This window comes from Gasterosteus aculeatus, chromosome 14, assembly GCF_964276395.1.
Source record: "Gasterosteus aculeatus chromosome 14, fGasAcu3.hap1.1, whole genome shotgun sequence".
NCBI classification, from domain to species: domain Eukaryota; kingdom Metazoa; phylum Chordata; class Actinopteri; order Perciformes; family Gasterosteidae; genus Gasterosteus; species Gasterosteus aculeatus.
Window position 1 is genome coordinate 5,734,054 of NC_135702.1, and position 227,884 is coordinate 5,961,937.

Genomic DNA, 227,884 nt, shown 5'->3' on the forward strand with positions numbered 1-227,884 from the left:
GATACACAAAGAGGAATTACATCTGTGCATGAAACGGACGTGCTGTAGTTAATCATGTTTGACAAGTGTTGGTGTTGCGTCTTGCGGGCCTTCGGATATGAATTATGGAATACATTTTTTTTGTATTCAGAAGCTTCAGATAAGCAACAATATCACCGACAGCCTCCTATCATTGTCACCATGCCAACACCAGGACTAGATTCTCAACAAAGCTGTAGCACACTGCGATACACAGAGTCTTAAATTTGGAATCTGAGGAAATAAAATACATAATGTGCTGTGAAGCATAAGGTGACAGATGGAAACAGGAACAAGCCTCTTTTTTTTTTTTCAAATGCAGGTCCATAGTGCCAGTTCTCCCATTGCAGTGACGTACGCAGCCCCGTGTATTTCCAAAACACATCATCACTTGGCCCAACTTCCTCCTCCATGAGGGTGACCTCTCGTGCTCCTTTCCTTATTCAGGCTTTTTTCCCCCTGTTACCCATGACATGTTTGAAATGACATGTGAAACGCACACACGCACGCACGCACACACACACGACGTGTGAAACGCACACACGCACGCACGCACGCACACACACATACTCGGTGTTGACAGTGCGTCCCGTGGGCGCCAGGTAGCAGCCAGGGTTTATCGTGCTGCTCGGACATATGGTTGCTGCGGCAAATCTGATTAATATGGGAAGGCCGGGAGTACCGGCGTACGGCAGAGGACAGACAGCACCGGGACATCCGCGCTGGTCCGGGCCTCCCCCGCACGCGCACGCCGCGCCAGCTCGGCCTAAAAACAGACCAGTCGTCAGGGGTTCAGATGGTCTAAGCGGTGGGAGAGAGCGGGAGGAGCGGTACAGATTTAGAAAGCGGCCGGGATACTTTTTGGGACGCATCGATCCACGTGGCACCATTCCACAGTGGCAAAAAGTGGTCTCCTTAATGGAAAACCAGCATCTGTTAGTTATGTAATAGCCCTGTCAACGTAAGCACATTCATCTATGCGATTAATGTGGCCGAGATTAATGCAACTAAATATTTTAACGTAGTTAACGGACCTTTGTTTGCTGCCGCTAGCGGCAGTCAGTTACATCAAGAAGCAGAGAGCGTTTTGCGTTGGAAGTAAAACAAACAGAGTGGCCAACGGACCACTTAAAACACCGCTTTTGCTAAGCTAGCTGCTAGGCTAAGCTAGTTGCTAGCCTAAGCTAGTTAATTTTTTTTTTCAATCTATTGACAGCCCTGAATAAAAGCTAGGGACCAGTTGGACCTTCTCTTACTGCAATCTCTCTCAGAACTCAAAAGCACCTCCTTGAAAAAGTTTCCAAGACTGGAATTTAGACACAGCAGGGTCCTGCACGGGTCAGAGAACATTGTGAAAGGTCCGCTATGTGCCGGTGGAGGGGGAGAGGGGAGACGGAATGATTGTCGCCCCCATGGTACGCTTTTTATGGACATCTAACGTCAACCGCACGTTAGATTGTGGTGCATGTTTTCCGCTTTTTCTCCCTCATGAAACTAAGACAATCCTGTACACCATGAAATGTTGTTTTTGTGTTGTCAGGGAAGACAGACAGAATAATGAAGGGATTCCTCCGTTCGTTAGACAGTCTTTGACAGGTCTTCTTAATTGAAATGGATTTTAGAAAAAAGATATTATGATGAAAGAAAGGGCAATACATATTATTGTTTCTTGCACCGTCTTAGCCAGAATTGCATTTTCTCCCGAAAGTTACACCGCAGCTACTGTGACAGAGATCGCTTGAATTGCAAAACACAAGTACAACATTGTAAATAAAATGGAAATTAAACCCGCTTTTGCCCGCGAGGAGTTTCAGACAGAGATATTACAAACGACAATTGCAAATTGTCGTGGCATGCGCCTAAATGGAGAAATGATCATGAATTATTAATGCTTCAATTACTATTTCATTTAGATAAGCCATTTAACTCGTCAGAAATGCCTCATAAACGTCTACGTGCCTTGGTTGGCTCAGACGTCTGTACAGTAAAGAACGCTTCGATATGACAAATTAATACGTTATCGTGTCCTCCTTGTGCTTTCCTTTGTGTGCTCAACTGCCCAGTTTAAAGATGCAAGTGTGTTTGACTTTGAGGCCCAGAGTTGCCCGAAGGTTTGTAGGCCTTTGTGTTTCTTTGAGTTCACAGTGCAGACAAGTGTTTCCCAGTCGTCTCCTCGGTGCAAGCTGGCTGCAGCTCCCCACGACTCTGGAACAGGAAAATGCAAACACGGACGATGAAAAGGATAAGAATCTCTAAAATCTCTACAGAAAGTGATGGCCGGGCTGTGGAAAGTCAAGCTCTACAATACTCTGTTCGGTCATTCGCGTGGCTCTCAGCCTGTTTTGGGTGGACGTTTGCATCTCATATAGCCTGATGTAAAAATATCTATTTTCCTTTTATTGTTAAGTACTCTGAGCTGCATTTCTTAGATGAAAGGTACCGTACAAAAAGGGCTTGTTTATTGTCCTTATGATTACTATTTATGTTCAGTGATTCTCATTTTCAGTCCACAACTCCTTCGGCTTTCCTTTTCTAATCTATGGACGGCGTCACCGGGTGGATCACCTCTCCAAAGGTCTGAGGGATTGCTCTGCCACTCCTGCTTACGACCCGTCTCCCTCCTGACTGAGTGGCTCTGACTGCTTCCTGGTGCTGATGTTGTGTACGAGTGAGCACTGGCGTTGTGCACAGACAAAGTGGTACGTCTGGGCGCTTCTTAGTTCCCTCGCATCATCATCAGTCAACTCCTGATGGCTCAAATTCTGGATCAAGGAAATAGGGAATGGCATCATGTGATATCTCAGTGCTGCTTCTGAATTGAATAGTTAAATTAATTAATGGGATACTATTCCACATTGTGCTGGAATGCGCTTTTGTTTGCAACTAATAGATTAAACCCATGCTAACAGCTCTGTAAGGCTAAACTAGCTTGGAGCTAAAGGCTAAAGTCATCATAGCAACATGCCCAAACTGACTACGGTAACTTGCTGATGTTTTGCTATTATAAAGTACAATGTTTAACATGTATGTGTTAGTACGGGGCTAACATTCTCTATTTAGCATGAAATAGAAATGTCCCCCTCACGAGTACCTCAACTGTACCAAGTTGTGTGCTAATACAGCTTATAGATGTAGATATAGATTATATATAGATATAATTCATTGGAATGTTGGTGTTGCTCGATGAAAGAATTCAGAGGATCCACAAACTCATGAAGATTGATAACAGATACTCATGCTTCCAAGAGGATAAATATTTCACTGCACAGTGACCGTTAAAATACGACGGATCAAGGGATTGACGGCATTGATTAAAACATTCAGCATCTACGCGTCTTTTTTAATGATTTCATCTGTATTGAGATTTGTGTGGTTTAAAATGTATGTAAGGACACTGCAGATATCTTTCATAGTAAAGCACAATAGAAATAACATTGTGTGTGAACAGACGTGTGTGTGTGTGTGTGTGTGTGTGTGTGTGTGTGTGTGTGTGTGTGTGTGTGTGTACGTGGGGGCTGTCGGATAATTTCTCATCACTTGGAATCTTATTGCTCTCAAGTCGTCATTCCCTGACCTGAGTGAAGTGATTGCCTCTGATAATGCCATTAGCCACTGCCCTGCAATTCTCTAGGGCGCACTCAAGAGACTGTGAATAGCAAAATACTTTTATTTCTGATACAGGTGAGGATGTTTAAAAGGCTGATTTATCAAAGGACAAAAGTTGACCTGATTTTATTTGCTTCAAACTTACTGAACCGTACATCGATCACTCCGCACCTACGAAGCCATTCATCTGTGTGCCAGCGGCTGAGCTGGAGGGAGATGCTCACATGAATGGGTAACACTATCACTCTTATCAAAGCTACGTGTATTAGTGTAACTTAGTCATACAATAGTATATGATGCACGATAATGAGCCTTTTCAAACTGCAGTTAATCTTTTTTTTTCTTTTGTTATAGAAAAGAGATTCTGCATTTATTTATTTATGTTTCTACACTATTAGACATCTAAGGATGGCAATGTCGGTCTGCCCACCACTTTGTCCAGAAATTTGTAGATAATTTGAAATAAAATTTGGCCCTCAGAATAGAATTGAAGTTTGGTGGTACCCCGACCGATCATCCAGCGCCACCATACAAATTCAGCATGCAAAAATGCAAAAAAAGATGTTGCATGGTGAACCTTTTCCATGTTTTGCATCCCCATGCTAGCGTTGTCATGTGGAGAGTGTTTAGCCCCACTGACAGCCTCTTGCTTTTGTTCAATAAAGTTTTATGTAGAACACTTTCTGCTGCTTCTCATGATTAAAATGTTTAATGGTAAGCGCATGGATTTGGATTTGGATTGTATACGCTTAACTCTCTGTCCCTCCCTCCATCCTTTTATCCACATTTCTGTCGTTGGGCGGTGTGCAAAGGGCCCCGGTCTTTATCCCCATCTATGTAACTATAAATCTGCTCTGCCACAGGAGCTAAAAGGTCCCCAGGTGAGAGCCGTGCAAGGAGGCCCTGCCATCACGGAACAGCCGAGCATACAGTGGACATCTCCGGGATTAAAAACGGCTGCATCCACTGTTCCCCTGGCCCATTGACGGATGGATAAAGCCTTGGACTTCACCTTATTGAAAGAAGGAGAGAGCGCCTGGGGAGCCATGAAATCCATAGACCCTCCTTCAAATGGGTTTGTAAGAGGCTTCCGCCTAGCAAACCACGGCTGAAAGAGCCCATTAAACAAAGCCCGGCTCCTCGGCAAGGAGCTGGGGCAGATTCATCAGAGAGGAGAAGGCAATGATAATGATAGCTCATGGCCAGATGTGAGACGTTGGCTCCACTTGCACGTCTTGTGGGACCACGTCGGTAGCAGCAACAACAGCAGACAAACAAAGAGACTTTCCTCCCTTTCTTCTGCCATCTTTCCTTGGGGTTTGCGTTTTGTGAATCCGACTTCATGTGGGGAGACACATAAACACATGTCGAAGAGACAAGTTTGGGTTAATTTGTCCCTAGGGTGGGACATGTTCTTACTTACGCAGCCTCACCATCTTTTAACAAACAACTACATCTTATTCAAACACAGATGTTGGGCCATTTAGTGTGCCGCATGTGAGTGCTGCAGAGCACCACCCGCACACAAAATGCTCAGACACTTGTTTGTCTAGCTGTGGATTAAGAATCAGGGTGGGGACGCAAGCACACCCTTCTTTCTCCCTTGGGTGTTTTATGAGACCTTCTCAGGAGGAGAAGGTGGAACGCAGCATGGGCCGATTTGCATATCAATGTGGTCAGATAGGACGCCAAGGTGCTGCAAGGAGGCAGGAGGGGAGGCTGAGGAGGGCCTCCGGCAGGCCAGTGGGTGAGACGGAGAGAGAGGGAGAGATTTGTCATTTGCTCTCTGTTCCACCTGCTCCCTTGTCATGCATCCTGCCAGACGGGAGGGGGTGGACCCTGATGTCTGAGGGAGAAGGGGAGAAGGATGAGCAAGGTGTCGGGGTGGATGAAAGCAAATAGGGGAGTGGAGGAGATGGACAGAATTGGAAAAGGAGACAAAGGAAAGCCACATAGAAAAAGAGACACAGTTATTAGAAGAAAATGTATGCATGCTATTGTGTATTTGAGGTGCCATGTCCTGAAATGCAGGCGCTAACTACAGGGGATGGCGGGTATGCAAATAGGAGGATGTACCACTTGCCTCCAGATTACTTTTCCTGCATTTGCTATTCATATATTTGCAAGGTGACTCACTTCAGACAAAGCAGGTGATCAAGAGCTCCCCTCCTCCCCTCTTGCTTTTCCCCTTCTCTTTGCTTCTACATCCAAACAGGAGCAGAGGAGAGCAGGCAAGGCGTGATGGATCCACAGCCTCAGCAGAAGTCATAAGCCTTGCAAATGCCGCAGCCCACAATTGCATGCCCACAGATTTAATATGTATTCCGTCAGCAAACCCCATTTAATCCATTTTGCTGTCAGCCCCCTTTGAAAGCATCTTGACTAATACAGGCAGAGTTGAGAGTGCAGGAGGGAGACAAACCAGACGCCAACACGCACAGCTAACAACCCCCCCCCCCTGAATCACAGAGAAACATTTATGCAATTTGCATCTTTTCACCGTCGCTTCTCCTGACCAATTCTCCATAAATCAATTTCCTTCGCTACAGCTACAGTATCAGAAGATCTTGTGCACAAAGTCTTAACCTCCTCAGAAGCAGACATCTCCAATGACTGATTGCATAGTAAGAAATGCTTTTGGCAACTGAAGCCCAGGTTGCTAATGGATGCACTTGACTTTGGAACAGACTTGAAAATGTTGACAAGCGTGCTGCTGTATGGGCTTAAGGAACATCTCAAGCAAAGCTCAGCCACCTTGCATGAGAATGTTTAACAACATTGCATTTTTATCTCCCTCCAGGTCATGCAAGCCGTGAGTCGTCTTAGTAAAGTTCACATCGACCAGGCTCTTTTCCTAGTCCAGCAACGCTTTGTTCAATAAACGTGACATCCTGTTGAGACATAGTTTTAAAAAAGAAAGCGTATTGACAAACCGTCTCTTTCACCTGCAAAACTGATGCCAGAGGGATGTGGTGGCGCGTCGCAGCCATTTTGTGTGAGGATGTGTTCTGTGACCAACATGCAGCACACACTTTCAGTACTCAAATACCAAAAGCAAAGGTCAGCAACAGAGTCAGTCGGCACTATTTGATGGGGGATGTGAAAAAGTCACGAGTCTCTCGAGAACAAGTAGGTTCAGAGCAGACACGCGTTTCCACGTTTGCTGCAGATTGATGTATTAAGCATATTGATCAGGATGAAAGATGTGCTGTTACTACCAGGCCCAGTAAGCCTCTGGGGGCTTGGTCCCGGTGAGATGTGAGGTGATTTATTCCCCTATGTTATCTTTGATTTCAGCCTCATGAGCTCTCATTAAACACAATGGAAAGTGCAGCGTATTTTACATTTGTTGGATTGGACACCTTCTACGTAAACCAAATTGGGGGGGGGGGGGTTGCAAGAAACATACTGTGGCTTTCTGACAAAACCGGATTAAAAAAAATATCTACTAGGCTTCATAAATCATAAAGTTTTATGACAAGAACACTGCCAGTCGTGTTTTGAAACTGCAATGTCTGATCAGGCGCCAATATTTCATGCTCGGAAGAAGTTTTCCTTTCCTCAGGAATCAAATCCAAGACTTCAGGCAACATAGTGACCCAATGACTTTGTCATTATTGACGCACATTTCTATGACTTCGATGTTTTACGTTACCAGTCTCTGAATAATGTTTTTTTTCCCCTTTGTGATCTGCAGTTTCTCTGATCTTGCAATATGTTTATTTGGATGATTGAAGCTTCTCAGAAAAGCTTTTTATTTGGTAAATCTGCTCAAAAACTGGAGAAAAGAAAAGACAAAAAATGATTGTATGTTTATGTAAACTAATATGAATAACATTTTTCAGCCTGGACGAAAATTCGAATAATACAATTTGCTGTCTGTTACTCCAGGACTATTAATGAGCTCTCCACAAAAATGAGGACACTTTGTCAGCTTGTCTTTTTCCTGTATTCCTTGAATCCATTTCTACCGAGGTCGCAGTTGCCAATGGAAAGATCTCCACGAGGCAGGTATGAAATATTAAAGCCGGAGCGTAACTCCAGGAGGCACAGAAGAAGTTGTCGGCATTTAATTTCACCTCTTTGTCGAGATTTCTTCCTGAGACAGCTGGCGGCATCAGCAGATTCTCGCCACTGGCACGAAATTCCCGGGACAAGTGTCCGTGTCAGCACTCTCTTTCCCCTCAGCTGGTGCATCAAAGGACATCACACATGTCAGCTGCAGTGAGCCAAAATTACAACAACAAATAAGATGGCGTGTCTGCGAGCGCCGTCGCTTTGGCTGAAGGATTTGATGACTTGTATAGGGTCCTCGCGTCGGCCGACAGATCTGTGAAGAGCGTGGGTGTGGATGTCAGTTTGTGCACGTTGGCCTGTGTGTGTGTGTGTGTGTGTGTCTGCACGGCTCATTCTATATAGGAATGCTTTTGTGTGATCTCAGCACGCTTGTAAAACCTTTAGGTTGAACTCAATTCAAAGTCACTTTTGTTGTGATAACTGCGGCTATTATATATTCCTTTTGTACATATTTGGGGTAGCAAATGCCTTCTGTGTACTTCTGACTGGAGTATCTTACATCTAGTTCACAGATGTCGATAAAAGTACGGTACAATAGTCAGACATTGCAGTCTAAAAAGGATAAACTAGGTACAGAGATAGCTGTTTATCTTTTCAGCAATATTCAGATCAGCATCTTGGTTACAATAGAAAAAGTGAAATACCAAACAATGGATCAGTGATCCGTACCAAGATTGTACTTCACGTTGTGTGTTTGTTTACTGATGTATCGTTGCATCGTCATCAGCCTTAACAGTTCATATTGGTGGTTCCTTCTAAGAAAGCGCTCAAATAAAAACAGAGGTTAGCGACGGCCCTCTGTTTTTCAGCATCAGGTCAACTTTACGTCTGTGTCGTCCACACGGCGTTTCTCCGTCCCGCCTCCCGGAGGACACGGTTACGTGGTGATCTCGGCACAAGGCGGTTCCACCCTTCATGCGCTCGGTGCTACTTGGTGAGCGAGCGTGAAGTGAGTCAGGTCGGGCATTAGGAGCTGGTAGGTGTGGATTAAGGTTCCTGCTCATTAGACAGACAGCAGAGCTATAATCCACCTCCCTCACAACACACACACACACACACACACACACAGGGGAAAAAAAGAAAACACCCAACTGAACCTGACTTGGTTTATGACAGAATGGCAGGAGACGCTCAGCCTTTCAGGTTTTACACGCGGAGCTGGTGATGTAACTGTGAGGAAACGACAACAGGGTTGCAGCAGGTTTACAGGTTGAGATCTTATCTGAGAAAACCGTGGGCTAGAACCTGAATCTGGATTACGCTCTTTTTCTGTGGCTCCTGAATCAGTGGGCTGCAGCTGAAGCGGGGGTCTGCAAGTCTAATCCTATACCGAGTTCCATCAAAACCCTCAAAGGGCATCATTATGAAGCTATCGATCCGACGCCTCGCCGCGCTGAACGTCGCGGCGAGGGTGGAGGTGTTTTTCTCGGTACCCTAACGTGACGAGATCGCACTCGCTGTGGCGTCGTCGTACAGTGAGTGTTGTTGACTGACATGATAGACATGACAGAGTGAGGGACACACAGCAATCCGAGAGCTAGTAAGCTGTGTTAATTATTGTGTTTTCTTCACAAGGCAGCGCTTGTATGACTGAAATATGAAAACAACCTGTTCTTCATTTAGCTGGGCGGCTTATAGGCCCAAGGGGCCGAGGTCGACCACGTTGACACGGGGCAGCAGGCTGCGGCTGTGTGGGAGTAGTTCTACACAGGCGCAGCATTGGACCTGATACACCAGAATGATCAATATCGGTGCTTCCCGATCGAACAGGCGCCCGTAAATGAGCAGAGGCACAGTAATGACACAAACAACACAGGGATCAGACACAGACATGATCACACACATGATAACACATCACACATTACATGAAAACAATTTAATGTGTTTACAGTTATATCTTTTTTTACTGACTGCCACAGCCACACGTATATTTCCACCAAACGTTTCGGGCTTATTTATTGTCATTTATTATCAATTCCCCAGACAGTAACTCCAGCGACATCTAATTTAGGGAACCGGCAATCCGTTTTTTACAAGCGAATCGTAGTCCTTTCAATTCTTACATGGTATTTGTATTTTTGATATGAAAGCAAATCTAGAAAAAAATGCTCTATGATAAACTCTTTAAGGCCAAATATTTTCTCCACTCGATTAAATGAATGAAAAAAATCAACAAACAGGAAATCGGTGGCTTATTTCTTTCTCAAAAATGTCAAATGACCTGATCTAATTTTAGCACATATAATAAAAGAAGAGAACATCGTGCATTGCCATGTTTTCACTTCCTACAAACTAGTATGGAGATAAAGTGTAATTATATGTGTTGCAGTGCTACTATTGATTTTGCCTTTTTAGTTCTCTGTCATGATCTGTTTTATGAAACGCGTGCAGAAACTTCAAGGTGCTTTAAATTCCGAAGAGTCCATTAAAATAGAAGTAAGACTGACAAGCGTTTGAATCAAACTGTAATTAGCTTTTTGTCTTAAGTGGAACGAGATGTGGATGAGCACGATGTCAACAACAGTGCAGCAAGTTAGTTTGTAAACTAATTATTGTTCATCAACGATGACAGATCTGAGAGCTTTTTTCCGCTTTGAGCTAATCATATGTACTATGGATGAGAATAAAAAGCCCCTTTAGCAGTGTTGGGTAGGACTGGGTACCTGCATCTGCAGGAGCTCCACCGTATCCTGGAAACACTGGAGGCAGCTTGTCAGACTTGTGATGTTTTATATTCAGGGGTAATATGTGGATTGAGATGAACAGAGGAACCCAGGTGTATCAGGCCACTGTCGGTGCAGAATTCAATCAAAACCAAGTCTGCTCCATCTCCCCAGCCTCCCTCACTATTTCTCTTAATTTCCCTTCAATCCGCAGCGCTCTGTCGGCATGAATGATATATGAGCTACATTTCCACAGCATCCAACAATAAACATTTGGCTTTTGGGAGCATTTCTTTCCGTGTTCCACTATATATTACAGCCAAAGCGCTTTGTGTTCCATCTCTATCTCCGTTTCTATCTTGATCTTTTCTTTTTTTTATCTCTTCTTGTCAGGCAACATAACCTTAATGACAGGTTATCATGATATAGTTTATATTTTGTCCCTTGGACTTTTTCTGGTTTCTTATGCCATCTCTGTATTTGATATTTCTGCATTGGAACTGTGATCGGCAATAAAAACATTCCGCTTTGTGTTCTCAGAATTACATCCAGGCACAGCAGCTTATTTGACAAAAAATGTTTTTTTAACAAAATACATGATTCTAAGCTCCACTTAATGGCTTTCCGGAGCTTTCAGTTGTATCACATGATCTTCTTATTAAGTATTTTATCATTTACCTCGGCTACGTTAAAACGAAGTCTGAAATCAAGTCCATTTTGGGAAGTAATAAGGTACCTTTACACAGTTGCAGTACAATTCTAATTTAGTTATGGCACTATATGCCAGAGAAAGATACTTAACTCTAGTATATTAATGCCACAGCCATTGGTGCTTACTTTACAAATTGAGATCTTACATCATATGAAATACAATCCATTGTTGACGATGAAAGAAGTAGTTCCTCATCACTGCACGCTGAGTGACACGAATCAAACCCACCCGACAGGTACGTGCTTGGCCTCGCTGAAAGCGAACATGCTCATTGTTCTACGTTCCCCCACTTCTACCTTCAGCGAGGTGTGTGAGGCATTTCTGCTTCTTTTGACATCATACCTCTTCGTATGCAGAGAGTGTGCAGCCGATTTTTGATTTGTGTTTTTCCGGCAGTAGCTGCTGTGTACGCTCTCGGTGTTGTCTGCCTCGGTGATGCTTTATTGAGCTGTTAAAGTGGCAGGTTATTAAATGCTTGTGGTCTAATAATGCTTGTTCAACCTGCCGTGGTGTAGCTCTTTATTTATTGTTGCACATTTCTGTTTTATTAGGTTTCGCCCCCCGTTTCTGGTTTATTCTGGCTCCGCTGAGGAAATCAATTTGTTTAGCTTGTTTATTTAATTAATTATTTATATTTAAAACATATTTATTAGTGGTTTGAATGTTGAATGTTGAACAATAACAGTTGCTGGACTGAAAGATGTTGGTCCAGCTGTGCTCTGGGCACCGCACGTTTGCCTCTGTGTGTATTTGTAGGCAGGAGATTGGATTTCTTCTCTCCATTTGGGCCACCAGTGATTAGAACGAGTCTGTGTCTGAGAGTTTAATCCTTGTTGGAAGCAGCACCAAGTTGCAGGCGGCATGCACACACCCTCACGCTTGCAGCTTGACATCCAGATGTATCTTGTTTTAAGTGGATCTGCATCTGCAGGGAGGCATGCGACCTTCATGGCGGAGGCCCAAGCTGCTTACTGATGGGCAGATTTAGTCATTCCTTTTACTCAGACATTCCTTTGTCAGACCCCTCACCCTCCCTGCCACAACACACACACACAAACAGACACACCATGTGTCAGATAAAGCCAGCGGGGGATGGAGACTTGTGCAACAGGCCGGAACCTGAAGAAATTATATGTATTTTTGTCGTTAGGATGATCCCAAATTTTGTTCCCTCATTTCTGTTCTTCCTTTTCTCACTCTTTCAGTAACTGGAATAAGTTTACAGTGAACTGTAGATCAGTTCTTCGTGGTTGTAAATCTGCCTCGGACAAAAGGACAGAGCGGTTTATCATGTAACGCAGATTCTATGCTCTTCATCAATATTCATATTTACAGACGCCGCTGATGCTCTGACAACTTGGCCCCTCTTGCACCTGCAGGACATCTGTGCAACAGCTAGTGTCTTTGCACATTAGCACATTGGTCTCACACTTTACCACTATACCTAGAACACAAATGCGCTTCACTTCCTCTTACAGACATTTACCATTCCATTGTAGTCACATTGCCACATACCTTTGTGGATGTGGTTTAACACCAAGCCAATGTGGACACCATGCGATGGAACATGCTTGAATGAACCATCCAAATGAAATTAGGAAAAATACATAGAAATGTCGAAATGAGGAAATAATTCATGGTGTGTGTAGAAAGCATTTTTAGGAGCCATGCAGGGTTTTTCTTTTGGAGGTTTCTCTGTGATCGTGCTGCGGGAACCGTCCTCCGGTGCGACTCATGCGTCCTCTGGCTCCAACACAAATCATCATGTTACTCATTCCAAACTAAACCAGCGTGCACAGACAGACACACAGCATCTTAGTCATTCCATCCGAAATGTAAGGCCTGTCCAAACCATATTTCATCACACAAATGGCATCTATGAAATGGGCAACAGTACAGGGTTACAAAGCTCCTTATTGCTTTTTCTTTTAATATGTGCTTTTCAGCGAGCGGCCCATTCTCCTTGCAGATTTTCTCTATGCATATAATGAAAAGGCCTTTAGGTACAATAGAGAGACATTAGATGCAGCCCAACCACCACTCTGTAAGTCTTATTTATAACACAATGAGCATATAAATGGGATTTTTCTGGCAGGGGGGGGGTTTACGGTCCAGTCCCTCTCCCTAACTTTATTTAACTAGTAAAACTGTGCATATGTGAGTGCTGAAGAGACACCTGAGACCTGGGCAAGCCTCCGTCCTCAGAACTGTCTCTACTTGTCACTGTGGCATTTTGTTATTTGCCATCTTTTCTCCCTTGCAGGACAGAACACATCTCGCAGCACAACAATCGAGCGTGAAGGTTTGAGGGATTCACCGGTGGAATGTTTCAGGGGTGATAAAAATAGGCATTATAGATTTGTCATTTAGTCGAGGAAAAAAAAGGCAAATGTGATTTGAAGTGGAATTAGAATTGGGAAAGTGGAGAAGCAACAGTTGGGATATGAGGAATCACTGGTGGCCGAGAGCCACAGAATGTGGCTTTGCAGGGTCTGCAGATGGAGAAAGCCCGTTTCTATATTGCCGTGTAGACTTTCCGTCCCCAAACAATCACATTTTGTGCGTGTTTTGATCCGCGCCGGTTCTCCACGTATGGCGTTGGATCTTACGTGGCAACCTGTCTGGGTGACAGGTTTTTTATTGCAACCGAGAAAGTGGAGAAAAAAAAAAAGTTGGCTCCTTGCATAGACGCACGCCTTGCTTGTTCTCTGAGGTGAGCTCCTCGCAATTAGTATGCAACCGAGACGCCTCGACGTGGCCGCAATCTGAACGGAGAAAATTAAGAGTTGTGGAAAAATATGTGTTCTCTGAGCCTTGGGAGAAGGGAGTTAATATGCACGTCAGTCAAGCCCACCGGCGGCAGATAAAGCCGGGCGACCATTTTATGCCTGAGAGTGACTAAGATATTGGTGTGAACTAACTGACCGGATGCTGTTTTCGGAGTCAGTGACCTCCAAACGAGAGAGTTATGCAGAGCAGGCGAGTGAGGAAGCAGGAAACAGTGATTCTTGTTTGTCAGAGACGTCATTCAAATCGGGAGTGGAGTGACACTTCAATTAACTCCCCGTCCTCAACAAAGTTTACCTTGGTCTTCAGAAAGGCGCAGTATTTCATTTCATCCGGCAGGATTAGCCAATCATATTTCCAATCTCAGACCTGTCACCATGGTGTCGCCGTGTGGCAGCCGGCAGTCGTAATGACAATCTATTCTCCAGGAAGTGAAGAGCTGTTTTCTTCAATGTTCCAAAGAGGAACATTGTGTTTTTTTCACTTTGTCGTAGCCCCCTTCCGGTTTATTTTTAATGATGAAAGCATTTGGTGTTTGTCTTTTCTCTGTTTATCCATCTGAATACCTGAGACGTTGTAGGACTGTTCGTCGGTCCCGCCATTCGTCTACTATCTTTCTGGCTATTTATCCTTTTTGAAATGTAGACAGATTTTTCTTTAAATATTCTCAGGCCTCCTGCCATACTTTCGCCAAACTGTAAATACAGAAGATACTTGGTGAATTGAAAAAAAGCCACGAGCCGCTTCCACGGCCTGGAGAAAGTTTACTGCAGTCCAGCACTTAATAAAGAAAATAATCATGGGAACAGTTAACTACGGTTTAGCACGGGGTGCTTTATTCCAGATGTTGTGACAGGACAGCTCTGGCCAGCGTCACCTCCTCCCTCTCCTACTTGGGATAAAGCACCAAGAGACACCGGCAGAATGCGAGCAGATGTTCAGCATTACGGCTGGTCGTCCCTCCATGGAGGTCATGATGTCTGAGAAAGAGCAACACTGCTTCCAATAAAAGTCCACAATGAGGTGCTTTTTTCTTCTTCAAATCAACATGAAACAATGCTTCTGTCCAGATGATATTGAAAGTATGGCAGAACTTGCAGCTTTCAGTGGAGGATTGTAAAATATGCTTACTTTGCACACCCGTTCGTACAGCAGTGGCACCGGCTTGGGGGAAATTTGGGGTTAGGTGGGGTTGACTGGAGGAGGATCATCCGATTGGAAGGCGACCTGCTTTGCTTCTACAGCCACACTGCAGTTGTTCTGATGATCCCGGTTGCCGTCCGGTTATGTATCTCTAGAAGCTTTGGGATGGAATCCTTTACTTATTTTTTAAGTAAACGACGGCCGGCTAACGTTAATTCTTTTAAACTTTTTTTTTTACTTCACCTCCTTGACACTTTAAATTGAAGTAACTCGTCTTCTACCTGGGACCTGTGCGGTGTCCTCATTGAAGTCACCGCCAGCGCTCTGGGCTGTATAATGTGTTCTGTGACATTGCTCTGGTGCACATTTTTTAAGTAAACCACACATTAACAGCTGGGGGAGCGAAGCGTTGGAGGAGTTAGTGAAAGATGCTTGACTGAATCACAGCATGGGACGTGGAGCATCCAGTATTTTCCATCCGTTTCAGCATAGCAAGTCATGATATCTGTAAGTCTGTAGATGTTGGACTTCAACACTATTCATTGTCCCCTTCATCCAACTGAAGAAAATTCTCTGTTTTAATGAATTAATTTATTTTAACGATTGGAAAAAAATATATATAATTTGTTATTAAGACTTCTCAGATTGAGCAAAGTCGTGTTAGCCTTAAATAACTTGAAACATTATTTGCAAACTACTAGGAGGTTGTTCAAAAGTTCACTTTGTCAGTTCTTTGAAAAGGCCTTCGTCCTCTGAACGTGTGGACGAATATCACTGCAGAGAACAGATGTACGTCTACAGTGACTTGTTTCTTTTCTACTTCTAATCGTCCCTCATTTCTGCAAAAACCTTCAACCCGTTGGTGGCATCAGTTCACTGCCCTAAAAACATCTTCCCCTTTCTATTTGTTTTTACACATTCAAATTGGGGATTGCGCAATAAGGCTTTTAGTGTTTGCACTTAGTGTGGCATTGAAATGACTTGTCTTTCTTATATTAAATGACAAAACATGAGATTTAATGTAGAATTTGAGCCTAGAATTACTTGTTTTTCCGGATTTATTAATTGGCTGTCCTAAACAAGGCAAGATTGTCTTAATTGTGTTTTCCTCTCATCTTCTCCCCCTTTTGTCTCCTCTCCCTCCTCTCTCCCAATGCTATAACAGGTTTTATGCTCCCTCCAACCACTTTACCTTCCACGTCCCACATTAATACTTGAGCAACAAACAACTGTCCTACGTTGGATCTGCGTCACCAGGTGATCGAAAACCATCGTGAGTCAAACACAGATCCAATAAATTTCTTTTTTTTCCCCTCATCTGAGACGAGATGTCGCCCCGTCCGAGCCACACGGGCTCATTCCAGCTGATGCAAACATGACAAAAAATGATTTCCTCCGTTGCCTCGTCTGGTAGGACACGGCTCCTCTGTCATTACACACCTTAGCATGTGCGTCCGTGGTCATGAATATAAATTCGACGCGCCATAAGGAAATGGATCCCAACAAAAGCATCTGATAAGAATATTCATACTGTATGCAAAGGCGGGACTAAATGTAATCGAGCCACGTGGAGCAAAAGGGAAAAAACGACGGTGAATACTGAGGAGACGGGGAGAAGGACTGTGAGCTGAATGCTGAGCTTAAAAAGCTTTCAAGGTCCAAAAGCCAAGAAAGGAGAAAAAAAGCGTGTCATGCACAGATAATGACTAACACATTGCATTGTTAGTTATTCCTTTTTCATTTGGAGGATTCAGTCGCCATACCAACTGGCCGTACTTTCCATACGTAAAATGCATTGGTTGTCAATCAACGCGGAAAAAAAGGATGCAGGGTTTTAGGACACAGGCGGCGCGTCGACACCAACACGCGGAGCTCGGAGGCAGTTTCTGTTAGTTTAGGCAGAGAAAAACTAAACATGTTACACAACTCTTCAGTGTTCTATTGTCCAGCACAAATCAACAAGAAGGCCCTTCTCCCTTCTTCTTCCTGCACCCTCACTTTGGGTGTTTAGCGCAGTTTACGATTTAAGGGTATTTAGATTAGCTACCGTAACACCTATGTGTGACCCCCTCGCTCCGTACCTTATAAGGGAAGAGTCCAAACTTCCATTCTCAACCTGTTATTCAGCATTTAAAAACCAATGTTTCTGCAGACTGTGCTGCAATTCTGCTGTTCTCCACTGATACGGTCTGTAAAAGTATTGAATTCAAATGTTGGGTTCACCTTGGTCAAACATTTTTATCTTCTCAGGCAAGTCAAGGACATTTGAGGGATTTTTAAAAAAGTTTTTAAAGATACCATCGTCCCTGTATAAAAGGTCTTAAAGAATATAACACTTTGACTTTGCCCTTTAAAGTTTACACAGGGAGCGAAGGGTGACTCAACCAGCTGATTATGAAGCACCTAAGAACGCACGACATGGAAATACCTCTGCTTTTCAATTACCAGGACTCCAACACACCCCAACTGCACCGACCTAAGACGGAGCAAACCAGTCCGTCCACTCCACAAACAGCCAAGCCTCCAACAACCCGCCGTGAACACGGCCAACTGGCTCCAGAGGAACAAAGCGTCACCCGGCTGGTAACTGTGATGTAATGAATACAATTCCTACACATTATCAAGCGCTGGTCACAGAACACGTACACTCACATGCGGCGTGATGTCACCTCACACTGGCATGACGTGTTCTGAAAGAAACACATACTGTACCACACCTCAGTGAAACGTGTAGGAACAGATTCTTAGAAGCACATCACGTGGCCTCAGGTTCAAGCAGTCAATAAATGCTCTCCGCGGATCGGCTGAGTTCACATTAATAAATCGTCTCTTAAATCTCGTTTCATTTTGCAGTCCGTCTCCTCAGCGCGTGTTATAAACGTGGGTTCATGCATTTCATGATGCCAGCGACTGATTTGGCACTTGACGTGACACAGAAACATGGCGCTGACTGAATGTTTCCAAAACACTCAAACACGTGTTTACAGGGTACAGACAATTTCACATTCTCTAGTTTCATTCATTTCGTTCTAACATGTCGCCCCCACCGTCCCGTCAGCAGCGTTTCCTTTTCAGCCGTTCCCCAGATATTAAAGAGAGTCACAGATGTGTTTCCCTGAAAGGTCACAAGGTCAACAGAACTTCCCTTTATTGAAAATGTGGAGTTGTCAGCCAGTCAGTGAATTTAACAGCTGTATTTCAGCTATCAATAAACAGTTTAAAACAAACTACTATAAATGGAAATATAAAGCAGCTGTGAGACAATTGAATATAAGTATTAATAAAATGCATTTTTTTTAGTAATAAAGAGTAGCCTACATTTAATCCCTGACAAAGGCCTCAAGATGCAACTCAAAGCTGTTAATGGAGTTTTCTGAAATAGCCATTAAATCGATCGTAATTTATACATTTAATCATTACCTCACTATTTATTAGTTTCCATTGTTGGTGGCACTATTTCCATATGGTATTAAACTGTTATGGGCTACATGGTGTACCAGTCACAACTTGCTGTTACCATGGTTACAGGGATTACTACATCAGACGCAAATCTTAAACACAGCAACTTTTTATTAAAGTAAAGAATTGACCATCAACGTGGCCGATGGTGGAGGCTGAAGCACAGTGTCAAGTTATTAAGGCCGAAGCGGAGTTGCCCGTTTCCGGCTGGATATCAGTCTTCATCAAGTTTGAAAGCGGAAGCTCAGCGCCGGCCGCTGACCTTCCCCTGGCTAACGACCCTTGTTATCACGCGGGCTCCACGCGAGCACTTTACACCGGGGAGACAGTATAAACAACAACCTCGGCTGACTGGTCTTCAATCACAGCTCCATAATGGGAGTTACCTTGGAACAGTGATATCTGTCATCATCACCTAGCATTCATTTATTATAAGCGACGAGGCATTAGGCTCTGCGGAGACTTGGCACAGCAGTGACAGGGGCTCCCTCTGGTGTGATGAAAAAAACACTGGGAGCGTCAAGCTGTGCTGGTGTACTGTTACCCGAAAAATACCGCTGTTATCCAACTTGGATAGAAATGATATAGAAATGTAAGATTAGAACACAAAGCTGTTCTTGCACAAGGTCAAGTGGTCTCACGTCTTGTTCCAGGAGCCTCACACGTTCTATTTAAGACCCTGAATATTTGCTCCTTCCCTCAATTTGAATGTTTTTCAAAATGAATAAAGAATGAATTTAGTATTTACTCAAACAGATGTTTATTCCAGCACACGTAGATCCTTTGAAACAGAATTTAGATTTAAACTTGCAAACCCAAACATGTCCAGGGGGGATTCTTTAATATTTTACACTTTTTACTTTCTTTGAGAGTGTCGAAGGGACTTATAACTGCAGTAATTGTGAAATCCTGGCATCGGCCCTGCTGACAATTCCACTTAACAAAATAAACATTACAACATATTACAAAGCTTTGCGGAACATGAAAAACTGCCGATGCTTTTGCAAAACAAGCCCCAGTTTACAGTAAACAGCGCGTTCAACCGCCAACCGCGGTCGACCCGCACACAGCTCCATAGGGGGCCGTGAAGAGGAGCCGGCGTATCCCACAAGCAGATGGTCGCCTGGGTCTGCAGGTTCGGTGGCAAACTACGTTTTATTTATTTTTTTAAATGTGTGTGTCACCTTGGTGTAAGGCAGCTCCTCGGTGGAGGGCAGCTGACTCGTCGTGCCGCGTTGAAGCCGGTCCCTGATGCTGGAGGAGGCAGACCCCACCGCCGGACAAGGATGTCGATTTTGTGCCGACACAGATTTCGTTCAGTGATAAAATTCAAAATTGCCAAACGTCTCACCTGTTTAAAGGTGTATTTCGGTTTACACAATTTAAACACTTTGCTGAGGTTAATTAAAATGCAAAAGAAGTTACACAGCCTTCAAATACTGAGAATTGTCCATTGAAGACATTTGTTCATGTCCGTCACTCTGGGCCATATTTGTGCGTGTTGACCAATAACGTTGCTGTCAGGATAAGACTGTTGTTACGGTGAATAAACAACTTCCCTGAATGTCATGACACTCAACAGCCTTTATACCTCGCTACCTAAAGGAGGTCACACTACCTCCTGTGTTGGTTCTGGACAGGCATTGCTCTTTAAAACAATCAGGATAATACGTCATTCTGTCCCTTGAAGGGCACATTTCCAGACACTGCGACTGTGTGGGTTTTTTTTAGGCAGGCACCCTTGAATTCGGTGTAATTGAAGAGGTGTGGCTGCACCCTGTGTGGGTTGAATTATTCACATTCAGCCAGTGTTGATCAAAGTTTAATGATCGGACTGCTTCGTGTAGAAGACACATCCCACAACCCTTGATTGTTATCATCTCCAGGCCGCTGGCAGCGTTACCTTCAAGCGTCGCTCCTCAGAGTCGGATCTCCAAATGCTCATTCGTCTTGATCAAATTGCGCTGCCACCTGTTTCCCCGTCCTCTAAACACATTTCCTCTTCTCTCCTTCTTCCTGTTCTCAGCATCCTGACGAATCCGGTTCTTACCCCTCGTCCCCATTCACTTCCTCCTCTGTCTTCCTGCATCTCTTCCTTTTGGAGACACCTCATGTCTTAACGCCTTAAAAACCAAGAAACACGCACATTTCCCCCCAGTTTACATAAATGTTGACTTGTGCAACAGTTGTATGTGCAGCCCTGTCAGTGTTTGCATTGACTACAACGTGAAAGGCTCTCTCTCTCTGCCTTTGGCTGGCTTTTACCCCCCCCCCTTCTCTTTCTGGCTCCCTTCTAATGTATTCTACCCTCTTGGTGGCCTCTAGCCAGCCTCACTCTTATGTCCTTTAACAATGGAGAGGGAGGAGGTCACTTGATGCCTCTCCTCGGCTCGACTCCGCTCAGTTTCGCTCGCCTCAAATTCCCTTAAATGCTGTTTTGCCGTCTCTCCTTTCTTCTGCCTTCCTCTCCTCTTTTCTGTCTGCTTCCCACCTCATTTGTTATCTCTCCCCGGCTCTCTGGGCGAGGTTCTCCTACCAGGATGTAACTCAGCTCTCCCCCTCTCGCTGTCTGTCTCTCCCTTACTCAGGAGAAAACAAATGGAGCTGATGGAGGCACATTTCAGTGGGCAGGTTCCTCAGGGGGCGTCACATGTACTTCCACTAAATGATAGTATGTGGACTAGAGGAATATGGACACGCAACCAAAATCTCCACATGTGATTGCTGAAGATCTCCTTTCAAAACCATGAAATAGCTTTTCGATGCCACACGCAGACATCACTTCTCTACGGAGCTGCGTTTTAGTGTCTGAAATATCCCAGGACCTACGAAAATCCAACATGGCGGAGAGACGTTCACCAAAGAATCCGACATGGTCCGCCATGTTGTTCACTCAAGGGGCGTGGTTAACCACCGCCAGTTCCGATGTATTGTTACCAATTTGTATGTTCAAGATTTTCGTATACATTTTTACGAACAGGTTTTGGAGATCACGTTGACGATTCACCTTCATCGAACCACGTGTTCAAGCCCAAACTATGCTCGGCCTCCTTGTCCACTTGACTAAGAGATCAGACTTCTCCTTTAGGGATGGGAGGTGCTTGGGGAGCTGCTACTGCAGCCTCCTGCACTGGGCATCAGGTTCTGATCGACCCCCCCCCCCCCCCCCCACCCTCCACCCTCAACCCCTCCGCCCTTCCATCCCGGTCCTGGACCCGGCTCGCGGCCGTGATGAATGATTCATCCTCCCAGGGAAAAAAAAAAAAGAGCTGACTCAGCGCTGCATTTCAGCACAATATCTCCAAAGTGGGCCGGAGCGAAAAGGGCTTTACCGATAGCTCTGCCCGCTCGCCAGTTGCAGCTGCGTTCTTGTGTTGCTGCTGAATATGCAAAAGAAGGAAATACAATATTGAAACGTATCGCTCCCCTTTGAGTGGAAGCCATTGTGTCTGTCTCGTCTCTCTCTCTCGGGTCTGCGGCTAATTAGTGTATTGTGTTATTGTGTCCTATCTCTTAATTATAATGAAGCTGCCTAATCTAATAAATGTATTGAATGGTCATGTTAAAAGCTCAGCTCAATAAATCATTAAAAAGATCTGTGAAATCGACGTCTGTCTCTTTGAAGCTGCCGGGGGCGTTTGAGGAGCTGGTGGACGGCAGCATCCACCAACACTTGAGTGACACTCTGAGATGAAGGACATTTTAGTTCTGCTCCGCTGCAGTGAGCTAATGGTCAAAACCAGATTCATGTTCATCACACCACCGCAGCCGCCGTGTGTGTGTGTGTGTGTGTGTGTCCTGCGTTTTTAAATTCTGTACCAGCTTGGAGATGGAGCCCGGGGATTACTCAACTGCCTCAGATATTGTGCTCCTTGGCTTCGCGGCTGACTTAATGAAAGCGGAAGGCTTTTGTTGTTGTGGAATTCTCTATTCATCCAAAAGAGGAGGAAAGGTGCTCCACTGGGGAGAAAGAAAAATATATATAAGGTAGCTGCCCTCCGCTTCTTTTTCTTGAAGAAGAAAAAGAGTGACAACTAATACCTGAGGGCACTTTCTTATCTCCTGCCCGTCAACACAGACGGGCCGTATCATTCAATGGGAGCTTTACTCCGGGGAAAACCAGCCCCCGATGGGAATAAGCCCTTCCTTGAAAACATTGGCGCTCCATATCTTCCCGTGGCCCTGTAACCTTCATCGTGCAGCGTTTAGGGAAGAATGGTCCCTCGCTCAGCAGAATACTGAGATGTTCTTTCATTTCCTGAATTTCAAAGCAATGCCGCGATGATGTTCTCCGCTCAGAGGAAACATGGATGAGGTGAGGAGGCGGGAAATGCATTGTGGGACGAAGGTGAGATTAAGGGGGGGAGGAGAGAAGATGTGCTGACCCGAGGAGGTGATAGAACGTTGCTCTCTCAGACATTTTGCTTGATCCATGGTTACGGATGACAATTTAAACGATGCAATTTTAGAGCTCTGCACCCATTTTTTGTGCAAAATGGAAGATCTAGTAACATCGTTACTAGATGATATTACAGATGTTTGTGATAAAAATGATAAAGATGCATGATTCCATAAAGGCTGAAATGGTGAGATGGTCTTTAGAAAGTCCAGTGACTTAGGGAAAGAAATAAGATGAACATCCTGCTTCCCTTTACATGTACATTTGATTTAACCACAAAGCAAGACCATCAAAACCACCATCTTGCCGTTTACCCACTGGAACCAAACGAGTTCCGAGCTAAGGACATCAGTTCCTCACATTGCGGGAATCGTCATCTAGGAAACTCTGTCGAAATAGTCACGTTATTTAGAGACCAACCTTCAACGAGATCAGTGCTCCTGATGAAAGACGACCGTACAGGGACCCCCACCCCCCCTCCCCCCTCTACATGCACACACACAAGTGTCTCCCAAGAAGAAATCAATGACTGCAATGACTGCAATGACCCACCAAATAAGCAGCCACTGGCAGACGCTGTTAAATGAATCCAAGCGTTCTGCTTCAATATCCTAAACATCAAACACGCGTGATGGAGATCTGACGATGTGCGTAGCAGTTCTCAGTTCTCCCCAGTAACAGCAGATCTTCTCATCTACGGCGAGTAGTGACAGCGGTGGTGAAGTATTTAGGACCTGTGGTCTCCAGAGTTCTTCGTGGCTCACATCCACTTTCCGTCTTTCTCTGATGTGATTGGTCGCTGAGTTAATTGTGGAGGTCACGGATGGATGGGGGAATTGGACTTCCTTCCTGGGAGACCGAAAAAACTAGATCACTCAGAAGGAGACGGCATCATTAAAAGTAAACGATTTCTTTGATAATAAAGAGTGATAATGTCAACCTTAATTCAGTGGTTGAAGGTGGAGACGTGAAACAACACGTGGTTGGTTGGTTGGTTGGTTGGTACGTCTGAAATCTAATCTGCTTGTTTAATTTCTAGGGATTCGGTTACAAAGTGAGTGACTCAACAAGTGGTTACACGTTAAGGGAACAAATGCATGACTCACAAGTTGTGTGGATGTTTGTGAGCTCGAGCCGACATTTGTATGTGCTTATTTAGCACACCCTACTTTCATTGTGTTTGTATTGTCTGTGGTCATTTTAATCATTTATTGATTTTATTAATAGTGCTCTGTTATTGATTTGGTGTTTTTTGCATTAGGATCAGCTGCATTTTTTCTTCTTCTTCTTCTTCTTCTTCTTCTCCTGTTTTCATGATCGTATCACTATTTTATTTGGACGTTGTCTTTATTTGTGGATCCAGAGAAAGTAACAAATGGGGATACGATAAAACACACATTATCAACAATCACGAACATTTGTATCAAAATGCATAAATTATATGAAACCAAATGCAACCACTGCTACAGTCATTCCTTGATCTCGTAAACTCACTTTTAAATCATTCAAATGAGTTAAAATCTCATCAAGTGACCAGTTACAAATCATTTCCTGTCTATTCAATCAAGCCGTGTGATTGACTCGCTTTTGTTTGATCGTACTCAGTCGTTTCTTCCTGCATTGATCTCCGGCGAGAGCAGCGAGGTGAAGAGTTCCACACATTCGCACTGTTGCCGAGGTAGTGAAGATTAACCCTTGAAAACGAGTGGGCGAAACTGAGAAATAGCAACTATAAATACCGGTGCTTTAGAGAGTTCATCGCACATCAGTAATTTACCTCATTATCTATGCGCCGCAAAGGAAAAGGGAAACATTTTTGCAGCGCTTTGGGCCATAAATGTGAATCCTACTGAAGGTGCAATTTTAATCTTACTGCAGCGTTTGTAGTCATTTTTAATTGGAAGCCCATCGGATGTGAGGATTAATAGCTTTACATTCATTCAGCACTTCACAACAATGGTTTTAACTACCAGACCATTTTGGAATAGAAAAGCTGTTGTTTTATAGAAGATATTTTCTTTCTTGGACCGAATAAAGTTTGTTTTCTGTCCCTCATTAAGTTGAGATTGACCTGTAGAGCTCAGGTTTCCTCTTCGGTGACGGGTTCGGTGATGTAAAGGTAGGAGGCAGCTGGGTGTCAGGTGTCTTGGAGCTCCATCACCATGAGTACGTGGTACTCTTCTAAGGCCACATACACACTACTGCGTTTCCAATTTAAAACCTTTTTTCAGAGGTTTTAAACCTCTGCTTACTGCTAGAATGTTGTGAAAATCATACAGAATTTACGTGCAGCTCAGTCAGCTCTTTTCCTGTTGAAAGGCGGCAAACAATAATAGCAATAAACATTAGAAGAACAGAGGTTCCTGTACCCTTTGCTAGTTTGAAAACCCCCTGGTTGCCTCATTAGCATCTGCTGATTGGACCTTAGTGTCCTTCTTTAATTCATCAATACGCCGGAAGATAAGAAACATTATCGATTGACTACCAGTGCTTGCTTCAACATGGATATTGGATATTCAATACTTCGGTGCGTGTTGTCGCATTTACTGTGGTGGAAAATACAGCAGAAGGTTTGAATTGGAAATGGTTTTGCTGCATGCGTATTGTGCAAAAGAAAAGAAAATATTTTCAGCATCATCAGCAACTTTTTGGATAAAGAACAGCTTCATATAAAAGACATTAGTATGGGACACATTGCTTTTGCACTGCAGTTCCTCCAGGAAACGCTTCTCTGTTCAATCAAATGTACTGAAATTTCATCCCAGGCCACCAGGACCTATCTGGATCAAATAATCTTACCACTCTATATTTCACTCTTCTTGCCCTGGAAAATCCTCCCACAAGTCAGAGAGAACCGTGCACATGTTTCTTTTCTCTGGCTCTTATTTGATTCTTTGATGTTTAGGTCCACCTTATCCTTTAGAGAAACAGCCACACGCAATGATAAGTTAGTGGGTTTTTTGTGACCACAGCAGGAACTCCAATGGCAGCATTTGGACCTAAACTCCCGTGCTGGTGTCTGGAAGATTAACTGGTGACACGTGAGCCGCGCGTTGACGTGACTGCACTGGCTTTCCAAGTGGAGCTTTGGCCTGGAACAAAGGAAACAGGTTCTTCCAGATCTTCATCCTGTGCTGGCAGTCGTATCTGAATGTGGAGAATGCGGAGAACCTTGAAAAGGGTTACTTTTGCAAACGCAAGTTAACTGATATCAATGGAGCTGCTGCTTGAGTGTGTTGCCGCTCAGCTCTGTGTCCGTGGTCATGTTTTGCAGGACTTTGGTACATTCCTTTCCAGCGGCAGGTCGGCCTCATTGCCGGGGTAAGCTGGAGTAACAGATGGTTGCTGGAGCAAGTCTGGCCTCCCCCCCTCCCGTCTCTCCTCCTCTCTCTCTTTCACTTCCTCTCTCCCTCCCCACAATAACCCCTCTGCTGTTCTCATGGTAACACTATCTGCCAAGTCCGAGGGATTGGATTTTCACAGGACACATGAGCTCTCCACTGTACCAGCGGTGGACACTGTCTCCCTCCTCTCCTTCTGCACCTTCATCTTTCTTTCTGTCCCCATTGAACGTTTCATTTCTTCCTCCCCGCTGGCACCGGGATCCTTTTAGTCTCCTTTGTCTGTCTCCACCTCTCCTCAGCTCATCTGTCATGGCCGCTTGTTGAGTCAATGGTCCCTTCTCTTCCCACCGTCTGGTTTTGGTTTCATCGTCCAGAAATCCCAACCGTGATTGGGCTTTATTAGTTAGTGTCTGTGAATCTTACTCCCATCTAATCTCTTGCAACTGCTGAGCTATTGATCCTGTTTCCTTTTGTTTCACTTTAGCTTCAAACGTGGTGCCTCTATTGTGTCATGTTCTCCAGTCTGCGCTGACAGGCTTATCACGAGGCTGATGATTGCATCTTTGGATCCCATCTTGCACTTTAAAAGAACGCCACCCATTTTGGTTTCAGGTTCTTACAGTGTGGCTTAGTTGCCTGTTAGTGCTGTTTTCTTTTTTCAATCGGGGACACAAGCACGTACGGATCCGTGCAAACAGACGTATTAAGGACGTTGCGTCGAAACGGGCACAGCTGCTCTTTGGACCAACTCAGATTTGTGAAACAGTGGCCATCTGTGGTTTGAGGGGGTGACCACTCTGAATTCAAAACATCTACAAATCGAATGCAAGACCACACACACACACACACACACACACACACACACACACACACACACACACACTCTCTCAGCCGCTGCTGCATCAAAGAAGAAATTCAAATCGGCAGACTTATGAAAGGGAAGCTGGCTTTCGCCGTGTCTTGCCATCTTTCCATCCACGAGGTGAGCTCGCCCTGCTCCCTCTCTCTACCTCCTCGTTCCCCCTTTCTCCCTCTGACGGCACTGTAAATGGAATGAGTCTGGTAGCATTGCTGTATTACGGTGGGATAAAGTATCAGCGCCTGTAATCTTCCCTGGATTAATGGCTTCTTCTTTATCTGCTGCGGCTGCTGCGCTCAGATGTCTGGCCGGGGCCAGGAGCCTCCTGCTGGAATACTAATGACAGACAGACAGACAGCTCCAGCTCCCCTTGTCCCCAGCGCCTGCCCAGCCCACTGGAGCTGTGTGTGCGTGTGCGTGTGTGGGAGCACATACGTGTGATGTGCATGTAGATAGAGAAGGCGCCCTGCAGAGACGCGTTAAGGGTGTGTGTGTGTGTGTGTGCGTGTGTGTGTGTGTTTTTCGCCCCTAGGACCCCGTGAGGTAGTCGCTGTCCTTCTCGTCCTGCTGACACCTGCTTTGCATACAGGAGGGGCCAAGCGGAGGGGAGGGGCAGTAATGGAGGGAATTGAGGGTCCCCCCCCCCCCCCAGGATGTGAGCGTGAGGGACACAGAGGGGAGGGAGGGAGGGAGGGAGGAGATACAGCAGATTAGTAGAAGAAAATAAAGCGGACCGATGGAGCGAGAGAAGGAACCAGAGGGAAGATTGCGAAAGGAACAATGGGATATATGAGCAGGTCCCAGTGACCGTAAGCAAACGAGCCGGCCTGCAGGGGGGTGTCATCTTGGAAGCTCCTGTTCCATTCCGTTAGCAAGGTCACATTTAGCCTGTGCAGGCTAAGAATATCTTCTAGGTCCTTCAAATGAAAAGGAAACACGGACCAACACTAAACACCATCTGCTTCCTCAGTCAAGGAAGAAAAGAAAAGGAGGAGGGGGAGTGACAGGAGCACACCATGTACCTACTGCTGGCCCTGCTCATGTGAACAGATATACAGGGGAGGACAAAAGAGGACGCGTGCCCCGGGCTTACCTCGCTTCCAAGATGGATCGGGGAGCAACACGGAGCACAAGCAGAACATCCAGCCAGAGTGAAAAACATCTCACTCGAGAAATGTAGCAGCCAACAATTTAGCAGAAAAACAAATACGTGAAAGGAACCTGCTCTAAAGTAGCGGTTTGTTGTTGCTACTGTTGTATTGTATATAGATGAATTTCCGCTTTGGTTTATTTATCCATTTTTAAACTGAGACCATGAAAAATGACACCAAAATCCAATATAGCATCTCTATACGTCTAACAGTCCCAATAAAACACAGATCGTGTGAGCACTGAGTATTTGGCAGAGCTTCTTCATCACTCATAAACAAAGATTCATAAGAAGGGGAAGTCGACTCTCAAACGACAAGCGCGCTGACTTACAAACGACATCCTCGTGTTTTCGTGGAGACATCGTGGAATTCATTTTAGGAAGAAAGTCGCTAAAGTGAAAAAAGTCCCAATGTGGCTGTTGAATAAGTATGATCGGTTTAACGTGGACCTGCAGGTCTTTTTGGCCACTTGAGGGCAGCAGAAACGTCACACCGCTGCCTTTTAAAGTCTGAATACAGGGAATTAATATAGCAGCTAAAGAAGGAGAGTCTCTCCTACACTCTTTTTTTGTCTTGTTGTCCAATGTCTTATTGTCCAATGTCATGTCATGTCCAACATACTTTGGCAGTAAAATGCATTGTACTAATAACACTATGCTGTGTAGAACATTTCTTGAACCAAAATAGCATATTTGTGGCCTTATCTGTAATCAATGTTATCTTGTAAGTGTGTACTTCTGTACCCTTTGTTTTAAAAGCATCCTTAATATTTTACCTTAAAGCAAGAAGATTCATATAATATTATAAAGAATGTGATGAAAATCTGACATTCAGTGGCAGTATATTAAACAGAACCACATGCATGTAACCGCGTTTGTATGGTTCTTTATCACAGTAAAAACCAAGTTTGCTAATGTGAGCTAAACATTTACCTTCTCCAGTGTTTATATTTCTCACTTTCTCTCCCACACAAACAAACACAGACCGCTTTCTAGTCACATTATAGTATCTCCATTTTTGGGGGGGACATTCTCCTCGCAGCTGTTCTTTACAAGTCCGATCTTGAATAGTGGGAAACATTGGCTCTTTGCTCCGCCATTCAGTTAGGCTCTCTGAAGAGACTCTTGTGTGTGCGTATGTGTGTGCGTGTGTGTGTGTGCGCGTGTGTGAGAGAGAGACATACAGAAAAAGAGATGTCATGTATACAACACATTCTGTCAATTGATCATTCAAAAAGAAATATAGGACAAATTTGTCGGTGAAAAAACGGTCACTGCCTCTCGTTTAGCTGTTCTGTTCCATTGGTTTTCGTTTCTTTTGATGTGATAAATCATCTGTGGCGGACATTGGCTCAGGAGGGAGCACATGGGTGATCTCCCATGCGTGATCTCCATCATGATGGAGATCACGCCCCTGCGCGGCGGGAGGCCCGAACGGCGTCCCGTCTGAGGCACCGCCATCGGATTATGGACGTGGACGCCGTGATGGGTCGTCTTTGATTCCTTTGAGAAATGGAGGGAAACAAAGTGCCCAGGTGTCTGCTGGTCGGGGGGGGGGGGGGTTCATTGAGAGCGTGAGTGGACGCACGAGTGTCGGTAGGTGTGCGTGAGGCCCCTTTGTGCCTTTTTGATGGCGCCTTTTGTTCCCGCTCTTTGTGTCACGTGCACACTGAGCCACCGAGGCACACACAGGAATGATGTTTTTTCACAGATTGGAGTCTCAAATGTGCTCCTTCAGGTCCATCGAGGAGAAACATCGGATGTTTTGAAAGTGATTGCGGATTGTGGTCCATCCAACGTGATCTCGCCACCTAGAATGTCCTCATAAGAATTCGCAATCTTCCGCCGTCGATCCTCACGAGCGCAGCTAAACCAGATCACGCACATGCAGGCGGCCACCATTGGCTCTGCAGAGAGGGTCCCCTCCCGTCCCCCCCGTCCCTTCTCGCCTGCAGCTGCTGGCCAGCCTGTCGGTTCCCAGGCATCAAGCCATCAGAGATGACGCCTCCTAACGCCACCAAGTGGTAATCACCTGTCCTGCACCGCTTGACAACAGGGGCTCCATCCTTCAGGCAGCAATGGACGTGAGACGCTAACCTGACAATTGCGTCACTGAATACACAGGTTTGTGTTTGAAACTGAGGGTGTGTGTGTTTGAGATGCAGGTGGAGGTTCAAGCCGTGGCCGCCATCATACTAAGGACTAAGGAAATAGAGCGATGGAAAAGTCAAGAATGTTTCCCCCCAAACAGTTTCTGCGATGACTAATAATTGTAGATTCTGGGTTAATTCAAAGAAAAATTAATTTTGCAGATGCACTTTAGCTTGGTTTTAGAAATGGCTACTACTAAAAATATCTTGGTTTCAGAGCAGAGCAGATTCCAGCAGTGAGAAAAAAGTGACTCAAAGAATACTTGTAAGTACAAGGCTGGCATTCCTTGAAAAGAATGGTCTGAAATCTGATTCGCAATCCTTTTCGAGGTTCATTCGTATGATTAAAAAATGGGCATTTAGAAATTAAAAATTGGTAATTCATATTTTTTGGAGTAGGGATTCGCTTGAAGTGACAGCAAAATGCATGAAAAAAGTACATCTACGGGGCAACTATTTTTTTTTACCACAGTTGTTTTGCTCCTTTCGTGAGATTTGTTGACCCGAAGCACACAAAGCAAAACTCTAGAATCATTCTTTAGGTCAAGTGATGAGACGCAAATCAAGAAGCAGTAGCTCAGTTCAATGAGTAATTGCGACGAGGGTGACGCAGGTCTTTCTTATCATGGGAGGCAGCGTGAGGAAAAGAGCGGCTTATTAACGCGTTTTACAGTTTTCAGGGTCACATAGTTTGCTATTATATTCACGAAGATCAATGCACAGATATGCACGCACACACACACACACACACACACACACACTGAGCAGTTCTGCAGCTCTTTCAGATGCAAGCCTGTTCCTGACATGAAGATCTGAATCTCTTCAACGCCCCCCCAACCTCCATCTCTTCTTAATTTGTATTCACAGGGGGGTGTTTCTGCGGTCTGAGGTTACAGCGATGAGAATCTGGGGGGGGGGGGGGGGGGGGGATCTCTCTCCAGCAGCTTTTTAAAGAGACTGAGGTATCAATCAGGTGCTGATGTTACAATGATGCAATGTTTCAGCCTATAGTGGAGGTTGCTTCTGGACGCTTATCAGCTAACCAGCATATATATATATATATGAATCTGTTTGATAAAGGGGAGAAATCAGAAAAACAATTGTATAGTTGATTAAACCCGTTAATTCTCATGCTTTCAAGCGTAATTCAAAGCATTCACCATAGAAACAGAATACAATGAAAATTGTCTTCTATTTTTTAAATGTTTATTGAAGAGTGCAGTGTGTTCAGTATAAAAAGAATAAAATATCTGAGTTTTATAGAATATAATCTCTTTAACAAAATGTTTTCAAGCATTTCAGAATAGGAAATATAGCATTTACATGAAGCAGAAAAAAGATAGATATTAGATATTAGATATTAATAAATCAGCAGGTGCACAGCACTGTTCCCAAAACACAAAGACACAATTAACACTTTCACTAAATATGTTCAAAATTAAGCAACACGTTGTACTACAAGTGTGTAATCAGCCAGAGGATTTGTGATGTTCACTTCCAACAGCATAAATATCACAGTAGTTTAAGGACGTGGTGATTATCCCATAATAAGGTGCAGGACGGGTCGGAGTCAGCTAGTATTTCAGCAGTCAGATTTCAATTGCATTCCAAATAAAGAGAAATATTTTTGGGACGGGACAAAAAAACATGCAACATTTAGGGAATGACGCGACGGATCTGAATTAGAAATGACTTCACAACCCTGCGCCGAGGTGGGGAGGCGCTCCGGCGGCGACTAGTTTATCTTCTTCTCTGACTCCTCTTTGGCTTTGAGGGATCCGCTTTGTCCCTCGACCGCCCCGTTCCCACCGACCTCTTTGGCGCCGGCGGGGGTCGTCCCGTTTGTTGCGCCGTGATCGATGCACGCTCTTTTTACCTCCACGGCGAGGGCGGCATAAGGGGAGTGGCCAGTGAACAGGGTCTTGTAGATGGCCGACTCGACGACGGCAAACGGTGAGGCGGAGGAGCCCGTCAGCATCATCCTGGCCTGAAAGAAAGAATTTCAAAAATCCTTATTAGGGTTAGAATTTAATAAATTAATTCAGCAGTTGTACAGAATTTGTCACTAGTTAATTAGGGGGAGGGAGCGTAACATCCATATCATTGGGAAGACAAACTAATAAATAGAAGATTTGGACGCAAGACTTTGAATCTGATGAAACGTCTCTGCCTTAATTTGAGGTAGATTTATCTTCGCCTCAGTCAGGAGCACAAGTTTCCCAAAGAAGAGCAGAGAGAAGGTGATGCAAGCTGATGAAAATGATGCAAAAGCCCCGGCCCTACGGGCAACACCGCGCTAATGTGAGTCACCGCAGCTCAAGCTTCAAAAAAAGGCACATGGAGAAAAAGGTCATTGAGGCGACAGGACGCCACCGATTCGGAGGGATACGCGCCACCAAAACATTCGACACAAGTAATACACGTGTTTGTTTGTTTTTTCCAAAGGGGAGCAAATGCACTGCATCCGAATCGCTTATTATCACTGGGTCCTTCGGGTGTGGGCTCCACGCTGACCTTGTTGACGACGGTGAAGACGGTGTAGACCAGCATCAGGTGGTGCGTCTTGACGGGCAGGTAGTGGGTCTGCTGCAGAGCAAACAGCACCGCTCCTATCAGGGTGATCTTGGTGGGGCTTAAAACAGACACGCGATGATGAGTAGTTAACATGTGATCGTCACATCTATCACGCAGAAATGTACTGAATCACTGCGGATCACATTCTAACGAAGGGAACACGATTGATAAAGATATGAAACTATGTTTGATTCACTCAATCGTTTTATTAAAAATATACTTTCATAAAGGATAAGATGGGAGGTTGACGAGGGTCCTTCAGAAGACTTACTAAGACATTTTTAGGAACTCATTCGTCTCTGGTTTCCATACACCTCGGACCAGCTGCTCAAAGTTGCTTATCAGACCACCGCCGGCACCTAGTGGGGGTAAAAAAATAGAAAGAAAATGTGCTTGACACAGATTGATACAATACATAATCTATATAAAATCCTTCTGCAGGCCGCATCGGCTGCCCGACCTTTAGCCCACCCGATGGCAATCATAACCAGCAGACTGTCTTTGTATTTGCCGTGTGCCTGGGTGACCCCGCCAAGCACCTTCCACGTCCTGGTCACCTCCTTCATGCCTGACAGCACCAGCCGGAGGGGCAGCAGGGCCGCACAACAGTACACCAGGTCCACGGGGCAATAGAACACTAGGTACCTGTAGAGACACATATGGCTTGAATAAATATAAATGATGTGTGTGTGCATAAATAATGCACACACACAAACACACACACACACACACTCACACGTTTGCTACCTACTGGGTGTCAACTATGTGTTCATTAAACATTCTGACAGTATCACCTACTAGTTTCTGTCAAGGACCTGACGTCACCAGCAGGGGGGGCTGTGTGTTTTGTAAGGGGAGTGTAATACGATGTGCCACCAGTAGAGGTCGCCATAGGCTTCATAATTACGAGGTGGGAACCTGACAACCACCTCTCTGTTACGTTCAATGTCCTTAGTGGAAATTCACTCTACTTTCTCTTATTTTTCGGTCTCGGATATTTACCAGGTGATCGACGCGAGCAGAACACTGGTGCTGTTGGACAAAGGCGCAACGGCTGGCTCGGCCAGCATGATGGCGGACAGCACGGCGCCGCCGAAGCAGAAGAGCATGGAGCTGAACCAGCAGGCTAAGGGGCTGACTCTGGAGACCTCCAGGGCACCTGCACAAGAGAAGGAGTACTCTCATCACCAGGGGAAATTTGCAATAAATAAAAAAGGTATTAGCATTCCTACGGGGCCTTTGAAACCCCTGGAACCCCCCCCCCCCCTCTTCTGCAATCACTGTTGTTTAAATGTTTAACATAATAAGCATTAAATACGGTTGGCATCATAGTGGAGGGATTTGGTGTGTTCCCTGTGAGTCTCCCAACCCCTGCAACTGTATTAATATTAACTGGTTAGAGGGAAGTTTGTTAAGCAGTCACATGACTGCGTGGTCCAAAGTACAGAGCTGAGGGGTTTATTGGATCAATGCGCTCTGTGTGTTTCCGCCCTATTTAAATACGCACTGCACTCCTTTTTCCACTGAAACCATTTACACGCTCACTACAAAAAGAGCATGAGCAACTCAAATAGCACGAGAACGGCTGCGTATCAGCATGCTGATTCTCTCCGCTATGGAAGGAAGGTCTGGTGTTACTCGGCCAAAGATTGGGATTCCCAAAATCCTCTATATGAAACAGAGAAATGGTGTAAAACTATGAAAAACCCACCAGAGTCACACTGTGATATTACAGTTTTACTTCACTCGGTCGGCCCTGAACCGCCGGCCCTCAGTCCCTGTGGCCCCACACAGGATCATGCTGGTAATCTGAGGATTACAGACAGATTGTACACCTGGAGAGAGACGGGTGAGACCAGGAGGATCTGTAGCCACGTGCCGCCTCTGCTGACTTTTTAACTTTGTTCCCACTCAAAGAACAAATGGGGATGATGGAGAAGCAGTTGAATTTAACCATTTATAGGTTTTACAAAAGTTGTGTAGTATTATTAGTTTTTATATGTGATATTTAACAATATTATCATTTTCGACAACGTTTCTGATGCTAAAAAAATAATGAATACTATTCGTAACAATACAACAAAAGATACTTAATTTGATGTAAAAGGCCGCCATTAAAAATCATCTTTGTGAAGTACGAGGCCACGTATGAGTGACCCACCATCATGAATGACATTATTATTTTCTTAATGCTGTTGCAGCCGTGTGTAAGCAGTAACTAATTTATATTCAGTCACACAGGAACTTTGAAAAATCTGCGTCAATCTTTTAGGGCACTTTTATCTGATAGTTCCTTTTTGAGATACGAGATGATTTTATCGCTTTCTATTTGCGAATATAAAATCATTTTGAAACTGTTATTATTATATGATTTGGGTGAAAAAATCATGCTTTGTTCAAATAATCTTTTGGCTTTGAGTGATTTCAGCAAGTTGTTGGCATGGAGTAAGTCAGCTGTTACAACATCCCCATTTCTTTCATTTGAATCTGAGCAAATAGCATAGCAATGTATGCAGATTAATTTGATACAGAAGAAAAATTAAAAAGGAGAAATGAGGAGCGCTTCTTTTTCAATGCATCAGAAGCGGATCACAAGAGGTTCATTTGTTCTCACTATTCCTTCATTCTGAGATGATTATATGAAAATGTCCTTCACAGTGAACAAATAAAAATAAGAATAATCTTTATTTAATTTACTTTAATAGTTCCACAGCTGGGGAAATTCGCAAATCTCAGTATTAAGTTTGCGTATTCAGATCATGCAAACATGGACAAAACAGTGTGTTTTTAGAACACGGGCCTTTTACAGTTCACTGACCTCACGTCAGTCCCTTCATCCTCCATCGCCCCCTGAACTGCCCCAAAGAGTTACAAACTCAAAAAGTGGTGAGTGAGTGCAATATGGCCTCCGCCCCCGGTGCAACTGCAGCATAAAAAGCACAGGGAAGTGTCAGTGTTAACAGATGTTACAGTGTTTCTTTGTGTGCATCTTTCATTTTTATTATTCGTATTTTTATTTTTGCAATAACAACCCAACGGCAGTGGGTGTTTTGCACATGAACCCTGATGTAATGAACGTTTCTAGCTGCCACTACAAGAAGAAGAGGTTTAGAGGGAAAAAACAAACAAACGTCAGACAGGAAATAGTCCCTCTCTCCGCCTATATGAGATTTAAATCCCCCCCCCTGAGATATATCACAGCTTGGACTGCTCAGAGCTGCCGGGCTCCAGACAAACCATCAGCAGATCAAGATCCTGGTTTCCTGGTTTGCGTCGAAGGAAACACGTTTGCAAGTCAAATTTGCCAAACACGGGCCGAGAAACACCAGTTTGTTCATGAGAATATTTAGCGTACATTAGTTTATTCAACATGCTTACAAATCTATCTTTTATAAATCAGCACAGAAAAAGGACGAAAGGAGAAATTCTGCAACTGAGAAAGACGGAAGACCGGGACGGCATGTGTCCGACCGCACACACTGAAATAAGACATTCCCCCGCAGACATTCCTCCTCACACTTGAAACTGGATGACCAGAAGAAACAAAGTGGCTTATCCTCCGGTTATTTTAGGCCTGCAAGAGGGAATCACTGATCCACTGTCCTCCTGCGTCCTTTACAATCCACTCGTCTGCTGAAAATAACTCCGCATACACATATAGCGATGGTCTGATAAACACGTAAAAACAAGTGTGGGGGGGGGGGCAGTTTAGTGGCATTCCTTTCCTTTTTGGGAAAAATAAGAACTCCAACCTGCTCGCCGAGCGTTGAACTTATTGTCCTTTATGGAGAGACAGTAGCAGAGGACTCAGGGTCGGAAGGTCACGGGAGCCCAGATGCAACTTCCAAAATAGACTGTGGTATCACACCAGGGGGACTACAATAGCATGCGTGTGTGTGTGTGTGTGTGTTCTGCTGGGTTTTGTGCGTGTGGAAAGTCGACACGCTGGCCAGTTACAGTCCACCTGTCTCTGTGGACATTATCTCGTGACATAACACGTCGGTCTCAACTGACACAATCAACCGTTGCACGCTTCAAAAGCTAAACTCGTTTATTGCTTATTTATTCACTCGTTGCGTCCCAATATCTGCCACATCTTGCTTTAATTATCAAATATTCTGCTTTTAGTGACCTTTGAAAAGAGGGATTAATCTGACTTTTGTTGTAGTAAATTTATCAGGCCAACGGCCAATAAACAAATAAATAAGCAGTTTGATGTAGCTTCAAACAAGAAAAGACTAAAAGTTAAATATATTAAATGTCGTATTTGTCTTTGTTGAGAAAGGTCACGACAGGTCACAACAGAAGCAAGGAGGGCTCGAGACTCCACGCGCCAATAAACCCGATTAGATGTTGTTGTTTTTAAGTTTTTGTCACCCAAAAAGGTCAAGAGTCGCTCTGCTTTTGATCGGGAAACACCAGGACACCCTGAGGTGGATTTCACCGGCGTTTCGGCGTTCCGCCAGCAGCAAACTGGGCCAAAACAGAACTTCAAAATAACGGAAACCAGTGAACGCGGCGCACGAGACTTTTCGTCATTCTCACCTGGCTGCTCCCTCAGGGCCATGATGGACACGACGTAGTGCGCCACGTCAAAGTACGGAAACATGGACAAGTTTGCCAGTCCGTGGGACAGCTCGTCCAGAGCCAGCAACCCGAACCAATCCATCACCGTTTTTTTTCTTCGTCGTAAATTACTATAAAACTCCTCGCAGAGTCAAGATGATGAGTAGTTCCGAGTGGAGAAAGTGGGCACCGGTCCAACTCGGAGCATCGGGGCTTCCTCCGCTTCCTCCTGCGAAGTCTCAGGCGAACGAGAGGCCTCGCGGCCGGTTTAGTTGATAGCCGCTCGTCGCTTAGCAACGGATCTGTAACGCCAGACGCGGGTCATGGTCGGTGTTACCCCATCGGGGAGGAGGGGGAGGGAGGAGGAGTGAGGGGGGGAGGCTGTCACCGGCGGCGATATACCCGGAATTCCTGCTCGGCTGCTCCGCCATGCCAGTGATGTGGCGGGCGGAGCCGGGGAGGCTTCGTGATTGGAGGAGGGAGAACACGGGAGAGCCAATCCCGTGCCGCGGGCGGGCTGATTAGGAACCACGTGACGGAGGAACACGCCGGATGGACGTTATCGGACTTGTTCAGCTGTCAGGTGACACATTTGACATCAACGTTGTAAATATGGTTGATTAGGATTAGGATTGTAACATAGTTGTTGTATTGTTGGTGGTCTTTTAGGTCTACATGGTGTTTGTGATATAAACATTATTACATACGTTACATTTGTTAAAAGGATGGATGCAGTTTAATATTCACAGGTCAGTCTTACCCAATCGTGTCATTTTGTTGACGCAGTAAAAATGTCCTCTTGTATTGTTTAGTCAGTGTGTCATGTTCATTTGCCTCTGAGGAAAAAATCTAATCTAATCTCTCAGATTAGCTGCATAAAATCGAAAACAACAAATACATAGTAAATACCACTTAGTTTGTTGTCTCACTTAAGGTCATGTTTTGACTTTGTTTGACAGCACACAGAAACTTAAAGCAAATGTTTACACAACAACCAGTTGAGAACATGTGACATAAATGGACCCGTTTTTTAATTTTCGAACTCCTGAACATATTAAAGTATTTTAAAATTGATTTTAAGTGTCATAAAATGGTTTTGTGCATGAAAACTGTCTGTGCATGTGCAAAGTAGTCAGCTAATTGTCTGGTCAGCATGATCAGGACACCTGGTGGTGGCTTTTGACTTTTTATAATAATAATAATCCAATAATTGTAGATCTAATAGCAGATCTAATAATTGTTTTGTTGCTATGCTCATATTGAGAAAAAAAATCTTTCACTTTTTGTTATACAATAGATTACATGTAATACATCTGTACAGAAATGACACAGGGTGCCCTTATTGCACACCTTCTCATAGGTTCTGGGGCTAGGAGCTGCAGCCAAAACGTTGTGGTCATTATGATACAAAACCATACTTCTGTGTGTACACCAGAACGAACGATCAGACATCAAACTTGCAACTGCTTATGCACAATGCTTATATTATTTTGAAAAGGCATATGTAGGTTTACATGTCGTCTAACATCGCAGTATGTTCCTGATCATTGAAAGCAGCAACTCATAAAACATAAAATTCAGGTTTTTCCAAAGTATTTTGAGAGCTTTTGTGACGCTGTAATGTGACGTAACAACCGCTAGAGAGCAGCAGTCGGCCAGTTACTGCACGTCTCATAATGTTGGCATCTGTCCCCAGAGAGTCTTATTGAAACATTCTTACCCAAAAGCACCGTAGACAATAATATTACACCCATTTTATTGTTCTCCCATTAGAAAAGAAAAAAATAGCACGTGAATGCTTGCAGAAGATTGTCATCAGGAAAATAGCTGATGAATAATAGTTAATAAAAAAAAAGGTTAACCATGATAGTCATCTTTGAAAAAGGGTGGTGTTCACCTTTAAATGCCCTTTACACCATTGTGTTACTTCTTAAACTGTGATGGAAACTCCTTTTAGAGAGGATGTGATTCCAATGCCGCGATGAACACGGACTGATAGCATAGAAGAGGCACAATACCTAACATGCCCGGGTGATGATGTAACCTCGCATTTTTAACCGCCGTTACAGTGAAACTCCACCCGAGACCACTCCTGTGTTTGTGTTGCTAGCAGAGGGCTGCGATGTGTATCAGCTTGTTGAAAACCTCTGACTTGCACTCTATGTCATCACTGAAAGCTGTGCATTATGAGCCCGGTGTGCATTTTAGATATAGCCCGGCAATATTGTGTGACACCAAACCATAAATATATTATAGGACTGCGTGTCCATCAGGGTCAGGGCTCAGTGCTTGTCAATGCTCTCAACACACACACACACACACGCGCGCGCACACACAAGTCCTCATCTCCATCTGAGCACTTCTCATCAGTACTCTCCCAGCGGTGCAGGATTATACTCAGTCTGACAGCACACGGACGGCCTCTCAGTCCCCGGCGAGTCCCAGAGGCTCGAGCGCATTCTGATATCTACTTATTTATAAGGGTCTTTTTATAGATTAAAACCAAACGATTCACGGTTGACTTTGAGAACTCTAGAATCCTTTCCAGCCTGTTTTATTGATTTCACTTTAAATGCTTCATTTTTAGCCACATGGTGGCAGTCCAGAACTAATTACACTATTACATGTCGTGACTCCATGAAGCTGTTATGTTAGCCAACAGTTGTACACATCTAGCAGTCATTTTGCTACACAATTCATTTTTTGGGTGATTCTGTTTTTGCCTCCACCGACTGCTGATAGAACTATCGGCCCCCTTAAAGACCTCCATACTGTTATCGGGTCCTTTTCTTTGTGCAATTGTTTTGCACAGAAACTGAAGTTGATTGGCTGATGCCTTTGTTGGCTTCATACCTCAGAACAATCAAACTCGTTGTAGGAAAATCGTCTTTTTATATCTAGCATTATTATATTAGTGGGCATTTCCTGCACAGAAGAGAAGCATTTAATTGTGTAAAATAGAGCCGGACCGGCATCATCTTTTAACAGACTAAAGATGTCCGAGGTGACTTTTAACGGTCTGCTAGATTGTGCGACATGAGGAAACATAAGACTGGAGTGGACACAATCCACACCTTGTGTAAGAGGACATGGAGTCTGAATGAATAATCATGAACGTGCCACATCTGCTCCGACTACACTGTTGTTCAGGTGTTCATAGAGTTCCAAAGTTCACGTTGAATCCCCCTGAGAATGCAATTAATGACGCACAACTAATAAACTCACACGAAACACGTGATCCTTGTTTTAATAGCAGAAGCGAGAAGAAAAAAAAAGGCACATGAAGCTCTCCGCCGGTCCGCGTGTTGTCGGGTAGCAACCGAGCAAACTGCTGGTGTGGCAAGCGAGATGCGGTGCACCAGCAGCCCATTAATCAAACCGGGCCATGGAGCGGAAACCATTATTTGTGTGTACTGTGCTTGTGTGTGTGTGTGTGTCTCTCTTTGCTCTTTGCAAGTCATGTCATTGTGCACAAACATCGACACAAAGGTCAAGCAGAAGGTCAAGGACGGGGAGGGTCGTAGTTTCTCAGTTATTTGAACAATGTAAGCGTGTTTGAATGAAAAAGAACACCTCCCCGGTTTGGGTCCCGTATCCGACCGTAACCGAGCTGATCCGTGATGCGATTGCTTCACAGCTGTGACTGATTTCTCCTCCGTGTGAGTCTCCGTGCAAGACTCTTGTGAATAACTAACTCAAACGGTTTTTTAATTACCCTAATCTTCCCTAGACTGCCTGCTTATGTTTCTGCAAACAATTATTCATCAAAGAAACCAAATGCGTGTTTGACTGAAGCAGGAAACTCTCCTTCGGTACCCTTGACCAGGATTCTTTTGCCTCCCAAAAGGCAAAGGCTGAGCCGGCGGATTCTGCTCAGAACGTGAACACTGCAAACAACGGTGCTGCCAGAGCTCTTGTTTACCTGAGGGGAGCGATCGGAGATTGGAAGGCTTTATACATGTATAAAAAGACGATAAAATGCAACACATTGTTCAAATGTGGGCCTCCAAACCATTTGGCTTGTGAACGCGTTCCAAAAGGTCCACGCTGGTGCTCGTATGTAAAGTAGTTTGAACTGAGCTGATGCATTAAATGCTACTGTTTTACTGATAAAACCTTTATCTAAGTAACATTTGAATGCAGGGCTACTGTAGTTTAGTGTGTCTGTATTGTGCTATTGGTCATTCTAGTCAATGTGTCAAAATATTGCACCGCTGCGATAAAGTGGCGAGTTTTACCGGTGCTTTTCACTGTGACAGCCAGAGCGAGATGAACTGTCAAAGAGATCTGATCACGAGGCTTCTATTCCAGATCCTCGTCCCCGGCAACGCTGCTCAAAACAGAAACTAACGCTAAATTGCTCCGGAATAACCGGTGAGATTTTTGTGGCTGTGCTAAATGCGTGGAGCTAGTGGCACGAAACCAGTCGTGAAGGGTAACAGCTGTGTGGAGATCATGACGGGCCGGAGGAGGGTGTGGGGGGGGGCCACTCTATTGGACCTGCGTCTAGTTCTGTCTGCCTCCTCTGAACTTTCTTTTACAAAAAGACACAGGCAATTCCACGTGGGACCAACTTCCCAGAAGAAGCGTTCTGTGCTTGAAGGCAAACTAATTACAAAGACAACAACGCCGCGTGAAGACGCTTTGTCCAGTGGGAGTGGGATGAAGTCCCTGCGGTTCCTCTCGCTGCCCCGTCTCGTGATCTCGTGACTCCACGGCGGACACAAAGGAGTCGGTCACACAAAGACTCGCTTGTCTTCATCCTCAACGCCGTGTTGATATGAAAACAGGAGTGCTGCCTTCATTATAAGTAAGAGGGTCAAAAGGGGGTTCTGGATCAGCTCCTTACAAGAATACCCCCCCCCCCCCCCCCCCCATTACCCCCTCCTCTCTGCAGGACACGTCCAGCTGAATTAAACCGCTAAAACTAGTTTCTATCAGAGAATCGATCGTGGCGTTGACCTGGCTTGTGTCACCATTGATTTCAGATACCTTAAGTGAAGGTTTAAATGAGCAAACACAGGGATGTAAATACCAATCGTTTTTCTTTGTTTAACTAAAGATGAAATAAGGCTGGATCTTCAACACAGTTTGCTGTTAAACCATTGTTATACACACAATATGAAATCTTTTTTTTATTTTTTATCTCTGATTGCTCATTTGCATTTCACACTTCCTTCCTAATTGTTCTGATGGCCGCTCTAGATGATGCAACAACACAATCATGCTCTGTTTTAATCTTATCGGGCCATCGTTGCCTAAACTCAAGGCATCTCTCTCGCTGTGTTGACAAAGAAAAAGAAAATCCACTGGAAGCTGACTGTGTGAACAGAAGGGCTGACTGTGCAATATGCATTATGTATATGTGTGCGAGAAAGGAGACGGGCCGGGTAAACCGCCTAGGAAGCAAAACATGGCCGAGGACACGGGGAAAAGGCAGGAAGGAAGACAACCAGGATGGACCAGAATGATTCATGTCACATCTTATGTGTAGTTTGTCCGAGGGACAAAATATGCATTAGAAAGCCACACTTGATTATTCTAATGTTCTCTGGGAAAATCAGTTCCTCGAGATTTTTCCGTATTTGGGGATTGCTACCGTAACTCACCGTAACGTCTGGTTAAAGCTGCAATAATAAATATGTATATGATAACAAAGGATCAAATTATTCTGTAATGTAACGGAATATGTTTGCATTTAGAAGCCGCTCTGCATAATCTTCTTTATTTTGGTATTACAGGCCTTAGGTTTACTATTTTGGTTCCCCGTCCCCGCTCGGATCTGCAACGCAGCTGTTTTCAGACGTGTACATGCCCAGAGCCAACGGCTGGACAATGCAGTGGACAACTTTGTCCCTCTGGAGTCGGCGGTGAAAAGATAGAGACACTTTCATCAGGTGGACAGAAACATGACCCCAAATGAATACTAACAAACGTACCTGTTTGGTAAAAATAAGATAACTCCTCCCACACGCCTGTCCCATATATGCATTCGCATCAGCATCATCAATTTGTTGGGGACGCTTTGTAATCATAGCATATTTCATGAGCCTGACTGAATGTTAATTAGCCCAATGTAACAACATACCTCGCCACTGTAAAATGTTACCATTAGCTGTATGATAAGATCAGTCTCCAACGATTATTCCCTGTCTATAACACACGAGACAATAGGTTGGACAGCAGCTTGAATGCACACAGAAGGTTAGTCAGTGAGTCACACTGTTGTGTTACGCCTCAGGAAGCTGGACCTATGTGGGACATTGGCTGCCTCCGGGTCTGGCTGGAAAAACCTCTCACCCTCCAGACCTTTCCACAGTGCTCCTGGCTGCCAAACGCACTCACTCACGCACACACACACACACACAATCAAGAACAACAACGGGCTAAATGCAACAAAGTCTATCTACGGCATCCTCCGCCCGGAGTGGGCTGGTGTGTGTCAGCCTGACCACACAGCGGGACGGAGGAGTCGCGTGGCTGGCGTCACTCTGTGGTAAATTAGTAGTCTTGTTATAAACAGAATATTTTAGTCTCTGATTACGTGCGTAGCAAATGATGGCTTGGTTTAAACACCAGTGACTCTGCGTCCTCCCTTTGATTAGACAGCGCGGGTCTGGAAGATAATTATTATACTAAAGATAGTTGCCCGGAATCATTTCCGAAAAGTATAATTTGACAGTATCGCGCAATGGAATAGTTTGTTGTAAGGCACCAGGATCAGGGTTATTCTTTACAATATTTAGAAATACTGGAAAGAAATGATATTTAACGTATTGTTACTTTTTTGATAACGTAAGCAACTGAACTTGGTTATTAAACCTCTTAATATCTCTTTTTTCCACAACAATTCAAAGGGGTACAATGTTATAACTGTTTTACTGCTTTCCTGTTGTGTAATAACAGCAATTTACTGCTCAGTCAAGTACTTTTGTCTCTGATTTTCACTATTGTATAATGTTATATTGATAGTGCTCCTTAAATAAAGGGCCTGATGATTTTTTCCCGGACTAACGTGAGAGATATTTTCAGTGGTTTCAGAACGGCTTTCTGCTCGGTGTCCTCTGTGCACCGTCAGGTTTTCTCAAGATTTCCCTCTCCGCTTCCTTCATCGTCTTCCTCCGGATGCAGCTGCTGTTTCCCTGTGCAGGCAGGAAATGAGGAGTGTTAAAGGCTCCCGTGTGTAACACCAGGGTGACGCCGAGGATTACACAGAGGCCAGCTCAGTTTTTCTGCTGGACTCATTCCAGTCATTAAAACAAATGAAAAACCCTCCGTCATGCACTCAGACACTGATGGGGGGAAAGGGGCGGAGGGTGAACTACACCCTCTTTGTAAACCTCACCGACGTCGTACTTCTCATGAACACACTTGTCCACTTTGCCTTCGCTGCCAGGCCACACTGTATCATCTTGGGAAGGCCCGATGTGGGTGCAGTCGGTTTCTGGTGAAACCATGATGCGTCTGAGCTGGTTGGCTGTGGCAACACCTCGATAGAGAGTGTTTGAGAGAGTGTGTGTGTGTGTGTGTGTGTGTGTGTGTGTGTGGGTCTGCAACTCGTACAAACCAAACTGGCGGTTCAGTTGGAGGGACACGTGTAAGAGTGAGAGAGCGAAAGCAGACTTTGGACTCAGTCTGGCGTTACAAAGGTCAGGCCACCGTTGACCTCTCACGTTGACCTTTAACTTGTTGACCATCAGGGTGAGAAGATGACCCACAACATCGCACCCCGGGTATGTAGGCCATGTTGTTCCCATGGCAGAACCAAGATAGGCCTGTTGAAGTTGTCGTACCTGGAGATTTGAGTTGGGACCTTATGATGCTGAGATACAGGCCCTCGGTCTGTCTTACACTTAAATGCGTGGTGTCCTTTCAAAATAAACTGTCTTCACAGTTAGGTTTAAGTTAAGCTAACGGCTCAGACGATGACTAAATGACTGACGTGACATAACAGCGAAGTTTACTTTTTGTTCTCCAAAGGATGCGATTAGCTGCCCCCTGGATAAAAGTCCTTTGTTTGTTTGACCCCGCCCGACCCCCCATCGTTGCCGTGTGCAGACTCCGTCTTTATTCAGCTCTGACCGTCTAGAAGTTAAGTTCATTTAACCCTCGAGTGAGGCCAGCATGCAGTTAAAGCGTTGTCATTCACCTGTATTTAAGCCGATCAGGGAAATACTGCAAAACTCAAACTCAGCCGTCTCACCTCACCTCATATCAGACATCGGTTGTGGTGCAAAGTTGAAAAGAGGAGAATGACGAAGAAAAAAAACATGGCGTATGTGCAATTAATTATCATGTGAAAAGGCTGTTGGAAGAAACACACAACTTAATGTAGATGAAGTCTCAGGGTAGATTCACATCGCCTCATGCCGTTGTGCACCCCTGCGTGGCAAATCTTTGTGGTTAACTATTCATGCAGCCGCATCACATTAAAAGCCTCCGAGCAGTGCGAGTGCCATAAGCGCTTTTCTAACTCAGAGCAATTCAAACTCTACACACAAGACAGGTCCCTTTGTATTCTGTCTGGTGCTTCTTCAACTCGTGTGATGCTAGTAGTAGCGACTCTCTCTCTCTCTCTCGCTCTTTCTCCGTCCTTCTCTCTCTCTCTTTCTATCCGGCCCATTCATTCGGACTGTTGTCCAGTGATCAGTCTCCCCTTTTCTCCTAAAATCCCCATTAACAGGGTGTCAGACTGCAGGTCAATTAAACAGCCAACCCACTGAGAGGCTGCCAAAGGCTCACTGTTTGCTTTTAACTGCTGTTGAAAAAGGAGTATTTGTGTGTCGGTATGTGTGAGGATCCACGGTGGGAAAACAGGCAATGTTTTGCATTTAGTAAAAAGATACGGGCCTTGTGTATTAGACTCAATGCCGAGTCCCCAATAAAGCCGGGCGAAGGTTTCTCTAAACCACAATCTGAATGAACCACATTTAGTGGCATAGACATGTTTGTGATCCATTGCGAAATGCAAAATGATTTCATTTTTATTTTTTTGAGAAAGCAAACAGCACATCCTGTTTGCCGCCTTTTAAAACTTTACACACTCTCTTTGCATTTCAAGTCTCTTCAAATTTCGACGGACACTTAGACTAATCAAGCCTGACTCGAGGGCTTGTCGTGCTGAGGAGGAATGCTCCTCTTGACTCTCTACGTGTTTGAGGATAATTGGTACTGATTACCGCCTCTCGCTGTGTGTACTCACTGCTCGCTGATGAGGAATGGCTCCAACACACAGACGCCCACGAACACACGCGCACACTTTTGTTTGCGCCCCAGAGACACACTCAGTGCATGCGTGCACATACGCACATTATCTGCACGTACCTGTAGAGGAGGACGCTCGTTTATTTGCGCTTGCTGTGGCTCTTAAAGACATTCCAGTGGGGATTTCCCACGCTGAGGGTGGTGCTGCAAGCTGGTGAGAGGGTGGTGGTGGTGGAGGTGGTGGTGGACGGGCTTGGGCCTCGTGGACTTTGTGTTGATAGCGGTTGCACGTACGACCAAAAACAAGCCTTGTCCGTCCACCCCAATGCATATCTCAGATTCTTCTCTTAGATACGTCCAGACATGTTGGAAACATGGCGAGGACACACAACCACTCTCACTAATGAGAGTTGTTTAGGTTTTATGCACGCAAGTACATGTATGTGAGTTCAATACTGCAGGATTACCGTTTGTTTTTCCACTTTTTTTGCCTCAAATCAGCTCAGTGCATCTCATCAGGTTGCAGCTTTGCAGGTTGAAAAGAGGGCAGCAACTGTAAACAGAAAGGAGCTGCCTTTAACCGCGTGGCTCCAAAATAGATCTTATCGCCGAGCCTCCCGTTGCCAGACAACACTGAAAGCGCTTTACTGTCTATTTATGCTTAGACATGCATGATCACACACACACACACACACACACAGTTCACTGTTAAGGCCCGCTGCAGCATCACCCAAAGCTCCCATTGTCAACGTATACCCAGCAGCGTTTTGGTGAAACCAGAACCCCCCCCCCCCCCCCCCCAGACATCAGAGGGCCTAAGAAGAAGGACCGCCTCCCTCTTTCTTTCTCGCCCCCAGCTGATAGGGAGGGGCAGCGCTGTGCCCTGATTTATACCCTGCAGGTGTCTGGCGTGTTCATGCACCCGGAAGTCCATGCGCGTGTAACGTTGGAACAAATCGGACCCGTCAGTGTATTTTACTATTTAGCCACACTAATGCTTCGTACTTTTAGCCCGCTCCTTTAATCCCAAACTCTAAAGCTCTGCCTTTAAGAAGCACCGCACGTTGTAAATGTATTTGGCCAAACAGCAGTGGGTAATCGTGATAAATAATCAACTGTTATTCATCTGAACTAAGTTCTTTATAATAGTTTCTGGTAAAAAAAAAAAGGAATACGTAAACACATTTTGGTTCGTGGTATCCATGACAACCTATAAATGCCAACTTTACATCACGGATGGATGGACCTGGTGGAGACAGGTCCATCCATCTCCCTCTGCACACTATAGGAAACGAATGCTCTACGATGGACAACATCCATATGTTTATGTACATGTTTAAATAGTTTGATGTCCAAGAATGTGCTTTAATGTAAAATATGATATTAAATGCACACACAGGAAGCACAGATTGTGACATTGACATGTAACTGTAATCTCCTTTTTGGAAAAGATCAGGACTATAAAATTCAGAGAGAAACATAAGCATCGATGGTTTTACTTGTGTAAATGTAAGAAGTCAGTCAGCGATTGTATTGTCTTTGTTTCAGAGCTTTGTTGCTTGGTTCCGCGTGTCTGCTTAAACCAGCCCCCCCAACACAACCAGTCTCTTCTTTCACGTTCCCAGAGGGTTCGTCTTGATAAGGGGCAGACTATTAGAAAAGACGGAGAAGAAAAGTGATGGGCTGATAAGAAAAGAAAGGCGGTGGCGCAGAGGGGCGGCGGGGAGGCTGGGGGGGGGGCACGAGGTCGGTGCAGAGTGCTGATTTAGCTCTCTTCCTAACAACCATCACACGATCTATTCCAGAGTTTCCCCCGGGGAGTGGTTTCGTTCTCAGGGCCCCAAGCTCTGTATAACGGGAACATTGGTTGGACAGACACCACCCAGAGACGGGGATCACATTACTGGGACGGGGTAATATGTGGGGGAGAGGCTCCGTGTGTGTGTGTAACGATGGGTTGAAGCGTGAGGAAAAGAGATGTGGTTTTAAAGACAACCATTTGTGATGCCTGGTGAGTTTTGATGTCGGCGCCTGCGAGGTAATAGTGATGACTGGTGCCACGTCGTATTTAGCTTTTGTCTTTTCCACAAGGACAGCATGAACCTGAGTCAGATACTCCTAAATATAACGCTGTGTATTTCTTTACGTGACCTTCAACCCCAGATATAGCTCACTCAGTGGATTGATGCTTGTTATTCGGCTGACAGGAAGTTAACAAACAAATTCCAGGAAGTGAGGTTCATTTCAACCACAGAAATGCTGCAGCGGCCTTGGTTGCTGGCGGCAAGAAACCGGAAAAAAAGATCCTGACTTCTGCTTGGCGTTGCTTAGCAACCCTGATTAAGTTTAATCACCGAGGGACTTTTATCTGCTTCTGACTGCAAAGTCTGGCCCGCCCTTTGGAGAGGTCACTGGAGATAGTGTGTGCATAGTGATGCTGATGACTCACTACATCACTTTATTACTTTATTCTAATGCAGTTTTTTTATTTGCTATCCTCATCTAGTGTGATACATTATATTTCCCTGAAATTCAATTGACACGAATCCTGTGAGAGAGTTCTTGAGAATCCACCTGATGGATGATAGTAGTTGTTTTGGCTGCATGTCTTAAAAAGTCCTCACCTCACCTTGATCATCAACTTCATGTCAAATGTGTTTGTTATGTATGTGTTATGTATTATATGCAATTAATGGGCACAGATGGACCAGACACAAGGGCAAGTATTCCTACTCCCTCGGGCTGTGGTTTCTTTGTCCATTCATCCAAAACACATTTGTTAAGACTGTCTCCAAAACACGTGTCTCACAAACAACATTCCTGCTCATTTTCTCAGACTCTCCCTTTCATTGCTGTGCTTTGCCTCATATCTCCAGTTCAATCTGCTTTCTCTCCCCCTGCCTCTCATTGTCTGCCTCACCCGTCTTCCTCGGTCTCACTCTCAGTCCTTATATGGAAACAACAGGTACATCTTGCAAAGTTCACTGACCCCACAAAGGGGGGAGAGAGAGAGAGAGGATCCTGTGCATATACAGTTCCTGAATGACTCAGTACAACATAAGTCCAAAGATATTAGGTCTAAGAATGTTTTAAATTATATTAGGCCCAAAAAAAAATATTTTGAAAAATGCCATGAAAAGGACGTTCCAACGAAATCATGTCAATACATTATTTGAATCAAAAGTCAAAGGTTTAAAAATGTAAGGAAAAAAAACCCTGTCAACAACCAGCTGCAAGGAGCCTGCGCATGCTCACACGTAAAGTCATCATTTCTCATCTCATCCCATAAACAACACTTTAGAAAACCTAAAAAAGTGACCAAAACATCCTTAAAACGGGTCGCCATTCGCCCCTCGCATGCAAGTTTATTAACCTACGCTCCGTGCCACGTCGCCGTGCGGTTTCTCGGCTCACGCATACCAGCCGGTTGTGTTTCCTGTGTTTCTGTGCTAACGTGACGCTCGCAGACGCATCCTGTTTACCCAGAACAAGACGAGACAGCCGACAAAACCACAGCGCCAATTAATCAAACCGGTGACACGAGCAGGCGGACGGCGTGTGCCATCAGGCGGCTTGTGCCTGTCACACTTGGTCGACGTTGGAGCTTCCCAGGTGTTGCCTCCTGGGCTTCGCCGAAGGAGGCCCAGCAGGGAGGGGGGGGGGGGGGGGGGGGGGGGGGCCTCCTACAGATGTAGCGTCTGCCTGAGAGCAAAGCGACGCTTTCGCCAGTGTGCTTTTTTTTTCTACACCGGGGGTTTCGGTGCCAGCGTGCGAGCGTACGTGTCGTGTCATGCCTTCGTCAAAGTGAGTGCTCACGGTGAATCTCACGCCGGGCCTCAGAGCGGTTGGCAAGGGGGGGGGGGGGGGGGTGGGAGGGGGACAAAGGGAATTTCCTCCAAGCTTAAAGCAGATCTCCCGCGTGCATTCCTCTCGTACCAAAAGCCGGCCAACGCCAAGATAAAACAAAAGGAGGTGTCTTCTTCTGCCGGTTCGGTGTTTATTCGGGACGTCTCGCTGAGGCCGGCGGTTCATCAGAGGGCGCAGAAGCAAATGCACGATGCAATAAAAAAGAGAGACACTTAAGAAAGGCTTATAGAAATGTGTGTATCTGTGCAAATGCTGCTCACTTGATTATCCGAAGATTAGGAAAATCATTGTGTTGAGACATTCAAGTGCAGTTCGGTTCACATTTAGCTGCTTCTTTTATGTTTTTCTGGCCACAGTACTGCACATTAAAAAGCACTCTGCCAATTTAGAGAAGCACTCAATCATTGTTACAAGATGGCAAGATGGTTTAAAAAAAAAGGGAAACAAAATAGATGCTGCGGAAACAGAAATATTGCCTTTTTGATTTCACACATTCTTGTCAAAAACCGGCACCCACATTAGTTTCCTGTGGGTTTGATGAAGAGAAGTAACTGTCACTTGGTGGCATCACGCAGCCAGGAAGCGGATCACTCACTGATGCGGTTTTCGGTTCCCCTGGCAGCTCAAAAGCAGGAAGTCAGACTGATAAGCAAGAATAGCCACAGACAATGAACAACTGTAAAATATCTGAAGAGGACCACCTAGCAGGACGCACACAGGCTGGTGCACGGAGCCATGATTGATGACACCCCCCCCGCCCCCCCGTACACACACACACACACACACGCACAATTGATCAAACTTTTATCACATGAAAAGAAATAAACATTTCTAGTTGGGGATACAAGTTCACATCTCTGGAAACAAAGAGGACCTGCTTGTGCATATAACCCTGGTAGTTTAGTATTGTACACAATGGGAAACTTTTCCTGCCTTTCCGTTGCATTCCAGAGGTGACGACACACAGTTCAGGATGTCCTCCTGGTAGCGATCCTTCCTGGAGGAAAGGAGATGGAAGGTCAGCCCATGATGTGTTTTTTTAGGCGTGGCTATGGAAATCCAGTCTCATCTGTGAGTTGTTGGAACTGAATGTTTAATACCCCCAAAAGCAGCAATGGTTTGCACGTTAAGGCCACTGGCTTAGAAGATAACCAAGCAATGAGCACATCACCAAGTTCAAGGATTTCAAAGTCATCCAAATAGTTCTGCAGCCCCAACCAGCATTCTGCAGAATGACTGATCCGATGGTCATCCCTCTGCCCAAACGCTCCCTCTCTGTCTCTCCAGCACCCACACACACACACACACACGCACACACACACTCCCCTCAACAACACAAACAGAGCATGGCCAATTAAGTAAGATGAGCAGCAATAGCTTGGGGTTACTGGAAACACACAAAAGGCTTTTGTAGAGCTGCCCCGAACTGACATACACCGGTTGAATATATGGGAAAAGATTAACCATGCATACATTACTATGTGGCTGACAACACACGCTGGAATTCACACACACACGCACTTCCATTTAATTCACACTGTTTTACAGTAAAGTGTCTCATACTACTTATTTTAAGAACACAAGCATGTGAGAAAAACTACCCGGGGACGGAGTTTTCCGTGTGTATTCAGATGCCTGAAGTGTGGAAGGTGGATAGAAGATGTAGGAGATGAAGAAGCGTTGGGGTAACAGTGCGAGAAGGGGTCTGGACAAAGACCGACCCTTCACACACACAAACACACACACACACACCCCAAAAAAATCATTGTCCAAGCAGAAAAGAATCATTGTTAAACGAGACAAAGAAGAGGAAAAGAAAAGGAAAACAGAAAAGAGACAGGACAGAGGAGCTGGCGTGTCTTAAATGACACAGGGTCTGAGCGGCTAATTCGACATGTTGGATTTTTGTTGGTAAAGAAAACCAGAACAGATGAGTGTGAAGCAAAGATTGTGGTGGGATTATTTTACTGGGCCTATGTGAGAATTATTAGAGTTATGCTTAAAATGTTCATAAGTGAAATACAGTAATAGATTTGCCATAGATGCCATTTATAATTCGCTCCTTTGGTGTAACGGAAATACTTTTTGGTTGAGATTTGGCTTGAACACCCACGCTGATACTTACGCAATTTTATCTTTTATCCTGATAATTCACTGCCCTTGAAAACATACAAACATGCAAACAGATACCGACGTGCATTCAAATGCAGACAGTTGTTTTGATTCCGCCGCGCCCCCTCATCCGATATCACACTCCAATCTGCACAGGACCGCATGAATTTGAATAATTCACACACACACACACACACACTTAGTCAATGACTGCAGTCCTCAGGGGGAAACCTATTACTATCTTACCAAGTTGTAATATGGCTCAAAGGCGTTTTTAATGAAAGAAAATGGTTTTCTGAATATAACTTGAAACGTATAGCTGAACAAACACAGGCTGCAAACCGGAAAACACACTTTCTTTTGAGAGTTAGATGAGAAGATCAATGCCACTCACGACACACGCAGCTCTATCGATCTTCTCATCTGACTCTTGGCAAGAAAGCAAATAAACGTGGTGGTGAGTTTCATATTTGATTACGTTGTTTACTTCTGTGGCACGCTGTATTCTTTTGGGATCCTACATGTGTAGTTATCACACACGCTATAAAACACAATTAAAAACAAACACCGGATAAGCTCCATATTTGCGTCTATTCCTGATAAAAACACCATGAGAAACACTATGAAGAGTCCACATCCCCTTTGTGATTCATGCAACATTTACTGCCATATCTGTGCCCTTGAGAGATTATTGTAGTGGCATCAGATTTTTTCGGTTCCGTCCCTGTTCCTTTACCATCGGTGGCTCGCTGTGTGTGACGGCGTCAGCGTGGAATGCAGCTCTGATCCTCATCTTGGAGAAGAGTTGTTGAAGACAAAATAGTCATTAGACTTTCCACTTTGCCTCACTTAAATAGTTTCCACCGAGGAGACAGAGACACAATGTGAAAGAGCAAAGAAAATGATTTTACTAACCAGTAAGATGCTGCCCACACTTGCTCCAGCTGGAATGTTAATCCAAAAGCCAATGTTGGTGCATTTCAGTGCTTTTCTTAGATGAAGATTTAATCAAGAGAACAGCGTTTTTTTTTACTTCTCAGTTTATTCAAATATTTAGTTTAATACGTTTTTATTAAATACAATTCCCATCAACTGATTGAAAGGAAGTGGCTGAATGCAGCTCGTGTCGTGTTAGTCCTTCGTTTTTTCCTCTTCCTTCCAAAAGCAGCTTACGAAGCGTTTCTTTTGCTTAAATTGGCTTTACTGAAGTCCGGCGGTTATTTGAACAATAAATAAGCGTCGACATCTCAGCTCAAACAACAATCTCCTGGCTGAAAGGACGTTGTTTGTTTGACCCGTCCCCTCTGTCCTCCCGCCCTGAGCGGGTTTATTTTTCCTGGTTCATGATAACGTGAATTACATAAGGATTGATTTTTGAGGCTTCTTTTGTTGGGGGGGTCACAGGTTTTGCCCTCTAGACGGATCAGAAACTTCACAGATGCTGACGTGCAGCAACTACACTTTTATATCCTACATGAAGCCCTCGAGTTTAAAACTCTTTACGGGGTCCTTGTTTGGCTGCGAGTGAAGCTAACTTTAGCTCAATTAGCCAACTTTGGCTGATAAATATGAAAGAGACACTTTTTATTTCATCTGACAAAATGATTGGTCTTTGGCTAGAAAGAAGCCAGCTTTTTTTTTATCTCTGTCTGAAATGAAGGAGCCCGTTTTCCCCGAGGCACTGATAGATTTGAGTGATAAATCTGCCACTGTTTCCATCGTGCGCGGCACGTGCCCCTGTGAGAGAAGCCCGATATGCGTAGTGACACTATACCAACGGTCTAATCCGGATCAGTTGAGCTCGGAGCCGAGGTCTCTGAGCAGAGCATCAATCTGGTTTATCACTTTGCATAAAAGCACAAATGTTTATGATACATAGCTGCAAAGCAAATGCTGCTGAATATAATATAAATGCATTGTTCCCCTGTTCCAGGTGGACATGCTTTCACATGCGGGACTCAAGATTTACTGCCTGTTACTCAGGTCATTGACAGCTAATAAATGAATTATGGCCTCGCTAAGAAATATGTCATGGAAATAAAATCAGTCAATATGTTTCCTCATCCATGGGTTGTTAAAACGATTATGAAGGGAGTTTTTCTTGCCCTCTTCCAAACGGCGGAGTCTCTGGATCGACTATATCATGGCTGCAGGCCAGTGTAATTGCACAGAGCACCGCAATTTTTCAGATTCAGCACTTCCACCGTGTTAGAAAAGCAATCAAGATTGTCCCACAGCGATGCGCTTTATTGCTCCGCTCGCTCTCTTCTTTCAGACATATGTGAAGTGAAACACAGAACAATGTTCAGTTACGCTCTGAGGGCCAAATCAGGCGCGAGTTTATTCTCCATCGCGTCCAAGTGTTTGTGGGCATGAACTCTCCATCTGCGGGCGAGATTCTGGCTGCTGAGGTTTGCACAGCGGGAAGATCTTGTCACTCGTTTCCTCTCACATTTCTGCTCCGTCTTCCATCTCGCTCTTCGAATTTTTGATGGATTTGTCCTGCAGGTCTTTATTCATCAACACAGAAACGTGTTCCAATTAATTGGAAGGATTGGGTACTTCAGCTTCAAACTAACCTTGTAAAGTCTAGTAATTCAATGCAAATAAACAGTTCCAGTGTCAACACATCCATATTGGATTAATTAAATGACCATTATAAATGTATTACATCGCATTTGTGAGATTTATTGGGTGTGTCTGATACCGTTGGCTCGTGTTATTGATTATGTCTGGAGCATCAGAGCAAATCCAGCTCCGGAATACAAATCTGTTTAAGCTCACAACCAAAGCCGACCGATTGATTAAAGTACTTTCTATTCATATTTGTCTCCAGCGTGCACGCGGCCTGGAGGTAAATGAGAATAAAAGGCCAAAATAATCATCCGGTTAAAATTCACAGTCACAGATTCGAGCTAGTTCGGTCCCTAAAAGGGACAACGAGTTTTTGTACTATTGACTTCTTCAAGATGCAGTGAGGCGGTTTATACTTTAAACAGAAGCGGTCGTTGCAGCACAGCTAATAATCCACAATATTTCCCTCCATTTTCGACATTCTGGCTCTGACTGTTACAAGATGGCTTTGCTGTAAGTGAACTGCTGGAATTATTATTGCAACTTGATGAAAAAACAATGTGAGCTAAGGACATTTTCATAAGCTTCAACTCATTCCAGAATACCCTCATTGAATTAAATTCAACAGCTTCTACAGTCGACTGCGTCTATTTAGTCGACCAAAATGAGCAAAAAAAACCATACATTTAAATTAAATTAACTTCAGTGACACAAAGACTCAACTGTAGCCAAACATTTGCCTCTGAATGAACCGCGGAGCAGGAAAAACCAGCACCTGTAGCCGTTCTGTCAATAAAAAAAACAAGCCATCAGTGATCTCCGTTGGGAATGAGTTTACGACACACACACACACACACACACACAAAAACACACCCAGAAACCAGAAAGGAATTTCTGCCCCCCCCCCCCAGACAGGTGCTTATTAAGACAGCAAAGTCCTTCTTTTCTTTCTCTTGTGCCCTGCTAGGCTGAGGTCAAGAGACAGAATATGAGAGGAAAAAGCAAGATAGAGCGTGTGATGAAGATTTCTAGAAGACCACCCACCGCCGTGGAGAAGAAAGGGGGGCACACGTCGCCAAACTTCTCTCCAAACGCAACTGTTGATGCTGCAAACGCCGTACAGCTCTGTTTGGGATAAAAAAATAAAAAAAGCAACGCATGTCGTTTTCTGTTAGCGAGCCGACAAAGGATAAAACAGGGTTTTGTCAAATCTCAATGTGTCCTGGGAAGTTTTTTTTGGAATTCCCAGTGGAAATCCTTATAATTCAAAGGGCCTTTGAACTCAGCTTAAAGGTCCTTTTTTCCTTTCTGTTCTCTATCCTCTTTTAAATGTAGCAGCATTTTTACAATATTGCAATTCCCTTTAAAGTTTGCTTCCCAACCTTCAATGACCAAACAATCTTACACCCGTTCTCAGTGAGAATAACTTTGGACTCAGTTCTGCGGAGTGTCGAGGTCTAAAACAAACTCCAGGCAACATGCTGTTGTTGTGCCTTTCCCAACCAAGTTGTTTGATATTTGAAGCCGAAGGGCGCTGAGGTTTCATATGGCGGTTACTGCTGCAGAACGGTGTGTTATTTATGATTCAAAGATCAGTGAGATTGTGTGTTGGGGGAGTTTGGGGGAGGGGGGGGGGGGGACAAGGACGCCGCCTCCTCTGAAGGGTAGATGGAACATTTCTGGTCGTTATTTATTCTGTTGGCTGTTTCTCCCCCTCCTTACTCGAGTGGCATGAGTTTGAATCCGTCATGACAGCTGGCACGACAACAGAACTACGATGGTTTTTGTATTTTACATGTGTGTGTGTGTGTGTGTGCGTGTGTGCCCCGCCTGATGGCTTGCATGCTTCAGAGGAATGCCTGTGTGTCTGTGGTACTTTACTGCACTCATTAAGCCTGGTTGGATGGCTACTGTAACTCATTAAATCCTAGTTACGCACGGCCCAGTGCGCGTGTGCGTGTGTGTGTGTGTGTGTGTGTGTGTGTAGGGATACAATTTACTTGGCACTAACTTAGAAGATGACGAGTGGGCAGGAGGGAGATAATACAATATATTTTGTTGTGGTTTTGTAGGAATAGATTAAAATTTTGGGCGGTGCACTTCAATGTCTTGTAAAGAGTTTGATACCAATGTGTAAGCGAGTTTAAAGGAAGTAAATATTTCATCACGTCTTATTATTATTCCACTTTAGCTTGTGGCTTTTGTCATTACTCACACTTTATGTAACTGTTATTATTATTATGCCTCAATCCAATCAGAGTCTCCTCCTGTAAAAGCTTAATCTCACTCACAATCTCATTCCACTCTGCCACTCATAATTATTAATCACCACATTTCCATCTAACCACCGTAAACCTCCTTTCTAGGTCTGATGATAATTACGAGAGTGAGCAGGTGCTCTCATCATCCTAATGCACTGGCTGGTAATGCGATCCTATGGGTGGTCGGGTTGTACGTGAGTGCCTCCCCCCCGCCGTCATCTCTTCAAATCCCTTGGGGCAAACATTACGCCCATCTGAATTATTAAAATGGACACACGTCTGGACGGTTTATCATCAGGATTAATGTATTTTCTTTGTTTTACCTTAGAGCACCTGCAGACCTACTGTCCTCCCTACGAGCTGCTGAAACCACAAGGCCTCCGTCAGCGTGGCTCCACCTCCTGCTCTCCAGTTCTCCCCATCAGCCCAAAAACAAAACGCTGCAGATGCGTCCAGCACGCCTCTCATCGGCCCCCCTTGTGTCCAAGCCCTCTAGATTTTGTGTAGGTGTGGTCAACCGTCGGGAGTGCAATGGCAGTGAGGGCCAGATGTGCCCCTGTTGCATTATAGATGACGGCCTGCGTTGGGTTTCCACATCGATGTCCCGATCTCCGAGATCTGCTGCATCCGAGTGGCTGTTTTAATGTATTTTTTATTCGGGAATGTATTTTGTTGTTTAGGCATCTCTTATTGCAGTCAAAAAGTAATGTTGGTGTATTAAATGTATACACGCATTCATTTTATTGATGCTTTTATATAATAAAAAAAAAAGAATGGCCTTGAGGTGAAGAAATGAATATATGACCGTTTTTTCTGTCTCAGCAGCTGGAGGCGTTTGTCGGGGGTTTGATTGACATTAGCTGGCAATCTGAGCCCGAGCCGGAGACAAAGTAAACAAACCTCCCTGTGTGTGTGTGTGTGTGTGTGTGTGTGTGTGTGTGTGTGTGTGTGTGTGTGTGTGTGTGTGTGTGTGTGTGTGTGTGTGTTACCAACGACAGACAGCGTGTGCTGGTAGCAATGCTGGGGCAGGTGTTCGGGTGCGGCAGAGGTTAACGCATCCTTCTTCCATCTCCTCTGAGACGTGTGTCCACATCTCTGTTTTCTACCATTAAGAAGTCATTGTGAGTAATGCACACGCAGCCATACACACACATGTGCATGCGTAGACACTGTCATACAACAGCGTGCAATATCAGTAATGAATGTGATCTGTTTTACTGATTGCATTATATCTTTAGATACAATTTTGAAAGATCTTTGCTTTATGCCTCATTTTGTTGATCCTTCTGGCGTCTCCTCTGGTAACATTAACATCCACAGTGTCTTGTCGGTCTGCGGTTTACGGGAGTAATTGTCTGTGTGGCTGCAAGCTTCCCAAAACCGCCTCAGGTTATTATTATATGAAAGAGTATCTTTCATACCTCTGAATCAATAGTATGATGAAGAGGACAAGATGAAGCTAGAATGGAAGTTGCAGAGAGTGCAGTAGAAATATAAACAATGCACATCTATGTACAGTATACCTATAATTAATAATTAACCTTTTTCCCATGCAGATGACGGTGTATTAATCATTATAACGACGCATTAAAGCAATCGTGATATTACTATCACAGCTGCTCGTGAGCGAGAGGCGGCTGGGATACGATGGCTGATTTGAATACAGATGAGAACGAGAGAGGAGGAATTCTCGAAGCTTCTCGCTGTGTGAAACTCGGAAATGCAAATCGGATTCTCCAATCATGGCGGGATTACCAGCGGGAAGCACCACCACCACCACACGGATTCCTTTCCTCCACATAGTCTGCTCCATGCTCTGGACATATTGGCTTCGAGTCACGTCTGTTCCAAAAATATTTTATTTGCACCACACTGCTGCATTGTCATAACTCAGATATTGATTTTCTTTGAATGTTTAATATTTAATATGAATGCCACTTGGGCTGTTTCCCTCCCGCGCGCTGTTTTTAAGACTGTGTTGCTGACGGGTGATTTAATGCATTTCTCGTGCACACTTATTTGAGAAACAATTGCATTCTGCAGTCACAGGATTTGATGGGAAGTAAATAGGACAGTTAAGACTTTGCTCCATGTTTTCTGTCTAGCTGACTCCACCCGGCTTCCCCGATTTTAACACTGACGTCATTGTTCTTTAAAATAAAGCTCGTAAACAACGACGCGGGTGAGGAGGCGCGTGCATGCTTGACCGAACTCGGGCTCTTTGTCTCTGGTTCAACACACAGATGTGAGTGAATGAGGAATCGCTGGACCGACGGCATCTCTGCAACGCAGGCCGACTTTGACCAACCCGTGTGGAATTTCAAGGTTTAATGAGGTTTAGTGGCAGTCGGGAGGCTGACAAGATATGAGATGTTGTACATTTCTCCAATTGACCTGAGAAGTTGGGTTTGGAGGGATTTGACGAACAACATTTTTGTGAAATCTTCATCGAGGAGCGGAAAGTAATATTTGAGCGTTAATGGCAGATGGCGGTTCCCACATTGTGAGAGCAATTTTTCAGCAAACAACAAAGCAATATCCCCAAATGTCATTCTAGGTGGTGATTCCCTCGTGCACTACAGTCAGTCCCATTCGCACTGACGCACAAGTGAATTTACCGTGTCATTGTGGGGGCGAAATAAGGCTCTGCTAAACTTGGAACTACTTCTGTAGCTCTTTAAACCACAGATTTAACAAGCAGAGATTAAGACAGAAGCAGATCACACCCATTTTCTGACTTTATAAGATCTGTTTTTTTCCCATCTGCTCCTACTGGGTGTGCTCAACTCTTTTCTCTTTTTGTGTTCATCCCCCAACTTGTATTTCTACATCCTTAAGTTTAAGTCTGTGTGCTACACCAAGGAATTCTCCTAGGTATTTTTTGTGTTGTCTCTTGTATCCAGCTATTTCCCAAACAGATGCACAAAGGGGGGAAATACAACCCCATGCCCATACTGTATGTGGAAGGGAATTTACTTCTGTCAGAATCATGATCATTTTCACACAATCATCTGCGAGGTATCGCCCCTCCCCCAGCTCTCTGCTCACAGCGCCTGGATATGATGCAACAATTGCATTAAAACTGCTGAACATGTGAAGACCTGGAGATGTTTTTCCAACCAAACGTTAAACATTTAAAAGATCCCCACTGTTTTCTTTGGTGATACCTTCATGAAACGATCAGGCGCATTTTGCAGGACTGCACCACAAAGTGAGCATTCATGCACAGTCAGCACTTAGAAACTCCACTGCATCTCTTGGTGTTTGACACGATCCAAAGACACGTGACCTTCAGGAGGGCATCAGGCGTTGGAGAGATGAAGCAAACAGGAGGAGGGTGGTTTGGGGGTGGGGGTGGGGGGAGTCTGGAGTGAACGTGCGTGCGTCTGGGAACCAAGTGTGATTCACACGCTACTCATCACCATTCAACCCTGTTCTTTCTGTACAGAGCCTCGGGCACTTCACTGAGGGGGGGTAGTGGGGGGGCTTTGTTAGGCTTCCTCTGAGTGCTTGTGAGTGAGAGTTATACAGACCTCCTGTGAATCAACAACTGTATAACCACTGTCCATCTGACTAATCGAGGGTTTCATCGTTCATCCCTTCGCGCTTTTGTTGTCTCAGACGCAACCCCCCCCCCACACACACGCACAACCCCCCCCCTCCACCCCCCTGCAGAAGGATACAAGTGAACGAGGAGTCAGCTGCTCCGTGCAGGGAGCGATGCCACTTGGTTTCGGCTTTATCTTATCTATCAGAAGCTGAAAGGCTGTTTGCTTGGTAGTAAGTGCAACACGTGCTTGAGGGTTGTTGTAATCCTAAGAATACTCCATGCCAACTACATCATTTACACTTCTTATATCCTTGCTTCACGTAAGCCATTTCAACAACAACCAGCTCATGAATGAGTCCCTTATGGTGCAGGGATAAATTAGAAATACAGAAATATGAGCTCAGATCGAGGCGGACCGGAATGAAGGATTAATTCCTTTCTTCTTTGTGGTGATGTTTTTTCCCTGGCGTGCCTTTTTTTGTCTTTTTTTTAGCCTTTGTTGCATCTCGGTGGGACTGAAAATGAATCCCTGGCATAAGAACCTCACAGTAAACTCTCATTGTTCATTCATCATCGTTCAAATGAAAGACAGAGAGTTAGGTAGTTTCTTTAATAATAGGCTGCCTTAACTGTTAAGTGTGTGTGTGCGTGCGTGTGTGTGCGTGTGTGTGCGCGTGTGTGTGTGGGAGAGAGAGAGGGAAAGACAGTGCACATCCAGTCTGTGAAGGTCAGACACAGTGACCTTGACTTACTGTAATCACAGCGTGTGAGACATAAGAAATTATTTTCAACATCATGGAACTTTATGAGGCTTGAGAGCCACTTCACAACCCTGAAGCCTGACAATCGGTTAATTCTAGTGAACACTAGGCGCGTGGAGAGGGAGGGAACCGCTCCTGAGAAAAGGAGGGTTTCGGATTCCTCTTTAAGATTATCAGCGCACCCCATAAAACGATGAACGCACACACACACACACATCGCTTCGCTCTGACAGTTTGACCTGGGCATTTGTCGATGGCTAATGCATCTGGCAGATGGCTCTGCGTGTGTGTATTGCCATGTGTGTGTGTGTGTGTGTGTGTGTGTGTGTGTGTGTGTGTGTGTGTGTGTGCGTCTTACATTCCTGTTGGTGTTTATGTGTGTTTAAGTATTCAAGCAGAGCAGCAGCCCCGTCCCGAGACAAACAGGGTCAACACGGTCAGCGGTGTGCAATAGGTATTAGCGCCAAATAAGCAAGCAATCCCAAACTGACCAGCCGGCACGTGTTTATACCGCTGCCTGACGGACGCGCCCGCCAAATAGCAAAAATCTTATCTTCAAATGAGAAATGTTTTCATTGTCATGATCCACCTTGGCTGCAGGAAATAACTGTTTGACCTCCGCTCTCTGTAGTTATTAGCATCAAAGGAATATAGGGTCCTATATTATTCATATTCAATTTTCGTATTATGCCATCTTTGCATTTAAATTATTTAAATGTAGTTATGGAGAGTTCAAGGAAACAACTAGTCTTGCTCTGTCCAAAGTTACCAACACCTTAGTTTATTAAGAAAATAATATCACAAATTATCATGCTATTGCTTTAATGTTGTTGTATTTAGTCAATCTCTCCTCACAAAGGCTTGAAATAGGTCAAACTTAATAATAATTGAGGGTCCCAGAGTTGAGACTTGTATAAATAATAATAGCTTGCCTGCACCACTTTAAAGTTCTGAAACATAATAGCTTGATATCTAAATTTGAGGTCTACAGTCTATATTATTATGTGTTATCTGTTATTAAATTAGTAAGTCGAATCCCATTAGAAAAGCCCTGGATGTCTATGAAGAAATGACGTGTTGTGGTGAAGTGTTTAGTGTGTATTTCGTAATCACAGGTTAAGCCTGCAGGGACAAGTAGAGGAATGCCACGATGGAAATATATCATCATATCGCTATCCGATGCTCTGTCAGGGATTAAGAAAAAAACATGCAGGAGCACTTTATTCGTGAGTTATTTGACTTTGTATTTGGGTGCTTTTGCAATATCTTTGCATTCCTAGCTACACACAAAGTGCTCCGCATGACCGCCACGGCAACCCGGAGAGGGAAAAGTCCCTAAATCTGGTACACACCTCTCCCTTTGACACACACACACACATATGCACAAATAATGTGCGGTAAACTGGCATTCGGTTACAAGCGGGGGAACCTCTGAATGTTCAGGTTTTATAAGTGAAAACCTGTGGAGAAGAAAGTGAGTCCTGAGGGGGCCGCCGCACATTCTGCCACCTTCTTGCTTTTTGTGATGTTTCCGACCAGCAGTAAACAAGCCGACTGCAAACAGAGGTTCTTTCATCTTTCATTTCAAGCACCTGTTGAATATGTTCAGATTTCACTTGAACTTTGGGTTGAGCTGAGGTGGGTGAGGGGGGGGGGTAAAGGTTTTTAGAGAGAGGAGAGTCTCACAGTCGCATTGAGTTTCGAATGGGAAGTCTAATGTCTCTGGTGACGGACTAAAGATTATTCTTCACATGCGGGCCAAACGCTAACAAAGACCTTTTGGTGTTGCGGCAGGATATCTTTTATGGCGCCTCCTGTGGAAAAGGGAAGTGACAAACAGAAACAGACTGAAACCTGAGCAGTACCATACCTGGATTGTCAATTAGCCAAAACACACACAGTGAGAGGGCCCTTTTTTAGTATACTATGATTTTATCACCATACTATTTATTTTGTGACTTTTTTTTGACAACAGTAACTTTCATGACATATTATACGTTTTATATTACATATGTATTTTTATGACTAGTTCATCACATTGGAAACAGTTTTATTCAACAAACTTTTTACTGCAGAGTAAAACCCCATGTTAGGAGACTCCTAATCCTCTTAAGATAAGTGTGACTATGAACAGGTGGTCTTGTAAAGGATGTCTCTTTTTCTGGATCCAGTCTGTGCTGCGCTACTTGTGATGATTGTCTCGGCTCTGCTGTAAATCCTCTTGTGAGGTTCAGGAAACCGGCGTGCTCCGTGTCCAATCGATGTGGACATGGAGGTGTCCTTTCACAGGAAGTAGACCAGCGCAAACGGATCCTTGGAGTTGAAGGAAGTTGATTTGGGGGTTAACAGATATAACGTTTTTCTGTCATTTCTGTCTTATGTCACGCTAAAGAAAACCGAACGAAAAATGAAAAGAGCACAAAAAAACATCAGATTCTGGTTTCGTCTAAATGAGCCAAGAAACCCAACAGAAACCGCTGTTCCAGTGTAACCCCCCCCCCAATTAGACATAGGAGGAGAAGCTCAGTTGAAAGGTTAATCTCAAAGCATAACCACCTCCATCCAACACAGCGGCTGTTGTCAACTCTGGGAGCTTCGCGTCTCCTTCTGCCGCCTCTGATGGAAACCAGCAGGGGCCAGGCATCGGCCCAGTAACAGCGGCAGTGTTGTTGTGTCGCGCTGTCACCCCGGCCATGATGAACAGAAGCAGCAGCAGTCCAGGGGGTAGCAGGGGAGACGGGGGGAGGCTTACACACATCCACCTTCCACATCAAAGGCCTTCCAATCAAGATGGATTGCTCGACTAGTAAACCTACCACCCCCCCCCCCCCAAAAAAGTTTGCATTCTTTGCCTCAGGTTGCACATTTCCATGTGTGTGTGTGTGTGCGTGTGTGTGTGTGTGTGTGTGTGTGTGTGTGTGTGTGTGTGTGTGTGTGTGTGTGTGTGAGCATGTCCTATAGAGTAACACTTTACTGAGCCATTTCCATGCAAATCAAATAAACAAATGACAGCTTGGTTGCGAACAATGAAATATAATAAATATAAATATTTGTTTAATCCTAAATGAAAACAAAAGCCTTGCTGACAGTGCGGCCGGTGACCACACTGCACGGCTCCCTCCGGAGCTCCTCCCACCTCCTCGTGCGCGCTGCACGCTGCTGCAGAGGAACCGGCGCGCACTCCACCTCTGCACAGCGCAGCGGCGGCAGCAGCAGAACCCAGAGCCGGGGAGCAGCCTGCGGCAGCACACGGTCTCCCGGGGACATTGGCACTGTCACGTCAGGCGGATATTCGGCTTTCGCGGGAATTAGAAGAGCGTTCGGTCGGTTGTGTTTTTTTTATTTTATTTTTTGGAGGTGGTGTTTTTTTTTTTTAAGGAGGGACAGCGTTTTCGTGTTGCCAGGGGAAGAGAAAGTCCAAGCAGGTAAGCATGCCAGTCAATAGATGGTTCCTTTGGCGTGGTTATATCACAGCTTGTATTTTAATTTAGCACATATTTCGTTGCTACACGATGCAGTCAAGTTGTTGACATTTCCTATGTGTTGTATTAAAGCGGGTAATAAAAACAGCCATTTTTTCTCCGGATCTCACGGTGCACGAGGGGAAACGTAGGGGATTTTTCTGATAGTAATCTGACGTAAACTGGATTTAGCTACTGAGTGTTTTTTATTTTATTTTTCATTCATGAAATCGAAGAAACGGAGGCTCAGACCAAGGCACGTGGAATGATGTGTTGTCTGTGTATTCACTAAACATGCTCTTAAACATTCCAACCCTCTAAGGAAGTTAGAAGTTTTGAGATATTTGTCTAAAGTTCACATTTTTTTGGCGGAAATCCCTAACGAGTATCGAGAAAACAACCCCCCCGAGGCAGGCGTGACAAATATTATACTCGTGAAAAGCATTTGTTTTTACAATGGTCGACTACATGCTGATGTAAGCGGGTTATCAGACCGTAATATAGGTGGTCTAATATTTTGGATTATATCTGTTATCCTGCCGGGGGGGGGCGACTCATTCATTGAAGTTAACGAGCTTTTTTTTTTTTTGTAAGATAAAAAATGGGAGTAAAACGCCCTCAATACTGATGACGCAGTGATACAGTAACTCAATGATAATCGTCATCAAATGGCCTGAAGTCATGCTTCATTGAGTCTGTCCCTTTGCGCGTTCATGTGCGCGCGCGCTGGTGTTTTTTGGGGGAGGGGCCAGAGGGATTCAGATGAAGTCCGGTTGCACCAGCTGTTGAGGATGATAAGCCCTCTAACATGTCCCTTAATTGCTCCTCTTGATCAACTTATCTGTGGGCTATTTAAAATGTTTCTTAGCAAATGACTAGTTTTCCCTTTGCACGAGACACTGTCACCCAAATGTGTTTTTTTCAGACCACGCGTGTAATGATTAAGAGTGTTTAATGCTTTTGAGACATCTAGTGGCCATGTGACTGTGCATCCGGTCAGGGGTCATGGGTGAATGCGCGGCTTGTGTCTTCAAGGCTCCCGGTGTCGGTGTTAGCAGACGTCAAAAACCTTCGATTCCACACCGGACCAACATCTGACCACAACAATTTCCCCTGGCCAGCATCTTATTTTCCGAGCCCCAGACTTGTAACATGCTCCTGAGATATTTTTCATAGTCTGAGTTTTAGTCTGATGGCGGGCCTTGAAATTTGTCATGTGGCTGAACTTCTAGCGGCTGTGCCGTGTGCGTGTGCGTGCGTGTGTTTACAAAAGGGAGTGAGAAATATTGGACCTTGAGCTTGAGAAGGTGTGTGGAATGTAGACAGCGGGGTCTATCTCTGTTCAAACAAGCCGGGATGAACATGTAAACAGGAGGTGGAATAACCTAAACTGAGATGTAGTTTGAGTTGTATTTCTGTGGTAAAAATGTCCATATGTCCACATCTGTTGTTTTCTTGGATTACCATTGGGACTTATAGAACCACACAGACTCAATTCTCCCTGTCGGTTTGGTCTTATTGCCTTATTGCCCCACGAAAACCCCCTCGACCTGTTTGCGATTCCGAGTCAGTAGCCTAATGATCACTCGTTGCTTCGTGACTCATGCACAATGCCACAAGACGTAAGGCAAGGCCGTTTCCGCTGTTGTCGCAGGAACGGTTAAACAAACAGAGCGCCGGTATGTGCTTTCCTGCCCAAACTGAGTCAGACAGAACAAAGGAAAAATGTAAACATGCATTACCTGCGTTGGCAACGGCAAATATCTTCGTTAGTCTCCTCATATTCATTGTTGGGACGGCTGCAATGCTTGACTCGAGTCTTCTCTGTTCTTTGTTTTGGCTAGTAAGCGTTCATCCTCCCGCTTCCTCCATTTATTTTTTGTGTATAATGAGTCTACATGGTTCGGCTAACGTGTGAGCGTGTGGTTGCAGCACCTTGTCGAGAGGCAATTACAGCTGTGTGGAGGACACAGAGAGGGGCGCCCCAGATGCCAGGGAACAAATGATCTCTGAAATGGTGTTGATCTTCTCACTGTCAACCCTGTTAAACAGGACACACCGAGGAGAGAGGAAGGAGGTGCGTGGGTCGGTTTGTTTGTGCGAGGAGATCACACATGTTGAGTGGGAGGTGTGTGTGTGTGTGGAAGGGGGATGGGAGGTTGTAGTGGGTGTGAGATTCCCCCTGGTGAGACTTAGGACATTCCTGACATTCCGACCTTCGGGATGTTTGAGGCTCCTCGGTCGTCTTCTATCGCGTCAGGTCTTTGGGAGGATTCTGGAGGGCTTTTATGTCGGTGGAATCGCACCGGCAGCTCCTTTGGTTCAACGGAAACCGCATACCCTCTAATTCAGGAGACCATGGGAACAAGTAGCAGAGCGCATATTGGGCTTCTCAGGTTACGTTGGCAGATGACACTCCCAGCTAGGGTTTTGTGACCCCCTGAGACACTTGTCAGCCTGACACTTTGTCGTTCTGGTCTTTACGATTTCATGAAAATGTTTGAGCTACTTCAACTTACTTTGTCTCTTTTGCCCCCCCCTTGAATTATTTTTCTGATACAATATATGAGGGAAAAAAGTGATCACATAAATATCATGGCTTCCTTAATTTAACAATGTACCTATTTTCTCTTTCTCTCTCTCTCTCTCTCCTTCTTGTGATGCGACCTTCTGTGGGCCAGCCATGAGGGGTCATTCAGCATCTGCCGCGTCACTACAAAGCCACTTCTGACCAACTCTTATTTAGCAATCCAAAGATGTCAGCGTGCAGCGACTTTGCAGAACACGTGTGGAAACCCGGCTCTTGCAAGAACTGCTTCCACCCGCTCAGTGCACACCACAAGACTGTCGGCGGCCTGGATGGCAATGTGCAAGCCGCTTGTTTGAAGAGCATCCTGGGAGGTGATGAGGACTCTGGACTAACAGCGCCTTCGCCCTACAGCAAGCCAACCATCGCTGTCAAACCCACCATGATGAACGAGTCCATGGCTGACGTCAACATGAACATAGAGCAGGTGATTCCCTTGAATGTAAATTTCCTGTAACGTACCATAATGATGTACCTGTTCATTAATGTGCGCTCATGTTTATGTGCGACAGGAGAACATGAAGAGCCCAGTTGAGGGTATGGGCTTGAAGAAGCTGTTGGACCTGTCGTCTCTTTACATTGACAGTAACGGCTGCAACAAGTCCCGTAGAGAGGGTGTTCTTCAAAGTCCCGAAACCAAGAAGGACTTCAACAACTGCTTCTCTCTGGCTTCCTTATCCCCCAACATGCTGCCTAAAGACTCCATGATCATCGGCAATATCTTTGTCACTCAGGAGGAGGTTAGATGTTCTCAGAGTTTGAAGAACAACGCCAACGGAGACATCTGTAGGGAGCAGAATGCAACCACCACAATAACCAAGAGCACTTACAATGGAACTGCCAGAGCAACTCGCCAGGAGTCCCATCTGGCATCTGTGGAGATGCCTTTTTCTGTGGATATTGTCACTTCCAGTTCTGCGACGGTTCGTAGCAACGGCATCAGCAGCGGTGGTACTGCTGCCGTTACAAGTAAGACTTTCACCACTTCTACTACGATCCCCACCACGGCCTTGATCGGGGACACCATCAGACACAACCCTCCGCCATCCCTCCACTCTCCTCCCGTCCTTTCTGAACAGAACAGCCTATCGGACTCCTCTTGTTCTTACCAAAGTAGCACAGATTCGCTTCCTGGAGCGGAGGGGTCCGGAGGAAGACAAGTAAAGACAGGGAGACCCCAAAGCCCAACGGCCATGGGCAGCTTACAGTCAGCTCCCAGCTCTCCCAATGAACAACTGGACTCAGAACCCATTTATGCACAGAGCACCAAAATAAAGCGCAGGCCACAAGGAAATGGGGTGCAGTCCCATCTTGTGTCCCCAGACCAGACAAAGAACTCATTGAAAAGCTCTGAGCATTCAGGAGAGAGTCAGCGGGCCACCATCACAATAATGGCCGCTCACACAGAAGAGAACAGGACTTTCTACCTGAGCAGTCCAGATTCAGCCATCAGCACCCAATGCCACTTCAGCCCCACGGCACGCAAAGACCCCAGCAGTCCGGCTTTCCGCTGGCCCAGCCCTAGCCACAGCCACAGCGCCCCTTCTCTGACCCCAGAAGCCAGCCTTAGCCCAACTCTCTACCCCAAGCCTCAGTCTAGCCCACCCATTCCCCCGAAAAGGACCACCCGTTCCCCAAAACTGGGCGCCTCCAGCCTCTCACCGGCCATCTCGTCTCCGGTCCCTCTTCCCGATCTCTACAGACCGGGCACCTCGAGCCTCTCACCGTCCCTCTCGTCCCCCGTCCCACTTGCCGATCTCTCCAGACCAGGCACCTCGAGCCTCTCACCGTCCCTCTCGTCCCCCGTCCCTCTTGCCAATCTCTCCAGACCGGGCAGCTCCGGCCTCTCACCGTCCATCTCGTCCCCCGTCCCTCTTCCCGAGCTCTCCAGACTGGGCAGCTCCAGCCTCTCACCGTCCACCTCGTCTCCCGTCCCTCTACCTGAACTCCCGATGCTTTTCCTCGTCTCTGCGAGAGAGGGCCACTTCAAGGTCCAGCCCGAGAACCACAGCGCAGCGTTAACTGAACGCTGGCACAAGCCTCACCACCACAATTCTGGCTGGAACTGTCGCATAGAGGAGGAAGAGGAGGAGGACGAGAGGGAGCCAAAAGAGAGGCAGAAGAAGAAGTTGGCTGCCAAACCGTGGACAACATCTCCGGTGACAAGCTTGGTAAATGGGGCTGCCGTCTGGAAGGAGGCCAGGGACTCCAAGGCCCAGAGCGGCCCCCCTTCGATGACAGAGCCAGGCACGGCCCCCCCAGCTGCCCCCAACAATGGTGCCTGTCAGGGGGAGGGCAAGGGCACCGGTGCAGAGGAGGAAGACAAGCATAACGGGAGCATGCCGTCCAAGCAGCCGTTGCACGGTGGCTCATCGGAGCTGCTGGCAGCAGGAAAGGGAGCTGCCAACAATGAACCCAACGCACCACCTCCCCCACCCAAGAAACTGCACAGGTAAGAATACCAGAGAACCTTTTTTGTTAGGCTTTTAAACATGCAACTGTGAATCCACTAATAGTTGGGAAGACTGCCTACTGTTTCCATCCCAGATGTGTGATTATTTGATTTGATCTTTTTTAGCTAATCACAGTCAAATGTCAGAAATGCTAATTATCATCATCAGCATGGTGCTTCGTAAGTGTTTTATTCCATTCCAAGATCCATCAACAATTTTCTTGCAATTTATTTTTTCAAAACTTTCTTTAGAGCAGCTGAAATTCAGCAGTTTGTGTAATTTCCTTCATATAACCTATTTATAATTTCTTACAAAATTCTTTATGCTGATTGAGGGCAAAGCGCACCAAATATACCAGCAATCAGAAGAAAGGGTTGATCTTAACTATTATTTATAATGCGGCACAAAAGAATGTAAAAGAAGTCTTCTGAAGGTTTAATTACACACTAGTATACTAAACACTTGCTGAAAGGTGAATACTATGCATTTATCAAAAGTGAGCTGCCCATTATAGCACATTTTTGCGTTCCTTTCCTTCAGGCTTACCTTTGACTTGCATGAGAGCTAATGGGAATGTAATTTAGCCCTGGCACTAAATTCTCTAGTTCAGCACTTTCAACATGCACTTAGCCTAAATGTATAACTGCATATGGGACTGTATGTGTACGTAGTGCTAGTGCCGCTGATGGAATCTAAGCTGTGACTCTGCACATGTTTGCATCTTACTGCAGTCATCTGTGTAAAGCTCACTGTGCCTTCCTCTTTCATAGCACCATTATTCAGCCTTGAATCAGCCTCCATTCTTGCAGCTTGTGATCATTCAAACTGTTCCGGCACGTTCCTCAATGCATGCCTTGTTCTATTCATGCTAGTAATGTGGCTTTTTCAGTTCTAATTAACACACAAAATGGGTCTGTTAAATAGTCCCCTGCTCTGTCACGTTGCTGTAAATTAGTTTCGACTGCAGCATAATAACTGTAAAGAAAAAAAAGCTGCCCTTAAAATAACATATAGGGACAAAGCTTTCATTTGTAGACATTCAAATGGATCGTTAAAAAAAGTAAAATATGTTGATGCTTTGCAACATTATTTAATTGCTTCACTTGCAGGAAGTGCAGAATAATTCCTGTTCCCTTATTCAACCCACACCATTGTGACCTACTCCTACTCAAGGCTCCGAATCTAAGTCTGCACGGGACTAAGAATACACTGCACGGTCAGCTACACTATAGAAGAGAAACAGAGACGAGGCCTGGTGTTATTAGCTATTAAAGCATCAAATGAACCCCTCAAAATTGAACTTGTTTGGTCTGGGCCGACATGATGAGGTGTAGGAGACAACTGTGACTTCCTGAGGACAAACAGATGTTCTGCCATCTTGAGCGGCTCGAGTCAGCAGAAGCTGAGTAGGAGTGTTTCACTGTCAAAAACACAGACTGCTCGTCACATTTCAAAGGCCCTCGTGTTTGCGGTAATTCTAGCAAGGACCCTTCTCTCCTGTTATGACATTGCCGACATTCTGCGCCGATAAAAATACACCTTGTTGCGGCACATGTGCGAACGCACCTCGAGCCAGCCAGCGACGGTCGGGGCTTTCCAAGTTTATCGGCGAGTTTAGTGTGTTTAACCAAGTGTGACGAGGTGCTGCACATAACTAAAATCTAAATAATGCCATTTATCATTTGAATACGACAATCGCCTGCGTGTGTGTGGAGTGAATGGAAAATGGCGTTTTGATGTGCTGAATCATTTAAAAGCCGCAGATGGTTGGAATGATCTGCCTCCCAGAGCCTTTGATCACAGTGGAAAGCACCAAATGTCCCCTCCTTCGTTCCTCGTAACAGGTCCACCTACATGGGATGTGGTGGGTCGGTCTAAGTGGTGTCCGTGCACGTACCTTAAGTCCCGCACGTGTGTAAGTTCTCTAGAAGCCACCCGGCTTGTCATTGAATGTTGCCAAAGGGGGGGGTGGGGGGGGGGGGGGCTTTAGTGAACAGATTGTTGCCACCGGCAACTCCCAAACTGTCCCCGTCTGGAAGTCGGTTGCCATGGATAGAATTAGAATTCCTAGATCAGCCACGGGGATTCAAGTCCGCTGCCTTTTGCTCTCTACACCGTCGTTCTTTGACGTGGCTGCTCCTCCTCCCCCAGAGCCGTCCCGATCCGAGAGCATCTCGTGGCCGCCAACCGCTACGCCAATGACTGATTGCTATATATGAGGTGTGGGTGCTCAGATCTTTGCACATCTAATTGATGCTGTTGCTTTTCTCGCTGAGAGGGACTTTAAATACACGTATGACCGGTGTGGAGCCAGGGTTGTGTTACTACACGTGGCGGGGCTTTAGAAAGCCGCCAGTCTGATCCGGGGGTACTTTGTGCCGTGGTGGCCGACGAGGACATTTCACCGGTCCAGCATGAGGTAGGAACCTGATGGCATCTGTAGGCTCAGTAGCTATTGACTACGCATCTAGAACTGTGTAGGGAAGTGGTTTTGTTTCTGTTTGTGCAGAGAAAGTGACTAGTTCCGTATGGCCCCCTCACACGATGACTTTTTGCCGTTATTCTTCAAGTGCTTTTTATGTGCAAGGGGCAAATAAATGAAAGTGGCTTGTACTGTATAAGGGTCTAGGAGATAGCTGACAGTGAAGAAGATAAAAATGCAGGGCTGGAATTTGCAAAAGATAAGAGGATTGGTGTCAACCATTAATGGATCTGTGTTTTCAATCATGTCAGTCTTCCCTGTGCTGTGGGACATGCAAAGTAGGCAAAACGACACATGCACAATGTGATGCATTATAATATAGCAGCAATGTAACGAACAAAAGACTTTTGTCATGTAAAACAAAAGGATAACTTAGAATTTTCCAATACAATAACAAATACAGTTGGATGAGTTTCCATCCGTCTCATCAGAAATTCAACTTAAAGGTTGTGAATGTTGTTTGGCTGTTATCATTGGATCTGATTACATTGTACACTGTGTTGCCTGTTCAAGGGTGAAAGTTTCTCATCTCTTCATTCTTGTACTGAAATATCATTTTCTCTACATTAAAAAGGCCATGAGAGGGAGTGTATCGATGTAACAACATGCAATTCTTTGTGACGTTGTAATATATTTCCTCAGGAAGTGAAACCGGTCGCGTAAACCTGATCCACAACAACACTGCAGTTTAGTTCGTTTCTCATTTCGCACTGCTATCTTTTTTTTTTAACAAACTCCCCCAGATACCGTCACACACCTTTTTACTAATACCGCACAAACACATCCGGTTAGCATGTGGGTCAACAGATCCCGTGTCACAGTAACCCAGGTTTAGAACACACACCACTTCCATTTATTAATAGACGTTGAGACTGAAACTGGGCAATCCGATCGTGAATCCTGATAAACGGTGCTTTTTGGGGGTTTGGATTTTTGTACTCTATCAGGTTGCAGATGAGGGGTTTCATAGCTGAAATTAGTCCGTCAGCAGAAAGGAATTGCAAATATCATGTCTCTCCTCTGCCTGACATTACAATAAATAATCCCTAATCAGACAAATCTTTTTGGTTGTTAATTGCAGCCCCTGAATGTCCTGTATATTCTCACACGCGGTCCTAATCCGATCCACGGTCTCTTTTTGCACGGCCTTGCTCAGAAGGCTCATTCACTCCGCGCTCATCCTCCCGCAGGACGCATGCGACGGCATTCCTTCACCGAGGAAAATCTCTTGTTTTGGATACAAATCTGAGCGATTTGGAGTGCACGTCGTTGCACTATCCCCCCCCCTCAGTACCGTTTCTCCTCCCCTCAGCGTTTCCACGGCTTTTCATCCCCGTTCTCTTGTCTGTAAAATGATAGCGGATCCTTTAGCTAACTGCCCGGAGAACACCTAACCCTCTGTCTCCCCCCTGTGCTGCTCTCCTGTTCTCCCCCCCAGCTGTTTGTTCTGCTGATTTATGGTGGGATTGAAGTTTGGGGGGTTGAGTGTGTGTGTGTGGGGGGGGTGGTCATTTTGGAAAAGGAAGCGAGGAAAGAGGGACGAAGGGATTGGATCAGGCCTTGCTTCCCTGAGCCATTAGCATGTATAACGAGACAAGTGAATGGCTGTCACTCAACTTAATTGGTCACCTTGATTAGGAAGTCCAGTCATGCGCAGGTTTCACTGCTATTGTAAGTCTCCATCATGCTACTCAGTTCAAACGGACAAGGTGAATGCAAACCGTCTCTCTGGCAAGGTGGTGTGACTTTTGAAAGTAGAAACATCAGAACATTTCTTAAACATGAAAGGTTGAATGAGAATTAAACACACACTTACTCAATTACTCAACACACCTTTTGAAATATTTGTGTGGTATACTATGCATTTGTTCATTGTTCAGGCTTATTCCCTTTCAGACATAATACAAAAATTGAATGTCCCTATTGAAATAGGAAGTGAAACTCTTTTACGTGGAGGCATCAGTGATACAGAGTGCAGATAAGGAAACGTGCAGGGGAAGTGGAGTGGCTCCACATTTACGAACAGATGCATTTCAGCAGAAAAGCGTCGCACTGAACGAGCAGTGGACGCTCCACTTGGATAGATAGAGTCAGCGATGTCAGCAATGCAGACACAGAAAGTTCCCCCAAAACGACCTGCCCCTTGTTTTCACTCACCCCCGTTTCTGCTGTTTTCTCTCTATCAGAGTTTCTAGCAAGATGAGCGGCAGCAGCATGGAGCTGGATCGCTGCAGCCGACAGGCGTCGGCGGAGAGCCCTCCTCCATCCCTCGGGGGTTTGGGCTCCAGCGGCGCCGCTGCTTCCACCGACAACCTGACTGGGGACACTGGTAAATAACACCGGCACACATGCTATGAGACAGATTTAAAGGGGCCTTCTGGCCCCGTATCAGATAAAGTCAACTATTGTTGACTTTTACAGACGTGTCCTTTTGGTTTGTAGTTTCGCCGCATCACGACGTGTGAATGTGAGGATGCACTTTGTCACAGTGTAACGGGAATGAAAAGAGGAAAGGGAGCGTCGCGAGGTTTAACCGCAGCGTCTGTCAGCATTACCTCTTCTCTTCCCCTATTTGAATTACACACGCGGTTTGGTTTACTTTCACGACGCGAGTTTAATATTTCTGCAATCATTAAACCGAAGGAGTGGCACAAGGTCCTTGGCTTTGAAATTGCTTTCGACCTTCACGTATCCTCTGTGGCACAGACACTCGTAATCGCTGTAACTTCCTGCGCGATGTTGTTTGAAGAGCTAATTATGGACTCTGATAACGAGGGAAAAAGGGCTTGGCTACATCCTACAGTATTTTCTTCCTCCCTTTACAGTCTCCCCCTCCTCTGCCAAAGCAGCGTTTGAAGACTGCACCAGTCAATTATCTCAGTATCGGTCTCCTCTAGTCATGTCATGTCACGTTCTTACTTTAAGTCTTTAATTGACAAATGGATCATAATTGGATGGAATATGTTTTGAGTGTCTGCTTGGACCGTGGATTGTGGAAGTATCCAGCTGTGTTTAAGCAACGAGGTAGGCGTTTTTGTGCTGAGCAGTAAGCAGTGTCAGGAGGAGCCTGTGAGCACTGTTGGGTTACAGGGTTTCTCTTACAAGCTCATTGAGAAGGTAAATTCCACTTATTTGTCCTTTTTAGTGTAAAATATCAACGGGCCTCTGTCACCTGTTTGTTCCATAATAAGCTGCGGCTGATTGGCTTAGTTAAGGATTAAGACCAAGAAGAGGGGCAAACGGTTTGCATGGCTGCGTCCAGCACCTTGACGCCGACGAATTCTTATGTTGGTGTGTTCTGATTAAAAGTGTTTTCTATACCTCATTTTCATCTTGTTCTTGTCCCTTTTGTGCCGTGCTTTGCAAAGCTAAGTCTGGTCGCTGTAGCTTCATCTCATCTAACTCTCAGTGAGAAAGTCAGTAATCGCATTCCCCAAAATGTTTTTACCTATTGATATTCTGAAATGCAAAATTGAAATAAACCGTCCGGTGCGCCCAACCGATCACGGGCCGGCTTTCCTTTCATTTTAAAGAGACTTTATTTGTCTCCTCTCAGGCTACCGGGATGCTGCGCGGCTGTCTTGCTCCTCTCCATTCTCCCGGAGTCCGGCGGCCTCGGCTCCAGGGTCTCCGCGCCCGCCCTCCCTCAGCGGCTCGGGCACCCAGCCTCCCCCGCTCCCGGAGAAGAAGATGGTCAACCGCACCGCGTCGGCCCCCGACAGCGCCATGGGACGAGGCTCCGTCCGAGCGTACCCGAGGCTCCCGTTCACCGGCTCGGAGAGCAACGTGTGCCGACCCGCCGCCGACGGCCCCCGCTCCAGTTTGCCGTCCAGCCCTGTCGACCCGCGGCCCGTGTTCTCCTCCAGCGAGTCCCTGGAGCGCGGCCACGCCCCGCTGAGCCGCCCCTCCTGGTCGCGGACGCTGGACGAGCCGCTGAAGACTCCCGGGCGCCTGGGGGCCCACGGTCGAAGCAGCGTCACCTGCTCCTCGTCCCCGCAGCTCAGCGCGCCCTTCTCCTCCTCGGAACCGGGCGCCGCGGCGAACCCGGGCTCCAGCCTGCAGCTCCAGACGCTTCTGAGCAACATGGACAGCAGGGAAGGCGTGTACTCCAAGCTGGGGGGCCTGTACGCGGAGTCTCTGCGCCGCTTGGCCCTCAAATGCGAGGATCACTTCACTCGCTCCCAGAGGAACCCGCTCAGGTTCGAGGAGAGCAACTGGTCGCTGTTCAGGCTCACGTCCAACAAGCCCAGCTGCAACTCAGGAGACGCCGTGTACTACTCCGCCGCCTGCGCCTCCGACCCCAGCAACTCCTACGCCGTGAAGGTAGGAGTCATGAGCCTGACTTTGTTCATGGGGGGTAACAAAATATGCAGTTTTATAACAGAGGAGGAGTTAAACACTCTTTAGGTTGCTACTTTGCCTGAAATACACATTTAAAGAAGCAAGGTGATGTAGTTTTAAGTAAGATATCAGTCAATTATGAGCCCTTTTCTGTTGGGCCGTGAAAAACAGCACGGCAGGAAAATGTATGACTTCGCTGATCCTTTTATTTAACTTCAACTTAAATGCTTCTATAGTAGAACAATGTCAGTTAAGTCAATGTCAGTTATTGTATAAGTTCAGAAATTTAATACGTTTTTAACTGGGAATCTGAAAACTTATTCTGGAGTTACTGATAATTGAACCTGATCATTATTGCATTGATGACTTAAAATAAGATTAGACAGGAACAAGTGTTCTGGCTTCGGCTGTCGTGTTTTTGTGATTTATTCTGTCCACTCAGACGTTGCACACTTTAGACAATCTTTATTGTTTGAAGAACAATTTACTCAGCGGGTGAAGTTTAGGACGGGTTTTGACAGTTTGAGGACAGAGGGAGGAGCTTAAGATCGGGCGCTGGTCTCGCTTGTTTTTAAAACCACAGTACAAACCTTCAGGGGTGGTAGTGTAAACAAGTAGGAAGAAGGGTGCGGATTCACACTCGCTGACCTTTGTCCCAAAGCGATTAGTGTTGCGCATAGCAGCGGCTTTTTGTACGGCGTGTGCCGGTGTGCCCGCAGCCTTGCTCAATATCTCTAGGTCCAGATTAATCTTTACATTCCAGTCAGGATTTAGAGTCAGACAAACCTCTGTTCGTGAAGAATGAGCCCGTCCGGCTCAAAGACCAAGTGTCATGTTGTAATATGAATTCAGCGTTTGTTTGGGTTATTTAGGGAGGGTAGTGTTCATGTATCGCCTTACACCCAAGTTTACTCTTTCTAAGCTCTTCACTTTTGGGTTTGATTGGGTTTGGATCTGCGTCGCACACATTGATTTCACCGGACTCTGAATCAACGTTGACCTCGCACAAGAATTCCTCTCTTATGTTTCTTGGCTCCACTCCCTTCCCGTCTCTGCGTGGGGAATCATTCTCTCCCTCCCTCCCCTCCCTTTCGTCTCCTTCGCTTAATCCTCCCGCTGATCATTGTGTTTATCCCCCTCCCCAGATCTGCAAGAGCCCATCCATGGAGGCCAAACAGGGCCATCTGTACGGCCTGTCCGTGCTGCAGAGCATGCCCCCCCACTTCAACCTGCAGCAGGACTGCGGCCACTTTTTGGCCTGCGTCCCCCAGAGCATGTTGCCCTCCGACGAAGTCTCCCTGCCCGGCACCTCCGCTTCACCGCTGCACCAGCCGCCCGCGCCGGCTCAACAGGTGGAACGGGAGCGGGTGGTGGTCATCGCCTCGGAGATCCCTCGGCACACGGCGGCCGACTTTGTCCGGGAGTGGGCGGCGTTCCATAAAAGCCAGCCAGAGGTGTACGAGCGCCGCGTGTGCTTCCTCCTCCTGCAGCTGTGCCACGGCCTGGAGCACTTGAAGGAGCACGGGGTCACGCATCGCGACCTCTGCCTGGAGAACCTGCTGTTGGTGCCACATCTGCCGCGGCCCTCCAAGTTCCCGCAGAAAACCGCCGCCGACAACGGCAGCGGTTCGGCCGGTGCCGAAAGTCAGCGCCACCTCCCCCGGCTTCTCATCAGCAACTTCGCCAAGTCCAAGCGGCGCTCGCCCGAGGACGCCGCCTCCGCCAGCGTGGACCCTCGCGTCAAACGGGACCACGCCCGGTTGGCGCCCGAGATCCTCTCGGCAGCACAGTACCGGAAGTTTGACGAGTTCCAGACGGGCATCTTGATCTACGAGCTCCTTCACCAGGCCAACCCGTTCGAGGCGAGTCCGGCCCTGAAGGAGCAAGACTACCGCTGCGAAGAGTTGCCCCCGATCCCTTCGGTGTCCCTGTACTCCGCCGGCCTCCAGAGGCTGGCGCGGCTGCTGCTGCAACCCGACCCCATCAAGCGCATCCACATCCAGGAGGCCAAGCGCGTCCTGCAGAGCCTGCTGTGGGGGCCCAGGAGGGACCTGATGGAGCAGCAGCGGGAGCGGGGCGGCCAGGGGGTCGGCTTCGTCGCCGGGGCCCGGCACGAGGGCCTCCTGAACTGGCTGGACGTGAAACGGGCCCTGCTAATGATGAAGTTCGCCGAGCGCTCGCTGGAGCCCGAGAGGAACGCGGAGCTGGAGGACTGGCTGTGCTGTCAGTACTTCTCCTCGGCCCACCCTCTGTCGCTCTGCCACACGGCCGAGCTGCTCTACTCGCTGAAGTGATGCCTTTTCCCGGACTCTCCACGCGTGAAGATTCACGTGTCTTTAAATGCTCCTGTAACAAATGGACAAACTAATAAAAGGATTCACTCAGCGCCGTACCGGTGATACGTCTGTAAAAAAGGAAGAATATGAACAGTGTTCATAATCCTGTAATACACTTACCAAAGTTTCTATTGTATTTATTAAATATCAATTATGACATTTTTTTACCCACTGAAAACAGCTTAATAATTCATAACCGGATTCTGTTATCTCGTCAGCTTTGATAATAATGCCGCGTCGTATCCACGTGAATGTGCAGCTAACTTTTAATTTGAGTAGAAATATGAGGTCAGTCGCACACATTCACGGGCTCATAGTGCCGCACTGTAAACAACACAAGTTCCAATTAAACTTAGATCAATCCACAGGAACGTACATAATAACGCCTGTTCTTCTACTCGCTTCACAGAGCTCGTTAGACATCGTTGCATTCTGGCCACATCGTTTGAATTCATCATGAGCCATAGTGTCCAACAACTTGATATTGATCGGCATCAACTGGTTCTGCCGAACGGATGTTACTTTCAGTATGTGTTTAAATGTTTTTACATTTGTAACCGTGCCTTTTGTTCTTTGTGTATGTTTCAGTGGCACAGAAGCCACGTGTAAATATTACTGGTCATTCGTCCTTTGTGAAACTGGCCTTTCACGGAATGTTCTAGAAACACCCTTTTGTACAGTAATTTGTAAATGATGTTAGAAGAAGAATGAGCCCAAGCAGGTCTTAAAAAGCCATGAATATGAACAGGAGTTTAAAAAATATATATTTATGATACAATTTGCTATCCTGTAAACGCCACTGGAATTTCTCTGTTTATTTTTTATATGTGGATTATCAAGTTATTTGGGTTTTCTTTTGGCGCTGCAGCAGCTGGGCCTGTTTTTAGCCTCCTGCGACCTTCAACTTCCTGAGTATTTTATCTTCAACAGAGGAATTCTTAATAAAGACAAGAATTTAACAGCCTGCCCCAGTTTTTAGTCCATGACTCACTGGCGTTTCTGATGTTGTAGCGAGAGAGAAAAACATCCAGTCAGATCTCATACATTATTCTTTTTGATTATTTTGTGTGTGCCTCACCTATTTGCAACTATCAATAAACTGTGCATATATTTTCTCACAGTGTTAGCTGGTGTTCGGGTCAGTTCTTATGCGATGCTTTAATTGATTGGGCCTTTAAAGGATATAGTAATGTTGTTATTACCGGCAGCCTCTGCTGTTAAACTAACGAATGCAAGCAAATGACTCCTAAATACCTTGCATGTACAAATGTACTTTTATTTGTTAAAAACGTAATTCCCAACTTAGAATTTGCGTTTTTCTACATTACGTAAGCAGCGCCGAGTCTATTGTGATTGCACATAATTTACAGTATTTATTTGTGAAAAGATTAAAGCAATTTGGACAATTGTGAAACTGGAAAGAATATGAAGCGGTTCAAAGGGGGGAAAAGAACTCTGCTGAAAGAGAAGCGGTTGCTGTTGTGTGGGAGGCCTGGAGAGCGCCGCGCGGATCAACACAACAAGTTGTACGTGTCGTTGCATCTCAATTTTGAGTTTTGAGCCTCGGGGCCAAAACTAGACCCCTGACTCCCGGATCCCTCCCCCCATGTGACGTTCCGCCTCACATCACTCCTTCAAAACCACTGGCTGCGCCCTTGTCATAGGTGGAACTATGTTGCTATGGGTTTTGACCAATGGAATGGCATTTCCATGTCAGTCTCCCTCACACACACACACACACACCGGGGGAAGCAGCTTGTTGAGCAAGAATCCAAATAGCCCCTCGGTAACAACAGCACGGCCCACTCCTTTGTTAGTCCAGGGAACACTGTTCAGGAGGCTGCATACTTTACTTGGGCGAACACACACCCCAGCACACCGTCTTCAGCGCAGGACCAAAGAGGACAAAGGAAACCAATTTGGTGCGAGTGCTGCTGCTGCTGCTGTGGAACAACTTAACTGTTATCGCTGTCAGACTATTAGATCTTTCCTCGTTTTTGCATCCATCTAACAATGGCACCTTAGAGAAGCATAACTGGTGCTCGTGTTTAACCTGTACTTATGTACTCACCCCACTGGAAGTTTGGATATTGTTGACTGGCCCAGCTGGTCTTAGGGAAGCTGTCTGGTTGAGCGGTGGGGGGTATTTGACAAGAGCCCGAGGTGCTCCTGCTCCGTCGGGATAACAGACCCAACCGTCCTCACTTAGCACTGGGGAGAGTTTCCAAATGAAGGAAAGGGCCTCCTGACTGACTCCTCGCTGCTGTGGTTTCATGTTTGACCTCCCGGCCTGTTGGTTTATACTCAGTGCCGTCTGTAACAACTAATTTCTGCTGTGTGTTTAGACTATGGGTTTCGCCCCTTTACCGCTTAAACAAAGCTCAAAACCTGAAGACATTTTTCAAATCACCTTTTTCACAAAATACATTTGACTTTCGACAAGCATGAAAATGATTGCTGGATTCCTTTTAGCTGCTCAGAATTGTTTGTGCTCGCTCACTGGTGCACTTAAATATAAAAGAGGCATAGAGCGCTTCAGGGATGATGCATTTTTGTAGACCAACCCCAGAATTTAGCATTGCGCTGATGGGGAAAAAAAAGCCAATGGGATTTTTCCATCAGAAGAAATCAGGCTGTGCAGCAAATATACGTTTTGCCATGTAGCCACTTGTTATCAACCTCCTTTTTAAGACAAATAAAACAACGAATGGGATACTCAGACGTTTTTCATATTGTAGAATAAAAAGTGCAAATCGGTTAAACTTATTTCCCGCATTCCAACCCAAAAACGTTTTAAATTCAAATATATGAAGGAGATCAAGGAATCAGAAGTGCAAAACTGTGAACTCACTTCTGGGCTTTAAGATTTATTCCTGGAGCATTTATTGTTAATGTTGTAAGACCTCATCTTTATCCACAAGTTCAAAATGTGCAAATAGGAAACGTATGATTCAGCAGACGTCACAGCACTGTTCTCCAACTAATCACAAAGGTCAAAGGGACACGTTAGCCAACAACCCACGCGACCATCTTCCCATTAAAGTGTATTCACAGCTGCCTGCTATATTTCTTTCAGGTATTTCATTCTATCAATGACCACATTGATTTACCGATGTGTGCGGCCGTGGCGCAGCAGATGACGCCCTGTTCTGCGTCATCTTACCAATGCAGGTTTGGCACTGTAGGGCTCGATAGTACAGAATGGGGAAAAGAGGACTTGGGGGGGTTACACCTCCTGACCTTTGCATGTACTTTATCTTCCCTTTATTTGTCCCTCTGCCACTTTCGCTTAGCGTGCTGCAAAAAGAAACTCCATTAATCTTTAATTAAAACAGAGAAGCCTCTAATCAATAATCTATGTAGTACACATTTCTAGTAGTATCCTGACATCTAGTGGCTCAATTCAACACTACACCATTAGTTTTTCTCCCAATTCGTCAGTGATCCAAATGTGCTTTTGATTGAAAATGTGGTTGTTTTATACGATTCTTGCCGTAGTACAAAAGTTATGAATGTTGTGTTGTGATGTTGTGCTATGCTACGATAGCACTGTTTGAGAACACAACATCCTGTCCCACTGGGGCTACAAATGCACTCAGAAAGGTTGTGACCTGCCAAACTTTATTTTTCTTAAATCAAAACAAAGCACAGTATTAAAAACATTTTAACACTGTTATGACATCCACCCACTGTCGAGTGTGTGAAAGAAATGCCATCAAGCACTTTGGCCGTAGAATCATGCTCACAATTAACAGGAGTCAAACCAGTTTGTTTGGTCATGAAAAATAATTCAACTTTTTAGATTACTTTACATTACTATCAAAAAGTGAAATTCATCATGCCAAAGCAGACGGAGGTGAAAAGAAGATTTGCAGAACGGTGAGTTTGTGACGCTCAAACGCTCATTGGATTTTGTGGTCAGGAAAACGGTTTCGGTATGCAGCCTGTGGTGAGTGGAGCACCAGGTCCTCAGGCAGGACGCAGGTGGGATCAGCCCGGGGGAGGGACGGAGGGAGGGAGGGAGAGAGGAGAGATTTCAAGGGTTCTTGGAAGTGGGGTTGGGAACGGGTTCTTGTTTGGAGAAACGGGGAAAAGTGGGACATGGGAGGGCTGATTTTCGAGGCTTTGTTTTCATTTCTTCTTGGGTTTATCCTCCAAGGGTAGGCCAATGTCCTTCCCACGCAGTTTCAGCCCTGTTGACACAAGATGAACGAGGAGTTACCTTTTGCTACGGCTGATTCTCGGACAAGAACGTCGGTTTAACACAACTGGCCACTGAGACGGAATCATCATTCAATTTCTGTAAACACAATTCTTACCGATCACTCTCTCGATCTTGCCCAGGACCTGGTTGTTGGGAATTGCTTTCCCACACTCGTAGTCTGCGATGACTTGAGGCTTCTCATTAATTTTCTGGGAGGAAAAGATTTAATAAATAATTTATAATTTAGTTATAACAAACGTCAGCGAAACCACTCATGCATGCAAAACACTTCCTGCAGCTGAGCATCCTTTTTAAGGACTAATAGAACTTTTTCTTTAAATAATTAAGCAGTAACGGTCATATTTATGGATATATATCATACCTAAGATACTGTATTCATTAGATGAAAACCTCACAGTCAGGAATCTACCGGTCTACTTCCTTGGCATTAAACCAAGTTGGCGTTATGCTAAATGGGGCTGCACATTGGTGTGTCATCACAATAAATGTTCTGTTGTGGATTATCTTGATTTCCTGCAAGGACATCCGTTAAGGCTACATTTTGTATGAGGATATAAGGTACCTATACTCACAGTGGCGAGGTCTTTTTGGGTCAGACCTTTTTCCTGTCTGCCTTGCTGAATGTACTTCCCCACCTCCAGGGGAACCCTGTCGTGGTGCAGCTCTTCTGTCTCACGGTCCAGTTTGGAAGTGTTCTTCGTCACAAGATGCTGCTTGTTCTGCCCCGCGGACCCTGAGTGACGAGCAGTGGATCAGAGTCACGGCAGTGGAGCAACATCAGCACAAGCACAGCACGAGAAGTTAAATTATTTCAATGCTTCTGAGGTCCGTTTCTCCGTTAAGTTACTATTTGGAAATCACACACGTGTACAGATGGTATAAATTTACATTTTTTGGATGTCTCAACGTCCTCCCCGCGTCTCTGAGCAGCGGCGATTGCCTAGAGAAAAGATGGACATCTTAAATTTCAAAACATAATCCAGATTCATAGACTGCAGTAGTGCATTACGAGCAGGCTCCATAAAAGATGTTTGCTTATCGTTATAAATTATTTAACTTGTCTGGGTATGACGCATGAATTAAACTGACAACTTGATCTTCCTGGTAACCTTTAATTCACATGAATAACTGTACACCCATCTTCACACTATAGCATATTCAAATGTCCCATTAGAACTAAAGGTTACTATAGCAACGCCAGGTGGATGTTGACTTGCAGCACGGTCGTTAAACACACGTTAGTTTCATGTTATGAAAGCAAACAACACGAGACATAGTGCACATTATGCTGCATATCGATTGGACATTTTCACAAAAGATCCACAAAAGATCATACCTTTATTTGTGTAGCGGCGTTAGTTATAACTAGCGTCGACTCAACGGACGTTAGCTAACGTTATACCGAAGTAACTTATTACCGTTAACGAACTTAAAATGTATTCAGGTTAGTGAAGCTAACGCTAGCTAGCTGCTATTTTGGTCACAGTCGAACGTTAAAGCACACCGCGCCTCACCGTCACGATGTCATCTCTGATAACGTCGGTCACTTCTAGCGGAGCTTTGCTTAGCCGAAAGCGACTCCCGAATCAACCACGATAAAATCACGACATTAAAGTCGGGTTAACTGCCGTTAACGTTACACGTCCACTGTTGTTATTGTTAGCGGTAGCTAACTTAGCTTAGCCGAACCGAACCACGTCGCGTGGGGGACGTTAACGCGCACCACCACGTGTAGAAATAAACGTGTCTTTACAAACGCGACCTGCACCGGGGGTCCACCCGGCGGGTGGGTACAACTGGGGACCCGGCGAGTGGAGCGGCTCCGCCGGGAAAGGGACGCTGTAAAACCCGTTAAAAGACACGGGGGGGGAGTGGGGCGTCCATGCTAACCTGCTTGGATTTGGCCTGAGCGGCGGTCGGCCCCTTCTTCCTCAGGACAGTCACGGTGTCCCAGTCACTCTCTGCCATGTTTCCTGGGATTCTTTACGAATGTTTAATATGGATACTAAAAAATATAAATTAATTAAACGCTGGTGTGTTCAAAATGGTTGTTTTTTTGTTTTAGAGCGAGAAGGTACGTCGGTGTTTCTAAAGCTAAGCTGACGCTATTTTCCCGAACGGCCACCGACGCGATCTGCCAAAGCTTTATTTAAAACGGACACGCGGACAGTTTCAGCAGAAACAACACGACATCCGTTTGTGCAACAAAAGTAAACAAACGTATAACTTTGAAATGTTGAATGTGATAATAAAACAAGTTTTTAAAAAATGCATATATAGTCATTTGGAATAGGGTTCTCTTATAACATTTCTCCGAATGATGTATTGCTGAGTACACTATTTTTATGTAATTTTTTGTATTCAGGCAAAATGTAAAAGTAACATAGTTCAGGGAATGTCACCACCTTTTACACAGAGGTAGAACACAGATAGAATCGACACACTGATTAAATGGGATTATCCATTATTTTTATTAAAAATGTAGTGTTCGACTAATGCAGGAAACAGGAAAATGTTACGTAACAAACTTCTGAAATGGGTGGAAATTCACCAATAGGAAAATGCGCAAAGACTTTAGTCTTCAATCGTCAATTCAGCCGTGAAATATCTTTGCACTGGTTGCAACCTCAGTGGCCCCACAGGCCCAACGGGCCCCCGGATTACTACCAGTTGCACGACATGTCAGAGGCAGCGTCACTGTTTGCTCTGCCGCGGACGGGAGACCAGCCGCACTCGGACTGGGCGTCTTCGGCCCGGTGGAGACGTCCAGATCGGTAGCCATGTTTTGAACTCTGTTTCCCTGTCCACGTGCGAGGCTTGGGATTCATCTGGGAAGTAGATGAGGCATCAAATGTGAATTATTCCTGTGCTGCGCTCCGAAGAGGATTATTGCCAATCTTTCTTTGCACATCACCCAGATTACGTTTCTCACCTGAACAAAAGCGGTCGTCTTCATGTGAAGAGTCTCCACTCGCTGTGACAGGTGATCCAACCATTCAAGGTGGTCGGCGATGGACTGGGTGAGATCGCTGTTGCTCTGATCCACGAGAAATAAATGTCCAAATAGAAGAGATCACGAGGGAAATTTGTTTTTGATTAAAAAAATCGTTTTGGTTACAGATGTGACGCGTAGTGCACGTCGGACGTACCCCAGACAAGTTGTCCTTCAGTTCGACAGCGCCGAGGCGAACATGCTCCAGTTTGTCAATCTGCTCTTGCAGCCGGTCGTCCAGCTCCTGCATCATCATCAGGCCTTCGTCGGACCTCACGCCGGCCTTGTTCGCCATCCTGGGTCACAGAAACACACCTTTTACTCAAGTACATTGCAACAAACTGGCTTATGAGGCCTGTTAGGCCTGTTTTTAGACAAAGTTCTGATACTATGAGTGTGCACATTCTGCTTTTGATGCGTGACCAACATTGTGTGTTTTATGTCTTCAGTAAATAGCTTTATTTGTTATGCTTTGATTTTAATGAGGTGTCTTTGAGTACTATAAAAAGAACAATAGAAAGACTATTATTATTGAATGTAATGTAATTTAAGAAACGAGTTTGCTTTGAGGTCAACTTGTTAAAGGATTTTCTTGCACTTTCAGGTAAAACCACCAGTGGGAGACACAACTTTCATTTTCTTTTGCAACTGGCCAACGGGGAACGTGTGTACTGCAGCACCTTTGTTCATTTTTATAAATATCCCCGATTAAAAAGCTCACCGGTATCTAAACCGCGTCACCGGTCAGGACCATCGCGGAAAGTTGTGTTTTTTTTGCCACCATCCTGAAATCTCTTTGCAGCTGGATGAGAACAAAAGGACTGTAAACATCTGGTTACAATGCTCCAACTTGAAACCCCTTTCACACAACTACTCTGTGTAGTCAGGACTCTCGGGTGCATTGAGCATTCATTTCAGGAGGTTTACCCCAACACACAGCCATACAACCATAAAATATTAAACATTAAGCTATGGGAACGTGCCATTGTCCCCCAAAAAGAGTCAGTTCTCCACAAGAAGATAAATCCAACTTGCATCCTCACTGGAAGAAAAGCACTGATTTGGTTTTAGGTCCCAATGCGTTTATATAAAAAAATATTTTTAAAAAGTTCCGAAAAGCAGATTGAGTCGACAAACACAAAAAGTTACCTTGTATCCGAGGCTGAAACCCCCAAATGTCGGCTCGGGGGGGTGACGTAGACCTACGAGCCCTCCTTAGTCCGCGGGAGCACTCGGAAACCACAGATGGAAAACTTCGTCCTGACAAGCCTCTCTGTCCTGCAAAGAATGCAGGGAATTTGACGACGATGACGTCACAAAACCAGCTCTTTTTAGAGAAGTATTGCCTGGATTTATATGGTAAAATAAACATTTATTATCTCTCAGTGATGACATAAAGTAAAATCTAGTAATGCTGGCTCACTCATTCTTTAATACAATATATATAATTTTATGGTTTTTTTAAATGAAGAAAAGCGCTTTCAAAACCTTTTAAATGCATCCTATATTTCAGGTCATTAATGAACATAATTTATGTGATGTTGAAAACAGGCCTAAAGATATAAAAAAGAAATAAATCTGCCTTAAATTTGAAAAAAAAAAAACCTCCAATATGTATTCAGGACATAAAAATAAACAAGCAAATGCTGGTTTTACGGCTGGCTTAAACTTAGTCCTACAGTGGAAACGTTCCCTGCAGGTGGGGCATGCGTATTGCGGCGCTACTGGGAGGAGAACGCCTGCAGTGCTCTGGTTGCTGGAGGAAAAGCTGTTCTGAACACTTGGCCTCAAAACCTAAAACCCCCAATAGTTGAGCCAAGCAGCCTAAAAGCATTTCCCCAAAACTTCTGCTTTCACAAGAATTTGATGCATGGTTTTAATATGACAAAGTGAGAATACAGAATCCACAGTACATTTAAGAAATCACAACTGCTTTATTTCTTTTCTTTCAATAAGCTATTTTTTTTTCTTTTTTAAACAAGGGCGAGTAATGACCAAATATCTGAAAGGATAAAGATCAAGTAGGATAAATAGAACGCTGGATCAGCTATAGAAAGCGCTGGTCCTTTAACAAAATGAAATATGCATCTTAGAAGTACAAAACAAAAGAGTCAGGGCGATGTTTCGGTGCACGAACGGTGATGAGAAGCATCAGGATCTTTTGCGGTGAGGGATGAGAAGCAAAAAAAAAAAAGTTTCAATGTTAAATCCTTTATAGTGCCACAGTACGTAAAGATGAAACGTGGGTCTGAGCCTCCCCTCGCTGACGAGGCTCGACTGTACAGTAAAACTTGTCAAAGATAATTCGCAACATTTGTAGTGTCGTGGAGCGTTATGGTAAGCAGTGCTGTTGTTGACATTTAACCAGTTTTGACATTTTGAGTTTCAAAAAAAAATAAAAAAAATTGAATGATGATTCCAACAGCTTCACATTTTAAACACTTTAAAAGTCCTTCGTAGTCCTCTGGAACGGCACAGCTCACAAAACAAAGCTGAAGCAAAACAATTCACTCAACAAGCAATGCTAAACACCTCCTCTGCGATCCATTAGCTTCTAACAAAAAAAAAAGAAGTTAATTGGACCCTGACTGGGATAATAGTTAGACTGCATTTATTGCTAGTGCCAACTCAGAGACCAGATGCTGACTAACCAGGTGGTGACGAATCGGTTCCTTCGAAGGTCTCCAGAGTGCCGTTAAATGGGATTATAACGGAATTAGAGAAAAAGACTTATGGGCCTTTAAAGCCCAAAGCTAAAACGTCCCAGACTGAGGGATGTAAAAATCATCACGTACATCGAATGTTCATTAACAGATTTGATTTGTTACAACCCAAAACACAGCAATAAGAAAGCAAACATTTCAATCAAGCTATTTTGGGGAGAGGGAGTGTGTGTGTGTGTGTGTGTGTGGGGGGAGGTCACCTTTACAGCAATTGCCAATGCCCCCCTGACCCCCCCACACAAAAACTTCACAATGAGCCCAGGAAATGTTGCTGCCAGCTCGGTTGAGCAAAAGCATCCACAGCAGATGGCAGCGCTTCGAATGCCGAGTTCAGGTACAGTCTTTGTGAGATGGCGCTCGGATCTAAAAAGGTGTCCCGCATGTCTACACACGTTCAGCACGTCACATGCACACGCCGCGCCAAGGCCGGTGAAGTTTCGTGGAAGCAACATGATTTTGGTAAAAATGTCCCAACTTTTAGTTTTAAATTTACATACAGAAGAGAGCGAGCAAAAGAACAACTAAACAAAGAAAAGGTGAAAGAACGTGACCGGAGGTTTGGGGTCGAGCACCCCGGGGGATTTATTTCTAGGGCGATGCACTTGACCTTTAACATGTTGACATGCAAGGATGTCCACAAATTGGGGGATATTTTTTTTCCGGGCTTTTTAATTACCAGCAAAAACGTCAATGAAAAATGACAAAAAGTTCCCCACTGCATTTAGAATTTCATTTTAAAAAAAAGAAGAAAAAAAAATGTTAACAGACTTTGCTTGTCATAGATGTATCAAGAGTCTGCGTGGTGTCATCAGCTACAGTCCATAAAGAGTAAATACAGTTTGGCAAAATGTTATGAAAAATGAACCATCTGTCTGAGTTGGCCATTTTTCTTTCTCCACCTCGGGAAACACACACACACACAAAAAAAACAATATCTTTTCTCTTTACCAATCTCTTAAAAGTGACTAATAATAAATTAAAGAGGACCTTGAAGAGATCTGTTTAAAAGACTGCGTGTGTCTATGTATATATTTATATATATATTTATATATCTCTATACGTGATGTGAAATAATAGTGTCCGGTTCGGATAGTTCAACGGGGGTTATTTCATTATGACGCCTGCACGCGAGCCCCCTTTTCCACGCAGCCTCGGGACGGGTGTTGGAAGGCTCACGCGTTGAACGGGGGGCTTGTGTTGGCGGGCGGAGGGGTGGTGAGGATCTCCAAAGGTCCATTGTTATGCCTTGCCCTTCTCTACTTTGACAGCGTGGGGTTTGATGGCTCCAGAGCGCGCTGGTTTGGCGTGCCCTGTGGAGGGCGGGGGCTCCTGGAATTTGCTGGTCATGGCCCCGGATGTTATCTTGGCCTCCCCCACTGCCTTGCGTACTTCTCGCATGGTTTTGTTCTGCACAAAGACGACGGGAGAATTACCAAGAGCAGCACGTTGAAAACAAAACGTCGGTGCAGCAACACCGACAGCCCGAGGCCGATACTCAGCTTTTAGAGAAAATGTATTTATTGCAAACAGTGACAATTTTAATCATCTGCATAGTTAGTCACTATCAGCAGTTCATTTAAGATTTGTCTGGAAAAGCTATGTAATATAAATACATTTACAGGGTCACAAATCCTGTCCATAGCATACTTTTACCGTGTTTACCATTAAATCCTGATGCATCATGAACATCACATACAGAAAGGCTTCAGAGATGACTGACACATTATTTTTAAGCAACTAACCCAACCTAAATTAACTAACTGGTTTTCACTAAAAACATTTCAATGCCAAATTATCATTAAAAATTGAATTATCACTCTTACACTATACAACATTGTTAATATGTATTATTATTGATAATAAACAAGATGTTTGTTAGCGCTTGAATTAGGATGAATATTCAAGATGACTAGGTGAAACATTTTAATAACAGTTTACTATATAAACACATCAATATTAACAATACACTACAAATGCATCCTACCAACTATAAATCTACACCTTCCAACGGCCACAATAACAAAATACACAACACAAGAAGCGCAAATAGAGAAAAAGAAAATGGATGAAAATAAATTACCTATATTTATAGTGGGTGGCTCACCTTCATGCCATCCTCTGGCCCTTTAGAGGGATCGGGCACCGAGGGAGGGGTGGAGTGGGAAAGGTCACGGCCAGGATTGGGGTAAGGGGGGGGGCGGATGATGACAGGCTTGTTGACCTGCATGACTGGTCTCTGAATGGGATTAGGGAAAGGGCCATTGGGGGGAGGGCGCATGTGCATCACCTGTTGGTCCCGGGAAAGGAGGAAGAACACAAATTAGCAGGCCTTTATTGCATTTCAAAAAGGGAATACCTTGCAGAATTTATGATTCATTAAGATTTTAGCTGCTGTATTTCAACTGTAAATTCTGTCGGGTGAGGAAAATGGGGATGCGTTCAACCAAGCATAAATTCAATTTAGAACCCTTAAAAAAGGTGAACCCTGGGCAATATTTTTCAGATGCAGGATGTACATACACATATAACAAAACAAAAAGAAATACCTGCTGAAAATGTGTCATTTGGCCCCCAGGACCAGAGGGCTTCCCACTGGGGCTGGCCGAACCAGGCCTGAAGAGGAGAGGAAGAAATTAAAGTACATTGTTGCACCCATTTCCACAAGTGTGCCTTTGTGATTCACCGTCCCGCACTTGACGGCGTCGCCTGTTTTCTTGTACGCTCACCTGTAGGACCCTCCGGACATTCCTGGGGAATGATTGGGCTTGTCAGAAAACTGAAAGCCTTTCATTTCCATCTGTGAGCCCTGAGAATTGGAAGACGAGAAAGACATACAGTCAAACCCCAAAACAATTGTCCATCTTTGTACTAATCAATGAACAGAGCGCTATTTTTGGTGGAGCATCATCAGATCAGTAAGTCACACCTCTCGGCCGCCGGTCATGACCCCAGGCTGGGACCCGGGTGGCATCATCCGGCGTGGGCCCCCAACTGACAGGTTCTGTCCCTGCTGCAGCTGGATCGACTGCGGGAGGATGAGGTGCTGCTGAGCAGAGCCATAGCGCAGCTGAGAGCCGGGTAGGGGCATGGTCACCTGGCGAAAACAAGGACTTCAATGAAAATACGCTTCATCCAACGGTGGTCTGATGGCGCCATGAAGGCTTATGAAAAGGAATGTTAGTGTCTTCAGCAGCAGAGCTTGAGCAGCCCACCAACCTGGATGAGCTGAGAGTCCATTAGCTGGGAGGAACCCATACCGGGCCCCTGGTTCATCTGGCTGTCGTAGACCAGCTGCTGGCTACCATTCATAGGCTGATAGTGTGAGCCCGACTGTGACTTGACCATGTCGGAGGGCTGCATGCCGGGGAAAGCAGAGTAGGGCCCCTTGAGAGGCGCTCCACCTGACAGCACCATGGGGCTGGGCTGTGACAGGTTGGGGTGCATGTACACCTGGGATCTGAGGGGAACAAGACGCAGCAGAATAAGCAAAAGGAAAATATCAAAACTACACGGTGGCGAGACAGATGACATGACCACGGTGAACTTAGGAAACTCCTTGATAGATTGAGGGGGCAGTACCTGAAGGGGGGAATAGAGTTGAACATCTCTTGGGACTGAGACACGGGTAGACCTCCACGAAGCCCCAACTGAGCCTGAGCCTGAAGAGACGTGTGCAACGAGATGGGAATCTGCTGGGCTGCAGCCGCCTGAATGGTTGAAGAAAAGTAACATGACAATTCTGCTACAACACAAACTTCTTTGTGTGTGTGTGTGAGTGTGAGTGGATGCTTATCTCTACCTGTTGGTAGGTCTGTTGCTGGGTCATGTTGGGGGGTACAAGGCGCGGCTGGCTAGGAAAAACGTGGCCATCCAGATACAACGGGGGAATATGATTACCTACGAAAAGGGAAAACCTTTCAGTTTCGTTCCACTCAAAGATGAAGCCTTCGTCAAATAGAGAAAATGAGCGTTACCTTGCATGGACATGGAGGGCGCTACTGACGCAACAGGCATCGGAGGCATGGAAACCCCCCCAAAGGAACTGTAGCTAACACCACTGGAGGAGCCAACGCTGCAGGCAGGCTGAGCTCCGGAAGAAATTCCGCCAGGGGAGCCCTGCTCGGGCAGGGACTGAGAGTTTTCCCACGCTTTGCGCGCCGACTCCATCTGAAGAGAAAGAAACATGTTTGTCTTGCTTTAAATGTTTTCACAATATTCCTTTCCAGTCCGGAAAGGTGAAACTGACCATTATTCTTATTTGTTGTGAATCTATATATAGTTCTGTTCGAATTGAACTGGAATTTGAATACCTTGAGCGTGAGGTCAGCACTGGGGAAGGAGATGGGGTTGAGGTTGATGCCGGGCTGCAGGTGGGTGGAACGCAGCATGGTGATACTCTGATTGAGAGCAGTCTGTTAAAAAAAAAAAAAGGTTTAGGATAAATCAGTCTGATGTTTACGTCTTCTGTTACTATTCCACTATTCCTCCATTTCATAAAAAAAAACAAAAAAACCTAGATGCATTGTGCTGCACTGTGATGAAGATTGCCACATCTACCTTTGATGCCTTTGGATTGCTACTAGTTATTAAATACAGATCTATCCACTCACATTGGTAGAAAGTGCTTCCTGAAGCTTGTTGACAGGATTGGACACGGCGACCGGGGCGGAACCCGGCGGGAGGCTGAAATCAGAGTCTTTGGCACTGACCCCGAACTCGATGGGAGGCCCCGGCAGCACCGTGTCCACGTGGAGGTCCACGCCGTTGACCGGCGCTATCGGGTCACCTTCCAGGCGATCGACTCTCTCGGGCCCCTTGCGGTGCTTCAGGGAGCGTTCGTTTCCAATGGGCCCCGGCTTGTGCTGCTCCTTGGTCTGCTCGAGTCCAGCATCAGAGTCCTGGACACGGGCAAGACAAGGCGGGGTTTGGTTGCCGTTTTGCAATTTTGGAGACAACTTGTTATTTGACGATAATGAAAAAAAAGGCAAAAACTAAATAAAGTAGATCGAGAATATACGCAGTACAAGTTCCAATGAGCAGCCGGATTGTAGTACCTCAGAGTTGGGCTCGCTCCCAGTGTACGACACCTGTTTAGTCCACGAGTCCCCGCCTGAAGACTGCACTGATAGAGCTGAGAAGAACGAATTCAGTCAGTGGAGAACGCAAACAATGTGACATAACATAATTTCCCCTTCAAAGCCATAAAACCCCTTTACAACATTAAAACTAAGCAGTTCCTGTCAACTTAAGATTTGAGGAGAAACAGCTATATTCTGGTACAATGAAACAAAGAGATGCTCTAAATCTGCTACCTGAGCTGTTGGTCTCCCAGATTTCAGTTCCCAGGTTGTTGGAAGACAGCCCTTCCTCCGGTTGCTCAATGCTCATGCTTCCCTGCTTTTTTGCAAATCGTGGCGGAATCTTGGATGCGATAGTCCTGTTCTTCAGCGGAACCTTGTAGAGCAAACAATGACACAGAAGCTTGAGAAGCTACACCCTAGATTTTATCCTCGGCGTGATGACAGAGCATATGCTGACTTACAGCAGACCCCTGCTCCTTCCTCCTCCTGTCGTCCTCCTGTGGGCGTCTTTGCTTCTTGACCAAGGCATCCTGGTATCCATCTGGATTTGAAACTGGTCCCGAGTCCCCCTCGACTACAAAAACAGATAGTTAATATTTCAAATTGATCGTGTATCAGTCTTTAGATTAAGATCAGCATCCATCCTAGAAACATAAAAAAGTAGCAGCACCAGTTCAGTTTGTTTTTCTGAAATTAATATTCTACAGAATTGGTTATTTGATTTCTATCAAAACGGAGAAACCAAAAGAGAAATTGAAATTGGACTCACTCGGATAGCTGCTGAGCTCATACTGGGAAAGAGGTTCTGTTATTTCCGTCTTGGTAGATCCTTGCTTCAGTTCCATATCTAATTTCTTGCCAGAGAGTTCATTGGGCTCCCGGTTCTCTGGCTGCTCTATGCTGTAGACCGCGCCGGACTCATCTGTGCTTCTGCTGAAAGACAGCAAGTGGAGGAAAAGAAGGTATTAATTGTCGGTTTTAATACAACAGGACATTAATGAAATACAATTGGAGAAACTTTGTCAAATAAATCAAATTTTGGATCTTAAAACCAAATATCAGCGTCAGGACACTTTGAGGGAGGTAATGACTTAAATTACAGGCATTGGTAGCCAACTCTAGAAGCCTTTCTAGCCAATGAAACTGAGCTCCAGCTTTATCTGGCTTTCCTTAACGGTGGAAGAAAAACTATGACATGAATACAATTAAACAATGGAGAATAAAAGTTCAATGGAGATGGCGACCCGACCCCGGATAAGCGGTTGAAGATGGATGGATGGATGGATGGAGATTGGTGTTCAGTCCTGTGCCTCTGAGGAGAAACCCTGTGTGGGCGGTTTACGAGTAACCATAACAACCAGACTGGAAGCAAGAAACTAAAGCATAAATATACTAATCGAGGATGCTTCATTTTCAATAATACACACAGGTAAAGTATCAAGACAATTACATTGACACAATTGTTTCTACAATTCACCTCACCTTTTACAAGAAGTCCCTCCGTTCTGCCAACTGTCACTCCTGTTGGAGGAGGAGGAGCCGTTGTCGGGCGTACGGGCCATCTTGCTCACTTCCAGCAGTGACGGCTCTTTCCTGTTCTGCCGTTCCACCAGAGGCCTCTGGCTGGAGAAGCTTCTCTTGCACAGTTCCCTCTTCTCGCCGGAGCCGGGCTCACTATGGCCAGACTCCGAGGGAATGTCACCGTGACTCGGGCCGCCGGCCACACCGCCGCCTCGCTTCTCTCGCCAGTCAAAGTCGCTGTTCTCGGATCCGGTCTCCCACTCCTCCGGCTGACCATGCTGGGCGGGCCGCAGGCCGGAGTAGTGTCCGGTGGGCCAGTTGTCCTCCCCGCTGCCTTTGGGGCGGCCAGGCCAGGGGTTAGCAAAGTCCCCGTTTACGTACTCCTCGCTCGTCCACTGGTTGTAGCCCGGCTCGCGGTCTTGTTGGAGACGACGGAAGCGCGGCGGCTTGTCCTGACGGGGCGGACGGCGCCTCCGTATCAGCTGCCTGTCGGGGTTATCGTTGTCAAAGTAGAACTCTCCCTCGCCGGCCTCTGTGCCATTTTCCGTGAAGGAGCCGGGGAATTTGGGCGGGTACTTGAGAGCCTCGCGCTCGACCGGGGGTTGGCGGGAGTAAGTAGGCTCCCCGCCAGGACAGTAACCATTTTCTTGCATGGAGCCACCTGCCCCAGTGAACTGGGGCCCGCGGCCCCTCCATGTAGAAATGTCCCTGGGTCCTCCAAAGCCGCGACTGTAGCTTGCAGTGGTGTTCAGCCTGGGAGGCAGCACACGACCTCCGAAACCCCTGCCAGCCTTGGCCTTTTCTCTGGAGTCCTGGGCCGCCTGTTCGTCTGCGTACACCTTGTTGGATCTCCATGAGTCTCTATCAGCCTTGCGGACTTCTGCGGACTCGGCGTAACCGTCGCCATTCTCAGACCCCTTCTCGCGGCGCCTCTTGGGCAGCTCCTCGTACTCGGAGGCTTCGCTTAAGGTCTCACTGACATTGCGCCTACGGGGCTTGCCTCTCTGGAACTCCTCCACCGCGACGAGGTCCCTGGTTGCTCGGCCCCTGCCGGTCCGCTGCGTCCCGCTGCTGTTGTTGTTGGGGTTGTTGTTAGTGTAAGCCCCCCGGAGGTTGTCTCCAACTCGGCCTCCGCGGGGGCCGCCTCTCGAGCTGAATTCCCTAAAACCCCGACTGCGGCCTCTCCCCGTTCCCCTGACCGCGCCAAAGGCCTGCTCTTCATCGATAAAGATCCAGTTATTGCGCCGCGGCGCCTGGGGCTCCCGGATTTCTTGGCTCTCTCTAGGCGACTGGTTCTGGCCGCTGTCCCATGGGCTCTCTTTGGGAGCGTCATCACTGTGGGTGCTCAGGGGCCGAGGGTCCATCTTGGTGGGACCTGGCGACTGACGCTGCCTCTCTTCGGGATGTTTGTCAATAACGGGTGACACGGAGCGCCTGTTGCTGGCAGGCTGGTTATCTTTCTTCAAGTCGTAGACGTTGGTAAGGACTTCTTTCTCCAAGCGGTAAGGGACGGGCTTCTCCTCTGGCTCGGGTTTCGGCTTCTCGTTTTCTTTGTCTTCGACCTTAAGGGCCTTGAGTACTGGCTTCTTGATGGGTCCCGTTCTGCGAGTCAAGGTGCGCCCACTGCTCTCAGATGGCTGGCTGACACTACCGCTGGAACTGGAACTGGGCTCGGCCCACTGGCTTTGGACATTCAGTCCTCCATCTTGTTTCTGGCCTCCATCTCTTTTCCAATTGTCCTTTGAGGCCTCTCCGGTCTCGTCGTGAGACTCACCGCCGTCTTTCTGATGCTTGACCCGGGTGTCTTGTTTCGGGTAATCACTATCGGCTTGATTGAAGGAGTGGTTCTGAGCAGTGGACAGCAGGCCTTGGTCGTGGTGTTGGTGTTCTCTGTCGGGGCCGCGGCTCTGGTAAACATGATGGGGGATGTCATCGCGGGGGTGGGTTAAGCACTCACTGGCCCTCTCTTCATAGGAGTCGTGTTGGGGGCCGCCCTTATCACTTCTGTGGGGAAGAAATGATACAAAAAAAAAAGATTTCACATTGTAATAAAGGTGTTGTGAGGGCAGATCCAAAGAGAGAATGCCTCAGAGTAAGAACTGCAAAATTCACAGGCTCTAATATTTTAAAAACAGTAACGGACCTGTCATCTAGCTGCCCACTGTCCAAGCTTTCGTGCGGTCTCTGGTAAGGTGGAGTGAAGCTGCGCAGGGGGTAGCCATCTTGGTTCCAAATAGGGTAAGGCTCGGTGGAAGGTGCTCTCCTCTCCTGGAGCAGGTTTGAGTGGCATCCCTCATCGGAACCAGGGCTGTTCAGGTGGTCTTGATGGATCATGGGTTTCATCATTCCTGCTGAAATAATCAGTGTTTGTATTTCACACATTTTTTCCATGATGAAAAAAAAAATAATCAAAAAGAAAACAGTGTGATAACAGTGAAAGCATCTGCTCCTTTTGGTGAGTTATTACTCACCTGAAGAGTGGACAGCCCCGGAGTAGTAGTCCACAGGAGAGCGTCCTTGGGTCATACGGGGATCCATGAAAGGAGGCATCATCATCCAGCGGGGGTCGAACCCGAGAACATGTGGGGGATAGTAGCCTCGCTGGCTGTGGCTTGAGCCGGATGTGGCCGGGTGAGCAGACTGCTGCCAGTGCTGCATTTTGTATACTTGTTCCTGTAGAATAAATACAACAAATAAAAATGTTGTATACAAAAGCCACGGCCCTGGCTCCGTTTAAAAAAGCATTCTAACGTTCAGCTAAAGCTACTGTGATACTTCAGAGTAAGCCATGTCAAAAATATATCATCTATTGTCCAGTCATAGCTGGAAAGGTTCCGTTTTATTAATGTGTCCCAGTAAGCGATGGCAGTGGGAGAGCGATCCAGAGCATTTAAATAGAGTTCATCCATCAACTGTGACTCTGGATGCTCAACCAACTGCAATGCAAACGGAAAAGTGGAAATGTTGCACACATTGAAAATCGGAGGCATCTGCATTTACAAAGTGCATTTCCTGCTCTTTATATAACGATAGCACCCGTCACAAGGCTGTTTGCATGTGGCGACATGCTTCCATGAACTCTTGAGAGCCCTCTTCTCACAAGGCAGTTGCTAATAGATGACACATTACTCTGGGATTAAGAATGTATATGTCAAAAGGTGCATCAGCCGGTGCTCACCTGCTGCTGCTGCTGCTGCTGCTGCTGCTGCTGCTGCTGCTGCGGCGGCGGCGGCTGGGGCGGCGGCTGGGGCGGCTGCTGCTGCTGCTGCTGAGGCTGCAGTTGCTTTTGAAAGCGGGGTGGGACAGGTTTGGAGGGATGACGTCCGCTGTAGTCTCCGGAGGGGGATGAGGGCTCCGGGCAATCATCCTCAATGACACGGTAGTTAGAGAAAGCGGGTTCATCGCGGTAACTGTGGCCGGGAGAGGTGTCTTGGGGACACTCGCTTCCATCTAGAAATCATTTGACCACGAAACATGCTTAGCATCGACCAGTCTGAGCTGCAATAAGTTGGTAAATGTACACTCCTCCAAGTATTTTTACCTTTGATGCTGTACTGCCAGTTCTCATTGTGGCCTTTAATCTGTTCCCTGTCTGGGGAAAGTGGAACTTCTTTGTTCTCTCCCTCTTTTTGGCCCTCCTCTGTTCTCGATGTCTGCCTTTCAATCTTCCCAAACTTCTCATCCAGCTTTTTGAGTTTTTCAGCACAGGCCGCCAGGCGTTCCTCGCGGGCGCGCCTCTCCTCCTCCTCCCGGCGCCTGCGAGCTCTCTCAACGGCCTCCAGCAGCTCGGGTGACACATACTTTGCCCTCGCTGGGGCCTGAGACTGGCGCTCTTCCTGGTCAGCCAGTGGCTCTCCTTGGTTTGTTTGCAGGGCCTGTAGACGGAACAGAGGCGGTTCAAGGGAGCGCTGTATACTGCAGAATATCAAATACATCTATAATGTCTCCTTTCAGAGAACTCTTTAAATAATATTCTATTTATCCACTGTGAGTGACCAAGAAAATCTAATGACCTGCAGGCATGCTGGAGGTAACACGGATTCAATTATTTTTTTACTTGTGTAAGTTTGAGTGTTAAGTTAGTCTAATTTTAAGAACATGCAAAAAAAAAAATTTTTAAAAAAAGCCTAACTAAGCCTAAACAAACTTGTTTATTTTGGGGGGCAAATTATTTCAAATTTAAACGGTCCTAAAAAATGGTCTATTCCTATTATATCTGTTGCATCGTTATCAAAGCCAAACAAGTCAGACATATCACTATGGTAACTGCAAGGTCATTACTCCCCATTCACAATGACAGTCTCACTCAAGGGTGTATGACAGCACACTGCTATTCATATGCTCTGCAGTGTTGCCCTATCCTCCACAGTCACCGAGGGAATAAAGAACAAGATGTGTTATAACTGTGGCTAACACCACAATAAGTTCATGTTCGATACGTCATCTCAGCGGAGGAGGAGGAAAGTGGGAAAACAACGGTGTGTGTTGTTACCGGGGTGTCCGTAGAGAGATATCTGCTGTTGGTCTTCCTGGGCTGCTCATGATGGTGAGGTTGGTAGGAGTAGCTCTCCTCCGTGCCCTCCTGGGGGTAAGGCACCTCAGCTGAAATCAGGTTCTCCCTCTCCCATTCAGTCCTGAAAAAAGGATAACGCATCCAAATTGAAACAGGAACCCTTTAAATTATGTAAGTAAAAAAAATAATCTTGAGTATTAATGAGCCATCTGGAAAGAGATCTCACCATTGCCTTTTTTTATCACCGGAGTGGTCGTCTTCGTCATCGCTGAACTGAAGCTTCTCACCGTAGTCAACTTCCTCATGTAGTCCTAGACAAACCCCAAAGTAACAGTTAGCGGCAGGTATGTAGGATGGGATCATCATCAATCACACGAGAGCAAGTCAATTAGTTGACTTGCTCTCACATCCTACGCTTCTATTCAGTCACTCGCAATCTCATCAAAGTCATTTAGTTGAGCTTTGGAACGCTACACAAGCTAATCTTATCAATGCGGCTGGAGCGCATCAACGGTCTGACATTAGGGTGTAGATTCAAAATCTTTATCTTCATTCATCCGATGTACCTTGACTGATTGTTGTTCATACGTCAGATTGGCCCTCTAAAACATAGCAACTTCCCTCATTATCATCTTGATTGGATGCAGGCAACGGGGATGAGTAGATTACTTAACAGTCCTTCATGTTTTTTTGTGCTCAGAATTTGCCTTTCTTAGTGTAATCAGAGCACTCTACGGTAATAATTGATGGCATATGATTAATTCAGCAATAAATCACACTCAAATACTGGTGGCAATGCATGTTCACAAGGTGAAGAGGAAACTTAATATGGCACAAACTCCTCCAGAATGAGTCACATTTTTGGCCTCCTATAGGAGCGGGATGAGGGTGACTCACACGAGTCAGAAGTACTAACCTGCCCACCCATCCTCACAGTCGTGGTCAAGCTCATCCAGGTCCTTCAGGTCCTCGGGATTAATAATGGCTGGACGTTGCGGTCTTTCACCAGGTCTTCGGATGGGCTGAGAAGAGGGTCGAGTTGAAGCGCGAACAAAGCGGTTCTCTCTTCTCACGTCTCCACTGCAACAAGAGATGGTAGAAGGACAAAATTAGCCTGATCTGGTCATTGAATGACGACAGATGACGATCCGTGTGATTCACAAGTAGCCACTTCTCTAAAACGACAGGTGATGGTTTACGAGATTGCTTTTGTAGCAAAGCGCTACGCCTCTTTTGCTTTCTACACGGATCGTTTACCTGCAGTTAATCAAAGGCTGCTTGAATGTGATTGGTCAACGCTACATAGGGCCGACAAAATGGAAACCAGAACCCTTTCGATGCCAAAATGCGGCCCGGCTTCCTTTACATTTTTCATATGAAAGCAGATTGCTCAAAATGAGTAGTTATCTAACATTGCAAACCCCTTGGCTCAAACTAGGTAATAAATCAGTGCTTTCACGCTGTGAATGTACTTACTTGACAAGTTCAGGTTTGGCGTATGTCTGTTTAAATGTGGGTTTGCTGTCAAATCTGGCTGGAGCTGCTACAGTAGCAGGAACGTGGTCGGTACCTGGGGCTTCACGTGTGTCTTTAGAGCACATCTAAAAACAGCAGGGCAAAAAAAAATAATCAGCGAATTGGCTTCGGGGGTCGTTTTTTCCAATCCAAAATACGACCTTATAAAAAGGAGTCACACAGTACTCACAAATGCAGGCAACATGTCGTGGTAGACGGCATTTGAAGTGTGATGAAGCTGATATTGCAGAGCAGTAGGGACGGTTGTTCTGCGGACCGGCTGGGCGGGTCGCAGCGAGAGCTCCTTTGGGTCAAGGACTGGGGACTGAGCCGTCACTACACTGGATGAGGTCGTGCCGGTGGCAGAAGGGGGGTGAGATGAGGCGGGTGGGCTGCCGTTCTCACCCAGGGCAGGGAGCTTACCCTCGGGATCCGCCGGCGAGCCGAGGGTCAGGGATGAGGGCTGAAGGTTCCTGCCACCACCTTCCCTCCAACTCGTCACATCTGGAAGTTGTGAAGTTGGATTTTAGAAAACAGCGGCCGTATAAACCTCAAAAAAAACTTTCCTTTGCCGCTTTCTTTTAGATAATCAATTCGTGTTTTACGAGGTAATTTGATTCTACACTCCGCAATCTTGTTGCCAATTTAATAATTTCCTTTCTGACAAACAGTATCTTCTATGAGATGGCCCGACAATTTTAGAGTTTTACTCACTCTGGGGGCGGAGGCTTGGTCCGGGCCCATACGACGGATCGAAGCCGCTTCTTTCCTTGCCAGCCCTGTCCTGTTCTCCAGCTGCCTTCAGCGTGGGAAATTCCTCGTGAGAGAAGGGCTGAAGTCTGTTTAAGGCCCTTAAACCTGGTTTATTGAAAGGAGTTACAATGAGGAAAAAACATTAGTCTACTCTAATGCAAACAGAAGAATGTTGTGCAGAGGGTCACAACCTGGACAGAACTATTAATCGTGAAAACGTCGTTTGAATTTAAGGAAATACCTCACTCTCAGTTCTAGGTATATCTGAGATGACTCACCATCTTGCTCTACTGCCTTTCCGTTTAGCTGGGCCCATTGCTTTGGCCCACCTGTGTTTGTGTTCTGTGGAAATGGAGAAAACCAGAGTCACGGTCTAATTTCAGCGTACTCTCTATTTGGCCTTTGAGTCAGAGCATTTGTCTTTTGTACCAGTACAAAATATGGTTACAAAATAACAACTTCATCTCGACTCTCTTAGCTAGACTGGAACGGACAGACACAAGACCAAAGAACATCCTCTCTGTATATTGCAAGAAAAATTCTATTCCCACTAAACAACATCTGCTTTCAAACACACTGACAGTCTATGGTACTAAAATCACAAAAGGTATTCCTCAAGAGAATTGTCACATCTGTCTAAAGACGTTGGTGCAGTATGTTGGGTTTTCTAGCATAATTTACACTTTAGTTTTTCGTACAATTATAGTTAATCCCCATGAAGTGGAAAAAAATGAAACAATTGCATACAAACCTCCTGGTTGGCTACCGGTGAGGGCTTCTGAAGATTGGAGACAGATTTCTGTGAAGCCAGCTGTGGCTGCAACTCCGGCAGCTGTGGTATTGATGCAATAGAACTAAAAATAAAAAGGAAGGAAAAAATATCACATTTTGTGCTATAGGTACAATGACTTATACAAGAGCACAGAAACACAAAACCGTGGACTGACGGACTGGAACTCCAGGCAACAACTATCTCCAATAACAAGACAGCTGACTTTCACAAATCTTTATTTCACTTTTTGACCCGACGTTGCCTTCCTAGAAGGATCGTTTTTAAGTCGATGCTGGTTTCTTAGAGCACACCATTCCATTGCACCCAGTGTGGTTAACTGATTGTCTTACGTTGTTCCACAGCCTATAGCTGTATGAAGGAAAACAACAAACTAGAAAAGGATCTTTAGTCTTTAAATGATTACCCGTAGCTGAAGATCTACATAGGGTGGTTTAAATTGTTTTTACCATTCTACCCTTACCTCTTTTGATCGGGTTGTTCCTGCTTGTTCGCCCATCCTGTACCGTCTTTTGGCACAATAATCACGTTGGGATCGTTTCCTTTGTTTTCGGACTTCAAGCTCGGCAGGTGAGCAGGCGGGGGCATGCGCCGGGCTGCGGCCACTTTGCCAAGACTCTGCAAGCCATGTCGCGGAACTACTGGGAGAGAAAACACAGGTATATAAAGCAATGGGAAGGAGACTTAGGACGGGAGTCATGCAAAGCAAACAAGAGATGCAAATTAAGTCATTCATTTAAATGATCAAGCTTACCTGCGTTTTTCTGATTTTCTATTGATTTTCCCTTGTACTTGTCAAATAGGCTAAGTGAGGAGTACTTGCTTTTCCCATCCTTGGACTTGGTTATTTGCCCCAAACGATCGGACATTGCGATGTAATGTCATCTAGTATGGAAATTTTTGTTTGCGCCTCTTCCCAGTGCCTTCTGATTCTGCAAACACAGTAGAAGAAATGTAAATCCCAAGTACAGACCTCACTAAAAACATTCAACCTTTGAGGTGGAGGACGTTCAACTTGGTTCTACTGACTATTTTTTTGATTGTGTGAGGATCAAATAAATTTAGTGGCATTCATTCAACATCACATCTCCATAGTACATAAAGGGTCAAGTTCAATGCATTAATAAAATTAATCAACTTGAGGTGGTTCCGTATTATGAATGCCAATGCTGCAGACAGGCTACTCTCTATGTCAATAGTAATGGTATGCAACCACACGTTTGGCTTGATAAACCTAATAGTAACGGGGCAACGTCTTTAATACTCGTGACAGAAATGTTAGTTTGAAATGATCATTCAAATAAACACTTTACTCAAAACGAGCGAATTAAAGGTTTGCAGAAAAGCTTTGAATTGTGGCCCATTTGGTGAAGTTAGAACCACACACTGAACGTACCAGGTTAAGCTTATAGACTAATGTGCTTATTTCTAGTTCACACTTAAACATACATAAAGATAAATATTGTTAGCTCAAACACTCATGGTTACCACACAGAAATACGAAAATAATGTTATGCAACCACCCACAGCAATTACTGCTGCAGCTTCAATAGTGGCACAATATATAAAAGTAAAAAAAAAATATATATATATATATTAATCCAGACGCTGTATATACTAAATTGAATTAAAACGATTTACCAATAGAGCTCATTATTAAAGTTACATACAACTAAGATTTTTTTTGTGAATTATTTCATATCTTTACACACTTAAATCTGCCCGGCAGCCAAGGTACCGTAAACACACATAAGCAACAGTGGTTTAACAAGAAATCAGATTTTAATCGTAAATGATAATGTTTTTGACCAAGATCACAGCGTTCCTGGTTTAACGTTGCGGTACGTGACCAAATATGTTCTTAAAAAAACATCTTTATGATGGTTAACGTTATACTGCGCTAACATTTCGAGGTAATTGCTTCATACAAAGTACTAACACAATATAGATGGGGACGAGACTTTAACAATTTGGGATAAAAGCTCGTGTTTTGCGGGTCTTTTTAGTCGAGTATTTTATAATTAAAAAAAAGGATAATTATGGTATTTTTAGCAGAATGCCGGACAGCCCGGTTATCGAAGGCCGCTGCGTTCAAGCTCCGCAGAGGCGTTTTTATCGGGATTTACGAGAATAAATATCTGTCCATCAACTTTGATTTAGCGTATTAAAACAGATAACAGCATCCTCGTACACCTTCATTTCAGATGAACCCCGGAATTTATAGATGAACCAGGAACACCTCAAACCTAGTATTAGTTGACATTTGGTTAGAAATGGAAGCTAACGTTGTGACAGCTAACGTCAGAAATTCCTTGACGTAGTTTTCATTTCAAAATGATTATTTCAAACTCAGGCGATCGACACAAATCGATTAATTTCCAAGCTATGAGTACATCAAGGACGGATGGCTATAAAAGAACGTTCGACCTCCTAGACATTAACGTTAGCTGCGGTTAGGTTCGGTTACCTAAACGGAAGCTAATGCTAATTCCAGTACACGGACAGCAGTCAGTTCGTTGCACAAAAACAATGTATTACAGCTGACGTTAATATAAATACATTAAAAGCGTCTTTCTCTAATTCAGCACATGATTCAATCCAAACGAATGTTAACATTACCGTAAATGTAAACGTTAACACGGACCGTAAGCGTTGTTGCTAGCCACCACTAGTCAAGTCTGTTAGCATCTGACTTCAGTAACCAGCTATGTAAACATAAGGGTTCTGGGTAGCTGTGCATCATATTTGGGCTTTTCTATAAAACAACGCTTTAGACTGAGCACACACGGACGCGTGTGTTAATAAATCGGCTTATTTCAAGCTGAGCGAGTAGACAACAACAACAACACACGGACACTTATTCTTATTTAACATTCGCTAGCTGCGCCAGTCGCAGCTTTTTCAGAAACTAGCCGTTCAACTTCCAGTCTAGCTAGTGTTTCAAAAACAACCTTGGTAGGCCGGCACTTTTGTGAGCATTGGCGTTTGTGCACGGCAGTATTACGACACGCAGTTTTATGAATCTCCATAAGGGAGCTTTGACCAAGGTTAACATTTTCAGCCGTTCGTTCTGGGGGGGTTTATGTGTACAGGACGGTATCCCCGCAGCATCGGGAATGTAGGGCAAGGCGCTTAAAAATGGCCGCTGCCCAGAACAAAGCAACAATAAAACCGGGCAGCGGGAGAAAACCAGCAAAAATGCAAGATTTCACGCGACCGACCGCCTTCATAACTCACCAACTCAACGACTTGGTGTATCTTCTGATCAGCTACAGTGATATATTTCCACAAAACGTTGTCTACTCAGAGGATGTATAGAGATTGAAAAAAGCCCAATCTTCATAAGGTTGAACCGATATCAGCGGTGTTGCTGGGGTTCTACCCGGCCTGGAAATGATCGAGTCGGTGTGTAGGCTGGACGGGCTCGACCGAAACGTGCTACGTCACCGAACGTCAGAGCGCGTGCGCGCGCGCGCCTCTGCTGGCTCGTCTCGGCACGTTCAGAAACACCGCGTTCGCCTCAGAAACGTTCAGTCATCTCTTGTAAATACATGTTATGTCATAAACTGCTGTGAGGAATATTTAATTAAATAAATAATCTAAAATACGGAGCACCCGGTAAATGTGTAATGCGGTACAGGTGCAGGGTAGAGTCTACTCCACTGTGTACCACCAGGTGGGACCATGGACTATATAATTTGCCTATTTATCCATTCACAACAAAAACATAGTCATAAAGCAATACTGGTATTTAAAAGATGCCTCTGCCTCTGCTTTCCCTCTTCCTGATCCCTTTTATTAAATTAAAAAACAAACATTTGTATTCAATTACTCACCAGCGACAGCACATGACATTATGAAAGGTGAATTAAAATAATGAAACAAGGAAAGCAACAGAGATGCAAATATTCAAATCTGAAGCAACAGATTTAATGATCATTTACGTTTAATGTGAATGGAATCTAAATCATTTTCACCCTGTGTCCTGTATTTTATTCCATTGGTTGGTATTCAAACGTCATCGTTTATGCTGCTTTTGATCATAAAGTAAATTCAAAACAACATCTTTCCAGAGCATTAGCAGTGCTCCTAATGGTCAAGACAAGCACAACCCTCTAGAGGGAGCACTTCACCAACCTTCCCTTTAACCGGCTGAGAGCATCTCCTACTCATCCACCAGCACTTTTTGCTTTTAATAATTAAAAGACATTTCTGAAATAATGATGTTGTCCTTGCAAATAATTAACAAAATTCACATTGCATTGACTTGAACTTGACAAAAGATGATGAAATGGCACAAATTGTACATTTAAAGCAGTCAAGATGTTTTTAATGTAACATAATAAACTCCAAGCTCATAAAGTTTTGTATGCAGCTATTTTGCAGACTACTAACAACAGCTAATATTAGCCTATGGTGCCTACAATGGGGAATTTACACATTTACACAACTGTCCCAGACAATCACCAGAAAACCCGTATGGCAATAAAACATGCTCAGAACTACATGCCTACGGCATACACAAAGGTGGGTGACACCTTGGAAGTTGTGAAGTGTAATGTTTTATCAGAGCATGACACAAACAGAGAATCGTGTTGAGTCAGTGTGTATGAACTGGGCAGAAAGAGGCCTGGAAGCATTATCAGCTCCCATCCACGGAGACGTTTTGGGTGCATGCTAAGCAGGGTAGTAGAGGCCTTGATTTTGATGGTAATTTAAGCAAACCATTACTGGGACAGGTTCTAATTTGGAGATGTTTTTTTTATTTGAATTTTAGGCCGGTAATATCATTGAGACGCATGTTAAATATGACATTTGAAAGGGTTTTCATTATTTGTGACCGGATCAGAGACGGGATGCAGGTTAGTACAGCTGCTTAATTTTTTTGTTTGAAAAGAACATGGCCTGGGTTTTGTCTGCATTCAACACTATTCTGAGGTGCACAACAATGTACCATGATGTCACAGGCATAAAGGTGGACATAATACATTCATCTTTTGGCCATTCAGGGGATGAGCACAGAGGGTAGGTGCTGAAACTGAGTGTTGTTGCACACATTTGGTGACAATAAGAAACCTGGAGGACAAACACCGGATGGTGTAATTGCTAAACATGAACCAACACTAAAAAACCTTGTGGAAATCCATCAGTTATGTATCGAAGCCGTGTAAAGCCGCGTGTTGAGTCTCTTTTCCCCTTTTCACGCGGCCTGAGAGCTTTCTGAGCAGTTTCTGTTCCTGCCAGTATCACTGTTTCAGAGCACTCATTGTTGCATTGGCCTCGTTGCTTGAGAGTTGCGTGACAGGAAACCAATGTCCAGGGTGATGAAGACACACAGATAAAGGGATTCAGAAATATTGTTGCAATCAATCAATAATTAGTGTTTTCTCTCTCAGTCAAGGTTACTTCATGGTCTTAAACGTTGTGAATGCAGTTAACAGGACGAAGATGGAAACACTGTATGTTGATACAACCAGTTTAAGCCTACTTTGCAGACTGCACAGAGCACTCTTTTGTCTCTATAGTTGAAGTGTAAGTTCTTGGATGCAAGGATGTAATTGATTTAACATGTCCCAATGCCTTGTTTTTTGTGAAACAAGTATTTTGCAGCTATATCATTTCCCCTTTTGTCTACCACAGCCGGAAAGAGTGTAATGCCCATGTCAGAGCGCTCTTATGACCACTTACTTTGCTGCACAAGTTGTGCACTATGTGATACATAACAGTCCATGTGAATATTAAAAGAATATATGCAAATTTGCAAAACCTCGCTTTGTAGATTATTACCGATTAACAGCTGTGCAACGACACCACACACCTCCACATCATTTAGCATTTAAATGGATTTAAAAAATAACAAAACACGTTTCGTCTTGTTGTGTAAAAATAATAACAAACGCATCAATGGTTTACAGACAGCCAGCCTCGTTTTTATTGATGCTGTGAAAAAACACGCCCTACAGATCCCTGTACAGAACTACGCAAGCTAATGCAGGAGAAAAAATAATGTATTTACACATCAAACTACAAAACAAGTTTGCAACGAAAAACAGCAAGCGTCATTCAAAGGTCCATAAAAAACATTCTGTTCCAAACTGAACAGATACTGATACTTTGTATGTCAATATTCATGCATGCATTCACCCACACTCACACACGCTCCAGTGGTTTTGTGGGGCACAGAATCAGCATCATTGACCGTACATAAGCATCTGTTTGGCTGATGTGCAGACTGCAGCGGCCTGAAATGAAAGAGCTGAAATATGTGCCATAAAAACATCATTAGACTCATGAAAGCATTAATGGGACATTATGAGGAACGGATACCCCAGTGATATCAAAATAAGCTCATATTTGACAAACACTTGGCAAGGAGAACAGAGTCCCATCAGAAATATACAAACATAATAGCCATGCCGAAGAGGGAACAAGGTGGAATATCCAGACAGTCACTTCATACACTTTAGTGTTACATTCATATTGTAACTTTACACTGTTCAGTGTCCATCGTAGTTTCACTATTCCGAAAAACATGAATATTCAAAACAAATGAGAAAGAGGAAGAAGTAGAAGGGAAGTAAAACAAATAAAGATGGCAAAGATGATTTGCAGAATAGAAAGGCTTTCAAGTTATTGATAAATGGCACCAGCTTTAGTACTGCGTCAGAGTCCCAAATCGATACAAAGGAGATCTTTAAAAATCCTACGTAAACTATGACCAAATCATTGCGAGTTTGCAGATGTCTTCATTCTCCTTTCATAATTAGTACCTGACTTATGTTAAGGTGCAGTAGGTGTGTGTTTTACCAGGTATGACTGAAGCTACTAGGCACCTATGAAGGTTTCGTGGATGCCTACATAATACTTGATATATTACACGCCAGCCAGCCTCTGATTCCTCAATATGAATGTTTGCCTGTTCACTCCCTGCGATAAGAACTCCAAACCCTTACAAAAACAACCCCAATCAGACATACGTCCTCCACGCTGGGAGGTTAGCGTATCAAACAAGCCTTTTGTGTGAGCACAGCCGTACATCAAAAGCTCAGAAAAAGGGGCTCCAGCTGAGCGTGCTGATGGAAATAAGATTCTGACAGGTGCTCGACGAGAGCCACGCCGTCTCCATCAGGCTGAAGTGGAGGAAGCCCAGCGCGAAGCCACACACCATATCCGTCAGGTGGTGCTTCCCCAGCAGCACCCGGGACACGCCCACCAGGAGGGCCCAGAGCACCAGCAGGATGCGCAGCGGCACAGCCAGCACCAGGTGAGACAGCAGGAACTTGGAGACCATGGCGGCCCGGCTGGCGTGGGCGGCGGGGAAGGAGTAGATGTCCATCGCGACGCAGTCCAGGAGGCCCGGCGTCATCTCCCAGGGTCCTCTGCGCTTCACCAGCCTCTGGATCCCAGCCACCGTCAGGACGTCGACAAAGAGCGCTGCATGGGAAGGGGGGGGGGGGTACAAGCAAGTGATTCCTCCGATGCTATAATTTTGACTGTACCGCTGGTGAAAGATTGAGACTCTTAGTTTTTTCACGTCTTCAAACCATGCGGTAACAACCCAAGCAGGTGTAAACGGGTGTCTTTGTGACCGAGAATAACCAATAGGGCCTACAACACCGTTCACATACCGGGGCATTCACAGATGCCTTTTATAGCTCCATGGCACTCCCCAAAAATATCCCTACCAAGTTTAACTTGTGTTCAACTCTGCCATCTTTATACACACTAAACCGGCCACGCGCTAAATAACTGTCAAGCCGTATGATGAATGGGTTATGCTGGCCTAATTCTCTTTCCAGTCATCCACTGGCTGTCCTAACGCGGCCATTGTTTTTTAACATCTTCTCCAATTCCTCAACGGCAGGCTGGCGAGGTGGACGAGGACACTGGTGAGACGTGAGCGGGGATCTTTGAGGGGAGCCAAGCAAACGACAACGGATCCCATGAGCTGTAAATTCCAGCCCGTCTGTGGTCCCCTTCAACTGACTGATACCGCGCAGTATATGAGTACATGACGGGAGCATGTTCTTGGCTACGATCAGCGCAGTGTCGTAACGTTTGTTCGAAGCAACCCCACACAGTCAATCAGAACAACAAGTCTTTCTCTAGCTGATTTGCTGATTTTCTTTTCTCTGCTGTTGCTGAGGGCCAATCAGCACAAAGTGTATTACGTGTCAATCAGAGAAATGATTAACACAGCTCATGCGTTATATATGATTAAGCGAATAGCTGTATGATTGTAAATCATTCATTACTACTTAGTAGAGCAGTATTAGGCCACTTATAAGTAAAATGTTTGTGATGTTGTCTCGTCCCATGATCTATGAGGTATGTATCAAAGACTTTAGAATCATTAAACATAAAAATAAACATTTGTGTGACTGTACAGCTGCATGGAGCTTTTCTTTTTGCTGTTACAAGGGTGGAAACATAATTTCACACACCTCAACCTTCACAAGTTGCACCGAACGACCGAATGTGAATCAGTTTCACCCAGAAAATTGAAGAAAGGCCCTGAGCGCGTGCCATTCTAGTGCCCCCCCCCCCCCCCCAAGCCCTCCCCCCGCACGTCACAAGGCTTCCTCTGGTGTGGTGGGACATTTACCAAGCAGCAGGTTGACCAGCACCTCCTGCCCTGCCAGGGTGTTACTCCTCGCCAGACACACTATGGTGCCAACGATCCACGTGATGCCGTGCCCCGTCAGCGCCAGCATGGACACCATGGAGCGGCAGCCGCCCCAGGAGGAGGACGTGTGGGCGCACAACCCCATGCGCTTGGACAGGCATATGTCAATGGCGAGGAGGGAGTTCATCGCTATCCCCTTGAAGGAAGGGTTCAGCTGCATGCAGTCCTCCTCCGGCATTTTGCTGCCGCTGTCGGCGGGCTCCTCGCCCGGCTGGCTCGTTTGGTGCTTGATCGGAGCCGGTCGCCTGGCGCCGCCTCGGCTCTCGGACGGGACGCCTCCATTGCCGCCGCCGCCGCCGGCCCCGGCGCCGTTACCTCCGCCGCGGGGGGGCTGGTTCAGGGACACGAACTCGGGTCTGCTCAGGACGCTGTTTCTCTCCCGCGCCCTGGCTCTCGCGTTGTACCCGGAGGGCATGGTCGGTGGATCGGGACCGTAGTTCTCCTCTTGCGGGACGCGACAACAGCCCGACGGTCAAATCTCCCCGGAAGATAATTCGAGTGGTGCGAGTTCACCACGACAGTGGAACGTCCCAGGATAACACCCCCCCCTACCTACCCCCCGGTGCCCCTACATAAGTCCTCCCCCCTCTTGTGGCCTTAATAGATATATTTAGACCCACTGGAATGTGCGATGGCCATGCTGTTTATATACCGCAATCCGTGCGCGGTGGGAGAGTCTATTGCATGGAATTCACCTCGGGCCAATCCAGCGAAACCCGACCTACAGCGTGGAGATAAAATAACCACATTAGCGTCTCGTTACGCCGCAGCGTGGCACGGCCACACGGCAAACAGGTGCTCGGACTGCTGGCAACAACAACAACAACAAAAAAACAACAAGCTGGGCGGAGGAAATGTGCAAGAAAGAGACGCAATACGGGGCGTCGTCTTACCGAGCGAAGGGTGGACGCGAAGCACAGCGCGTCAACTCTAAATCCGCCTCCCAAACACCTCTTGGTGTTCCGGCGGCAGCGAGGAGCGTGGAGCCACCCGAAGCGGTTAACAGATCAACATCACCCGAAAACAAAGAGGGCGACGGCGAGGCGGCCCGTTCCACGGTTGCGGCATTCGGTGCGTCCGCGTGCGCATTTGACGTAGTTTACGCACAAACGCGATTCCACCTCTACGGCGCCCCCCCCCCTCCCTCCTGCTGCGGAGCGGAGTTCTCCAAGGTGCTTAAACGGACGGGATAGTCGAGCAGAGGAGCACCGTGGTCAGGATGCCAGATTCATGGAGACGAAAAATCTCACCACGGACCATGTTGATGTAAAATGTAATCATACTTGAGATAAACAGCCCCGAAAGTGAAATTAAATAAACTTGAATAAACTGTTAAATAGCAATTCAAGTTAAATGTCAAGTGTGTTTTAATAGGAGTAAAAACACATTTACAAGTATAAGTACAAGTCGGTATAAACAAAGACTTAATTAGACTAGATTATAATGGTAATACTACTATTATGACGTCCTTGTGCAATGTGGCCTACGTTTCCCGGCATGCCCACAGGCCCAGAGCGGAAGTGGCGCGTCATAGACGCTTATAAAGCCGCTTCACGGGCAGCTGAAGCAGAGCGATCCGTAGCGGGGTGAACCTGCCGAGGCGGCGATGGGACCAGCGCGGAGGAATGACCGCTTGTAAAGGAATTTGGGCTGAACTGCATCCCGCCCGGGACAGGGCTGCGACCGTCGGCTCGGTCCGACTATGGGACAGCGGGAATCGTTGTCCCCTTCCGAAGGCTTTATAGGTTGTGTGTTTTTTTAATGTATTTTTTTTTTTAGATAAGAATGGATCCGGTCATCAAATGGGTGCCAAAGTTGACCCGGCGGTGTCCTCTGGATGTTGCGGTGCTGCTTCCGAGACTCGACTATAGATTCCGATGCTTGTGGAGATGCAACCTCTCCCCGTGGGACGGGGGGCATGATTTGCGGGTGTAAATAACGGGAGCCGACGGTGGAGGAGATAACGGAATTACCTCTCGGACCGAAGAACTGTGCGTGCCGCGCCGTTCACTCTGGATGTCTCCAGGATATCGCTTTGCTACGGACACTGGAGTCTTCTAGGTAGACTTTTTGTTGTTGTTTTTGCATGTTTTTGTCACCTCGAGAATAGAACCTAATTCATGCAAATGCACCGCGCGAGCAGATAATCTGCACATGCACAAAATCGTTCAGTGTGACGCGTTTAAATCGCTGCAATACACTTTTATTGTGGCGAGGAATCGAGGATATCGCGGATTAAATGGACATAAGGCTGCTCCACAGAACATGAGCGTCACCTCGGAGCGGCCACCAGTCTTTTATAACCGTGCACTGTCCAGCACAACATTTTTTAATGATGTTTGTGCCACCAGCTGGACAGAGAGCATTAGTTAGCACGTGAATAGTCTGCTCCCAGCAATCAGCTGGTAATCCCCCACAAAAGAGAATACGACGCCCAGATGTAACATTAGTAGTATTTGTTAATTATTTATCTCGTAATTAACCTGAACCTTTTACGTGCGCCTTTCCAAGTGTTGCATTTCACCAAATAAAGGCCAAGTCCTTGTGTGATAAGAAAGCGATGGTTTGTAACAGTATGAAAACATCAGTGCACGGATAAAGAAAAGTAATTGTACCCGCACTTGCTTGAAGAAGTTGCGTTTGCACAAAGTATGCGCTCAAATATATGGGGAGATTCTCCTGTCTTCATCTTCTTGTCTCAATGTAGTTTTTGCATCAAAGTTGCATGGCTTTGAATGAGCACTTTTCTAATCTCGTAATCTTTTTTTCTTCTTCTGGAAAACATGGTGTGGATCCACTTGTGGTGATTCTCTTTCTGCCTCCCTGCGGCTTTCTTCTTCTTCTCCAGACCCTCTGGACGTTGTTGTGAGTTGTGTTGATACTCAATGCAATGGGCTGCATCCAGAGTATCAGGTGTAAGCCCAAGAGTTTCCGAGACAGTGTCATCGTCCTGGAGGTGAACACTTCCATCGACCCCAACCCCACCAGCATCGACGAGTCATCCAGCGTGGTCCTCCGCTACCGGACACCGCACTTCCGAGCTCATGCCCGGGTCCTCGTCCCGCCGGTAGCCGGCAAGGAGACGTGGACCATAGGCTGGATTCAAGCCTGCAACCACATGGAGTTCTACAATACGTATGGAAACAAAGGGATGTGAGTATCATCACTGGGTGATGGTTAGACGACCAGCACGTGTTGAGCAGAATTATAAATATAAAAGTTGCTGCAATCTCTTCCACAAAAGTGAATTTTCTCTCATTTTCTTCTATTAATCAGTTTGTTGTTGGTTCCACACAATGCCAAATTATTTTGATCAAAACTTCTCTGATCCAAGGACACCTTCAAGTACTTATATTCATCGTACTGTTAATTAAAACGATGATTCTATTATGAAAATAGTCGGCAAATCATTTCAACAGATCATTTATATACAGTAGTTTTTTAATCAAGCGCATGTGGCACTTATGGCCATAGAAAGAGTCAGCGTGCGCGTTGGCTTTCCTTGTCTTTTTAAACATCATTTTAAACGCATTGTTCAATGGAAATACTCGTCTATGGTTCCATCATAGCAGCGCCGTGAAACAACAGCATCAGCACCACAGGCAATCCAAATATTACACATTAATATCTGTATTCAGAGAGATGACTCATTTATGACAAAGTAAAAGGCATCGAGCTGTCTGCAACTGCAATGTTCAATCAGGGGCTCAGCTGTCCTCGGCATGTGGTCCGTGGCTGCGGGCCTGCAGGCTACTTCAAAACCTGATAGGAGAGGTTTGGGATGGAAAATAATTGCTTCGACCTTCCAGATCCGTCCCCTTGTCAATACACAGTTATCTCGCACCAGCCGTGACAAACACAGGTAAAAACAGCTTTATGAAACGATGCCCATGACACAGATAATACGTCTTTCTTTTTCTCATTCTCTCTCGGATTCCTTTAAAAAAAAAAAAAAGTGAGTGAGTGTGTGGCATTAGTTCACAAATGTGTTAGAAATGTAGCGTTCTTATATGGTGTAATGTTGCAAGCACACGCATACATGTACCAGAATGTGCTTTATCTGTAGACGGTGCAGCTGCATGTCTAAGATTAGAGACAAAGTTCCCTGCCCAACACCCCAAACACGGTTTAGTCCGACAAGTCTGTATGAGTTTGTGTGTGTGTGTGTGTGTGAGAGACAGAAAGTCCTAAAATTGACTCTTTTATCTCAAATTGCTTTGCTCTTTTGTCAAGTTATTTATTTGTTAGTGTACCGTTTGTGTCAAAGGAACATCAAACAAAAACACACCAGAGTCGAATACATCTCCACCATGAAGCCCAAAAATGAGGCCCAAAGAGCAGGAAATCAACAAGGCATTAACATCCGACATAATGTCAGCACAATGATGAATACAGACGATGAACACGCCCCACATGGACAGAGATCACAGGCAGGAAGCCACCTACAATCTACCCCACATGGCCATCGCACTTGAAATATGTTCTTTCTGCATCACGCGTTGCCCAGCAGTAAAGTTGCTAAAGCTCACGACAAAAAGCAAAGACACTCTCATCTGGATGTTCGGTAACGTGGACAATTTCTCTGTTGGCTTTGGGACGACGTGCTCTGGATTCTGGACACGTTCGCCATCTCTCCTGCCTCGGGGTGTTGGTTCCCCGCGCCCTCTTAGAATGGCCCCACTGTGGTACCGCTTTGTATGGCTGAGCAGGCGTATGTTCACTACGTGAGGCGTCTTGTGTCGCCTTAAAAAGACATTTTCAGGTGCTAAAAATAGGAGCCGTGGCAGAAGTGAAACCGAAAAAGCGTGGAGTGTGTATCTGCTCTAACAGTTTGGTACAATCAGCATTCGCCTCGTGGCCGTTGACTTGGGCATTAATATCACAGACAGCGCTTACTGCAAGTGCTCTTTGTAGAGACGTGGGGTAGTGTACACACAACGTATGCCTCCTATAAAGAGGATCCAATCTTGGCCACCAGTCATTAATGTCTCATCAAAAGAAGTGTGATACTAAAGCGTCAACATGTGGATTTAATGTGGCCAGGACACAAGACAGGAAATGAGCTGCGCTTCTATGTTGCTCAATGAATACAGTGAAATGGATATTTTTCAAAAGTATGTATTTTATAGAATTGCATTTTCAATGTTTCATTTAGTCGGTCCCATCCTGTGGCGCTCAGGTTGTTATAGCTCACTCAATCTGTGGATATATATATATAAATATGTATATTTTCAGAACACATTTTTCCAAGTTGGCCGTGGCAGCTGCAGAAGTTACAGTGCATGCAACATTTGCAATAACTGACATGATCAGCACTCACAATATGTGCAGTTACTTCTTTTTTTTTGGAGTGAATGTATCTTCGACCTCCTTGCGGTTCTGTCACAAACGCTCACGACACTCATGTCAGACTATTTCGCAATGGCAAAGCAGGCAGTGAAGACAAAAAAACAAACAGGAAGTCAGCCGTAGCTCTGCAATGCTTTCACCACACATGATTAAAGTTTCACAGCGAGCCGCCGACTCCACGTCGTACCCGTGTGCAGTCGGCTCTGCTTGATCTGCTCACTGTTAAAGTCCTGACAAAATGGAGAATTACTGCAAGTTGCTTTGGAGGCGTCAGTGAAGAGGATTAAGGGATTTTTTTCAGAACAGATCTGTACGCATGTGCACACACGCACACAAACACACACAGACAGACACATGCACAGTCACACACGCACACGGGGGGCCAGCTATTATAATGCGTGACGTGCTAATCTCCCCCCCCCCCCCCCTGGGTGAATGCATAAATCAGAATGCGAGACCAGGCCAAGCAGGCAGGAAGTCTCGTGGCTGGCGATGACACCGTTATCTCGTCCGTTCTGCGGATCATAGTCTCCACAGAATGAAAGGTAATCTTAGTCCTGCTGGGAGGGGGGGACAGGGGGGGAAACCACAGACGCACCGACCAGAGGTGCAAGGTCACTCGCGTCGTTCAGTGCCGCCAGCAGTCACAGCAATTTTAGGTTCTATATTCTGCTCATGTGTTGTTGGTATTGGTATCGAGCAGAAGACTTTTCACACTATTATGATGGACATTGGAGGATTGGACGGGAGAGTTTTCGTTTGGTTTATTATCCGTTAGTGAGATAAAATAAAACGTGGGATTGTTTTTGTTCCTTTGCGGTATGATTCATATCATGGGCATCGGATTTAAGTGTTTTTATCAAACTAACAGTTTTAAACATCCTTGTCAGTTTACAATTTACTGGTTTAACTTTGGCTTTCCTGCACTTGTAACTCCGTATTCTGCATTTTCCAAATGCTCCCTTCCAAAGGAAATGGTTCAAATGAAAAACAGATTGGTCGTTGTTTGCTTGTGTCTCTTGTCCTGTCAGTTATCATAACTGATAGACATGATGAGCAGAACTATAAATTTACCCCATTTTTAAGAAACTTCAAATCTCCCTCAATCTCAACGGGGAACTAAATGTCCATAAACTCCCTTTGTGGATCAACCCTCACCTGTGACTTTCAACTTCCAGGTCGAGCTGGGAGCTCCCCGACCTGCGTGATGGCAAAATCCAGGCCATCAGCGACTCGGACGGGGTGAACTACCCGTGGTACGGCAACACAACGGAGACCTGCACTGTGGTGGGCCCCACCAAGAAGGACAGCAAGTTCACCGTCAGTATGAACGACAACTTCTACCCCAGCGTGACCTGGGGCGTGCCCGTCAGCGACAGCAACGTGCCTCAGCTCAGCGGCATCCGCCGCGACCAGAGCTTTACCACGTGGCTGGTGGCCATCAACCAGGCCACCTCCGAGACACTCGTGCTGCAGACGATCCGCTGGAGGATGCGGCTCCACATCCGGGTGGACCCGGAGAGGCCTCTGGGCCACAGGGCTGCTCTGAGCGAGCCCGTCGCCCAGGAGCAGCCCCAGATCCTGGGCAGGAACGAGCCCATCTCCTCCAACGCCATGGTCAAGCCCAACGCCAACGACGCCCAGGTGCTGATGTGGCGGCCAAAGAGCGGCGACCCCATGGTGGTGATCCCGCCCAAATACTGACCCCGCTTCACCGACCGGACTGGCCTTGGATACCTTGATCGTATCGTCTCTTATTTCTTCTCTTTTATTTTGTTCCCGCTCGTCACCAGCTCTCAAACCTAAACACCCCCCCCTTTGGCCACTATATTCTTCTCTTTTGTACAAGAAAAAAAAGACTGACGGAGGGAAAACCAACAAAGAAACTGGCTGGGCTGGGGGGCTTGAAAAAACGCTTTTGAAACCGGAGTGAACAAACTGCAACCATTCTACCTTCGAACCGGGTCGGGCGCACTGTGCTAAACGAAATCATCGCAAAAAGGAAACCGGAATAATCTATTCTGTTTTTATTTTTATTTTTCAGTGTTATATTTGGGCTGCTTTGGGCCAAGTGACATGAGGGTTCGTGAGTGTGGGTGGATTTAAGTATTTATATAACCACGTGTGCACACATGCTACACACATGGGTATAACCGGTTGTGTTTTTATTTATGGGAAGATTGCATTTAACTTATATGTTTTGTTGCATTGGTTGGACATACTAGCTTTTAGCCCTTGCAAGACATTCAATCCATGCTGCCTTAAGTTTACATTGCTTTCCATTGCAAACTTTTTAGCCTTAAAACACAGTGCAATGCAGTACTTTGCTCAATCGCAAACCAGTCTCTTCCAGACGTGTTGGTGCTGCGACTTGCGTGTGGGTTTAGAACAGGGACGACACCACAGAAGAAGACCCGGGGTCTGAGGGCTTTTACACAACGGACGTATTGTCCCGCGACTGCAACCGGGACCGTGCGTGGACGCGGTTACACAACCAGAGTAGCCAGTTGTGTTTCAAGTGCATTACGCAACAGATACAGAGGACACCAGTGAAGCCAACGCTCGTCAATAGCGCTCGACACAGTTTAACGTGCAATAGCAGACGTACTCGACGGCACTCCTGCGCTAACCTCATCTCATTCACTTTATCCCGTCTGCAGGCTTTTAACACCGCAGCACCTGTCTCCCTCGCTGCGTTTCACCCCATCTCAGGGCCCCTCGTTCTCTCACTTCCCTTTCTCTCGTTGCATGCATCCTGTCGGGCCCGCTCGGGTCTCGGCACAAGCAAGCAACCGGGCCTTTCGGTACTGACGTCGAACGATCGATACTTGGCGAAAACAGCCGAGGGGAAGTAACTGGAGCCTCGAAAACTGGAGGGTGAAAAACAGCGGGATGCTTGCCGGGGGGGGGGCGAGGGGGGGGCGTCATGTCTTTTTATTTGCAACCGTTGCCTTTGTTTAAATTACTTTCACCCCTGCTCGTTCAGTGCTAACTCTCCCTCATCTTCAGTCATCTGTAACCTTCACCGCCCCCCCCCCGGAGTGCTTCTTCCCACCGGGCTCTTTTTTTCTTCTTCTCTCATTTCAGCCTGTTGTCGAGGCTGAAGAACAGGAAGCGTGCAAGTTTGACTTTTCGGGCCCTGCCAGTCGTTGCTCTCGTTGCGGAAATGTGGGGGTTTCCCTCCTTTTATTTCACCGCCAGTAACGGACAAACGCGCAGGCGACACACAGCTCTGGTCGGCTAAATCCCAACATTAAATCAAAAGGAGGCCTGTTGGGCTGTTAATCTTTGAGAATTGCTTCAGCTGCAAACTCCACCACTTAAAAACAGGGCGAGAGGCTGATTTTGGCATCACGGGGAGGCCGAAAAATGGGAAAAACATTATTTATGCACACAAAATCCTTTTGAATCTGTTAATGACCTCTGTACGTTTTTCACTTTCAGATGTTCCAAACAACTGGCAAGCTCCAAGTTCCTGTGTTTTGCCTCAAACCAAAGAAATAGTTTATGTGCAAGTCTTACCTGCTTTTGCATTTCACAAAGATCAGTCACGCTGCTATTTTTGCGTATCGGCGTCTCCTTGCCAGCAACGCTAGAAAGGATTCACCCTTCAAACGGTTCAGGCGGCCTTTATTTGTGTTCTTTAGGACGTTCTGTACAAAACTAATTCTCTTGTGAATGAACTCATAAGGCGAGTACTACAATTTGTTTTTGGGGGAAACATTTGAGGGCGTGACTGATAACGAGCTGGGTCCAAGCTAAATATGAACTGTGTATCAAAGCTTAAAGCTGAGCTGAGCTCATATGCAACACGCATAACAAGAGCTCAGCTTAACCGGAGCTCAGACGCCAACTTGTGAAGTCCATTGCACAGCCTACGGGCTGTGCCGCTTTGCTCACATTAGAAACTACGTGCTACGCGTCGGCCCTCCTACCCGGATTGGTTTCACGTCCGACCACGACAGCCTTTGCTCCGCGCCGGGTCGCGCGGTGAGAAGAGAGAGGCGCTATTGGGTGACTGCTGTCATAATTAGACCTGCAATGACACAGTTGCATGCCCTAGATGGGCTGAGCTGTGCCAAGTCGGTGTCACCCCGGGGCCCTGAGCCACGGTGGAGGTTTGAGTGAGGTTAAATAGCGAAAAAAAAAAAGGGTCAGGGTCAAAGTGTCTGTGTGCGAGGCGAGCTGTCAAAGTCCTAAAATGTACCGCGCACAGTGGAGCGAGCGGCGGCAACGAATGAAATCCATTTGGTCATTAAAGCCGGCCTAAAATAACATTGACATTTACTAAACCCAACTTGGATGTCAACCACGAGTTGTTTCAGTTGGTGGTTTGTTTTGAACGCAGCAGAGAGCGCTCATGTTATGAACTCCACCACCCCTTCACCCGACGTAGTATTTGTATCTTCCCCCTCGTGTCTTGTGGATAGTACTTGAGCTGGACTCCATGTAATGTAATTAAACCACGACACGCAAACACGCACGCGTGTGTGTGTGTGTGTGTGTATTTGTGTGAGCGTGCGCGGGTTAAATCTCATTTGAGGGACTTTAGGTGGGATGAGGAGTCCCACTGTTGTGCTTCTGCTGTTGTTGAGTCACGATTCTCTCGCTCTCTCTCACACACACACACACACACACACACACACACACACACACAGTGCATGAAAGGTTATGTCCTTATCATAAAACACGCACACAGACACACACAAACCCCCAGGGGGGGGGGGGGGACGGCACAGGGGCAGAGCCCGCCGTGGTGTCTGATTGTCGCGGCGGCACACTGGCAGTGAGAAGTTATTTATCAGCCCTGCACATGTGGAGCGTCTGCACACACGCACATGCTACTAAGCCATATGCACAAACACGCCTGTTAACCAGGAACCAGGAGCGGATACATGCTTTAATGTGAACAAGAAAAGGTACTGAGCTCATTGAGTGGGTGCCTATCAACTATCAACAGCATGTATTGTAGAATAAGGGCAAATTGTCTTGTGTGTGTGAATCTGTTAGTATGTGTTAGTGATTTCATGTTACATGAAGAACTTCATAAATGCTTTACGTGCTTTATTAGCTGGGGGGGGGCGGCACATTGTGTGTTTGCTGTACTGGCCCTCTGCCAAAGGTGCCAAAATTGGAGAAAGCCAAAACTATGCAGTAGGTCACCGTTACTCATGAACTCTTGGCATTTAATAACAGGCCTGTTTTCAGTTGATGTTTTTTTTTTTTTTCAAATGCATTGTGCATATTTGTGCAGAACGCCGCCACGTGGACGCTTGTTTTGTGCTTGTGGGGCTGAGCCGAGTGGACGAAAAGGGAGGGCTACTACCTTTGCTCGTGATCCTTATGTTGTGATTCAACATCCCTTTATTGAAACCAATAAGACGTCCCGGGTTTACACTCGGGATCGCCTGCCTTCATTTATCCGACGTGGACTTTTGGTATCTAAATAGGACAAAAGTTAGTTTAGCTGTTCTCTCAAAAATAAAATCCACACAGTCCATATGGTTAAAGTATAACCCTAAATGTAGCACAGAAGATGAAATGAGTGACTTTGTATGTTCCTCATTTTGTTTAGTTTGTTTTCTGGGAATCCAGCACTGAATAAGTTAAAGTAGTTTGTGTGCTTTTGTTTAGCTTTGACTTTTACACCAATACTTGAAAATGGGTCAGTTCTGGCAAATATTTAAAACTGTGAAAATGCACAACACCGGGAAAACAAACCCGGAAAAAAATAAATATAAAAAAAAGAAGATATTTTTCATCAATGAATAAAATGTACAAACATCCTCTGCTGGCGTTCCTTTTCTTTTCAGCTGTAATGTGGAGACGTGCTGTTGCCACAGTGATGCCCAAACTGAAAGCAACAATGACTTAGATTTACACTCTACATCGCCCTCTTTAACCCAATGACTAATTATACTGAACAAAGGTAATACTTAAATCCAAACATATGTCATTTCAACAGGGGTTTCCGTCCCAAACGTGTGTTCATCATCTTTTGAACCCCAACACGTAAGAAATATAAGTGAAAAATTGTGTAAGCCTGCATAGGAGCAGACCTGGAGGCCACACACACACACACACACACACACGGCTGAGCACAAGACGTGCTGTGTGCACTGAAGAGGATGCTGCTGCTCTGTAGAGTCTCTTGTTGTTGACTGAGGTGATTAAAAGCAATGAAAGGAGCTGGGGTAACGAAAGAACGAATAAGTGGATGAAGAAAGAAAAAGACAGTTATGATATTTTAAGGACTATGTTGATTTGACATGCATCGTCGAAAAACAACAACAAAAAACAATAATGGAAAACCTGAGTCAGAGAAAACCTACATTTTTGTATATTGCGAAAAATGACAATAACATTTCCATTTTACACAGAAACCACAAAACCGTGAGGATTTGAGTTGAGCGTTTATCTGCAGCATGATTTAATTCAGCTGCGCGCCGGCCTCTCTGCTCCAGAGTGTGTGAGGAAGATGGAGACTTGTATAGCAGTCACAAAGTGACTCTTTTAATTAGCGTTCCACCATCTTTTATCATTGACTCATTGACTTCATTTCAATCTTATTCTTTCATCCTTTTCTGTATTTTATTCAAAAGAATAAAACTGGCCCTATAATATATTATACGCCATTTTCCCCCTTACACTTTTCCCCCTGCCTGTGGAAAGTACATCCTTTCACCAGTAAAAAAGGATGAATGTGAATGGAGTCATATATGGGCAGTGAGTACACAGGTATGCTGACAGGGCAATAATAGCAGACGAGTACTTTTCCACCTCTTCTGCCCTGCATTCTATCCATCTACCTGTCCACATCTGTCCATTCTACCTCTTTAAAGAGTCCTCCGTGGATTGCCAGGAGCTCTATGAGGTTGCTTAATTTCCCTGTTGATTAGTGTATAATATTACCGCATTACGCAAGGACGGGCTTAAAGTTAATCTCTGGTCTGCAGCATTAGCAGGGAGCCGATTCCATCCCTTTCCTGCTCAGACTCAGAGAATCAGTGCAGAAACGCGTCTTTGGGATTGGGTCTTTAATAAAAAGCACTGTGAAAAACCTGGTTGACAGTAAAGGAGAGACGACAGAGGGGCCGATAGGAAAAGCGACGCTTCCCACCCGAATGTCTTGCTTAATAAACATTATTGATCCCATGAAGTGTCCATAAAGCAAATGACCCCCCCTGCAGCAGCCTCTGCTGTCTGCGCTATCCTGGTCACATTCCTGAGCTTTACATTCACAGCTATATTTACTCGACTCGAGAGTCGCTGAGTCTGTCTGTGAGTCTGTCTCCGGACATGCATCCACCTGTCCCCATTTGTAATACCAAATAATCACATAACTATTAATACACCCTCACTAAGAGTTACAGGGGCTGGGGGAGGGGGGGGGGGGGGTAGCTCTATGTCGTTCTTAGTGAGCTGTGGTGACAACATTGCCGATTCACACAAATGCACTGACTCGGCTGTTTTTGGCTCTGCAGCACTTTGTTGTATGGAGAAGTGATATCACTCCTGTGCTGCGGAGGGACAAAATAACGTCCTAACGCCACATCTGCAACCGCATCTAAAATCCGCTGAACCGGTGTGTTCATCGGACTCCCCTTTTGCACCAAAGAGGCATTTTGGAACAATTTCTTTTGCATAACGGACTTTGTAAGTTCCATTCCCCCCCCCCCCCCCCCCATAAGCTAAGAGTGTGTGCATTCAACTCGGAAAATCACATTAGACTTGGAAAGTCCCACAGACCGATAAATGACATACCACAAAAATATGCCCAGAATTCTCCAATGTCAGACATGTAAAGCATCAGAGAATCCAAAGGCATATTTGTGGCAAACACTTCATCAATAAAAAATGGGGAAAATAAATCCAAAAGAGATTTTTGAGATTACATTTTTTTTGTATTTACTGTCAACACAAACCGAGCGAATGAAGATTTATATGAAGCAATTCAGGGTTAAAAATGTTACATTTCAAACTAGTCTTTTTCGGTACCACATGAAATGCAATTTAATATCCATTTTACCACCAAAGCGACCACAGTGAAAGACGTATTGTTAAATCATTTGTTTTTAACACTTTTCAAAATTATATCACAATAATCACAACACAACTTGGGCTAATAAAACAGAAAATGCAGATCCATTAATCAAATAAATCTTTCTAAATTGACACTCACTATGGAATAATAACGGTCCTGGCAACTCTACATGGTTCATTTCTATCTAAATTAATGAGAGCCATTAAACAGATCCCACAAGCGGCCGTGAGGGTACTTATGGGCAAACTTGAACTGCCATCAGTGTAATTGCAGCATGTGATGCCCCCCCCCCACACTTTGTAGTTTTCTGACTGCTGAGAAAAGTGAGAAGAAAAAAAAACATTTAAACTTGATTGATGTTAGTGAGGAGGAGTGTGAAACAACATCCTGCGACGCCTCGTCACTCCGTGGCACAGTGCTGCGCCACGTGTACCTCCATTTATCAACAACCAGCCATCCGGCTGCACTTGGTGCCACTTTGTATTTGCAGCTTTATTAATGCTGGATATGTTTCATACATCACATGCAAGCCATTAATGAAAAGAGGTTTGGGGTTTCCACAACTCTAATGCAATTGTGTCTTCACTTCTGCAGGTATCCATGTAACTAAGGCGTTAATAAAGTCATTTACTAACAATTAATACTGGGGAGGCAAAGCGAGGGGCTAATGTCAAGTGTGCTTCTGATGCTGCCAGAGGAAGCCACACATCTCGGTCCCCAAGCTTTACATTTGAACGGCGGAGAGAGACGTTCTGTGCACAGGCAGGGTTTTTTTGTAGACTTTGAAGCTCCTTTGAAGTATCAGCGTAAGTGATGACACTGAACCCCGTAATCCCTGCGAGTCAGGCGAAGACAGAGCGGGGAGGGACGAGGACCTGAGGCAGGTAACCAGAGGTTGGGATAAACTTGCTGGGGACAGTTATCACGCACCATGCTGAAGTCAGGGTGCCGCCGTGACGCTCAGGGCACAATAAATAAACACAAAATCATTTCCGTGCATCTTACCGGTTCAAAGGGCTGTGGGACAGCAGATAAAGAAAGGACAGACACAGCTGGGGGACAATGAGTAGGGACAAACTGGCATTTCAAATTAATATTAAGTAATTGGGACAATGCAAGACAACGGCAACATTTAAAGCAAATTCCTCTTCCCTTGCTTTGGATTTGTAACCATGGAAATGGTATTTACATCCAATAGACTTTACAGTGTGTGGACTAAGAAAAGGCCGGAGTTTGTACGCTTATTTGTGTGGTTATATGCACCACATCGTGCACAGATCAAGATGGCACTATAATATATTATAGAAAAGATGATGAACAAGACCAAGAGTCATGTGGAGCTAAATGCTAACGTCTGCAAGCCAATGACCAGTATCTGTCACTTATTTACCTTCCTGATCCTTTTTTATTATTCTAATCTGTGAATCCCTCACATCTCACATCCCTCAACCCTCCCTTGTCTCCCGGGGGGGGGTTACTGGACCATGCAATCTGGTGCATGCATGGGAGACTCCTGAGAGAGAGAGAACGGTGGCATTCACCGCTGTTCATATAGGAATGCCTCCATACACAAAAGATGCACCCGCTGGGGAGTGAAGCCCCCCCTTCCCCATCGCGCTCGCATGTAGAGGTGATGAATGTGCCAGCTAAGCAATGTCGGATGTTCTCAAGAGCCGCTAGTCATCACTTACTTGGTGGTGGGGGCCCAGAGAATGAAGATGTGGAGTGGGAGAGGGGGGGCAGGGGTGGGTGGTTCTGACAAAGCTATTTCTAATCTGGATTCCATGTAGACAGCTGCCGTCCTCCAGAGTGCCGGTGAGACTTTCCATCACCAGGAACAGTGTCACAAGACTTCCCCCCCCCCCGCTGAGTCTCCGTTATATTCATGCTGCAATAAATAGTAACAACAGCTCCGTCATTCATGCTTTCATTGGGGGCCCAGTTGTGGATCGGGTGCAGAAAATCTCATAAGCTCATCCGCTTTAGCTGAAAGCATTACAGACTTTGGGCTCCAACTGCCCGTGTGCCGCCGTAATCCGCCAGCGTGTCCGACTATTAGCCTGTACCTGGGACATCAGGCCGAGCGGACGCTGATCAAACATCATCATCATTGTGAAAACGCCGCTTATTTTGAATCTCTGGGAAAAACAACAAAACATTAGTCATTTATCTGTAATCACATCTACAAAGTCAGCCGCTTTCTGCAGGCAGTCTACCGGTTATATATCTATAGATATATTAAAGACTATTGGGGGAAATGGATTTTAGCATTTGGTTTAGGACCTTGGCCACATGTCTGGGGGGGCCGGGGGTGAGTGGGGGGGTAAAGATAAGGGTGCAGAGAGGGACCAGCCAAAGGCCGGGAATGGCATTCCGTTGATGGCGGCCGTATGCCACCACATTGAGCCTTTCGATATGCGCCGTGGACCCCCCCCCCCCACGCCCCCCAATAGGCATTCTCCCACGGCCCAATTTAGGCCTGTGTGCGAGGTAATGAATTCCTCACTGAAAATGGAGGAATGAGTTGCACATCCACAATTCTGCATAAATTAGTGAGCGGCGGCTTCAGGGCCGGCTGCCATGCGGTTCTTCACGCAACCTCCAATTAAACTGAATTTTGTTTGGCATGAATATCCTTCAGAGTTGATTTTCCTCTTAATTAAGGCAATACTAAGCACGGCACCAAGCGCCATTTCTGAAACGTGGTGCTGTGAAATTGTGTTACAATGTGTGTCAAAGATGCAACATAATGTATCCAAGCAGCACGCTGAACGCTTTAGATTATTTATATGAATGAAAGAAACAAATGAGCAATTAACATGTCTGCATTAATAAATACAATTTTGAAGAGACAAATTATTTATTTCCAAGTAAAAATATATCAAGCAGGGATTTACTGCAAAAATCAGGAATATAGAGTTTTTATTCACCATTGACCACAAACAGTTTAGCATGTTGTGCATGTTTCATTTTTGGTTAATTTTACATGGTTGTAGGCCACTTTTTGAATATTTATTCACAACCATCCTGACAGATACAACTGGAGCAAATTTGGACTCGTACAGCCACGCAAAGGAAACATGTTCCCACCATTCAAAGAAAGCAAACTGTTGAGAAGATGTTTATGTATTTCTATGCTTAAAAGTGAATAAACCAAAACGTAAAAATGCACACAAATTGAACTAAAGCCATAAGTCGCCCTGCGGTATGAGTTGTATGACAAATAATCTTTTTTTTCTATGTTCAATACTTCAATCCTCTAAGACCAGACATTAAGTTGCCAAATGTGAATATAAATTGAAAACTTAAAGCTGGTTAAAAACTTTGAATATTTATAAAAACCTTTCTAGAAAAGAAAATGCATGCATTTCTTTAAATTCATTTGACTTTATTTAGCCCAAATGCAACACAATCTTCGCCCTATTCCCTTCACCAACCACGAGGCACAGAGAGCTTGATTGCAGAAAGCACTGTGGCAGCGAGGTGGAAGTTTAATGGAACTAGCTTCTCCAACTGGCAAATGTTTGTGGACTTGATCTGGAAGAAGAAACGACAGACACATCAGAGAGGGAGAGATTATATTATTAGATTCGTCACAAGCGCTGTACAATTTCCCATTTGAAGTTGTGCCATCTACTTATTGCATTTAAATATTTCCATCAGCACGTGATGATTACGGCTTTAATAAAGTGTTGACAAAACGGATATTAAGTGATGCTGAGCAGCTTCGTTTATTTAAAAAGGACCAAAGACGGAAGTGTGGAATTTTAAGGGATTTAAGGATAGAAAAACGGGCACTATTAAAAAAGATATTAATTCACTCATCAAATAGCGGTAATTGATTGACATTTAAACGAACATGTGAGGGCTTCACATGTTGGATGAGCTATTATTCAATTGTAGTTATATAAATATCAATAATAAAATGGCAAAAATGAGATGCTTGTTTTGAAAGTAATAATTGAGTTGAGCAAAGAAGCACTGCTATGAATGTGCACTACGCAGGGAGGTCAGAGAAGAAGAACTGAGACGGAGAGAGGGATTATTAACAGCATATGCACACGTCCAATGGGCTAAACCTCGTCTCCCAACACTCCTGAGTGCATTTCACTGGAAGACACCCCGGGGAACTCGGGCTGCTCTGTGACACACGGCACCAAATGGAGGGGGAGGCAACATAAACGAAGGAGAGGTAGGAAGTGGGATTGAGGGAAGAAAGGAGCGAAAAGGAGAATTAGATAATAAAAACACACAACGGGGCGATAAGTAAGGAAGCGCTTAGAGCGCTTTCAATCGTGAACCTTTATCATGAGCGGTAATCTACTCGACATCTTATTATCGATTGTACATTTCTAAGCAAAAATAGGTATTAAATCTAAGATGTTTTATGGGGAATTGTGTTGAGGTAGAAAGATGTGAGGGGACACACAGAGACATAGAGCGTCCATTGGATCACACACAAAAAGACATTGATTCAAAGTAGATGTATTGACAACACTCACTGGTTTGTAGATCCAAAAGTGTTTCCGGAGAATCCTGACAAACATTAAAAAAAAGCCACAGTAATTAATCTGATTATTGTAGCCATAAAACATCTGGATTGTGATGAAAACAATATTCATGAGATTCCCATTTCACAGTGTTATTGTAGTTATCTGTACCAGTGAGTTTATAACAGGATACAGACAGACGGTATAGAAATATACAAGGACGAAAGGGTCCCCGTGGTCTCACCTCCCGCCTGCGGCTGCTGCTGCCCAAAGCCAGAGAAGCTGCTGGGCTGACTCCCGAACCCGGCGCCCTGCTGGGCCACGGCCCCGAACGACGGAGCGCTCTGATTGGCCAGAGCGCCGAAAGACGGGCCGTTGGGAGCCGGGGCAAAGCTGAAAACGGAAGCAGACGCAGAAGGCTCGATGTGGTTACCCGTAACAACAAGCTACGATTACTACAATGCGTAAATAATCAATATCCGATACTACTGAGCGCTATGACAACATTTTAATATTTCTTTTCAGCACTGGTGAAAATAACTTTGATAGGGAAGAGATGCTACTATAATGTATGTAAACCTTTTCCAGCTGCTACCAAGTAAACATGCTACGAGGCAGAGGGTGTCAGATGGTGTGTGTGAGTGCATGTGTGTGTATGAGTGTGTGTTTGGATTGCGAGAGGGGGGTTTGGTAATCCCACCCCCCTTTGACTCCCAAGGGAGAGAATGGGGAGAACAAGCAAAACAGAGGGGGAGGCGAGCGAGAGGGGCCGGTTTAATCTGCAGCATGAGCCTGGAGTGAGATTATCTGGGGGAAATAATCTAGTCCTGCACAGCGGCCCAGAGTTTCGGGCTCATAGCCGAGCTCACAGTAAAAAAAAAAGAAGGGAAAAGAAAAAACACACACAGAATTGAACGAACAATGATGATACAGCCGGAGAAATCATTGGAATGATGGAAATTAATTTACTTAATACTTTAATATACAAAAGTAAAAAATAAATAGATGCACCTGTATAATAGGGCTGTGATTCTAACACTCTATTTAAACTGTACTGACCAAACCTGTTTTTTGTGTGTTTTAGTTGGTGTCAATGTTGGCGAACAGAACATTATCTTTCTTACCCAAATCCTCCCATATTGGCGGCCGTTGTTCCCTCTCCAAACACCTTCCCCGCGGAGGGAACCATGTTGTTGGGGAAGGACGGGCTCGAGCCAAATGTCGCCGCGGAACCAAACGCTTGGGAGCTGCCAAAGGAAGGAGGACTACCGAACACCGGCGCGCTGCCGAAGCCACCTGGGGGGAGGGGGAGAAAGATGGAAAATCGAAGAAAAAAAAAAGTTCAGGAGGAGAACCTACACGGGGAGTCACATGGTCCTCGGCGCCGTTTCTACACGGAGGAGAAAGTCGGGCGCGATGGTTCTTCGCATCGTATGATTAGAGCTTCATTTCAAAAGGATATTTCACCCTTGTCAGGGGTGCGTATGGTACGGCACAGAGGGAAATATCTGTTCCTATTGCATTTCACAAGAAGACACGTGAACCTGGCGACCACAGCAACAACAACAAAGTGTCTCGTTGCATAAAGTAACACACAATTACACCCCGTGACAGCTGATAGACGGCATGAACAGTTCGCACCACCTCAAAGCTACGCAGGTGGGACTCGGGTGGGGGAGTGGGTGTTCTGAAATTACACGCTGGCTACCGGCGTGGCCCAATAAATAATTTAGTGAGCTAATGTGACAAGATTACATTGCCTGTACGTCGGCCAGCGGCTGCGCATTTGTGTGTTGAGTGGAATCATCTACCAGTGGGTCTTTGCAAAAGCCGGGACGGCCAACACAACTACCAAGAAGGATTGATTTATTAATTTGCCCGAGAATAAATATATTTAAAATAAATAAATAAAAGGACATGAACTCAATTTTAATCTTTAAAAAAAGGTATCTATTTGGGAGGGATTTCAGGTAATTGTTAATGCTTAAAACTATGGCTCCTTTTTGTGGAATCTTATACCTTGAATGTCCAACATAACTGATACTGACAAATTAATAATTAACAGTTAAATTAAGGAGGAAAACTTTGTAAAATGTGCATATGCACTGTTAAGAGGTGCGGCAGGCAATGACGCATCACGACTACCTCACTTTCCACTCCGCCGGGGTGAGAAGATAAGAGCACTGAGCTGCAGCTCAGGTGTCAGCTGATGTGCAAAATGACACTAGGTCTACAAGTCAAGGATTGCTATTATAACCTTGCTGCTGCCATCGGTGAACCTCATACGTCCCTAAACCAGCAGTCCTGAAGCCACACCCCCCCTAGGGTTTTATAAACAGCATGGGAACCAGTTTGGTCTGAAAATGTCTTCACAAGCACATGGGAGAAGGGCCTCAATAACCAAAGTACTGTCAGAACAAAAGCATTATGGGGGACGGCCGTACCCGTTTTGGTTGGAGAAGAGAAGGAGCCGAATCCCTGGGACGCGACGCTGCCGGCACCGGTGCTGAAGGTCCCGCTCGCCTTCTGCTCCCCGAAGGACGACTGTCCGAAACCAAAGGTCTTGGCGCTGCTACTCCCAAACAGAGTGTTGGCACCTAGAGGAGATTGAAGGTCCGGTTTAACCCGATGGATCGTCCGTGCCGGTGTAACAAAAGTGAAGAAGCAAGAAAGACAACGCCACAAACCAACCTCCTCAACGCCGTAATTGTAACTGTAAACTCGTATCTATGGATACACATTCCTGGAAAGACAGGAGTCGAGAATTAAACGCATTCCTTCTCTTCGTACCTGTCTGAGCGGGCTGCCCGAACCCTCCGCTAGGGGCGCTGGTGCCAAACGGGTTCTTGTTGGCAGCGTCTTCGCTCGGTTTGCCCCCGAGGCCGGTGAAGAACCCCCCGCCGGAGAACCTCGACGCCGCCGGGCTGGCTGCATTCAGCCCAAACAGGGTCCCACCGGATGACGGCTGCTGCTGCTGCTGCTGCTGCTGCTGCTGCTGCTGCTGCTGCTGGCCAAACACGGGGGCGGCGGGAGAGCAGCCGAAAGCTGTGACGAGGAGGAAAAGAACGACAGAGTCAAGGACCATGGACGCGCTAGCGGCTGCTGCACATCCCTCCCCCCCCCCCTCAATATTGTTTATGAGAATAGGTTCACTTGGGAAAACTGAGCAGAGAAGTCAAAGGCTGCATCTTCCTGCTGAGCTGACACATTAGCGTCAGCTGTCCACAGACCTTCCCCTGCTATGCCGGGTATTTAGAGAATCTCTGGGAATGCGACAACTCCCCTCACGCCACCCTCTTCACTCAGACCGCCACGTCGCCCGATCCTCCCAGACGGACCGGATACTACGGAGACAATCGGACGTCCTCCCCGCTGCGACATTTAATCCAATAGAAGAGTGTCACATTTGACTTTGGTCAGCACCAACGGTCAACTGAATGAGCCCTTCGGCACTGTGAGACGGACCCAACAAGCTCACTGACGTCAGCTTGAACGCCGCCGACCACAACGTAACGGTTTGTGGCTCTCTAGTTCGGACTAGTAAATTTCACACCATTTCCGAGCGGCAACGCCGCCTTCGACTGACTTGTTTTTACGGCTGACTGGTCTGAAATTCGAGAGCCTTGCGTATCCGATGCCTCTGAGAGCACAGCGGCGTCCTTCTCCGGATTCATAAATGGCCACAGGATTCAATCATCATTTTGTTCTGATACGGTGTTTTCGATGTGAAATGTAAATTTCACTGTAGGATTAGTGACATTAAAACTATAATTTGCACAAGAACAAATACAATAATACAAATTGTAAAAGTCTTGGATTAAATCGCCCCAGTTAATCTGAAGAGTGAGCTGGTGAGAAACTAAGCACAGACTCGCACTCACCTGACGGCTGTCCAAAGCCGAATCCCGTGGACGAGGACGTGGTAGTGTTGCTCCCGAACGCGGACCCTTGTCCGAAACCCGAGCTCTGACCGAACGCCGGCGCTGTGGTTTGTCCAAACAGCCCGGAGCCCGTGCTGCTGGCCGCGTTGCCACTGCTCGTGCCAAAGGAGAAGGAACTGGCATCGGTGGCGGTAGCAGCTCCAAAAACACCTCCCCCAGTAGTGGCGCTGTTCGATGTGCCTCCGAACGCCGATTGGCCGAAAGAAAAGCCGCCGGGCGCTTCGGTGCTGCCGGCGGGCTGACCAAAGCCGCTCACCTGGCCAAACATGGACTTGCCAAAACCGGTTCCGGCTGGCGTACCAAAGGCAGCGGAGCCGAAACCTGTGGACGCCGGGGCGGCTGGCGCTGAGGGGGCCGGAGAAGAGGCAGGTTGCCCAAACACAGACCCCCCAGCTGCAGTCGTGGCGCTGTTGACGGTCAGGCTAGGGGTGGTGGCCGCGGCGGCCGCTGTGCTGATCACCGGGATGATGCAGAGGGAACCGCCGTCTGTTGTCGCGAGAGCAGGTTGGGTAAAAATGGAACCTGGTTTGTCAGAACCGGGAGGCTGGAACGCTGCTGGCGCAACCTGGGTGACGGGGGCTGCAGCAGCCGCAGCGGCGGGGGGCACAAAAGCAACGGGGGTGGTGGTGCTGTCCGGCGTGGGTTCCATTGCGGGAGGCGCAGCGGCTGGTGCTGGAGTGGCCGCCTCGGTCGGTGCAGTGGTGGAGGAGGGGAGGTTGGCGGCAGGGGCGGCCGTGGCCGGAGGAGGTGCGGGTGTTGACGCCGGAGCCGCGGCCGCGACTGCCGGGGTTTCCGCTGCGTCCGCCGCAGGCCCGGTTGTTGCGGGCGGACCGGCGCTCTGTACAGCCGGTCCGGCAGCGGGTTGATTATCGGGGGGCGGCGTGGGCTCGGAGGGTTGCGGGGACACTTTGGCGTCCTCGGAGGAGTCTGGAGATGCTGCGAGGAGGCTTCCGAAAGCCGAGGCCGCGGAGCTGGACTGAGGAATGGAGAAGGCCTGCTTGGGGTTCGGTTCGGGGGGCTTGAACAAACTGCCCGAGGCGGCCCCCCTGGACAAGTCTGCCGCCGTCGAATCGTCGGCAGCCTTCGGGGGACCGGAGGCGAAGCTGAACTGCGCGGCGCCCTTTCCCACACAGAGTCCGGGTTCCCCAAAGGCGAATGAGGCAGCGGCAGGTTTGGAGGCCGGATCTTTACCCTCTTCTCCGTGGCCCACGCGCAGTCCGGAGAAGCTGCCCAGAGTCTCTCCCCCAACGGTCTTAAGGGGCTGTGGCTCTACCCTGAGGGCAGAGGCCGGCCTGTCCCCCGAGGCGCTCGGAGGCAGAGCGGGGCCCCCGCCGCCGAGGGCAGGGGAGACGGATTTTGGGGTGAGGGCGAATGGCTCTTCTCCATTTTGGCCAAACGTTAACTTTCCACCAAAGGAGAATTTAGCCACATCTTTCACTGGGGAGACAGAGGACAACGATGAGCGTGTGGACATTTGATGACCCTCAAAGCAAGTTGCTGCATCATCTTACCTTGTGACATTCCAGCTCCCTGAGTTACAGAAGCAAAACTGAAGCTTGAAGACCTGCAGGAGAAAATTGAAGTGACAATTAATTTAGATCTGAATTTAATCAATTTGCTGCAGCATTAAAATACTCTTTTGTAAAAGTATACGCCCAATGATATTGGAACAGCCAAATGGCTAAATGCAACTAATTGCTTCTTCCTCCCACGAGCTGGAGATCAAATGCATTTTTGTTAAATTTCAGTAAGTGTTGAATAACTGACGGAGATCGCATTTGATTGGATAAATACATAAATGACTATGGAGATATAGTCTACAAATTGTTGCATGCATTTTTTAGATTTTAGAATGCATTAAGTTTCATAATTGACTCACCCTGATGCAAACGAAAAACCTTTGCTGGTGTTTTGCTCTGCTGAGACAGCAGGACCCCCGGAAACCTCCGTTAAGGAGGATTGACCTGAAAGACACAGAAGTTGACACCCGGTTATTATCTACAGTCTGGAAATTGATTAGAGGGGACGAAATGTCAATCACTTGAGACCAGATGTGTTACCGTGACGACATACTTTGTGCCAGTGGTTTAATTTTTTCAAATCCATTCATTCAGCAGACCAGAAGAGACATTAAGTATCCCGTATAAACTGTGTCCGCATTCGGGGAGGATTTGTGCAAAGGTTTTCAATTGTTTGGTCAGGGTTGGAGATTCATGCTTTGTCATTAGACTCCTCCTCGGTGCAGATTGCTTTATCGTTAGTCCGCCGCTGGATTACTTTTAAATCACGGAATTGTCGCTTCATGTCATGACGCCGGGCGAATCTTTAGACTCTAACTCGGCGGATTAAAAGATCTGGACCAAGGTTTAGAAGTTAATGAAGTAGATTCAAATCCAACAAATCGGGTGTTCCCTTGCAAAAAAAGAGAAAAGGGAATAAAGTGTGTTTTTCCCGCCTATAGTTAAGAATAGTAAGCAAAGTTGTAATTGTTTGTTTTGGTGTAACTGAATTTGAATGCGAGCAAACAATGTTTAACCAGTTCTTACCAAAGTCGAAGCCCGTCTGTGCCGTGGTTGTGCCTTCAGAGGACATCTTCTGGATACCTTGGGTAGAATTCTGTACAAACAGTTTTAAAACAGGCGTAGCGAATTAGAGTGTGCAGTTAAAACAGTCAGAGCAGGCTCCTTTGAACACTCTGCTAAATGTACTGAAATCTGGTGTTGATGTGCACCCATGTGGCTGGAGCTTGATCGGGTCATTTCCAATGAATCGAACAGTGAAGCAAGTCTGTGTAAAGGAGTACCCGTGTCACCAAAGTGCAATTTGTAACATCAACCTGGGATGGAACTGGGGCATTTCCCACCCATGTAGGTAATCGTCTGTCTTGGCATGTAAACCTGTCAGCAATCTGTGAATTCTCACTAGGATTGCAGTGTGAGGTACACTAATACTGAATGTGCTTGACTGTGAGTATTTAAACAGGGACTTTATCAATTGACCCGGCAGTGTGGGTGTACATACAACCTGTGACAACTTGAATGACGGCTTGGTGAGTGATGGATAGATGTGGTACTCACACGTTTGGCCTGGTTGGAAGAAACTGTTGCAAAGACGGGAGCTGCTGGATCTGGTGTGGATGAGCTGTGAAAGAGAAAAGAGACGAGTGTTTTGCTTTAAAAAAAAAATCCTGTCCACAAAAACAACTCACAACCTCATAAGTTAGTGAGCTGGGGTGTTGATGTCTGATATGAGGCATCCACAACGCAAAGCTTGGTCTCTGCTGCAAAGTATTTTATGCAGGATTGGAGAAAAAAAAAAAAAGACACGCATTTCTGAGCTCAGTCTAAATGAATAGTAGTTTACATTTGAACCAAATTCATCACACACACACACACACACACACACACACACACACACACACACACACACACACACACACACACACACACACACACACACACACACACACACACACACACACACACACACACACAGAGCTAGGAATCATTTCAAGAAAATTGAACCATTACACTACTGCAAGACAAAAGACTAGGTTGGAATCAGGGGAAAGCTCACATTCATAATCATCTTACTCCCACAATGCCTTGCTCTGCTCGTTTGTTATTACAAACAGGCTTAATTTGGGAAAAGCCGCAAGGACTGTTGGCCCGCCTAAATATCAAGCACAAAAAGTGGAGCACAGCCCAGTGAGCAGGAAGATTAAGGTGCAGGAGACCGGAAGGGGCAAAACAGAGGCGTGTGAGTCATGCAGTGAATTCAAATGGAATACAAAGAGACAGTTAGTGTGCATACAGTGTAATCCATTCACACCGTTCCGTTTTGAATCGGTTATACAGAAAACTGTTTAAAAAAAATCCAGTGTGCTGGAGAAGAGCCATGACATAAAAATACAGATCACATCACAGATATACTATTTAGGCTGCGCCGTTTTTGGCAAAGGAAGGATATCATGCACAATATGGATAGTTAGAACACTTTAACTGAGAGCAAAAAGAGAAAATCCATCCCTTATCGAAAGAAAATATATGCTGTAGTTGTCTTTTATTACAGAAAATTTCAAGACATAAGTTAACTCATAAAAAATCATTTTTTTTTTTTACCTGACTATATTGGAAACCAGCTTCGGAGGCCCCTTGTCCTTAAGCTCCTGGACATTGACCACCTGAGGAACTGTCTTTAAAGTAGACTCTGTCAAGGACGTACCGACCAGAGCTGGAACACACAGAAATGAATAAGAAACCAACAGACCAAAACATACACAAAATACACGTACATTTAAAAAAAAGCAAGAAGGCATGTGTATTTAAATGAATTCCATGTATCCATGGTGATTTATGCCTGGTTTGAATTTTACTGAAGTAGTGCAGTGACTATGAGCACATAGTGTTCCGACATTACCGGGGTCTGTGTCTCCCCCTGGTGACTTGCAGTCGGCACAGCACCTCAATATACAAACGGCTCCTTAAGACACGGTGTTGTCCGTAATAACCTCTCAAATCTCACATTACCATTTAAAAATACACAATGGAATCATTATTTTCAATTGCAGTCAAAGTCGCGCTCCCGCTACCTGTCTTCTGATTGGCCAGCTGCCGGCGCAGAGCAGCAGTGGCCGCCGCCTGCTGGGCGGGGATGGTGACGGGGACGCTCCTCTCGCTCGGCGGGGCTCCGTGTTTCACCGTCTTTGTGGCGAGAGCCGTGCTGTCGGCCCCACAGAGGCTGATCTTATTGGTTGGAACTGAAACAGGAAAACAAAGCACGTTTGACGCGGCGTTTAAAAAGCAGTCACCCGCCGGCTTTGAAGCGAGAGTGCGCGTGGCTTCGCTCACCAGGGCTGGCGATGGGGCTGAGTCCAAAGCCGAGGCCCTGCACCGAGGGAATTTTCGCTAAAGGGGTTGACTGGATGGCACCGAAGCCAGGGTGGATGGAGGGGGTCCTAACAACTGCGGGGTGGCGGGGGCCGGCGAAGGATGGATGGATGACCGGAAGGGGCTCCGGCAGAAGCTCCTCCTCGTCCTCTTCCTCCAAGTCCGCCGGGTGCGGCTCCAGGGACTGTGACAGCGAGGACGAAGAGCTCACGTCGTCCAGGTCCTCGTAGTATTTCGGGGAAAGGAAGGCCGAGCGAGACAGGTTGGCTGGAGGAGAATAGACGGAGATCATTTAGCTCACATACAACTATGGCTGGGTTGGTCATTTTTTTTAAACAGCTGGCATCAACATAAACAACAGGAAATGTAGTTACATCATGGGGCTCTAAAAATGCTGAATTTAGGCAAGGTATATACCAGGGGTGCCCAACCTTTTTTGAACAAAGATCTACTTTTAAAGTTGATAGTGCATCGAGATCTACCAAGCCATATCGAAAGCCGTAGCGTAGCCACAATTTATTGCACACCTATATAGGACACTGTTTTCTGACACATAGATACAGTTTTAACAATCATAATACATTTATTGAAGTAAATGTGAATGCAAAGAATAAGCACAAGTAGGCCTAGGACTGGCCCGTAACAACACAACAGACAAACAACCCAAATAATACAATGCCTAATTCTTTGGCTTTTTATAAGAACTAATTCAAGTTGGTAAAGTGGTATTTCTCTACCTTAGTGGGATTTCTGGCACTGAGAGGAGGAAGCTAGTCTCTCATAGTCCGGACAGTAAGAGCTGAGTGCCAGCCGTAAGCAACCGTAAGTGGTGGATCTGTATTTTGACTTGATGATTTTCATATGTGAAAAGGTAGACTCCCACAAATATGTTGATCCAAAAAGTGCAGTCAAATTCTCTGCAGTTTGTCTGAGGTTGGGGTACTTCTCTTTCTGCATTAGATTCCAGAATTGGACATTCATGTCAGGTGTTGCTCTGGATTTGAGCTTAATGTCATTCTTCAGTGTGAGGATCTCATTCTCAATAGCACAGCTATCCAGGTTGAAGAGTGATGCCACTTTGGACGTTATACAATCCACATCTATATTTTCCCCCAATGGAAAACAGAGATAGCTGACAACAGGCTCAATGGATGCAAAGTCAGTGAAGCGCCTGTCAAATTCTGACAAGATTGCTCATCATAACGTGCACTCTCAAGCTCCGCCCAGTCTTTGCCCATAGCCTGGGCTGCCAACTCTCACGCATTGGCCGTGAGGCTCACGCATTTGATCGGTTTCACACGCTGTCACGCCACACCTACGATTTCTCACGCCGAAGAAATTGGGAGACTACCATTGAAAAAGAGGGGCCCCAGAACACAACAGTAATGTAAGTTTCCTTTCCTGTCCATGGACACGTTTACAACACGCTTGGTATCGCGCTGCGCGGATACGTCCGCGCGCTCCCATCAGCGGAGCAGAAAACGCGTCGTCAGTGTTCGTCTGCACCCCCCCCCGGCTCCCCCCGGCCGGTCTCACGCCAAGGTTTTTGGAAAAGTCGGCAGCTGTTTCCCTGTTTCTAAATAAATCTATTGAAATCAAGTTGATGTCTCGAGTTCCATTATTCCCTATCTGTTATGTTCATGTTCTAGTGTTTAAGTTTATGTGTGTTTTTCTAGGTTCTGTTGTGCTCAAATGTTACTGTTTAATGTTGTGTTGTGCTCAAATGTTACTGTTTAATGTTGTGTTGTGCTCAAATGTTACTTTAATGTGTAAGAGTGTGGGCACCATGACCCAACTTGGTATGGCTGTGGGTGAAGTTCTGTGTTCAACGCCTTAACAAAGGGTCTATCCTGGGGTCTTGCTGAAGCACAGGAAAGGCAGTGAAAGTCTCCTGTCTCATTCATCTGGCCAAGCTCGCCACAGTATTTTACACAACAGTAGGAGTGGGCTATACACAACACATGAGTGACACAAAATTTCTCGCGATCGACTGCAACTCGACTGCAATTCAGCCCGCGATTGACTGGTAGACCGCGATCGACTGGTTGGGCACAACTGGTATATACAGATTGATTGCTATGAATGCCATTTCCCAACTATAATACATCGAGCAAAATAAAATAAAATACTAACACCTTGAAATCAATGTGTTGTTTCTTCATTTGACTGCTATTGGGAGTTCATTTGAGAGATTTTGTTGAAGCTAAACTCCATTTATAAACATTCCCAGAATGAAAAATGTACAGTTGGTAGACCAAGAAATCAGTTTGTGCAGCGTTTGTTCACCTGGTGCAGTTGAGCGGACGGGAGGCATCTGTCCCTTTGAGAGGAAGTTACGCAGCTGGGACTGTTTCACCGGTGAGAACTTGACTGATGAAAAAACATCATATATTTTAAACATAAATCATGCATATGCTTAAAATTGACAAATTCGATATCCTTCACTTATTTTGTTTCAGAAATATGTATAAGATTGCTACCTGGCGACTTGGATTTGGTTTTAAGCGGGCTGGTGTCCAGCCTCGCTTTCAGGAGTGCGTCCCTTAAGCTCTCAAGCTCGCTCTCCAAACTGTCCGAAAAGCAGAGAAAGGTGTACAAACTTTAACAACAGCTGCCTACTGTGCACCGATCAATGTCAATCACTGCACTCTCAATTATTCTTGGATAATAGTGATTATTTTGCAAGCTATTAAACCATACGGAATTTATTTAGCTTTAATCATTAAGAAAATCCTTCAGATTCAAGACCATTTAAATCAAGGGCAACTTTAAATATGAAGTCTTTTATCCCCAAACCTACTTCCAAAGTCTCCTCTATCACAAGCTAAAGTCTACAAAGTGCACCACTGACTCCCACTCCTCCGTCTCTGCTGCTGCTCCTACCCAGCAGAAGACTCGGTGGCAGCAGCGCTGCGGCTGATGGTCGGACCGGCGGTCTTGTTGTAGAGGCGCAGCGAGGTGAGCTGCTTGACCAACTGCTCCAGCCGGTTCTTCTGCTGGTTGATGATGTAAAGGTTGTTGGCCAGTGTGGTGAACAGACCCTCCCGTCCCGGCACAGCCATGTGTCTGCGAAAGAGGATCGTTTCAGAACAAATTAAACCCACCCGAGCTCTTCAGGATCAAATCACTCAAAGGGCTGATTTTTGTGCTTACTTCTGCTTTTTCTTCTTCTCAAGGTGTTTCTCCCACTCCACATCCAACACGTCGTTGACATCTTCCACAGCAAACGTCACATACTGGTAGAGCCTGCGGATCTCCTAAATAAGGAAAATGAAAAAAAAAAAAATAAATAAATGAAAGAAGAAATGCGTGTCGGTGACTCATTCAAGTATCAATTCGTGCCAACAGTTCACCTTGATATGTTCCTCGCTGCGGGGGTCCAGAGGTTTTTTGTACAGCAGCTGTCTGTAATTTCTGTCTCTGCTCAGCTCGCTCTGGGCTTTGGCTTCTTCTGCCCCGGCAAAGCCCTCCAGTAAAGTAGTCTTCAGTGTGCCGATGTCCCCGTGCAGAGACTGTGAATCAGAAAATAATGAACCTTAATTTCAACAAGTAGAAAGCAGCCAGTAAACTACAAACAACAAAAGCAATAAATGATCATTTATCGTTTTTGTCAATGTCAATATTGAATACCCCATTAAATAAGAATACCCCATTAAACAAAGTGATGTGTTTAGTCTCTCCAACCACAAGGTGGGGAGATTGTACACACGCTGTTTTTATTTATCATACCAGAGCAGACCTATAACCCCAACCGCAAGACAATTGCCTTCTGAAGCAGTTGTTTTTATTTGTTCATTTTACCTCAGTTGTTTCCTTAATCTCCAGGGTGAAAATATGGAAGTCCTCTGACTCCTTCCTCAGCTCTTTCATCTCGTCAATGGCGCCGACCTTGAAGTCAGCTCTCGCACTTCGCGCCTTGAGATCATCCAGCTCCTTCTGGAAGTGTGCAATCTGATCAGAAGACAAAGAGGTTTAGTTCCAAATCCAACGGGGAGTAGCTGCAGCATTGACGGAAGCAAAGTATATATTTAAACTATCTGATAATGTGTCTCAGTGGAAGCATGACGTTACTTTGTGTGTTTCAGAGTTTTTGTATTTATGCAGTGAAGAGTGTTTTCAATATGCAGCTAGCCGTGTGCTAATATCTCCCCCCATAGTACACCAGTGTGTACTGGAATGCATGGCTCACCTCCTCCAATATACCAGCCATAATGGGATCAGAGTCTTTCTTTTGCTGTAGCTGCTTCTCGAGGGCCTTCACACTAACAGAAGCCTGCAGTAAGTACAGTCAAGTAAAAAAGGTACATGAAAACCTCAAACCACACAAACCAACAAAAACACAATAATTAAAAAACTCTGTTATCCAATAAACTTATTTTGACCCACTGTCGATACACGGGTACAAACTGTGCTTTCTCGCTATCTCTTCTCGAATACAGCCTGTTCTCTCTCTCACACACACACACACACACACACACACACACACGCACGCACGCACGCCTTATTGTCACATTCTCATTTGCTCCAAAATATAATATTTGTTGCACTTTATTTCCTTTTAAATGATAATCAAAGAATCTTTTGAACATGTGCACTCAAACAGAAGAATGTTTCCATTCATGTAAAAAAAAAAAAAAAAATCGTAAATATATTATTTCAATTCAAAGTTGAAATTCGCCTGCCATGTTGTGTGGTATTGATACTTTTCAACCGAAAGCAAATTTAAATTTCTATGGTCAATATATATATATTTTTTTAAATCTAAAGATCTATAAATAATAAAGAGTTTGTCTCAACGTATAAAACAGAGGAAAAACCCTTAAAAATAAAAAGACAGAACCTGAGGAGCCTGGACACGCGCCTGGGGAGCAGGAGCAGGTTTCTGGACGACGGTGGTTGGTGTACTGTTTTGAACCGGCCGCGCTGGAGCTGAGACACAACCGTCAACAAATCAGAATGACACGCTTGTGCAAAGAAACAAGGTGAAGATCGTGAGGCAGGCTTACGCAACACAGCAGGTGTCTTAGAGTACGAGGGTGGAGGGGCGGTCAAACTGCTGGAGGTGGGAGCGACCATTTTGGGCAGCGAGGCGAAGGAGAAGGACGGTGCCGGGTTCTCCAGAGCTGAAAACCTTGGGGAAGAGCAGATGGATCTTTGTATGTATACAAACGGCAATCCATTCAAATAATAGGTCACAAAGGATTTACCTCTCATTTAGATTCAGTTTTACTGCAGATGGGGAGGCAGCGGCGATGCTCTGGGGTGTCTGAGTGGGAATTGGTGCTGCCGCCGCGGCGGGTTTGACCGAAGGGGTAAAAGAAAACGCCGAAGAGGCGTCCGAGGGAGCCTTGGAGGTAAAGGAAAGGCCAAGGGACCCTGAGGCAAACGGTGCGAGCACACCCATGGAGAAAGGCGGAGGGGCGGAGGTGGCGCATGTAGTTGGGACCGAGAAACTGAAGCTCGACGACGGCGCCACGGAGGACGCAGGAGCCGCAGGAGCAACGCTGAACGGGGCAGCGAAGGAGGACGCGACGGGCGCCGCCGGGGTGGAAGCAGCTGCTGGAGAGAGACCAATGGTTGGGAATGTCGCTAGGGCAGATGGGAATGAGGCAGGCATTTTGGGTGGTTGAGCTGCCAGAGAACCTGTGAACGGAAAATAAAAATTGTCTCTCATTTGACCTCATTTCAAGTTGTGTCTACGTTCGTTCTCTGGTAGAAAATGTCTCGAGCGTTGAGCGATCAAAGGAAGGACTTCACAGTGTGGTCAAAGATCCCTGACCAAAACATCTGGCTTCAGCCTACAAAAGGCAAGTGCACATATATTGAAAATCAACTGGAAAAAATTTTTGTAAAACCATAACAGTCTCAAAGAAAGCAAGAGAATGATTTACATTAAAAAAAAAGAAGAAAAAAAAGAAAGAACTTGTCATGCAGAGGATGAGTTGCAAAGAGCCTGTGAGATGTCCCAGGCGGCATGATGCCTAATCAGCATTGTGTGCCCTTGTTTTGCAACGCTTTGAATCTAACAGGCTTTCACGCATCTGTGAGAGTCCTGCACACCAGCTTTATGTTAAAGCTAAAATAAAACTAAAATGTTGTGCCAGATAAAAGCCTTTCTTCCTATATTACTTCATATATTATGTGCTTTGATTGATAGGTGGCCGATGAAAAATACTGCTTTAGAAACTAATGGATGGCATGTCCGGTGATATGTCCAAGGACCACATCAGAAAGTGGAGAATCTTACAAACACTGACTGACAACCTTCAGAAAACCTAACGCTGCATTGTGTGATTAAGAAAATTAAAAAAAAGAAAAAGCCCACAATCGAGTCCCCGGCTGTCTCACCTGGCTTGGGCGCCCTCTCCCCCTCCAAGGCGAGGACGGCCGGTGCAGAGACCAGTTGCTTCACGCCGGGATTGAGGTTGAGCAGAGCGAATGGGCAGAGCAGTCCCTCGGTGGAAAGCATCAGCATTGTGGGCGCTGGGGGCAAGATCTTCTCGTCGGCTTTGAGAGGATGAGAAATGGGACACAGATATTCAGACAGAGGGACGCTGACGTCTACGCGAAGAAGAGGACTTCCCTCAAACCGCTCCACGGAGGAAATAACTGACCCGGTGCTTCATGCTCACTAGGCCTGCAACGGTCAACGCTGGTGGTGTCTTTAATAGTAAAAGCCTTGATAGAGCAGTGATTGACCGTGGCTCATTCTGCCCCCCAGTGGTCAATATAAGCACACAGGTTTCAGTGTAAATGCAGCACACTGTGATAGCGTGCAGAGACAGGCCTCCTAAGATGTCTCATCTGGTAATAAACCGCCCATTGCACCGCCCCGAACTCTTTCCAGCCCTCCACAACCGCCTCCGTTGTACTCTCCTAAACCCAACATTTAAACTATGACAAATTAAAGGCGCATTAGTCAGAACTGGAACGAGTCATTTCAGACCTGTCAGAAAAAAAGAGGAAACTTTGTCCTCTTCCCCGCTTTCTATTCCACAAGTGTAACTCTCAGTCATCAACAGATGACAGCAGCAGCTGCCCTTTCAAAGTACATCTGAGAGTTTGCTTGTTTTCCACTGACTCACCTCTCCTCACTATTGTCCTGTACTTTACACATTCGATATGCAAACCCACAAAAAGAGTCATAGAATAACCTACAAAAAGAGCAGACAAGGCAGAGGGACAAAAAACTGTAGCCCGTGTTCAGTCTGTTGTATTTCAGGTATGAAACTATGGCGCCAAGGTAATGAGAAGCCATACGAGTGACAGCGGGGGAACGTGGGGTGGGGGCACGCGGTAAACCTCATCAGCATTCTGCGACAGGATTGTCTGGGCTCGATGTTTGTTGTGGTCCTCCAGCCCGCCGGAGCCATTTTAATGAGGACATTTCTCCCTCCTCCACAGATCGCTTGTGTTTCTCCACCTTCCCTTTTTACATCAGACTTATAATCGTGTTAGAATGTTGCCCCCGATCGCAGGTTTTTTTGTGTTGCCGGGGAGGGAGTTCTTGGAGCGAGCGCGGAGATACGGAGCTAGACGCACCAGCAGCTCTACGTGAGCGTCTAGCAGACTGAGCCATTTAAGATAAAACAGTCTACGGAGAGGGGGGGGGGGGGGGGGTGCTTATCTATATTCTTTACGCATGCGGCACACAACACTGCAGTGGATGCTGTGCTCACAAAGAAAAGTGATGGATTTAAGCTTTCATCCGCTCATTGAGGCAGTACTGGACAGAACCTTTTTCTGGAGCTTAAACAAATACAAAAGGAAGGTGGTTGAAGACATCTGCGAACATAAAATGAATGTTAACTTTAGATTCTCAAATAAAACCTACAAAAAAAACAACATGGAATCAGAGAAGACAAAGGAAGGAAGCTGCATGGAAGCGTTTTGTGTCCATGTGCAAATGTGGTCGGGGTGACACGGGGAAGTAAACAAAAAGCCAAATCCACTTACTGATGTGGATCTCCTGCTGGCTGGTGAAGTCTATGGCTAAGCCAAGCGGCAGAGTGTCTTCATTCGTCTCAGTCACTGGCAGCTCAGCCCTACTTGCGTCTTCCAGGATCCACAGCTCCCAGGTCTGAGAGGACAACGATCGGTGACGGGCATCACAACAGCGGAAAGCAATTAAAGTCAACATTAACGCTAAAAAAGGAAATGATCTGAATAAAAATCAGTTTTTATGTTAATCAGAATTCTACACTAAATGCCAAAGATAACATTATTGAAGTAAAAAAAATAAACTCAGGATAACTACAAGCTGGCCGTACTGTCCTGAAGCGTCAGCTAAATGACATGTAATGTAAAGTAAGCGATACAATCGATAACTCTCTTGTACACCTTTCATTTCTAGTCACTTTCAAAACTGTCACTTAAACCTGTGATTTCCATAACGCGGTCAGTTCGCTCATTGAGGTACCTTGTCCTCCGGTTTGGCGGCTATGACGCTGACTTCAATGGCCGCCGCTGATGCAGCAAACACCACGTCCCTGTATGAAATGGAATAGGTGAAGCAAAACATCACACCAATTCAACATGACAAACAAATCACCCTTAAGAGCGCAACGCTTTGGGGGGGAGGGGGGGGCTCATATTCATTCCCATTCTTACCAGTCCTCCACGTGGCTGAGAAAGTAGTGGTGCTGTCGCTCGGTGCAGCTGCCGTACACCGTGTCACTAAAGTTCAAATACTTTGTCTCCACCTTCTCATCCTTCTTCTACAAAAAAAAATTAAAAATACAAATAAACCGCACATTTGCTTAATGTACTTTGACAAGCTGGAGCAACAGATGAAACGAACGTATGGTGGAAGCCTATCAGTGGGATAAGTCGTGACCTCAGTAGCTACATGAAACAAGAACAACAGCCGTTTACTGTGGGGCTCTTTGGTCATTTGCATGGAGCATTGTACTTGAATTACAATGCTCATGGAGGCTGCGCATGGGAACTACTGCGGGAGCCTAAATGCAACTACAGCGCTACTACACAAGAGTGTGGACAAACCACAAAGTGTGCGGACCTTCAAAGCCACAATATACCGTTTAATCTGGCAGAGCATCTAGTGCTACTTTTGTGTCTTCACCTTGATATTGTGCCCTTGTGGAGAAAATATCTTCAAACCAACACAAACAAAGCAAGGGAATTTCAAGAGAAATATATGGTCAAATTTGAATTCATTGCCCATCAATTGAAGACTGGAGGGCCAAAACGTGACAAGGTTCCAAATGTGAGGAGGTGAATCCAGTGGACTGTGCATGTAGGGCCTACTCACAGGAAGGGAGATCAACACTAGCTCAGGAGGGGTCTCCAGGGACCCATCTGCAGCAGCATATGCCACTGCAAACACAAAGGTTCTCAGCCACAGCACGTCCAGAACTGTGAGAGAAACCAGGAAAGAGAGGCTGTGGATTTCAACTGCATTACATGTATTATACTGGTCATACTTGAGTCCATGTACATTTCATCATCAGGCACAGTTTGCAGGCGTACAACACAGACATTAATACATTTTTAGAGGATTTGCCTTACCTTTGACAGGTTGGTCGGAGGTATAGAAGTGTGGACACGGAATCGTTTTTTTTTCTTCCAGAGCCTTTTCAACAGAGGAGAGAACATGTCAGTCGTTACATGCTGCAGCTGTGATGGAGCCACATGCGGCTTATTTCCAATTAGGGTGACTTGGGTTCACTTACTGGTGTATACTGACTAAATGTGGAATTCATTTTTCCAGCGGCGACTTGTTTTCCCTTCGGACTCCAGCAAACTGTGTGAAAAAACTCAAATGTATCCGCAACAGATATGTGGAGGACAAGCGGAATCAAGTGTTACACGCAGTCTTTCACTCACTACACGTGATGCCATTTGAAGCCGGCAGCTCGGCGTGCACCCTGACAGTGTCAGTAACATCCAAAATCATCATGCGGCCGTCAGACAGGCAGGCCGCCAACATGGATGCATGCCCAGGATTCCACTTCAGGTCCTGCACCATGGTGCCGGGCGCAACTGCTGGCAACAGTGATGCAAAAGGTAGCTTCTGTGGTCGTGCCTAGAAAAAAACAAAAAAAACAATAGGACAAATCCATCTAATTCTCATTCAATTATTTCATGGACTGACCATCTGCAGTAAAGGTTCAAAAACTGTATTTTTAAAAATGTAGAATATCTATTTGGACACGATAGTGTACGATAGATACATTACTGCTGAATGTCAGGGTTATCTGAATATTAGCGAAGTCAGCTTATAGTATAAAATGTTCAAATGTTTATCAAAACAATCCTCTATTTCCCCGTAAACATTGTTCATTTCAGTAAGTATCTGTATCTGACATATCTACTGGAGAATTATTGGGATCCCTACATCCCTACTGCTGTGTTTTAACTAAACAAACTTATATACAAAATCCTTAAATAAGTGTGATACTGAGAGCAGTCACCTTGTTCACGAAGGTGCGGACATCATAGAACGTGATGGACAAAGTCGCCCCCTCAGACACGCCGCACGCCGACAGAGTGAGTTCATCACAACTGAGAGCCAAGTGGTGCAGAGTCACGTCCACGGTCACCTCGGCCAAAGCTGGCGTCCCCTCAACTAGGACAGGCGATCACGTGAAAGGGACGTGAATGGGAAATAAGATGGGGAGGTCCCTGTTAGTAACGACGAATAACACGCAGTGAAAACCACATTGGATGATCATTCAGATTTAAACCCTTAAGGTCACAACGCATACCGATTTCGTTGGCTTTGCCGTCAAATGCGTGAGCAGTCAGAATGTCTCGGGTTTGGTAAACTTTGAATGTTCTGTCGAGCCCGACAAAAGTTAAACCAAATTTGTTAGAAATGGTGAGAAGACTACTTCTTTCTCTCGGCAGATCTTCAGCAGGGTCAAAGACTCTGGTTTTCTTCATCTGACGAAACTGAAAGTCCTGAAATAGAAATACAAGGGGTGAAGACTTAAGTGTGGATGAAAAACGAAAATGATATCTACGGTAAACATGTTGTTTGTCAAACGTCACAGCCGGCCTTTTTTTTAAGCTTTTGAATGAAGTGAAGCTTTCCTTTTAAACAAATACCGCGGCGACGTTCAACTTGAACTCGGGTAGCGTTAAGTAAAAAAAAAAGAATGTAATAATACATGTTGGTTGACAATGATCAGTCGCGTTAGCTAATGATGCTACGTCGATAACGTCATAGTAACGTTGAGTTACTGAACATGAAGTGTCTTAACTTCACACACAGGATACAGTGAATGCATATAATGTCACGTTGACATCAATAACTCATATTGAGGATAACGTTACAAGATGTATCAACGGATGTGCCGGTAGCTAACACGTTAGCATAACTAGCTGGCTCCAAGATAAAAGTGCATTTTGCCTTAAGCAGTTAACGACGTAACATTAGGACACTGTTATTTGTGTGTCTACGTGATCAATGTGTCTCTTTGTCGCTTAATGCTTTGTGCTAATGTTATTTCAATGAAAAACCAGGACAGAACCGCAGTAAATCAACTGACTGCGCGCGAGCAAACATTAGCTCAAACATGCTAACTTGTCAACACAGCTCGTGGATAACCGCGTACCTTCATTTCCCTCTCAGGGGGGGAGTCCGTGTCGTCACTCATTTTGAGGGACAGAAGCCGTTGCCTCTCCTTAAGATGTGTTGTGTTAGTTTATTCTTTAGTTGCCTTGTTCGTGGGACAATTTCTCCGATCTACATTCGTGTGTCAGCGCAGATGAACACACGCGCCGCGCGATTTTGTCATCGGACAAGGCAACAGCTTTGAAGGAAGACGAGTCGATACCAGAGTACCGTGAGCTCGAACTCGATTGAACATCCTTATATACCAAACGTGACGTTTTCTGAAATACCCTTCACAAATTCCCCCCCAAACACTATTACCAAGCCATTACCCCACCGCGAGGATTAGGTTAACGCCAATCTAATAATAAAAACTTTAAATCAGTCAAATCTAACAAATAGGATAGCACAGAAGCCTCGCAGCATATATGGGGAACAAATAAAAGCAGGGTATAGTTTGATAATGGGTGTTAGTAAATTAAGTAGACAAAATCATTAAATAGGCTAAATGAATACAACAATCCAACATTGTATAAGTAGGCAATCTTTATGCCTTCTGTGAAATAATGCAGAATTTTTTTTAAAAAGGTTCATGATTCCATGCTGCTAAATTTTATGCACAATTCCATCGCTTCCACTCACATGAAAATTCATAATCAACCTGGATGGAAATCTTAAGTATTGTGATTTACAAACTTTTGTCAAGTTCATGTAATTACCCCCCGTTGAAAATATCCTGCCATATCTCATCCAAATGTAACCGATTTTAATAATACATAGCAATAAAAGAAACATTGAAAGGATATCCTCTCATGTTATGAAGGGTATTTGGGAGTTAGCATTGCTCAAATGAAGGGACCACAGCTTTCTTGTAGCAATAACTCAATAGTGTACAAATATAATCCAAAGAAAGAAGAGGTCAGTATATGGTGAAGTAAGGGCTTTTATTAGAAAGCAGAGTTTTCTGTATTGCATTTAAAGAAATCATTTGCTCTTGGACTACACAACTGAAACTGGTGACAGTAAATACCATGATGGGAATGAAATGTTGATTCTTATGCAACATCAAAAGTGGCAACTTGCATTTCTGTTGTATATATTATTGATGCTCGAGTCAGAAGGCGCATAAACATTTTTTATCATTTTTCATTTGAAACATGAAGCAGTATCAACACGGAAATTGTCAAATCCCAGTTTGCCCGGTCCAAGGCCTGTTGATAGTGAAGAACGTTACCAAGATCAAAGTGTAGGGTTGCATGATAAGATATTTTGTCATATGGACTATTGTCCATTCAGAGGTTACCAAATCGCCCAGACTGAGGATCTGAAGTCTGGCACATGCTTACCAGAGCATTACAGATAGGGTCCATGTCAACATAGGACAGCTCTGTTCACAAAGCACCGAGACATCAGCCTAATATCAGTCGTTGTTGCAGAGACACGCACTTATAACCAAAGAGCCTGGAGTTTATAGTGCCCCTCCACTCTGGAAGTAAGCTAGCATAGACCAAAGCAAGCTGGGGAAAGACAAAGCAAATAGCAAGAGCACAGCAAGTCATGTCAGATCTTCCATAATGCACTTTGGGTCTCATCCCTATTCTGATTGTCAGCGCTCTGAACACATGGCTTTAAAAGTTGCGTTTTCTCGTCGTTCGCCAAACCCTCGGCCGCTCTTTTCTATCATTGTTTCGAAGTAGTTCTAAAGTGCTGGCATCATGTTAAAGGACACATACATACACGTATAAACTTTTAGTGCATTTTGTTCTGAGTCTGCTCAAGGTTCAAATGCACACTCAACTGGGTAGTTAGTCTCTGGATTCCACTTTCTCGGATTCACAATTTTTCTGTCATTATTATAATAGTTTCAACTTTAAACAGTCAATAAAAGGCCAGGGTGTGTGATAAAAATACAACCCTTACTCATTGCGCAAGACTCCACAGTCTTTGTTTGCTTACAGTGACAAAAGTTATTCAGCTTAAAATGCATGGTGCATAAAGATCAGAGGTTTCATTGGGTTCGAGTGAGTGCCTGAATGGCATGCATTTGTATGATATAACCGTCTCTTTGCATATAAATGTTTTGTTTTCAGGACAAACCACTCAATGGGACAAAATCTACTCTGCCCATCGGTTGTTACAGTAATGGGTAGGAACAGAGCACTTATTAATGTTTTTGAAAATAAGTAACTTATTTGCAAAGAAATGTCAGTAAAAATAGGTTCTTTTCAACCAACAACCCCATTCTATCTAATTTCTAATTCTTTTCAATGACCATCTAGGTGAACCAATCTAGGCATCATCTATGTCATGAAATTAAAAGATCAATTCACAAGACACTGGCTAAATGAAGGATATATGTAAAATACATAACATTACATACGTTTTACATGGCTTTTTGCCACCTCAAACCGTTTACCCTTCCCAATACGTAGCCATGACATTCTCTGAGAACAGCTCAGTTTATAGTGCAACATCATTCGATTTTCAATACACCTTGCACAACAGGAAATAGACCCTAAGCAGAACACAAACGTTTTTCCTAAAAAGGTTGGAATTTTTTGTTGGCCAGGATAGAGTCCGAGATATTTTACTGTACGGCAGACAAACAGGCGAGGGATCGCAATCTAAATACTTTTTCTGTGAATTGTATAAAGAAGGTGAGGCTGTCGGTCCAGCATGTCTGTACTTTACTCCTACATCCTCTATGTGTTGCTCGTCTCTGATCATAGAGGTTCACATCTCAACAACATCCACACGGTCACAGTCTTTTTAAGGCACTGCTCCACCCACTTTCCCCTGCGGAGGAGTATAGATTATTCACTGCTCAGGCTTAACTGGAGTTGAATTCCTATTCCCCTACGTAACAGCTAGGATCTATAACTTCCAAAATTACATACTTTTTTTGAAAACTGTGAGTGTAGGTGCCAAATCAGAAGTGAACTTCTGAACTTTTGTCATGAGACCAATTTTAGAAATAGGTTTTAAATTAAAAACATGATAAAGATATCATTTGTTAAATATTGAGGTTGGTACAGATTTGTGGAAAGCCATTTTAACATTAGAGAAATACTGTAAATAACTGTCAAAATACCTAAAAAGAAATTAGGAGCTCGTTGGGATGAAAATAGAATAAACCAGAAAGTAATTTGTTATATTAGGTAAATACTCCCTTCTCTTCAAAACTTTGGAAGACTAATTTAAAAATTCTAGAAAAGGGGAGTAATCTAAGAAACAAGTGTTTGACAATATTCAATCAAGGCTTGGCCCCCTCCCCAAAGCAGTGCTACAATTTACATTCATTCATCACACCAGTCGTTCCATCAAAGCCCCGTTTCATCTACTGTGGATCACATTTCCTCCAAAAGAAAGATAAGAAACATACATATTGTAAACGTTGCTATTCTCATTACCTAGTGCAATTATAACTCTTGTGTTTCTTGTTCAGGTCCATCTTAAAGCTTCTCCTAAAGAATCCAACACGAGACACGTAAACACAACCTTTGAGGTGGCACAGCGCTGAAGCATAAACAGATCAGATATCTGAGGGCTTGTGCTGTATTTTCTGCTCGGTTTTTAGCTTTCGTTATCGTAAGCTTACAGCGGGAAAGTATCTTTAATTTTAACCAGCAACTTTGGGGTTCACTAAATATGTCGGTCGGATTAAATGTGCCTTGACGCAGATAAAAAGAACAAAAAAAAAAAAGTACAACAGTGTATCTCTTAAAATCAATGAACAAAAGAAAGAACAAGTATTTTGGACTATGTCCCTATATGCATGGCATAAAGCATTAACAGCAGAATAGATATCAAAAAAGAAAAGTATGACACATACAGGTTTTTGTCCCTGTTCGACATTAGGTTTAAGTTCCCCCTTCCGAAAAATAGAAAGTTATCTTCAGTCAGATCTCTTTTTCTCTTTACAAACCCACAATCTTCTCATCAGATAAACAATCAGGGTGATGTGGAGGACATTTTCAGTCTTTAGTACAGTCACATTTAGCCTAAACTCCTTAGTTTCCCGCCCTTTAATCTTGAGTGCAAATGAAATAAGCCAGCAGAGATTGCTCGTGTGAGTTTTATTCAATAACTTACCCCCCCCCCCCCCACCCTAAACCCCCCACCCCAGGAAAAAACAAAAACAGGATGGAAGCAGGACTATGTCCATCACAGCACCACATCAAGGTGAAACAGTACTTTGTTCTTCTACCACTCAGTGTAGTGCGCTTCCTCCTACTACTACTCCGTATATTCAATTTCCTCGACGCGCGGTAGCAGCACGGCCCGCAGTTTAAAAAATAAAAAAATCCAAATTCACTCAAACACAGTGGACACCGCGTGGCACCCCGGTCAGTTCTAACAGGCGTCAGACTGAGCTCACATCCCAGTGAGAAATGGAAACAAGTCTTTAAATAGCATATCTGGAGAAAACAGTAGCTGTTTGCTTTTTTAGATGCAGGTTTGTGGCTTTGTTGTCGTTTACGATGATTATCTGCATCCATTGTTTGTGTTCATGCATGCAAGCTCGGCTTTTAGTTTTTAGTGCGCGTTCTTCTCCGCGTCTCTCTCTCTCTCTTCATCTCCAAAACAGAACGATGTGATCAAAAAGGATTTTCTTTCCGAGGAAAAAAAGCACCGTTTAACTTTTTCTTTTGAGACAGTGTATTTTTTACTGCTTCGATGCAAATATTAAAGGCTTAGTATCATAAGTTGAGAAATGTGCGCACATGTGTGAGTGTGTGATTGTGTGGTTGGGAGAGGAAGATTGGAGCAGACACAGGCATCACATTGACAATCTAATCCAATATGTCACAGGCAGATATGCATGAAAACCCAACTCCATGTGATTATTATACGTCTTTAGCTCTAAGAAAGGAAACCTTTCTTCGTCTTCATCTTTCAAAATGAGAAAATTGTTCTGTTTAACAACGGTAGAGCTGTGAATTACCGTCATATGTTTAGGTATATTTATCATACAACAAATAAGATAATCATTCAAGGTTGCTTGGGTTATTGTCAGATGTGGCAAAAAAAAAGAAAACAGAATATTTACTTAATAAACCATTGTACCACAACCCATAAACTGCAAACAAAGCATCCGTTGCTTTTGTGTAACAGCGAAATGATGAATCATTCCTGCCGTTTGTTTTGCTATCACGCCGTTGTGATATCGCTGCAGGTGCCGAAATACTGAGTAAATACTAAGTACACAAAGAAAAAGGGTGTAGCAAGAAGGGGTGATTATCTTAATGTGCTAATGCCATGCCTGTGTCTACTTCTACTATGAATGATCCACATCCACTATCGATAAGTATGCGTGGAGGCAAGCACACGGGTGCGCATGCATGTGACAGCTTCCTGTATAGTAAGATCTACGAGCGCTGCAGCTTTATGTGCGGAATAATTCCCGTTGAGGAAGCACAGAGGAGTAGAAAGGGTGGTGGGCGAGATGTTAAGAGTAGGAGAGCAAGCCAAAGAAAACGCGGCTGTTAAAACAGGATTTCACAACGTGAGAGGCGGCCCGGGGGGACATTCACTGTCCGTTCACCCTCAGACCTTGTCCAAAGCTTTCCACCTCCTGCTCCGCAGGCGGGTCGCCACAACTGCCCGCCCCGACTCCCGGGATCAACGTCGGCGCCCCCAGTGATCCGTCCGCACCTCCCAACCCAGCATCCTCCTCGTCCTCCTCCTGGTCCCCCCGGACCGCCGCCTCGCCTTCCCCTTCGGCCTCTGCTCCGGCCGCCCCGGACCCGGGGCTGCTGTCGGCCAGCGGTGGGTGAGTCCTGAGAGGGTCTTTGCGCTCCGGGTACAACCTTTGGTCTAGGGCCTTGAAGTCGGGCTCGAAGGGGAGGTGCACGCCTTGTTGAGGGGCCGCCAGCGCCAGGCCCAGACCCACAGCGGCACCCATGCCCATCCCTGCGCGGTACACCTCCATGCCGTCGGGCAGCATGGACTTGATCTTGGGCAACCACCGCTTGCGGACACGCCTCGCATTCGTGCACATGTCAGCAGCAATCACATTCATTTCACTCTCCTTGAAGTTGGGGTTAAAGTTTTGACAGTAGACTGTAAAAGAGAGAACAAAACTCCATGTTTACAACTTGAGCTCTATTTTCTCTCCTGATTTGATGATTTAGACAAATGGACCTACGTTTGACAGCGTTGAGGACCCTGCTGTCCAGGGGTTTCCTGCTGGGGTCACTCGTCGAGGAGCGGATGCCCGTCCCACAGCTATTGGCTAAAGTGTTTCTGCAGTGGGCACAGAGTCGACACCAGGGGGCAGAGTCAGCAGCAGGCACGTACAGTAGACAAACATGGGAACACACACACACACACAACTAACCGCATTGCACAACGTGGCCACAGATGGAGTGTGAAAGTTGGTTTGAGACAACAGCGGCAGTGTTGAGAGTCACACAAAAGAACTCAGATCTTGCAGTAAAACCCCTAACGGCTCGCACAAAGACGCTGTGCTTTCCTGTGCAGAACTTTGCACTCACCTGTCGAAGAACGTGGCTAGCAGGCGGCGAAGCAAGACTTTGTGTTTGATACCAGCACATAGATGACAATTCATCAGCTGCCCTCGAGTCATGAACACCTGTGTACCTGGTGTGGGAGAAAGAAAAGGATTTAGAGGAAACTGCTCTTGTTACAATCCATTCTCAGATTCTATGCCCTCTCCCTTTCTCTTTATGGCCCAATTGCCAATTGATCTTTTATTTTTCTGCTCCAATTGAAATTAATGTTCAAGGAGATCTTTGACGTAGTTAGACAAAGCTTCAGCTGTGAAAAGGAAAATCAGAAATCAGGTGGAGAATCTATTTTGAAACAGCACGCTATTAAATTACTCGGCTCTGCTTTCTTTTAAAAAACACCCCTTTCACATTCATCTATTGTATTCTGTATCTTTCAGGCAGACTATGGAACTGAACGATCTGTTATGCCCTGCTACGGTCCTGTTAAGTTCCTTTGTGTTTTTAAATTACATCTGAACATGAAACTTTTTGACCTCTGTTACCTGAACGTTTTTTTTATTTCTAACCTCGCCTCTATTCTTCTGTCTGAAAAGATTCAACACTGTATTCATTAAACCTCCTTTTTATGAATTACGTTATCTTCATGTTGAACTGTACCTGGTCTTTTTGAAAGTATAAAAAATATATTTTCCCTCATGCTCTCAGAGCCCTGTAAGGGCCACTTGGCAAACAGCCGGCAGGCTATAATACGCTTTTTACTCTGTCTAGTCACTCCACCATAAAGGTCCTGATTGATGAGTTCTGCAGAGATAGTTGTCCTTCTGTCACGGCCCTCAATCTCCGCAGAGAAGCTCTGCCGCTTTGCCCGGTCCCTTTCCGCATCGCCATAGCGACCAAACTATCATGGTCGGCAGTCAGAATTGAGGGTCAGACGCTACTGAAGGCGGTTTTCATGATTAGTGATCTTGAGTAGATGTAATCATATTGATGTCTTGACAAACATGTTAATATGTACAAAGCTAGAGTCCAGTCACTGTAAACAGGGAACGGGCGGTAGAGATCTCTCATTAGGGTCAAATACAGGTCTCGTGCATGGAAGGGTAAAAGTCACTCGGATGTGGGGAACCTCCCACAGTTACAGTTTTTTTTGCTGCAAATAAGCGGCTCAACAAAAAGCCTGGATTTACCAGGTTTCCTCTTCTCAAAGGAATACCGACAGTTCTGCATTTCACCCAACAACGTTCTAAACTCACTGCCTGCATACAAGCTCAATATCTGGTGAAATGTCAACGTGTGTGCGTGCACGAGTGGACGCGTGCGTTTGTGTGCGCGCGCCTACCGGCTACCAATTCCAGCTTCTCCCCGGGGTCGCCCTCGGTGTAGAGCTTAGGGTGGCAGCGGTAGCCTATCTGGCTGATGAGGCTCGCAGGCAGCGCCACCAGGTCCCTGCGGATCAGCACGCAGTTGCGGCTCTCCAAGGGCAAGGGCATCGCTGCCATCTCTGGCTTGTCCTGCACTGAGAATAGCAAGCGGGAACAGAAGGGGATATGAAAGCTTTTGTTACAAAGGAAAAATGCGCCAGCCAATAAATATGGAATGGTCCATGTGAATATTATCAGCTACAAAAAAAAGCATGCATGCCCTCCCGTGCCCTCTATCTAAAGAGAGGCTTCATAGGTGAATTAGTGAAGCAAGTTGGTGTAATCTCAGACGGGGTTGTTGTGTTTCATGAATGTTTCAGAGCTTTGCAGATGTCACAATGCTGCACCCACAACGTGACGTCTGGACGGGCGGGCGATCTGAAGGTGGGTGTTAGGTTCACTCGCAAAATGATTCCCCTTAACCTCTGAGAGGACTTGCGAGAGTACCTCCTGTGCAGGCACAGGATAATTAAATCCTTTAATTGCCCCACACATACACCTATATCTCGCGTGTATTTTATGTTCTTGTAAAATGTAACTGTTTTATAACGTGTTGTGTAACATCGTGTAACTTGTGATCCATGCAGCTGACTGCCTGCACACACGTCCTCTTCTTCTTTGTGTTGGATAACAAGTGTATGTTCACATGTTGTTTGCCTTAAGGATAAAACGTACAGTAGCAGTCAAGCCTTTTACTGTATTTGTTTGTGTCTCTGTTACACAGATAATGCACTTCTTATACTGCATGGGATGAAAGAGGATGGTCTAGTGCAATGCCACCCCACCCACCCTCTGTTTGGGTTTAGAGCTGTTTAGAGCTCTGTATGACCTGTGGTGCACACTTCTGCAAACTCTTTGTGACTCTGTACAACTGTGTCTCCGTCTTGCAAGATTCCCATATCATATTTTAAAGATTGACTATCTGTTCTTCATTTGAGTTGACATTTTTTACACTACAACACACATAGACACGCGCGCGCGCACACACACACAGACACACACACACACACACACAAAGGAAAGACGTGCATGGTTCTCAAATATCTCACAATGTCACCCTGGGGTGCTCTGATTGCAGATGGAGTGGATTTCATAAATTTCTGAAACTCTAGAATTTTAAAAAGCTGCACGATGCTAATAATGATGGAGTGTGTTTGTATCACACACACACACACGTTTATGTGTGAATGCAAACGAAGTGAACATACTGAAACATCTATAACTGTATGTGTAGGAAACCCTGCAAAGGCATGAGAACGAAATGCAGAACAGACCAGCTGTTGTAGCTATGATAAGGAGTATGTTGTTGGTCACGATGCACTCCAATCGTAACTCCATGAAGCTATCTTTATGCAGGGAGAACCCACACACACACAATGGAGGCACAACATCCTGCTTTTCAAGATGCGCAAGATGGATGATTTATGGAAGATTAAATCATGGAACTGGGAAGAAATGAATTCGCATCTGGGTTGTTTTCAGGACAATGAGAATCTACTCGCCATGCATTTCACATTCATGGATACATATTTCTGCCAAGTCATGTTGAATTTTACTTTTATGTCGGCGTGATATAAAATTAGGTGCGACTGAGGAAGTAATTAATTTACTCAGATCAGAGAATAGCTTTTGGAGATACGGGTGTGAGAATATTGATGCCAGTTTGAAATCAAAAAGGTCTTATTAGCATTTTCTCATTATCAATGTTACTGTATTATTATAGTATTATTTTAGAGTTTAGAAGTAAATAATATAACAGCTCTGCAACGCAACGATTTCCTCAAAGCATCGATTCCCCAGCATACTCACTGCCGTAGGGGTTCGCCGAGCGCCCATATGCAAGATGACTGTAGGAGTCTTCCGTGATCCCATCATAGGGCTCTTCCTCAAACTCCTCATCCTCATTCTGGTAGGATGTGGGACTGTCGGTGGTTGGCAGGCTGGACGCTCCGGGACTGGACCTTTCAACTCCAGCTCCCGCGCCCGCTCCCGTCCCGGCGCCGCCGGCCCCCTGCAGGTGGTAAGAGGGCAGCCCGGGGATGGCGGTGCCGCCGGCCGTCGTGTAGAACAGGGAACTGCCCCTGGCCAGCCGGTTCCCCAACTCCGAAGACGAAATCTTGCCCTGCGCCAAAGACGTGGTCAGGGGCGTCGGGTCGCCCGCCTCTAGTTTGATCTTACGCTGCGACATCAGTAGGGACGGAGACCAGCCGGGGGTCCCCAGGAGGGCGGCCACCGCCAGCCCGTTGCCGTTATTACAAGGACTCCGCGGCTCGGATCCTGTCTCCTCCAAAGACCCCGCTGAGTCACAGTGAGGCGAGTTCGCCTTGAACATTAGGTCCATGCCTCGTTCAACTATATGCTGAATTTGGAGGTAGCCGGCTGTGTACATGACCACCAGCTGTTCACTAGCTGCCATTGTTAGCTTCCCTGTATAACAGAAAGTGAGGATCTGCTCAAAGCAAGCAGGTGTGACTGAGGAGGGCAACTCAAACTGGCTCTTGGTGGAGCTGCTGAAGAGGTCGCGAAAGTAGAGGCTGCTGGCAGCCAGGACGGCCCGGTGGGCTTTGAAAGCCTGACCTGGTTGATAGAAATAACAGAGAACCCGGACGGAAAAATTGAAATTTGAAGTTTTAGTATTCTTTCAAAATACCCTAATAAAACAGATGTCACTAGTTACGAACCTTTGACCAGGATGGATACATCGCAGTAGTGTCCCAGCAGACGCTGCTCATTAAGGGAGCCCAGGACTGTGGCTCCAAAGTTTGGGATCTCCACATGGAGCAGCTGGGACATTTTGGCCACAGAGGAAGGAGGGGGTTTCAGATTTTCAATGCAAACTCCGCCACTGAGAGAGGCATCTGGAAGAGAGTGAAAAGACAAAGCGTGAAAGACTAAACGAGATGGCGAGAACTGGAAACGGAGAGAATCTTGAAATGAAAGAAAGAGCAAGAATGGAAATAGAGCTGAGATGAAGTGAGAAAATGAGCACAGCTGAGGGAGAAGTGAGAGGTGTGTGAAAGAGAGATATGCGGATATGCGGAAGACAGTGGGTGAGACAGCAGAGAGAAAGGGGGGAGTCAAGTCAGTCCACACAGAAAAAAGAAACAACACAATGCCGGGTGCTACTGTACATGAGGGCCTAGAAAAATACCTTAGGGCTGCGTCGCTTTAACTCAACTTCAAATTCCCCCCAAAAACCTGAAATCATTCGTTGTTTTGCACTCGGCTGGCCTGTAAATCAGCCTCCACGGCAACTTTTCCGAGGACGCAAACGCACACCGTATACGACCAGTTTGTCATGTCAGAGATTTTGCTGACTCTTTCTACCAATGTCAGCGTTTATCCGCTTTCTGAACTCTGGCTCGGAAACCAAACAACGCAACTTGCACCACACACACAATTTCCCCCTGACTTTGAGTTCATCCTTCTCTGATACTCCAGGCATGTTTGCACCATCTTTCCCTCCCTGAACCTTGTGTCATTGTTGTTTTTTTCTCTTTTCCCCAACGACACCCCCCCCCCCCACACACACACCCACACCCACACACACACACACACAGGCATATACGCACTGGTTTCATTATTAAGCAATGCTGCAGAACAGTTTCCAGGAATACAAACTGAAAAAAATATGTCACCGCCTCTCTCTCTCTCTCTCTCTCTCTCTCTCTCTCACACACACTCTCTCTCTCTCTCTCGCTCTCTCCCACCTCATGCACTTCATACAGACAAGCATGCACTCTGGCTTACTTATATAAAAGTGTTCACGCCTAAACACACACACACACACACACACTACAGGCTGCAGAGGGAAATGACTGTGTACTCTGGCACTCACCTGAGGAAGCCAGCACACGGCACTCTCTCACACGTGCGCAGACGCAGAGCAAAGCGCTCACTGTGATCCCAGACAGCCCTGACCTGTGTAAGCCAATCTTCCGGTTAAAAACACACCGTGGAGCCTCGGCGCTCGATAGCGCGCCAGCAGCAGCAGCAGCAGCAGCAGCAGCAGCAGTCGGGACCGGGACAGAAGGGGTAAGGGGGGGGGGTCAGTTCGTAGAGATGGCAGGAGATTCCCTCCGGCGTACTCCGCCTGCTCGACTCTCTCTTTCCCCTCAAGAGTGTCACTCCCACCGTCTTGAAGATGATTCTCTCCTCCGCTTGTCTTCTCTCCCCACCACCACCACCACCACCACCCCCCCGCCGACCTATCCTCTATCTCTATGTCCTCCCAAGCCCCATTCTCTTTGCTCACTGTCTGCCTCAGCGCTGTCTGAAAGCCTCGCTCTGCTTCCCTGTCATTATCTCCCCCCTCTCTCTCCGTTGCGCTCCCCCCTCGCTCTATTCTCCAGGGGTTGAATTCAACAAGTGCCGCTGTAAAGGGAGGGAGAGAGAAAGAGAGAGAGAGAGAGAATGGGGAGAGAGAAGGAGAGCAGAGCGAATCAATGATGAAAGGAGTGGGAGGCTCACTGCGCGAGTGTGTGTGTGTGTGCGCGTGTGTGTCTGATCAATGCAGTATCTATACGTCGCAGGGAGTGGGAGGGAGAGAAAAACACAGGCTACAGTTACAGACAGAGACTGGGCCGAGCTGGAGAGGAGCAACGGAGGGAGGCGAGAGAGGGAGGGGAGAGTTGAGACAGAGAGAAAGTCATTCGAGGACAGTACGAGCAGAGAAAGACAATTAGGATGAAGCAACTTCCAGCCACTTGCCCCCCTGGACACAAATGCCTATATGGTCCAACAGGAAAAAAAAAAGGGGGGGGGGGGGGACGGAGACAAAAGAGAAACGCGAAAAGCTGACGGAGGTCATCGGCGCCGTTGATTAATCAAACATAGAATAAGGAAACTTCTGAAATCCCGGTTTGACGCAAATCCGGGGGGGGAGGAGGGGTGGGGGGGAGAATACGTCACGACGTGTCGGTGAACCCAAGCTTCAACACGCGCAATCCTCCTCCACGTTTGTAAAGACCACCAGCAGTAATCTCAAGGTATTTCCCATTGTCTTACCAATTTTGGAGGACAATCGTTAAAAAAAAGAAAAGAAAGAAAAGAGGTTCTACTTTTGGGCAAGTGTTGTGTGTTTTCTCTGAATCATGCGAGGGCCTCTCTGCCAAACACCTACACACAAGTGGAGAGAAGTTCTGGTTTCACGCAAGACTATTTAGTATTTATTTATTCTTTTTTTTTTAAATTTTTTAACATAAATCGGACATTTTAATGATTAATTCACGCCTCTACTTGGCTGACTCTGCTTGTTAAGGTGACACTTCTGTGTTTCGTGTTGACCGCGCACACGGAAGGCGTCCCTAAATGCTGCTCGGTGGCGATGAGGGAGGACAGGAGCCAGATGCCGCCGCCTTGACAGGGAAGGAACGATAAAAGACAAAACAGCTAACCGAGAGGATACGTTCCAGAACGATATGTGTGGGAGGATAAGAATGCAAATCGCTGTGACAGATGAGTACTGCGTTTTGTAATACTGTACACACGTACACGCGTAGATGCTGTGCAGTTCTCACACGTCAGAGCAAAAAACACAATGGAGGAAGCTCTCTGACCTCTGCACTGCATTGTGGTCGAGGAGACCGTGAAGAAAAGCAAAGTGATTTCAAAATCTCATTTCATCTTTTCACCTTTCAACAAAAGAAATAAAGAGCCAATGCGTCCCCTGAAAGAAACGCTGAACACAAGGACATACTTGTCCTTTATTTTATTTATTTATTTTTTGCCGAAAGAAACCTCAAGTGGAGAAAGTTGTGTTAAACTGAGCAAACTTCCACTGCCTCGGTCACAGCGGAAATGTGGAAGGGAGGATTGTCACAAAGTGTCACACAAAGTGAGTCAGACGTCGCGTTAGAAGGCTTTGCCCCGGCAGTTTGACACCTGCACGGCACGCACAGCCACACCAGGAAAATGCACCGTCGAATGCAGGGAGACGCGATCCTGCAAAGCCACGGCGATGGAGGCGAGACGTGCACACGCTCCCGTCCTTCCCCCAAACACGCACAAGGTAATCTCCCCGCGCACACTCCTGTTTGTTTGTTTGTTTGTTTGTCCATCCGTCCCTCTGCGTGTCCGTCGGCCCGTCCGTAAGTTCTCTCCCGTGACTACTGTGTCGCCTCTCTCCCTTCTCCCCTCTCTCCCTTCTCCCCTCTCTCTCCTTCCCGCCCTGCACACCACCTACCCACTGTCTCTCCGCCAATTAATGCACACAGGGCTGCATTGCAGTGAGGGTTGGCGCGTGCCACGGCAGCAAGCACAGTACAGAGTCTGCAGACATGCATGTACGTGCCAGCCGGGCTGGGAGAGAGGGCGGCGGGAGGAGGGGAGGGGGGGGGGGGGGGAAGAGGAGGAAGAGGAGGAAGAGGCGGGGGGAGGGGGAAGAGAAAGCGGGAGGGGGCGAGGAGGAGCAGAGCAGAGTGAACGGAGAATATGTTGAGTCAGGCAGACAGGACGGCGGTGTGGCACCGTGCACATACATACACACAGACACACAACCGCATGCGCCAATGAATGTGAAACCTACAGGCGTGTACGTGTACATTGTGAGGACGGGCACACACACACACACACACGCACGCACAAGCCTGATAAAAGCGCGCACACACACACACACACACACACACAAACATTCATACGGAAAATGCAGCCTACTTCTGCCTGCATTAAATATAGACTTTGCACATCCGTGATGAAAACGTATAAAAGGTGTGTGTGTGTGTGTGTGTGTGCGCCTCCCTTCTGCCCGTGTCCTCATTTCCTTCTATGTTTGCATTGCCATGTCAAAGTTTCTTGCATACCTAGGCGTTTTTTTTGGCACTACAGATGCTGTCAGAGAGTATAAGTATAAACTTTTTGACTTTAAATATGACATTTGAATGCTATTCCGCTTGCCATTGGTTGCTCTGTTGGAATGCGTTACATGCAGTTTGATCAAGGATTTTTACCTACGCAGTGTCATTAACTGTAGCAGCAGGTCCAGGCATATTTGAATAATATGAAGAAATGAAGCAATTTGCCAGATGGCACACACACATACGTGAACACAGACTTAGTTACTTATACTGTAGCTATACCAAATAGCACAAGGGCATTCTTCAAACTTAAGGCTATAAAAGTCATACACAATTCTGATGTATGGATTTACTACCTTATATAACAGTTCTAGTAAGTTTAATCTTGAGGTTAAGTTGGTGTCACATTTGCTTTTATTCAAAATGCAGATCATAAAAACCTATATTCTATAAAAACAAAATTAGAAGACATTTTTGAAGTGAGCTCCTTCCCCTCTTGCTCGTGTTGCCTCTATACGGTCTCAATATGAACAGTCCCCTCGTTATAAATATTCAGATCCTGCAGTTCTTCTCATGTCTAAAGTGTACCAGACAACAGATTCTATCCACGTTGAGACGGCAACGCTCCCTGGCAACAGTTCTACCAATCGGGACAGAGCGGGTGTCTGCCTGAGTCTGTCTGAGGTTCATTATGGGATGTCGAGAGAGAGAGAGAGAGAGAGAGAGAGAGAGGGACAAGTAGAGGAAGAGAGCGAGCGAGGGAGAGAGAGGCTGCTTATCACTGCTTTTAATGCAACATCATTCTCTGTGTGCGGACCCTGATGGGTGACGTTGTCTGCTCATAGTTGGGATCAAAATCATCTTTTCTTTAAAAAAAAGAGAAAGAACTGCCAATGATTCATGCAGTTATGTAACAAACAGACAACTATTGAATGATTTGTTGTGGGCTGAATATTGTCTGGTATCTTTCCACTTCTATTCCCTTAATATTCACGAATAATGTAACTTGATCTGAGTAGGAGAAAAAAAAAGGGTTGAATTTGAGGTAAAACTAATAGCACAATGCTGTCCGTGGCAATACAAAAAGGACAATGTGAATATAAAGGCATGTAGTAAATAAATACTAGGGCGGGATGACTTGACTTAAAACCTGATCATTTATTTATTGGGTTGGAAACGTTAAAACCGCGTACAGTTTTCTGGACTCGACTGTAAGCGTATTGATTTATTCAATCTCCGGTTATATGAATCTGAAGGCGCTTCCTAAGCAATTCACTTGCACATGAATTAAAATGTTCATGGTCACAATGAGAGAAGCGTTATGCGAACGGGGTCCATCGAAGTGACCAACCCAAGACATTTTTTACTTCATTAGGTACAGAAACACAAACCTGCTTCTACCTTCCTGCCTGGCAGAAAAAAAGCAGAGTGATAAATGTTCTAGCTGGAGAACACAGTGGAACATATTTTGCTCTTGAGTTGTTTGAGAGCAAAAACAGAGCTTGGAGGAGACTGAATGTGCGCCATGTATACAGAAACACAACCCTAAATGGATCCTAATCGAATATTCTGTGAGTGTAAATAGGCAACCGCACGCAAGTTAGCATATGAAATTGTTTGCTAGCAGCGAACAGAATCTAATTCTACAAGGTCATTTAGTATCAGTCTATGTGGGCTGCGTCCTAATTGATTCAAACAAGTATTGTATAGCGGAGAAGAAAAGCAAGCAACAACCCGTGGTCGTAAAAGATACTAATTTACATGGGAATTGCGTATGGATGAGGAGGCGGGTCCGTGCCGCCACATGCCGCTCTGGAATCAGTTCATGCATCGGAACATGCCGCCTGCCACGTTTCGATCTCGGCACTATTGTTATTTTTATTAGCCCCTGTAATTAGTGTTCAGTGTTTATTTCCCCTAAAATCCACCAGTCAAATGGATTCAAGGGACCAGGAACCAACGTGAGCACACAAAGCACTACATGTAGGAATGCAGCAGCTCTATGGAGGAGGAGGACGGGCAGTGCAGCAAACCAACGGCCTCTTCCTGCACCTTAAACTAAGACGTAGCACATCAGCGGTTGGAGACTTGACCGAACACAAAGTTGTGACAGGAAACCCCCGTTTCGGCGAGCTCCTTTGGTCCGTGTAGTTTGTAGTCGTGGGGACGTTCTCGAGAGAGAGAGAACAAGACAGTGGGAAAGACAGAGGAAGAGCGTGTCCGTTTTGTGTGTGCATGCGGCTTTGTGAGTGTGCGTACGGATCCTCCTGAGGCAAAGGCATCGCTAATGAACTCCAAGTGGCTGAGGGAGGTAAACAAACAAACAAACAGTAACAGCGGCCAGCATATCACACCAAAACTCCGGGCGTCTCGGCCTTTCGGGATTGCTGCACACGCCCAAAACTCGTAAACATATCAACCCACGTACACTTGAATATACATGATGGCTTTTGGGCACGGGGGTTGAGGGCTGAACGGATACAGATGGAGGTGGGAGAACGAAACTAAAGAACATTAGGGAAGAATAAATTGAAAGAGGCGAAAAAGGAGAGGTGGAATAGAGGAGATAGACGAACAAAAGGAGTGAGGACAGAGTGAGGGAGTCTGTGTGAATGATGCAAATAGAAAATAAGGGAGAAGTTGACAAAGCACAGTCACAGGCAGTAATAGAGATTAAGAGAGCAAGAGGGAAATCGGTCAAAGTAGAGAAAGGTTTTGCTTAAAAAGAGTTCTGGATCAAGAATGACAAAGAAAATACAAAATGCAAAAGATCAGATACTATTAAGCTAAACAAACCTGATAGCATGTATCCCATAATGGTCCCATTCAAAAATGTATCTGAGTGTGGAATCATTCGGTGTATGGTGTCATTTTAAAACTGTTCCCATTGGGAAGGCAACCGACGAGGCCAAGCGATATCACAAACTGACACTTTGTTCCAATCGAGAGACATTCCACCTCCACGTCACTGACGCCAACATGTCTGTTCCAACGAGTCTTGCTAAAATGACACTTTCTGGGAAACAAAATCCTGCTTTATGAGAGCGGAACGGGAAAGATACATGAATGAGATACAAGAATACAGGATAACCTGAGAACAACGCAGGAGAGTGTTAAAAAGCCAGTTGGGTTTCTCAGTAATGCTCATATTGCAAAAGGACCAGCAGGTCGTTCCAGTTTATAGCAACATGCAAGTGTGACGTTAGAGACTCGGGCTCAGGGTCAGGGCTCACGCAAGACGGAGATATTTTGAACCAACGCTGACACAAGACCAAAAATTCCCCCGATTTCCAACTTGAAAAAGGAAGCTAGCTAAGAAAATCAGGGAAGAGAGTGTCTGATTCAGAGGGTGCCCGAAAGAAATGTGTGGATGTTCAGCAGCAGCATTTGTGTCTGTACACAATGTTAAAGTACACTGTAATATGCCTTGGGATATATATATATATATATATATATTTTTTTTTTTTTTTTTTTCTTTTTGGACCAGTTTCATACTAAATCCTTTAAATTGGCTTCGGCTCCTAGCCGCCATGTGACTGGTGGCTGTCCAAAGCGTAACACACAACTGTACATTTGCAATGAGCCTGAGGGGGGTAATTTCATGCTGGCGTACACTGAACTTCTGGCAGCGAAGTATCCGATTCGACGCGCTCAGACTTGCAGATTTAGTGGCGACATTACTGAAAATATACCGATAGCGGTCTTAAGTTTGGTATGCATGGCATATTTAATTATAGTTTAAAGGGACTTAATTGTTGTTAAAAAGGGAAGGTTAGGCAGATTTTCTCACCCTGCCTTCTCGACGGTAGGTTTTTTATTGTAAGGCTAGTTTCAGGTAATGGTACCTAATTGTGGGAAAAGTCTGAGCGCCTCAGAACGCTGAAACCTTTTCACGGTACAGAGCAGATTTGAACAGATAGCTGTTAATTAAATTGCAACGTACAGCCTTTTCCCTTGGCGTCACCGTAGGCGTGTTGAACTCCTGACTCGACGATGACGTCGGTTCAGAAGCCTTCGGTTCATCTCCAATGTGCTTCCTCGTTTCTGTGACTGTGCTGCGGCGGCGCAGTGCACAGGATTAGGACGAAGCCGTAGTTGACGCCTTCCCTTTTAAGCTCCTTGATAATTTATTCTTGCAGGTACAATTGCAAAGCAGTGGTGTCAATGCTGCGCTAGCGCCCCTGGCCGCAAAGACATCTGATACCCCAGTATGCTAAAACACAGCAGATTTGTGAAGCCGCTCGCACTTTAGTTTAGGAAGCACAGGGCCCTGAAACCCCATTGGTGTCCTCCTCGAGGTGACCTTCATCTGGGGACCAGGGCCATGAGTCGGCCTGCTGAGTGTCCCGGACTGTCACACAGGGACTACAATTAGGTTGAGATTTTGCAGGTCGGCATGTTTTTGCGAGTGTGTATCGATGGTGAAACGGCGTGCTTTTTTTTTTCTTTTCAAAACATAATTAGCTTTTTCTGCTGAACAAAAAAGGGAAATTGGGGGGAATCAGCATGAAATGAAAGCATTTCGGCGGTGATCCTGCACACGCACATTCTGTAGGTGAAAGTGAGACCAAGTGGAAAACATTTTGTACAGAATGTGTGCATTTTCTACATTGTTGCTAATATTTTTCATAAAAATGTATCTATAAAACTTGACAGGTTAATTTTTCTATTTTTAGGTTTCAAATTTACCATAAGGTTCTTCTCCCTGCCGCTCTTTGACTTCGCACTCCGTCTCCAAGTGTGGAAAGAATTTATATTGTTTCCTTTATGTCAGCATTGTGATTCTTGTCTACAAAGATTCTTATTCATTCAGAGCAAATTCGATCTGGAAAGCCGAAGCGGGCTGGATTTGCTGTTGTCGACTCATCCAAGGAACTTCAAAAGGTTCTGGCGGGTGGGGAGTTCCCCGGCGTTTGAATCTCAAAGAGCTTAATTCTGGCTGGGGGAGTTTCAAGCTGATAACAGAGGCGAATAAAAAAAAAAAGAGAAAAAATTATGTGGTGTGTTTAGCTAATTCAAATTTTGTATTTTTAGCCTCAATCCAATCTAACTGCCAAAATGTGAGTCTTTTTGGAGGGGTGCTTTAGAAAGAATAAACAACTTGCCCTCCAGAAAAAGGTAGAAAATATAGCTAACATTGTTAAAAGGTCTGGTAGCAAATTCCTATTCCTGTACTTCCTGCGCTCCATCCATGAGACTACGGGGCTTTGCAAGTTCTTCCCTCTCTAATTTACACAGAGTAAAAAAAAGAATTTGTCTCCAGTGGCAGTCTAGAGGTTTTTAAGCAATTTCCATAATCAGGTCTTTAGGCGTTCACGGGTTGGAGAAATGTGACACATCATGTGGATGTTCATCCAAGAACACAGAAAATGGCAAATAGCAGCCGCAGCGAAAGTGTCAATCAAACGGGGACAACTCCAGGTGAGCGGAAAATCATCGTGGCCCCTTTAAGTGTGAAAGTTTAATCACTCCCCAGCAAAGACCCCCCAACCCCCCCAACCCCTATGAGACGTCCCTCTGCATGAATAAAACAAACAACACACTGTGTGTTGAAGTTCCCAGTGCGTTTACCGCAGTCAGTCTACGAGTGAGCGACAGGAAGAGAGTGACACAGAGGTAGAGGGGGGGGGGGGGGGGGGGGTATGGAGATGATGAACATGCCATTTTGATCACCACTGTGCTCAATGTTTCGCAGGGACACATGCGTGACATCAGACATCAGAGCAGCCTCGACGTGACCGCCAGAGGAGCCCGGTGCAGTGCAGAAAAAAAAAAAAACGAGGACACATCTTTCAGCATCACTGTCTGCACACGGGCGTGCACAAACACACACCCACACACAAAAGACGTGTACACGCAGGGGGCGCGGCACCCACGTCAACCGAGCCATGTACATTTTTTTTCAATTAGAGCGGACAGAAATGCTTTAATCTATTATCTCGCCTGTTAAAAGGAGGAGAAAAAAGAGAAGGGATGGGGGGGGGGATGTGGTTGTCGACGTTAGGTGAATCTAAATCAATGGAGCGTCTCATGATGTTTGCCGTAATAAAACATATAATGCCGTCTGGTGTTGTAACGTATTATAAAGGCCTTGTTTGTTCAAGTGCACAGCGATACATTCACTCTTATTTTAAGGGCATGCCCCCCCCTCCCACCCACCCACCCACCCAAACGACCATTACTGTGACCGAATAGACTAAGCATACATGTGATCAAATAACATGCCGCCTGGTTAACCTCATGGGTAACACTGACCTACGGATCTTGTTCAGGAACAATGATAAAACGACAGTTGAAGGTACATATAGATGTGAGTCAATTAAGGGTGAGTGTTTTGTTATTGCTTATTGTAGTTTCACGGAATAAACATACACACATACAGACGAGTATGACTGGTGCTGGTGATAAAGTGTTGTGGTTTTACCTGAGAATCCGGTCAGGTGCTTTTGATTTGCTGATGGACTGACGGCCTGTACTGATTTTCACGGAGCTACAAATTGATTAAATTAAAGTTTGATTGATTGATTAAATCCTAAAGTACTTGCTCCACAATTTGGAAAATACACTTTTCTGTTTGCTTCAGCTCATTAAATAGCGAGCTTTGGGGGTTAGCCAGATTTATTTATTTTAAATCTTTCCTACGCTGGCTGCTTTCCCTATTTTGAGTCCTAAATCTAAAAAGCACTAACATCGGGGACCTTCAGGTCAAACACAATGAGTTACGGTACCATCAAGGGACGATTAATTGAATTGTGGCCTTCGGAACAACTTCTTTAGTGTTTAGAAAAACACGATACATTTCAAGCCACGGTGGCTTCCCACCTTCTGCCCGGGAACCCAACTGCAGACATCAGGTAAGTAATGTTGTAATTGTACAGGCATGTTAGCTGTGGAAATGAAGAGAGGTGGGACGGCGTGCTGGGGGGGGGGGGAATTAAAACTACCCCGCCTGGGATTCCTGTCTTTTTCCACTGACTCCTACCAGCGTTCCGCCGGGCCGCTAGGACACGGAGAGCACACACGGGGACAGGTCGTCCCCCGCCGGAGAAGAGGTCAGACCCGCTCGCTCACTACCAAAGGCTTCAAATTCGCGAGCCGCGTCCGCTGGTCCAAGTCGAGTGAGACTTGAAGTTCGCAGCAATTTAATTATGTGCGGCACACAGCGAAAGAGCATCGAAAATTTAGGTGGGCTGCGAGGATAACTGCCATCCACAGTGCTCTCTCTCTCCCCCTCTCTCTACTTTAGCGTGAGTGTGTGTGTGTGTGTGTGTGTGTGTGTCGGAATGATTCCGTGGGTTTTATTTATGCGTTAGTGAATTTGTGTGTTTGTGCATGTCGGCATGCGTCATCCCCCGAATTATAGGTTTGACTTTCACGGCAAGTCGCTAAAACCCGTAGAATATGAATATGCAGGTTAAAGAAAAAGCTGATTTAAGCTCACGCATTCTTTTTTATAGAGATATTTAAGTGAATGCAGTGAAGTGACCTTAAGCCTTTGGGCCCTCGTACACAAACTAAGTACACAAAAGGAGTTCGACAAGTTCCAAGAATCAAAAAGCACTTGCCAGGTAACACTGGCTTCTCAGAAGCGCCCCTAATGCTCAACACCGAGCGGAATCAGCTCTCTATGAGGCCATATAACAGAATAGATTTGACTTTAAAGTATTAAATCAAATGTTCCATCCAGTTTGGGAATGAAATGACTGTCAGAAACACGTCCTCCTCATACGTCTCAACCACATAATTCTGCGCTACGGCTACGTGCGCCTATTCATGCTGAAAATACTTGGAACAATCAAATGTGCACATGCTCCCTTTCTTTTCTTTTTTTCTACTCAAGCACACATGTACACACACACACACGCGCGCGCGCACACACACACGAGCGAACGCACTCACACATCACAGGCACGACATTCATGCCATGTGATCTTGCTAGGCATTATGCCAACGGCCAAACATGTCACTTACCAGAAATCTCCGAGACAGAGCGAGAGGGAGGGAGAGAGACTCTGCACATTAGTCAGTTTGTGAGAGCTCCTTCTCGTCGGGCGTAAGTACAGTACGCACACATGCAACATGAGATTTGGCTGCTGTAGTTGTCAGCTATGTAGTGTGTGGGGGCAGTGGATTCTGAGAAAAGGAGGGACACGTGATCTCTGAGATGTAATGTGGAATTGTTCTGAGGAACACGCCATGTTTACGGTTCATTGTCTGAATTCTTGGAAGGCTTCCTGAAAAGCACGTAGCCAGCCAAGTAGTAACCAAACCAGTTACACTTTTAGGTTCCAAATGGCTGATCCTCTCTTTTCGCACATTTGTTCCCTCCATCACTTTTTTTTTCTCTCTCCACGTTTCTGTGTTTGAGCTGGTACATAAATGGACTGTAAACAGACGCAGAGTAAATAACAAAAAAAACTTCTTTGTGAAAGTATAAACTTTTGGGGGGAGCGGGGGGTTAAAGAATGTATTTTAAGGATGCATAAATAAACAGCAAGCATAGAAATACCATTACGTTTTTATCTCAGCCTTAAATCTGAAGAGAAAAAGACTGAAGGTTGGAGGTAAATAATTCCAAGAACCTGCCACACTACTTTTAGGAAAATGCCCAAACCTCTTTGGCAATCCACTTTGAAAACCTTAAACATTAACATGTAGTTAGCTTGCAAACTGATAGTGTCATGTAGGACAAATGCAAACCTTTATCGATTAAGTCTTTTTACTTTTGATTTCGGGTGAGAAACGTCGCCTACAGGGAAGCTACATCAGCTAGAAGGCCGACATAAAAACATTAGTCACTTGGGCGTAATTTCGTTTATCTATGTTCATCACTTTTTTTTCCAGCAGTGCAGCCAGATTCATCTATAAAGCAGTCAATCTGATTTAATGTGAGTGCCAACTTCATTTTGGAGAATATATGTGGACAAGGCAAGGTCACTGGCGCTATTAATCTGTACTTTATTTATACCCCCTTTTAAAAAGGAGCTGCATTTAACATTCAGACTATTAATATGGCGGATGATATGGATCTTTGTGTCGTTATCCGATTTTCTCTAAATGCTTAGTCAATGTCTACTGCACGTTGGGACACGTGCCCCCTCCACTTCCACCTCGGGTAAACACTGCTAGCTCCGTTAGCATTCTCGCTAAAGTTTGCACTTTCTTTAGAGCTGTTGGCTACAGGTTGGTCAGATGAGCCGGGCCGCCACCCGACATGTTGAGGGCCTTTGGGCGGCGGTGGAAATGCTTATCGTCATTTCCCATAAATGGACTCTTTATTACTGAACTACTCACCGGGATTAAGAAGGGAACCAAAGCCGTATTGCGTTTTTGTTTTTTTCTTTTCCAATCTCACTGATGCATTACTTTGAGTGCTTCGTGAAATAGTACATGACGAAACGTTTGCGCGCCGGCCAAAAAGATCCGATGGGAAATTTAAATTGCTGCCACTTGGAGGAAATAAACAGCACGACACCTTAGAAACGGCTGGAGTGCAGAAACCTTTCATCACGGCTGACCTAAACTTTGCTGCTACCGGTCCCGGTACCAGCAAACCAACGTGCCCGAACACACCGGCAGCGGGATCTGTGAGCTGCGCGGTGGATCCAGGAATCTATGAGAAGCTGATGCATGACTGCTGCCCTGTATCGCATACCATCAGCAATGACTCATTACTGTCTCAGGAAAGGAAAATCAAACACACATAAACACCCTCCCCACACGGGTACACGCGCATATAGTGCAGCAGATAAAAGTGCACCACGCAGGGATACTCACGGGGCGGGCGAAGCAGAGCAAGGGACAAACACTCCAGGTTCTGAATGTTCTCGCTGTGTTATTGTTGTCCTCAAATATTTGTGTTGCAGCGAATTAAGAATGCCACAGCTTGTATAAGCCGCGCAAAATGTTTTTCATGTGTGCAGGCGACCTCGACTCTCGTTGGTTCGGCGGGAACAAGAGACGACGCAAGTCTCTCACAGACGCCGTCCTCTTCTCTCTTTATTCGCCCTCCTCTGCAAGTATTCGCATCAGTTATATTTGAAACTGTGTTGTCTTCTCTCTCTCTCTCTCGCTCTCTCCTTGACACTCCCCTACTTGCACACAGCCCTGGGCCCCCTTGTGGAATGCTGTATATTGTGAGGCCTATGGAGGAAGGGCATCCCGGGACAGAGCCAGAGCGAGCACACACACACACACATATACACATGCACGCACGCACATGCATTAACACACTCACAGCAACACACTCAAACACGCACACTCGGACAAATACAGCTGCTGAGAAGCATCACAACCATCTTGCAGACGTCCAAATCAAGGACGGGTGGCGTTGGAAAGCCTTCGTTTCGAGAGAAGGATGGAGGCAAAGAAATCCACTGTTTTCCACGTATGTTGTGTTAAACACCGAAGATAGAAACTTGGCAAATTCACGATACCCCAATCTGATTTCCCTGTATAGGGCAGCGGGATATTATAAACTATGTTTTAAAAGCCCTCTTTGTGCTGCCTTAAGTCTGGCAGGCAAACCTATGGATCCATAATGCTTCAGTTATTCAAAGGGGAAGTGTGATACACCTCGATCTCCCGCGTGATGTTTCCACAGGGGAGAAGCACAAACAGATGGGCAACAAAACTGTAGCCCGGCGAGGAACGCCACACGCAACCTCGCGAGCCAGCTGATTTATACGACTCCACAGAGCCGAGCTGTCGTTTTAACGTACAACCTGCGAGACACCTGTCCAGGACCAGGGTGCTACACATCCTGCAAGTTACACACTCAGACAGAGATCATAAACGTAGACGGCAACCAACTTTGAAACGTCAGCTTGACAGCGGACCAGAGAATACGAATGAGAGCAGGGTGACACAGTAAAACGGTGTGTGTGAGAGGGAAGGAAAGTGACAGGAAATGAAGAAAGTTGCACCCCGGCTCACCACACACACACACACACACACACACACACACACACACACACACACACACACACACACACACACACACACTGTACCCATGCATGTATATGCAGGAGATGGGACGCTACACACACACACACACACTGTACCCATGCATGTATATGCAGGAGATGGGAGGCTAGACACACACACACACACACACACACACACATACCCATGTATGTATTTGCATGGGAGGGAAAGCAGGGGAAGAGGGGGAGGGGGGGGGGTCCATGTTCCATGTTCGCTCAGATGACTCCTGCAGAGTTCAGGTGAGGTAAACAGGGGCCACAGTGAGTTTTTGCATTCTTAATATTACAAATCACGCCTCTAACATTACGAATCCACTTTGGTTTACAATCCTCACAGCCCACAACATTTTGCAGCGCGCATCACTTTGCCTCTTGTTCTTGGGCAACATTTTAAAAGATGAAATCACAGTGATGACGACTGAATGCTTGTAAAAGGCTCGTAGGGTTTAGACCGTTAGACCAGCTGCAGTGGATCTCCGTCCACGCTCCTCTTTACTACACTTGTGCAACAACGAGCCAGACAGCAGCAGCAACGTCGATTGTTCCATTAGTAGCCCCATTCCTTGACGCAACATACACCACCACAATGGATCCTTATGGGCGGGGGGGGGGGGGGGGTGTTCTCTCTCTCTCTTTTTTTTTGTTTTTTTGTTATGTCTTCATCCTGGCCGATAATATGTTTCCACTTTCTTACACTTTAGGCTGCGACTAAAAGTACCGCCGAGCGTCACAACCAGACTACAGCCATTAAGCGGGCGGCGAAGGACGGCGAACGGAATGCTTCAAATCAGATAAAACGACTGTAGCGGCGTGAGGAACAAACCCCCCCGCGTGAAGAAACCCCCTTCCCCGTTTCGCGATAACACTTGGTGAAAGTTTAAGAGTCGTACTTAGTTTATCTGAAAAGACCCCCCCGGGTCCGTCCGTCCGTGCCCCCCCCGTCCCACCACCCCTCCATGCTGTAATGTCAGCAGTGTGTGTCGGGGTGTGCAGCTGTCTACTGTACCTAAAGAAGGAGCGGCGGCGCAATAATGCATGGTGACAAAAACACACACACACACACACACACCTATGCGTCACACAAATGAGACATTGTAACCATGAAGCCGAGGCAGAAAGGCGGATATTTACCAGAGAAATGTCGCTATTCCATAAACTGCGGCTGCTGGCTGGCGCAGACGTGACGGTCTCTCTCTCTATTCTCTCTCTCTCTCTCTTCTCTCGCTCTCCCTCTTCAGATAAACGTATAAAGTTTGCGGCGTGTCGAAAAAAAAAAAAAAACCCCACACACACACACACACACACACACTCACAAACACACCAAAACAACAGGGCCCGGTTTCTCCCCTCGTCCGCTGGCTCACTCTATATCACTCCAGTCCTATCTTGGCTGCTCGCCCCCCTCCTCCTCCTCTCCAACCCACTCCCTCCCCCCCGCCTCCCCCCATCTCTCTATCCCACTCTCTCTTTCTCTCTGTCCGCTCCTATTCCTTTGCAGGAAGTGAACGCCGCTCACATGGACGGTGCACGCAGCCCGACATCATGCGCCACCCGCTAAACAGTTATTTTTTTTAAAGACGCAGACGTTTGCCCCCCCTTTTTTTTTAAATAAATAAAATAAAAAATATATGCAGGAGGAAGAGGAGGACCTGCCGGGTCACTGTACACTTGTCCTCCTGTAGTCCACGCGGCAAACAACGGGACCGCCGAGCAGCGCTGCACCGTCACGTCGCGCGCCTTTGCGGACACGCGAACCCGGTGCACCCTGCGGGGCTTAAAGGTGCAGACGGCCGTCTGCGGTGTGTGTGTGTGTGTGTGTGTGTGTGTGCAGTCACTGGCCAGTTTGCCCGTAACCAACGCTGGGGTGTAGTAGTTCAGTTAGTTTGGGGGGGGGGGGGGGGGGGGGGGGGGGGGGGCGGCGGCTCATTAGAGGCTGGGAGAAAGAAAGGGCTGCCTATAGAATGAAATGCATGCGTGGATGCCTCACGTGTCCTTCAATGCGATGACAGCTCGAGGCTGCGTGATGCGCATGTGCGCTGCTAAATTATAAGCGCCAAATGGCGGGGGTGGAGGGGAGTGTGTGTGTGTGTGTGTGTGTGTGTGGGGGGGGTGACCTCGAGTCAACTTTTCTTTACTGCACGCATGTGATACCGCGGTGCCAAAGCTCACTAGGTGAGCTACTGCTAACGGGGTCTGCTGTGGCACAACGGGCGGCCTCGACACCTTGTATGATCTCCACGGGTCTCCGCATAGGATTGTGGGTGTTTGGGATGTTTATGTGAGCGTACACTGTAATGTATTTTGTGTTCTCCAGCCTAATGATTTGCCTTTCCTGCCGCCCGTCCGCATTACATCGCCGTGCTTTACACTGACTCATGCCTGCTGCCAGTGGTGGAAAATGTAAATGTGAATTAAATTCCATTAGTGATGCAAATATTTCATTATGTTCATTATCGCATTTTAGACTTTTTTTTATTTTATAACTAACATGCAAACGTGTAATCCCCGGTATTTTGAGTCTGGTCCTTTTTTTGTCGGTTGCTTGCAACCTCCAGTTTACAAACCACTGTTTTAAGTGAGCGGGTTTACTACAGCAATCTATTATACTACCTGGAATTGAAAATGAAGTACAACGCATCTGTGCAATGATGAGGAGTTTTGTGATATTCCTTCATGTGTTGACATTGTGCTGATGGAATTCACACTGCACTTATTGTACCCGTTGGTGTACGGTTGCAGTGTAATATACACATGGACTATCGTGTGTCTGTACTTGGTAGGGATGTCATGATTATTTTGTTACGTGTAGGTCGTTATGAGGAAATTAAATTTAAAAAAAAGAAGAGTAATACATGTGTCATCATCCAGCTTTAACTTGTAAAACCATAGCTGCGGCACAACAAAACGCCAGCGGCTTTCGTTCGCTCTCACTATTAACCGCGGCCTGGTAGCAGCGCGGGTAGATTAACTGGGGGTGACAACGGTTGACACGGTTTGAAATGCTTCAACCAACTTAAAAGATCATCTAACACAGAAGAGGCTTCAGCATCAACCGATGATCCGAAAAAACAAAAGAGAAAACCGAAACCGACCCGTCACTCAGGCACAAGCAATCACGGTCAGCTTTTCAGAAAAAAAAAAAAAAAAAAAAAGAATTAAAAAACGAGCAGGCCGCAACTTGATCCCTTTACTTCCTGCACCACGTATGATATCACAAGACAACTCATGTTCTCTGGTGCTCCTCTGTTGTAACTGGGCCGTCGGAACTGCCCGGCTCAGAGCATATTATGCGCTGATCCTCAGAAACAAAAGCTTATTGTTTCAGCCTGACGATCTAATTTCAATCAGGTCGCCGTCGCGGTCGGGCCACCAGCCCCCCCCGTCTAAAGATAGTTTAGCTCGGTTTTAGCGGATGGAACATAAAAAATAAAAAAAAGGTGTTATTTCTACAGGACACCACGAACCGCACCATTGCGTTGAGTCCTTAGATTCCTGTATGCATACTCAATGCCATGTGAACATGAGGCTATATAAGGTGATGAGGACACAGCCACTGCCATTGTTATGCTTGGCAGCGAGTGGGGGGGGGGGGGGGGGGGGGTTTAGAGTCGTGGTTGGTGTTTGCGTGCTGGAGGAAGCTAAACAGAGAAGTCTGTCAGAGCAGCTCTGAGGCGGCGGCGACGACGGGAACATTTGCCCCAAAGACGTTTGATTTGAACTGTCACACGCTCTTGTGACACGGCTCGAGGCGCTCAATCACGAGTCGCGACGCCAAAACAACAGTAAACACATTCACCGCGTCGCGCAATTTGAAAGCACCAAACGCCTCGTCGACAGGAACTACATTTAATAACTTTACAAAAAAAAAAAAAAAGTTGACGTGTAGTCACTTATTTTTAGATTCTGTCCCCACAAAACCACATTACACACACGTTTGACAACTTTGTTCGGTCACTTTATCACCACGAGTTTCAGAGACTCTGTGGTACATGGATCCCTACATGAAATAACCGGAATTATCTCAACCAGAACATGTCATTTTTGAACAAATAATATGCTGTGGGGCCCATCGTTCATATGTTCAGTACCTCTGCCATGCAACATTGACATTTTACATTAATATTTCAAAATTTGTGATGAGAGGGTCAAAAAGGAGAAGATTCTGACCCCGTTCCGACTCGAGGGTCCGGCCGGATGACTCACGACTGACATCGAGCATCAGGTGCTTCTCTTCGCGTTACGCAAGACCAACCATTTCAAAGGACTGTACACACAGTTGTTAGAGACACTTAATGAATTTGTCTCTGAACCAGAAAGACTCGGAGGTCAACACGACATGCTTAAGGTGGACCTTCCCATTCCACCAACGAAACCGCGGCAGACCCAGGAGGACGTGTCCCACGTTTGTCAAAGGCGCGGAGCTACATGTCCACGAACACCATGAAGCACCAGCCGAGGCCCCCCACCAGAAACATGGTGATCTGCATGCTGTAGATGATCAGGTCGTTCAGCACGCCAAAGTCCAGGCGCCGGTGCCCCAACAAGAGCAGGATGACCGACAGCTTGTACTGCAGCCGCAGGAGCACGCGCACACTGACGTACTGCAGGAAGAAGAGGGCCGAGAGCGCCACCCAGAGCAGGGAGGTCAGCAGGCTGCAGCCGAAGTAGAGGAGGAACCGCAGGAAGCTGTACATGCAGCGGGAGCGCAGGTAGAGGTCAAAGTTGTTGTACTTGGTGCGCACCAGCTTGGAGGCGTGCGTCGACCCGCAGGCCGAGTGCATGCAGGTGGTGTGGGGGCCGTGGAAGCTGCGCACCCGCCGCGGGATGGGGATCAGAGGCATGGGTGGGCCACTGCGCGGGGGTCCCGGCGACGGGCGGGGTCCTCTGCGGGCGCGGCCTGCTGGGAGGGGGGTGGCTTCATTTGGTTGCGGGGGCCAAGAGGGGCTCTGGCAGGGGCCCGGGAGGGAGGTGCCCAGAGTCTGCTTCAATGTCCCCTCAGCAAAGGTTCGCTCCTTTGAATGCAGAAATTACATTGTTGTTTTTTTAAAATATATATTTCAAAATACTTGTGTAAATCGCTGCAAACCCGATGAAAGAAAAGGCATTGGGTCAAGATATATTTTAACAATATGAGTGGGTCTGAGCATGGGGCTCTTAAATCATAGCTAACGCAGTATATCCGGTCGTCATCTTACACGCAACACTACGACGTCTTCCTCCTCACCAAAAACCGCCGGAGTTTGAGTCCCAGCCGACCGCAGCATCGTTTCACATTACACACGTGATGGGGATGGACACGCGGGGCTTGTTTGCTTTCATTTTTCCGGGACGCATTGTTTTAAAAGCAGCGGAAGATGAGGCAAAGACGGGCGAACCGGTGGCTTTACGTCGTGTCGCAAAATTTACGAGTCATCCTGCTGTGACGTCAGCGGGCCGACTTAAAGGGGAAGTGCTTCCGAGCGCGCATGCGCGGTCTGGATTTCGGTCCGCGCAGCGAAAAGACGTAGAGCAAAACGTCCAGCCGGAGTTGTAGCTTGTGTAGTTTTGCCTTTCAGTTTGCTTTTAGATTCAAATCTGCACCGGTGTAGCATGTCATTTTTACTACTTCCCTGCAAAAAAGGGAAGCGGTAAATTTCTAGAATCCTTGCAGTAACAGAGATAAACAGCATTGAGTAAAATTACACAACACAAAAAGATGACATATATATATATATGTGTTTTTGATGTTCATTATTACCGTCATCACTTATCTAAAAGTAAGAAGGCTGGGTAACTTTTCCTCTTTCATTTCCAAAAAAAGAATTGAACTGGCAAGGTCATGTGTGCATCCGCAGTCATGTGTCTGTAAATCTCCCACAAGGTTGTATCAATAAGCAAGTGGGCAAAGCCTCTCTGCCTCCCTCTCTCTCTCCCTCTCTCGCTGTATATCAAGTAACCTTCATTGTGCAGATTTATGGGTTGGCTGAATGATTGCATAGCAGCTATCTTTCAGGAAGCCAGACGGCAGCAGGTGTTGATAAATCATAATACAGCCTTTTAAAAAAAAAAGAGTGAAAAACTAGCTGCATCTTAAAAAAAACACCAGTCATCCTGTGGTTGGTTGCATGATCCATCTGCGCAAATGGCTTGTTCTTCAAATATGTATTCTCAATGCAGTCTTTCTGATAAAGATCTTTTTAAAGCGCGGGGTCATATGTTGAATCCATTGGACGAGCTGCTCGCGGTACTCTTTCACTTATTTGTGAGCTGTTTGGCCTATCAATTCCATCACTGTGACAAACAACCATAAACACGAGGCAATACAATCTTGCTTCTGAAAAAAGACAAACTTCTTTTTTTTGTATTATCAATAGACAGTTACATCAGATAATTTGTTACAGAAACCGTGAACATTAAATGTCAACTAAATGTCAGTATGGTTAAACCTTTTTTAATAGTTATTTTGAACTCACTACATTGGAAACGGAAAACTTGATTTCTCAGATACAGATTCTTTTTAAACTTTGCTCTGAATTGGATTTTTTGGAGACGTGCAGGTCTCTTCCCCTTAACTCCCTATAAAGACTTCTCGTAATGCTTTGCCCTATTTTATGGTTAGAAGATTAATGGTGGTTCCTTTTTTGATAAAAAAGATACCTTGAGGGTTATCCTCGCTCGTCAGGGAGTGAAGAATTTTCCCTTCTCAAGGATAAATAGTGTTGGCCCCAGTAGAAAAGGAGACCGGTTGATAAAGCGCAAAGCTTCAGAATGATCCCCATGCAAGTTTACATTTACGCTGGCGAAGCAAGAAATGTGCATAAGGATTCTCAATAGAAAGAACAAATCTCAAACAACAGAAAATTCTGCGGCCGCAGATACGCAGACAGATAAGTTGCTGTTGACGTGTTTGCATTTGCTTGATGCGAGTTCAAGCGAATCTGTCAAAAACTGACCGCATATACAACTGTCCAGAACAGATCCGCTTTTTCTTTTTAATGCGCCTAAATTACACGAGTTGGCCCATTTGCAAGGTCCACTGATCACACAAAACAAAGCGACGTTTGAATTCTGTTGCGATGCCAAGTTCTAAATTAGTGTTTCACAATCAGAGATCTGACATAACACTGACGTACAGTAGGAGAAGTTTACCAAACATGTCGTCTGAAGGAAGAAGTTATTTGTCCTTTTTTATGTTGTGCTAATGGGGATTTTTATTCATTTATGGGGAAAAAAAGGGGACGAAAGTAAGAAAGAAACACTGCAGAAGACGTCTGCATTGTTTTACCACTGGAGGGAGCTGTTTGTTCAGGTTTCACTGCTTTCCAATCCCTTCTCCTACAGGAGCAGCACATTTAAGTGCATTGCACCGAACAATATCTCTTCCTTCTCATAGAGGCTTTTTTTTTGGAACAAAATCCAGCTCTGCCTTCTTTGATAAATGGACACATGCTAAAGCCGCAAATGCTTCTACAGGGTGTCAAGTTTAGTTTTTTTTTTTCTTTCCCCCATATCCGGTTAATAACTTCATCCACTCTGAGGAAGCTCCTCTGTCTCATGCCATTATGAAGAAAAACGATGTCGATAAAGCGGACGCTGGCGATTTAGGCATCCGAGTGCCCTTGTGAAGGATGTATCCTGGTAGTAATCATACTTTACGGCAATATTATTGACTCATATTTCTCTCTGAAACAGGAAGACCTTTGGCGTATTGCCTAACCTCCCTGAAGGCGGAGGTTGGATTGTGGAAAGCAGATCCTGCGCTGGTATAAGAGTCTCTCCAAGTTTAAAAGCAGCTGAGGAACGGTGCCTTTTTAAAATGTCATCGCGAAGGCCACTTCTTCACAAGCCGACAAACCGCAGAAGGCCCTTCGGCAATGGCCGTCCGCTCCCCCGAAACCTTTGCCAAGGACTTGCCGCCGTGACCCCCGAGAGCGTCTGGAGTAAGCAAGATTAAAGGGGCAACATGTCAAAATCCTCTTTGACTCCTCCAAGTACACTTGGGCTAAATCAATTAATTCATTAACTAAGGAGAGGTCAAAGCCAATAGTTGAGCGAAGACAAATTGAATCAATTAGTCGGGCTAATAAGATGAGGGAGGCTTTAATTAGTGAAAGTTTCTTCCAAGGCGCGTTGGTGCTTCGCTGCGTTATGAAGCGATGGATCTTCTATGCTGAGATCCATCGAGCCTGTCGGGACAAACTTTAGCCACAGCAAAGCACACGTGTGTGTCTCCGCTGTCGTATGTGCTTCTTTGTTAGTTCTATTTTAATATCAAGACTCCAAGAGATGTGACATGTGTTACTGTGCAGGTTCTGTGAAGAGGAATCAACTTCAGCACTTGGTAAGAAGTAAAGGAAACAAAGATGAGAAAAAGGTCTAACACATTAATTTAGCCAGTCGGGCGTGCAGACGATGCCAAGACTTGGAGAGCGAATTAAGTACCCAATTAAACTAATTAAAATAAATCATGGTGCAGTCGGTTCGGGTCGGACAGTCAATTCTGAGTTTATTTGCTGTATAAAGTTGAATTATTAAGGAAATCACCTCAAGCCTGTTCAAACACTTTCAATCTTCCTCAGTATTTTTTGTTCATGTGGTTTTATCCTCTCGAGTCTGCGAAGTGGATGCAGCTCTGTGTGTGTGTGTGTGTGTGTGTGTGTGTGTGTGTGTGTGTGTGTGTTTCATAATCCGGTCAAGCCATCTGTTTTCATTAAAACCTGCTCCTGTTGCTCCAGAGATCCCAATGTTCATCTGGCCAGATGTTACTTTGAACCATTGTAGCTCAAAGTTTGCTAGTTGTTTTTCCACAAAGCTCCACAACTTTAAACAGCTTAGCGAAATGTGTCAAATTCATTTTTATAAAACAGGAGTTCACGTGTTCATGTGCTTTGAGGACACTTTGGGAAAAAAGGCTTAAATGTAAAATACACAATTTGTTTATTTTTTTGCCTCAAGGTTTTGCCTTTAACTAGTAAACTATTAAATTACTCTCAAAACAATTCACTTTCTTGCAGATATTCCCCCTTTTTGTTCATCTTGTCTCTTTTTTGTCCCCTGCACGTGGCTGGATTGTGGCTGGCTATGTTTAATCCTTGGCATAAGGGGGTTAGGCTGGATTATCGATTATCTGTGGAAACATCTGCATGCGTGAGGAGGGAAATTTGAATCCGTCACATCAACAGATCCTCTCTCAATCGGCCACAACAGAATATTTTACCAGTCAATAACTACTGGAGATCAAGGGTCTATTAGTAAAATGTTGTTTTGAACACATTAGAACAGTAGTTTTCAAACACTATATTTTAGGATTGTGCTAATTTATTATAATGGGGAAAATAGGGAAATAATGATAACTGATTTGTTTACTTGGATCAGGATATCTAAATTCCCTTTTAATTTATCAACTTAATCAAGTTGATTAAAAGAAAAGCCGCACCGACGAGACCAATATTTGCATTTGTTTTGCCTTTTGCATGTAGACCCATTCTATCTGCATAGAGCTATTCGTATGCGGGCATGATTTAGAGGGCAGGGGAGACTGGGGGATTAGGCCTGAATCAGTCCTCACTGGGGGGGAGTTTGAGGAAGGAGGAGGTTTACATCAGCAAGCCCTGATTTACGTTGGTGAACAGATGGCGGAGAAATTGCTCTGTTTGGAAAAGATGTGCAATTCATTTCAGTTGATATTACAGAGAGAGAGAGAGAGAGCTGTGCAAGCACATTTATTACATTACAGTTTCTCCATCACTGCTTTTATCTCATTGTCTACTACTCTTGGTTGAACCCCATGTAGTTATTTATTATTCTTATAAGAATTTCTACAAACGAGCTGTTTTATTGTACTGATATTACCGTTTCACTGGTTTTGGACCTTTTTTTTAAATTAGTTGTGAGTGTTAGAGGTGAAGGTGAAACCATTTCGTCTTCCATTGCTGCTTCTTGACATGTGCACAGCCTGGAAGGTAACATGGAGAACATGTTATAATAAAGTCACACGCACACACGCTTTTCATATTCCTTTTTTTTTAATAATAAGAGGTAATGCATATTTAGATGATTCTCCCTGTACAGAATGTACAGAACCTTTCAGCTACTGTACCATTGTATGATGTCACACTGTGGTGAGGGCATTTCTAGGCCCGAGACAACTTAAAACCGTGATACAGACACCCGATGAGGGTTTGGTGAACTTCTTTTTTCCCCCCAATGAGTTTGACCTGTCCGCCCCCCCCCCCCCCCCCCCCCTGATGTATACCCACCTGTCAATTAAGGATCCATACACTACCATTACATCAAATAAGTGGAAACATGATACAGTTAACACATACTGGATTTGATCAATACTGCCCACTGTCACTTCCCCATCTACACACACACACACACACACACACACATTTTAGCATACCATTGATTTATGGAGATGCAGCCTGCAGGAACCTATTGATCACATGAGGCAGTTTTGAGGGAATATGGTGATTCGGCATTTTAAAAGATTGATATGAACAAATATTTTGTTCATTTCACTCACGGCGCTGATGTGTGACAAAAGGTTATTTGTGTATCCGTACAGATTAGTAGTCCAATCATGCAACGGTATCATAAAGTGATCAAGAAACTGTTGACTTTAACAAGTGACGCCGAGAGAAAGGTCACTTGCTAACGAGAGTAGCTCATTGAAGGCCGCGCCGATACAGGCAGTTAAAACTGATCTGAGTTAGAAACCTACTGCGTGAGGTAGGACTGGATGCCCGTCTGCGCTTGTGTGTGTTTACGGTGCGCCAGTGAAAGGATACCAGAGCGATAAAGCTCGAACCACCAGCCGCCATTAGCTTGATTGGCCCGAGAGGTCAGCAGGGGTCAATTGACGGGTCAATCGCTTTGTGGATTTGATGACCCAACCGCATCGGTTTGGCAAATAGAGGGCCGGGCGCTGGACGTCGCTCGCTCTCCCTCCCTTCATCTGAGTAATTGTGTACGCCGCGGCCGCGCTGCATTAACATAGAAAAATCCATCCGATCACTTATGCTGATTTACGTCTGGACTGCACTGCCCCATCAAGCCTCTTGATCAGCTCAAGAGAATATTTTTAATGCAGCAAGATTTATGCCGCAAATTTACTTCACAGTAGTAAAATACCAGTGCATGAGGTCCGACATCCGAGCTTTGTGATTGTTTTAACCGTACCAGAAATTTGCTATTTCCCGTGTGATATTTTCAGATGCTTTCCCTTTAAACGACGTCACCACGCTTTGATCGTCACTTCTTTTCCAAAAACAAAGAGCCAGACCCACATGTGTTGTGAACCAGAACGTGGCCTAGATGGAAAACACAAGATAAACGCATCGGTTTTCAAAGCCTGTCGCCTACTCTGTAGCAAAGTGCCAGGAGATCTGCGTATCTTTATCAATGCCCCATTAATGATACAGGCCGTACAAAAGTACCCCAGCTCGGATGCCACTCCTCCTTTAACCAGCCAAGTCCAGATCCATCTGAGCCACCAGAAAGGAATACCTCCACGCGCTGCTACACCATGATGTCAGGGATCAAAAGGTTAAGGGTCAGGAAAATAAGTGACCTAACCTCATTGCATCACTCCAACACGCCAATGACAGGATTAAATGGGAGGAACCTGTTAACCTAAAAATTGATTTCTTCTTTTGTTTGTTGCTCGTCGCCTTTTCTTTTCCTTCTTTTCTCATTATCTGACGGCAGAGAGAGTCAAACAAAAATTTGAACTGCAATAACCAAGTACGTAAATATTCTGTAAATATTCTGACTCAACTATGACTTTATATTACATTGCATGTCATTTAGCTGACGCTTTTATCCAAAGGATACAAACTCAAAAGAAGAAGAAACAAGAAAGTGCAATTAAATAAGAGACATTATAAGTACAATTTAAGTGCTACAATTTAAGTCTTTTTAATCAAGGTCGCGTCTGAAGAGGTGTGTCTTTAGGTTGTGGCAGAAGATGTGAAGGCTCTCTGCGGTCATGAGGTCATCAGGGAGCTCATTCCGCCATTTTGGAGACAGTACAGCAAAGAGCCTTGATCTATGTCTGACATCTCATATCATTATCATACAAAGTTTAACCCTAACAGTTGAATTCATGCAAAAGCATCACTTAAAAAGCTAAACTTGCATTCTTTAGAGACACCAACCTGATTAATGCAAGTTCAATATTCACGGCTCTGGTCTGGTCTCCCATTCCTGAGGGAGATAGCTGCCTCTTTACTCTTCAACAGCTAGTTTCAGTGCTGTGCTGGTAGAGAACGGGGAGTTTATCAGAGCTTTTGATGCTGCTGATGAGTAAGTAGCTAGTGAAACTGCCTTAAAGCTTCATAGGGCTGAGGGAAACTGCAGAGTTGTGGATGTGAACGAGTTCCCTTTGGCTCCAGGAACTGAACGGACCGAAAATGGATCGGTGAGTCAGGCAAATGGAACAAAAATCAGGTTTAGGATATCAGTCCTCCGGGCTGCCATTTTGACAATAGCTGTGTGCTGCAGATCAGGTGTCCAGCTTCACACACGGTGACCCCAGGTTTGCGGTTACCTCCAAACTCCTCCAATATTAAACGCAGACGTCCATTATCTGCAACTGGTCTCCCTTTACACAGGAACACACGCAGAGACTCGGCGCACGCACGTGCACAACCGCCTGCCTCTGCACGCGCACGCCGCTCGGTTTGTGTCGTGTGCCTTTTGTGTGAACTGTGAAGACAATGGACGGGCTCACAATGAAATATTTAAGAAAGAGCAGCCCACAGCCTGTGAGGTGTTACAGGTCAGCGGGAGGAAGGGAAAAGAGAGGCCAAACAATTGTGAAAGACTGTTATTTTTAATTATCAGTTAGAATCAAATCTTCATTGTCCCACCAAGCGGTGGTTCTTACAGAGATAATAAGTCCCTCCAGCTGAGATGTCACAACATTTTCATGCTACGGGCGGAGACTTGCTTCAGAGCTTGCGGCGGCTTATCCTCGCCCGGGTGGGGTTTTGTCCCACTCAGCTCGCTACAAAGAGCGTTTAGCCTCTCCTGAATAATCCAATGTAGAGCATCCGGTAGATGGAGGCCCGGGTTCGAAACCCGAGAGCGACATCTGACACACAGAGGGGACCCGGGGGGACTGGATGATGACGGTGGTGGTGGTGGTGGCTTCTGGACACGACACCTAAGCCACAGCTCTCTTTGCACCCCCACCCCCCCCAATCCCGACCCACACTCCCTTGTGGATGCCGTCACCTTCAAGGTTCCAGTTTCCACCGTATAGTCTCTGGTTTGGTCTAACTGTATTTAATATTATTGATCTGAAATAATATAGTGAAAGAAATGTTGCCGCAATATTACTTACTATGCAATAAATTCTAATGACGTTTAAAAAAAAAGAAAAAACAAAGTGCAAATAGCTAGCTCAAATAAATGAAGCATGTGATAAATGAATTGGCCTTTCCGAAATGCCGTGTTGTCCCTTTTTTCTACATCTCCCACCAAATACGTCACGGTGTGGTCCAGTCATGACAGAGGTCCATGTCCCGGCTGTCAAGCAATCACAATTACTGTATATTTGTTGGCCACCTCTACGACTCGCCCCCAACGTGGTGCTCAGTAACTTATCGGCCTGTCCCTAACCTTTCTGGGCAGAGGGAGCATCCATCATCTTAAAGTGCGATCTATTCCCGTCCACCTTCAGTCAGGAAGGGAAAGGCCTGAGCCAGCGTGTGTGTGTGCGTGTGTGTGTGTGTGTGTGTGTGTGTCGGCACAACTTATGGGCTGTCAGCACAAAGTGCAGAGCCTTGCCGGAAACTGACAAACGCCGAATGACTGACAGGGACATTGCACCATTCTGTTTCCCACATGTGTACGTGTGCATGTTTGTATGCTTGTGTGTATAATCATGCACATCCTTTGAGTTATATTTATCTCTTTGCCCGGAAAGATTCTTTCTTTCTTCCTTTTTTTTCTTTTTTTCATGCCGCTTGTCGCGCAGTGAAGCAATGAGCAGAACCACCACATATCATTATGATGGCTTCAGCGCTGTCACCTAGAAATGTGACCGTGGCAAATTAGACAGGCCTCCTTTAATCATTCCCGGAGCAATGGCGTTCATCCTTTCCCAGGACTCCTGTAAGTGTTTATTTTTAGTTTTTAATGTACCCCTATATTATTTTCACATCTGACACCCAAACATGTATTAGTCTCCCTCTCGGGGACACCGAACGCCATAAACAAGTAAACATGTTGCTTCTTTATCAGTCCGCCTCCTTGGCTTCTCAGCGAAGCTCTCACTCTCACATTTTCCCCTAGATGACTCCTCCTCCTTCATTTCTCCCTTTTTTTACTCCTTTTCCCCCCACTTTCTAATATTCTCGCCTCTTTCACCACTCCCTCTCTGTCCAACGTGATGCCTCGCTCCATAACCCCCCCCCCCCTACCCCTCCCGCTGACCCTCCTCTTTCCCATCAGCACCCCGGGGCTGATGAATGCGTGGCCTACTATTGATCGCGATGGGTGATGGATGATGGCTGGGAGATGAGTGATGGGGTGCAGGCAAAGGTGCCAATAAGGGGGCAGCCGGAGGGTGGGGTCTCCCCTACTGGCGCTAATGGGAGAAGACTGGGGGAGACGCACGCCCCGGCCCCGCCTTCTCAACCCCAGCCACGTTGGGCGCTGCGCTTCAGCTCTGCTTTGCATTTCCTTCCCACCCACCCACCCACCCACCCACCCACACACACACACACACACACACACACACACACACACACACACACGCGCACACACACACACACACACACACGCGCACACACACACACACACACACACATTTACTTGCATTGCCCCATGTGTGTGTTTATGCATGTACGCGCAGCCTAATTGCACACGGCTGCAGAAAGTGCTCATGTGTTGGCCGAATATGAACGCATGACAACACACAGGGGTTGGTAGGTGTGCACGTGTGTGTGCGTGGTGAGTGGTTCCAGGGTGGAGGAGAGCGAGAGAGGGAGCGGGTGGGTGAGGGAGTGGGTGGGTGGGGGGTGGGTGGGGTGGAGTGGCCAAGTGGTGGTTAGTACGAAAAGATGATGGATGACGGGGCAGGAGGGGAAGACTGCTCCGCGGCTCCAAATTGATATCCCGGCAAATGTTTTTGTCTGCTGTGAAAAATGGTGGTGCAACCCTCATCTCCACTGCCCTCCCTCCTCCCCTCCTCCCCTCCTCACTCCCCCTCTTTGGTCTCTTTACCCGCGCTGCAGTGAATCACACCCTGCAATCCATTTCCAGCACCCGAAGCTTAACTTCCCGCTCGCCAGCATCCTGACAGCAGCTGATCACCGCATCGGCCTCATGCCCCCCCACCCACACATACATTGTATACCGGGCTCTCATTTCTTTGTTGCCATAGAAACCTCCTCCGGATTGTTGTTCGTCGACCCTCATCATTTATCCCGTTCTTTACGTTGCCCTTCCTGGGGCAGCATTTAGAGAGAACTAACGGACTATTAGTGTGGAAGAAGAAGTAAAAGGCCTCCAGGGACAGCGTGGCTGATCTACTGATCGGGTGGGACAGAGTTTAGAAACGCTTTGCTGTTCAGATTCTTCTAAAGTGCCATTTCTAAAATATAAGTTTGGCCCGAATTTGTGAAACAAAGTAGATCATTTTGAGTAAAAAATACATAGAAGAGACAATAAATTAAAAGTATCAGAAATATGATAAGAGCCGGTTTAGCTCTCTAGTTAAATGTAGTCAAATTATCAAACCATTCTTTACTGATATTTGTTTTAAGATGTATTTTTCCACTTTTCCAGACATTGTCCTCATTTCTTTTCTGAACTGTGTGAAAATCAATGAGAAGATTCGTGAAGTTTGTTTGGGATCCATCCCAGTAAACATCATCATCATCATAATTTAACTGTGACAAAACTTTCACCATAAATCAAGGAGTCTGTTGCTCACGCAGTCAACTAACTCACGATTATCTCACAAATACACATTTTCTAGTAATTTGAACAAAACGTGCGAAACCTCTGATACAAAATAAGCAGAAGTCTATCTTACACATAAAATACAGTACATTGTTGGCTTGTTTACAACCCGTGTGACCTCTTACTTTTTTGTCCTCCCCAATACAACTTAAGCAATGTCGCCATATTCCCAGAGGCGTCTAATTGAAATTTTATTTGGGCTGCTATTCCTTGCAGGAGATGCCGTTTGTGCGGTTCCAAAGGACACCTTTCCCCCCATTGGAAGGCCTACTTGAAAGTGCTCCGTGCTTTATGATTCTTTGGAAAAGCAGGCGCTCGGGATGAGAAATGAGCGAGTAACGTTGGGAGAAAGAGAGTCGAGAGATAAAAGGAGAGATACACGCAGGGACGAGCTCATTTCTTTTGCGGCGCTTAAGGAGAGAACCATCTGCAGGAGAGATTTTGCTCCAGATTAGGAGTGAGGCGAGGCTCCAGGGGAGAGGATTACGCCTGCGAAACAGAAGCAAACACTAATACAGGACAATCCAGCGGCCTGGCTGGAACAAGCTCCGCCGCCCACCCAGGAAGACATATTAGCAAAGAAAAAAAAGAAAGAAAAAGAAGTACGGACGCAGAGACATGAACATACTAAAAAACACACGTGTTTGTACACCAAGAATTCTTGGAATCGGCGGCAATGAGGCAGTTGGCCCGTTAGCGTATTCGGGTGATATTTTTTGTCGAGAGATCATAAATCAGGCTGATTATTTATCACCCTGACTGTTCTGAACCTGAGCACCTCGTTGATTTGTCTGTTGAGAACATTCATGGCGAATGTCACCAAACGCGATGTCTTGAATGAATTATATTTCCTTTGGCCTTTAAAGAAGTGAAAACGTTAACGACGGCAGAGATTTCCTTAAATGTACATAAGTCTGAGGATAGAGTCGGGCCACGCTTGGCTCCAGGATATGTCGTAACTCTAATCCTAGTTCACTAACTGGGCTGCCCAGTAAAGGGGCCAAGAAGCCTACTCCCATAAGACCAATCCCTCCGACATCTGGGCCTCTGCCTTTCTCTGGGCTCCAGACAGATGTTGGTTGATTGTTAAGCTCCCAGGGTTCTCAGGGAAGGAGAAGAGACAGTTGCACGCGGATTGACTGTGGACTAAAATAGCTTGGGGGTCAATCAGAACATGTCGGTATAGTTTGTCTCTGAAAAGGTGATAGAAAGTGAAGAAATAGACCAACTGCTAACAGACTAAACTGAGTTATCAAACGTGGTAAACACACCTGCAGACATATTAGCACATGTGTTAGCGTTGTCCTTTTGAGCGGCGCTCAAGTAGCCAGCCGCCTCACAGAGCATTGAAAAGGTTGCTTCTTTAAAAAAACAAAACCACACACTGTATAGAACTAATTGGCTTTAATTTGATGGAAAACTGCAAAATTATAAGAAAGCGCAGCAGGTTAAGGACAATAACAGCTTGGACTCATGTTTTCTGCATCTATGAGCCTGAAAGCAGTTTTCCAACCAATTCATTATAATAAACCATAAATACATGTAGCTGTTTATTGCTTGACATGCATTCAAAATATTAGAACATCAACTATTAATTAATTAAGTCTGTGGACCAAAGCCTCATTGCACATTTTGTAGAAGGCAAAGGTCACAGCGAAGTTCAGGTAGGAACAAAAAACCTTCACTGCTGCTTCATCAGATCCAACTTGTCAGTTGTTTTCTAACCACGGAATGACCTGCTATGTTAAACATTCAGTCAATGTAAACGTGCTAAAACTATAAGGGCCATTCTCCTGCCCCTGCTCACTTTAGTCAGATTTAGTTATTCTCTGTCCAAACAGATTCATGGACTTTGGGTGACTCTCTCTGGTTTGCCAGTACAGAAATAATTAACACATTACTGAGAATAAAGGCACACACACAAACACATAAATACACACAGGCAGTTGTCACGATTCATTGTACTTGTGTTTATTATACAAATTAAGTCTGCAGCCTGTAACTTCACATGGATTTTAGTTTGACTGAAATTACCAACTGTTCTTTCAAAACCTGAATTGAGCTCTGAAGGTCAAATATGTAATTATTTAATTTAATTTTGACACAGCACAATTCAGTGGGCATGGATCACATTTTTTTGGATGCTTCTTGCCTCAGTGTGCTAAAAGAAGCTAAAACGTGAACGCCACCTTGTTCACCCCATAATGTCTAATTGTGTCTCTATAACAGCCATGATATAGTTTGATTGGTGGATTAAACACTTATCCCTCCCCTCAGTCCGCCTTATTGATTTTGCCCGTCCCTCTTTCTGCCCACCTCTCTCAACCCCCTCTTAAAGGTGAGGTGGATGCATGGCCTGATAAATGGCAGAGGATTGATTTGTATTTAATTAACAATTTGCTGCAGAGTATCTCTCTCCCTCCTCGCTCTGCACCCCCTCCCCTCCCCTCCTCCCTCCTCTTCTCTCTATAAGGCTGGTGGGACGTGCAATGAGGAGAGGAGAGGTGATGCATGGGTAATTTACAGCCTGATCGATAAGTCCCGGCCTAACATCTACGCTGCCTGGACACGAGGGTCGGAAGGAGTGTCGGGGTCCACAAACGGGGCAGGGAGGTGACTAAAAACATAATGGAAATAACAGGACGCGACATGTTGAGAGGGGAGGAAAAGGGAAGAATGACGGTCAAGAGCATTAAGAGAACTAAAAGATGAATAAAATCATTGATGAATGAGTGAAAGAACGACAGAGGTGAGATTAGTTTTGCTATAATGTTGGAGCCAGGAGCCTTCCGGCCTTTGAACAACTCCAATTCTCTGGCACTTGATATGTAGCTACTGATTTGGAAATATGACGTGATAAAAAGGAAATACAATGAATCACTGTTGTGTAGCAGCTTTTTTCATTGTACATTTTAACGGGTGCGTTTAAAGCAAGTGCTGTATAAAAACAATGTTGTTTTTTTTAACAATAACTTCTTATCTGTTCCCATTTATTGATTGAAGCCAAAAAAACAGTAGATTTGTGTAATATGTGGTTGTAAAAAGAATATGTTTGCTTGGACAAAACAGGGGATTTTTTTATTGTGATGGTTTTGTTAAATGTGCTGTTATTCAGTAATCCATCCATCAGGGGGCAATGCTGAGTGCACATCCACTGAGCTCCTCTTTCAGCCCCCCCACACAGAGCAGGAAAGAAAAACATGGAAATGACCTCTTCAAGCCAACTTGAGAAACCCTACGTGTGCTCGATCTGTCCGTGCAGCAAAATGAAGCCCCCCCGTTCTGCTAAAATGCTACAGGCGAAATCAGATCCTCATAAACGTAATGATGTAAAAAGTGCTGCATGATTTTAGAGCGGCAACAAATTCATTTACCCACAATGAACCCGGACCAAGGTGAGAACAAAGACAATTAGTCACTGTTGTCCCCCCCGACCCCCTTCCATTCACTCCAGGATCGCTGGACCCCCCCCCCCCCCCCCCTGCACTCACAACCACACACAACATGGAGCCGTTTAGTGGGCACAGGGTGGGATGAGACCGCAGCATTTACTGCCCTCCCCATAAAAGTGTTTTATCACATATCTTGTAATGCAACACATTAAGGCCTGCTGTTGTTACTTCCAGCAAGGTCACTTTTACCGCCTTCGCCTGCTTCTTACAGTCTGCATGGCCGCCTCGCTCCCTCTCTCTCCCCCTCTCCCCCTCTCTCCCTCTCTCCCTCTGTCTCAGCCTCTCCTCGGTGTTGTTCTCGCCACGACACCCGAGGCCCGATGGCGTTATTGTGCCCAAAAAGGTGTGAACGTGTACATGTGCAGGGGGCTTCCCCGCGACAAGGGGATCTGTAGCATTGCGGCCCTCCAGGTAATTGTGGCTTTGTGCGCCGGTGGTTGTGTGCCGTCTGTGTGTTCTTTGTTGTGGATGTGAAATCTGCTCTTCTGTGTCATTTTTGAACTGCCTTTGGGTTTACCGTGGGATTATTATGCCCTCGGACCTACTTTTGCTTTTTATCTGTATTTTAAGGGCTTCCTTTATTCCGATTTTTTCATCCAGTCATCATCTTAATGAACACATACATGTATTTTTTATTATTATTATTCTTCCCTTCGTATTTAAGTCCACAGGCTTTTCTGGTAATCCTATCAGTTCGGCCTTACCCCCTAACCCCCGCAACTCTCCTCCAGATCCAGCAGTAATAAAAGAAAAGCATAATCCAGTGTTTAGAAATATCAGATTTGCTTGTTGGAATCCAACGAGCCATGTTGGATTAAAGACGGCCCAGGCTGACCCGCAGGCGTTGTCTCTGAGCCCCCCGGTGATCGCGGCTCCGCGTGGACGGAGGGACCCGAGAAAAGCACAAGTTTGAGTGTAAAAGGACCAGATGGAGATGTTCATCAAAACGAGTCTTGTCTTTATCTTAAATACTCGATGTGCAAAACAGCGGTGCATAAATCAACAGGGTGACACTTTTTTATTTCTTAATTTTGGAAATAAAAATATGTTCATGCATGTCATGTACAACATTCCCCTTTGCACAAGGTGTGCTTTGATTTTGTGTGTCTATAAAGGTGATCAAGAAAGAACACGCACGTGTGTGTGCACATTTTATTTATGGCTGCTAGGATTTTCAGTCGCACAAACCGGAAATTGTGCCCTTTTACTTTTTTTTCACAGCACCCCGCTCATTTCTTCAATACCCTCTGAAATCTAAATCCGTATGCACACATGCATCCTGGACAATGTGAATTTTATGTAAAACGCACCCATAACTCTAGTCGACGGTGGAACATACGACTCTACGTAATTTCATTACGTAAAAGGGTTCTTGTGTTTGCGGGTGGGTGTCGGGTATGCACATATGTGTGTGTGTGTGTGGGCACGTGTACTGTTTGTGGTTGGGGGGTTAAGAAGATAGAAGACGTGATTATGAGTAAAGCCTTATTTGTGTCATGCCTGTGCGTATTGTGTCGGGTCGAGGTTGAGTGTGTGTCAGCATCAAGATCACAGAAATGCAAAGTGGGCCGAGGTATTAAATAAAGAGGAGAGCCTTTCATTGACATTCGAATAATCCAAACAGTTTTTTAGTCTGGAGATTTGACCAAACACTTATGTAGGCAATCTACATATGGGACTAAATCGAAAAGGTCAGACCCAAATAATTTGTAATATTCTAAGTAATGCAAAACCGAGCCTGATCTCAACTTCAATAAACCTCTGGAGGAATATATGAATGAAGATTAGAAATATGCTTTATTTTGTTAAGTATAATTTATGACGTTGTTTAAAAACAGTACTTGCGGATACCAATAATCCCATTCAATTACGGATATTGTAAAATGTAACGTTTATACATTTTACAATATCCATAATTGAATCAGCCTTTTGCTTTTTGTATGGTCATGACGTGTATTGTACTGAATGTCACATCAAAATAAAGAGGCTGTATATTTACATGGTACAAAAACAACCTAATAATTAAAGCATGCTAAAGAAAACAACTCCGTCATGTGATTAAAATTATTTAAAAAATTGTATTCTCCATTTCCATCAATTCAGCTAAAAAACAACATATTATAAATTGATTTTCATTTGTGGTATTTGGATAATGCAACTTAATCACTTTCTCTGTTTTTGCCAATAAATATATATTCTACAAAAATGTAATATAATTGACTTATATAGATAGACGCATCGTGTACGTGTCTCTCAGTGTGTTGTTCTCTCTCTCACACGTCTGGGTGTGTTCATACACGTTAATATCGCTGCACGCCTCGTGTCTCGCGTGGATTTCATTCAATTATTGCAATTATAGTTTTAGCTCAATGGAGTATTTTATCTTATCCCGCATTGCTTTTCACCCATCAACATTTTTGCAAAGACTGAACTGTTTCAAGATTGTCCGAACAGATTCATTTTCCTTTCGTCGCGCTCAGAGATGTGCCCAATTGTTCTCTCTGGATTTTGTTATACATTCAGAAAAAAATCGTTCTTGCATGAGGAAAAATCCCTGCTGGTGGAAATTTAGCATGTCTCCTCTCTCCTAACAAAAGGGAGTAAACATTGCACACATACAAATGTTAACATCAATGCACACACACACACACACACACACACACACACACACACACACACACACACACACACACACACACACACAGATGCCGACCTTGTCTTTTATTCAGGAGCTGTCAATTTCTAAATGTGGAAATCATGCTCTGCTGATATCGATCGGGTTGGTGTGTCGTTTGGTAGCAATCGCAACGAGACCACGAGTGTATTTGTACAAATGTATTTCTGTGGTGGGTGTTTTGTGTGTGTGTGTGTAAGCTGCACCAGACACTCCAGTCTATTGGTTTGAGATTCATTCGCCATTTAAGGGTCAGGGTTCGGACCACGTGTGCGCTGCATGCCTCGCTGATCAATACCTCCGACACACACCCCGCCTGACCCCAGCATTTTGTCACCGTAAATCCCTGCGCTCCCCTTTCTCCCGTTCGCCGCCTCCGTCAGCCACCTTCCCAGGTCGTCAAAAGGACCCACGGATTCAAGGGGGAGCACTTTGTAAGATCTAAATACATTTAATGTAGCCGGCGATGGCCCTTTGATGGCTAATGTTCAGAGATTCAGAGAGGTGGTGATGTCTCAGGAGGGATGTGCTGAGGGACGGCGACTCCGTTTATGCAGCATGAATGAAGCAGAAGGGTTTTGATAGTGAAATTAGTGGGATGCCGTGTAGTAAAAGCGTGTTATTACTGGAATTTGTACTTGAAGATGCAAAAGGAAGTCCTATTTTTACACTGAACCATTCAATTCATAGTGTATAGGTCTGTTGGCTGAGCTAAGGGTTGTATATGTATTCTTTATCACCAACATCTAAGATGTGTTTTCTTATGTAACAAACATTTTGAGTGTATTTTATTCATACGATATTCAACACAGTCAATAAAGAATTTCTCCTTTTTCTGCATCTTGTAAAACCATCAATCAAATGAATACACACACAAACACACACACACACACACACACACACACACACACACACACACACACACTTACACTCACAGACACATTTATACACATCTAAATGCATGCATGCAAAAATAAAAGCACAAGCTTATTCGTCCTTCCTCGGTGCCCTTCACACACTCTCCTCGATCCAGACAAAATGCAAACACGGGGCCCTTCACCTCGCATCACTTCTGCTTTACATACCTCTCTGCCTCCACCTCTCATTCCTTCCTTCCTTCCTTCCTTCCATCTATAGGACTGTGGCAGCCTTCAGAACGCACAGACTTGTCCGCTTTGATATAGCGGCATAAGGTTTACCTGATCACCGAGGTCAGGGACGAACAATCTATCCAACCCACTCATTATTATTAAGGGCATAAATAAATTTGGTTGGGAGACTGCACCCTTGAACCTTGACCTCAAGCTGAAATTTATCTTTTCACCATTTTTCCCTCTGTTGCCTGGTGACAAAAGGTGTCTCTTCCTCAACCTCTGTGCAGCTCGCTCTCCTGTGGTCCATGTGGTGTAAGTGTGCAAGAAATCCATTAACTGAATGAGAAGCAACCACTCTACATATGCACAGAACACGTGCAGCTTCCAAACAAAGAAGAGAGTTACACGGATGAAATAATGGTTTTTAGTGTAGTTTCATTTTTAATAAATAATAATCTACATGAAGTGAAATAAGATTAACATCAATCTTTAAATCCATTGTCAGAAAAGGACGTTCAAAAGTTGTTCTCGGTTGGGATAACAACAATGCTGATTACAATCTTAAGTTGTTTGATGTAACACTGCACACACCGGGCAGAATGTGACAGTACCGTTCTTTATTATACCTTTAGGTCCGGTTACAACATTGATTGAGTTATTACTTTCAATGCAGCTGAAACATGCAGAGACCAAATGACCGTGAGATCAGCTCCGTGTGAATCAGTCGCAACGCGCTTTTCAGATAACATCCCCAATGCTAAATCACAAGCACTTTACTGTATTCCGCTCCGGTGTTGACAATAGTTTTCCGTCTCCCTCTTTCTTTTGTCCCTGATCCCCCCCCCCCCCCTTCCTCCCCATCCCACCCACCCACCCAGAAACCAAATTATAAAATCATCGAGAGCATGATGAGATTGCTGCTCGGTTATTAATCTTCAATAAATACATCTTGACCCAGGGATTAAGTGTGTGCCCTCTCCACCCCCTTGTCCTCGCCACCCCCCCTCCCTCCCTCCCTCCTACCCCAACACACCACCCTCACTCATCATCTCACCAGAGATGCTTTGACATGAATTATGAAAAAAAAAAAAAAAAGGAAAGAAAACCATCGGCTTGAAGGAGAGAGACGCTGGAACAAATGTTCCAACCTGGATTGTTGCTGACTGATGGCGGCAACCTCAGTGGGGGAGAAGGGGGGGTGGGAATTACAGCTGGAAACGGTAAGATGTAAACCTGTTCCCCCGTGTTCAGGATATGTGCAGCGAATTGATTTACAGAATCAGATACAACACGGACGACAACTCAGTAATGTGGAAATATCCGATAAACATTTCAGTTACAGCAGCGGAACATCGTTAAAATAGAACAGTAACAAACTCTATATCATCCCTCATTGATTAGATATGAAGTGAAAAGCCTGCTGCAATTGTATCTGATCACATAAAGGAACTCCCCGTGCACCTAAAAACTGCTAGAACCGTGACACACGGACAGATAAATCCATAAAGTCTAATCGGGATAACAGCACAGGTAAACTGTGGCCCTGCGGCTGCTTTATATTGTGACAGATATCTTCCTGTTTTGTCAGGCCTAATGAGAGAAGACCTGGCCCCTGCCACATGTTTCTGGCCCGCATTGATTTTCCCTCTCAGACTCCCATCAGGGATAAACAGGCGAGGGATAAGGCGAGTTGGGAAAATATAAGAAGAAAAACTACAAAGTGCCTTCCTAGTTTGTAAAATGTCAGTGAACATTCCCTTTTTTAGGAACATTATGGATAATTTGGGAGGATATGAGTGCTGGATGGGAAAAGCAGCATCTTTTGGGTTTGTTTTTGAGACGACTATGACAGAAAAAGACAAAAGAAAGGCTTAAGGACATGTAGGAATTCTTCTTTTTTGCAGGGATTTAGATGATCAATAAGACAAAATTGTGTCCGTTAGATATAAAGCTAAACCAACTCATAGGTCGGAGTGATGCATCGTTAAATCCAACACAAATATGTCAAAACTGCCGCTTGGAAGCAACACCGGAGCCCCTGATCATCTGATCCCCCCGCTGTGAAGCGGTAACAAAATAACTACGAGCAAACATGAAGCCATCAAGAGTCACCGACGCCTCGATGACCCCCCCTTCCTTCCTTTGACACTTCAACTGCCGGCTTCAAAACAACAATTACACTAAGTGATTTATCATCAGAGCAGGCTGTGTGCCAGTGAGAACCTCTTTGTTGGTTCGCCGGCTGGACTTGTGTGTCGGACGCAGCGATCCTGCGTGTTCCCTGAAGTACTTCATCTCTCCCTTTTGGGTTTTCCACCCTCGTGGATGCAGGAATTCTCAATCCCCCACGTCTCTCGCCGCGTGGCTCCTCCCCTTCTGAGCGCCTGACAGCTGAGCAATGGCCTTTTTTTCTTACCGAGGAGAAGCGATAATTGAAAAGCGCGATGGCTGCCGGTGTACGGCGGCCATCTGTGAGTCTGAGTGGTTTGGTGAGTGTTGCATTTGTGGGCGGGGGGGGGGAGGAGGTCGAGGGTTATGCGGGAGCCAGACAGCCTCCCGTGGGGAGCTGTTAACGCCTCATAGATGTGGAAAGGCCCCAAGGTGGCCCTTTACGGAGGCGAGGCTCCTAATGAGAAAGACGGGTGATTATCCCAGTGTGAGGAAAATGTAAACACGGCCAGTTATGAAGTAATAGGAAGGCAAAAGTCCAGCAGAAACATTTTTTTTTAAAGCATCAGTATTTTATTTAAAAAAAGAAAATGTCTGCCAGTGACTGTAAAAATACAGGTTTGTTCATTTCAAGCTGCTGAATATTTTTGTTTTTAAGATAAATCAACAGAACTGTAGCAGGAAGATTTATCACCTATAAAAAAACAATTAATTCTGAAATTATTACTCAATTATTCTGTTGATACATGGAACATTAATTAAATCTAGATTGGATAGTCATTTGTTTTAGTCATTTATCAAAACCATTCAACATGAACATGCAAAGGATTTGTTTTCTTTTTAAAATTCAAAATGTACTGCTTAACAAAACATAAACATTATGTACATACAAAACTATTAGTACTATGAGTTCATCCCCTCCATGATGTGAGTAATGGGGAAAACATATCATTGTTTAAATCATGACCACTTCTTGTGCAACTTGTTAAATATCACTGGGTGCACATACAGATCAAATCGTACTGTCGAGCAGCTGTTAATAATGACACTTGAACAAATATGCAATGTATAATTCAGTATGCTTCTCATGACCATGTTATGGAGATTGCATAAAAAAATGACACACATCTACATGCCGGCAGTGAGAAGAAGCGCTGAGTGATTCATTAGCCGATACATTTCTAATATGAATGTCCCTGGATGCAGTCCAGTCGACCGTTGCAGACGGATTACCAGATATTGCATTCCCGTCTGAAAAAGAAATGAAGAGATAATTACATGGCCGGCGGGTAATGGCGAGGTGGAGCCGTGATACATTTGATTAAAGTTGTCAGTAAAAACACACGCTAATGACCATGTTGATTAGTTGCATTGCTTTAATGCTGCTGCTGCTGCCATTAATCTACCACATAAGCAAAAGTATCCTGTTGGTCCTTGCTGTTCCTTTGCAGTGTGCGCACCACCTTGGTGACACCATATTGTGTATTTTCTTTCTTTAACTCCAGTCTTTTACATCTAGTGTAAATAAGCTTTAAAGCTACGTTTATTTTTGTGTTGTTTTCTGATCACTTCATGCACAAATAAAAACCCAATTCATATGTTCTATTAAATACCTCTTTGTTTTCCTAGCAACTATTCCAAGCCCATTTCTGCCTCTATATACAAGCAGAAAGCCCCGACTGCAGGATCGCATTCATCGACACAATGCCATTACTGGTTGATATCTGTAATGAGGACAATCCGATCCGGGCTCCTCTTCGTCTCTTCCTTACATCCCTTCCCTCCAGAGAACCCAAAATGAAGCGCTGCTTCTATGCATCCGTGCATACAATTGCACAAACACACACACACACACACACATACAAATTCACGCACCAAGCGGCCTCCCCTCCTTTGCCGCTCCATTAGGTCTGAATTGTAGCTGTGATGTGTGGGACCCAGGGGAGGTGTTATTGTCAGACCTGATTTACTCAGCACCATCTGACATGGGGCTGGGGGGCTTGCGTGTGTGTGTGTGTGTGTGTGTGTGTGTGTATGTATATAAGAGACAACAGGCGTACTGCCCAGCTAAAAGTCCTTTACAGAAACAGGCAAATGCAACAGTTTAATAGTAGCTTCAAAGCAAAAGGCAACCCTAACAGTCATTGGGATTTGAATTCATATTTGAGAATTCACATCTTGTCGTTTATAACTCATTTACACACAGATTGTCTTTTTTCTGTTTTCTAAAATAATATAAACTGAAAATATACAATTTCTAGGACCACGAAGTCTTGCCCAAAAGAAAAAGGAGTCCAGGGGAAATCCTGAAGTTGGGTTCAAAACTAGAACTTCCCTACCTGATCCATTATTTCGAGACATTTTTTTCTATTTGTGTTTGTGTTAAAACATGCAAAAATCTCTTATTACATAGAATGCGGAACCAATGGACCGTTGACAATTTAGAGACATCCAACTTCATAAAGCGGATAATATTATCGACAGCCATAAATAATTTGCCACGCTTTTAAGAATAAAGTGTTTTATAGATCAGGCTGTGAAAGATACATGAACTCAACCCTTTGAAAAAAAAAACGTTATATATATTTATATAGGTACAACTTTGTATATATGTATATGTACTACTACTATATATGTACTACTTTATACCATGTACTATAATATAGTACATGGTATAAAGCGCAATCAAGGTGGACATTTCTCGCTCAGAGAATGAAAATTACCTCAGTTGCAGAAAATGGCATTTAATATATATTTATTGTGAACAGTGTGGACGGTTTAACATATACAGTATCACTGTGAAGCCTCCCTGTTGAACGCTGTGCTCCTCATAGACCTTTAGGTCAGGAAGCCTTCAAATGTTTTTTTATTTAGACCACTGATGAAGTCCATAAGCTTTCTGGTACCAGCACCTTGTTTTACTTTGTATTTAACTTTCTCTGTGCACATGTAATTGCTTCCAATAACCTTTCCACATGTAATTCAATCCCTCTTGCATTGTGTACCTCTCAGCATTGCCATCTTCAGCAGCTTCACTCTTCACCAACGGGCAGCTTCTTTCTCAGCTGGCTTTTCCCACCATTTACGTAATCATTGTGAAGCTCCGTACATTTGTGTGTTTGTCCTTTTCTCACCTTCTTCTCACACAACCAATCCGGCAAATTGCTCTTTCTCTCTCTCTCAAACGCAATCAAGTCCCTTACTCAGAAAACGGTGGATTTCCGACTCAATCTGAGAGAGTGCGGGGCGCGGTAATCCCAGATGTTTTCTTTAAAGAGTTCATCAATTGGTCACCAAAATCTCACACCTGCTGTGTGACAGGGCTGTCTGCTGCGTTCTCTTTTTAATCCCATGCTGTCAACAAATTCAAAGGCTCATATGAAGCTTTAGTGTGTTCTAAAAAGAAAATCAACCCCGTCTAACCCCAAAAATACAAACAGTTTAGTGCGGTGAACAAGCCGGGTATGTAAGAGATTAACTTTGACACTTCACTCTCACCCCCTCGCTGTCTTCGCCCGACTCTGCTTGGGTCGAGTTACACACCTGTCGCTTTTGCAAGGCAACAATGATACCTGCCACTCAGCCGGGAGGATTCAGCTGGATATCCTGTCCGGTGTTCCTTTTCTTGTTCTGGGAACCTGAGGAGCAGAGCGGGCAGCCGTTAACGGTGCAGGACGTACGAGTCGGGACACCAAGACAAAAGGTTGGAGGACAGCCGGCTGTCCCCTTTATGCATTTTCAACTTCACGTATAGCTGCACAATCATGCTGACGGATAATTATGCATAACAACATACTATACGCATGAAACAGCATACATTTGATGGAGACTTGTTGTAGTATTTAGTAGTAGTAGTAGTAATATTTAGTATTAAACTGTCAAAAATGGATTTATTTCATAATTGTCTGATTTTGAACGATTGGTATTTTGAGATTTATATTTCCTACGTTAGTAAATGAACAGAAACAGGACTGTTAGCAAATATACTCGCAATAGAATACAAAGGTATAAATTCTAATAATAATGTCTCTTTCAGTGTTGGATTATAATAGTGGATACAGGCACATTTTATATACTTTAAATACTTCAGATAGTTTCATCTAGACTGATGTACTTTATGTTGACATTGATCATGTTTTGTATGCGATCTAATAATAAAAACTAATAACTATCGCTGTCACAGAAATGTAGTGTAATAAGCATGCGATAGAATGGAATGGCAACTGGAAAGATTTCAGCAAAATACAAGTGCTTCAAAAGTGCACGTCAGAAGGGCACTTCACTTTTGTTGAATCGCCAGACTGTATATTTTGGAAGATGGATCAGTGGAAAATGTGGAAAATGGATCAGTGGAAAATGTGGTCCCACAGTCTCGAGTCTTGGCTTAGAATGAACTCTACAAATAAGAAAACACATTTTGAATAAATTAAAAGTTTTCGAAAGCATCATTTGAAAACCCCCACCTATCATGCAGGAGATTCATAACACAAGCCATAGAAGCAAACACATAAACATGCAATAGCACACACACACACACACACACACACACACACACACACACACACACACACACACAAACAACACACACACACACACACACACACACGCACACACACACGCACATAAGCAGACACACAAACAATCATGCACTTACCTACACATACACTGTTTAATCTACTTAATTGAACCTGACTTTGAATAACTAAACAAATGAGGAAATTCACAAGGGGCACTTGATCCCTTCACGGCTAATGGATTGGAGATTCCTTTCCCATAGGAGCGTTTGGGCAAACAAGGCCCAGTAATCTCTGAATTGATGAGTTGACTCTCTGTCTGCTTCCCATTTGAACCCCTGATACGGTGTTGGTGGTTAGCCAGATACTCAATTTGCAGATACAGCCAGAACTTTAGGGTTACTTTGGTTTCAATGGAAGTGCTATGCTATAGATTTTCCAGACAGATGAATACCACATGCACGATATAAGAGAAATGTCAAAGAAATTTCTGATTGTATAGATTATATTGAAATGAATCATGGTTCTTTAACCACTGTCCACAATTGTCCTTTAGTCCGGACCAAAAAGGAAAATACTCCATTGTTGATTTGGGTGACAAATTTATTAAAGTCCTGTCATTTAATCAGGAATCATTGTCATCATTACCAGAAGGAATAAATAAGACATAAAACATTTTCCACATAAACGAACATGTACATCAGACCTCGGGTGCTACAGCCAGTTCGTCCTGGGGTTGTTTTCGGGAGAACGAAACGAACAAGATACATCTGAGAACACACGAATGCATAGAAATAATTGGAACCCTAGGTGCCATTCAAGACAACATCTACATTTTTGCCTATATCCCTGTTTTAGAATGTACAAAGTCCTCATATCCGGTTCTCGTATTTGTCCGGGAAGGGTTTTGTATAAAAATAAAGTCACCACAATGATGAACCATTATAAACATATACATATATATATATGTATGTGTATATGTATGTCTATATATATAAATATATATATAGACATATATATAGACCTTTGGCAACAACCAAACATTTAAAGATTCTGAACTGAATTCTGCACCTGAACACTGTAGAAAACAAAGAGATGACCTAACAGTGGGGGAGAATTTGAAAATCCAAAACGATTGAGTCTCCATGTTTTAAAAAGCTTATAGTGGTACCTGGAAATTGAATATCTTTAGACACATGTCTTGCTTTACATGCACTTTTTGCGACTGAAGGACAATTTGACCTAAGTTTTTCGGTCTAGTGCTTTTAATGGAGAATCCATTCCAACCCAGTCACTGTGTGTATATCTGTGAGATCCAAGGACAGCGGCCTCTTCCTTCGCTCGATCACTGTCATTTGTGACAAATTTCAAATCCCCCAAAATCAAACAGAAGACAAAAAAACCCCGGCAAAATTTCAAAATTCTTGTCGTTGGCCAATCAAAACTGCCCGTGGTCCACTTCATCCAACCAGGACGCAGGACTGGTAGGAAAGTCCGGGTATCCTCCGCTGCTGCCGGTCGAGAGGTCCGAGCTGGGGCCGTTGGCGGCGCCCATGGAGCCCCTGGTGCCGGGGGTGACCCCGGGCCCGCCGCCCTGGGTCATGATAGAGAGGGCGGAGTCTGGGTAGACCAAGCTGGAGATGAGCGGCTGGTGTCTGGGTAGCGCCTGAAGCGACCCTGGCGACTGAGGGAGGCCGTAGGGGCTGTTGGAGCGGATGTCGTGGAACTGGTCTTGAGAGGGGAGACCGCCGTGCTCCAGGGGGAAGGAGCCGTGGTTGTTGCCCCCTTGGCGGCCCCCCATGACGGGGGAGGACTCACTCAGGCTGCTGTAGATGCCGTTGGTGAGGCCGAGCTCTGACATTGGTGGTTCGTCTGTGCAAAAAAGGACAAGATGCAAATTGATGAAAGGTGATGTTTGTTATTCCAGATTGGATTCTTTAACCGTTGCAAAATGTTAAGTTGGCGGAAAACAAACTGTTCAGGGACAATGGTGGACAAGGTGTTTGAAGTGTGCTGTTGGCTCTGTACCTGTAAAAGACACCTCAGCATCACTGTCCATGCCCTCCTCCTGAATGCTGTCCTTGTCGGATTTGGAGCTCCCTCGTGACCTCTTCATGTTGCGGAAATACTGCCCCCACCTCTGCCGACCGGCGTCTTTCTTCAGCCTTTTCTCTTTAGCTCGCCTGTTCTGGAACCAAACCTGGAGGGTAAGGAGACAAGATGGAAAGAAAGTGTTTTCAGGCTTGTTTATTCACTTTGTTTACATACTCTTCTTAGTCTCGAGTATACCATGGCACATACTACCAATGCTTATTGTGTTTTAAGCATTTCAACAACATTAACGTTCGAGGACTGTGTGGTCGCGGCTTCCCACCTTCATTAATCCAATGGGAAGACTGAAAAACTGATTCCTGGGAGCAGTTCCCTTTCGTTTAGCAGTTAATTAACTTCACGACAGCTCCAGGTTGTCATCACTCTGGGTTGGAGTGCCACTGGTTTGAATTATTCAAAGTATTTATAAATGTTGTCTTCGGTAAACAAAAACAGGTCACTGTGTCCTAAACTGCCCAGAACGTCGCCACTTGAAATCGGAGACAAAATGGACAAACGGCCCACTTGTTATCAATCTTTGTCTTACGCACAAAGTTAATCCGTTTCAGTCACAGAGCACAAAAAGCAGTTTTACATTCTCCTTAATGATATTCCGCCCTGAGTGAACCCTCTTCGCCCCTTCGCTTCCACTGAATAATGAGCAGCATTTTAGTGGCTTCCGTCCCCACTTTTGTCCTTGCAAATAAAACAATATATATGACCAGCACCTAGCAACCGGCGTGCGGCTCCTCAGCAGCAGACAATATGCGAGGGGCCCTCTGAGCATTGTTAACGAGCTTGCACTTAAACCATGCTGACTTTCACGTGGACTTCATTTCACTCCATCCAGCCGTAAATCCCCCCCCCCCCTCCAAACACACTTATGCGTACAGTAGGCTTGTGCCAGTTCAGCCTCAATTGTCCCTCATTAATGAAGTGAGGACACTAATGGAATAGCCCCTTAATGGGTAATGATAAACTTTACCTGCACAACCCGCATGTCCAGGCCCGTCTCTGAGGACAGCTGCTCCCGGACGTGGCGTGCAGGTTTGGGAGAGTTGTTGTAAGCGTTCTTCAGCGTTTCCAGCTGTTTAGCAGTGATGGTGGTTCGTGGCCTTTTTGCAGTTGAGTCTGCCTCTGAAAAAAATAAAGTGATCACAAAATGTGAGCCAACTGCCAGCAGGTTATTTTGTCGCATAGCTGGACATTTTATAAGGTTCTGGGTCTCAAAAAAGAATGTTACAGTTTGCTACTTAAATTACTAATAAATTAAGATAAATTAAGCGGATGCACCTAAATGTAATCGTCAAATAATTAAATCCGCCTGCTTGTAAAGCTTTCAATTAATTTCTGTCTCCAACAATGAAACACAGAAAAATATTTAGGATGATTATTAGTATTACTATCTAAATAATAGTATTCATGAATAAATTATTTATATGGATATATTTTAAGTACATATCTTTGATAGAAACAAATAACAAGCTTGTAAAATACACAGCTTTTTAAATTTATCATACATAAATAAATTCTCCTCTGCCTATAAACCGAAAGCTGCATCCTGTGCATAAATGCATTTATGTCTGAACATCTGTTGGCCAGAAAATACAAAACCATCATCCGAATGGATGCTGCCCAAGTTGTCGTGACCCCTCATTAGTAAAATAAACGTGTGTGTTTTTAGTGAAAACTTGAGTTAAGTCGCTGCGTAAATCAACACATGTCGGCCAGTAAATTCAAACAAACAGATGGGGAGATAAAACTTGACCATACCAGTCAGCCCTGTTGGGAGCAGAGCATGCTGGGAAATTATCATGGAATTGGTTGATGTAATCAGGGAATCTAATGAAAATATTTAGTGCATAAAACAGTGTTGGGGGGGAAATATATAGTAACAATTTCAACCACAACACATGTTAAGTATAAAAAAATGACTCTGGCTGGGATTTTTTGTTTCTTTATTTTTTGGTAGCATTATGTTCTTGATTATATGGCTGGATTTGACATTTTACCTGTTAATAAGACTTTCATGTAATATCCCTTTAACAAGTACTCCACTGACAAAATATTAATCTGAGTTTTTTGGGGGGTCAGTAACAGATAAAATACGAGTAGGAACACCTTAGATTCCATTTTCAACGATGTAGCTAATTTGTTTTTGAGTATGCTACAATTTAAAAAATTCTCATTTTTATCTCCCCTCTTTGCTGCCCCTTTAAATGTGTAAATCTGTTGCAAATTAAATGAAAATACCAAAAAATACAAAACTGTATATGCATGCATTTAAAACCATTAAACAGCCAAATAAGCTATAGCTGTCCATTGCTTGCAACTGTCACCTAATTACACATAATAATTTATTTTCCGTCTCTCTCGCTCTCTCTCTCACACACACACACACACACACACACACACACACACACACACACACACACACACACACACACACACACACACACACACACACACACACACACACACACACATATTTCTTTCTGTCTCCAGTGGCACGGCAATAAGAGTTATTGAAAGCGGATTCCTTCCAGCCGCAGAGTGTGGAAGCCTCCAGCATCCTCCACTTTACGCAGTTGGCGATCGATCGGGTTTGCGGGCAACGACGCAATTAGCACAGGTGGGTCAGAGTTTATGGGTGACCTCATTGTCACGTCAAAAAGATCCACTTGCGGGCCAATAATGGAAACGTCGAGGCAGCCACTGTGCCGCTCACCTCTCTGTTTGGCCGTCTCGTAGTCGGCCTTGCACACCAGCCGGCTGTCCTCCATCAGATAGTACTCGTCCCCTGTGGCCAGTTGCCTTTTGCACACGATGCAGGCAAAGCAGTGCAGGTGGTACACAAAGTCCTGCGCTCTCCTCACCACCTGTGTGGGCGGGATCCCCTGCTGGCAGGCTGCGCATTTGGTCCCGAATCTCCTTTGGGGAAATAAAATAAATTAAAATGTAGTTTAAACACAGCAAATAAAGGACCAAAGGTGGAAATGGCTGGAATCGGCGCTGAGATGTGTACTCACTTAAAGAAATCCTCTTTGCAGTAGACGCTGTCGCCCCTGCTGAAGCACTTCTCCGACAGTTGCGCCTGACAGTCGTTGCATTTCAGGCACTTGCTGTGCCAGTGGCGATCCAGCACTTTGAGGATGAAGCGGTCCACGATGTGTTGATTGCAGCCTGCACATAATGGGATTTCTGCAGGAGGATGATGGAATCACCAAAAAAAACAGTTTAGTACTGGCGTGGAGAACTGGCGAGAGGGGCAGAGCCCTCTGGGTTGGTTCTCTTAATGTTAATGTGCACACGTTTCATTGACTCAAAGAGACGTCACACTAGCTGAAACAAAGATCAACGGCGTGATTACAATTGTTCCCTTTTCTCTCTCTCCTTTTTTTGTATTTTGGTCTGGTTTTCAATAAGATATCTAATCACGTTGACTTGCTTTTCATAAAATGGCATGTTAGACCTGTTCTACATTCCCCCCATACTATCATGACCCTTTCTGTTTCACTTATATAAATTCAATGTATTCCTAAATAGAGTAAAAAAACAAAATAGCACTGATAATTCCCTTAAAGTGTTTGTGCAGGAACTTTTATATTAATCTGTTTCTATTCGCCACCACCACGGGCACCTAATCACATCCCTAAAGTATTAAGATGTTGAATATACATCTGAAAAAAAAATGTTTTTATACACATTTTTTATTTCATATTTTAAAGGCAGTTCATCACGGAAAGGCAAGTTAAATGTGCTCAAAGTCAGAGTCGGATGGAGGCTCCACCATCTTGCCTCAATAAAACTTGACTTAACCTGAAACCATTACTATAGTTAGCCTTAAATAGATTACTAATAGCAAACATTTAAAAATGTAAATGATGAATCGATAAAACCTTCTATTACAATTATATCAATTAAATAAGAATATCTGAGCACACCGGTAAAACGTCAACCAAACTACTTCGGCAAATGAATGGCAATAGATTATTCTAAATGAAACAAATAAAGCCAATAAATCTTTAAATGCAATCGCGTAACGAATGTTGTTGGTTTCAATACAAAACTTAGAATTAAGGCATAAATGAGTTGTAAGCTAATATATCATCTTGGTAATTAATAGCTCGTCATCGAACAGTGGTGGGCTTCTTATGATTAAGTCACGTGTAATCACTGTTAACAAGCAGCAGCAACTTTTACGCACGGTCATTTTCAGACAGACGGGCCTGCAGCACGCAACACGCGCGCACCCCATCTCAGTTATTTTATCAACAATGTTCCCTCGATGACACAGAGACCGAATAACTGAATTAAACAACTTTTTGAGACATTTAAAAAACAAACCGTATGAATAAAAACAACTGAAACGCTAAGCAGGACGTCATCGGGTCTCATCGTTAATAATTAAAAGAGGTCTGAACACTTCATATTTCACCCGTGCAAAGAATCGCATTCCTATTGTTCTGCAGGGGACAATTCATGCAACATTAATGAACCTTTTTTTTTTCAGGCATCACCAGCGAAGCTGCACAAGTGGTGGCGGTGGGAGCGACGTCAAGAACAGGTGTATCCAGGTCATCGATAATTCAATGCGCGCTGTAAAACCAGAGAGCTGCGGCCTATAGTGTCACGGTGCAAACCAAGGAGGTGTCAAAGCAAATTGCTTGTTTTGTGGGGCCCACTTGGAATATTGAAAATGAAGACGCTTGCAAACCCACGAGAGGCTCCTGCGTTAATTCACAACTTTGGAGCAGGTGAGGTTCGATGTATCGATAAGCATCCTTCTCTATTAAAAGCGTTAATTTCCATTCATTATTGTATAGTGAATAATGTACATTAAACCATTCAACGACATTTCGTAGAAAAACGTTTACATCGTTTACGTCTGAGCATTGAAACTGTATTCTTCGACATCTACAATTTTCCAAATATTATAGCAACGTTTATATCTGACTGAAAAAAAAATTAAACTGTGCTTGGACTGAGTTACATCTGGTTTAACCTCTAAAACAGTGCCCTTAATATGGAACATGATAAATGTAAATATAAACGACCATTCATATAAATCATCTGCCAGAAGCCTGATGCAGAACAGAAATGGACATTAAAACGACTGCACAGCCGTGTAGTGCTTCTGATTCACCGTTCAACAGATCAGAGGCCTGATTCCAGACAACAGGCCGGGTGTGATCACACAACATCATCGGAGCATATACATGAATGAATGGATCACGTTTTAGCTTTGAATTATTCCCTTTCTGCAGCTCCTTATTTTGCGACAGCAGAGCGAGGAGAATCTCCGTGTTATTTGGTGCCTTTTTTGGAGAGTTACGCTCACTCATTGCTCATGATGTGCCTTTACTTTGATGCAAATCCTGTTTGTGATCCACCCACACATGTGTGTATCTGAAGGCCCGACGGCGAACACGAGCGTGCGAGTGTCCGCTGGAGTTGGCTTTTATGCTGCACGCTGTCGGAGCCCGTGCAGGATTACGCTGCACCGTTTCCTGGGCGACGGGGAGATAGATCAACATCACCCACTGAGAGGCCGGAAGGGGAATAAGCGGGAGGTACCGGGTTGGGTGGTGACGTTACTCAAATATCCGTTACAATTTGCCCATCGACCATTTGTCTAAATAACAAGAAATGCTTTTTCTTTTTCAGATTTAAAAAAAATCTGACATGAGAGGAAAAGGAATAAAAGAGTGTGCATGCTATTACAGTTTTGCAAGAGGCACAATCGTTTTTCTTTTGAGAATAAGTTATCGGCAGATATCCTGCAACTATATTTCTGTTTACGCTTTTATTATTGGAGAGTTAACGTGTACTATTATTTTGTCTCGAGTAAGCAGCTCATGCATTTAACATCACAACGTCGCAGCCTGTATTCGATTGATGCCATGAGAACAACAGAACGAACTAGATCCAAAACCTTAAAACAATTTGAAAGAAAATACAGAAAACTGGACACCAGCATGTTGTTGATGTTGACTTGCATCAATTTTTTAAAAATCAGATGAATGTACTACCATGCATACAGCAAAGGGCACATTGTCTTGCTGTGCTTTTTAATTAATTAATTAGTTAATTTAATTTCGCTCCAAATGAAACAGTTACCAAAGCATTTTCTGTCAAATTCTGAAATCGGTCTTTTTTTTGGACTACACTTTTTTTTACACTCGAGACAAGATACAGAATCACATGGTTCGGTTTGCTGCATTTCATTGTTATTGTTCGGGTACATTTGGGTTAAAAATATATTGTTTTACGAATTTTATATAGCTTGTTTATGGATCAATGCGTACAGTATTTATTCTGATAAGAAGGGAAATATGTGCTTTCGAATATCACACACACACACACACACGCACACGCACGCGCACACACACGGCTACAATCTCCTTCTCGTGTGTGTTGAGTGCTCGAAGACAAGTGTTTATTTAGAGGAGAGATTGGCTGTTCAATAACATGTTGATCGGGCCAACACCCCAATGACTTTTATTGACACTGATCTTTGGCACAAAAGAGCGCCTTGGGAAATCACGGGTAGTGCCGCGGCCAGCCGGGCCGCTAATGAATCCAAAATCAATGCCCCATTTTCCTGTATTTTAGAAGTACACGAGAGGCGTTTTGGAGAAAGCTGTGGGATTCATGGATGCCCCTCTTACTTTTCAGCTTTGTAATAATTTGATGTCACATTGATCGCTCGCTCTAGAGGAGGGGGGGCAACGGTAATCCGACGACAAAGCGATAAAATGACATCAGAATAATGGTCAGTCAGTGAGAGACAGGTATGTTTAAATGACTTAAGTTACCTGATTCAAAATCATAGTTTTTTAAGCACCATTTATTACCATTTTATTTTGCTTTCGTGTTGTTGTTGTTGTTTCGTCGCAATTAATGCAGCCTTTAGAACACGACAACACAGCTCCTAACAAATCCCGTCCCACATCTTTAGATGCCAGCTACAAATAATTTATATATCATGGAGAGCCTTTGAAACCGACAACCATTGCATATATCCAGCCACCTCGGGGGGTCCCACCTGTCGGGGCAGGAATGTCACCTGTTGAGCTCGTGGAGTCGGTGTTGTGCGGATGGGAGCCGCCCCCCCCCCCCCCCTGTCCTGCAGCCCGCAGGAGGAGCTGCTGTCACCCCAGTGGGTCCGGGCCTCTATACCGTCTCCGCGTCTCGAGAGCCCACGCGCTCTCGTTACAACCGCGGGCGGCGGTGTGAGATGACAGCACGCGCGTAACATCTGTTGATGCGTTGCTCCCAACAATGAAGGCCTCATTACAGATTCATAACGTCTCTCCCACACGCGCCGCAATAGAAGCGCCCTCCAAACAGTCTGTGAACATCAACATGGCTCGATGAGTGCGTTTTTTTTTGGCAACTGTCATTTGTCTTTTGTATGACTGAGCGGTGGCTGTTCCGTTTATAGGCGCATCGAACATTCACACGATGAAACATGAAATCATTGCTATTCACAATAAAATAGAGCCGTTTCCAAGGCCCATTTCACGCTTGTCAGAGTTCACACAGCGAAACAAGAGGCCCCTTTCGTCCCGCTGCGCCCATTCGCCGTATTGTCCACTATTTCACACCTAATTGTAACTCATTAGCTGACCCCAGGACACCAATTAAAGCCCAGCCAAATGATAATGCTCACATGCACAGTGCTATTGGTTAAATGTGGCTCTTACCTTGGCCGGAATTGTACCGGGAGAAATTCCCGGTGTTTTGACAGCTTGACCCCGGGTGTTCAAGCAACATTTCGAAGATTTTCCGATGTTCCGAAGGAAGAAAGCAGAAACGTGCGAAAAAAAAAAAATACTGCCGTATGGAGGTGTGGATTCAAACCCCGCACCGTGCTGGAGATTTTATCCTGTCGGAGGTGAGTTGAGCAGCCGGATGTCTGACAAGGTTTTGTTAAGAAGGATGCCCGTCGAGCCGCAACCCGGACGCAACCCTTTGAATACTCATCAAGGTTGCTCTTTGATTCCGCCTGTTCCGATGAGCTCGTGCTGACGTGCAAAGCGAGGGCCGGGAAGAAAAAAAGAAGGAGAATATGAAAAGTGTCTTGAGAGCACGAGCGGCGTCAGATGAGCTGACACTGTGAGCCCGGCAGTCTGCGACTTTACCCGAGAACTAAAGCGGCCGCTGTCCAGGGTGCTGAAAGGGGAGTTTCCCCACAAGCGGACTGGAGGCGTGTGTGTTGTTCCTGCCCCCCCCCCCCCCCCCCCCCCCCCGCCTATCTTTAAGCGCGCTTGGGCACACACACACACACACACACACACACACACACACACACACACACACACACACACACACACACACACACACACACACACACATTGCCCTCCCATCTTCGTCCTTAGCTATGTTGCTGTACACGTGTCTGTCTGCTCGGGACATTGTTGTCATGCTGTTCAATCGCTGCGTCTGTCTTTTGTTGGTTGGACCGCATCGCGTTAATTACAAAGTGGACGGCAACAAACCGTTAGGATAGTTTAGGAAGAGTAAGTATGTGATATTATTCAGTGTAAAGTGATTGACATGTATTAGTTTTAAACGTGGCTTTAAATACACATATATTAACGCAGGGCAGCCCCACAAGTTGGAATCATAAAATGCACGCAGGTTAATGTTCGTTACAAAAACGTTGCTTTCTTTCTTTCTTTCGTAATTCCTTGAAATATGTTTCCCTAATTTATGCCTTCCTGTAAGAAATTCAATTCAGACGCCTGCGCAGAGCTGCGCGTCTATTTGGCTCAGTGCCATGCGTCATGCCTTTGACGCTGTGCCAATTACCACCACAGCGCACAAAACTACTCTGACGTAGTCCTACAGCTTTGATTCAATTTCGGTCGCCCAGCACGCCAGCCCGTTGGTGATGTAAGCCAATTAGATCTATGCTGTTCATCAGTCCACTCAGGGCAATTAGCCTCCAAAACCACCACCTTTCATCCTCATTTCATTCCTCATTCTACCTCACCGACTTCACGTGTATCCAGCATACATTCACATCATGTTGAGATAAAAATCAAAACAAAATGTAGCGGGTGTTTTGTTTCATGGGATGAGGAGCATATTTTGGGGTGTTTTCAAGGGCAGTAATCTGTGGTCAACAAGTCAGTGAGGATCTTTCTGCAGATTAGGCAAGAAGTGTTTGTAAGGAAGGAGCTGTACACTAAAGCCAACGCGGCATCACAAGAGATTAGACTACAAGAACAACAACAGGACTGCTTTGCTTTTCCTTTCATCCACTGTGAGAAGAGAGTCTCCGTAACGTAATTTGTAACGCAGTGCATGCGGACATGTGTGACCCAGGCACATTTAAAACCTTAGATGTCAAATAACGCAAGATGGAATGATAACCTATACAAAACAAATCCTTTTCCTCTATTTATTAATGGTTTATTAAATATCGGTTACATCACCGAGTTATGCAAATGAAGGTGTTTGAGGAATACAGCAAATGAAATAAGTTCTGATAGTCTTTTTGAAGCCAAAACAAACGTTTTGTTTTCTGGCATCCTCGGGTCACTAACTTGAACATCACAGAGAGCCGCTCCAGAGAAAAACACGCCGTGGCTTTTATCCTGTTTTGCTTGTCCTATACGCAAAACCTCAAGGATCATCACAGGAAATTGGTAAGAGTGTTAACACACCTGGGTCCTTCTTGAGATAGCACTGCAATCAGTCATTAAGGGTCCTCCATAAAGACCCTGCCTTTTGCTTCTATAGAACTTGATTTTGATGTTGAATATGTGCAGGGTCAACAGCCTCACAAGTGGATTAGAAAAGCCCCGGCCCTTAAGGAGTACTTGAAAAGAACAAACGGTTTTGCTGCACGTGGAATCTCTGTTTCCAGTGTGCGATGTACTGGAAAAGAGAGTGGAATATAGTTTTACGAAAGCAAATCTTTACTAGGATCTGTTTCATATGATAGAAAATTCAAATCTAAGCAGCAATATATTTTTGTACAAACTATAGTTTTTCTATTGGAGCACACAACCTTTTGCTTCGCATCAGTAAACCAAAATAAAAGAGTGAACTTCTATATTCATCTATATTTAAAGAAGAAAAATATGCTCACAATAAATGGCAAAAATGATATATAATAATTTACGTTAAATCAGCAAAATATAAGCCATGAGAAGTTTTCAAAAATAAGAACCTTTTATCATTAAAGGCATTACTTCAAAAATATTGACGTGACATAATGACAAAATATTGGAAACGTTTTCAGAATAAGCTTTGAATCTACTACATCAAGAAGGATTTTCTTAGAATTATTTTTATTATATTTATTTATAAATGCATGACAGACATGTGCATATACATGCTGTGTATACTTGTAACTGTTTTTGCACAGCTGAGCTGGGTGACTGACTGTTACCGCGGGGGGTCCATGTGCGCCCATGCCACCCCTCTGACACCAGGCGGCCATTGTGCTGCCGTCATGATCAATCATGTCCTCCAAAGACGGGCCTTGTTCAAGAGGGAGGGGACCAATCACACGCCTCATTACCCAGGCTTGGTTACTCCTAAGCGGAGTGGTCCCAGGACACCTCAGCCTGTTGCTGTCTGGAGAAAAAGAAGAAGAGAGCGAAGTGTATGCCAAATGAGCGAGAGGAAGAAATAGTTAGCAAGAGATTGTCAAAGACGGCAGGGGAACGACTGCAATGACGTGCATAATAGAGGAAAAGTTGTTGAGCCTATACGGCAACATTTTCAGATGGGTCTGATTCAGTGGCTGGGAGATAAATAAGTGGACAATGGTATTGGAACTGAAAAACGTCAAGTTTTTTACATTCCACGCTCAGCCACCGGCTGTGGATACTTGTAGATAAAGTCCCTCCTTCTGCGTCCCCCTGAGCAACCAGCCCCTTAGTTTTCAACCATTGGAGCTCATTGTTTAAAAATGGCTCCATCTGGCAAGGTTTCACTGACCAGGCCAGCCGCGGCTCGCTCCCCCGGCAGCTGGCTAAACTGCCCAACCGCTTTTACGCTTGGCCCTCAGAGTAACCGACACTCCGGTGGCTTTGCCCCTCCAGCACACTCCAACACACACAATAACACACGAGGTTAACTGTCCCCCGGCCTGCCGGTCTCGGGGTCAGATGGCTTGAGTCAAGGAAGGGGAGGGAGGTACGGTGGGTTGGAAGGGGTGACACTATTTAACCCTTTGTTATTCACGCGAGGTAGCCAGAGAAGTGTTTGTGAGACATTCTAAATGATCCTAATTTAAAGAAAAGGACGAAATGGTAGAAATCCAGTCAGTTGTGACTCAAAATCAGCTCTGCAATTGATCACACTTCTTTACATTATGGGCCCAACTCAACAGCTGGCCTTTAAGAGTCAAACGCAGGTTTCATTATTTGTGCATGAGGGTCTACTCTAGGCTAAAAAGGCTGCCACCTCTGCACAGCATCAGCCCCTTTGAATATAGATATGCTAATGATGAACAACCCAGGGAACAAAGCCTGACTTCTACCCCTGGAAACCAATACAATAGCCCTTCAGTCAGGCCTTGACATTTTTACCACCCAACATGTGTCCCTGGTTTCATGCACAGACAATAAAGGCCAACAACTGTGCATCCATTTATAGGGGGGATGCTGTTACTCAGTGACGATGCACTGTCTGGGGACCCGACCGGTTGCGTTGTGTTTCAACCATCTTTGTTCTGGGTGGGAAATATCAGCTTTTTAGAGCAATGATAACCACCCCAACGGCAGACATAATGCCAGGGAGGTCAGAGTTCAAACCTTTCAAGCACAGCTGAGGCTTGATTTTGCTTGAAATTACGGATGTTGTCCCACTGTGGGGTCTTTCTAGCAATGCAGGTGACATATTTTTGGTATTAATGCGGGAAAAAAATATTTCTTAAGAGCTTTCCAGGGATATAAACTTTACAGAGACTGGTTTAAAGTAAGATATGTAGAGCTGATCAGCTTGGAAATATACTTGTTATTGTGTTGCATGAAGCATGTTTTAATCCAAAAGAGGCAACAACAGTGTCAAGGATGCATGACAAAGGGTTTGAGGATTACAATTGAACACAAAGTAATATGTACTCATACCTACCTAGTTGTCCTCAAGCTATCTGGAGAATATGGCGAAATCCTCTGCATTTTCTCTAGGAATAAAACACTTGTGTTGTGTGTTTTCCTTCATAAATTCTTTGGGTTTCTGTTTCAGAAATCTGATTTACTGTAAATACATTGTAACAGGTCAATTAAGTGAATAAAATATCACAACAGAAAATAATGATTATTTTGAGGATAATTATGATTTCATAATGAGATTTACATTTGAGACTTTTACATTACATTACATGTCATTTAGCTGACGCTTTTATCCAAAGCGACTTACAATAAGTGCATTTAAACCACAGGGGTACAAACTCAGAAGAACAAGAAACAAGAAAGTGCAATTTCCTCAAATAAGCCAATTTACAATTGGCTATAGATGAGTGACGTTACAAGTACAATTTAATTGCTACAATTTGTTAGTCTTTAGTGGAGGTAGAGTCTGAAGAGGTGTGTCTTTAGTTTGCGGCGGAAGATGTGAAGGCTCTCTGCGGTCCTGGTGTCAGAGACTTCTAATTGTTGAGTGTTGTGTAAAGTCAGTGATTTAATGAGAAACAAAGAGTTATAATATTATTATTTTAACAGAGCACGATATATATGTATCATGTTGCAAGGGCCCTGGGATCATTTAATCTATTGTGCGATACACAATCACAGTATTCTCAATGAAACATTTTACATTACATTTTAGAATTGGTAACACATGATAATATAATTATATAATATAATTCTGTAAGTCCATATCTGTTATTTATATACATTTTTACCCATTTGTGGCCTAACAGAAAACTGCTATCATTAGAATTTGGATGAGAGACCCCTTCAATTTAATGTAGTGTTTGGATTTTTAAGGAGGTTATGTGTTGTAGTAAATGCTTATAATTTAATTTTAATTAAAACCTCTGTCCCGCCCCCCCTGTCCCTCTCTCTCTCTCTCAAATGAACCAGTCAATAGAGGAGCAGGCCTCCCAATCTGGACCAAAGCAATAACAGGAGTATATCAATTGTAGTTTCTTCTCTCTCATCCACCAAAAACCTCGGCCCCATCATCCGTTTCCTAATTTGTATCCAGCTTTTAAAGTCTCCGCTGTCGTATCCCTTTCTTTTGACATCAGTATTTGGAAAGTCCGGAGAAGGACTCTGATCAGCTACTGTACAAGGAAACTGTCACGCAGAGTGATGGTTGTAAAATGAATGTATTTATTATTAGTAATTATTTAGCTGATTAATCATGCTCCGTGTCAGAGCAGCCTGCCATTAGCATCACGGACTCGCTGTTTAAAAGCTAGCATTTATCATGGTGTCGCTATTAAATGTCATTATTGCTGAGCTGGTCGGAATCTGGTAAATTAGAAAACAGTTTATTGGGAACACTGTACAGATCATCACATAATCCCGGGGTGACATGCCAATGTTCTCCTCTTTGTTTACATTTTCACATAACTACAGTGTCATTATTGTTGACAACGTCTTTTTCCGAGACCTTTTAGAAGCTGAGGAGTTGCGATGCGATACACTTTTCTCCCAAGCACCCCATTAGCGATGGCCGTGCTGCATTGGGAGTCAGCTCTCAATTGTCTTAGACTAACAGGCTTATGGATAAAGATGGATGTTTTTGTACAGAGGGCCGGTGGAGGACATGTGTTTGCCTTTCTTTTCCCCTGAAAGGAGGGGGTGTGGGTGGGGGGGTCTAAACATTACGGATAAGAGGCGGCCCGGCACACGCCTGCCTGACCGTCGGTAATCCCACAGTCTCAGACTCATGACCCACTTTCTTGGAGAAGCTTGATGGAGCAGCAGCTTCTTACCCCGGAGGAGCCTCCAGACACAGGGTGGAGGGGCCCCCACCCCACCCCACCCTTTCCTGTCAAGACAAAGGAAAAGACAGACTCTTCTGAAAGCCAAATAAGAGGTTCAGGAATACTAATACCTCAACTTGATGCTCTTATCATTCTATTAAATAATTCAGAAAGCGTGCCACTTTGCTCTTGGTGGAAAAAATATGTTGGAGGCTTATTTTAGGAGAGATTGCCCCTGATATTAGGCGTGAGCTTACATAAACACGCTTTGCCATTTGAGCAAACTTTTGACAAAGAAGAATATAATATGCAGATAGTGCTCAAATTTACTGGAAAATGAAAATACGGCAGAACCAATTGGTCCAAACAGGCCTACAGTAAGCTCGGCCCTCAGTTCAGATGGACTTTGATTCTTCTTGGGAAAGTTTCTTAACATCGGATGCTCTTATCAAATGCGAATACTGACCAAGACCAGTGATATTAAGCAAAGATCTGAACCATTTCCTAATTAAAGCACTGCATTAAGCAGAGATCATCCATTAATACAAAGGAAATGAAAAGAACAGCTTTTTCTTTATTGTGTCTTATCCCTTCAAAACATACTGACCGACATCCCGGCACGAGCCACATCCAAATAGGTCAACAAATGATGCCTTGATGTAGGAGATCATATCACCAAGATAAATCTTATTCATTTATTAAATCACCACCTGCCCCTCCTCTTCCATTTTTCTGTTGTTGAAAACATCTCCCCACGCCCACCGCACCACAATGCACGGCGCTCTTACTTCTCTCTTTATCTTAATCCCTGGCAGACTTTAAGTGTCTGGCATTGGGGCAAAATCCCAAACTGGAGAGGAGCGTGTTTGGACACCTAATCCCCTTACCCATAGACTCGAATTGCCCTAAATTCACCTCTCCCAAAGTAGGCCAAGAACAAGGAGCCACAACAGAGATGCAAGCGGCTTCACGAGGGCTCAGCGTTGTAACGCTGCCAGACGGACAGACAGACAAGAGTGACACACACACACACACACACACGCCGGCCGGGAGACACAGACGGACGCATGGACAGATGACGTGTAAGCCGGCCCACCAGTACAGTGTACGCAAGCTGACACACACACACACACACACACACACACACACACACACACACACACACACACACACACAGATGCTATAACCTCAAACACACATTTGCCTCCATAGTAACACACAGGATCCTGCAGTACTTGTCCTCAGCCACAGCCTCCTTCCCTGCTCTTCAGCAGTCGCCTCTCAGCGTCGGAGGACTCGGCCCCTGGAAGCGATGACAGAACCGCTCGGGCTGCTTTCGGTTCGTTCTCGGTCACTTCTGGTCATTCGATAACTTTCCTTGAGAACGCAGCAGCTTAGAGGGAGATAATGCCCCGTTTCCAGCAGTGACAGAAGGGGCTGCGGAGTATAAGCTGGGAACACAAATCAATAATTTTTCTAAATCACATCCCCCATATGCTGTTGTCATCTAACTTTAAGCTGGCGTAGGAAACACCCGTCGACCCCAAATATGTGGAGATGGACCGGAAACGCAAAACTTTCAGTGTTTTCAGTGTCAGAGTGTTGAAGTGCACTCAGCGACGGGTGTTGTGTCCATGGAAACAGTGGTTGCCATGCTGACAGGTGTAACTAAAGACATGCCAGCTGTGGTCATGTGGGATCCAGACATGTGTACTGTGGTTACCTCCATTACAGAAAGGCCTCACCGAAATAAATCCTCCCCTTGAAGTCAAGAGACGTTGACAACTTTCTAAACCTGTTAAACATTGTAACATTCTTCAATGTTATAAAGGACAATTTGTATGTGGACGTGTATGGCTTTTCTTTCCAATTTAGCATGCGAAACCCCTCAGCTGAAAAGGTTCTCAAACTTAAAACCATTAAAAAAAGCCACAAAACAACACTCAAATGGCAATAAATACAAATGACCAATCTATGCTGGATACTTTAGGTCCTTATGATCTGAATTCATATCACATTGTTGGTGTAAAATAGCAACTCGAAATGAGAGTGAGTACGACACATCCTCCTCCAAAATGAAAGAATTCTTAACAGTGTTGTTTCTTTGTATTTGGATCCTTCAACTAAAACACAGTCGAACAAGAAATTCGACATTACATAAATGGGGATTTGAATCATGTTTCTTAAGGCCAATAAGAATGGGAGTATTGTTTTACAATTTGATTTATTCCTATTTCTTACCATGTACATGTACCTGCCACCCTTTGGTTACTGAGAACATCCACCTCTACATGTCGAGTTTACAGGATCTTCTGAAAATCACATATGTCTGCTTAACATGATCAAAAACCAATGCAGACCTGAAAGCAATGCTTCTATACAGAGGGGATTATGGGAGGCCAAAGCATTGTCTTGGGGGTTGTTGCAAGATAAACGGGCATTCGGAGGGGTTTAAGGATTGAGCTGTGAGACTTGAGCTTCAGATGGACTCTGCGATCTAAAAGGCTTATCTGTTGCTTTTCTCCTTCCCAGCGTCCCTCTCTTCATCGTCTCTCCAAGCTCTCATGCAGAGGTTCTGCAGTAGATTAGGTCTGATTTTCCATTATGCAAATTATTCCCTCCTTCCCAGCCCCCCCCCCACACTCGTCACTTAGCAATATTGAGGGATTGCTTTACCATTTGTACCAAAATGGACATGAAACAGCCAGGTTTTAGCAACGTGTATTATAACAAGCCTGTTTCCCTGCCTTCACGAATCACAAAGTCGAGAAAATTGTAAACTGTAACACTGTAAGAAAAAAGATGCTGTGTGATGCATCTATTATGGATGTTATTTTCTGCAAAGAAACTTTCCACCTGTTAATTGGATAAAAAGGAACTCAAACACTCAAGTAAATCTAGTGGTGGTAGATTACTATTCATTTAACCAGGAATTGATTGGAAGGGTTGATGGTGACCCAAAAACAAATAAATTCATAAGAAAATGAAATGTATATATAGTTAAAAGGTTTATATGTATGTCTTGGAAATACTGTAAATCCCACTGATTAAATCAATGAGGGCACAGATTGAAAGTAATCTTCAGACTGCCTCACATAAGAGGTTAGGTGGTCTTAAACAGGCTTAATCTCTCTCTCTCTCTCTCTCTCTCTCTCTCTCTCTCTCTCTCTCTCTCTCTCTCTCTATATATATATATATATATATATATATATATATATATATATATACTGTATATACTGTAGATTCAGATGTACCATATGATAAATCCAAGCTTTAGCAGTCTGCACAGTCAATCAGACTTTCCACCTACAGTCAACTAAGCTTTGTTTTGAACTTACAGAAGAGTAAAATCTATAAGCACAATAAGTATGTGTTTTTTTATCAGCATGCATTCATAAACGCCCTACTCCTTGTTTACAATCATATTTTATCTTTTATCTTTATCTGTTTAACCCGGGCTGCTCTGTTTATCCCACAATATTTATGGTTGTGTCAGTAATCACAGCCCCAATATGTGATTAATATTTTTGTTGTCTTAAAATGTTAAACCCCTTCTGTGACAGGTATGCCACTCTTTGTCTATTCAACTTTTATGTTTACCGTAACCCCATTTAAAAAGACACTCTTTCAAAGCATGCTAGTACTTTGCATTTGCTTCATTTTATGTTTGGACCTTCTATTCATTCTGGCATGAACTTAATGTTGACCTGTGCCTGCCTGACAGAGGTTTGTCAGTGCTGAAATTACCGTAACTTGTGTAACATGTGCAACAAGTGGCATCACAGATTGTTGCACGGTGCAGATTTGAGCTTTTGCATTTCATTAACGCTTCCCGACAGCAGAGAGGTCATAATATATTGGGTGCTTTTTAAAACTTTATTAGGGTTAGGGTTATTATATAATTAGGGTCGTATATGGCCACAATCATGCCCAAAGTCTGCCCACTATCAGCTTTTTTAGGATTAGGGTACACATATTCTCAGAAAGAATATCCTCCTGAATTTTTCCACCGTCATGTTGCAGAAAGAAATGTCTACTAGATATATTCTTTATGTCCTTCGTGGCTGATAATAGGAGCACTGTAAACAGACAGGGGGACATTTCCCCACTGGTTGGTGGGCTGTTTCTGGTCTTTGCTATACTGCACAGTTACTGCTGTGATTAAAGCCTGTGCAGCCCGAGTTGTGATAAGGATGCTTCCACCACAGTGAGGTTTGACCGGTCGCTCAGGGACACATGCAGCAAAGCAGGGAAGTAACAGATGAGAAGCTGCCACACACTAATCCCATGCAGCTGCAGACCAACCACGGCTCTAAATGGTGACAATACGAAATAATACAAAAAGTTATAACTAATCTTTGATGTTTGAAAGGTGGGAATCCGGATCCATGGCCAATCCCCAAACCAGGCTTTGGTTAGAAAACAGCCGCGCTTTACTTAATGTGAAGCCGACGTGGTGAGAAGAGCCGAGGCTTCAAACGCGGTTTTTGGCGCTTTCTTTGGAAATAGTTTTCTCAAGATCAAAGTGTGTCGAAATGGTTTTAGTATCAAGGGGAAGAAAAATATGACCTTTGTATGACCTGTTAAAACACATGTCAAGGCATTTAGGAACACGGAGGAAAAGGTACGATCATGTATTTTTAAGTAATGTAAAGACCTAGTAAGGAAAATACACGTCCCGCTCATATTTTACAGAAGAAAGTTGCTCCAACCCTGTAAAAAAACAACAATGCAACGTGTTCAAGATTACCTAATAAATGTAAGCATATGGTTTTGTTTTTGCAAAATGGGCTGCCTCACAAATTAGAAACAAATTTGAGTTGCTCAGTTTAAATCTGAAATCAGCTTACCTCAATCTCATTTTGCTTTTGTTGCTCCTTCTTGTGTGTAATGAGCTGCTGCCAAGCACAAGATCCAAAAGAGATACACGGCCGGAGGATTAAGGCGAAAACACAACAAACCACAGAGCAAGAGAACAAAAACATTTTTTTTATACAAAACAACAGCATATAAGAGTATGAAGTAGCTGATATGAGGAGCTTATTATGTCAAATGCAGTCGGGTTTCATTAAAATAAGTGGTTTCTATTGCAATAATGAAAAAACAACATCAACAAATACAGTATGAACATACCGTGCTGGCTGGTTGTTCGTGCTTGAGGAACATTTTATAATCCTTAATTTATAAAAGTAGAAGCTCAAAAAAAGAATAAAGCAATTGAGTAATACATATACAGAACCATGAATAACTATCGATGTCTTTGTACATATCATCGTGTTGCACATGTATACATACATAAATATTAAAAAAGGAATGTTAATTGCAAATATACAATATAATTACATATATTATAATAATTATAATTACAAATATAATTACTTTTATTATGGTAAAAAACGGACATGTTATTGTACACGCAGACATGTGTGCCACCACTGTTAGATATATATACATAAAAGATGACAATTTAGAAGATTTTGTATCTCATTTAAATTTGAAATGATTCAATAATAAAATCAGCCTTAACATTATGAGAATTGCAAATATTGTATTTTTGATTTGCCATTAAATTATTTACTATTTTACTGACAAGTGTTCATGTTATTGTGTCTACCCATTGTAGGTCTTGTCTTGAACTCCTTTGTATCTAAGATGCTTCCACATCAAAAACTGATATTACTCTTCTGGGCTTGTTGTACACTGATGCAATGCTGCCCTCTTATGGTCAACCTCAGATACTGCAGAGACCTCGTAATCTGTAGAAAGAATAT

At 45.1% G+C, this 227,884-nt stretch overlaps 11 protein-coding genes and 1 long non-coding RNA gene across 32 annotated transcripts; 3 read left to right on the forward strand and 9 right to left on the reverse strand.

Moving 5' to 3' along the window:
• Window positions 1-31,472: 31,472 nt before the first annotated feature.
• tmem38b (transmembrane protein 38B) lies at window positions 31,473-38,574 on the reverse strand. 2 transcript variants are annotated; one of them, XM_040198090.2, is made up of 7 exons: window positions 37,487-37,962; window positions 35,760-35,864; window positions 33,944-34,100; window positions 33,402-33,586; window positions 33,213-33,300; window positions 32,882-32,999; window positions 31,473-32,354 (listed from the first exon to the last, which is right to left on the reverse strand). In XM_040198090.2, the coding sequence occupies exons 3-7, from the start codon at window positions 34,048-34,050 to the stop codon at window positions 32,103-32,105; spliced, it is 750 nt and encodes a 249-aa protein (XP_040054024.2). In that variant the 5' UTR covers window positions 34,051-34,100; window positions 35,760-35,864; window positions 37,487-37,962; the 3' UTR covers window positions 31,473-32,102. The 2 variants fall into 2 exon arrangements, with proteins under 2 accessions (XP_040054024.2, XP_040054023.2); XM_040198089.2 differs by lacking the exon at window positions 35,760-35,864 and having other exon boundaries at window positions 37,487-38,574.
• A 19,667-nt stretch (window positions 38,575-58,241) lies between these two features.
• On the forward strand, window positions 58,242-59,700 carry LOC120832065 (uncharacterized). The gene is made up of 2 exons (XR_005714146.2): window positions 58,242-58,646; window positions 59,082-59,700. It is a non-coding gene; the product is annotated as an uncharacterized LOC120832065 (long non-coding RNA).
• A 5,264-nt stretch (window positions 59,701-64,964) lies between these two features.
• prag1 (PEAK1 related, kinase-activating pseudokinase 1) lies at window positions 64,965-80,622 on the forward strand. Its single transcript, XM_040198120.2, has 6 exons — window positions 64,965-65,261; window positions 67,979-68,311; window positions 68,397-70,336; window positions 75,006-75,148; window positions 76,376-77,142; window positions 78,306-80,622. The coding sequence occupies exons 2-6, from the start codon at window positions 68,054-68,056 to the stop codon at window positions 79,452-79,454; spliced, it is 4,257 nt and encodes a 1,418-aa protein (XP_040054054.2). The 5' UTR covers window positions 64,965-65,261; window positions 67,979-68,053; the 3' UTR covers window positions 79,455-80,622.
• A 2,481-nt stretch (window positions 80,623-83,103) lies between these two features.
• Window positions 83,104-86,040, reverse strand: edf1 (endothelial differentiation-related factor 1). The gene is made up of 5 exons (XM_040198121.2): window positions 85,612-86,040; window positions 84,610-84,661; window positions 84,294-84,454; window positions 83,816-83,909; window positions 83,104-83,689 (listed from the first exon to the last, which is right to left on the reverse strand). The coding sequence occupies exons 1-5, from the start codon at window positions 85,687-85,689 to the stop codon at window positions 83,628-83,630; spliced, it is 447 nt and encodes a 148-aa protein (XP_040054055.1). The 5' UTR covers window positions 85,690-86,040; the 3' UTR covers window positions 83,104-83,627.
• Window positions 86,041-86,168: 128 nt separating this feature from the next.
• LOC144388230 (uncharacterized) lies at window positions 86,169-88,007 on the reverse strand. 2 transcript variants are annotated; one of them, XM_078088152.1, is made up of 5 exons: window positions 87,863-87,970; window positions 87,435-87,515; window positions 86,871-87,009; window positions 86,654-86,758; window positions 86,169-86,549 (listed from the first exon to the last, which is right to left on the reverse strand). In XM_078088152.1, exons 3-5 carry the CDS (start codon window positions 87,006-87,008, stop codon window positions 86,385-86,387), a joined length of 408 nt encoding a protein of 135 aa, XP_077944278.1. In that variant the 5' UTR covers window position 87,009; window positions 87,435-87,515; window positions 87,863-87,970; the 3' UTR covers window positions 86,169-86,384. The 2 variants fall into 2 exon arrangements, with proteins under 2 accessions (XP_077944278.1, XP_077944277.1); XM_078088151.1 differs by lacking the exon at window positions 87,435-87,515 and having other exon boundaries at window positions 87,863-88,007.
• A 620-nt stretch (window positions 88,008-88,627) lies between these two features.
• Window positions 88,628-107,141, reverse strand: prrc2b (proline-rich coiled-coil 2B). Of its 10 annotated transcripts, none has more exons than XM_078088146.1 (31): window positions 106,847-107,141; window positions 104,364-104,541; window positions 104,073-104,247; window positions 103,571-103,673; window positions 103,098-103,161; window positions 102,781-102,924; window positions 102,257-102,570; window positions 102,028-102,152; window positions 101,468-101,631; window positions 100,778-100,862; window positions 100,531-100,672; window positions 99,580-99,913; window positions 99,217-99,488; window positions 98,510-98,711; window positions 98,182-98,386; window positions 96,000-98,042; window positions 95,287-95,450; window positions 94,979-95,091; window positions 94,749-94,890; window positions 94,491-94,567; window positions 94,047-94,334; window positions 93,747-93,848; window positions 93,411-93,603; window positions 93,236-93,333; window positions 93,016-93,143; window positions 92,653-92,893; window positions 92,363-92,530; window positions 92,163-92,242; window positions 91,983-92,049; window positions 91,541-91,723; window positions 88,628-90,843 (listed from the first exon to the last, which is right to left on the reverse strand). In XM_078088146.1, exons 2-31 carry the CDS (start codon window positions 104,476-104,478, stop codon window positions 90,676-90,678), a joined length of 6,699 nt encoding a protein of 2,232 aa, XP_077944272.1. In that variant the 5' UTR covers window positions 104,479-104,541; window positions 106,847-107,141; the 3' UTR covers window positions 88,628-90,675. The 10 variants fall into 10 exon arrangements, with proteins under 10 accessions (XP_077944272.1, XP_077944270.1, XP_077944271.1 ...); XM_078088144.1 differs by having other exon boundaries at window positions 98,182-98,389; XM_078088145.1 differs by having other exon boundaries at window positions 95,287-95,447; window positions 104,073-104,250.
• Window positions 107,142-109,517: 2,376 nt separating this feature from the next.
• On the reverse strand, window positions 109,518-113,553 carry LOC120831527 (inactive phospholipid phosphatase 7). The gene is made up of 3 exons (XM_078088153.1): window positions 113,189-113,553; window positions 112,215-113,016; window positions 109,518-111,043 (listed from the first exon to the last, which is right to left on the reverse strand). The coding sequence occupies exons 2-3, from the start codon at window positions 112,708-112,710 to the stop codon at window positions 110,655-110,657; spliced, it is 885 nt and encodes a 294-aa protein (XP_077944279.1). The 5' UTR covers window positions 112,711-113,016; window positions 113,189-113,553; the 3' UTR covers window positions 109,518-110,654.
• An 11-nt stretch (window positions 113,554-113,564) lies between these two features.
• On the forward strand, window positions 113,565-123,430 carry fam78ab (family with sequence similarity 78 member Ab). Of its 2 annotated transcripts, none has more exons than XM_040197023.2 (3): window positions 113,565-114,356; window positions 115,144-115,448; window positions 118,823-123,430. In XM_040197023.2, the coding sequence occupies exons 2-3, from the start codon at window positions 115,186-115,188 to the stop codon at window positions 119,346-119,348; spliced, it is 789 nt and encodes a 262-aa protein (XP_040052957.1). In that variant the 5' UTR covers window positions 113,565-114,356; window positions 115,144-115,185; the 3' UTR covers window positions 119,349-123,430. The 2 variants fall into 2 exon arrangements, with proteins under 2 accessions (XP_040052957.1, XP_040052958.1); XM_040197024.2 differs by having other exon boundaries at window positions 113,844-114,356; window positions 115,144-116,157.
• A 5,625-nt stretch (window positions 123,431-129,055) lies between these two features.
• Window positions 129,056-150,823, reverse strand: nup214 (nucleoporin 214). Of its 2 annotated transcripts, XM_078088154.1 has the most exons (36): window positions 150,588-150,823; window positions 149,736-149,931; window positions 149,442-149,596; window positions 148,855-149,053; window positions 148,701-148,771; window positions 148,537-148,600; window positions 148,280-148,383; window positions 147,619-147,725; window positions 147,428-147,497; window positions 146,965-147,088; window positions 145,357-145,515; window positions 144,216-144,651; window positions 144,015-144,139; window positions 143,849-143,937; window positions 143,198-143,281; window positions 142,810-142,959; window positions 142,362-142,520; window positions 142,162-142,265; window positions 141,892-142,074; window positions 141,489-141,577; window positions 141,295-141,378; window positions 138,970-139,275; window positions 138,711-138,878; window positions 138,241-138,352; window positions 137,197-137,260; window positions 136,666-136,735; window positions 135,999-136,083; window positions 135,631-135,683; window positions 134,060-135,556; window positions 133,173-133,223; window positions 132,969-133,142; window positions 132,623-132,775; window positions 131,303-131,474; window positions 130,423-130,571; window positions 130,191-130,224; window positions 129,056-129,225 (listed from the first exon to the last, which is right to left on the reverse strand). In XM_078088154.1, the coding sequence occupies exons 1-36, from the start codon at window positions 150,627-150,629 to the stop codon at window positions 129,189-129,191; spliced, it is 5,919 nt and encodes a 1,972-aa protein (XP_077944280.1). In that variant the 5' UTR covers window positions 150,630-150,823; the 3' UTR covers window positions 129,056-129,188. The 2 variants fall into 2 exon arrangements, with proteins under 2 accessions (XP_077944280.1, XP_040053783.2); XM_040197849.2 differs by having other exon boundaries at window positions 132,969-133,223.
• A 688-nt stretch (window positions 150,824-151,511) lies between these two features.
• Window positions 151,512-177,651, reverse strand: nacc2 (NACC family member 2). Of its 6 annotated transcripts, XM_040197183.2 has the most exons (8): window positions 177,391-177,479; window positions 162,319-162,401; window positions 161,162-161,338; window positions 160,290-161,057; window positions 158,399-158,575; window positions 157,084-157,189; window positions 156,735-156,832; window positions 151,512-156,649 (listed from the first exon to the last, which is right to left on the reverse strand). In XM_040197183.2, exons 3-8 carry the CDS (start codon window positions 161,271-161,273, stop codon window positions 156,117-156,119), a joined length of 1,794 nt encoding a protein of 597 aa, XP_040053117.2. In that variant the 5' UTR covers window positions 161,274-161,338; window positions 162,319-162,401; window positions 177,391-177,479; the 3' UTR covers window positions 151,512-156,116. The 6 variants fall into 6 exon arrangements, with proteins under 6 accessions (XP_040053117.2, XP_040053116.2, XP_040053118.2 ...); XM_040197182.2 differs by lacking the exon at window positions 162,319-162,401 and having other exon boundaries at window positions 177,391-177,651; XM_040197184.2 differs by lacking the exons at window positions 162,319-162,401; window positions 177,391-177,479 and adding an exon at window positions 175,052-175,310.
• A 2,438-nt stretch (window positions 177,652-180,089) lies between these two features.
• On the reverse strand, window positions 180,090-181,744 carry tmem250 (transmembrane protein 250). 2 transcript variants are annotated; one of them, XM_040198311.2, is made up of 2 exons: window positions 181,484-181,744; window positions 180,090-181,271 (listed from the first exon to the last, which is right to left on the reverse strand). In XM_040198311.2, the coding sequence occupies exon 2, from the start codon at window positions 181,098-181,100 to the stop codon at window positions 180,681-180,683; it is 420 nt and encodes a 139-aa protein (XP_040054245.1). In that variant the 5' UTR covers window positions 181,101-181,271; window positions 181,484-181,744; the 3' UTR covers window positions 180,090-180,680. The 2 variants fall into 2 exon arrangements, with proteins under 2 accessions (XP_040054245.1, XP_040054244.2); XM_040198310.2 differs by having other exon boundaries at window positions 181,455-181,744.
• A 24,960-nt stretch (window positions 181,745-206,704) lies between these two features.
• lhx3 (LIM homeobox 3) lies at window positions 206,705-216,465 on the reverse strand. 2 transcript variants are annotated; one of them, XM_040198587.2, is made up of 6 exons: window positions 215,920-216,465; window positions 211,240-211,411; window positions 210,939-211,138; window positions 209,196-209,347; window positions 208,148-208,319; window positions 206,705-207,991 (listed from the first exon to the last, which is right to left on the reverse strand). In XM_040198587.2, exons 1-6 carry the CDS (start codon window positions 215,987-215,989, stop codon window positions 207,558-207,560), a joined length of 1,200 nt encoding a protein of 399 aa, XP_040054521.1. In that variant the 5' UTR covers window positions 215,990-216,465; the 3' UTR covers window positions 206,705-207,557. The 2 variants fall into 2 exon arrangements, with proteins under 2 accessions (XP_040054521.1, XP_040054520.1); XM_040198586.2 differs by having other exon boundaries at window positions 210,939-211,141.
• Window positions 216,466-227,884: the final 11,419 nt, after the last annotated feature.

Coding starts and splice junctions, on each gene's coding strand:
- nacc2 (XM_040197179.2), bottom strand. CDS start 173,294: ATGTGCAGAGTCTCTCTCCCTCCCTCTCGCTCTGTCTCGGAGATTTCT. Junction 161,339..173,245: donor CTCTGTCTCGGAGATTTCTG/GTAAGTGACATG, acceptor ACTCTCTTCCAG/ATGCCTCTCTCAGTGGCGGA. Junction 156,833..157,083: donor CTAGCCACGTTCTTCGACAG/GTGAGTGCAAAG, acceptor TGCCCACTGCAG/AAACACTTTAGCCAATAGCT.
- fam78ab (XM_040197023.2), top strand. CDS start 115,186: ATGGGCTGCATCCAGAGTATCAGGTGTAAGCCCAAGAGTTTCCGAGAC. Junction 115,449..118,822: donor ACGTATGGAAACAAAGGGAT/GTGAGTATCATC, acceptor TTCAACTTCCAG/GTCGAGCTGGGAGCTCCCCG.
- LOC120831527 (XM_078088153.1), bottom strand. CDS start 112,710: ATGCCCTCCGGGTACAACGCGAGAGCCAGGGCGCGGGAGAGAAACAGC. Junction 111,044..112,214: donor GCTGGTCAACCTGCTGCTTG/GTAAATGTCCCA, acceptor CTTCCCATGCAG/CGCTCTTTGTCGACGTCCTG.
- prrc2b (XM_078088140.1), bottom strand. CDS start 104,478: ATGTCCGATCGTTTGGGGCAAATAACCAAGTCCAAGGATGGGAAAAGC. Junction 101,632..102,027: donor GCCAAACCTGAACTTGTCAA/GTAAGTACATTC, acceptor CTCTTGTTGCAG/TGGAGACGTGAGAAGAGAGA. Junction 98,712..99,216: donor AGCAGCAGCAGCAGCAGCAG/GTGAGCACCGGC, acceptor TTTATTCTACAG/GAACAAGTATACAAAATGCA.
- tmem38b (XM_040198089.2), bottom strand. CDS start 37,610: ATGGATTGGTTCGGGTTGCTGGCTCTGGACGAGCTGTCCCACGGACTG. Junction 34,101..37,486: donor GGCCCTGAGGGAGCAGCCAG/GTGAGAATGACG, acceptor TCTCTTGTGCAG/GTGCCCTGGAGGTCTCCAGA. Junction 33,000..33,212: donor GAGTTCCTAAAAATGTCTTA/GTAAGTCTTCTG, acceptor GTCTGTTTTAAG/CCCCACCAAGATCACCCTGA.
- tmem250 (XM_040198310.2), bottom strand. CDS start 181,523: ATGCTGCGGTCGGCTGGGACTCAAACTCCGGCGGTTTTTGGTGAGGAG. Junction 181,272..181,454: donor AAGACGTCGTAGTGTTGCGT/GTAAGATGACGA, acceptor CTGCATTCAAAG/GAGCGAACCTTTGCTGAGGG.
- lhx3 (XM_040198586.2), bottom strand. CDS start 215,989: ATGTTGCTTGAACACCCGGGGTCAAGCTGTCAAAACACCGGGAATTTC. Junction 211,142..211,239: donor TGCAAAGAGGATTTCTTTAA/GTGAGTACACAT, acceptor ATTTCCCCAAAG/GAGATTCGGGACCAAATGCG. Junction 208,320..209,195: donor TGGACATGCGGGTTGTGCAG/GTAAAGTTTATC, acceptor CTTACCCTCCAG/GTTTGGTTCCAGAACAGGCG.
- nup214 (XM_040197849.2), bottom strand. CDS start 150,629: ATGAGTGACGACACGGACTCCCCCCCTGAGAGGGAAATGAAG. Junction 147,726..148,279: donor TAGTGTTGATCTCCCTTCCT/GTGAGTAGGCCC, acceptor TTTTTTTTGTAG/AAGAAGGATGAGAAGGTGGA. Junction 142,266..142,361: donor GCAGCGAGGAACATATCAAG/GTGAACTGTTGG, acceptor TTCCTTATTTAG/GAGATCCGCAGGCTCTACCA.
- edf1 (XM_040198121.2), bottom strand. CDS start 85,689: ATGGCAGAGAGTGACTGGGACACCGTGACTGTCCTGAGGAAGAAGGGG. Junction 83,910..84,293: donor CCCAAAAAGACCTCGCCACT/GTGAGTATAGGT, acceptor TTTTCCTCCCAG/AAAATTAATGAGAAGCCTCA. Junction 83,690..83,815: donor CAAGATCGAGAGAGTGATCG/GTAAGAATTGTG, acceptor TTGTGTCAACAG/GGCTGAAACTGCGTGGGAAG.
- LOC144388230 (XM_078088151.1), bottom strand. CDS start 87,008: ATGGCGAACAAGGCCGGCGTGAGGTCCGACGAAGGCCTGATGATGATG. Junction 86,759..86,870: donor TGAAGGACAACTTGTCTGGG/GTACGTCCGACG, acceptor CTCGTGGATCAG/AGCAACAGCGATCTCACCCA. Junction 86,550..86,653: donor AGACGACCGCTTTTGTTCAG/GTGAGAAACGTA, acceptor TCTACTTCCCAG/ATGAATCCCAAGCCTCGCAC.
- prag1 (XM_040198120.2), top strand. CDS start 68,054: ATGTCAGCGTGCAGCGACTTTGCAGAACACGTGTGGAAACCCGGCTCT. Junction 68,312..68,396: donor TCAACATGAACATAGAGCAG/GTGATTCCCTTG, acceptor TATGTGCGACAG/GAGAACATGAAGAGCCCAGT. Junction 75,149..76,375: donor CAACCTGACTGGGGACACTG/GTAAATAACACC, acceptor GTCTCCTCTCAG/GCTACCGGGATGCTGCGCGG.